The 243,793-nt window shown below is 54.8% G+C and overlaps 15 protein-coding genes and 1 non-coding gene across 24 annotated transcripts; 9 read left to right on the top strand and 7 right to left on the bottom strand.

Annotated features, from left to right (window-relative positions):
• Window positions 1–3,621: 3,621 nt before the first annotated feature.
• C5ar2 (complement C5a receptor 2) lies at window positions 3,622–4,992 on the top strand. Its single transcript, XM_090321898.1, has one exon. The coding sequence runs from the start codon at window positions 3,675–3,677 to the stop codon at window positions 4,692–4,694; it is 1,020 nt and encodes a 339-aa protein (XP_090178024.1). The 5' UTR covers window positions 3,622–3,674; the 3' UTR covers window positions 4,695–4,992.
• A 745-nt stretch (window positions 4,993–5,737) lies between these two features.
• Window positions 5,738–15,894, top strand: Dhx34 (DExH-box helicase 34). Of its 3 annotated transcripts, none has more exons than XM_090322299.1 (17): window positions 5,738–5,788; window positions 7,030–8,288; window positions 8,497–8,808; window positions 9,283–9,537; window positions 9,948–10,050; window positions 10,346–10,563; window positions 10,763–10,937; window positions 11,622–11,815; window positions 11,979–12,080; window positions 12,240–12,473; window positions 12,559–12,732; window positions 12,916–13,030; window positions 13,538–13,644; window positions 13,958–14,263; window positions 14,672–14,848; window positions 15,000–15,138; window positions 15,462–15,894. In XM_090322299.1, exons 2-17 carry the CDS (start codon window positions 7,581–7,583, stop codon window positions 15,587–15,589), a joined length of 3,447 nt encoding a protein of 1,148 aa, XP_090178425.1. In that variant the 5' UTR covers window positions 5,738–5,788; window positions 7,030–7,580; the 3' UTR covers window positions 15,590–15,894. The 3 variants fall into 3 exon arrangements, with proteins under 3 accessions (XP_090178425.1, XP_090178424.1, XP_090178426.1); XM_090322298.1 differs by lacking the exon at window positions 5,738–5,788 and adding an exon at window positions 5,800–5,938; XM_090322300.1 differs by lacking the exon at window positions 5,738–5,788 and having other exon boundaries at window positions 6,584–8,288; window positions 8,581–8,808.
• A 374-nt stretch (window positions 15,895–16,268) lies between these two features.
• Window positions 16,269–24,628, bottom strand: Meis3 (Meis homeobox 3). 4 transcript variants are annotated; one of them, XM_090322301.1, is made up of 13 exons: window positions 24,327–24,628; window positions 23,144–23,325; window positions 22,759–22,918; window positions 22,629–22,679; window positions 21,973–22,023; window positions 21,725–21,868; window positions 19,798–19,909; window positions 19,261–19,409; window positions 18,527–18,603; window positions 18,058–18,116; window positions 17,880–17,972; window positions 17,558–17,617; window positions 16,269–16,667 (listed from the first exon to the last, which is right to left on the bottom strand). In XM_090322301.1, exons 1-13 carry the CDS (start codon window positions 24,336–24,338, stop codon window positions 16,489–16,491), a joined length of 1,329 nt encoding a protein of 442 aa, XP_090178427.1. In that variant the 5' UTR covers window positions 24,339–24,628; the 3' UTR covers window positions 16,269–16,488. The 4 variants fall into 4 exon arrangements, with proteins under 4 accessions (XP_090178427.1, XP_090178428.1, XP_090178429.1 ...); XM_090322302.1 differs by having other exon boundaries at window positions 21,725–21,817; XM_090322303.1 differs by having other exon boundaries at window positions 16,578–16,667; window positions 17,558–17,622.
• A 6,726-nt stretch (window positions 24,629–31,354) lies between these two features.
• Slc8a2 (solute carrier family 8 member A2) lies at window positions 31,355–55,549 on the bottom strand. Its single transcript, XM_090322788.1, is given in 12 exon segments — window positions 31,355–31,931; window positions 32,450–32,728; window positions 35,890–35,989; window positions 36,219–36,343; window positions 37,998–38,015; window positions 38,159–38,262; window positions 43,404–43,826; window positions 45,556–46,196; window positions 51,106–51,711; window positions 51,713–51,796; window positions 52,160–52,306; window positions 55,298–55,549. Coding segments are annotated over 10 exon segments (2,742 nt in total). The 5' UTR covers window positions 51,782–51,796; window positions 52,160–52,306; window positions 55,298–55,549; the 3' UTR covers window positions 31,355–31,554.
• Window positions 55,550–57,394: 1,845 nt separating this feature from the next.
• Kptn (kaptin, actin binding protein) lies at window positions 57,395–62,498 on the bottom strand. The gene is made up of 12 exons (XM_090322180.1): window positions 62,179–62,498; window positions 61,842–61,924; window positions 61,646–61,730; window positions 61,521–61,575; window positions 60,376–60,451; window positions 60,210–60,283; window positions 59,496–59,605; window positions 59,349–59,426; window positions 58,540–58,615; window positions 58,094–58,229; window positions 57,855–58,016; window positions 57,395–57,742 (listed from the first exon to the last, which is right to left on the bottom strand). The coding sequence occupies exons 1-12, from the start codon at window positions 62,399–62,401 to the stop codon at window positions 57,614–57,616; spliced, it is 1,287 nt and encodes a 428-aa protein (XP_090178306.1). The 5' UTR covers window positions 62,402–62,498; the 3' UTR covers window positions 57,395–57,613.
• Window positions 62,499–64,926: 2,428 nt separating this feature from the next.
• On the bottom strand, window positions 64,927–83,265 carry Napa (NSF attachment protein alpha). Its single transcript, XM_090323013.1, has 11 exons — window positions 83,044–83,265; window positions 73,666–73,745; window positions 72,575–72,691; window positions 68,969–69,015; window positions 68,434–68,511; window positions 68,198–68,253; window positions 68,035–68,119; window positions 67,369–67,473; window positions 66,645–66,713; window positions 66,237–66,287; window positions 64,927–65,572 (listed from the first exon to the last, which is right to left on the bottom strand). The coding sequence occupies exons 1-11, from the start codon at window positions 83,139–83,141 to the stop codon at window positions 65,471–65,473; spliced, it is 888 nt and encodes a 295-aa protein (XP_090179139.1). The 5' UTR covers window positions 83,142–83,265; the 3' UTR covers window positions 64,927–65,470.
• Window positions 83,266–86,242: 2,977 nt separating this feature from the next.
• On the bottom strand, window positions 86,243–108,678 carry Znf541 (zinc finger protein 541). 2 transcript variants are annotated; one of them, XM_090322106.1, is made up of 18 exons: window positions 108,628–108,678; window positions 108,012–108,168; window positions 102,480–102,561; window positions 101,629–102,033; window positions 99,978–100,221; window positions 98,108–99,806; window positions 95,903–95,961; window positions 95,497–95,656; window positions 95,151–95,324; window positions 94,261–94,585; window positions 92,672–92,735; window positions 92,023–92,165; window positions 91,629–91,732; window positions 90,052–90,127; window positions 89,605–89,693; window positions 87,422–87,562; window positions 86,968–87,149; window positions 86,243–86,882 (listed from the first exon to the last, which is right to left on the bottom strand). In XM_090322106.1, exons 4-18 carry the CDS (start codon window positions 101,933–101,935, stop codon window positions 86,711–86,713), a joined length of 3,939 nt encoding a protein of 1,312 aa, XP_090178232.1. In that variant the 5' UTR covers window positions 101,936–102,033; window positions 102,480–102,561; window positions 108,012–108,168; window positions 108,628–108,678; the 3' UTR covers window positions 86,243–86,710. The 2 variants fall into 2 exon arrangements, with proteins under 2 accessions (XP_090178232.1, XP_090178231.1); XM_090322105.1 differs by lacking the exon at window positions 108,628–108,678 and adding an exon at window positions 108,493–108,576.
• Window positions 108,679–117,815: 9,137 nt separating this feature from the next.
• On the top strand, window positions 117,816–149,817 carry Bicra (BRD4 interacting chromatin remodeling complex associated protein). 3 transcript variants are annotated; one of them, XM_090322121.1, is made up of 15 exons: window positions 117,816–117,891; window positions 132,371–132,471; window positions 134,613–134,658; window positions 134,754–134,796; window positions 137,258–137,323; window positions 139,198–141,150; window positions 141,695–141,871; window positions 144,938–145,576; window positions 145,682–145,862; window positions 145,969–146,078; window positions 146,690–146,751; window positions 147,168–147,316; window positions 147,497–147,591; window positions 147,679–147,781; window positions 148,301–149,817. In XM_090322121.1, exons 3-15 carry the CDS (start codon window positions 134,618–134,620, stop codon window positions 149,284–149,286), a joined length of 4,605 nt encoding a protein of 1,534 aa, XP_090178247.1. In that variant the 5' UTR covers window positions 117,816–117,891; window positions 132,371–132,471; window positions 134,613–134,617; the 3' UTR covers window positions 149,287–149,817. The 3 variants fall into 3 exon arrangements, with proteins under 3 accessions (XP_090178247.1, XP_090178248.1, XP_090178249.1); XM_090322122.1 differs by lacking the exon at window positions 137,258–137,323; XM_090322123.1 differs by lacking the exon at window positions 141,695–141,871.
• A 1,605-nt stretch (window positions 149,818–151,422) lies between these two features.
• On the top strand, window positions 151,423–163,844 carry Ehd2 (EH domain containing 2). The gene is made up of 6 exons (XM_090322811.1): window positions 151,423–151,517; window positions 153,425–153,876; window positions 154,372–154,469; window positions 157,404–157,816; window positions 161,895–162,059; window positions 163,144–163,844. The coding sequence occupies exons 2-6, from the start codon at window positions 153,473–153,475 to the stop codon at window positions 163,684–163,686; spliced, it is 1,623 nt and encodes a 540-aa protein (XP_090178937.1). The 5' UTR covers window positions 151,423–151,517; window positions 153,425–153,472; the 3' UTR covers window positions 163,687–163,844.
• A 2,579-nt stretch (window positions 163,845–166,423) lies between these two features.
• Nop53 (NOP53 ribosome biogenesis factor) lies at window positions 166,424–173,243 on the top strand. Its single transcript, XM_090322112.1, has 12 exons — window positions 166,424–166,776; window positions 167,469–167,533; window positions 169,681–169,786; window positions 170,007–170,206; window positions 170,495–170,565; window positions 171,414–171,509; window positions 171,679–171,783; window positions 171,912–172,097; window positions 172,222–172,397; window positions 172,539–172,605; window positions 173,025–173,101; window positions 173,183–173,243. Exons 1-12 carry the CDS (start codon window positions 166,439–166,441, stop codon window positions 173,241–173,243), a joined length of 1,548 nt encoding a protein of 515 aa, XP_090178238.1. The 5' UTR covers window positions 166,424–166,438.
• LOC150043645 (small nucleolar RNA SNORD23) lies at window positions 172,640–172,747 on the top strand. Its single transcript, XR_016533435.1, has one exon. It is a non-coding gene; the product is annotated as a small nucleolar RNA SNORD23 (small nucleolar RNA).
• Window positions 173,244–177,682: 4,439 nt separating the features above from the next.
• On the top strand, window positions 177,683–179,580 carry Selenow (selenoprotein W). The gene is made up of 6 exons (XM_090323038.1): window positions 177,683–177,760; window positions 178,163–178,187; window positions 178,284–178,337; window positions 178,432–178,506; window positions 178,596–178,694; window positions 179,235–179,580. The coding sequence occupies exons 1-5, from the start codon at window positions 177,732–177,734 to the stop codon at window positions 178,674–178,676; spliced, it is 264 nt and encodes an 87-aa protein (XP_090179164.1). The 5' UTR covers window positions 177,683–177,731; the 3' UTR covers window positions 178,677–178,694; window positions 179,235–179,580.
• Window positions 179,581–191,115: 11,535 nt separating this feature from the next.
• Window positions 191,116–192,671, bottom strand: LOC150043642 (cone-rod homeobox protein-like). The gene is made up of 3 exons (XM_090322126.1): window positions 192,572–192,671; window positions 192,047–192,198; window positions 191,116–191,703 (listed from the first exon to the last, which is right to left on the bottom strand). The coding sequence occupies exons 1-3, from the start codon at window positions 192,669–192,671 to the stop codon at window positions 191,116–191,118; spliced, it is 840 nt and encodes a 279-aa protein (XP_090178252.1).
• A 17,913-nt stretch (window positions 192,672–210,584) lies between these two features.
• Window positions 210,585–215,373, top strand: LOC150043641 (sulfotransferase 2A1-like). The gene is made up of 6 exons (XM_090322227.1): window positions 210,585–210,747; window positions 211,335–211,543; window positions 212,083–212,209; window positions 213,037–213,131; window positions 213,545–213,719; window positions 215,055–215,373. The coding sequence occupies exons 1-6, from the start codon at window positions 210,615–210,617 to the stop codon at window positions 215,162–215,164; spliced, it is 849 nt and encodes a 282-aa protein (XP_090178353.1). The 5' UTR covers window positions 210,585–210,614; the 3' UTR covers window positions 215,165–215,373.
• Window positions 215,374–218,770: 3,397 nt separating this feature from the next.
• Window positions 218,771–226,928, bottom strand: LOC150043640 (sulfotransferase 2A1-like). Its single transcript, XM_090322230.1, has 6 exons — window positions 226,793–226,928; window positions 224,696–224,907; window positions 222,106–222,232; window positions 220,689–220,783; window positions 220,111–220,285; window positions 218,771–219,080 (listed from the first exon to the last, which is right to left on the bottom strand). Exons 1-6 carry the CDS (start codon window positions 226,926–226,928, stop codon window positions 218,968–218,970), a joined length of 858 nt encoding a protein of 285 aa, XP_090178356.1. The 3' UTR covers window positions 218,771–218,967.
• Window positions 226,929–232,909: 5,981 nt separating this feature from the next.
• On the top strand, window positions 232,910–239,150 carry LOC150043639 (sulfotransferase 2A1-like). Its single transcript, XM_090322706.1, has 6 exons — window positions 232,910–233,045; window positions 234,022–234,233; window positions 235,588–235,714; window positions 237,035–237,129; window positions 237,734–237,911; window positions 238,841–239,150. The coding sequence occupies exons 1-6, from the start codon at window positions 232,910–232,912 to the stop codon at window positions 238,951–238,953; spliced, it is 861 nt and encodes a 286-aa protein (XP_090178832.1). The 3' UTR covers window positions 238,954–239,150.
• The last annotated feature ends 4,643 nt before the right edge of the window (window positions 239,151–243,793 follow it).

Below are 243,793 nucleotides of genomic sequence, written 5' to 3'. Positions count from 1 at the left end.
AACCGACGACCCCCCCCCCCAAAAAAAAAATCTCATCTGGACACAACTCCAAATGGAATGTAGTTTTCCTAGATGGCAGAAAGAGGTAGAAACTTGATTTCTGTATGTTCGAGTGGGACTTTTGGGGACTTTTGGAGGCTCTGTCAGAAGGGAAGGGCGTTCTACAAAAAGAAGAATTTGCTCTGTCCTGGCATGTGTTTAGATTTTCTTGCCCAGGCTGGCTTTGAACAGTAATTCTCATATCTCAGCTTCCTGAGCTGAGAGCCTCCCCCCCACCCACAAGAAAGCCTCACCAGTTGTAGCCCCTTGGCCTCAGACCCCCTTCCAGCTGTACAACCCTGAGCTGAATAAAACACTGTTTAGAAATTACCCAGGCAAAAAAAAAAAAAAAAGAAAAGAAATTACCCAGGCTCCACCTCTCACAGCAACAGAAATGTAGACACCGACCCTTGGGCTAAATACTCAAACACGACTCCTTTTTTTTTTTTTGCCAGTCTTGGGGCTCGAACTCAGGGCCTGGACACTGTCCTTGAGCTTTTTCAAGGCTAGAGTTCTACTACTTGAGCCACAGCACCACTTCTGGCTTTTTCTGTGTAGGTGGTACAGAGGAATTGAACCCAGGGCTTTATGCATGCTGGGCAAACACTATCACTAGATCATGCTCCTGCCCTCCTGCCTGCTTTTTTTTTTTTTTTTTCAGATTCCCTCATTAATGCCTTACTGTGTAATCTAGGCTGTCCTTGAACTCATGATCCTCTGTCTGTGCTTTAGGGGTGCTGGGATTGCAGGCATGGACCAACATACTCAGCTTGAGTGCGTGAAGTTTAAGAATGTATATTCTAAAAAAAGTATATTCTGTTTACTTCTCCTTCTCCTCCTCTTCCATTTACCAAATACACATCCAGAGCATACGCAGATTGAAAACTGAGGCCCAGGGAGGAGACAGGACCTGGGTGTCTCAGGCCCTTTTCTCAGCTGGCTTCCAGGGAGCTACAGGAGTGGGGATGGGGCAGTAAACAGTTGGCAATTGTCCCAGGCCTCAGGGGACCCAGTCAAGGCTGAGAGGCTGAGACCTCCAGACCCTGAAGTTAAACCACAGGCAGGCTGGCTTCCCGGACTTGGAAGATCTTGGCTGTAGGGCTGGGATACAGCTCCAGCCACCAGCCAATCAGGCCCTCTAACTTTACTTTGGCTGCCAGTAATTTTGGGATGTATGAGTCATGGAGAGAAGACAGTAAAAACACCCCCTGGGCTAGGCAAAGCACCTCACTTTTTCCCTGCCCCCCCCCCCCCCCAGGTTCTTGAAGGCTCAGGCAGGAAAGATTCTTATCTCCAATGAGTGTTTGCCTAGTTTGTGGCAGACAAACCCTGGGTTCAATTCCAGCTGGGGTTGGTGGGGCAAGTACCAGCTGGCTTAAATGATCCTATTTCTCACCAAAATGTTGCTGAGGCCATGGCACAGGCAGATGCCTTCTTGTATACAGCAAGTTCCTGGATTGCACTCAGGAAGTGCTAGACAGGGTGGAGTCTGGGATGGTAGCTGGGTGATAAACCAGTGTGGCCTCGGCAGGCCCGCCCCGTCGGGAGCTTGGGGCGCTGCCCACGCTCTGCCTTTCCATCCCCGCCACACACACGGGTCCCCTCAGGCTACAAGGTAGGCACGCTCCTTTTGCTTTTCCAGACTCAAACCCAAGCCCAGAGATATGAGGTAATTCACCAAAGGGCCCCAGAGCAGGTGAAACAAACTTTTTACAACCTGAAAAGCTTTCATTGTAAGCTGGGCACGGTGGCTCACACCTGTAAACCTTGCTACTCAGGAGGCTGAGATCTGAGGATCAAGGTTCAAAGCCAGCCCGGGCACAAAAGGACCCCAGACTCTTATCTCTAATTAACCTCTAGAAAACGGGAAGTGGGGCTTGGCCCAAGGGGAGGACAGTAGTCTGGAGCTGAAGAGCTCAGGGACAACTCCCAGGCATAGGCGTAGGGCAGTAGCCTTGAGATGGAGAGCTCAGGGACAACGCCTAGGCCCAGAGTTCAAGTCCCACAGACAAAAAAAAAAAAAAAGTGTTCACTTTAGGAATGAGAGGAATCTATAACAATCCCAGACTCAGAACATTCAAATCCAAAACCAAAAAGGCTCATGGCTTAAGTGATAGCATATGCAAGGACTAGAGTTTCATCTTAAGCACTATAAGAAGAAAAAAAAATGAAGTCAGGAGGTTTGGGGGCTACCTGGGAGGGTGAGGCATGTCCCAATTTCCTTTGCCCTTCCTGTTGGCACAGCCTCACCTAGAGCTTGGGGCAGGGCCTGCCAACCTACAAAGGGCAGCCAGGCCACTCAGGGTCCTGGGCCTTGTCACTGTGGCTTGCCTCTTGTCCTAGCTAAAATTTGCCTACTTGAGCCCCTGGCTTAGTGTCGTGTGATTCCACGTATCTTCTCTTTGAGGACTTGTCCAACTGGAGAGGCAGGTTCCCAGGACAAGTCAAACTTCACAGGAAACTGGACAGCTGAGAGATCTGCCACCCAGCTGGGACTGAATACACTGACTGCCAGCAAGCTTGGTCCGCTGCTTTGCTGGGTGAGGTCTGGTGAGTTCTCTACTTCTTTTCTGTAGGCATCGATATCTTTTGATGTGGGAGGGGGGTTAACAGTACAGGATCAAAACTACAGGGCTAAGCCGGATGCTGGTGGCTCATGACTCACGCTAGCTATTCAGGAGGCTAAGATTCGAGGATCACAGTTTGAAGCCATCCCGGGCAAGAAAGTAGATGGGATGTTTATCTCTAATAAACTACCAAAAATGGAGCTCCGAAATGGAGTTCTGACTCAAATGGTAGAGAGCTACCCTCAAGCAAAAGAAACTCCGGGATAGCACCTATTGCCTAAGTTCAAGCCCCGGGACCGGCAAAACAACAGCAACCTTTAAGAGTCCCTCAGACTAAAACGCGCGTAGACTAAGTTGGGAAACTGAGCCAGGAATTTGACCCCTTACTGGGAACTAAGGAATGCTACAAAACTGCAGTTTTGTTTTGTTTTTTTAACTCAATCCCAGACCTAGTTTTCAGAAAATCCTCTGACCTCTTGTAGAGTAATGTGTAACTACCATTGCAAAAGTCCTTTGCTTTAGAAGAGCTGACGGTATCACGTCAAGGGACCCTGCAACTCACACCTCTGGGCGGTGTTTACCCTTACAAGCCCAACTTGCACCCCTGCTGGGGTCACAGAGTTAGCTCTGAGGCTGCCCTGGGTCCCTGGCCAGCCAGCTTCTGCAACACCTTAATAAACCCTAAATCTGCATTGGTGGACTCATCCTGAGACCCTTAACACAACAACAATAGCCCATACCCTAGCGTGTTGAAGCTCATAGCTCCAGTGACTCAGGAGGCAGAGGTTCGAGGTCAGCCTGGGTGGGGGGGGAAGTTCACAAGCTCCTCACCCCCCATCTTATCAATGTGCCTGCAGTGTCTGGGAGAATAAACAGGAGGGTGGTGACCTGGCGTAAACCAATAACAGGCAAAAAGGGCTGAGAGTAGCTCAGGGGATAGATAGTGCCTGCCAGGCTAGGGCAAAGCCCCAAGTTCAAATCCTAGGACTGGCACCAAAAAAAAAGAGAAGAGGAGGAGGAAGGAATTGTCATTGCACTTCTTGCTGTGTCCAGGTGTGGGCAGTCAGGATGGAGAACGGCTCTCTAAGCTTCGAGATCCAGTATGGGGACTACGGCGACCTCCCGGACATACCTGTGGACTGTCCCGACGGCGCCTGCCTCTCCCCCAGCGTCCTCCACGTGGCCCCACTGGTCCTCTACGCAGCCATCTTCCTCCTGGGAGTTCCAGGCAATGCCATGGTGGCATGGGTGGCCGGAAGAGAGGCCGGCCGCAGGGCGTGGGCTGCGTGGTTTCTGCACTTGGCAGTGGCCGACCTGCTGTGCTGCCTGTCCCTCCCTGTCCTGGCCGTGCCCATTGCGCGACGGGGACACTGGCCGTTCGGAGAGCTGGGCTGTCGCCTTCTGCCCTCGGCCATCTTGCTGTCCATGTACGCCAGTGTCCTGCTCCTGGCCGGGCTAAGCGGGGACCTCTGTCTCATGGCCCTGAGGCTCCCCTGGTGGGTGGTGACTTGGCGGAGCCGGGGGGTACAGGTGGCCCGGGGGACAGCCTGGACGCTGGCCTTGCTGCTGACCATCCCCTCGGCCGTCCATCGCCGCCTGCACCAGGACGCCTTCTCCTCCCAGCAGCTGTGTGTGGTGGATTACGGTGGTTCTGTCACCACCGAGGTCCTGATCAATGCTAGCCGGTTCCTGTTTGGTTTTCTGGGGCCACTGGTGTTCGTGGTGGGCTGTCACAGTGTTCTACTGAGCCGCACGGCCCCCCGGCACTGGCTGCTGAGCGCGGCGGTCATCGTGGGGTTTTTCGTCTGCTGGGCTCCCTATCACATCCTGGGGGTGGTGCTGACCGTGGCTGCTCCCAACTCTGTGCTCCTGACCCGAGCTCTGCGCGTTGAACCCTTGGTCGTGGGCCTGGCCCTGGCTCGAAACTGCCTCAACCCCATTATCTTTCTGTATTTTGGACGCGCTCGGTTGTGCCATTCCCTGCCCGCTGCCTGTAGGCAGGCACTGAGGGAGTCCCAGGACAAGGAGGAAAGTGCCACCAGCAAAGTAGCCACCAGCCACGACCTCATGTCCGAGATGGAGGTGTAAGCAAGAAGGACGTGAGGGTTGAAGCTCCTAGCTCTCATTCTACCAAACGCCTTCAGGTATGGTCGGATCCAGGTGCTTAGCAATGTCTTAATTTCATTTGACCAACATTTATGATGTGAGACCTAGCAGGTTCTTCAGGGCAAAGCTTCCCCTGGAAATCTCCCAAAGGAACAGAGAGTGTCTGACCCTTGACCTCAGACTGCTATGAGCCATAACTATAGAATACATTGTATTGTTTCACATCATCACATTCCCAAGGTCTGAGGTCATTTGTTACAACAGCCACTGGGAGCGGAAAGGAGCCATCTTCTGTCCATGCCCATCTAAGCTGATGCCCGCACCTGCGGGGCCCACCCGGCCATTGATGGGGCAAGCAGGAGCTCCCGTGACTTTCCACGGCAAGCCATGTTTTAATTTTTTATTATTATAAGGGTGATGTACAGAGGGGTTACAGTTACATATTCAGAGCAAGAGCACAATAAAGTTACCATTTAGAGCTCAGTCCTCATGCTCAGTGCACTTTGTTCAGGGATTACCTGGGCTGGGGGGGGAGGGCTGGACATATTGGGCAGCAAAAGTTTCCGCTGTTTGCTGTTGTGATCATGAGGCTTGAACCCCGGGCCTGGGCGTTGTCCCTGAGCTCCCCAGCTCCAGGCTACCGCCCTACCTCTTGAGCCGCAGCGCCACTTTCAGGGTTCTGTGGTTAATCGGAGAGAAGAGTTTCCCGGACTTCAGTGCCTGGGCTGGCTTTGAACTGCGATCCTCAGATCTCAACCTGCTGAGCGGCTGGGATTCCAGGGGCTCCGGGCCCCCTGCGCGCGGTCCTGGGGAGCAGCGCGGGGAGAGCGCGCAGGCCCGAGCCAGGCAGTGGCGCCCCCCCCCCCCCCGCCGCAGTGCCTCCAGCTGCCCCCAGGGGGCGCAGCTCCATCTAGAGCGAAGGAATGGGCTGCGCGCAGGCGCACGGTGGATCGTGCCCCTCCCTCCGCTTGCCATTGGTTCCCCCGTCTGAGGCGGGGCGAGGGGGGAGTGCGCAGGCGCCCTGCCGACGTCACGCGTGGGACCGGAAGCCAGCGCTCTGGCGCCGCGGCCGAGAGGTGAGGGCGGGGCGTGGCGCGCGCGGGGTGGCGGAGGCGCTGGGGCCGCTGTCCGGGTGGGCAGGGGAGCTCGCTGTCCGCCGGAGGGTGAGGGGAGCCCGGAGCCTGAGATCCGAGGCGCGGTTCGATCCCATTCTGGGCTTGAAGGAGGTCCGTGAGGCGCCCCTGCAGCCGGAAGTGGGGTTGGGGCTCAAATGGGCGCCAGCCCTGAGCCCCCAGGCCCCGAGGCCCAGCCCCGGGCCCCGCCGAGGCTGCCGCGGTCCGGGCTCCCGGACGGAGGTGTGAGGGCGCCGTGTGAATGGCTCCAGTGGGAGAGCCCTTCCTGGCGTGCGCCACGGCCCTGGGCTCGAACCCCAGTACTGCCAAAAGAGAAAGAAGAAAGAAAACGAAGTGACGGCGACAGACCTCCCTCCAGAAAGTTGCTTTTACCACCGTACACTCTTTTGTTTTGCTTTGTTTGGGGCTTGAGCTCAGGGCTTGGGTGCTGTCCCTGAGCTTTTTTTTCCGCCCCTGCTCAAGGCTGCTGCTCCACCGCTCCACGTGCTAGCTTTTTGTCGGTTCATTGGAGATAAAAGAGTCTTATGGACTTTCCTGGCTTCCAACCGTGACATTCAGATCTGTCTCCTGAGTAGCTGAGATTCCTGGTTGAGCCACCAGTACCCAGCTCTCTGAGTTCCATCTTTGGCCATTAAAAGTCAAGAACCTAAGTAAAAAGGCATTTTTGGGGGGAGCGGGACTGGGGATATAGATCATCAATGCTGTGTGAACCCTGAGTTCCATCCTCTCAGCAAACATCCTATGACCGAAGCCAGGAGATGGAAGGTGGAGAGGAACTAAGCCTGGAGGACTGTGTCCTCACTTCTCCTGTTCTCTGCTCCCACAGTCACTCCCAGTGCCCCACAAACAATCTTTTTTCCTGGGTTAGATTGCTGGGAAGACTGATACAGTCAGCCTCAGGCATCCATCCAGCTTGTCTCCTAACTAGATAAAAGGCATCCAAGGGCCCTTGATTGGCCGTAATCGGGCCATGTGTCCACTCCTCTGACCAATCCCAGATTAAAAGAGGGATGTTATATTATGATTGGCCAGGCCTTTGTCACTAGTCCAATCAATACTGGTTGTGGGAGGCCCTTGCCAACAGATCCATGTGGAAAAGAAGGGCTGCTAAGAGGGCTGCCAGGCAGGGCAGAACCAGTGTACTGTATACCTAGGGCGTATTAATTGTCCCTTTCATCCCACAGGGCTTCCAGTGCTGGCAAGCTCAGTGGGCAGTTCCCAACTGATCCCGCCTCCTGTGGCTCTGCTGTCACTCACGCAAGGTTTTCTTGTGGATTGGTCAGGTGACCTGATCACTTCCTTTATGTCTCAGGTCATATCCTTCCCTAACTCCAAACCTGGGCAGACGACACCTCTGGGCTTCCTCCATCCCAGCCCCGTCTAGAATTGTCCCAGTATGATTGGACCACACGTGACGGCTCACATGTCTTATTATTTCTAATCCAGTGTTTGGGAAAGCAAGGCTTTTCACAGATGAACGTCCTCTGCTCTTTTCCTGGAATATTTAGGTCCCCAAGGCCAGGACACACTCATATCCCTCCCAGAGTGGTGAAAAGTCTTGTGTGCTACCAGCTCCACCAGGCCCCTGGCAGCCCACTTCTGCCTGCGGTCCCCTGCCAGAAAAGAGGAGGGAAAATTGGCTCTTCCAAGAGAAAGTAGGCCAGGCCTCTTACTGCTGGAGGCAACATGGTGACCAGAACTGAGGCCAGCTGGGGACAGTGTTGTGATTAGCACCATGCCACCTCCAGGGACAAGGGAGGGGAGGGAGCACAGAGGCCGCCACCGCCGGGCTCCCAGTGCCCAAGAAACCCCCGAGAAGTGGGACTGGGGTTGTCCAAAGACCCGTGGCCTCTTAGAGGAGGCCTTCTTCAGTGAGGAGGGTTGTCTCCGTCGGGGTTCGGAGGACTGTCAGAAGTTCTGGACCTTCTTTGAGCGCCTGCAGAGGTTCCAGGGTCTCAGGCCAGCCAGGAAGGAGGAGACGGAGCCCAGATCTCCCCCCCATGCCATCCCGGCCCTGGCCGATCTCCCTCGCACTTACGACCCCCGCTACCGCATCAACCTGTCGGTCCTTGGCCCGGACCCCCGGGGCACTCGGGGGCTGGCCGCCCACCTGCCTCCGGAGAGGGTGTCGGAGTTCCGCCGGGCCCTCTTGCACTACCTGGACTTCAGCCAGAAGCAGGCATTCGCACGGCTGGCCAAGCTGCAGCGGGAGCGAGCGGCTCTTCCCATCGCCCAGTACGGACGCCGCCTGCTGCAGACGCTGGCCGAGCACCAGGTGGTGGTGGTGGCCGGTGACACGGGCTGTGGCAAGTCCACTCAGGTGCCCCAGTACCTGCTGGCAGCCGGCTTCAGTCACGTGGCGTGCACGCAGCCCCGGCGGATTGCCTGCATCTCGCTGGCCAAGCGCGTGGCCTTCGAGAGCCTCAGTCAGTACGGATCACGGGTGAGTGGACGGGCACAGATGGGCCCACGTGCCGATGTGAATGGTGGGGGTGTGGGCATTACCCAGGATGCACTGTTACAGCCAAAGCACAGGCTGCTGAAGGCAGAGGTCAGGAGGATTGCGGTGGGAGGCCCAGCAGGCTGCACGGGGTGGGATCTGGTGTCCTGGCCCAGCATCCGCTCCTCATCGGACTCTCCTCCCACTCCAGGTCGGCTACCAGATCCGCTTCGAAAGCACACGGTCAGCGGCCACCAAGATCGTGTTCTTGACCGTGGGGCTGCTCCTCCGGCAGATCCAGCGGGAGCCGGGCCTGCCGCAGTACCAGGTCCTGATCGTGGATGAGGTCCACGAGCGCCACCTGCACAGTGACTTCCTCCTGGGGGTCCTGCACCGCCTGCTGCCCAGGCGTCCTGACCTCAAGGTCATCCTCATGTCGGCCACCATCAACATCGAGCTCTTCTCCAGCTATTTCAGCCACGCCCCCGTGGTGCAGGTGCCAGGGCGCCTCTTCCCCATCACGGTGCGTGGACCCCGCCGCGCTGGCCTTCAGCTCAGGGCCTGGTAGGGTGTTGGGTGCCGGGCCCCAGCCCCGCCTTTGTAGTCGAAGCTTTTTCTTTTAAAAAAATCAGTTGTGGGGCTTGAACTCAGAGCTTAGACGATGTCCTGAAGTCCCTGCGCTCTTTTGCTAGCGCTCCCCCACTTTGAGCCTCCGCGCCACTTCTGGTTTTCTGGTGGTTCACTGGAGAGAAGTCTCGTGGACTTCCCTGCTGAGCTGGCTTTGAACTGTGATCCTCAGATCCCAGCCTCCTGAGTAGCTAGGATGACAGGCGTGAGCCACCCGTGCCTGAAGCCTCCTTTTTTTGAGCATTAGTCCAAGCTCGGTCGAGACGGGATGGGCAGTTTGGGGTGAAGGCCGTTGTCATCTGTTCCCCCCCCACTTTTGGGGCCACTTCTGTCTCACAACTGGTCCCTGTGCGGGGCTCTCCCTCCTCAGGTCGTGTACCAGCCCCAGGAGACGGAAGCCCCCACGTCCAAGTCAGAGAAGCTGGACCCTCGGCCTTTCCTGAGAGTGCTGGAGACCATTGACCACAAATACCCCCCTGAGGAGCGGGGCGATCTCCTGGTTTTCCTCAGTGGCATGGCGGAGATCAGCTCCGTGCTGGAGGCCGCTCAGACCTACGCCAGCCACACCCAGCGCTGGATCGTGCTTCCGCTTCACAGCGCCCTGTCTGTGGCCGACCAGGACAAGGTACCACAAGAGCTGCGGAGCAAGACACGTGGGGAGCAGGGGGAGGGGCTGCTGGGCTGCTGGCAGACCCAGCTGTGTGCTAGCCAGCCAGCAAGAGGGCACTGTGGTTGGCATGCTGTGCTGTTGCTTAGAGTCAGGGGAAGGGCCTGTGCAAAGGGTCTGTGGTCCCTCCCTGGCCAAGTGAGGGGGCATCCGGGAGATAACATGCTGGGGCTGGGAGTAGAGCAAATCTGGAGAGATGAGGGTGGGGCTAGGCTTCAAGGGGCCCTAAAGACCCCAGGGTGCTGCCTGGGGAGCAAGAATGGGGGTACACTTGTGCTGTAGCGGTCTCTGGGTGCCATTGGAGGGCTGGGTGGCAGGATGGGCAGCCTTTGCAAGCTTGTGTCAGCACAGTGGCGCTCTTCCCAAAGGTGTTCGACGTGGCGCCCCCTGGAGTCCGGAAGTGCATTCTCTCCACCAACATTGCCGAGACTTCGGTCACCATCGATGGGATCCGCTTTGTGGTGGATTCTGGTAAGCCCCTCCCGGGCTCCCACTGAGGGCCTCAGGAGGGCCGGGTGGGGGTGGGGGGGCACAGGGGCCGTCTCGGGGTCTGCTGTGCACAGGGGAGGCAGCCTGTCATGGTGGCAGCTGGACTGCAGCAAAGCCACCAACTCACTCCTTCAGCCATAAGCCTTTGCAGGGCGCTCGGGCTGGTCCGGTGAGCCGGGACAGGAGCGAGGGCAGAGGATGTGGGGGCCCTGGTGGCACCGGAGGGTGGTGTGGGTGATGGGGCTGTGAGGCTCAGCGCCTCCCCCTGCCCCCGTAGGGAAGGTGAAGGAGATGAGCTACGACCCTCAGGCCAAGCTGCAGCGTCTGCAGGAGTTCTGGATCAGCCAGGCCAGTGCGGAGCAGCGCAAGGGCCGTGCTGGCCGCACAGGCCCCGGGGTCTGCTATCGCCTCTACGCTGAGTCCGACTACGACGCCTTCACCCCGTACCCCGTGCCGGAAATCCGGAGGGTGGCTCTGGACAGCCTGGTGCTCCAGGTGACGCGGGCAGGCCAGGAGGGGCCCAGGCAGTGCCCAGGGCAGATCACAGCATAGAGCCTCCACTGTCAGGGTGAGGGAAGATGTACCCTTCCCTGCTACTGGCTGATGGAGCTCGACAGGCGACTCTGAGCATGCCTGCCGTGCTCCACAGCGGTGTGCGTCGTCCCTGACCCGGGGGTATCTGTCCTCATTCCAGATGAAGAGCATGAGTGTGGGGGACCCCCGAACCTTCCCCTTCATCGAGCCCCCTCCCCCAGCCAGCCTGGAAACGGCCATCCTCTACCTGCGGGACCAGGGTGCCCTGGACGGCTCGGAGGCCCTCACGCCCATCGGGTCCCTGCTGGCCCAGCTGCCTGTGGACGTGGTGATCGGTGAGCCCCACCCCCTCCAGGGGTCCCAGCCTCGGCCTTCCCTGGGCTCCGTGCCCAGGGCTGGGGCACAGCAGTGGATAAGGGCCCCGCACCCTAGCCTTGGGGGGCAGTCCCCCACCAGCACATGGCCAGATGGTGCAAGGAGAGCAGTGACTCCACTCAGTGGCTTCTGTGGCCCGCAGCCTCTGTGCTGGACCATGGAGAAATGGCAGATAGGCATTGGAAGCAGAGAGAACTGGAGTGCAAAGGCCCTGAGGTGGAAAGCTAAGGCAGCTTGTAGGGCTGAGCACAGTGAGAGGGCGAGAAGTTCAGGGTTTCCTGAGCTTGTGCTCCGGCACTGTTCCAGGCACCAAGGTCGCAAAGCAAAAGCCCTGAGTTCTCCCTCCTGGAGCTCCCGAATGGGGTGGGCAGGCAGCCGGCCAGTGGGGAGGCCACTGGGGCAGAGCCTGCCGGAAGCTGCTGGAAGGAAGCAGGCCGGAAGTAGGATGGGCCGGCTGGCCTCTGGGGCCTGGAAATCCCGAGTGTTTGGGTGGAGCTGGACGTTTGGTGGTGGGGGTGGCAGAAAGTGAAGAACCCGGACGGGTGGTGCTGGGCCTCCGAGGGCCCCTGGGTCCTGCGGGCGGGAGGGGCCAGGCTGGCACCCCCGAGGGGCCTGGCGAGCGTGTGCTGGCCCCGTCCTCGCAGGCAAGATGCTGATCCTGGGCGCCACGTTCAGTCTGGCGGAGCCGGTGCTCACCGTGGCCGCGGCCCTCAGTGTCCAGTCGCCCTTCACCCGCAGCGCCCAGAGCAGCCTGGAGTGCGCAGCCGCGCGGCGGCCCCTGGAGAGCGACCAGGGCGACCCCTTCACGCTCTTCAATGTCTTCAACGCCTGGGTGCAGGTGAGGGGGAGGCCGCGCCCTTCGTCTGTCCCCCGTCCACTCGTCTGTCATTCCGCCCACAGTTAAGGCTCTGGGGAGGCCCCTGGGCCCCGTGTCCGCGGCCTGCGCCCCGTGCAGGGGTGAGAGGGCCCCAGCCGGCCAGCGCTGCCCCTGCTGTCCCCAGGTGAAGTCGGGGCGTGGCGGGAACTCACGCCGATGGTGCCGCCGGCGCGGCGTGGAGGAGCAGCGGCTGTACGAGATGGCCAACCTGCGGCGCCAGTTCAAGGTGCGGAGGAGGACAGGGCCCGTGGGGGCTTCCTGACACCCCCTGATGGCAGTTGGGCAGGGATCCCCCACCTAGGGCGAAGCAGTGACGTGGGGGCGGAGGGAGGGGTTGGCAGCTGCCCCCGGAGCCCCCAGCCTGTCCCCTCACACCTCAACCCAGGAGCTGCTGGAGGACCACGGGCTCCTGGCTGGGGCCCCTGCGCCCTCCGGGGACGGCAGCAGCAGGCTGCGGGAGCAGCGGGAGCGGCAGGCGCTGCAGCAGCTGAAGCGGCAGCACGAGGAGGGAGAGGGCCGAGGGCGCAAGGTGCTGCGGCTGCAGGCAGAGACCGCCGCGGGCTCCAGCGACGAGGACGACTCTGCTGGCCGTGGAGCCCACGACGCCGTGGACATCCAGGTTAGCTGGGTGGAGGGGGGCCCTGTGGCCCCGATCCCCTCCTGGGATGGCCCAGCCCCTCACACGGCGTCTCCCGGCCCCACAGGACGTGAAGTTCAAGCTCCGCCACAACCTGGCCCAGCTGCAGGCGGCCGCCAGCGCCGCGCAGGACTTGAGTGGTGAGCGCCTGGCGCTGCTCAAGCTGCTGCTGGCCCGGGGCCTCTATCCCCAGCTGGCCGTGCCCGATGCCTTCAACAGCGGCCGCAAGGACTCCGACCAGGTGGGGCCTCGGGGCACCCCAGTCTCAGCTTGTGCCCTGACTCAGCGTGGGGGTGGACGGCAGGTCTTGTGGGGAAGGCCCGAGGGCTTCCTGGAGGAGGGGTCCGGCCAGGGGGTTGGGGATACGGCTGGGCACAGGCCAGCAGGCCGAGGGCCACCCCAGCGCTTGCCTCGGCCTCTGCAGATTTTCCACACCCAGGCCAAGCAGGGCACGGTGCTGCATCCCACCTGCGTCTTTGCCAGCAGCCCTGAGCTGCTGCACTCCCAGGAGCTGGAGGCCCAGGGCCAGGAGAGCCGAGGTGAGGTCAGGGGCAGCGAGTGGGCCAGGCCACAGGTGCCCCCTTGGGGCCACCCACTTGGGGATCCCCCAGCTCAGGGGCGAGTGGCCTGGTGCCTTGTGAGAGGCACTCCTCCCCTCCACCGTGCTCTGTCTGTCGCTCTCTATGTTTAGACATTACCCAAGCCCTCAGCGCCCCTGCCCGCTCAGCACCCCATTCCTTAGGGCTCTCCCCTCCCCTCCCTCCCCTGCTGGAGTTCTCTTCCTTGCTTTTCGATTTGGTTTTGGGTTTCCGGGCGTGATGTGGAGCACGGGCAGACACGGGCCACTAGTAGTGGCAGGGTCATCACCGCCGACAGCAGCACGTGCACACACACACACACACACACACACACACACACACACACACACACGCCCCGCCGTGGCCTGTACATGGCACTGCAGGTGCTGAGTGGGCACACAGGCCCCAGGGATGGCGTGGTAGGATGGAAGGGGAGGGAGGAGGCCTGAGCTGCCCTTGGCCTTTCAGATGCCCGGGACAGGATGAACCACTCACACCAGCTCCTCGCCTTTGTCTCCCTGCTGGAGACCAACAAGCCGTACCTGGTCAACTGCGTCCGCATTCCCGCCCTCCAGGTGGGTTCCTGTGCCAGTGCCAGGAGTGCCGTGAGCAAAGCCCTGTGGTAGAAGTGTGGGGAGGGGCGGGAGGGAAGAGCAGGGGGCTGGCTGGCAAGTTGGTGCACACTGGAGCTGGAGAACTCCGGGACAAGCACCATGGCAGAGTGCAGCACATGCAAAGGCCCTGAGGCCTCTGTCTGAGGGAGACCAGGAAAGCACCCAAAACTGAGCAGGACCCCAGGCTGCCCCCCCCCGCATATCAGGAGAGTGGGGTCTCTACTCCTGGGGCTCCCGGCTCACTGGAATGATGGTGTCCCCACGTCTCCCCCAGTCCCTCCTGCTGCTCAGCCGATCCCTGGACACCAATGGTGACTGCTCCCGCCTGGTGGCCGACGGCTGGCTGGAGCTGCGGCTGGCAGACAGTGAGAGCGCCGTCCGGCTCCTGGCAGCCTCCCTGAAGCTCCGAGCCCGCTGGGAAAGCGCCCTGGACCAACAGCTGGCATGCCAGGCCCGCCAACGGAGGCCTCAGCAGAGGCCAGAGGAGGAGGAGGAGGAAGAGGAGGAGGAGAGGTCACCGCTCCACAGCAAGGAGGTGGCTGCCCTGGGCAGGGAGTTGCTGAAGTTCATGGCCTCCAAGGTACCACAAGCAGAGAAGCCGGGTGGCTCTCCAGGGTTGGCCTCATGCTGCCCCTGCATGAGGGAGGAGCTGACCGGAGCAGGCTCCAGCCATGTCCCCAAATCACAGGGAGCCTGTCTCCAGGGTGAGGGGTGCTGACTTCTTGCAGGAGGGGAGGAGTATGGGGGAAAAAAGGGCGGAACGCAGTGATTGAGAAAAAGGGAAGAAGGCTGGCGCCTCTTGGTAGGGAGTGATGGCCGTGGTCCTCCCGTGACAGGAAGCAGAGACCAGGGAAGGCAGTTGAGGGAGAGATGGGACCTCAGGGCCTGAGTGTCTGTGAGCTGCTTCACAAGCTGATTCTCAGGATGTAACTGCAGCAGGGCTTCAGGTGCAGCTGGGTCTAGCTGCTCTGCTCCATGGCTTCTGTAGGTTCCCTACAGCCTGCGGCGGCTCACAGGCCTCGAGGCCCAGAACCTCTACGTGGGGCCCCAGACAGTCACAGCCGTCCCTAGTCTCCCTGGTCTCTTCGGAAACTCTGCCCTGTCCCCCCACCCTGTCAAAGGGGGCTACTCGGTCACCCACTTCCTCACCTACAACTGCCTTGTGGTAAGCACAACCCCCCTGTGGCCCCGTAGCCCTCTGCCCTGAAGGCAGGGTCTTAGAGCCTCCTGCCCCACCCTGAAGGGTTCTGGGAGAAGCCCAGTGTGGGGAGGGTCAGGCCCCCGCTCATGGCCTCCTGTCGCTGGTCCCTGCCCAGAGCGACACAGACCTGTACAGCGACTGTCTGCGCACCTTCTGGACCTGCCCCCACTGTGGCCTGCACCTGCCGCTCACGCCCTTGGAGCGCATGGCCCACGAGAACACCTGTGCCCAGGCTCCACAGGACATCGGCGCAGGTCAGGACTGGCGGTGCCCTGGGGGCCACATGGCCTTGTCTGGAAAGCCCCCCCCCCCCCCCCCCCCCCCCCCCCCCCCCCCGCATGCCTGCCACTTTCTCCTTAGACCCCAGGACCCTCTGTCACCCTGGCTGAGTCTCCTGTTTCCCCACACACCTTGGCTCTGTCTACTCTGTCACCCAGGGGGGTCACAGCACCCTCAGCCCCTCTCCTGGGACTCCCTGGGCAAAGCCACTTTCCTCCTGGGCATGAGCCTAGGTGCCAAGGTCAGGTGAGGGGACTGCTCAGTGTGGAGCTGCCTTTGAAGCCACCTTTCCCTTCAGAGGCAGAGGAAGCCCCTCCATCCGTGAAGGCATCCGCCCTGCAGAGGCCCTATCACTGCGACACCTGTGGCCAGGATTTCCTTTTCTCCCCCACCGAGGCGCTGCGGCACCGCCGGCAGCACCTGTGACAGCACCTGTGCACCCCAAGGCCCCTCCAGTGGGGTGGGTGTGGCTATGCAAATATGCACCAATGGCACCTGTGATCCCTGGGGCCACCCACAATGTGGGTGTGGCCATGTAAATACACCGGCAGCACCCTTGAGCCCGTGGCCCCGCCTGCTGTGTGGGCGTGGCTATGCAATGTCAGACCACGCCTGTGAGCTCTGAGGCCCTGCCCACAGTGTGGGTGTGGCTATGCAAGTGAATCCACCTGGGGCTGCCTTCTGAGCCTTTTCTACCAGCCATGCAGTGCAGCAGCCCTACTTCTCTCCCTCTTCTCCCTGTTTCCCCCTCACTTCCCCTACTGTGAGGCCAGGATTTGCCCATCCACAGGGGTTGCTTTGGAATAATTTCATCTTTATGGCCAAGTGTGGACTATGGGTGCAAACACCACGTGGGAACTACACAAATACAGAGAAAGCCACCCAGCCAGGCCGAGTATAAAATGCCAACCTGCCACACAATGAACTTAGCAACAGTTGGTATTTTGAACTAGGAAGTCTCAGGGAAGCTTGATACATTGCACTAGGTGACAGGGGGACCTGTGTAAACAGCAGGAAAAAGACTAGCAATTCTTATTTGGCTTCGTGAACCTCACATGTCTGAGAATTGCAATCTCAGAAGAAACAGTAGGACTCAGAACTCCGGTGGCTTTGTGTTTTTGACTTTTATCATTAAAAAAAAAGTAGAAGACGTCAGAGAAGAGAGGTGAGGGAGGCAAGGGAGGGGTGGGAAGATACCAGAACCTCCCCAAAGGTCAGGCCTGGGTGACCCTACTTCCCCGACAGTCCCAGTGTACCCCCAATCCCTTCTCTGCCCTGGTAGTGGGGCCCCCAGCCACCATCTTCTGCAAACCCTGGCCCAGTTCTCAGCTTGGTCCCAAGCACAAAAGCAGAAGAGGGGAGCAGGGCCTGGAGTGTCCCCCATGTCCCAGTGGGGCCCCAGGGAGGTAGGTGTTGAACAAAGAGGCCTTTGGAGTCCTAAAGTCAGGGCACGGTGAGGATGAGCTAGGTGCAAGGCTGCTGGTCACAATGTGCAGGCCACGGCCTGCGACAAAGAAGGAAAGCCAGGTTGGACATGGTGCCCCATCTGCCCCTCTGGGAAGCCCCCACCACCCCAGCAGTGAGGGGGCCAAGGGAGAGAGGGGGGAGGAGTGGGTGAAACGGTGGGGAGAAACGTGAGTCATAAAAGGATAGATAAAACTCAGAGAGATGGAGACCAACATAGAGGAAGGGGGGAAGAAAAGGGACGAGAAAGATGAGGACCACTGCGGGGAAGGAAGAGTCACCCCCGTCTCCATAGGCCTAGAGGTGACCTAGCACTCAGGTCACTTGTATCCCTGGCCACGCAGAACCGAGTTGAAGTATTGTCACCCCACCCTAGGCTGCATGCCTCTGTTCAGCTCAGTCTTCCGTGTGTGTGTGTGTGTGTGTGTGTGTGTGTTCGCACACTGCATAGCCACAAGGTTTCTTGTTATTTTGTTATTGTTGGTTTTGGGAAGACCTAGGATTACAGGTCCGAGCTACCAGTACTTGGCTGGCCATGAGATTTCTAAGGGCGGTGGGCCTTTGTGTATCACTTTCTCCAGGAAGACCACTCCAGAGGGGCACCTCCCAGCCGCAGTGAGATGGGCCTCTGAGCTCCTCCAGCACCACCCGCTGTGGGCATCACTGTTCTGGGAGCCCATGGGAGGGCGAGGTGGGGCTGCATGGCACCAGACTCTCCCAGCACTCCTCCTGTGTCTGGGAGTGGGCAAGGGGTGAGTGGATGGATGGATGGGTAAAGCATGTAGATAGCTGAGTGTGTGCATTGGTGCATGAATGGATGGGAGGGGTTGATGGGTGGAGGGAGAGGTGAGTGGATGAATCATCCTCCATCAAGTCTTAGAGGCCTGGCTTTTTGGGGTGACTGGAGAGTCCAGGGCCCTGGCCACTCACCGTCAAATCCAGCCTCTACAGATAATGCCATTCTCCTTCCAAGTTCACACTCATCCCCGCCTGTCCTGGAGGCCAAGAGAGGAGCTGGTGGTCTCCCCACCCAAGACGTCTGTAACTCCCACCCTTTCCTCACCAGGGTCCCTCTATGGGGGTGGACTGTCACGTTTTAAACGGGTGCTGGCCCTTTAAGAAAGTGGTGGTGGGCTAAGCCTGGAAGAAGGGAGCTGCGCAAAAGAAAGGCAGGACCGGTGTTTCTCGGAACTATTCCCGGGCAGGGTTGAGGGGCCGACTGGGCATGGCTGGCCGGGGGGCGCGGGCTTACCCGGCTGCCGGACGGTCCCGAGCTGCGGCGGGATCTCCGCGTATGCAGCGGCGGCGGCGGGCTGGCCCTCGGGGCTGAAGCCTGTGCCCTGCCCTGCGGAGGGCGGAGGGCGTGCGGCTGAGCCCCGGGGCAGCGGGCGGGACCCCCCTCCGATGCCCTGCTCGCCCCCGCCCCGTACCTGTGCGGTTGGACTGATCGATCATGGGCTGCACGATGCGTCTCCGGGCGTTAATGAACCTGGGCGCGGCGTGGACAGGGGACGGGGCGTGAAGACCGGCCGGCTCCCCGGAGAGCTGCCCGGGACCGGCGCCTGCAGGCAGCTTCAGCACCAGGGACAGCGCCCGGCCCCGCCGGCCGGCCCGGGCCCCGCCTCCCTATCACCAAGCCTCCCCCAAGCCCCACCCCATCCCCTGCCCGGGCCCCGCCTCCCTACCACCGGGTCCCGCCCCTCCCTCCGCCCGGGCCCCGCCTCCCTACCATCCCGTCTCCGCCCGGGCCCCGCCTCCCTACCACCGGGCCCCGCCCCTCCCTCCGCCAGGGCCCCGCCTCCCCACCACCCCGCCTCCGTCCCGCCCCCTCTGCCCGCCCCCTCGTGACCTCCGCCCGGGGCCCGCCCATCCTCAGCGCCCCCCTCCGCCCGGGCTCACCAGTTGTTCACTTGCAGGATGGTGAGGCCCGTGTCCTGGGCCAGCTGTTTCTTCTGCTCCTCAGAGGGGTACGGGTGCTGCGGCCACCAGCGAGGGTCACCCTCCTGCCAGGCCGCATCTGATCCCCAAGGCCCGGCCTGGTGTGCCGGGCCCGGACCCAAGTGGGCCCCCTGAGTCTCCCGGGCTTGGCCAGAGCCCAGTGGTTGGTAATAGATACTCTGCCCCATCTCCCGCCCCCCGCCCCCCAGCACTTGGGGGCTAACCGGCCAGCAAGGTGAAGGCTGCAGCAGAGGGCCGGTGTCAGAGACCCTTCTACCTCCCACTACATCCATCCACATCTCTTCCTGCCCCTTGACTCAGTTTCTCCCCCATCTCTGATGGAGACACCCCCATGTCTCCACATCAGTCTCCCACCGTCTTCATATCCCTTGCTCTCCATAACACTGTGTGGTGTGGTGGCTAAGGCCTCACTGCCTGCGTTGGAACCCACACTCGGCTGGTGACTCTGAGTGTGCCCCAGCCGTCTGTCTTCAGTCTCCCAGTGAGCATGGGGTGGGGGCGCAATGAGGACCATGGGCTGCCAGGGATGGGTGGCAGGGGTGGCCGGCAGTTGTGGGAAGGACTACCTTAAGAGCACCGGACACACGGGGCCTGCTAAAGTCTGACCCTGCCTGCCTCCCACCTCTGGGGCGGGGGAATGCGGGCAGCCCCCCCCCCCCCCAGGCATGGCTCACCGACAGGTGCTGGAACAACCAGGCTCTCATGATGTTTGTGGCCACCTTGGGAAAGATTCCCCTCTTCTTGTTCCGCCGCCGCTCCAGGTCCAACTCTTCATCCTCTCCCCCAGAGCTGGGGGAGGCCACACTTGTGTCCAGCCCATCTCCTGGGGGGAGGTGACAGACATGCCACATTGTGGAAGGTGAAGCGTGGGTCCCAGTCTATCACCCCAAGAAACCACACCTCAGCTGTTTCTATGGAAATCTTCCTTCAAGTCTAACTTTAATCCTCAAACCAGTGTTCCCAGGTTTTCTTTGTTTTTCTTTTCTTTTTTCCAGTCCTGAGGACTTGAGCTCAGGGTCTGAGCACTGTCCTTGAGCTTTCTCAAGGCTAGAGCTCTACCACTTGAGCCATAGCACCACTTCTGGCTTTTTCACTATATGTGGTACCATGGAATTGAACCCAGATCTTTGTGTTTGCTAGGGAAGCACTCTACCACTAGGCCAAACTTTTGGCCTGTTCCCAGGCTCTCTCTGCACCCTTAAGTTTCTTACCTTGGTCGCTGGAATTGTCCCCACTGTGAGAGGCCAGGCCTCCACTGGATGGACCTGGGGTCCCCAGATGTACAGACCCGCTATCCTCATGGTCTCTGATCCATGTATTATTCTAAAAAACAAGAATTGAGCATCAATGCCAAGACTTGGGGAACTGCTCTGGTGGCTCCTGCTTATAATTCTGGCCACGCAGAGGCCGAGATTCAGGGAATTTTGGTTTGAAGAGTCCATGAGGTTTTAGCTCCAATTAAACATCAAAAAGCTGGAAGTGCCACTGTGGCTCAAGTGTAGAGTGGTAGAATGCCAGCTCTGAACAAAAAGGAAGTGAGTGTAGGCAGACAGACACGCAGAGGGAAGCCAAGCTTTACTAGATCTCTTCTTTCCTGGCTGTGTGATCTTGGACCAGTCACCTCACCTCTCTGGGCCTGAGTTCTCAACAGGAAAACAGGGCATCCATTGGCATAGTGAGGGGTCACTGAGCTGTCCCAGGCCCACAGCAATCACTGTGCAGATGGGCTAGCTGGAGTGGACAGCATCTTATCTGACACCCAGGAAGCAGAGGGGTCTGAGGGCCGGGTGAGGCCGTGGGGGGTCCACCCAGAGCCAGAGCCACCCCCACCCTAGCCATCTGCATCAGACTCATTAACACTCCTGCAGCTAAGTGGATGCATATTTAACTGAGCGAAATAAAGACTATAAATAGTCTGTCATTAGCTCGGGTCAGATTTTGCTGTCAAATGAGTTTGCAATGGACTTGGGGAGAAGAAAAAGAAAGAAAGAAACAGCCCAAACTTGGTGTGATTTTCATGATTGTGTCTCAGATTTGCACATAAAGGAAGCCATGGCTGGGCCTGATTCTCTGTCTCTGGGTGGCTGTCCCTGGGGGAGGGTGGGACTGTGGGTGACTGTCCCTGGAGCACGTCTGGGGTGAGGTCTGAGGTCTGAATAGCCCCCACCCACCCTTAGGGACCCCCCCCCCTCCAGCATGAGGTTGTGTGTTCTCTGTCTTCACCCAGAGCTGCTGCCTGCTCTGACCTCATGCCATGCTGGGTCACTGCTGGCTGCGTGGAGCTGTGATCTCCTGCGTGACTGGTCCCCACAGCTGCCCTGCTCTGTCCTGTCTACTCCACACAGCTGGGGCCTGTGTGGTTTCTGTGATTGTGTCTAGCGTCTTCAGTCAATGAGCTCATGGGGCGACTGTAAAAGATTGACTGCCCCGTGATCTGGACTTTGGAAGGTTTTATGTCTTTTTGGAGACAGAGTCTAGTTGGTAGACCAGATTGGCCTTGAATTCTCCATCCTCCTATCTCCTCCTAGGAATGCTGGCATTACAGGTGTCTATCACCATATCTGCCCCCCTCACCCGTTCACACCTGACCAGCTGTATCCTAGCCTGTAAGACTATTTTCTTTCTGGTCAGTTGTGTGACTCGAACTCTGGGCCTGGGTGTTGTCCCTGAGCTCAAGGCTACCTCCCTGCCACTGAGCCACTTCCGGTTTTCTGGTGGTTAATTGGAGATAAGAATCTCATGGTCTTTAGTGCCTGGGCTGGATTTCAACCTTGATCCTCAGATCTCAGCCTCCTGAGTAGCTAGGGTTACAGGCGTGAGCCACTGTGCCCGGCTGTAGGACTATTTTCTAAGTCTGTACAGATGAGCCGGATGGACCTCGCAGATGCTGCGCATGCTCCAGCCGTGACTGGAGTTACAGGCCGTCTAGGTTAGGGTCACAGTGTGTGTGTATGCTGTCCAGGAGCCCCAAACTGAGTTCTCCCAGCAGTACCTGGAGCAATCTTGGCTCCATCTCCAATGAGGTGGGGAGGGGAGCTGCTGTGTGGCTGCATTATGTGCACATGCGTGTGTGCAATGCACGTCCCAGGGTGGGCCAGCCCAGCCCCAGTTGCCAGGCAATGCCCGCGCCCCGCCCACCTGGTCTGGGAAGCTGGCGCAGGAGTAGTCCTCCAGGTCCTCCCTGCAGCTGTCATCCCGGTCCTCCATGACCAGGTCGATGGGCATCTTCCCCTTGAGGCAGGTGATGTAGCGGTGACAGAAGTTGTCGCACAGGTCGTGGACCTGGGGGGGCACCGGGGTACTGGGGGGGACCACCCAGGGGGCCAGGGCTGGGGTGCACAGGGGCGAGGGGAAGAGGTGCCGCGGGGCAGGCGAGAAGCCCTCACCTTCTCCAGCTCCAGCAGGTGGAAGCGAAGCACCTGGATGGCCTGGATCATCTGTGGTGGGGAGGGGAAGGGGGGAGAGAGACACAGAGTGACTGAGAAGGTCACAGAGTGGCAGGGACAGGGTGACACACGGGGACAAAGCAGATGAGGAGAATAGGTATGGAGAAGTTGAGGGCAAAGATGGAGATCCAGAGTTAGAGAAAGCAAAGGACAGAGGCATGTTTATGCAGTGCCAAGCCCTCCCCCAGGTTGCCCACCCTCTGTGCCTACCCCCACCCTCCACTGGTAAGCCCCATTTCCCAGAAGTCTTTGCCAAAGGGCTGGGCCAATGGGACGTCGTCATGGGAACTTGAGACTCAAAGACAGGGAGAAGCCAACATGTCTCTGTCCATCTTCCTCTTCCCCTCTCCCTCTCGCTCTTCTGCACAGGGAGACAGAGCCACTTGCCCCAGACCTCAAAGCATGCTCTGGGGAGATTTGAACTTAGGCCACTCATCATGCCCTGTTCTCAAACTCTGAGCTCTATTGCAAAAATTACAGGAAATGAGCAACGAAGTCAGAGTTGGAGGATGTGGAGCAGTGGTCCCCACCCCCACCCCACCCCCAGACAATCCCAGCTGCGTGGAGGACGGCGGTGGGGAGGGCCCAGGCCTCACCAGATTGTCCAGCTCTGGATTGGAGGAGAACAGAGGCCTCTCAGAGCGGACCTGGGGAGGCGGAAAGGCGTTGGGTTCCATCCCACTTCCCGCCCCTCTGCCCTCTGCCCTCTGCCCTCTGGCTACTCACCTGCTTGGCAAAGGCAGCAATGTCCTCATTGAAGGAATCTGAGGAGCAGACGTCTCCTCCAGGAGGGGTGCCCGGTCCAGCCCCCGCCCCATCGCGGGGTGAGCAAGTAGCCAGTTCACACTTCTCAAAGACCAGGGCCAACAGCGGGAAGAGGGGGTGTCTGGGGAGGGAAGCAGAGAGCATAGGAGGGGTGTTACGGACTGCCTGGGAGGGAACAGGGGATCCAGAGAGAAGGCTTGGGATGGAGATGGAGAGAGACAGGCAGGGGGTGGCACATGCCTGTAATCCCAGCACTCAGGACAGGGAGGAGAGAATCTGAAGACCAAGGCCAGAGACAGGGAGGAGGGGAGTCTGGGGACATCACCTGGGCCCCAGATTCACTCACCCATAGATTTCGTCCTTCTCCCTCTTCAACCCGTCGCTGTCCAAGCCTGGGGGTGGGGGCTGGGGAGGGCGCTGTGGACCGTAGGGACCGGGGGTTCCAGGGACTGGGGGTGCTGTCTGGGGGAAGGCACCCAAGACTGCCGGGCGGTCCGCGAGGCCTGGGTAGTGGGGCAGCTCGTCGTACTGGGTGGGGGAGCAAAAGGGGAGAGCTCTGGGGAGTCAGCACCCCAAGATTCAGCTGTCTAGCTGGGCAGCCTGTCTACTTTGGTACCCACGGTTGCTCTGTCCATCCAGAGCCTCTGGTTTTCTGCAGAGGTGTCTGTGTGGGCCCGAGCATCGTGTGCCAGGGTCCTCCCCGGGGGTTCTCGGGGTAGCAAGAGGATCCAGAGGAAGAGACCGAAGGGGCCAGGTCAGGGGCTCAGGGGAGAGGGGAGGGACCAAGAGAAGAGGGAGACAGGGAGAGAGAAGAGGGGCCACCTCCCCAAGAAACGGCATTGTTTATCCACAGACACGCACACACACCGCCTCCCGGGTCACAAGTGTGCCTGTCAGTCACGCATATTTGCATCTTCACTGGTCACTCTGCCTGCCACACATGTATACACATACACGCGTGCACACGAACACACGCCACCCCCCTGCACAGTCCAGTCACATGTGCACGTGTGGTTATCTACACTATGCCAGCAGAGACACCCCCCTACCCCAGAGTGAATGAATGAGACTGAGCAGAGCGGGGCACCCAGGCAGAAACCAGCATCAACCCCCAAACACGTGTGGGCCAATGGCCCCCAAAGCCACAGGACCACACGCTGGGGGCCACAGGCGCTCGCTCTCCCCACCAGGCCCTGGGCGAGGAAGCCAGGCGGCCCCGGGAGGCGAGGGGACGCGGCGGCGGGGCGGGGGAGGCCTGGGGGCCCCGCCCTCTCTCGCTCCTCCAACCCCTCTTGAACTTCTCCGGAACCCCGAAGTTGAATTCGGCGGCTCCCTGCTGCGGGTCGCCGGCCCACCAAGTGGGGTCCCCTGAAGTGGGTGTCGCCTCCTCCCCGCTCCGGCCCCGGCCCCGCCCCTCGCCCCGGTGCGGGTCTCCAGGAGGCGGTCTGGGGGCAGCAGAGGAAGGGGTGGGGGAGGGCCTGCGATGGGGACCCCGGGCTGAGGGGCGGGGCGCAGGGGCGCCCACCTACCCTCCGGGCCATGGGCTGGAGCCCGGCCTCCCGGTGGCGGAGCCTGGCGGGCAGGGCAGAGGTGGGGCGGGCGGGTCACAGCCCGGGGCTCATCGCGGGGCGAGCGCGCCGCCGAGGGTCGCCGCGCCGTCTCGGCCCGGCCCGGCCCCGGGGTGCGGAAGCGAAGCTGACCGCGAGGGTAGACAGGGACCCGGGGCGCGGGCGGGGGCGGCGGCCGGCGGTGCCGGGGCTCCGCGCTCCTCTCCGCTCCCTCTGTGGTCACATCCGGAAGTTCCTCCGCTGAGATGCTTAACCCGCTGTCCGCCGGCCGCCGGCGCGCGACGAGGGCGGGGCGCGAGAGGCGCGAGGAGGGCGGGGCGCGAGGAGGGCGGGGCTTGAGAGGCGCGAGGAGGGCGGGGCGCGAGGAGGGCGGGGCGTGAGGCGCGAGGAGGGCGGGGCGCGAGGACGGCGGGGCTTGAGAGGCGTGAGGAGGGCGGGGTGTGAGGAGGGCGGGGTGTGAGAGGCGCGACGAGGGCGGGGCGTGAGGAGGGCGGGGCGTGAGGCGCGCGGTGGGCGGGGCTTGAGAGGTGTGAGGAGGGCGGGGCGCGACGAAGGCGGGGCGTGAGGCGTGAGGAGGGCGGGGCGCGAGGAGGGCGAGACGCGAGGAGGGCGGGGCTTGAGAGACGTGAGGAGGGCGGGGCGTGAGGAGGGCGGGGCGTGAGAGGAGTGAGGAGGGCGGGGCGTGAGGAGGGCGGAGCGTGACGGAGCGAGGCACGAGGGGCGGGGCAAGAGGGGGCCTGAAGAGGGCGGGGCAGAGGGGCGGGGCGTAAGGGAGCGTGGGGAGGGCGGGCCCTGTCTGGGGCGGGGCGTCCTGAAGGGGCTGCGTGAGGAAGGGAGGCGCAGGAGTCGGGCATAGAGGGGCTTAAGGAACAGCTGGGTCAGGGCCTGAGAGGTGGAGGGGTGGAGGGAGATGGGGCCGCCGCCACCCCCTCTCCCCCTCCCGCTCCTCCTCCTCCCTCCCCTCCCTCTCCACCTGTGATTCTTTTTGTGGGGGTCCCTGAGCTCCCGCCCGCCCGCCCTGGAGCCGAGCCCCCTTCCCGTTTTCTGGAGGTTAACTGGGCTGGGAGTCTCAGGTCCTGTTGTGCCCGGCTGGCTCTGAACCTCGATCCTGGATCTCAGCCTCCCGAGTGGCCCCGCGCCCCGCATTCTCAGCCTTTGATCCGGGCTCGGAGGGCCCCCGTCCGGATCCCCCGCGGTTTCACTCCTCTTCTTTCCCCTCTTCTCTTCCCTTCCCCTTCCCTTCTCCCCTTCTCCTCCTCTTCCTTTCTTCCGTCCTCGCTTCCCTCCAGGTTTTGATTCTTTTCTTGCCTTGGCACCTTCTCTGCCAAGCACCGCACGGATCGGGTCCTGTCCGTGCGGCCGTGGCTGTGCATCCCCACACGTGCCCCTTGTCCTTCTGCTCGTTTGACCCCTGTCTTCTAGAAGGTTCTTTGCTTGAAGCGTCCTCAGCTTTCACAGGGAGCCTGGGGCGTCTCGGGGCCTGGATGAACCATGTGTTGGGGTACCTGGAGCGGGAGGTACTCAGCTCTTAACCGTGCCGCAGGGCAAGCTTGGAAACTAGTCAGGTGACCAGACGTGTGCAACCATGGCGTGGCCGGTCTCCTCTGAAGCCCTGGACACTTGGCTGACTGTGGGCTGCAGCCATCTCCAGTGTCTCCTCTAAATGGAGAGTCTGCTTCCATCCGGGCCAGGCCCTTCCCTTTCTCAGCCCAGACTGAGGATCCTGAATCAGGCCCAGGGTGGGTAAGAGAGTGGGCTGGCTGGGTGTCTTGGTTCATGTTTTTAATCCCAACCCCAGACTCTGTAGCCAGGTCCTGGGGAGGGGAGGAGAGATGTCAGGATTCTGAGAAGCTCAGGCTGATTCCCTAGCCCTCCCTCCTCCCTCCCCCCTCCCCCCTCCACCCCTTCCCCCTCATGCAAGATGCTGGTCCTTTAAGGCTGGTGGAGGAAAAGAGAAGAGATCCAGAGAGCTCCTTCATCATCCCCGCCCCCTAGATAGGGGTTCTGGAGCAGAAAATTAATTTAAATCACTTTTTAATTAAAGATACAAAGCTCATCTGTCTGCCCTGCCTTGCCTCCCGTCAGTGGAAACTCCAGAGGGCCAGGGGGACCAGCCTGATGCCCCAGCTTACATCTGTGTCTCGGGATCTAGTGTGTGCTGAGCCCCACTGTCCTGGCCAGCACTGAAGAACACATCCTTCTAACACAGGAGGCGCCCTGTCCCCCAGGCCAGCGCCGGATGTCAGGGTGCAAAGGAGGGGGAGAGGCCCACGAGGACTCTCCAGCTATTTCTGTCCTGGCTGGGAGCTCAGGAAAAGCCTCCAGTCCCAAACAAGGACAGGCGGGGAATCCTGTAATGAATGGGAGGGAGGGGAGGCTAGACAGACAAGAGCATGGGCGACTGGGGGAGAGATTGATGGGGAGGCAGCCAGGAGTGGGGCAGCGGCACTGCTGGCTAGGATTCTCTCACACACAGGCACACTCACACATGCACTCACAGGCATGGTACTCTGGGCACACCCACACTCACACATGAACACAGGGCTCACGTGCACATATGCATCCATTCACACACATGCTTGTGTGCATGCCTAATTCACAGGCACACACACTCGCATGTGCAACTTGTGCACACACGTGCAGGCCCGCCAGCATACATTTGCATGCACATCCTGGCCTGCCGTCCTTCCCTGAGCCCCAGCCTCCTCTCTCAGGCCTCTTCTCCTGGGCCTCCTCTCCGCAGATGCCTCCCGTACGCAGCCCAATCATTTCCCTGGCATGCCAAGCCCTCGAGCTGCCCAGACTTGGCCGTTTCCACTGAGGGGCTTGTGTCCTAAGGTGGAGGCTGGTGTGGACAATCTGGGTGCCTCTTCCTGTGTGTGCAGCCCATCCTCATATGACAGGGAGGTGGACAGCCCAGGCCACGCCCCCACCTCTCCAAGGTCTCCCCACAGCCCCCTTCCCAGCCCAGACCCCTGGCTCTGTGTTATCCTGGGGGGAACAAGAGCTGTCCAGGCCTCGTTCCCTGCCCTTCGGTGTCAGGGCTTTGTCATTTCTTGCCCTTCTGCAAGATGGGGGTCCTGTCCTTGGGAGTATGAGGGGTGATGGCACCCTTCATCTATCTCATCTCTCTGTTTGGAGTATGTCTGTCTGTCCATCTGCCTGCCCTCCCTCTCTCTGCCTCTGCACTCACTTTCCATCTCACCCCATCTCTGCACCCCCACATTTGTTTCCTGGCTCCCCCCATACCCCCATTGTCTTGCCTTTTAGGAGAGAAAAGGCCCTGCTCAGGAGGTCCTCCCTGTCTGGTCTGGCTCCAGGAGATGGAAGCATTTATCTTGGGGGCCCCCGTGTTCCCCCTTGCCATCCATCACGGCAGCCAATGACTCAGGCGGCTCATTTGTCAGCCTCCGCCTCCTTCCCCCTTCCCCCTCCCCCACCAGAATCCCCTCCCCACCCCCACGACATCCCTCTCTATTCCAGCTTCTCCTGGGCTTCTGTCCTTTCTGCCCGATCCACTTTCTAATGCCAGCTGCTCCCCTTTCTCCTCCCCATCACAGACCTGCTGTGGTTTCTCTGGGTAGCGTCTTGGCTTTGTGCTCAGGAGTAGGGGTGCAGCTCTGACCTCTGCCTCCGCTGCGCTCCCAGCTTGCCGGCCTCCTGTCTCTGACTCCTCTAGAGCATTGCCTCAGCACCTGTCTGGATTTGGGCACACCCATTAGAGGTTGATTTCTAGACTTCCCCAGTGGCAGAGCATGGGAAACCAGTACAGGCCATGCTTTGCTGCCGTTACAAACAGTCCCGTCCACCTCAGAGCGAGGGATAAAAAGGAAGCTTCACATCCTCTTTGCTATTGTGGTTGAAACAAAGTCTTACTCTGCAGTCTAGGTTGCCTCCGAGCTAGCAGTCCTCCTGTTTCAGCCCCCTCAGGGCTGAGATGACAGGTGTGTGCTACCACACCTGGCTGGCATCTACCCAGAAGTGGGCACACACCGCTTCCAGCCTTCTCTCCTGGGCTGAGACAAGTTACACAGCCACTTGTGACTTCCGAAGGACAGGAATGAAGTTGGGTGCTGGTGGCTCACATCTGTCATCCCAGCTACTCAGGAGGCTGAGATCTGAGGATCCAGGTTCAAAACCAGCCTGGGCATGGAAGCCCATGAGACTTTTATCTCCAATAAATCACCAGAAAACCGAAAGTGGTTCTGGGGCTCAAAGTGGTAGAGTGCTAGCCTTGAGCTGAAGAGCTCAGGGACAGCACCCGGGGCCATGAGTTCAAGTCCCAGGACCACCACCACCAACAAAAGGTCAGGAATGGGGGAGGAAAACAGAAGTGAAGGAGCAATAATGCAGTGTGCCCCATAGATGCTACAGGATAGGAGCTACGTTGTCCCTATCTCTGCCTCCTGAGAAGCTAGGATTATAGGCATGAGCTGCTGTGCTCAGCTTCATTTTTGTGTCTTTTAAGGCTGCTAATTCTTGGGTGGCAGGTGTGTGTGTGTGTGAGGGGGAGGGAGATGAGCCCACAGCTGGGAACACCTGGAAAGTGCCCCCCACTTCCATTCAGTGAGCTCCCCCAGGCAGTGTCATTCTTCACTCACTGGGCCTCATATCAGCAGCACCTCAGTCAGCATTATTGCTCCATTTCTCAGACACAGAAACTGATGTAAGCTAAAGACACTACATTAAGCTACCACTGGGGCCACTAAAAGTGCCCCTTGCTGGCCCTGGCACTCTGTATCCACTGGGAAGAATCTGGGATGGTTATCACTGCTTTGTCTTGTCTCTCCTTCCTGTCCTAGACAAGCCCATTTTTTTCTGCCACTTCCTCTGCTTTTTGATTGTTCCTGGACTCCATCCTGTCCCATCTCTGTCCTCATCTGCTGGGAGATGTATGATAAACTGCTTTACCTCTCTGAGCCTCAGTTCCCTTTATGTTGGGAGGTAGGTAATGGGGCTGGAACCCAGGATTTTGGACAGGCTAGGCAAACACTCTATCCTTTGAGCCCTCGCCCCCAACCCTTCTGTTCATATATTTCTCTGGAGGGAGGGTCTCCCCAACTTTGCCTGGGCTGGCTTCCAACTTCTACCCTCCTGCCTCAGTCTCCCACTTAGCTGGGATCACAGGCCTGCAGCACCATACCCAGCTCGTCTTTCTCCACATAAGAGTGATTCACAGATTGGCAGTGGATTTAGCCCTGCACAGGGTCTAGAGCAGGTGCCCCCACCCCTGCAAGCTCTCTTGACACTGTGGGCCCAATGGCCCCCTCAGTTATTCTCTCTTGCACACTCCTGGCCTCTCCACCTCGGGCTCCTGGATGGTCTCAGCATAAGGTCAGGGTGCTCACTCCTCCTCTGATATCCACTAAGCTCCAGGGTGTCACTGCCCGCCCCGTGCCAGGGTGTGGCAAGCTCCCAGCCCACTCACATGGCCCTTACGTTGTGTACCTGGCTTTTCTACTCAGATGCACACCTTCCTTCCCTCCTTCCCTCCTCTCCCTCCACCCCAGCCAGCCCCCACCCTCTGAGGCCTGGGTCCCCGATCCTTGGCTGGAGGAATGTTTGGAAATACCAATCAGACGCCATCAACTGTCTGCATTTTTAATTCCTCCCCAGTCTCCCCTTTGCTGTGGAAATAAACTCCCAGTGCCTCTGTCTGGCTGATAAGGTCTTCATTGGCTTCATCCTGGTTGCCACTGCGGGACTCTGCAAAAGCCATTTAAGAAATCCCACCCCAGCGCTTCGTGGCTCAGGCCAGGCCTGGGATGCTCTAGGATGAGGGAGCATCCATAGCTGATGAATAGGGGCGTGGCAAACGGAAGCCTAGGCTCGTGGAGGGGCGTGGCCGAAGACCTTGGCTGAGGACGGGGGCGTGGCCAGCGAAGACTCCTGGCTCCTGACTGGTGGTGGGGGCGTGGCTAGACGGTCCTCGGCGGGTGGCGTGGGCGTGGCCAGCGGGTGGGGGCGTGTCCCGCAGATCGACAGCCTGTCCGGTCTTTATTTGACGGCTGCAGCTGCACACAGCTCCAAGACCCCATTAGCCCACCGCTCCCGAGTCCCAGCTTCCCATGGGAAGACTTTTTCAGGCAGAATCTCAAAGTTTTATGGCAACTTTTTTTTTTTTTTTTTTACAGAAACCGGAGAAGACAGATACTGGTGTTGATGAGCTATGGTGGAGAAGGGAGTGGAAGCAGGCCTGGGATGTTGGGGGCTGGTGCGCGACTGACGACACAATGCGGAAAACCTGGGGGGAAGCAGGAGGATTCAGGGATGGAGGGGTCGTCCTCGGGCCGCGAGGACTGGACAGGCACTCCCCACACCCCAAATGGGTCCTTTAGGCAGGAAACGTCAACAGTAAGAAAACACAGATGGCCTACCCACAGGTGGGCAGCCTCTGAAGTTAAAAATGCCCACCCAGACCCAGGTCCACCCGCCCACCCCACCCCACAGGCAGAGATGTGGCAGCATTTGCTGGCGTGTTGCGTTGGTCCTCTGGGACCCTCGGTGTCTTCTTTGAGGGTCCTGCCCGGATTGGCTGGCACTGAGGGGCAAAGTGAACTTTCTCGATTGTCAAGGGAGACCGGGTGGGACCCCCGCTTTGATCCCCAGCCCCCTCCCCAAGCGTGTTACCCTCCCTTCCCAGAGACATGCACCCTCCCGGGTCCCCCCTCCCCAGACACACTATATACACCCGCAGGCTCCTCCCTCCAAGCCACGGTGGGGGCCCTCAGAGGTAGTGGGGGACACGACGGGGTGCTGGAATGTGATAAGTTTCGGGTTCCAAACCTGCCTCCTCCAGGCCTCCGGGGTCAGCCTGGGTCCAGAAGCCGGGGGGGGGGGGGTAGGGCTGCAGCCTGCACCCCACTATCGCCCTCCCCCGGGCCTGGCGGGGCTCCCTGAGGGTTGGGGGGTCAAGGCCACACAGCCTCCCTCCGGGGCCCCAGGGAGAGCTGCGGACTTCACAGGGGAACTGTCTGGGGGGGCGGGGGATGGGCTGGAAGGAGGGCTGGGGGGGGGCGGTGGGATGGGAAGCTGGATCTCCTGCCCCACCTCATCCCCAGGAGGAGCCCCAAGTTTCTGGAGGAGGAAGGAGCGGAGTCCCCGGGCCCGGGCTGAGTCCAGAACGCGCCCCGGGTCCGGGAGCAGGTGGCGCGGAGTCCCGGGAGGGCGGGGGAGGCCGGGCCGGGGCTCAGAAGCCCCGGATGTGGCAGTAGGCCTCGAGGCTGGCGAAGAGGATGTAGAGGAACCAGAGGCCCAGGAAGAGCGCGGTGGTGGCCAGCTTGGGTCCCCGCGGGCCGCCCAGCTCGCCCCCGATGTGCGGCCGGCGCCGGTAGAGGAGCACGGCGATGCCCACGAAGGCGAAGACGGTGAAGAGGGTGACGGAGAAGGCCAGGGTGCCCGTGCGCACCTCGAACGGCCGGCCCTGCACCGCCCAGTACACGGCGGCCACCGACCAGGCCACGCCCAGCCCCAGGAACACGTTCACGGCGTTGGAGCCCGTCACGTTGCCGATGGACGCGTCCGCGCACTGGTCCTGCAGCGCCGCCACCTTGCTGGCGAACGTGTCTGCGGGGACAGGACAGCCGGTTGTGGGGAGGCTGTGTGCCCGCAGAGCACCCCGATCTCCAGGAGGGACCCCAAGCCCCGACCCAGGCCCACAGACAAGGTCCACCGTCCTAGGACTGGCTCCACAGCCGTCTGCACTGAGTGTGCGCCATCGCATGCCCCGCGCCCCCTGTGGGGCCTGCTCTCCCGGGCTCTCTTCCAGGCCATGGTCTGAAAGTGGAGGACCCACTGCCGGCTTTCTAGAAACCAGAGCTGTGGGCCCCTTCAAGCCGCCAGCCTCAGATCTCAGCTTCCCGAGAAGCTAGGATTAAGGGCCGTAAGCCACGAGCACCCAGCTCTTTTTGCATTCCGTTTCTGAGACAAGGTCTAGAAAACCTTCACCTGGGATGGCCTCCATGCCTCATCCTCCTACCCCTGCCTCCTCCCAGGTAGCTGGGATCACACGCTCCCCCACACCCAGCTGCCACTTTTCTTCTAAGAAACCCTTCCCCCTCTGAGCAGCAGCCCTGGCGAGTTACCAGGAATAGAGGTGCCCAGGGCCACGAAGACCACGGCGTTGACGGAGTCCTTGAGACCCACAGTACAGCCAAAGTGGGAGGCGAGGTCCCCGATGAGGGCTGTGAGCAGGCCGATGACCAGGATGCAGACGCCAAAGCAGGCCCAGCCGTGGCAGTACTCGGTAGGGGGCACGCAGGCAAACAGCACCTTCCAGAACACCGTCAGGAAGTGCATCACGTAGTCAAAGCAGGACGGCAGCCGCTCCTCTCGTGACCCATCCTCCTCTTCCTCTTCATCCCCTGTGGGCAAAGGACCCAGCTGGGGCACATACTCGTGCCTCCTCTGTGGCCTACAGAGGGCCCATGGCACTTGAGACCCATCAGGCCAATTGCCTTCCTGGAGTCCCTTGCAGCTAGGCGTGGCTGTGTGAGCAGCTAAAACCCCTTTCCCAGAATCCCCTGCAGCTAGAGAGTGCTGGGCTCAGATAAATGTTTTCACTTTTCCAAAATACCTTGAGGTGCAAAGAAGCCTTTAACACCCTGCTAAAAATACCCAGCTGCCAGGGATCCCGGTTGGCCTGATGGCCTGTTCTTGGCTAAAAATAGTTCTTTTACCAGAAGCTTCTACAGCTCCTGAAAGCCATGTCCACGGCTAGAAATACTGACTCGTCATATTCACCATGGCTAATGCTTGCCTCATACTCAGTAACTGTACTTGCTCTCCCAGAATTCTCACAGCAAGAGAGACGAACACCCAGCTAAAATTAGTCACCTTCCCAGAACCCCTTGAGGCTAGCAACGGCTATGTCCCCCGATAAAAATATCCACTCTCCCAGAGCTCCTTGCAGCTAACAATGCTAAATATGTGCTTTCCCACAGTTCCTTGCAACAGTGGCCATCTCACCTAACATGCTAATTACACATAGACACATGCACTCACAGAGGATTTCTCGAAAGTTCTAATTTTCCTGATGTGGGCACATTGCATTATCTTTGGGGATATGTAAATGATTCCTTCATTCTGAGACAGTCACCTATTGTGGTCTCATCTGACCTATTCTGGGCCTGCAGTGACTTGTGTGACATGAAAGCATAACTGCTGGTGACCTCATCCCTGCTGATAAGCAGGAGACCATGATGGGAATCTGTGAGCTCACTTATGAACAAGCATTGCATGTAGGAGGATGCTATGCTAAGAAATGCGGCAAAGCGGCCGGGAGTTTGGCCTAGTGGTTAAAGTGCTTGCCTAGCATGTGCGAAGACCGGGGTTCGATTCCTTGGTACCACATACATACAAAAAAGCTGGAAGTGGTGCTGACGCTCAAGTGGTAGAGCTCTAGCCTTGAGAAAGTCCAAGGACAGTGCTCAGACCCTGAGCTCAAGCCCAGGACTGGCAAAAAAAAAGAAATGCAGCAAAGCCCTTACTATGAAAAGCCCCACCTGCCACAAGCCCCACCCATGGCGAGCCACACCTGTTGCCAACCACACCCACTAGCAAAACCATGTCCACCAAGCAAATGGAGCCTCCTTGCAAAAGGCCACGCTCACCCACAAAGCCACCCAATCACAGAGCTGCTCTGTGAAAGCCACCCATGGGCCCGGCAGGCAGGGGCCCTCTCCTAGTTTCCGGCTTACTCAGCCACTTGGCTTGAAAAAGAAATCAGTGCTTGATCGTGTCAATGTTTATCCCAGTGGTTTTTGTGGTTTCTTGGCTCCCCACAGTTCCATCTGGAAGGGTGACGTTTAGGCTGCAACCTCAAGCAGAAACTAAAATTGGAAACGCAAAGCAGACACTTTGCCTCTTCCTGTTTGCTTGTTTCCTCTTCCTTCTCGTTTGGAATAAAAACCTGACACTTAGAGGTACAGCTGTCGTTTTACAGCCCTGAGGGCGGATGCAGAGAATAGGGAGGCAAAGCAAAGGGGTGTTGGAGTGTTTAACGGCAGAACAAATGCACTGCCTTTGTGCATCAAAAATCAACTTCAGTGTGCTCTCAGTCACTGGTAGTTGACTGAAACTGCTGAGCTCATCTAACCAAACTAGTAAGACCCGGCTGAGGTCAGAGGAGCCTCAGCTCAGACATCCTGTGTTTATGTCTCATTGCCACACTGGGTGAGACTGCTGCTGGTGCAAGGGACTCTGGGAAAGCACTTGTTTAGCAATGTTAGCTGCAAGGAATTCTGAGAGAGAGGATATTTTTATCTGGGGGTATGGCTGTGGCTAGCCTCAAGGAATTCTGGGAAGCCCACGTCTCGGGGGAGGGGGGGCTGGTGTCTTTGCCTCGGTTGGAGTTTTTCTCCACCCTGCTCCAAATTCTGTCATGGATACCCACTGGCCTCCAACGGAGACTTCACTGGCTTCTAGCCTTATCCTTCCCTTCTTTTGTGCTCCAGCACAAAAGCACCAAGCACTGGTGGGTCACTCTGATCATTATAGCTACTCAGAAGGCTGAACTCCAGAGGATTACACTTCAAAAGCCCAGGCACACAAGTCTGTGAGACTCCATTTCCAAAACCAACCAGCAAAAGTCCAGGCTGGAGGTATGACTCAAGTAATGGAACATCAGTCAACAAGCCAGAGGGAGGCCCTGAGTTCACACTCTAGTACTGCTCAAAGAAAACGAGACAAAACAAGAGGAAGTGTGACCTAACTTCAGAATTCTGTACCTGGGTTGCTCTGCCTTCCTGTGGCGGCCTTCCCACCCCACTGGTGACTCTGCCTAGGTGCTGCCTCCTCCAGGCAGCCTTCCCTGACCAGGCTGAGCCAGGATCCCCACCCGCGTCCTTCCCGGAGCCTCTTGTGCCAGCCCCATCTATGTGGGGTGCTGTCAACTTGTGACTCCACAGGAGAGGGCCAGGTCAGTCCAGGTTACTTCTGTCTCCTCTCCCCCAAAGTAGGGCCCCTCCTGGGGCTGGCCCAAGGGATTCCTCAGAAATATGTGGATACAGGGGACACCCTTCTAGCGGGCTGGCAGGGGGCGCCTCTAGGCCTGGGATACCTGGTAATTTCCCACCCCAAAGACACCAGGCTTCTTTGGATTCCAGGGGCAAGAGTCCTTTCTTAAGTTAACTAGATATCCTGTCTCAGGAGGTACCCTGACCTGACCTCAGCCTTTCTGGATGTCCTGTGGGCCTTCACCGAGAGTCTCTCTTCTAGCTCTGATCCTCAGTTTCCCTGATCTGTATCCCAGAGGGCCAGGGTGAGTCCCCAAGATGGAATTTGCTGGGCCCAAGTGTCATCTTTTCTTTGGCCACACAGAGGCACTGTGGGTCTGGAGGAGGTGCAAGGAGGTGGGGACCTGAACTGGCAGGATGGAGAGCCAGGGTGTCTGGGTAAACTGTGTCCATGACAACAGAGGAGCCCATCTTTCCAGGCCCCGCCCCCTCTCCCTGCCCAACTAGGTCTGTCTCCTCCCGGCTTCCCCCACCACCTCTCTGTGTCTGCCCCCTCCCGCCCCACTTACCTGCGCTCACCGTGATTGCCTCTAGAAACTGCTCCCTCCACGAGTGGGTGCCGATCACCAAGGCCAAGTTTGTCTTCTTGATGAGCTTATCCACCGTGTTCTGGGGGGGAGACCAGCACTTCTTGAGCACCCCAGAGAGGCTTGAGCAGGGGGTTCCAGGACTCACAGCCACACGCAGGGGGGGTCCCCTGGGTGGGCGTGTGTGTGTGTGTGTGTGTGTGTGTGTGTGTGCTGTCCACGGTAAAGACTCTGGGGATCGTTGTAGCTCCTCCCTTCCCACAATCTCCCCAAGGAATTAGCCATGAAGGTGAGGTCCCCCCTCAAATCACCTTAAAGTCATAGGACTCCTCGATAATGACCTCCAGCCTGCAGTTCTCCCCGAGCACTGGCTTGCCCATCTCTGCTATCCTGCGCGCCTCCTCCTCCTCAGCCGTCAGCTTCCTGTCCCCATCTCCTGAGCATGAAGGAAGAGAGTTGGACTGCCAGGGGGCCTGTCTAATGGGGCCTGTGATGCCTTTACCTCCTGTTCCTTTTGCTGTTCTCTTCTGAGACACCTTGCTGGTGACACCCTCCCGCCTCAAACAAAAAAAAATGATGACCAGAACTTCCATCTCTCTGTCAACCCTGAGACCCACGACGCTCACGTTGGGAGTTCAAGCACAGCTGGCTGTGTGACGTTAGGCAGTCCTCCGGCCTCTCTGGGCCTTGCTTTTTATATTTCCAGTGTGATTTCCTGGGTTATTGCCACCATCATTGTCATCACCATCCCTACCCTTGGGAGAAAGGTCAGTCTCTATGTTCAAGTTCTGAAAACTGCCTGGTACGTGTCTGAGGTGAGGAAGAAGGAGGATCTGTCAGAATCCTGTATCCCCGTCCACCCACACTCTGGCCTGGAGATACCTCGTTTTCCCTCTCAAAGATTCTTCATTCTTTACTCCAAGCCCAGCACCACCTCCACCCCAAATGCAGCCCCAAATGGAAAGGTACCCCTGAGCGGGCCTCCAACTCTAACACTCACCGTCTGTGGCTCAAGTCCTGCCCCAAACCCCAGTCCTCAGTCAACTCCTGTCTCTGACACCCCGGCTCTAAGAGAACTCAATATGGGTTCATCCCAACCAGCTTTCCTGGGACTCCTGGGCAAAGACATGGACTACATTTCCCAGGCATCCTTGCAGCTGGGGGTGGCCACCGGTCTGAGTTACAGCCAGTACAATGCAGGCAAAGGTGATGGACAGCTGGCCCTCCAGGACCTCCAGGAAGGAGATCTTGTTCACCAGCTGCAAGCAGAGAGCCCCGAAACACCACCAAAGCTCCAGGGAAAGGTGGAGTCCCAGGATGGATTGGCCAGGCAGCAGGGGAGAGCCACCCACAAGCAGGAACATTCAAAAAGCCACTCTGGCAGCGTGTAGAACTACACGCCTGTAATCCCGGCACTCAGGAGACTGAGGCAGGACCATCAAAATGTTCACGCCAGCCTAGGGTTCACAGTAAATTATTGCCTCAAAAACATAAACAAAAAGAAAAGGGAAAAAAAGAAGCAACATTGTGTTGAGGGCTGGGGATTTGCGGGTATGTCTGTCCATCTGTCTATGCAGCAGCTTGTGGTCCCGATGGCCAGTTCCAGTTGTGACTCCAAGGCTATCCTGTCACCATCACCAAACCACTTATCTTAGAATGAGCTATGACCTCCCCCCCCAATTCTGACCCTGACCCCAATGCTTACCCACAGCCCTCAAACTTTATGGTTGTCTCAAGCCCCAAACTCAGCCTTGCTGTCAGTGGAATTAGATTCTAATCTGCTCCTGTCACAAGTCTGGAGAACAGTCCCCATCTGAACGGAAGCCCAGATCCTGCCCAGACACAGACCTTGGGTCCCCAGTCGCCTAAGCACCCCCACTCCCTGCTAGCCCCCGCCAGGCCCCAGACCCAGTATTCCAACATGACTCCACACCCCCAACTGGAGCCCCAACTCACACACTGTGTCAGCCCTCTCCCAGCTCCAATCTTCCTCTCACTCAACTCCCACCGGCCCCCAACTCAACTGTGGCTGGCTCCCCAGCCCCCCTCCAGAGGGTCCTCCCGCTCACTGCCGAGGTGACCCCACTCACCTTGATTGAGGAGCAGAGCTGGGGAGAGACAGAGACAGGGACACAGTAAGGTCAAATCTCGGCAAGGCTCACGCTCACGAGCTTGAGTGGCTACGCCTGAGCCCCTAGGGTCCCCCAACCCCGGAACCCCATTCTCCTGCAGCCCACCCGGCACTCCTCACCTGAAATCCCTCGCTTGAGCCACTGGGGCTGGCCCAGCTCAATGAAGAAATTGTCCTTTTTCTCATATTCTTCATCATCCACTATCTTCACCTGCAGGGTTTTCCTGGAAGGTGGGGGGAGTGGAGGCGGGATGCTCACCTAAAGCCACGCCTCAGAACCGCCAGACAACGCTCCTATTGGCTGGCTGGTTTCCAGGGCAATTCCTCTACCCCAGTCTTCAACTGCCCAGGTGGCACAGGGTCTGCTTGTCACAAACCCAGTGGCTCAGGACCTTCGCGAGGCACCTGTCTCTAACAGCAAAGCCAAAGTCGTAGAATTCCTCCACAATCCAGCCCTTTCTGGTCTCTGGGTTCAGGCCTCTTTGCTCAGTCTCAGGGCCTTTGCTCTTGCTCTTCCCTCTGCCTGGAACATGCTTCCACCAGGCTCACTTCTCCAGGTCCTCCAGATCTCCATTCACACTTCCCCATCTCATCAAGGTGGCTTCGCACCTCCTTATTTAAGACTGAGATCCATCCACCCACTAACCTAGCCTTTGTTTCTGTAACCGTCTCAGTTTTACTTTGGTTTCTTTTTCCCTTCCTCCCTCCTTCTTTCCCTTCCCCTTCTTTCTATTCTTTTCTTTTCTTTGTGGGTCTTGAACTCCAGGCCTGGGCGCTGTCCCTGAGCTCTTCAGCTTAAGGCTACCATCCCACCCCTGGAGCCACAGCCCCACTTCCCGTTTTCTATTGGTTAATTGGAAATAAGAGTCTCACATTCTTTAGTGCTGGGGCTGGCTTTGAATTGCAATCCTTAGATCTCAGTCTCCTGAGTAGCTAGGTTTACAGGCATGAGCCACTGTGCCCGGCCTTTCTTTCTTTCTTTCTTTCTTTTTTTAAATTAATTAATTAATTAATTAATTTTGTTTACCAGTCCTGTGGCTTGAACTCAGGGCCTGAGCACTGTCCTTGGGCTTTCTCAAGGCTAGAGCTCTACCACTTGAGCCACAGCACCATTTCTGGCTTTTTCTATGTACGTGGTACTGAGGAATCGAACCAGGGTTTTCATGCATGCTAGGCAAGCATTCTACCACTGAGCCACATTCCCAACCTTTTTTTTTTTCTTATTTAGTTCTGAAGTTTGCACTCAGGATCTGGCTTGTCAGGCAAGAGCTGTACACTCCCAGCCCCTTTTTGCTTCCATTGAGTCTCACATCTTTATGCACAGCTGGCCTTAGTAAACTGGAATTCCAGATGTGCAGGACCAAATTTGGCTTGCATACTGCATTCTAAGGGGCCCATTAATATAGTTGTTTTGTTGAGTGTGTGCAGCTTGCTACCTCACTTTAAAACTTAACCTTCCACAGGTGAGTTTCCCTCTAGGCTTTCGCTGTTTCTCCCATAACCTAGCACAGGGCCTGCCATGTGGTAACTGTGTAAAATCAGAAGAGAGGCCTTCACCTTCCTGCCTGCCATTGGGGGGATATTATCTGAAGGCTTTGCCATGCACCTCCTTCCCAGGGTGTAGCGGGGTGACAGGAGGACTTACCTGTTCCCTGATTCAGGCCCGGATGCCTGGTCCTGAAGTCCCTCCCCCGCCCCCAACAGACAGGCCTCTCCCCATGCCACCCAGTGAAGGAAACTGCTGCCAATCACACCGCTCTGCCACCCTCCTTGCACTCTGCAGCCCCTCCCTACAGAGAAGCAGATGGTCTTTGGGGATCAGATGCTCCCCCCAACCTGCGGAGCCCAGCTGGGGGCCCCACCTCCCTACACCCTCTTATCTTGCCTCTTTTTGTTTTTCTTTGCCAGGCTGGAGTTGAAACCAGGTCCTTGCTAGACAAATGCTCTACCACTTGAGCAAACCTCTGCCCCAGCCCTTTGGTTGGTATTTTAATTGTGCCATAGGGTTTTACTAACTGTGCCTGGAGCTGGCCCCAAACTCACTGTCCTTGGCTGGGATTACAGGTGGTACCAGCATACTCTAGCTTCTTTTGAGGGTGGTGGGACTGGAGTGGAACTTGTAGCCCGGAGCTTGCTCAGCTTGCCCACTTAACTGGTGTTCTATGACTGCAGATACATTTCCAGCCTGGCATTTTGCTAGTTAACTAGAGATGGACTTTTGTGCCCAGGCTGGCTTTAAATTATGAGCCTCTGGATGTCAGCCTCCTAAATAGCTAGGAATACAGGCATGATCGCCCAGAACCCGGCTTCTTCATGTCGTGTGTGTGTGTGTGTGTGTGTGTGTGTGTGTGTGTGTGTGTGATGATAGGGCGGCTTGGACTAGGCCTGGGCGCTGTCCCTGAGCTCTTCAGCTCAAGGCTACTGCCTACCCTAGAGCCAAGCCCCACTTCCTGTTTTCTAGGGGTTATCTGGAGATACTGGTCTCAGGTTCTTCTGTGCTCAGGCTGGCTTTGAACCTTGATCCTCAGATCTCAGCCTCCTGAGTACCTAGGATTATATGCATGAGCCACCGAGCCCAGCTATGTCTTTGTTTATTCCTTTCAGTCTTACTCTCAGCCTCTTGGGTTCACTTTTGCCCGACCGTCACTGCCCGTGTATCTCAGCTTCTTTCTGGGTTCCTCTTACTCTACTCCTGACCCTTGCAGACTCCATCTCTCCCCTCCCTTGGCTGTAGTCTCTCCTCTTTGTCTCTCAGGCCCAAAGGATGAAATGAAACATGGCCCACAGCGCCACGTGGCGACTGCGTCCCTCCCGGGCTCCTGCTGCTAGGTATTTAAGTTTTCCTGTAGGTGGGAAGAAAGGGCCAGAGGACCTTGGGCGTGGGCCTGGAGCTGTCCTTGGTGCTGAAATGGCGCACGGGGGAGGGGCAGTCGCCCAAGGCCCTCCTCACAGATGTAGTGACATCCTGGCACAGCGACACACGTGTCCTTGTCGCTCTCTGGGAGACAGGCAGGTGACACCCTGTGACTGACACATGGTGACACTCATGGGAACCTGTGCCCTGGAAGCAAGCAGTCAAGCACTCAGGCGATCAGGGAGAGAAATTCAAGCTTCAGGAGAACAGCAAGAGAGACCTGAGCTACGTAATAGCAGGACTTCCTGCGATCCGAGGAAGCAGGCTTTTTGTCTAGCCTGTCCTCCCCCCTTGCTTCCCAGAAATTCCACTCAGTGGACCTTCATCTCAGCCTCATGGGGCTCGAACTCGGGACCTGGAGCTGTCCCTGAGCTCTTCTTGCTCAAGGCTAGCGCTTTACCACTTTGAGTCCCAGCTCCACTTCCAATTTTCTAATGGATAATTGGAGATAAGAGTCTCAAGGACTTTCTTGCCTGGGCTGGCTTTGAACTGCGATCCTCAGACCTCAGCCTACTGAGTAACTGGGATTACAGACGTGAGCCACGGGCCCCTGGCCTCTCTGTCTTTCTTATCCTGTCTCCTCTCGTCTCTCATTGACCCCAATTCTCCCTCTTGAACAGTACAGTCTCTCCTCCAGTCTCACTTGCTTCCATGTTGTCTGCCTCCTCCTCTGTGTTGATCCTGCCCAGGCCTCTCCTCCAGCCTGCTCCACAGCGCTTCTAATTAACGCCTGCCCATCAGAGGAAGGAAGTGTTTCCCTAAACGCTAATTAGCCTCCTGTTCCCCCAGCCTCCAGAAGTCACAGCTGGAAGCTTGGGCGGGGGCTGGGGACGCAGGGTGTCCCAGGCTGGGGAAGCCTTCCTGTAGAAGAAGGAGAGGGCCCTGTGGGATTCCACAACGTGAGACAGGTTCGATTACAGGACGGACGGGATGCCTCCGGCCTCTTGGGTACCGGAGGTGAAGTCAAGACAGTTTCCAGCCCTAGGAGCTGCCAATTCAAATTCCCGGAGACAGGGATCAAGGCAGACAGAGGGGAAGGCGGGGTGGTGGGGGGAGCTCTGGAGACTGGGTCGACAGGGCGGCCGGGGAGGAAGGAAGATCGAGGGGCCCGGGAGCCAGGCGGAGGCGGGGAGGGCGGGGAGGGCGGGAGGGCGGCCGGGGCGGGGCGGCGCGCGCACCCGGCGGGGGAAGGGCTGCGGGCCAGGGCCGCGCGCAGGCTGACTGACATCGACCTCCCTGCGTCCACGCGCGCACCCACGTGACGTCTGACCCCATACAGCCCGGCCCGCCTTCACCCTCGGTCTTCCCCGGGCTCCGCCTCTCCCCACCAGCCCCACCTTTTGCAGTCGGGGACCTCAACCGCTCTCCCCACGTCTCTCTGGGCCCCCGCGGAGGTCCGACCCAGTCTCGCGGCCACGCCCACCACACAACCCAGCCCAGCGAGGCCACACCCATTCCACAGGCCCCGCCCCCTGCGCAGCCACCACCAGACCCCATCCATTTGCGAGGCCACACCGTGTCTCCAGTGCTGACCCCTCAGCCCTGCCAACGTCCCTTTCCTCCACTAGGACCCTCTCAGAAGACCTGCAGGCTCCAGATCCAACTCTTCTCAGCCAAGCACCATTTCTGTGGCCTGTCCAAGGCCACTCTTAAGGCCCCCACACAAGACCACCTATCTAGTCTTCGCAGGCTCCATTTCCCCAGACACTGCTCAGTCTCAAAACCTGCCCTCTTTTCAGCTATGCTGATCCCCTTCCACTCACAATCCTTGGCGTTTTCCCGGCCACGTTTTTCCTCAGGCCATGCCCCTCACTAGCCCCACTCCAGGCGCTGTCTACTCAAAATCCACGGCCTCTCCCAGCCTTGCTCTGTTCCCTTGGCCACAGCCCTCTAACTAGTTCTGCCCCAGGCGCCGTCCACTCAGAATCCTTGGCCTCTCTTCGAGCCCCGCCCTCTCGCCAGCCCCGCCCCTCATTAGCTCCGCCCCAGGCGCTGTCCACTCAGAATCCTTGGCCTCTCCTCGAGCCCGCCCTCTCACTACCCCCGCCCCTCACTAGCTCCGCCCCAGACGCCGTCCACTCAGAATCCTTGGCCTCTCCTCAAGCCCCGCCCTCTATCCAGCCCCGCCCCTCACTAGCTCCGCCCCAGGTGCCGTCCACTCAGAATCCTTGGCCTCTTCTCGAGCCCCGCCCTCTCGCCAGCCCCGCCCCTCATTAGCTCCGCCCCAGGCGCTGTCCACTCAGAATCCTTGGCCTCTCCTCGAGCCCGCCCTCTCACTACCCACTAGCTCCGCCCCAGGTGCCGTCCACTCAGAATCCTCGGCCTCTCCTCGAGTCCCGCCCCTCTCACTAGCTCCGCCCCAGGCGCCGTCCACTCAGAATCCTTGGCCTCTCCTCCAGCCCCGCCCTCTCTCCAGCCCCGCCCCCGGCCCGCGGGGGGCCACGCGCTCACATGGTCTCGTCGTCGCCGAACTCCAGCTCTCCGCACGCGTCCTCGTAGTGCACGCCGCCACCGCGCGCCGTGCCGTCCACCGTGCGGTAGGGGAGCCGCACGGTGCCGCGCGCGCCTGAGCTGCGCACCACGCGCACGTCCACGGTGCCCATGCACTCGCTCACGTGCAGCAGGCGGTCCTGGAAGGAGAAGATGCCCGCGTGGTCGTCGTCCAGGATGGTGACGGTGGCCAGCAGCGGAGACACCAGCCGCCCCTTGGGCCGCCCGCTGTCGTCGGGCTCGAACATGCCCTGCGCGTCTCCCACGCGCAGGTTCAGCAGCCGCACGAAGAAGTGCTCGTCTTCCTCGAAGATGTCGTCGTCGATGATGCCGATGCGCAGCTCCTTCTGCGTCTCTCCTGGCTTGAACACCAGCGTGCCCTCGCTGCGCCGAGGGGGACAGAGGAAGGGAGGGAGGGAGGGAGGGAGGGCGGGTCAATGGCAGGTGATTGGCCTGGGGGATCAGGGTGGGGCTTCACGGGGGAGGACAGGAGGAGATAAAGCTACTCCTTCCCAAGTGAGGATTACCAGGGCAGGCATTAAACGGATGACGATGGGTGCGAAATCAGGGCGAGCTTCCTAGAGGAGGAGGGACAGGCATGATCTGGGCAGAGGGAACAGCACCTGCGAAGTCCCTGAATTAAGAGAGAGCCTGCCTGGAGTGCTCAAAGGCCGCTGGCGTTTCCAGAGTCAGCGTGAGGGCCTGTGAGCCTGGGACCCGGGCCACACTTCCAGCAATGGGGATTTGAGGAGCTTGAAATGGAATTTGTCACTCTTCTGATTAAAAACTCTTCAGTCACCCTGAAGAGAACACCCACAGTCCGTAACTCGGCATCATTGATTCATTCGACAAACAGTTCCCCAGTACCTGTGCCATATGGTGTGGGAGGGGCACGGTAGTGTCCAGGGCATCTGCAGAACGCAGCCAAGAAAGCCACCAGGACACGGGAAATACAGACAGGAAACTGGGCTGACGCCCACTCAGCGACTGCTCCCCAGTGTGGTCACATGACTCGTGGGAAGCCATACGAACTCACAGAGTGAACACGCAGGGGTTGGTAAGTCACACTTGCAGGATGTCACAGATATGCTATTTTATGTTGCAAAAACGGAAAGCAAACAGGACCAAATGCACGGCGGGTGAATCTGGGTGAGGGTTACACGAGGACTCATCAAAGTGAATTTGTCACACCTCTGTAGGTGTAAAAATTTTCAAAATAAAAAACTGAGTAGAGGGTTGGGCGTGGTTGTACACGCCTATAATGTAGGTTGGGGGCAGAAAGATTCTAGAGTTTGAGGACAAGCCTGGGATTTATAGTGAGGGTGGAAAAAAGCCTGGTGCTGGTGGCTCACGCCTGTCATCCTATCTACCCAGGAGCACAGATCCAAGCCAGCTGGACAAGGAAAAGTCGTGTGACTCTTTTGTTTGTTTTTTTGCCCATCCTGGAGCTTGAACTCAAGCCTGAGCACTGTCCTTGGGCTTTCTCAAGGATAACACTCTACCACTTGAGCCACAGCACCACTTCTGGTGTATGTGATACCAAGGGATCGAACCCCGGTCTTTGTGCATGCTAGGCAAGCACTCTACCACTAGGCCAGACTCCCCGCCCAAGTCTGTGAGACTCTTATCTCCACTCAACCAGCAAAAACCCAGAAGTGGAGCCGTGACTCAAGCGGTAGAGCAAACAAAGCTCAGCGACAGTGCTCAGACTCTGAGCTCAATTCCCCTGGGCAGCACCCTTTTTGTTGTTGTTGTTTGTTTTAACAAAGAAAAAGCAAAAGGTTGGACTGAGAGGAGGTTGGACCTCCACAAGACTTCTGTTCCCAAACTGAATACACAGAGTGGAAGAGGACGACCACGGGAGAGCCACCGAGTCACACGTCTGGGGTGCGGCTCAGCAGGTCAGACGTAGCCTTGACTCTCAGCGTTGACCCCAGGATGGAACAGACAAACCTGGAGCCTCCACCCCTTTGCGCTGCACCCGTGAACCTCATTCCGCATCGGCACTCATGGTCGGAGGCCCCGCCCCTCCGCCTCGCCAGCCCCGCCCACCAGCAGGAGCCCCGCCCACCGTGCAAGCCCCGCCCAGTTCCGTCGGGCCACGCCCCCGCACCTGTACTCGTAGTCGGAGCCCGCCTTGGCCGAGCCGTCCTCCGTGCGGTAGTCCACGTAGAAGGTGCTGTTGCCCTCGCCGCCCTGGCAGGCCACCGAGAGCAGCACCGAGCCGCAGTTCTCCAGGCAGTGGTAGAGGCCCGGCTCGAAGAAGATGCGGCTGGCGCCGTCGTCCTCGTCGTCGTCCACGCCGTCGGCGGGCCCGGGCGCGCGGGCGGCGTCGGCCGCGTGGCGCCGCAGCACGTTGCCGGCGCCGGTGAGCAGGCGCGTGGCCTGCACGCGGTAGAAGGCGCGGCTCTTCTGCTGCCGCAGCAGCGCGTAATAGCGGGCGGCGCCCAGCAGCGCCGCGGGCTCCTTGTCCGGGTGGCGCCGCCGCAGCGCCTTCAGGATCTGCGCCGCCTCGCGCCGCCCCGCGTCCGTGTCGCCGGGCCCCGGCGTCCCCGGCGTCCCCGGCGCCTCCAGGCCCCCGTCCAGCTCGATGTCCTTGGGCGGGTCGCCCTCCGCCCCGATGATGACGCCGCGCCGCGGGTCGGTGCGGTAGCGTTTGTACACGTACTTGTAGAAGAGCAGCCGCTTGTCCGCCATCCAGGCGAACACCACGCACACGGGGAAGAAGACCAGGGTCAGCAGCGCCTCCCACACCTGTGGGGCGGGGCCGGATGGGGGCGTGGTCAGCGGGGGCGTGGCCAGGGCAGGCTCGGAGGGGTGTGGTCAGCGGGGCGGGGCGGGGCCAGCGAGGGTGTGATCACCACGGGGCGTGGACAAAGCAGGAGGGACGATCGTGGGGCGGGGCCAGCACGGGAGTGGGGTCACAGTGAGAGTGTGGTCAGTGTAGAGCAGGGGCAGCGTGGGACGGGGGCAGCGCCGGGACGGGGTCATCCATCCATCCCCCAGCCATCATTCACCATCCTCATACACCCATCGTCTGCCATCAATCCACCCATCCATCCATCCATCCATCCACTTTTTATAAACCAAGAATCTCACTTGACAGTCAAGTGGTCTAGAGTGCCCACCTAGAAAAAGCAAGGTCCAGAGTTCAAACACTAGTACTTCCCAAACCAGCCAACCAAACAACCAAACAAAAAACCAGGGACAAGGTTGTGTGGCGGTGGCTCACCTGTCATCCTACCTACTCGGGAAGCTGAGATCTGAGGATCCCGGTTCAATGCCAGCCCAGGCAGAAAAGTCCCTGAGACTCTTACCTCCGATTAACCACTCAAAAAAAACCCAGAAGTAGAGCTGTGGCTCAAATGATAGAGTGCTAGCCTTGAACACAAAGAGGCTCAGGAACAGCACCAGGCCCTGAGTTTACAAAAAGAAAAACCCAGGTGCAGTGGCTCAAGTTTGTAATTCTAGCTACTGGAGAAGCAAAGATTGGAGCTCACAGTTCAGGACCAAGCCCAGGCAAAAAAGTTTGTGGGAGGGTTGGGAATTTGGTTTAGTGGAAGAGTGCTTGCCTAGCATGCACAAAGACCACTGTTCAATTCCTCAGTACCACATACATAGAAAAAGCCAGAAGTGGTGCTGTGGCTCTAGTGGTAGAGCTCTAACCTTGAGAAAGCCCAAGGACAGTGCTGAGGCCAGGACAGGAAAAAAAGAAAAAGAAAAAGAAAGGAAAAGACCCAAATGTTACCTTTCTTATTAGAGATAAAGAAGAGAAAATTGATGTATATTTACTCTTTGGTCAGACTCCCCACCCCCCAGAAGTTCCTTATAGATGAGTCTGACAGGGAAAGTAGCTTTTCTCATGCATCCACCGCAGCCCCTGTTGCTGGGTTAAGTGACAGCTCAGGGGCAAGGGGAGGGCCTGGAAACAGCCAAAGTGCACAAGGCCACCAGGTGGGGCTGTGCCAAGAAATGGAACCTGTAGACAGGCTTGGTGGCTCCAGCCTGTAATCCTAGCTACTCAGGAGGCTGAGATCTGAGGATTGAGGTTCAAAGCCAGCCCTGGCACTAAGACTGTAAGACTCTTATCTCGAATTAATCACTAAAAAATTGGATGTGGGGTTGTGCCTCATGGGTAGGGTGGTAGCCTTGAGCTGAAGAGCTCAGGGACAACACCTAGGCTCAGGGTTCAAGCCCCATGACCCACAAAAAGAAAGAAAGAAAGAAAGAAAGAAAGAAAGAAAGAAAGAAAGAAAGAAAGAAAGAAAAGAAATGGAACTTGTAGCACCAGCTGTGACATGAGCGTTCTCCCTTGTATTCATTGAAGCCACCGCTCTGTGTAGTGCTGGGGACTTCATTAATCAAGGGGAAAGAATCTCAACCTCTGAGACTTAATTCCGAGCTGAGTGTGGTAGCACCTGTCTGTAGTCCCAGCTAGTCTGAAGGATCTAAATCAACTCAGGCAAACTTATGGAGGCCTTGTGTCAGAAACAAAAGGCAAAAAAGTATTGCAGGGGGCAGAGGAGGAAGAGGAGGGGTGAGGGGCAAGACTGTTACCCAGCAAGTAGGAGGCTCTGTTTTCAGTCCCCAGGACTGAAATGAAGTCTTCATTTCCTGCTTGTGGATATCACTCGATTCTCAAAGCTTCATATTCAGTGTTGCAGTAAGTACATGGACAGGCTTGCTGTGGGGATGGACTGAGACCTCGCCCCCATAAGTCTCCTGGGGGCAGGAACACCCCTGAAAGAACTGCTATTATACCTGGGGGAAGGCTTGAGTTGTAGTAGTCTCATGATGTTAAATTGTTGGGGAACAATATTCCTGCATAGAGCTCTCTCTCTTCAGGGTGCCCCACGGTACATCTACACCCCAAAACTCAGTTCAGAATCACTGCAGTTCAGATTTTAATAGAACTTTTTTTTTTTTTTGCCAGTCCTGGGCTTGGGCTCAGGGCCTGAGCATCGACCCTGGATTTTCTCAAGGCTAGAGCTCTACCACTTGAGCCACAGCACCACTTCTGGCTTTTTGCTACATATGTGGTACTGAGGAATCAAACCTGGGTCTTCGTGCATGCTAGGCAAGCACTCTACCACTGGGCCAAACTCCCGGCCCTAGAACTTTGTTTTATTCTCATTTTTTGATAACCCCTCCTCAAGAGACAATGGGCTTTGAACTCAGGAACACCTGTTGGCAAAACAGATGCTCTACTATTTGAGCCACACCCCCAGCCTTTTCTTTTGCTTGTTATTTTTTAGATAGGGTCTTGTGTTTCATGTCCAGGTCTGCCTCAAACCATGATTTTCCTATCTCTGTCTCCTGAGTAGCTGGGATTACAGGCATGAGCCACCATTGTCCAGCCCCAAACTGACTTTAATAGCACAGAGAAGTGTATGATGCTTGATTTGGAAACTTTCTCCATGTCAGCTAGGGAACTCAGTGTTTGCAGGGACACTGTTTCTCCTTTTCCTCCTTGTGATTTCTGAGCCCTAAGTTCTGCCTTAATTCAGCACTCATAAAGCATTTTTAAATTTTTTGTTAGTCCTGGTACTTGAACTCAAGGCTTGGGCACTGTCCTTGGGATTTTTCCTCAAGGCTAGCTCTCTCCCACTTGAGCCACAGCACCACTCCCGGCTTTTCTACATATGTGGTGCCAAGGAATGGAACCTGCATCTTTGTGCATGCGAGGCAAGCACTCTACCACTAGGCTAAACTCCCGGCCCCCATAAAGCATTTTTATATCCCTCGATTTCCATTCTTCCTAGGACCTACAATCTGGCAAAACCTGACAGGCATTAATACATCACGTCCAAGTGTGAATGAATCCTGGGCACCCGCAAATAAATTATGCATGTGTGTGAACGAATGAGGCCAGGCCCATGAATAAATTATGCAAATAGAGTTATGGGAGATAAATTAAGCAAATGTTGTAAAGCGAGTCAGCTAAGATGCTGGGCAAATGGCGGTGTGAATGTAGGTGTAAATTAGGCTGCCGTGGGTCTCAATTTTTGTCTCTGTGTTGGAATACATGATGCAAAGTGGTCATGAGGTTGGTATGTGTGTTGGATTGGATGGACATATAAATTACACTGACTCCACATAAATTATCTCGATATCAGAAACCAGTGATGAATAATGAATGAATTATGCAAACTACAGCTGCCTAGCCAACAAATGCAGCGCCTGGGTTGTGTGATGTGGGCATGGTTGTCTGCTCACCTGTGAATATATTATGTAAATTTCGGCCCCAACCAATTAGCAGCTGTCTGAAAACACAGGCTGCTTCATGCTGGTCTTCTATGAATTATGCGAATGGGGGAATCAGTTATGCAAATGGCATGGGTCTAGGTAAAGCTGTAAGCATATCTAGTATGCTGGGCACAGATGCAGGGGCTTTGGCTGAAGGCATGACTCCACAGCGAAACACCAGCCAGCTCAGCAAATATAAGGCCTGAGTTCAAAACCACAGCACCACAGAGGGAAAAATTAAGCCAACCATGCAGGTCAAAGACCCTGTGGGCACTGGAAATGCTCTTATATAAGATCCTTTTCTTTTCTTTTTGCAGTTTGAACTCTGTTCCTCAGGGCATTGAACTTGCTAGGCAGGTACTCTACCAGTTGTGTCATAGCTCCATTTCTGTTTTTTGTTTTTTTTTTTTGCCAGTCTTAGGGCTTAAACTCAGGGCCTGAGCACTGTTCTTGGGCTTTTTTTTTTTTCTCAAGGCTAGAGCTCTACCACTTGAGCCACAGCACCACTTCTGGCTTTTTCCTATGTGTGTGGTACTGAGGAATTGAACCTAGGTCTTAGCGTATGCTAGGTGAGCACTCTCCCACTAGGCCAAACTCCCAGTCACTGCTGGCTAGAGATTGTCTCACAGACTTTCCTGCCTGGATTGGGGTCAAACCATGATCCTTAGATCTCAGCCTTCTAAGGACCTAGAATCACAGGTGTGAGCCATTGGCACGTCTCTGCTTTATTATCCACTCTAGTTTTTAGGGGTGTGTGTGTGTGTGTGTGTGTGTGTGTGTGTGTGTGTGTGTGTGTTCTGGGCTTGAATTCAGGGTCTGGGTGCTGTCTCTGCGGTTTCTTTTTTTGCTTAAGCTTAGCGCTCTACCACACCAACCACAACTCCACTTCCTGCCGTGCTGGTGATTTTATCAGCGTCTCATGGACTTTTCTGCCCTGGCTGGCTTCATAGTTGAATCCTCAGATCTCAGCCTCCTGAGTAGCTAGGATGATAGGTGTGAGCCATTGGTGCGTCTCTTCTTTATTATTTTATTTCCACCCCTCAACCAGGCCCAGCCTCACTCAGCCCTTGCTCATCACAAGCATGCACTCCCATACCCGGCTTTACTCTTCCAGTTCCATCCCTCATCCACACTGGCTTTGAACCACCATCTTCCCATCTTCTCCCAAGTAGCTGGGACGACAGACATGAGCCACCACACTGCAACTCATGAGGGTTTAAAACCACCCTGGCTGGATGAGCAGGGTACAGAAAAGGTCTGTGCCCCCACCCATGGCCTTGCAGTGCCCGAGAGGGGGACTCCAGCCCCCAGAAACCCTCAGAACATTTTCTGTGAATCCATGCTCCAAGCCACGAGCCAGATTTCAGCAGAGAGACAGACAGACAGACAGACAGATCACCTCCAGGTCCCTGCTCACCTGGACCACACCAGGGGAGAAGACGGCCAGGATGAGATACAGCCAGACATAGGCGAAGATGCTCCACGAGGCGGTGACGAAGAAGACCCGGAGGTGTTTGATCTTGCGGCTCTCCCCCGCGGGGATCACGTACACGCACACGGCGATGACCACGAACATGTTGAAGGCAGCGCTGCCCACGATGGTGCCCGGGCCCAGCTCCCCAGCCTGGAAGTTGTGGCCACACACCTCGATGACCGACAGCAGGATCTCGGGGGCCGAGGAGCCCAGGGCCATGAGCGTGAGGTTGGATACCGTCTCGTTCCAGATGCGCACGGTACCCACGCTGGTCTCGCCGTTGGCCTTGGTGATGGTGATCTCCTTCTCCTTGGACGTGATCACCTCGATGGACGCCATGAAGCGGTCAGCGATGATGGACACGCCCAGAAACATATAGGCCATGGCCACGAAGTACACCACGGCCCGCGCCGCCTTGTCCCCCACGGACGGGTCGTCCGGCTCCCACACGGGCAGCAGCACCCCCGGCTGGCAGCGGTAGGAGCCCTGGCAGCCCGCCGGGCTGTCCTCGCTGTCATTGGCCGGAGGAGGCGGCAGAGAGGGCGTCGGGGGTGACGGTTCCCGAGCACGGGGGAGCCCCAAGAAGGAGCACGACCCCTACCAGAGCCAGAGGAGCCATGGGGGCCGTGGGGTCCTGGGGAGGAGGAGGAGGAGGAGGAGGAGGTCAGGGGAGAGGACCCCCCACTCCACTCTGTCACACAAAGGAATGCCAGGTCCTCGAGTGACCGAGGAGATGCCCTGGAGAATGCCAGGCACACTCAAAGAACACACTGGAAGGCAAGGAGGCCGGGGAGGAGGATGGAGAGTTCTAGGCCCCCGAGGGCTACAAGCACAAAGGAACAGACACAGAGGGCAAAGGACAGAGGGACCCCTGTGGTGACGCTGGTGAGAACAGTGCTGCACTTCCACATCCCGCCCTCCACCACCTAGCGTGCTACCATCCCAGCCTCTGCCATCCTGCTCGTGGGCAACGGAGTGAGACACGCCGGCCACCTACCCACCAAAAGGTACGTGGGAGACCCGGGAGACGATGCCCCACGCGGGTCTTTCCTGGAATCCCGCCGGTCCTGAGCCCAGAGGGTGCCCGGCAGTGCCACACAGAAGGCTGATGTCAAGAGGAGGTGAGGTGGAACAGTACACAGCCCTGAGAAAGGAGGGGAGCATGGCTGCGGGATGCCTGGGAGAAAGCCCCAGCCGTGACAATGGCAAAGGAAGCCAGACACCCAGTGGCTGCCATTCTAGTGGCTTTCCCCTCGCCTTCCAGGCGTTGGGTTTAGAATGTGGTGGGGGCGCTGGGAGAGACCGTGGTGGGGGGGTTCTCACCCAGGTCCCTCTCTGTTATGGCGACATCTCTGGATGCCAGGCTCCCCTTCCCTCCGGCCCTGTGCTCTGCCCTCCTCCCCTCTCCCAGGCAGCTCCAGCCACACCACCCCCTTTGCAGGGTTCCTTGGACACAGCAGGCAGTTTTCTGTCTCAGAGCTTTTGCACCTGCTGCACCGCTTCCTTCTCTTCCCCGGTATCCAGACCCTCACTGTCACCTTCCCTGCCGGTGGATCCAACATGGCGCTAGTGGCTCCTTATAAGGAATCCCACCCATTTCACAGAAGAGAGGGTGGAGGCTCAGAGGCATCAAATACCCTTCCCCAAATCACCCCGCAGTTCCCTCCGTCAGTGGCTTCCGAGAGGGGATTCCAAGAAGGAATTCCTCCTTAGCCTGCCCCCCACGTCACTATGGCAACCCAGAGGGAAAGGATGGAGGGCACCCCTCTGCCTCTCTCTCTCTCTCTCTCTCTCTCTCTCTCTCTCTCTCTCTCTCTCTCTCTCTCTCTCTCTCTCTCTGTGCTTCCAATCCTGTCTGAAAAGTTCCTCTGGGAGTCTAACCTACAGCCTGCCCCCAACTCACACCCACATACAGGAGCTGCCTCCTGGGGGAGGGAGACAGAATGTTGGCAGAACTTCTCTAAAAGGAGTGTGTGTGTGTGTGTGTGTGTGTGTGAGAGAGAGAGAGAGAGAGAGAGAGAGAGAGAGAGAGAGAGAGAGAGAGAGGGGGGGGAGAGGGAGAGGGAGAGGGAGGGGGGAGAGAGAGAGAGAGAAAGAGAGAGAGAGAGAGAGAGAGAGAGAATGCGTGGGTGGAAAGAGGGGTGATTCTTAAAGGGCCACCACACAATTAGCCCCTTTGGCAAGGCCCCTAATGATACATCCAATTAGCATCCCCCTAATTAACAACGACTTAGGCATAATTACCCACCAGGAGAGAAAGCAAAGATTCCGGCTCACTGTTTTCCCCCTCTCTTTGAGCTTTTCGTTGCAGAGACACAGGGGCCACCTGAGAGTCAAGAATTCACCGAATGCCTCTAACCAGTTAAGAGCTGTGGGGAGTCAGTCCTCCCCTAAAGTCAAACCACAGGTCCTTCCTGCTGCAGCCCCTGGCTTCTGGCCTTGGGTGGGGGGAGGTAAAGGTGGGGGGGGCTGAGTAAGTCAGCCAAACTCAGTCAGCCAGAGCTCAGCGAGTTCCCTCCCTCCCCAGACAGCCAGCCAGCTTTCCTCCCGGCCTCAGGGGAGGAGAGGTCAGGAGAGAAAGCTCTAGATAAATATTTGTAAAATGAATGGCCAGGAGGCCGGGTTGGACTTCAGGGTGGGGGCAGTGGGGCTCCCTGGGCTCAGCTCCGCCCTCCCCCGCCAGCCCGTCCCCGCCTCTGCCGGCCTCCAGTGCCAGGGGCCTGAAAGCTGATCTGTGTCTGCAGGGATGGGGCTGGGGGGGCGGTGGAGGGCAGCAGCCATGGGGCCTGCCCAGGTCCTGGCCAGGCCAGGCCGCCGGCCATCTCTAGCAGCCTGTCTGGCTTGTGGCTAGCTAGCTCTGCAGGGTCCCCCCTTTCTGCCAGATACCCCTATGAGGGTAAAGCAAGCGGGGACCTCAATGTCTGAGCACACACGCTCTACTACCATCTACGTCTGTAGAACACACACACACACACACACACACACACACACACACACACACACCACCTTGGCCTTCAGGGCTGGACTACACCAGTGGGTAAACTGAGGTCTGAAGCAGGGCGGGGGGTGGGGTGGTAGAGCTTGGCCAAGCACCCGGTTTCCAGTCAGGCACACAGCAGAGACCGGAAAGTAAAAGCGTGGGATCTCCCTGGCCATCTGGAGTTCCCACGCAGCACAGGCGAGGGGTGGGGACCTCGCTCCTGGCCAGGGAGGTGGAAGACACACAGCCCAGCCCCCCCCCCCCCCCCCGCCAGCCCCTGTCTTTGGGCTCTTCCAAAAGAATGGAGGGGAGAACTGCCCCCCCCCAAGAGGCAGCCAGGAAACCTTTGCCTTCCGTCCTCCCTGAGAGGTCTGTACCCAGCATGCCATGAGAGGCATGGAAGTGAGACTATAGGAAGACCCAGCCAGGCCTGCCCCAGCACCGAGGACAGAAAAGCACTAAGTAGTTGTCAAAAGAATGACTGAGTCAATGACTGGACAGACAGTAAGAGGCATGGAAGTTTGACTTCAGGAAGGACTGGTCCAATCTCTACTACAGAGGTTAGACTGCAGGAAAGACCAGCTAGCTGCTGAGTGCCTGCCACAGGGCAGGGGAGGGATGAGGAGGGTGTGGGCCAGGAGGGTGGGGAGAGACAAGTGTGGGAGACTCCTGGCTTCTGGGGGAGCCCCCAATGCGGAGGATCGTCTTCCTGCAGGTCCCCCCTTGCTGGGCGTGGGGATGAGGTGTGTGGGAAGGAGTTCAGTGGCTCCCAGGGAGAAGGAGAGGAGAGGAAGAGACAGGCAGAGAGACAGGCAGAGGCAGGGGTGAGGAGGGCGGTGGAGGTGGGAAAGTGGAGACACAGAAGAGATGGTCAGTCAGTGGGGGGAAGCCAAGGCAGTAGAGAGAGGCGATGGCGTAAGAGCAGCAGTGAGGGTGCAGGACCTGGAGCCCTGGGAGCTACTGGATGGACCCAGACAGATGGATGGACAGGCAGGTGGACAGGAAGACAGACAGATGGGCAGGCAGACGGCTGGATGGACCGGCAGACTTAGGGCTGAGAGTGGGAGAGTTGGGGCCCCCAACCAGAGCCAGAGCAGACCCCAAAAGTGGGGGCACCCTGCTCCTGCCCCCCCCATGCCCCACAGGGTCTCTTACCTGCAGCTGAGCCCGGCTGAGCCTGTGGTCCCCCGCGTGGGGCTGGAGGTGGAGAGAGAGAAGCCGGAGCCCAGAAGAGCGGGGAGGAGAGAGGGGAGGAGAGGGAAGGGGAAAGAGGGAGGGGCGGAGCCAGAGCCGGGAGGGTGGGGAGGGCAGGAGGCGGTGGGCCCGGGCCTCTCTCTCTCTCTCTCTCTGACTCCAGATTCAGCACCAGCGGCTGTGGACAGCAGACCTCGCGCGTGTGCGTGTCTGTGCACGGATGTGAATGCATGTGCATGCATGTGCACGTATGTGTGTGTGCACGCGCGCGCCCAGCAGCCTGCTCCCCCTCCTGGCAGCCTCCCCCCCTCCCAGCAGCCTCCCAACCATACAAGGACCAAACGATGTAAAGCAGGCACAAATAGTTTCAGGCTCGGCAGGGAGGGCAGGGGTTTGGCAGAGTCCACCAGCGGCTACCAGCGGCCAGGATGCGGCCCCCCGCCGCTCTTCAGCCACGACTTGTGTTTCCACAAGTGCCTACATGGGTTGACCCAACCGTCCCCTGAAGCTGTGGGAGGAGGTGCTCTTAGCTCCAATTTAGCAATGGGGAAACTGAGGCATAGAATGGGGCTCTTGGCCCTAAACCCCCACTGTACTCTGCAAAAGTGCGGGGTGGGGGAGTGCAAGAAACCAGGAAAGTCATGAGTCAAGTGCATGCAGGGCACACATGTGCAATGTTGTATGTGTGTGTCACACCCTGGGGTCTGCTGCCAGGAACAGGGGACCCAGCCACCTCTCACTTCTCAGGTTTGGGGACTGGCTTCTGGGGAAGATGACTCAGAGGCTTCCCAAATCCGTGTTAGAAACTTGCAGGTTGGTTCTTTGTGGCCAGTGTAGGAAATCAGACTCCTGGGCGAATGCCCCTGACAGGAGGCAGACAGATGGCCAGAATGCCTGTGGGGCTTGCCCTTACCATGTGTCCCTGGAAGCAGGTGTCTGCTGGGCCCAGCTCTGCCCCAGGGATGAGGGGCAGAGCTATCCCCTGCTTCTCCTCTGCCTGGAACCTCACCACAATATCAATACTCCCTTCTATTCTTGGTGTAGGATTGGGGGAGGGAGAGTTCTGCACTAGGCCCTGAACCCCTCCGCAGGCACCTAGGAGAGGGAATCAGACTGGTTCCAGCTCCTGGCTTGCCCCTCTCCTGGGCTCTTCAGCCCAGCTCCAACCTTAGCCTCTGCTCTCCTGTTCCTCTCAGCTGGGGCCTTGCCTTGTATCTCACACTGGAGTCTGATCATGGGTCATGCTTGGTGTCTATCCAGAATAATTTCGTTGTTGTTGCTAGTCCTGGGCTTGAGCTCAGGGCCTAAGCACTGTTCCAGGACTTTTTCAGTGCTAGAGTTCTACCACTTGAGCCATGACACCACTTCCAGCTTTTTCTGTATTTGTGGTACTGAGGGATTGAACCCAGGGCTTTGTGCATGCTAGGAAAGTACTCTACCACTAGGTCACACTCCGGGCCCACAGAGTAATTTTGGAGACAGCCGGTGTAGACCAGCTGGTCCTGGAGCTTGTAATATCCTCTTGCTGCACTTCTGGATGCCTGCCATCGCTGCAGCTGGCTAACCATTACAAACTTCAGCCGTGTTTGTGGGATCTAGCCTCGGTGCCTCAGGCCCACTGACCCTGGTCTTCCCACAGGAGTCTTCCCCACACCCACCTTTCCTCTGTGGTGCATGTCTTTGCTTTTCCATGGGGGCATTCCCCAAGATCTCACTGCAGAAGGCTAAATCTTAAGGTCTAAACCGAGTTGTGCCTGCAGGAGTCCAGCCTCTCCATTGGAACCCACTCCAGGCTGTCTCCACTGGGGTCTAACCTGAGACCCTTCCCTCATACCGGGAGAGCTCAGACCATCATGTCTCTGTTAAGGAGGATCATTTCTTTCCTCTGAGGGCTACCCTGGGACCTGACCTCTGTCCCATTCCTGGGTCTAACCTTAGAACCGCCCTAGGCCGCCCTCAGTTCTTCTGGATGAACTCACCATCCAATACAAAGCCTGGCACACAGCAGGTGCTCAACAAATACATGCTGAACGAAAGAATGAGGACAACTGTGAAAGCTTTGGCGCTCCAAACTTTGTATTGGTCAGCTAGATGGGAGGAGGAGCATAACTCAGGCCACCAGGGGTTCAGCCAGGGGTTCGGGGCCAGGGAGGAGTAGCACAGAGGCAAAGCCAGAGTCCCTGGTCCTGCCCTGGGGAGGCTGGGTTTCTCCCTGGGGTCCCCTGGCCCATCGATGGCTGCACAGGAGCCTCACGAACTGCCCCGGGCCTCAGGTGCTCAGGAGGGTGTGGACTCAGCAGGCCCTGGGCCCACCTTGTCCCCGAACCCCTGCAACCGCTGTCTCCTCTGCTCCACTTGCCGCCGAAGTCGGGCCAGGACCAGCTCAGAGGCCTGGGTCAGACTGTGCTGTGGGAGCAGAAGGACGGAGGGCTGAGGCCAAGCCAAGGTGGGAGGGCAGAGAGGAGCCTGCAGCGTGTGCGATGGGGTGGCGGCTAGCCCGGGTGAGGCCCTTGCTTACCTGCAGGATGTGCACCCCCTTCAGGGAGACCACAGCCAGCTCTCGCAGCCCGTCCCCAGTCAGGTCCACGTGGGCCATGGCCAGGAGGGGACTGGAGAAGCTCCGCTGCCACAGCAGGTGGCAGCTGCCCTGGGGCCCGCTGTACTTATAGCACAGGAGTTCCTGCAGAGGGCAGGGCCCTGTCACATGGCTGGCTGGGGCGGTGGCACAGGGAGCACCGTCCCACCCCCGTGGCCCACCTGCCCATAGGTGGCCACCAGGACTTCCGGCTGTCCATCCAAGTCCACGTCTGTGACCAGGCCACAGAGGACGCTGTCAAACTGGTCACTCCCGGGCAGGAGAAGCTGGTCCTCGAGGCCCCGGCTCAGCAGGTCCCTGAGGGTCCCCAGCAGTGGAGGGGCAAAGGTCAGGCAGTGGGGGTGCCATCCACAGGGCAGTCATGGCCTGGGCCGGGTCCTGCACCCCTTCCCAGGCGCTCCTCCTCCAAGGGGGACTTGGGAGGCCAGCAGGGGGTGACCAGGAAGTACTCAGATTTCCTGGCTCAGGGTGAGCGCTTCCACCCATGCCGCTGGAAGTTAAGCAGCTCCTCCTCCTCTGCCCCACCAAGGCTTCAACATGGACCCTCTAAGACCCAGCTCCTTCTCTGGTCACACACATCTCACCCTGGGGGCCCCCGGCTCCTCACCGGTACACCACGGCGGGCTCCAACATGCTGGCCACGAGCAGGCTGTACTCCTCTCGCTGTGGCCCGTCCTTGGGCTCTAGGGAGAAACAGGAACAGGGGGCCAGGGTCCTCTTGATATCCTTCCCCACAGGGGGCAAGAGGAAGGCAGATAAAAGATCTGGGGGCAGGGGTGGGTATGCTACACAGGAAGAGTTAAAGGTCAGCTCATGAGTGACATGACTGAGAACAGCAACTGCCAGCTGTTAGAAGACAGTTTTGAAGGTCTGAGGTTAGACCACAAAGGTTAGACTGTAGTTGAAAAGTCTGAAGTTAGACACTCATGGAAAGTCAGGGGATCAACCCCCAGCAGGAGAGGGGAGACCAGAGATGGAGGGGAGCCCCAGCAGAGGAGCAAGCAGGAAGAGAAGGGGGCAGAGTGGTAGGCAAGCGGCAGGTCAGCCCATGACAGTTTGAAGGAGTCCGAGGTGGGGGAAATGGGAGGAAATCACCATGGGAGGAGAGGTTAGACCACCCAAGGAAACGGGAAGTTGAGAGAAAAGTCTAAGGTTAAGGCTGATGTGGGCGTGGCCGGGGTGGGCGTGGCTCCAGCCATTAGAGCACCAGCTTAGCAAGTAGAGAAGCTGAGTTCGAATCTCAGTCTCACCTGGCCCCCCTCAAAAAAAAAAAAATAGGACACAAGAAGAGGAGCTGGGAGGCCTGTGGAGGGGACACAGCAGGGAGGGATGGGGTGTGGAGGGGGAGAGGACAGCCATATGGTGGGAAGGCTGAGCTTGCACACTCCACATCCCAGTGGCTGGGGTAGAGCTCACCCTCCGAGGCCGCCAGGCTGAACACGATCACACGGGAGATGGGCCCGTCCTGCAGGGTCGTCCATGTCTCCAAGACCTCTGCAAGGCCAGTGGGGACTCAGGGCTCCGCCTCCAGCTCCTGGCCCCACCCCCAGGCCCTGCCCTCACCTCCACTCCCCTGGTCCACATGAGCCACACGCACGTAACCACTCTGACAGCCAAGAGCTGAGAGGCGTCGGGATGTGCCCGGGAGGTTGTGGACATGCAGCCACAGGACACTGGTGGACAGAAGGGGGTCATTCCTCAGCCCCAGCCTCACCTCCACCAATCTATCTTCACCCCCTGAGGTCCTGGGCCACGAGTGTGCCAGGGAGGTGTTCTACCACGTGAACCATTCCCAGCTCCTCCCCTCCATTTTTGTTTTTGCCAGTCTTGGGGCTTGAACTCAGGGCTTGGGCACTGTCCCTAAGCTATTTTTTCAAGGCTAGTGCTCTACCACCTGAGCCACACCTCCACTTCTGGTGTGTATGTGTGTGTGTGTGTGTGTGTATTTAAATTTTTGAGGCTGCATTTTCCAACTTAGCCTGGGCTGGCCTCTATCTCCTTAGCAGCTGGGATCACAGGTGTGCACACCTGCAGGTAGGTCTCCATACCTGACTTCTCTGAGGCAGCTCCTGCTGACCCGTGTCCCTGGAATCAGTCCCCTCTACCTGAGTCCACCAGGTCACCTACTGCTGGTCGAGACCCCTGAAGCCATGAGGTGGCCGTGTCGCTTCTCCACGGTTACCTGAAGCCTCTGCTGCCCGCAAGGCCACGGCATCACCCAACTTCTCTGAGACCACAGCCCCAGGCCCCGCCGGCCTCTTTCAGGGTGTCTCTTACCTACTGCTCAGGTTTGTGAGTTCTGGAAAGAAGTTTTCCACAGGCTGTTCCTCAAACTGGTGCAGCTCCTCATTCTAGGGTAATAAGATTACACCCCCCCAAGTCAGGCACTAGGCACGGTGGCCCCAGTGATGTTCTGTCTGCCTCACCCCTCCCTCTGCCTCACCTCCTTGTAGAGATGAATGGCCGGGTCATTTCCACTCAGGAGAAACACAGTCTCCAGCTGATTTCCCACCTGGACCCTGAAAGCATATGTGTGGAACGTAAGTGTGGTTAAGTTTTTGTCTTTGGCCAACTTCTCTTGGAAAAATCCTTTCCTGTCAGGCTGGGTGGGGTGGCTCACACCTGTAATCCCAGCTAGTCAGGAGGAGGGGGTATTTGACTATTTGAAAAACAAACTAAGGTAAACAGGCTGGGTCCTGGCTCCAGTGTTGAGTGTCTTCTTAGGAAGTGCAATGCCCTGAATTTCAATCCCCATACTACCAACACACACACACACACACACACACACAGCTCCTGTAGGAACTTTGACTTCTGAGATTCAGACACAAGTCCCCAGCTTTGTCCTCTGGATCTTTAAATGCAGGCTGGTGGGAGTGAGTCCTCAGAGTCTCAGAACCATGGATGACAGAATGTTTCTATCCCACCATTCCTAGTGTCCTCATCTAATAGAATCTTCAGGGTGGATCTGCATTCAGTAATGGAACTTGGAGCTCCAGCCTGGGATCACAGAACAGCAAGAACCTCTTTAATCTGGAATACCACACCAGTCTAGGAATTATGTTTTCTGTCCCCTTTGAAAATCTGGAAAGAACAGAACAGTGTGGTAGTGCATGCCTGTAAGGAAGCCAGTGTTGGAGGATGGCAAGTTCCAGGCCAGCCTGGGCTGCACAGATACTCTGTCTCAAAACAAAAACAAAAATGAGAGCCGGGAGTTTGGTCTAGTGGTTAAAGTGCTTGCCTAGCATGCATGAAGACCCGGGTTCGATTCCTCAGTACCACATATAGAAAAAAGCCAGAAGTGGTGCTGAGGCTCAAGTGGTAGAGCTCTAGCCTTGAGAAAGTCCAAGGACAGTGCTCAGGCCCTGAGCTCAAGTCCAGGACTGGCAAAAAAAACAAAATAAAAAAAACAAAAATGAACTTCATTCGCAGAGCATTCACCTGCTAGTCCAGAAGTTGGTAAATCAGGACTGGCAGAGACATTTTAATTTTAAACTCTCATTTGAGCACCAACTTTTAACTTTCTAGAAGAGAACGAGACCCTCAGAGTAGGGGAGGGGTGAGAAAGGTCTGGTGGCCAGGGACACTCACTCTGCGTGGCACAGCTGGAAAGGTGTGAACTGCAATTCCAAATTCAGGCAGCTCTCTGCAGGAGGACAAGGGCAGCTGAGTGAGGGCACCTGCCACGCCCCTCCCACCCTCTGGGCCACACTCACGGGCAATAGAGTCAAGATTGTACTCGGAGCCAGGCTCATAGTCGCAGTAAATGTTCAGGAAGGGGCTGCCCTTGTCCCCTGAGTCCTGTGGAAGAGGAGGAGAATCAGGGGAGTGGGGGCAGGGACTGGAGGGGACACTGGGCGCCTGTGTAAGAAGGGGGTGTGGGCAGGCGCAGACGGAGGGTGCTCTGAGTACCTTGATGAACGTGATCCCCACCACCAGGCCGCGCTTTGGGGGTGATTTGTTGAAGGTGTCAATGGAGACAATCTCAGCGTCCACTGGGAGGGGACAGTTCAAAGGTCACGTTTCGGACAATCTGTGATCCCTGGTAACCTCCAATCACAGTATCTTCAGATCCCGGAGTCCTGACACCATCACCAGGATTTCTGATCACTGTGTTTGAGGAATCTCGAACCAAACTAAGTATAGACACCCCTCCTCGCCCCCATCAATCACCATCTCCCACCACTGCGACCCCCACAGAACCTCTGGTTTCCTGAAACCCCGCCCCCAACTCCAGGGCGCCACGCACCGGGGATGTAGTTGAACTGCAGCTCTTTGGCCACCGGCCGGATTTTCTGTCGGAGGTCTTGGTAGCGGAAGCCGAGTACCTTGCCTTTAAGGGTGGCGGCCAGCAGCTCCCCGCGCCCGTCGGCGCCGCCGGCCAGGCCGTACACATTGCTCTGAGACGAGAAGCGCGTGAAGCTGTCCTCGCGCAGCGGGCAAGGTCCCGCAGCCACGGCCGCTTCGCACATCACGACGCCCACCACTCCCTACCTCTGCACCTCGGGCAGCCGCTGGCCGGGGTTCTACTCGCAGCTTCCCTAAACCCTAGGCGCGGACTGATGACGCAGAGAAGCCGCCGCCTTTGCCCTCTACCAAGATGGCGCCTGGCGCGCCAGCGGCACCCGACTGCGCCTGCGCATCATGACTGGCTCGGCTAGGACCAGCAGGGAGTGAGTGCCCTGCCAGCCAGGCCTGGCTTCTAGGGGGAGAGGTAGAGTAAGAATAATCATGGAACCTATCATTGCTCCAAGTACATTCCATCTAACCATCTATTCCAAACCCCAAGACTGAGAGTACTTTGCTGGTTCATAGATGAGAAGAAAATTAATTTGCCTGCAAGCGCATGACTGCTATGAAGCAACTAGTACTAAAATTCAAACAAGGCAATTTTACACCCAGTGCACTACTTGAACAATCTCCCATCCCTGTTTTGTTTTTTTCCTTTTTGCCAGTCTCGGGACTTGAACTCAGGGTCTGAGCGCTGTCTTTGGGCTTTCTCAAGGCTAGCACGCTACCACTTGAGCCACAGCACCACTTCCAGATTTTCTATGTATTCTAAAGACTTGAACCCAGGTCTTTGTGCATGCTAGGCATGCAGTCTACCACTAGGCCAAACTCTTGGCCAACAATCTCACCTTTAAAACAGTGAGACATGTTCTTCTCACAAGAGGAAAGATCCAGTCATCTCTGTCTTGGTGGCAAACAGCCACCTCTGATTCAACCCCTCCTGTCTGATGCCAGCTCTCCGCAGGAACCTCTGTTCACTCACTACACCATGTTTCCCACAAAATCCTTCGACAGACTCAATAGGCAATTCAGGTTGTCTTCGAACTCAAGATCCCTTTTCTTAGCCTCCCAGGGTACTTCACTGTGCCTGGCTTTACAGATTTATCCCAGTTTACAGAGCATGTAGCTAAGGCTCAGGAACATCAGGCTCTTGACTGGGGTGAGAGGCGGAGTCAGAGGTGAACCAGCTTCCTGCATATACAAGGAGGGTTTAGGGCCCTGTGCATGTCTGTGAGCCATTTTGGAAGTTATAGGCTGACAACTGGCACCTTGACTCGTCACCACAGCTTGCACACAACACACACACAGCATAACGGTAGCAATTGGAATCTCAGTGAATATGTCTTTAAAAATCTTTAACCACTATTTGCATATATGAAAATGGAGCATATATGTTGAAGTTGTTTTAGGAAGGGTAGGGTGGGGAGAATGATGGAGGGGGTGGGGTGGTCGGGACATCGTGCTGTCTACATGTATAAAAATGACACAGTGAGGGGTGGGGAGTTTGGCCTAGTGGTAGAGTGCTTGCCCAGCATGCACGAAGACCCGGGTTCGATTCCTCAGTACCACATGCATAGAGAAAAGCTGGAAATAGTGCTGTGGCTCAAGTGGTAGAGCTCTAGCCTTGAGAAAGTCCAAGGACAGTGCTCAGGCCCTAAGTTCAAGCCCCAGGATTGGCCAAAAAAAAAAAAAAGACTTACTGGAACATTAGAAAAAGACAGCACACAGGAAGCCCCCCAAAAGCTCTCTCCCCACTGGCTATAAGGGGGAAGGGGGTGGTGGGTCCAGACTTCTGGATCTCGTGATGCCTGCTGCTGCTGGACAGATCTGGGGCTGTGCTTGAGGGCCTGGGTGATGGCAGTGGGGTACGGCAGGTGCTTTGAGACTGAGACCTGGGGCAGCACTGCCATGCTGCCACAAGCTTTCCCTGTAAAGCACAGCCACCTAATAGTTGAGTGAATACCAAATGCAGCTTCGGGCTCCAAGGTCAGGCCTCTGCCGGGGCTTGCATCCACTAAAGCACCTGCCTAAAACCACACTGAAGGGCAGGGGCCTCATCAATCCGGCCCAGGCTGGACACCAGACTTGCCGAGAACGAGATGTGGACGTGCTCGTCAGCCTGGGCTGGTAGGGGCCTCAGCCCTGCGATCTGGGAAGGAGTGAGGTGTGAACTGACGGGAGTGGGTCAGCGGACTGCAGGGAGCGCAGGCTCAGGAGCACAGTGGTTTCCAGGCAGCCCCCGGGGAGAGCCCTGGTCACTTCCTGCCACAGTCCTCCCACCCTCTGGGTCCCCAGAAACTCCCTAGCCCTGCCTCCCACAGAGGCCCAATCCAGGGCCTCTCCTAACCCATCGGGCAGTGGTGGGTGTGGGGGCTCCTATCTCTCCCTCTAAAGAGTCCCACCCCCCGGGCTCCATTTCCTCCTCTTAGGGCAGACAAGTGACAGTCTTCCAGGGATGGTGGGGGCGGAGAGGACGGAAGTCAGCAGCTCCTCTTCTCCTCTCCACCAGACCCCACTCTAGGTAAACCTGAGAGGCTCTGCCAAGGAAGCCAGCAACCAGGGACCTCAGGGACTGCAAGAAGTCAGGACAAGCCCAGGTTCCAGTGCCCCCACAAGGCATTAAGGCCCATAAGTCTCCCCCACTTCTCTAAGTGCAGTGGGGTGACACTGTGGGCTGGGGTAGCAGAGGTGAGCAGGAAATAAAGACTCATGCAAAAGTGGTGGCTTTTATTTCCTTCTTGGGCCAGCAATGACTTCCCACTGTTGGCCCACAGACCTGGAAGCTTTGGGGAATAGCAGGCATGGCAGAGGCGGGGAGCCCGCTGGGCTCCAGGCCGGGGGTCTAACCTGAGAGGCTGGGGTGGAGGGAAGCCAGGGCGTGGCCACTCTGTGGAAAGAGCAAGTGGGAGGCCACACGTGTTCAGAGCTCAGCTGGGAGCAAATGAGAGCAAAAGCAACCAGCTGCACTTCAGCTGGCTGGGGTGGAGGGTGGGGGGGGACTAGAGCGGACCCCAAACCCGCAGCAGCCCCTGCAGCAGAGTCTGTATCCAAGGTTCTGTCCAGCTGGTTCCGGTGGAGAACGATGCCCATGAGGGGCTTAAATAGATGGGCGGGGGAGGGGGGCAGAGGATGTAGCGAGAACAGAGTTGACTGTCCAGCCAGCAGGCCCCTCGCTGGGCCCCCGAGTGAGGCTCCCCCGTGGGGGAGGGGAGGGCGGGTCCTGGCCGCCTCTGGGCACAGGGGGTGTGGGCTTAGCGCAGGTCCTCCTCCTCGCCCTGGATGGTCTTCTTGATGCGAAGCAGCATGGTGGTGAGCCACTGGTCCAGCCTTGAGATGGAGTCATACTCCTTCACCTGCGGGCACAGCAGCAGCCTGGCAGCGGCTCCCTCCCAATCACGCTTGCTCCCACAGAAGGACCGAGCCAGCCAGCTGCCTGTCTTGGCTATCCTGTCTTTACCACCCTTCCTTTGGTGGAAAAAGCATTTTACAGCGGAGAGAAAAGAGGCTTTCCCTTCCTTGTATAAGCCAAGATGGAAGGAGGCCCCGAAGAGTGGCTGGAAAATTCTGTCCCCAAGGGGTTGGGTGTGGCCCCTCCCCATCCTTCCTTGGGTCTTGTCTTCAGACCCTGCGGGACGGGAGGGGGGTGGTCTACACCCACACGTGTGGGCACCCAGGGGGAGACTGTGATCTGGGAAGCCGCCTGAGGACTGGAAAGAACTGGGAAACAATGATTCAGGACGCGCTACCCCGTGGAGCAGAGACCTGCTCCAGTGACATGATGTGGCCCCACGCGCTCGCCCTGGAGGCAGTCTGAACCCCAAGGGGCTCACCGCTGACACCCACAAAATTCACTGCATCTCCTGGGTCTAGGCAAGAAATATGGGGTGACCAGAAGAAACCACAGCCACGGCCCAGAGGTAAGGAAGGAGCGGCATCTGTGGGACAGCAGGCCTGCAGGAGGGGGGCAGCTTCCCCACGACCTCCACGCAGGCCAAGCCACCTTCACCGTCCACTCACCGACTCCGTGTAGCTGTCCACGTTCTGTTCCTCATGGGCATCTAGCAACTTCTGCAACCAAATAGCAGGCCAGGCAGGGTCAGGGCCAGCTGGCCGGGGTTAGACTTGTTTGCCCACAATAGGGATGGAACCTGAAATGGGGGGGTGCTCGTCCACGGAGAGGGAGAGCAAGGTGGGGTGGGTTCTGGCCCCCCCAAATGGCCTAACTGTGGACTGCTGCCATGGCAGACAATGGCTCCCACGCCATGCCCATCTCACTGCAAAAAACGGGGCCCAGATGGCAGGAGAAGGAAAATCAAAGCAGTCAGCCCCATGAGAAGGGCTGAATGAAGCCAGAAGCACGGGCATGTAGACTCCCTGCCCAGTGCTCGCACCCTGACCCCTCCAGGGTTGGGGCTCGGCACTCACCTTTATCAGCTTGCATTCCCGGGAATCAGAGAAGGCCGGGAACAGCTCTTCGTACTTCTGAACAGCAAGCTAGGCAGCACGAAGGGAGGAAGGGGACACGCTAATAACGACAGGCCACTGGAGACACTGACACACTGGGGATCTGAGGACCACAGCTGGGAGCCAGCGCAGGCAGGAAAGTCTGTGAAACTCTTATTGCCACTAACTAACGTGACAACTCCAAAGTTGAGCGGTGGCTCAAGTGGTAGAAAGCCAGCCTCAAGTGAAAAAGCCCAGGGACAGGCCCGGTGCCAGCAGTTCACACCTGTAATCCAAGCTAGCCAGGAGTCAGGATTGCAGGTCAAAGCCAGCCTGGGCAGCAAAGCCCCTGTGACACTCTTATTTCCAATTAACCATCAGAAAATAAAGAGGCACCGTGGCTCAACGTGGTAGAGGGATAGCTTTGAGCAAAGGGGCTCAGAGACAGCGCCCAGGCCCAGAGTTCAAGTCCCACAAGTGAAGATGGGTAGGCTGGGTACATACACATGAATGTCATGCCACGCCAGTCACATGACCTGGGACTTGGTACCACAGCCACATAATGGGCTGACAGTGGGGGGAAAGCGGGAGGCGCTGTCACCAAGTGAGCCAGCCCCTGGGAACCATCCCATGACAGCCAGTGTTTCCTGCCAGAAAGCATGGCAGAGGGAGCGCGGCGGGGGGCGGGATGGATAGACAGACTCACCTTGGCATTCAGCATGTCGATGCAGAAGTGGCAGAGGGCAGCCTTGAAGAAGTGGTCCTTGGCGCTGTACTTGAGGAGGGGGCTGTCCATGGCGCTGGTCCCCACCTGTGCCAGACAGAGGCAGTGCTGTGAGCCCAGCACAGCCAGACTCATGGCTGGCACTGGGGGCACCTGTGCCCTCCAGGGTTCTAATTTCTGGAGATGAGCAGTGGCAGCAGGAGGGACCAGGACATGAAGAGGGCCGGGTGGATGGAAGCCAGGTGGCCAGGCGACTCCCAGCCACCCAAGATGGTGGAGACAAGTCACCTACTGTCAAGCCCACAGGAGGCTGGCATTCAGTGGGCAGCGGGTGACAGCCGTGGGAACATGAGTGGCATCTCCCGCCCCTTTCTCCCTCTGCCTGCCTCTCATGGGAAAGCAAGCCAAGCCCTCCCAACACAGGGAGGAGTCCACAGCTGCTCCCTGCTGCCCACTGGGGGACGAGGCCCCTGCTCTGCCACCATGGCTGATCTGCTTTGGCAGTGGCATCCCGGGGGTCTCGGCAGCTGCTGTGAGGATGTGGGCCGAGCCAGGCCGGAAGGGCTCACCAGGAGGAGAAAGCAGCACTGGGAGGGAAGCAGGGAGAGGGACAGGGGTCGGCAGCAAGGGCGGGCACCGAGATAGCACCTGTTCGTAGATGTCGATGGCCTTCTGGTACTGCTCTAGCTGGGCTGCGTAGCCTGCCACCTTCAGCAGACACTTGTTGGCTGAGCTGTGGGGAGGAGGGGGGTGTGAGAAGGGGGTGGCAGGTCCTCCATCCCCAAGGGTAAGTGGGCAAGCGAGGGGCTACCTGTTGGACTCCTCGCCTTTGTAATAGTCTGCAGACTGCTCGTAGTGGGCGATGGCCTGGGGAGACACAGGGTGCAGTGGGCACAGGGGCACAGGCTGGGGGGAGGGCAGCAGAGGGGGTGCTCTGGGCAGCCCCAGCCCTGCTTGGACACAGTGAGACCCCTGTGGCTCACTTCTGCCAGTGCCGAGGTCACCAGTGGGTCCTGGGCAGAAGCCCTGGCACCGATACCCGCTTACCTTCTCAATGTCCACCAGCTCTGTCTCATAGATCTCTGCAATGGAAGTGTGGTGCTTGGCTGCAATTGTGAATCGGCCCTGGGGGACACAGGGGGTGGCGGTCATCTGAGCTGTCATGTGGGCCAGGCCTCCACAGGGATTGCCCAGGTGGGATGGGGAAGACACAAGTCCTGGCCTGGCAGAGCCTACTGCCTGGCTCCCTGCCTGGCCTGGCAGCTGCCCTCCGGGCTGGGCCTTCTCTGAGCGGAGATCCTGACTGCCAGGACTTGCTAACTACGGGACACACCAGTGGGAAGGCCCGGCAACTGGTCCATGCCAGGCACAGCAGTGATGTGAGCAAAGGAAAACTCTGGCCAGGTACAGACTCCCAGGGACCAGGGAGGACCGGACCAGCACAAACCAGCCTGGACCAGCCCAGCCCAGCCCAGCCCAGTTCAGGGGACACTGGGCTCTCAATTCCTGGTCTGTTCAAGGACGGTGTTGGGGAGAAGATGCTGGGACACAGCGGGGGCCACGATGAGCCAATGCCCCTTACCATGTCAGTGTAGATCTCGATGGCTCTCATCAAACAATTAATGGCCTCTGGGGAGAGACAAAGGGGCATGGGAAGAGGGAGAGGGAGAGAGGGGAGGAGGAGAGAGAGGAGGAGGAGGAGAGGGAGGAGGAAGAAGGGGGAGGAAGGGAGATAGTTTCAGAGGATGCAGGAACTGGTGGGCACTGGCAGGCACAGAGCTGCTGTAGGCTGCAGGGTGAGCCTGAGCCCCAGGAGAGCTGGTGAGGTGCATCTCCCCAGCACGCTGATACTTGTGGGGATATCACCCCAAGGCCACCACTTTTCCTGGAGTTCCGGGGACAACACAGAGCTAACTAGCCTGAGTGTTTCAGGTCAGACTCACTGAAGCCTTGCTCTTAAATGACAGAGCTGGAGGCCTGGGGAGAGGCGACAGCTGAGATTGTCTGGGAGGCAGCAGGTTCTGCCTGGGCTCAGCTGCCATAGCTGCAGCCTCTGCCCCTGTCAGGCCTGGATCTCTGATGGAAGGCAGGAGGCGGAGGCCTCGGAACTCAGGGCCTCAGCGTGGATGCCTCAGTCCTCTCTTTCCCCCATCTCAGCTGGTGACCCCTCAACCTGGCTCCACTGCCCACTGGGGCCTCAAATGACAAGTTTCACCAAAAAAAGCCCAATGGGCAGGCTAGGAGGCTTGGGCGGTGTGAGGAGGACGTGGGCTGTCCCCGTTGTGCCAGTTCTCGCGAGAGTGAGCTTTCGGAAAAGCATCTTCTACTTTGACCAGTTCTCTGGGGGAGAGTAGAGCATGAGTAGGAGGCATTTTCTAGCAGATAGAAATGAGCTCTCGGGGTGAGGATCTTTTTTATAGACACCACCACTTCTGTGCATTTCAGAGGGAGGAAGACGGGGGAGGCACAGGGCAGAGGCCCTGGCTGACCTGGGCTCCCCAGTGAGAGGGCACTCCCAGCCCCACCTGCTGCTTTCAAGGGGCACAGGGACATCAGAGTCCCCTGGGAGTCCCTGGCAGGCTTGCAGGCGTGGGCCTGGGCTTTCAGGGGTCTACAACCTCCCCAATGCACGTGCAAAGAGCACCCCTGTGTAGCTCTGAAACGTCTCTGGGGACCCAGGGAAGATTTGGAGGAAGCACAGCCTTCAGTAAGGTGTGAAGGCTGATGGCAGAAAACCTAAGAAAATAGGAAGTAGAAACAAAAAAAGAAAGGAACGGGAGGCAGAGGAGGTAGGAGAGTGGCCCACAATGCATGCGTGCGTGCACACTGTGTCACAAAGGTCTGGAAACATCCCATGAGCTAGCAGTCTGCTGGGCCTAAGCCTAGATTTGGGGAGACGGGCAGTGACAGACCTCACTGAGGGGCCTACAGCCCGGTCCAGCCTGGCCCCAAGGCTTAGGTGGCGAAGCTTGCTCCCCACTGAGAGCGGCAGCTGCCATCCTCTGGCAGGACTCCGGTTTCCGGCAGTGGACCTGTAATGGCTGCAGGGGAGAACACGGAGTCTCCAGGCCATGTCCCATCGGTGCTGGCTCCCTTCTCCGGGATGAGCTATCCTGGAAAGTGGCAGGCAGCCAGCCAACACCCTGGCTGGCTCTTGGACAAGCCTTCGACCCACTCTCCACCACAGGCCTCACCTCAGCCTTCTGTGCTCCAGCCTGCACTGCACTGCTCCAGCCCAGGTGGCGTCTCACCCACCAGCCCTGCTTCACCCCCAAAGACCTAGAAGGGGGCTATGGAGGCTTATGCTGTTCCTCCGGCTCCACACACAACTGGGAAAACCCTCGAGCCAGCAAGGACTCGGCCTGGGCTAGAGACAGATGTCTGGGACATGGCATCATTTAATGGGAGGGAGAGGAAATGTGGGGCCCAAGCACACCTCTGCACCTGCCCCAACCGTCCAGAAGGCTGGGGAAGGGGTGTTCCCCAGCAGGTCTGTACCATGGAGCTGGCAGTGTGGTCAGGAGGCATGACCCCCTGTGCCACCTGCAGACCCAGGTGCCTGCGTGAGTCACGACAGTGGGAGGCTTCTGGGAGACCCCCGGGGGAGCTGGCAGGTGAAGCTGACTGGGTGCAGCTGGGTGAGAGGCCCCTGGACTGGTGGCCAGGGCTGTCGGTCACTGCACACCAGTGAACACCTGCACACATCACAGTAGGTCTGTGCTTTACTCCCCAGACTGGCCCCTTCACCTCCTTGCACATGCTTTTCTGCTCTCACCCTGCGCTGGCCACATCAGGATGCTATGAGGCCATGAGGCTGTCACTCCTCTCAGCTCAAAGTCCTGGAGCTCCAGACACACACCAGACTCACCCCTCCCCCAGCCATTCCCTGCCTTGCTCCCCCACAGGCCTCTGCCCACGCCTCCCCTCAAAGGCACAAAGGCTGCAAGCACATCGCAGCCCAGCCCTGCCTACGGTTAGTGGAGGGGTCTGCAGGAGGAATACACCATGCCAGGCACACAGCACACAGCCTGGCAGCTGCTGCCCCAGAAACAAGTCCTTCCAGTCACTCCGGATGGAGCAGCTGAACATCACAGATGCCAGGCCCATCTCTAGGCGACCAGTTTCCCAGGGGAGCGGAGGGAGGCGGAAGGGAGGACTCTCTGCAGAGACAAACCCAGGTTCACTCTGGGTCATCCAGTCACCTGCTAGGGCCCAGTGCTACCAGCCAAGCATAGTCAAGCCTTGCTCCGTCACCAGGGTGGCTCTCCCTGGCATCATCAGGCCAAAGCCTATCAAGGCTCTCTACTTAGGCCCACATCTGTGAGAGGAGTGACTGGCCAGCCCGGGGACAGATCAAATGTCTCACTGGGAGCCAAGGGCTGTGTGGCAGGAGGGCTGTGTGGGCAATTCCACCAGGCTCTGTGAAACAGCTTCCCCAGGCCTCTGACCCTCCTACCTAGCGCCTGTGCTCCAGAATCACCCATCTCCTTTTTTAAAGACTTCACTTTCCAGTCCCCTGAGAGGGCAGTGATGTTCATTTAAGGGTCTTTGCTTGCTAAAATTAAATGTGACCAACCTATGTCTGGCAACCCAGTCAAAAAAACCCCAAGTCCCCAAGCTGGGGATGCAGCTCAGTGGTCCAGTGAGTGCCCCACACCACAGAAATGAGGAAACCCAAACGCCTGGCTGGACCCACGACCTCAAACCAGGGGACCAATCGCTTTCTTGCTCTTCTTGTCCCAGCTGGGCTGTCTCCACCGTCTTATCAGAGGCTCTTGAGCTCCCCCCTCACGTGGGGAAGGCAGGTTAGGATAATTTCCGCTCTTTCTCGGCAGCTATCCTACCTGGCTGGTCTCAGGACGCCCCCACTGCCTTCTGCATGTTAATTTTGACAACAGAACAGCTTTGCTGTTCCCTGGCAGGCGGTGGGTCTGCGATGTGACGCCCACTCCCAAATGCTCACAGGGGGTGGGGGCTGAGGAGCAAGGAGGGGAGCAGGTGAGGTGCCAGCAAGTGGGGGTGGGGGGGTAGCAGCTCTCAAGTGAAGGCTCACTTTGCCTATCACATGTCAGCCACTGGAAAAACCCTGGGCTGCTTGAGGCCTGGGGTCGGGTGTGGAAGACAGCGCTGCTGCTCCCAGTGCAGCCCACTCCCCGCCCCCCCACCCAGCCCTCCTGTTCAACCTTACCTTGTGGGTCAGCTTTCTTGAAGGCGTTGCCAGCATCCACAAAGCTGGTGGCTGCATCATGCTTGCTCTGGAGCTGGAGGTGCAGCTGGGCGGCCTGGCAGAAAGCATTCCCCGCAGCTGGAACACAGGAGCAGCGGGGTTCCGGCTTCCAGAGCCAAGTTTCCAGGACTCACTGGCCCCAGATCAGAGGCCGGGGTGGACACTGCTAGAGGTCACCTAGCTGTCTACAGCAGGCAGGCAGCTGAGCCACAAGGCACAGAAAGAGAATACAGGTTCCTCCACTCTAGTCCACATCCCAGGGCCACCAGCGCTGAAGAGAAAGGTGTCAGGAGAAGGAAGGCAGAGCCCTAGTACTACTCACCTCAGCTCTGAGGTTCTTGCTCCCCCTTTTCCAATCCTGCTCCCCTCCCCACTCCCCTAAGCTCTTCCCATTGAGCCCCTCAACCGGTCTTTACAGGATCCTGTGGCTGAGGTACTACAATAACAGAAACATGAAGCAAGACCAGCAAGAGTTCAAATCCAAGCTGGGTGATGGTGCTCATGCCATCTAGCTACTCAGGAGACTGAGATCTGAGGATTGTGGTTCAAAGCCAGCCCAGGTAAGAAAATCTATGAGACTTCTTTTTTTTTGGGGGGGGGGTGGGGCTTGAACTCTGGGCCTGGGGGTGATCCCTGAGCTCTTTAGCTCAAGGCTAGTGTTCTACCACTTGAGCTACAGCACCATTTCTGATTTTCTGGTGGTTAATTGGAGATAACAGTCTAAGGACTTTTGTGCCGGGCTGGCTTTGAACACGGATCCTCAGATCTCAACCTCCTGAGTAGTGGAAATTATAGGCATGAGCCATCAGCGCCCACTATGTGAGGCTCTTATGTACAATACACTACTCAGAAAAAGCCAGAAATAACACTGTGGCTCAGGTGGTAGAGTGCTAGCTATCTCTGAGCAAAAACAGCTCAGGGCCAGTGCCCAGGCCCTGAGTTCAAGTCTAGATGGTACCCACGCTGAGCCCCAGGCTCTCCGATGGAGGGGAGGGAGTAGACAGGGAGGAAAGGGAAGTGGGGAGGGGGGAGTTTTAGTAGAGAGCACTCACCACTCCAGTTTTTGGCCATTTTGAACATGTTTGCTGCCCTGGCGTAGATTTCACAGGCTTCCTCCATTTTGGATGAGCCTCTGGGGGTGAGGGGGAAAGATAAGGAGACCTTTGAGGATGATATCCAGAAGAAAACACATGCATTGCCTAGCAGCCTCAGAAATGTGCCCCCCCCCGGCCTTCAAGTCATGGTCCCCACTGTCCCCCACAGTGCTGGTGGCCCTGGAGCTTCCCGACCCCCAGCCAGCGCTGACGGCCTCTCCCATTGCCTGGTGGGGTTTCCTGTGACCAGCAGGCCCCAGGCACTCTGCAAATCCCTTGCCTAGGATGGTGCAAAGCATTGTGGGGACTAGGCTGGCTGTGGACCCCTCTCAGCTTCCCCAGTGCCTTGTTAATTTTGTGCCTTGCTTAGTGCCTTTGTTCTGTTTGTTTTTGCCAGTCCTGGGGCATGAACTCAGGGCTTGAGCACTGTCCTTAGACTTTTTCCTCAAGGCTAGCGCTCTACCACTTGAGCCACAGCATCACTTCTGGCTTTTTTCTGTGTATGTGGTACCAAGGAATTGAACCAGGGTCTTCGTGCATGCTAGGCAAGCCCGCTACCACTAGGCCAAACTCCCGGCCCAGTGCCTTTGTTCTGACACGGCAGGACATTGTCTGTACTGTTCAGAGCAGGGCAGATACAGCAGGATACAGTCATACCAAGAAATAGTAGGAAGGAAAAAAAGTATCAATGTAAGATATAAATATGAAATGCTTTCCATTTGTGTAAAGAGAAAATGAGAAGAATAGAATCAGACATGTTTATATAAACAGAATATTTCTGGACAGATACACACAAACTTAGTAACAGCATTTTTCTTAAGGTGGAGTCTGCAGGATTAGGGCCAGGTGTGGGAGGCAGATTTAGTCATTGAATACCCTCATTTCTGCTGTCTGTGCTTTAAAACCATGTGCATAATTTATCTATTCAAAGAATATCTAGATTTTAATATTAGAATTTAAGTTTGATCACACTGTCAAGCAATGAATTCTTTTTTTTTTTTTTTGCCAGTCCTGGGCTTGAGCTCAGGGCCTGAGCACTGTCCTTGGACTTTCTCAAGGCTAGAGCTCTACCACTTGAGCCTCAGCACCACTTCTGGCTTTTTTGTATGTATGTGGTACCGAGGAATCAAACCCGGGTCTTCGTGCATGCTAGGCAAGCACTTTAACCACCAGGCCAAACTCCCAGCCCCTCAAGCAATGAATTCTATTTCTAGCCATTCATCCGGGGGAAAAAAAATCAGAGCTGGTGCCGGTGGCTCAAGTCTGTAATCCTAGCTACTCAGGAGGCTGAAATTTGAGGATCCCCATTCAAAGACAGCCCAGGCACTGAAGTCCTTGAGACTGTTTTCTCCAATGAACCACCGGAAAACTGGAAGTGGTGCTGTGGCTCAAATGGTAGAGCACTAGCCTTGAGCTGAAGAGCTCAGGGACAGTGCTCAGGCCCAGAGCTCAAGCCCCATGACCAGACCACACCCCTCCCTCCCCATGCAAAAAAAAAAAAAAAAAAAAAAACCCAAAAAACAAAATCAGAAAAGCTCCAAAGACATTCAGTACAACAGTCATTCGGCTTATTTGTTCACAGTTGGTACTCTAACACTCAAGACACAACTCCAGCCTGTTTTTTTGTTTTTCTTTTTTGCCAGTCCTAGCCTTGAACTCAGGGCCTGAGCATTGTCTTTGGGCTTTTTCAAGGCTAGAGCTCCACCACTTGAGCCACAGTGCCACTTCCAGCTTTTTTCTTTTTCTTTTCTTTTTTTCCATATCCAGCTTTTTTCTATGTATGTGGTACCGAGAAATCCAACCCAGGTCTTTGTGCATGCTAGGCCAAACTCCCAGTCCCCAGCCTGGCTTTTTACTGGCTAGTTGCAGACGAATCTCTCAGTTTCTTCTGTGTGGGCTGACTTAGCATCTTGCTCCTCTGGATCTCAGCCTCAGGCATGGCTGGGATTACAGACGGGAGCCAGGGGTGCCTGGGCAGCATGGCATTATTTGGAGCACAAATAATGTGTACTTCCCAGGGCAGTGGCCCTGACCACCATGCCCCCCTACGATCACCCCCGGTGGGGGCTAATCCTAGCCCAGTAGGCCAGCTGGCTCTTTACAGCCCACTCTGGGACACTGAGAAGGAAGGAACATATGCGGCATTTTCCATAAAAGTTAGATGGGGCCTGTGGACCTGGCTGTACAATATCTCAGTGCTTCTGGAATGTTCTTTAAAACAGATTTGCTTGGGACCAGGAATTTGGCCTAGTGGTAGAGTGCTTGCCTAGCATGCAAAAAAGACCTGGGTTCGATTCCTCAGTATCACATACATAGAAAAGCCACAAGTGGTGCTGTGGCTCAAGTGGTAGAGCTCTAGCCTTGAGGAAAGCCCAAGGACAGTGCTCGGGCCCTGAGTTCAAGCGCCAGGACTGGCCAAAAATAAAATAAATAAATAAAAATTTAAAAAAAAATAGCCAGGCTCAAGCCTATAATCCTAGCTACTCAGGAGGCTGAGATCTGAGAATCTCAGTTCAGAGCCAGCCTGGGCACTAAAAAGTATGTGACTCTTATCTCCAATTAACCACCAGAAAGCTGGAAGTGGAGCTGTGGCTAAAAGGGGAGGATGGTAACCTTGAGCTAAAGAGCTCGGGAACAGTGCCCTGGCCCGGAGTTCAAGTCCCATGACCCACAAAAACAACAACAATAACAACAAACAGATATGCTCACAGACTTTAATCACAAGTCTGCCCACTCCACAGAGCCTAACTCCTTTCTCTGTGGGTGCCAAGTAGCCTTCTCCAGCCCAGGCCACCCTCTGAATGAATGGGTTCAGACTCTGATTGCAGAAATAGCTGGACCTGGATGGGCTCGTAAGTCCTGGGCAGGTTTGCTCTGCTTGATTGGACACAGAAGATTAGACACAACACAACAGCCTATCAGCTGCCCAAACTGAAACTCTCAGATCCCAGGCTAAGCTGGCCAACCCTGTGCTTGGTCAACAATTCTGACCACAGGGCGGAAAAGCCTGGGGATTAGTGCCTGCTTGGGCCCCAGGCTGCTTCCCTGGCCTCAAAGCCTCCTGAACATGCTGGTCCTAGCATCGCTACAAGAGTACATAAAAGAAACCCCATCCTACAGACGATCCCAAAGGGAGAGAAGGGAGACCTGCGCAGCCTTAGCTGGCAAATCCTAAAGAAGCTACCCACCCACAAAGATATCGCTGTATCCAGGGCAAACACTGAGCATCTGAGATGAGGTGGCACCAAGCAGATGGGAGAGCCTCACCCAACTCCATGAGCCCTCTTATGGGCACTGTACACTGCAGTGTGTGTGTGCCAACAAGGGCAGGAGCCCCATGCAGACATCAGGGGTGCTCCAGGCAGGGAACAGTCAGAAAAGGCAGAGTCAGAGCAGGCTTGGAGTTCAAGGAAGAGAAGCAAGCCAGGATGGCGCCTGTGCGTGGAGCAGCAGGATGGCATGCAGAAGCCCTGGCTTCAGGCCTCCACCCAGCTGGTAGAGGGTGGCTGGCTCTTCATGGTTTCCACCCCCCCTTCTGTCTCCAGGTCGGGTGGGCTCAGGCCCCCCCATTTTAGGGGCTCTCTTGACTACAGGGCCTGCCCCCAAGGACACTGGAAAAGCTCGTTGGGATCCTTGGGAAGGGCCTGGGTGGCTCAGCACAGGTGACAGCTGACAGCGTTTGTCAGTCCCTCCCTCGCTGACCTCCTCCAAGCTGCCTCCATGGCACTCACTCTTCATCCTCCTCTCAGCACAACCCCCTCCCTGTCAGCTCGCTGGGAATCAAGGGAACTGGTTTGGGCTGGCCTGGTGTAGGGCTGTCTATAATTACCCCGGTTTTGCTCTCTCCCCCTCCCAATGCGGAGGAAGCAGTCTCAGGACTTGTAGGCACAGCCAGCAGCCCCCAGAAATTGCCATATGGAGGGCTGCATGCTGCCAGGAGGGCCCAGGTGCAGGCGGGACCAGGCCAAGGGTTTTGTGCGGGGCAGGTTCACTCGCTGGTGCGTGGATTCTGCTCAGCTCATTTGCTGATGAGGCAAGAAGCAAGAGAGGCTGACTGGCGCTGACCCCTGCCCAGACCCTTGCAGCAGCTTCACCAGCAGAAGGCGAAAGAGGAAAAGAAAGCCCGGGTGGTGTTCCCACTTCTTAGCTCCTTTGGTTGCTTCCCTAATGGGATTCAAGTCCTGCCAGGCTGTGTGGGCACCACATTGCCTGCCTGGCCCCACTAACAATAATGAAAGAATAATTTGGGAATGTGGCTTAAGTGGTAGTGTGCTTGCCTAGCATGCATGAAGCCCTGGGTTCAATTCCCCAGTACCACAAACACAGAAAAAATGGAAGTAGTGCTGAGGTTCAAGTGGTAGAATGCTAGCCTTGAGCAAAAGAAGCACAGGGACAGTGCCCAGGTCCTGAGTTCAAGCCCCAGGCCTGGCAAAATAAATAAACAAACAAAGAAAGAATAAAAAATCACAGGTTGCTTGCCCAGCTCCAAGGTGGCCCAGGTGCCTCGTCTGGCTTGCTTTTACCAGAAAGAGAAAGAGTAGAAGGAGCCTGAAGATGCCGAACGCCTGGCGTGCTCTGCCAACTATGGGGCCTTGAGCTAGTAATCCTGAGTCTGCCTGTCCATCACTTCAAAGTCGAGGCGATTAAGGCGTGCTGGTAGTTCACACCTATAATCTAGCCACTCTGAAGATCATGGTTTGAAGTCTGCCCAGGCAGGAGAGTCCATCAGACTCTTCCCTCCAATAAACTACCAAAACGCCAGAAGAGGAGCTGTGGCTCAAGTGGTAGAGTGCTAGTCAAAAGAAGCTCAGGGACAATGCCCTAAGTTCAGGCTCCAGGACTGGCATAAAACAAAGCCAAGTGTAGACAACAGGCTGAGAGGGAGCAGTTGAGTGTGAGGAGAGGAGAAGGGCTGTGATTGTTGTTAAGAAGGAAAAAGCTGCACACCAGAGGAGCCAGCCACCTGGCATGCGATCAAAGGAGGTGGGAAAGTAGCAGAGAAGCCAGGCAGGCCGCCACCAATGGCCGACTTGTGTTTCCTCCTGTGTCTAGGGGAGGGACTCCACACATTTAAGGGCTCTTGCACCAGTGCCGAGAGCGGCTGTCACAGAGCAGGTGTAGTTCAATGACATTGTCCCCAAGAGGCCGATGCGGGGATGTCTGCCTACTTCAGGCCTCCACCCCCTGGAATCCTGGCTCTCCCACAGCCCTGCCCTTTCCTTCAGGATGCAGAGGGTACTGTTGGCCCTGTATCCTGAGCTTCTGCATTTAACCGCAGGTCAAAAACCTGTTCCTCTACAGACTTCTGTCATTATTCCCGAGACAGTACAGTATAACAAGTATTTCCAGATCATTTACATTGTCTGAGGCATTACAAGTAACCCAGAGATGATTCAAAGTATACAAGAGACATATGGTTCACGTAAACACCATACTATCTTCTATATGGCGGGGGGGGGGGAGGGCCTGGGAATCAGTCATCCAAGGATGAAGAGGGACCACATATATTTGTGGGTCCGCTGCCCCTCTAGACTGTGAGCTGAGTGGTAGAACTCGGAGCTGCTGCCTCCAGCCTAGCAGGGCCTGGGGTTTCTCACCGCTGCCCCTCTGTTCCCTCACAGGTTCACCCCATCCAAGCCTTTCCTTAAGGGATGTTTCAAAAGGCCCTAGCTCTAGTGTCCCCTGGGGAGCCTTGAAGAGACTGCAAGGTTTTCAGCTGTGGATCCTGGAAGTCAGCAAGGTGGCAGGGCACTGTGGTTCATCCTGGCACCCACTGGAAAACAGCACGGAGGCTTCTGGAGGTGGGAAGGCTTCTGGCTCAGTTATGGCCACCTTCCGCGCTCCAAGGCATTCTTCCACTCACAAAAGCAGGCCCTCTAGGGTTTCTGTGCCCACAGATTGTTCAGGCAGAAGTTTACTTGTCACCACGTAATCCTCAGGCACTGAGGTTGGCAAAGGGTTTGCACAGAATGAACAGTGCCACCGCCACGCTTCCAGCGCCTCCAGGCATTTGGCTCAGGCCATGCTGTCATTCCCTATGACAACTGGGCAAGCAGGAGGGACAGCTCCAGTGGGACCCAGGCGGAAAGGCTTGGATTGTTTCCGGGGAGGTAGTGGGGAGTCATTAGGGATGGAAAAGAGAGCAGGAAGGAGGAAAAAAAGGGCACTGGATCTCCTCTATCCTGGTTTTGCCATCTTGCTATGTTCCTGGAGAACTCTGCCCTGGATGTGGAAGCTAGTGGGCTTTGCAGCCCTTTCCTAATAAACAAACCACTCACTAGCTTCCACAGCCTGGGAGATGGGTCTGAGCACAGACCCCACCCTAGGAAGAGCTCTACAAGGTTCACAGAACATGAGCAACTGGGGCTCCTGGATTTGAGAAGCTGAGGCTCCCAAAGGCAGAGGAAGAGGTAGAGACCCAGCCATCCTGTTTCCAGACCTCAGACATCCAGCTAAGGCCACTGTCAAATGCTTAACCTGGGAAACCCTAGCTCCAGGGGGAGGAGTGCTGAGAGCAAACATTCTGCCTGTTAATCAAGTTCTCCCCAGCTGATCTCTAGATCTGCCCAGTCCAGCACTCACCCTGGGCTCCTGCCAGCCAGGCCCACACAACCCCTGTCAGGGCATCTTTTCAACTCTGCTTGGAGGTGGAGAGGACCGCTACACACTGGCAGTGCTTCAAAACACTTGATCTTTCCACATCCTTCTTTAAATGCTGTGTCCCCAAATGGGGCCCAGCCTTAGAAACAAATGACACTGGTGGCTCAGCCTGATGGCAGAGCCAAAGGACTTTGGAACAAGCCAGGGTCCGAACCTGCCTCTCCCACTTCCTGTGGTGCTGGGCAAATAAACTACTCAAAGCCCTGCTTTATCCTTGATCCAAAACCACGGGGGTTTTGTGTGGACTAAATAGAGAAAACAGGTTAAATGCCTGAGCCCAGCCTGGGGAATCCAAGGCCAATGTTACCTGCATGCTCCATTCTCTCTGCAACAGCCCTCTGCATAACTGTCCCCATACTGCGGCAGTCTTCCCAAAGCCCTCTGGGATGCTTCCACTGCACTCCTCACTCAGGCTTGCCAGTGTCTCTAATCCAAGTCAGCGCTCCTGGCATCATCTCCTGCTCTGCCCATGCTAATGTTACCATCAGACATAATTCTGGGCAGGGAGTTTGGCCTGGTGGTAAGAGTACTTGCATAGCATGCACGAAGATCTTGGTTCGATTCCTTGGTACCACATACATAGAAAATGACAGAAGTGGTAGAGCGTTAGCCTTGAAGAAAGCCCAAGGACAGTGCTCAGGCCCTGAGTTCAAGCCCCAGGAGTGACAAAAAAAGAAAAAATTAGAAAACATGAATTCCAACACTAAATCTTCACACATCTAGGCCCTTTGCTCAAGCTGTCCCCCCAGAACACCCCAAGACTAAGGTTTCTCCCCTGAGATGTCATCTTCTGGGTAGAAGCACTCTTCACAGCAGGCCTCCCCCCTTGCCTTCCCTAGTGTGTCCCAGGGTTTGTCTGTGCCAAGAGTGCGGTTCCCTTCTCCCCCGAGCTTCCTCTTAGTCCAGCAACTTCTCATGAGTGACACCACCTAGTCCTTCCTAACATCTGACAGTGTCATTTTAGTGGCACTTGCAAGTGTTAATCTTGCCTTCCCATCAAGTGACAAGTGGCTCTGGAGCTAACAGTGGTTCTCTACACACACAGCTCAATTGTACACTATCTCTGGGCCAAGGGAACCAGACATTGAGAGGCACCAGGAAAACTACTGCTGAAAACTGAGCTCTTGGCCCACTTCCAAACACTGCACATGAACTTTTCCCTTAGTGAAGAAGGAAGAAACGCACATGCCCTCCTTCCTTCTACCTTCAGCCTCTAGAATAAAATATTCCTGTTAATCAACACAACCTGACAAGACTCGTCAGACCCGGATGTTTCACTACACCAAACAATCCAGCCCCATTCTTCCAATTATTTTGCTAAACATTACTCAACGTCAAATGACAAGGGCTGGCTCACTAGGATGTGGTGGCACATGCTTACAAAGTTCTTTGGGAGTCTGAGGCAGGAGGATCTCAAGTTCCAGGCCAGCCTGGGCTACACAGCAATAGTCTGGCTCACAACAACATACACAACAAAACCAGAAGAAGGCTCCAGCTCCTCTCCGGGAAAGATCCTTCCCCTTCATTTTTCATTAACCTCTGCCAGGCTTCTAACAGAGGCTCTTCCAAGTCCCAGGTCTCCCAGGCAAGCTCTTCCTTCCCTACTTTCTGGCTGGCTCTCCTGCTCATACTTCTACCTTTGAGGTGCCAAAGTGCCCCCCAAAGGTGTCCCTCTTGGAACACAGGCCTCTTCCTGATGCATTCAGGCCCCTTCCCAGGGTCCAGAGCCTTTTTCATTCCCTTTCAACTCTTTGGTCCCTACCACATTCAGGCTTCCCAATCTCTTCTTCTAGTCCCCATCCAGGTCTGTCTATCACTCCAAATGTCCAAGTCTTTTTTTGGTGACAATTCCAGAACTGTACCCCATATCAGGCTCAATTCTAAGCACTTCCAATATACTTGATGAGTGTAAAAAGTTTTACCATGCCCAGCAAGAGGACATGGAAGAACCACATTTCAAACTTGGGCTTTATGCACCCAATTATGAAGCTTCCTCACATAAACTTTTGTTAAATGTCTGCCACCATGTAGGTGTTCGTTCTGGCTTCCAGCCCCCATCAATCTCATCTAAAGCACATCTGGGATTCCCTAGACTCGAGGACCCCAGGCCTGCAATCCCCTCACCGTTCAGGCTCAATCGTCTTGCCTTCCTTCTTTCATCTTCACCCCTCAGCCCAGGCCTTCTTTGTCGGCCTCCCTCACCCAGGATCCTCTGCTCAGGTCTCCTTAAGCTAGTCACTGGTAGCTTGTGCCACCCTCGTCCAGGCACCTAAGCGCCATCCCCCGCCGGTGTCGACCATCCAGAGTCAAAGACCTGAATCCTTCCAGCCATTTTTCCCTGGATGCCAAAAACTTCGGAACCTGCCGGGTCTCCGGGCTCTCTCAGTCCCCTCGGGCGGCCCCCCAAAGCCGCAGTGTGGTTTCCCAGGCCCGGGTCCCCCTCGACCGGTCTCCAGCCTCAAGACGATGTCACCCGGGCCCGTGTGTCCTCGACGCAGGCCCCTGGCGGTCTTCAAGCCTGGGCTGCTTGGCGTTCGGCCTGGGATCCTGAGACCCCCCTCAGGCCGCCGCACCGCAGTCGCAGGGCCGACGGCCCGCGGCCTAGCCCCGCGGCCTCGGCCACGACTCCGGCGACCTCCCAGCCTCGCTCCCGGCATACCCCGACTCGGTTCCTACCCGAAGAGGCCGGAGAAGAAGGACTGAGAGTTCTTCACTTTGCGCTCCGCTTCGGCCAGCAGCGCCATGGCCTCCGCCTCCTTCCCGGAGTTGTCCATGACGACCGCAAAGGTTCTCACAAACTGCCGGGCCCGGTCCCAGGGAGGACTCCGCCGAGGCCGGCGGCGTACACAGACCCGGAGAGCTCGGGAGGCTGCGTTGACGTCGTCTAGGCGCGCGCCGCCTGCGGCCCGGCACCACCTGACTGGCGTCAGCCAACCAGAAGCTCCGTGCGGCGGCGCGCGCCCCCGAGGGCCACGCCCCCACCGCCGCCAGAGACTCCGAACCTCCAATCGGCGCTCGGGAAGTCCCACGCATGCGCATACGGCAGCGTGAGGCGCCCGCTAGCTTCCTAGTCCCCCGTGTGACGCCCTCCACGTGATGCCACGGGAGCCAATCGTAGACTCCGCCGCTAGGACCCCGCCCATAGTGCTCACCCTGGTTCTCCTCCACCAATCAATCATCAGGAACCCTCAGCTCCCCGCTCCCCGCCCTGCGGAATCTGGGCACTTGTCAGCTGACTTGGACGCTCACGTGACAGGCCCCCGCGCCAGCAGGGTTTTGACAGTTCTGCGGTCTAGTCCTGCGTCCTCGCTTATGTCACGTCATTCTTTTTATTTAGAAGGCCCGCTCTGTTTTTAAACACAAACAAGACCATTCCACTACCTGCGCCCTCTGCCGATCGGTCGGCACTCACATTATCTTGGGGAGGGCAGTGAAGTAGTTGCAGGAAAAAGCGCAGATTCTCTAAATAGAAGTGGTCAGAGCCTGAGCGCAGGTAGCTCACACCTATAATCCTAACTCTTCAGAAGGCTGGGATCTGAGGATCGTGGTTCGAAGCCATCCCAGCCAGGAAATCCCATGAGACTCCTATCTTCAATTAACCACCAAAAACCAGAAGGGGAGCTGTACTTCAAGTGGTAGAGCACTAGTCATGAGCAAAAAAAAAAAAAAAGCTCAGGGACAGCGCCCAGGCCTTGAGTTCTCAAGCCCCAGGATGGGCACACACACACACACACACACACACACACACACACACACACACACAATAAGGTTCCAGATCTAGGGGCCCAGATTTTCCTTTTTTCCCCCCTTTCTTTTTCTTTTTCTTTTTTTTTTTTTTTGCCGGTCTTGGGGCTTGAACTCAGGGCCCGGACACTATCTTTGGACACTTTTTGCTCAAGGCTAGCACTCTTAACACTTCAGCCACAGCGCCACTTCCGCCTTTTTCTGGGTACGTGGCACCAAGGAATCAAACTCAGAGCTTCATGCATGCTAGGTGAGCACTCTACCACTAGGCCACACTGCTGGCCCCAGATCTTTGGTATTAGTATCATTCTCCAGTCAGTCAACCAAACCAGGATTCCTAGGAGAAATGACTGGGTCTAGGATGTGATAAGATCTACAAGATGGGTCTGAAGGATCCTGCAGTGCCAGAAAGAGAATCTCTCCCTCTCTCTCTCTCTCTCTCTCTCTCTCTCTCTCTCTCTCTCTCTCTCTCTCTCTCTCTCTAACACACACACACACAGACACACACACACACAGACACACACACACACAGACACACACACACACATATCCTGGGACCCTAACTAAAGCAAAAAAATGGTCAAGGGGTGTGGCCCAAGTAGTAGAGCACCTGCTTAGCAAATGTAAGGCCCTGAATTCATACCCCAATACCACTGCTTGCCCTCCCAAAAAGGTGGAGCATAATTCCTCATACAGGCAGTTGAAGCTAACATTAACAATGGTAAGTCATACTGATAGTGTGTATCCTTAGTAATATGATTGAAATAACACTTCCATAGTTTACTTCTCAACTCTTGAGGCCTATTCTACACCAGCTAGCCAAAACTCCTCAAAACTGTTAAGTCATCACACAAGGGAAGTCTGATAAACCATCACCACTGTTATCACAGGATCCTACGGGATTAGGATTACTAAATGTAATATGGGTGGCCAGGACTGTTGTCTAGCAGTAGAGTGCTTGCCTAGTATGTATGAAGCCCTGGGTTCAATTCACATATACAGAAAAGGCTGAATGCGTACTGTAGCTCAAGTGGTAGAGTGCTATTCTTGAGAAAGCTCAAGGACAGTGCCCAGGCCCTGAGCTCAAGCCCCAGGACTGGCAAAAAAAAAAAAAAAACCAACATAATATGGTATCCTGGGGGAGATCTTGATATAAAGAACACTGGGTAAAAATGAAAGCAACCTAAACAAGCTATGGGCTTTATTAAAAATGCTTGCTGATATTGATGTACTAATTGTAACAAATGTATATACTAATGGAAAATAGTTATGGTGTATAAAGGGATTTTTGGTACTGTCTTTATGAAATTTACATAAATCTATAACTATTCTAAAAGGCTCCTTTTGTTTTCTGGAGGGTCTGGGGCCTTACACTTATATACTCTGCCATAGAGCCACATCCCAACCCTAAAAAAGCTTCTTTACACTGGGTGCCAGTGGCTAATGCCTGTAATCCTAGCTACTCAAGAGGCTGAGATCTGACAATCGAGGTTCAAAGCCAGCCCAGGCACTAAAGTCCATGAGACCCTTATCTCCAATTAACCACCAGAAAAGTGGCACTCTGGTTCAAATGGTAAAGCGATAGCCTGGAGCTGAAGAGCTCAGGGACAACACCCAGGCCCAGAGTTCAAGTCCTATGACCAATAACAACAAAAAAAGAAAGGCTTTTTTTTTTTAACCTAAAAATCAAAGCCAGCCCGGGCAAAAAGGACCTGAGACTCATCTCCAGTTAACTTCTAGAAAACCGGAAGTGAGGCTTGGCTCAAGGGTAGAACAGTAGCCTTGAGCTGAAGAGCTCAGGAACAGTGCCCAGGCCGAGTTCAAGCCCCATGACCCACAAAAAATGAAAAAAATAGTTTTTTTTCTAAAATCAAGTTCTAAGGCCCCACCCACAGATATAAGCAGCAGCTACGTGAAGAAAAAGCCTTTCCCTCATCTCTGCTGCCAGAATGGGAGCAGAGAAAGTCTCTAACAGGTGCTTTTCAAACTGTATACTGAATGGTTGCCGGAGGCCAATGCCCAGCTCTTTCTGGGCCTCCAGGGCAGGCACAGTGGCTCCCTCTGGGCTCCAGTGGGGGCCGTGTTCTTAGAAGCCTCTGTGGAGCTGACAGGCTGGGGAGTCAGAAGACAGTTGCTGAATAACTCAATTTAATATGATTTACAAGTAGACACGTACAAAACACACCTAACAATGTACAAGTCACTGTAAGACAATGGATGGACCCAGAACGCAGAGCCCCTGCTGTGGGGAGTAGCCAACTTGCTGGTGATCTCAGTTTTCACCCACTGATTCTCCACACCTTGGCCTCATCCAACAGAACAGACCCACACCAGCAGCTAAGATCAAAGGGCCTTTGCCCCCCCAACCAAGCCTCCCAGCTCCAGGCAATCTGGGGTTGAAAGGAGTGGGTGACTATTAACCTGCAGAGCATTAAGTCTCTGGTCCCAGCACAGGGACTTTAGAGCTGTCCGCTGACATCTCTGCCTGTGCAAAGACAAATGCACCAGTGAAACCGGCCAAGAGGGATAGGGTAGACGGGGGTGGCAAATGGGGGGCAGGACAGGGCTGGAGGCTCCCAGAGTAGCTGCCAGCAGGAAGTCACCACTGCAGAGGGCCAATGTCAGCTGCCAGCTCCTCCTCCTCCTCCTCCTCATCCTCCTTCAGTGGAAAGGGCTTGACAGGCCACTTGACTCTGACCACGGGCTCCACGTGTTCCTGAAGGCGGTGCCGCTTCATGTGGGCGTTCCGACTCTTGATCTTGTCGAATACCCTGTAGAGCCAGAGGACACGAGTCAGAGCAGGAAGGAGGTGGATGCCAAGGGAGGGACCCAGCCACGGCCAGAAGGATCAGCTACCTCTCACACTCTCTGCATGGAAAGACATCCTGGCCCTCCACACTTCCTGGTGGCTCAGGGGTCCGCTTGGGGCCTGTGCTCGGGCTGGGACTGAGAATGGACTCCCTCCTATAAGTCTTGGTCTTAATCTTCAGTTCTGGAGTTGGACGATGGCTAGATCGTTCCCGAGGACTGCAAGTGACCTGCAGGGAGGCAAAACCATCAAGGCGCTGACCTTGACTCTTGATAGGCAGGATGGGTTAGACACATGGGAGCTTTACAGGAAGACATTCCCTTGGGACTGCTCCCTGATCCCCCACCCCCCCAACTGCAGTGGCTCTGTGTATAAGTGCGTGCGTGTGCGTGTGTGTGTGTGTGTGTGTGTGTGTGTATGTGCGCGTGTGCGTGCATGCACGTATGCATACCCCTTGGGACCACAAACGCACTCCAGCCTCCCTCCCCCATGGTCCACTACCTTTTCTTCTGTCCTTTCTACCTCATCCAATTCTCTCCTGACCCTCTTTTCTAGTCCGGGGGCTCGGCCACAGTCAAACTTGATCACTTTTTTCCAGATGTAATAATACTCAACACACTGTGCTACAGTCTTTGTCTGGATCTAGTGGAGGAAAATGGAAGCAGGTTGTGGGTAGCATCTCATAGGCTCTAAATGCCCCAGCCCCAACCAGCCATCACCTGGTGAAAGCCTTCTGTACTGTGTGCCTGGTGGTACCTGGCTTGGGCGGTTCAAGCCCACCAGCACAGGCAGGGGGGCACAGGGTCTACCCAGGAGATGACAAGGTCCAAAGTGAAGCCATATAGTCGCCAGCTCACTGGAGCAGCCATCTGGATCTGCCCAGGAAGTTCTTCCCATGGGAAGACCTAGAGGTGCTTCTGCTACCACACAGCCCTTACTGACAGACAGAGCTGCTTCAGAAGCCCTGGAAGCCAACTGATCCACTCAAGAGGAGGATACATTGGAGGATACATTTGGAGCCAGGGGTACTCAGGCCCTGCCCTTTGCCTTTCTCTCCACTCTAAGAAGGGTTGTCCTTAAAGGTTGAGTCCTGGGGCTGGGAATGTGGCTCAGTGGTAGAGTGCTTGCCTGGCATACATAAAGCCCTCAGTACCATATAAACAGAAACAACCATAAGTGACTTTGTGACTCAAGTGGTAGAGTGCTAGCCTTGAGCAAAAGAAGCTCAAGGACAGTGCCCAGGCCCCTGAGTTCAAGTCCCAGTATTGGAAAAAAAAAAGGTTGAGTTCCAGGGCTAGGTGTAGTTGCATAGGCCTGTAGTTCCAGCACTGGGAGGTAGAATTGGAAGGATAATCCCGAGTTTCAGGCAGCCTGGGATACAGGACAAGACTTTGTCTCAGAAACACTAAGCAACTTCCATCAGGAAATGGAGGGCTGAGCTACTGCAGAGTGGAGATGCAAAGGATGGTGGATCAAGGATAGCTTGCATGGGCAAGGCTGTAAGATTCTGCCTTCAGCAGAAAGACTGGCTACAAGTGTGGCTCAGCTGTGAGAAAACAAGCCCAGCAAGCACCAGGCCCCGAGTTCAAGCCCCAGTACTGGCAAAAAAAAGGGAGGAAAGGGGCCGGGAGTTTGGCCTAGGGGTTAAAGTGCTTGCCTAGCATGCATGAAGACCCAGGTTCGATACCTCGGCACCACATACATAGAAAAAAGCCGGAAGTGGTGCTGAGGCTCAAGTGGTAGAGCTCTAGCCTTGAGAAAGTCCAAGGACAGTGCTCAGGCCCTGAGCTTAAGCCCAGGACTGGTAAAAAAAAAAAAAAAAAAAAAAGGAGGAAAGGAAGAGCTGAGGCCACAGCTGGGTGGGAGTTCACCTGCTGAACATGCGCCAGGCCCTCTGTCCCCAGAAACTGCCCCTCCTCCATAAACGCCTCCAGATAGTTCAGTGGGCAGTGCGTTCAAACCAGACAGTTCTTTCTGCATATCACTGTCTCAGGTTTGTGTATTCATAAGCTATAAGTTGAAAGAGCATCTATGACTTAAGAAACACCATATGGGGCTGGGAGTTTGGCCTAGTGGTAGAGTTCTTGCCTAGCATGCACAAAGACCAAGGGGTTCAATTCCTGGGTACCACATACATAGAAAAGCCGGAATGGTGCTGTGGCTCAAGTGGTAGGGCTCTAGCCTTCAGAAAGCCCAAGGACAATGCTCAGGCCCCTGAGTTCCCTAGGACTGGCAGAGAGAGAGGGAGAGAGAGAGGGTGGGGAGAGGGAGATAAAGACCATACATAAAAAAGATGCATGAACTAGGCATGGTGGCTCACACCTGTAATCTTAGGTACTCAGGAGGCTGAGATCTGAGGATCGTGGTTCAAAGCCAGCTCAGGCACTAAAGAACATGAGACTCTTATCTCTAATGAATCCATAAAAAAACCGGGAAGTGGTGATAGCCTTGAGTTGAAAAGCTCAGGGACAGCGCCCAGGTGAGGAGGAGAAGGAGGAGGAGGAGGAGGAGGAGGAGGAGGAGGAGGAGGAGGAGGAGGAGGAGGAGACAGTGTCGACAGCAGCAGCTTGAGTTCGAGTTTCTGGTTCTGAACAAAATGGGGCAATAGGAAGCAGAGTTATAGCCCCAGCCCAAGCCCTGAGAGAAACAGTCACGATCTTTGGTCAGTGGTGGGTGAGCCTCACCGTCTTGTGGATCAGGTGAAAGTCCTTCTTGTGGGCGCAAAATGCCTTCTTAAAGAGCCTCTTCTCCATGGGGGTCCAGATATCTGAGCCTGCAGGAGACACAGGCAAGAAGAGGACTTAGTTCCCCTGATAGACCACCCTCCACATCAAAGCCGCCATTCCGCAGCACCAAATGTGTGCCAGTGTCACATGACCCATGGAACCTTGCCATTCGTTAGTGGTAGCCAAGGCTTCAGTGGCTTGCCAGGGGAGGTGGGCCTGGGCTGCACCTGAGCTCATCTCCCCTGCCTGCAGAGGGAACCCTGAGGCAGAGGCCGGCAGGCAGCAGTGAGAAGAAGGCAGCAGCCAGGGCACCAGGAGAAGGCTAAGGCAGAGTGTGCCACCGGGCCTGGCTTGTTGGCAAGGCTCTCAGCCACGCCCCAGAGTGCCCATCCTCTCCACACTCACCTGTGTAGCGATAGTCGGCCAGCGGGTGGGCACGTGACTTCTGGGGTCCTCGCAGTAAGAGAGTCTCTAGGGCAACCTGGAATGAGAGCAGGAGCAGGCGGCCACTCACCGGGCGGGGCTGAGAAGGGAGTGGAGGAGCACCTGAAACTCAGTCATCCTCACAGCCTCCCTCACTATCAGAACCCTCAAAGTGGGTGGTCCCGAGGCAGGCACTTGGCCACCAAGGACACGGGGTGTGGCACCGTTTTGGCCCCTGCGCCCATTCCTGCAGGGCCTGGTATCATTCAGCTGCACGCATTCTGTCCCCAGGACGCCTTGGTGGCCAGGAAGCTTAGTGCACTGACTGCTTGTTTTAACTTTCTTTAGACCCAAGGCCCGTGAGGCCCCGGCTTTATCCCCATCCACATCAGGCCCAAATGAGTTGTTTCTAGGCTGCAGTGCAAAAATGGGGGCTCCTTATTCAAAAAGCATAAAGGATTCTAAAATGGTGACAAAAGGGCACTGAACCACAGAGCCCCTGAGCCATCCTAGGCCTTGGCACCCCCAGAAGGATGGGCACCAAGGTACTCACTAAAAACAACGCGTGCCAGACACGGCCCTAAATAACGCCTGCCTTCCTAACAGCAATGCCTCCTGCTACTTTCAGCTACACTTCATTTCCTAAACCAAGAATTGAGAGTGGGGCTGTAGAGCAGTTTTTGTATGTAGCCTTTACTCTTGGCAGTTGGAATTTGAACCCAGGGCCTCACTAGGCTGGTGCTGCATTACCTGAGCTGTTTTTTTAAACGTATTTTTATTGTTATTCTAAAGGTGATGTATAGAAGTTAGTTACACACGTCAGGTAAAGAGTCCATTTCTTTTTGGATAATGTCTCTCCTTGCCTCACTCTTTCCAGTTTGTCCCCCAATCCCATTCATCAGTCTATAGTTTATTTTCATTTTCATGAGTATCATTGCCTCAAGCTATTTTTGCCTTCATTTTTAGCCTGGGCCTAAGCTGCAGGTCCTCCTAGCACCACTTCCTATACAGCTGCGATCACAGACCAAGGGGAATTATGCTTGGCCTTTTTATTTGGTTAGTCATGGGACTTGAACTCTGGGCTTGGGCGTTATCTCTGAGTTCTTCAGCTCGAGGCTACCACTCTACCCCTTGAGCCACATCCCCACTTCCGGTTTCAAGTGGTTTACTGGAGAGTCTCATGGACGTTAGTGCCCGGGCTGGCTTTGAGCTGCAATCCTCAGATCTCAGCCTCCTGAGTAGCTAGGATGACAGGCGTGAGCCACCGTGCCCAGCTATATGCGTGGCCTTTTAATCAAAGGATGAAGATGGACAGACACAGAGGCTGAGGTGGGACACCTGTGACTTTCTGGCAAGCCTACGCCACCTAGTGAGTTCCAAGCCAGCCCAGCCTACTCACTGAGATTCTGTCTGAGCAAACAATGAAGACAAGAACGCATGCACACAGAACCTGAGCTCCCTCTCCCGCCACCTCCAAGGACCAGGAATTATGGAACAAATAGAACCCAGAGCTGAGCAATCTGACCATCTCACTCCAACCTGGCCCAGTCCAGCCTCACCTCAACGCTGCCCTGGGCTTCGTGCAGGCAGTGCAGGGCCAGCTCTAGGTTGGTGCCACCTCCTGGCATCACGCTGGAGCATGCCACGTTACAGAGCTCTGTCACTACAGTTCCAGTTCCAGCAAGAGTTGGGAAAGGAGATGAGGAGTCAGAGCTAGTCAGGTGGATCCCCTCCCTTCTTCCCTCCCCTCTTCCTTCCTTCCCTTCCTCCCACTTCTTTGTGGACAATGAGGATGAGCAGAACCTGCCCTGGGCTCTAGGTAACCCAACCAGCCACGGGGTTAGAGGAGAGGACAGAACAGAGCTGGGGAGAAGTGACCCTGGGAGGGAGGGACTCCCTGCTGCTGGTGGGGAAGGGGTGGGTCTTGCAGTGAGACCCCAGCGCCTCAGCCACCTCTGTCCTGTGTCTCGGGATTGGTCATCACATCTCCCCATGGCTTCCAAACCAGAGCCGCCACGTGCTTGTCCACGCCAGCCAGAGATCTCTCCTGCAGCTCTGGGATCTCAGCCTGAAAGCGGCTCCCTATGTTGATGTGTCTGGAAGAGGCCACATGCACAGAGAGACATATACGGGGGGGGGGGGTAACCAAGATGGGACTGGTAGGCCTGCATCAGCCACAGCCCGCTCTGTGGGCCCCGAAGCCATCTCACAGACAACATGGTGGCATTTCACAAAGCTCTCTGGGGTCATTTCCTTCCTCCTCTCCCTCTCTTAGGGGCTAGGACAGGGAGGTGCATGCTGATAGCTGGTCACACCAGTCTAGCCACATGTCCAGCCACAGACTACACTGTGGGCTGCACCATCACCAGTTCTGCTCAGAGCCTCGTGGATGATCTGTCCACGTGCCACATGTCTATCTGCCTGAGAGAAAAGTAGCAGGAGAACTTCCCATATTGATCTAGAGAAGCCTATTGTTTGCAGGGAGGCTCTGCAGTCTGACCTGACCTATGAAGCAGCATGCTGGGGAAAAGCGATGCTGGACCCCACAGCGGATGAAAGACCCTCCCATCGAAGACGCCCTGTTCTCACTGGTCCAACTCACGGTTCAATGCTGATCTTAGTGTCGTCCTTCACCACACAGATGCCAAAAGAGCCATCCACTTGATCTAGAAAACACACAGCAAAGAGCCTTAGGAGGACTGAGCCAACAGGACCTGCAGGCTGCCTTGTTGACACAGTCAAAAACAGGCCCAAAGGACACCTGGGAGGGAAAGCACCTCTGAAAAAGCAGAGGAAGGAACTCAGCAAACCAATGAACGAATGGAAGTTATATACCGATACTAAACTAATAAGTGAAGGTCTCTGGAAACTATCCTCAGAGCATACAGCATGTAGAGAAATATTTACTCAAGAAAATGGATGAAGGGGCCACGTATCGGCCTACTGGAAGAGTGCCTGCCTACCATGCATGAAGACCCAGGTTCGATTCCTTAGTACCACGTATACAGAAAAGTTGAAAGTGATGCTGTGACTTTCAAGTGGTGGAGCACTAGTCTTGAGAAAGCCCAAGGACAGTACTCAGGCCATGAGTTCAAGGCCCAGGACTGGCAAAAAAAAAAAAAGAAAAGAAAAAAGAAAATGGGTGGAATATTGCTAAGAACAAACATCCGTGGTTTCTGAGCAAGGGCCTGCTCCTTCCCTAGCCAGCTCCTAAGGCTGAACTTGGTTCCATCCAGGGAGAGGAGACAAAATGAGTTTCTCCCCTGGTTCCCATGCTTCAAGATGCTCAAGGAAAGCAGCATGACAGCTTCTCACCAAAGAACACTGGTGTTCCTATCGGATATTCTTTTAAAAATAGAAATGCTGGCCAGGTGCTGGTGGCTCACACCTGTCATCCTCACTACTCAGGAAGCTGAGATCTGAGGATAGAGGTTCAAAGCCAGCCAAAGCACGAAAGTCCCATGAGACTCTTATCTCCAATTAGCCACCAGAAAATAGGAAGTGGCACTGTGGCTCAAGGGGCAGAGCAGTAGCCTTGAGTTGAGTTAAAGGGGCTAAAATATGAGGATCATGGATTAAAGCTAGCCTGGGCAGGAACAGCTATGAAACTTATATATATTTGTCAGTCCTGGGCCTTGCACTGAGGGCCTGGGTCTACCCCTGAGCTCTCCTGCTCAAGGCTAGTATTCTACCAATTTGGGCCACAGATGCACTTCTGGTTTTTGAGTGATTATTTGGAGATAGAAAGTCTCACAGACTTTCCTGCCCAAGATAGCTTCAAATTATGATCTCCAGATCTCAGCCCCGAGTAGCTAGGATTACAGGCATGAGCAACTGGCACCTGCCCCATGACACTCTTATGTTCAGTCAGAAGTGGAGCTGTAGTTCAAGTGGTAAAGTGCTAGCCTTGAGCAAAAAGAAAAAAAATGCAAAAGGACAGCACCTAGGCCCCGAGTTCAAGCCTCAGCACTAGGACCAAAAGAAGGAAAAGAAAAAAAGAATAAGAGAGCAGATGGTTACACTTTCATAATGCCATAAAGGAAATGGCAGGGAAGGTAGATAGAAGTGGGGGGGGGGAGTCCTGGGACACTACTGCGCAGCTGCACCCCAAGACAAGCGAGAACACTGGGCCAGACACCACAGAGAGGCCTAGCATGGCCAAGGAGCTGAGCTCTGGTCTGAATGACTCACCAAGCACAGAGCTGAAGAGTTGGTAGGGCCCTGCCTGGGGTACGGGGCAGAGTGTGTTGAAGTAGAGTCCAGAGCCTTCCCGGATGGGGCTGAGCATGGGAGGTGGGGTGTAGGGGGAGCACTGGAACAAGCCCTTCAGGAGGTGATCCACCAGGAGCACGGGGGAGGGCAGGCAGCTCTGGTGGCAGCCTCCTCCTGGCACTGGCTCCCCCAGTGCAGAGGGCGGGGCAGGCAGGAGCAGTGTCTGGGGCTGTGGGCGCTTCTTCCTCTTCCTCTGCTGCCGGCTGTCCTTGCTGTCTCTCTCTTCCCCATCTTTCTCTTGTCCCTGGGGAAGAGAGCCCGGAATCACTGGAGGCCACCCACCGCACCACACAGTCTTCTGGGAAGCCCTAGCGAGCAGTGGGCACGCACTCAATGTGGCCACCCCTGACCCAGGGCTGGGAGGCTATGCAGTGCTGGCAGCCGAGGCTCTGCCCGCCTAGGCTCCTGGTAAGAGGTGCAGGACAGCATCAGAGGCCCAAAGGGACCAGAGACACCATGTGGCAGTGTGACAAATGAAAACCCACTCCACCTAATGCCGTGGGCTCCTAGGACGCAAAGGTGGACCCAGCAGGGACGAAGGGGACTGAACACCATCCGGGAATGTAGCACAGCTTCTCCAGGGTGACCCTCCAGGGCAGGCTTACGAGGCAAACTGCCTCACAGCGGAAACCAAGGCACTCCTGAGACTTAGGGCCTCAGCTTGAGAGCTCACAGGCTGAGTACCCCTCATCCCCTGATGACTCTGGGCCATCATTGTCTGGCTCAAGTCTGTGTCCTCCCTGGGCCAGCACAGAACTCAGGGAGTATTGAATAAGAGATCAAATCAGCGCTTCTAGATCAGTGCCCACCTTGGCTGTGCCTCCCAGGCGGCGAGGTGCTGGAGTCACAGGGACTGACAAAGGGATCACAAGAGGGGTCGTGGCCATGCTGTCCAAGGACTTCCTGGCCCCTGGGGGACTCTGTCCGTCCCCATCTGGCCTCAGCACCTGTCTTGATGGTTTGCAAAACTCTGTGCCAAATACCTAAACATAAAGAAGTAAAAGCTCTCTAAGTGTCATGGCCACTGCAGACTCCCACACAGGAAGCTGGAGGCGGGGCCAGGGGAAGGAGCTGCTGAACTCCTGCCGGCAGAGGGTGAGGGTCTGCCCTAGAGCAGCCCATCCTGACACCTGACCCTCCCTCCAGCCCTGTCACCTGCTGCTCCTGCTTCCCCCGGGGTGATGGCCACTGGTCACTGTGGAAACACATGTGGCTACTCAGCCCCTTCTCGGTGTAGAACATTTGGCTGCAGTTCTTGCAGATGAACGTGCTCCTTGGTTCTGTCCAATCCGTGGGACCCCCATTGGGCTGGTGACTATGGGCAGACAAGGCAGGAAGCGAGAATGGAAGAACGAGGGTCATTCCTGTTCACTGTGTTTTGCTTTTAACTCACATCCACTGACCATGCTTGATAAACCCTCCGGCATGGAGGCCATACCCAAACTCTCTAGGCCAGAAACAGTCTCTTCTGGATGGAAGGCCTGGAGCTCACTCCCCCAGGGCCACCAAGCACTCTGCTAGGGGCAGAGTTCAGGTAGGACAGGAGGGCTTCCTAACTTACCATCCACCGGGCATGTTCTCCTCCTTCATTGGATGAGGGAGTCTGTAGATGTTTCCACCCTGTACAGGAAACACCTCTGTGTCTACACAATGGAAATGAGAAGGCATAGGAGATCCAAAGCTAGCAGACCCTTAGAGAGCAACGCCAGAGGAAGAATTTGTGCCCTTGGATTAGGCAACAGCACACAAATTGAACATTAAAATGGAATTTTTTTTTTGCCAGGACAGGGCTTGAGCTCAGAGCCTGAGCACTGTCCTTGGGCTTTCTCAAGGCTAGAGCTCTACCACTTGAGCCACAGGACCGCTTTTGGCTTTTTCTATGTATGTGGTACCAAGGAATCAAACCCAGGTCTTCATGCATGATAGGAAGCACTCTACCACTAGGCCAAACTCCTGGCCCCTAAAATGGAAAACTTTTGTCTTGCAAATGCTAGCACAAAATGGAAGTGACTTACATCTATAAATCATATGTCTGATAAAGGGGCTTGCATCTGGAATATATAAAGAACTCTTACAACTCACTAAGAATAAACAGCAACTCAATTTTGAAAATGGGAAAAGAGAGGCTAGGAAGGTGGCTCAGTGATAGAGTGTTTGCATAGCATGCATGAAACCCTAGGTTTGATTCCTCAGTACCACATACACAGAAAAAAACAAGAGAGGGTAGTGTGGCTCAAGTGGTAGAGCACTTGCCTTGACCACAGAGAAGCTCAAGGACAGCACCTAAGCCTTGAGTTCATGTCCCAGGACTTGCAAAAAAAAAAAAAAGAAAGAAAGAAAGAAAGAAAGAAAGAAAAGGAGGGGGGAGGAGGGAGGAGTGAAGAAGGGAGGGAGGAAGGAAAGAAAATGGGAAAAGGAGCTGAATAGACTATTTCTCTTGAGAAGTTACAGGAATGGCTCTTAAGCCAATGAAAGGGTGTTTAACATCATTAGCCACAAAAAAGGTGAAACAAAATCACAATATACTACAGGAAACAAGACAAAAACAGCCAGACATGGTGACATAGAATTGCGACCCCAGCCCTTGGGAAACTGAGAAAGGAGAACCATGAGTTTGGCATACACATTGAGTTCCAGGACAGAGTAGATTGCATAGTGAGACAGTATCAAAAAGCCATAATCAGATGTGACTTGACACACACCAGATCGATTCTAGTTAGCAATAAGAATAAGGAAGAGGTGGTAAGGATGTGGAGAAATTGCAACATGCTCGAGGCAGCATATTCACAAGAGCCAAGAGAGGAAACAGTCCACTATAGACCAGCTCAATAAAGTCCATGTACCCATCCACTAGGATATTGCTCAGCCATAAAAGAAACAAGGCCCTGTCATACACCGAAGCATACGGACCTTGGAAACAGTGCTGGTGGCAGGAGCCGGGCACAATGGGCCCCAGTGTAAGATCCACTTCTATGAGATGCCCTGAAGAGGTAATTCCACAGAGATCAGTCTCAGAGGATGGAGAGATGACAGGCAGTTGGAAAGATTAGGGGTGACAACTAAGGGATGTAAGGGTTTCTTCTAAGGGGAATGAAAATATTGTCACATAGCGGTGAATCTTGTGAATACACCTAAACTACCAAGCCACGCACTTGCCCAAGGTCAGGTGCTCAGTATCTGAGACAGAAAGCAAAGCTAAGCAAAGCAAAACAAAGCTGAGGGACGATGAAGAAGATGCTGGTAACACTAAGAGGGGGGCCGGCTAGACCCTCGAGAGTAGGTCCGCAGGAAGAGCTCCCACAGGCCACCTTCCAGCAGAGAACACACATTGCATGCAGAAGTCTGGAGGGAGGTTGGGGGTGGGTCCTCTACCTTCATATCCTCTGAAGAACTTAAGGAGACAAATCCAGAAGGCAACAGGTGGCAAAAGAAAACAATCAACAAAAAAAGCTTAGTGACATAACCGTGACATAATAGTGCTCTAGCCTGTACTCCTGTAATCCTAGCTACCTGGGAGGCAGTGATTGGAGGGTTGGAGATAGAGGCCATACAAGTCTGTGAGACTCCATCTCAACCTGTTATCCCAGTACAAGGGAGGCACAGTGGCTTGGGCAGTGGCTGGCACTGCCATTCTCAGGATTCACGGAGGACCGCATGGCAGACCCAGCAGGGCATAAAGGGAGACCCAAAATAGCTCAAAAGGGTTTCAAGAGGTAGAGAGGGTGTCTTGTGTGAGGCCCTGGGTGTGGTCCCGGGTATCGGGTACCTGGATTCTGTTGAATATGGTCAGCTTGGACTTCACGTCCCGGCCAGGGTCGGCGGAAGGCCCACTGGAGGAGAAGGAGGCCATGGCCACCTGGCTGGGAGACGCAGCGCAGCACACATCCATCTTCACCTTGTCCTTCCGGAAGCCGGAGAAGCGCTGGGCCCGGGGATTCCCGGAGAACAGCCGGTAGCTGGCACCTCGAGGGCAGGCCGGGCCCTTCTCGGGTCTGGAGGCTCCAGCCGCCAGGCAGCTTTCGGCCTGGGCCTGCTTCCCGGGGAGCGGGGCTCCGGGCGGCTCCTCTCCCCCTAGCTGGGGCTGCCGAGCGCCCGCGGCGGGGAAGATGTCCCCCAGGTCCAGGGTCCCTTTGGAAGACCGCAAGTGCTTGGCCAGAGAAGAGATGTCGGGGTTCCGGGACGTATCCAGGGGCGCTGGGAGCGACGGCGGGGCAGAGGCCACTTTGAGGCCGCCCTTGGCCTCCCGTCGGGTGCCGCCGGGCGAGGTCTCCCTGGGCGCGGGGGGCACCGTCTTCCTCCTGCGGGCCGGAGACCCCTCGGGCTCGGGGTGTCCGGGCCCCCCCTGGAGGGCGTCCACGGCGGCGGGGGCCGGCGGGGGCTGCTGCGGCCAGGCCCCCTGCAGCGACTTGAGGGCGGCCTGGCGGGCGTCGGTGGGGCGCGGGGCGAAGAGGCGCTGGGAGGCGGAGAGCACCTGCAGCATCTGCACCTGCTCGTGGCCCGCCAGGGCCTCCTGCGACTTCAACAGCAGCTGCCGGAAGAGCGGGGCCGCCTCGGCCGCGCCGCCGGGCCCGTCCTGCTCCCCGGGGCTCGGCCAGGACAGGGGCTCCTCGGGCTTGCTCCTCCGGGAAGGCCAGCCGTCGTCCTCCCCGCACGCCTCGCCGCCGCCGCCGGGCGCCTTGGGGGCGGGCGGGTCGTCGGGGCCCGGAGGGGGCTCGGCCTGGCCCGGCTCGGCGCGGGGCTCCGGGGCCTTGTGCAGCACCAGCACGCCGCCGCCCTTGCCCTTGGGGCAGCCCGGCAGGCTCCGCAGCCAAGGGAAGCTGTGGCCCGGCGTCGGGGCGCCCGCGGCGGCGCCTCGGAAGAGGGGCAGACGGGCGGGCAGGGCGCCGCCCTCGGCCCAGCTCTCCCGAGAGGTCGGGGGCTGCGGCGGCGGCTCCGGCTCGGGGGCGTCGGGGGCGCCGTTCTCCGCTGCCCTGGACGGCGCGGGCGCGCGCGCGTCCTCCGCGGGGGCCTCCGTCCGCGGAGGCTGGGGCTCCTCGGGCCCCTCGGCTCCGGGGTCTCCGGGGGCCGCCAGAGTGGCAGCCGGGGGGGCGCAGGTGGAGGTGGCTGCCGCGCCTCGCGCCTCGCCGTCGGAGGAAGACCCCGCCAGGGCCGGGCCGGGGGACGGGATCTTCTGGTGCACGATGCTGCTCACGATGCAGCGCAGCAGGTCGCGGTTGGGCAGCACCGAGCCGGGGGACCTGGCTTCAGGGGGTCCTGGGGGCCTCAGGGCACTGGGGGGCGGCAGGTCCGGGTGTGGGAGGTCCCCGAAGGCTTCCTCCTCGGGTGGGGCTTCCCGCAGGATGCACAGGCCGTGCTGCACCTCGTAGTGGCGGCGCAGGGAGCGGTAGTCGCAGTAGCTTTTGCTGCAGCCCTGCTCGATACACACGAACGGCTTGGTCTTCTGGTGCGTGAGCATGTGCCCAGTCCTGCAGCCAGACATGGGAGACATGGCCGTCAGAAGACCACCTGGCAGGGGCCTGCCTACCTCAGCTGCCCTGCCCTTTGATAATCGTTTACCTGAACTAAACCAAACCTACTGAACCCCAAAGTAGGGTGTGGGGGGGATGACAGGAGTGGTCACTCCATTTCCTACGTACAGGTGGTCTTGCCGCTTGAAGGCCTTGCTGCAGACTTTGCACACGTGCTTCCTCTCCTGGCTGTGTGTTAGGTAGTGCTTGCTGAGGGAGCTGGCACTGCTGAATACCTTCCCGCAAAGGCTGCAGTCCAAGAGTGGGTTCTGGGGGGAGCTGTGCTGCCGCTTCCCTTTCCTCGCACTCCCTGAGGTGGCCCTGCCGCCTTCATCGGCCTCTTTAGGCACCTTCAGGGCGCCTAGCCCCAGGTCTAGACAGAGGGAGAAAGCACAGGTTATCACAGTGGGGGAAGCCTGGGTGCCCGGCAGATGCTCTGCAGCTCTCCATGAAGGTCTTGCAAGGATGGGCTGAGCCCTGGATTTCCAGCCGCTTAGAAGCACCAGGGAGGAACTAGGGCCCTGATCAGGCCCCCGCCTGCAATGTGGTACCTGGTTCCATGCCTGATGCAGAGGGACGAGAATGGCAGCTGAGTGACAAGACAGGCAGAGTTTGGGCCTACACTATCACCTGTACCCACAAAGGGGCAATCTGTAGATAAAACTATGCAGACCTTGGCAAAAGTGTGAGTCCCTGCACTCATCCAGATGGGTCTGCTCTGGTTTTTGTTTTTCTTTTGCCAGTACTGGGGCTTGAACTCAGGGTCTGAGCCACAGCACCACATCCAGCCTTTTCTGTGTATGTGGTACTGAGGAATCGAACCTGGGTTTTCGTGCATGCTAGGCAAGCACTCTACAACTAGGCCAAACTCCCAGGCCCTGCTTTGGGATTTTTTTGTTTTACTTCACCTTTCTACAAAGATGATCTGCCAGGACATTAACCTTCCTACTGCTTTCCCTCCTGAACCTGCACAGACCACCTAGTGTCAAGAGGGTGTGAAGAGACTGTTTTTCCAGTACTGCAGACTGAACCTGGGGCCTCAAGCATACAGGCAAAGAAGTGCTCACCACAGAACTATATCTCCAACCCTTTTGTTTGCATTTTGTTTTCAAGTCTGGGTCTCAAGTCATGGGCTTGAACTAAAGATCCTCCTGCTTTCCCTTCCTGAATACTGGGATGAGAGGTGTGTGCCACCATGCCTATCTTGTATTAGGGTTCAAGTGGCCTCTTGTGAAAGCCTTTCAACTAAAACCGAGCGTATGAAAGGATGTTCTTGTCATAGGACTGAAGAAAGCTGCCCAGTGCCAAAGAGAATTGGTGCCGATGTTAAGAAAGAAAAAGGAATTTGAGTGCAAGGAGACTGAGATTGTGATTCACTGGTAGGATGGTAGGTCTGTTTTCTTTTCCTCCTTTTTTGAGTTCTGAATTTCCCACCTTTTCTGTATTCCTTGGGGCCAGAGACCACGTTGCCTGAGGACCAGCTGAGGAGACTGGACACTCAGGTGATAGTGGGGAGGTGTCCTTAGCTCTCTGGAGTTCAGCAAGTAAAGGAAGAGCATGTCTCTCTTGTTCCAAGGAACACAGTTGGGCTTGGGGAAAGGAGATTGTAGGGAAGTTGACTTTAGGTCATTTGGGTGGCCCAGGGACATAAAAGCCACGGGTCCCCGAGTTGCTAGCAAAGGAGACTTGTCTACATTAACCCATGCAGAATCACCCCTGGACGGCTGCAAGAACTTCCCGGCATTCCACGAGGCCCTTCCACCCAGGCAGGCAATCTTACCTTGCAAGGAAGTCTGAGATTCGGAGTCTGCATATTCCTCCAACAGCTTCACAGAGTCACCGTCCTTCCCTGAGTACAGGGACAAAGTATCCAAGTTGTCCTCCAGCACCTCACTGGGCATGTCTGATGCTGGGAGACTGGGGTCCAGGTCTAAACCGCTGAGGCCAGCATAGAGCAGGTCTCGAGTGCTGGGCCCCAGGTCCCGGCTGACAGTGTCGTTGCAGTTGAGCCCCTGGCTGTCTGAGAAGGAAGGGAGGTGCATTTCTGATGGAAGGGCACCCTCGTCCTCAGGGCTGTACGGGTCCATGGCTCTCCTCTGCCCGGTCTTGGCCAAAAGCCACTCTGCAGATGAGCTAGGCCGTGTAAGGAGTCGGAAAGGAGAGAGCACCTGGCGGTGACTAGTTCCTGCAAACCAACACGGGGGAATCAGAATCTGCAGCCAAATGGGCAGAGCGTGGCCTTGAAACTCAAGCAGACCTAACGAGGTCTGTGCTTGGCCACTGAACAGCCACGGGACCTAGGAAGCCATTGAGCTGCAGGACCTGTACATGCAGAGAGATGAAAGGACTTCTTGCACATGCTGGACTGAATGCATCCCTTTCTTTAGCCTGGACAAAAATGTCACACCCTACCTGAAAAATAACTAAAGCAAAAAGGGCTTGGGATATGGCTCAAGTGGTAGAGTGCCTGCCTGGCAAGTTGGTGGAGGTCCTGAGTTCAAATCCTAGTACTGCAAAAATAGCAACAATGACTCTAGGAAACAACTCAAGGTTTTCAGCTACCAAACAACTCCCCTATCAGGAAAAAAGATGACAAGAGCTGGTGGTAGAGTGGGCAGTGCTTTAACTTACCCTAGCCTCATCCTGCCCCTGGCGTGGCAGTGGAGAGCAAAGACAACAACCTGGCCCGAGTGTCTGGCACAGCCTCCTGGTGCTAGAAGGAATAGAGAGAATATTGTTTTCAAAGAACTGTGGCTTCCTGACAGACTAAGACCTTATTTTGCCCAACTTGGCACCTTTTCAGGTCAGAGCTGGGCAAAGGGGAAAGCATTTATTGAAAATATAAATGTGCAGCTTGAAACAAAGCATATTACTTGGGAAGACTTGTGGGATACGAGCTTTGCAGTTTCTTAGCTAACTATAACTTTGCATGAGCCAGCAACTGCACAGCTAGAGATTTACCCAGTGGAGCTAGGAATGGATGGCCACACAGAAACCTGCACACTGACGTTTATTACAGTTTTATTCACAACTTCTGGAAGTCACCCAGAAGCCCCTCCATAGGTGAATGGAATCAAAAAATTGTAATACATTCAGACAGCAGGGACATTAGCCTGCAGAAAAGGAGCAATCAAACTGTCAAGAGAAATGGGAAACTGCAAAGGCATGCATGAAAAAGGCATTACGAGAAGGAAACATGTTGTCTGGATGCAACTACATGGTGTCCATGACAAGGCAAACGTCTCCAGGCATATGAGACAGGATGAACAGGGAAGACACAGAAGAGATGTACATTCTGTACACTACTGTAATGGCAGGTATGTTAGGCAGCAGTCAAAACCCACAGAAGCATACAGTGCAGGGAGGAAAGGGGGAGAAAACCTGGGATGGAAGTAACAATGTTCAACAAGAAATGTACTCATTACCTTACTTGTTCAACTGTAACCTCACTGTACATCACCTATCTAATATAATAAAAATTTTAAACCTTGGGGCCGGGAGTTTGGCCTAGTGGTAGAGTGCTTGCCTAGCATGCACAAAAACCCAGGTTCGATTCCTCGGTACCACATACATAGAAAAAAGCCAGAAGTGGTGCTGTGGCTCAAGTGGTAGAGCTCTAGCTTTGAGAAAGTCCAAGGACAGTGTTCAGACCCTGAACGCAAGCCCAGGACTGGCAAAAAACAAGGGGGGGCGGGAGTTTGGCCTAATGGTAGGGTGCTTGACTAGCATGTACGAAGACCTAGGTTCGATTCCTTGATACCACATACATAGAAAACAAAACAAAACAAAACAGAAATGGTGCTCTGGCTCAAGTGGCAGAGGGCTAGCCTTGAGGAAAATGACCAAGGACAGACTTCAGGCTCTGAGTTCATGCCCCAGGACTGGCAAAATAAATATAAATTTAAAAAAAGGCTTCTGGTTTTGTTGTGTTTTCTGCTTCAGGCATCTACAGAAATTCCTGTTACGTCACTACTTCACCACTAAACTGAATGCATGACTTCACTGACGACACAGAACAAAGAATGCAGTATTACCCGAACTAACCAGTTTAAAAAGCTACAAAATTACAGCACACAAGTGACAACTAACCCTGGGGCTCAAGGAAGAATCTAACGTCCACAGTTGCCCTAGCTACTCAGGAGGCTGAGATCTGAGGATTGCTGTGCAAAGGCAGCCCAGAGAGGAAAGTCAGGGAGACTCATCTCTAATAAACTACTCAGAACAAGCCAGGAGTGGTGCTGTGGCCAAAGTGGTAGAGCCCTAGCCTTAAGTAAAGGAGCTTAGGGACAGAGCCTAAGCCCAGAGTTCAAATCACAGAACCAGGGAAAAAAAAGATTATAGCATTCAAGTATTCAAAATGATCAAAATGAATGAAAAGGCATACAAACTAACCAAAAGGATAGCCCTAGCTAGGAGCTGGTAGCTCATGCCTCTAATCCCAGCTACTCAGGAGGCTAAGATCTGAGGATTATGGTTTGAGGTCAGCTGCGACAAGAAAGTCGAATTATCTCTAATCATCAAAAATCCAGAAGGGGAGATATGGCTGAAGAGACTATTGTTAAAGGAAAAACAAAACAAAAACAAAAAAAACCTCAAGGATAGCACCCAGATCCTAAGTTAAAGACCTAGAACTAGCACAGAATGAAAAAACAAGTAGGTTAAGACGTTGCCCATACCACACAAATGAAATCATCCTTCTTTGAGCATAATGTTTTAAAGGTTCATTCACACCATAGGCATGTGTCAGTTATTTCATTTTTATGGCTAAATAACAAAAGATATATACTATTTCACTGTCTGAATAAATCAAACCTCAAAATGAAAGAAAACATAATATTGAGGCTTTATTGTATGCCAAGGTACTACTATAACTGCTTATATCAACTTTAGTTCCCACATACATCTTGGGGGCATGCACTATGTTATTAGCTTTATTGCATGGTGAGGTAAATGAAACCCGAAGAAGTAACTTGGCCCAAATGAGTTCAGATCCAACCGTGAGTGGTCTGAGTTGAAAGCCTTTATGCTTAACCACTGAACTGTGCTATTATTATACACTTGAGATTGGAACACCTGCCCAACCCTTGGCATCTCCAGTTCCAAGTTGAACAATCAAGTGAGACTTCCCACTGTAGCCATGGAACCAGTGTATAATTTTAACTGGATTGTTAACGGTCTCCTGTGGATGACTCATTCAGAAAGTCCAATTCAGGCTTTCACCAAGTGGAATCAAGATACTTGCAAAGGAAAATCCTTTTCTTGAGTTAGCTAACAAATGAAACCCCAGTTTCTTAGTCTCCAAAAGCTCATTCTAGCAAGAAATGCAAGTAAGCTTGAAAAATCAAGTACAGTAATTTCCATAGGATGCTGGGGTCCCCCCAAGGGGTTTTCAAGAGTATTCAGGAGCTGGGCACAGTGGCCCATGCCTATAATCCTAGCTACTCAGGAGGCTGAGCTCTAAGGATTGTAGTTCAAAGCCAGACAGGGCATTAAAAAGTCTGTAATCAACAGAAAACCAGAAGTGGTGCTATGGCTCAAAGTGGTAGAGTGCTAGCTTTGAGCTGAAGAGCTCATAGACAATGCCTAGGCCTAGAGTTCAAGCCAGATGGAGCAAAAAAAATTCAGGGAGTTGGAAAGGGTAAAACCATTTTTGTGATACTATTCAGATTTTATCAGTCTTGCTCATACAAGGTGAAGCCTCTTAGAGGTTCTGAGACTTGTTAATCTCAAGAGGATGGATTGAAAAGCAGAAAAAGCAGATATGAGAATCCAGAGGTATTCCCAGAATTCCATCTGCTCCAGAAGCTGAGGGAAGGACTGAGGTTTAAGGCTATCCTGGGAAAACCCATAAGGACTTCCTCATCTGAAAAACAATCCCCAGTGCCACCAAAAAAACGTAGTAAATCAATGACATTCGTCTCATTAAATTTTATTATTGCTATTTTATTTTTGCAGTGCTGGGAATTAACGGTATCATGAACTTAAGTAAGTCAAATTGTTTTTTGTTTTTTTTTGCCAGTCCTGGGGCTTGAACTTAGGGCCTAGGCACTGTCCTCGGGCTTTGTCAAGGCTAGTGTTATACCACTTGAGCCACAGCATCACTTCCAGCTTTTTCTGTGTATATGGCACTGAGAAATTGAACCCAGAGTTTCGTGTATGCTAGACATGCGCTTTACCCAAGGCCATGCTTTTCAGCTCAATTATTAAACTGGAGATGTAGCTTAGTAGAGCACAGTTAAGCTGGGTGAGGTGGCTCATCCTGTAATCCTAGCTACTCAGGAGGCTGAGATCTGAGGATCAAGGTTCAAAGCCAGCCTGAGCACTAAAGAATGAGAGACACTTATCTCTGATTAATCACTAAAAAAAAAGGGACGTAGGGCTATAGTTCAAGGGGTAGGGTGGTAGCTTTGTGCTGAAGAGCTCAGAGGCAGTGCCCAGGCCCAGAGTTCAAGCCCCATGACCCACACACAAAAAATGCATAGTTAAAATCAATTAAGAAGCCAGGTGCTGGTGCTAGCTAGTCAGGAGGTTGAGATCTGAGGATCATGGTTCAAAGCCAAACTAGGCAGGAACCACCACAAAATCACTAACCTTGAGCAAAAAGAGCTCAGGGACAGAACCCACGTCCAGACTTTAAGCCTCATGATCAATAAATAAGTAAAGCAATAAAAAATAAGTCAGGCCTGGTGGCTCATGCTGTCATCCTATCTACTCAGGAGGCTGTGATCTGAGAATCAAGGTTCAAAGCCAGCCCAGGCACAAAAGGAGCTGAAACTCCTATCTCCACTTAACCTCTAGAAAATGGGAAGTGGGGCTTGACTCAAGGGTAGAGTGGTAGCCTTGAGCTGAAGAGCTCAAGGACAATGCCCAGGTGCAGTTCAAGCTACATGACCCACAAAAAAAAATAAAATGAAAAACCCCACAAAAAGCCCATGCACCCAGGATAATGTCCCAAACAGAAAGAAACAATGCAACTGGGATGTAACTGAATGATAAAGGACCTGCATGTACAAGGCCCTGTACCCTGCATGTACATGACCCTTGAACTGTGTACACACACTCCGACATACACACACACACACACACACACACACACACACACACACACATACACCCCAAAATTCCAAACTGTATACTTTTTTTTTGACCAGTCCTGGGGCTTGAACTCAGGGCCCGCACACTGTCCTTGGGTGTTCTCAAGGCTAGTGCCCTACCACTTGGGCCACAGCACCACTTCTAGATTTTTCTTTGTATGTGGGGGGCTTTGTGCATGCTAGGCAAGCACTCTACAACTAGGCCATACTCCCAGCCTGGTATGCATGTTTTTTATGGCCCACACATTGACTTATTCAATTATTATTTTTCTTTTCAGTGTTGGAGACCCCTAATTCAGGGCCTTGTACTCTCCTAGGCAAGCATTCTTATTACTGAGCTAAAATCCTCAACTCCCCAAATGTTATCCTATTAAATTCATTGCAAGAATTTCAAAATCAGGTTTCATCCAATGTGTATTTTCTGGCCACTTCTCACAATTTAAAAGTCCTGGCAATTCTTCTTCTTTTTTTTTTTTTTGGCAGTCCTGGGGCTTGAACTCAGGGCCCCGAGCACAGTCTTTGGGCTTTCCCAAGGCCAGCACTCTACCACTTGAGCCACAGCACCACTTCCAGCCTTTTTCCATGTATGTGGCATGGAGGAATCGAACCTGGGTCTTTGTGCATGCAAGGCAAGCACTCTACCATTAGGTCAAATTCCTGGCCCCATGTCCTGGCAATTCTGACATGGCTTTCCACTCGGCTATTCCCACTGGCTAGCATCACTTGGCTTGTAGCATGCCATCCAATGAGCTGCAATCCTCACTCCTACCATCCTTGACCTACCTATAAGGATCTAATTACTATCCTAAGCTCCAAGGAAAGGAAAAAAGTAACTTATGCAATAAACAGAAACGATGAAATATATCGATCTAATCAATGCTTGCATGCCTTTAAAGAGGCGAGGTGCAATAAATGCAACTTTTCCTTATCAGATTTCCCCCTCCCCCCAAAAAAAACCCCTACTTTGGTCTCCCCACTGCTATAGAGAAAATCAAATAGGGAAGATTTTGAGGAAGGAAGGATGTGACAGAAAAGGTGTTTTGGGCAAGTGCAAATCTTGGAGACTCACCACAAGAGCAAAGGAAGTGACTCTCCAGGGAACAGGTGAGCCCAAGTTAGGCTCCACCCATTTGGGGTTCAGGTGACAACCAGACCTTGACTATTTTCCTTCTGGAAAGCTGGGTGGTCATATCAGAATACTCATCCAATTTCTTTTGAATGGAAAGCTGGTAGTGGGAAGGAAGGGGTAGTTAGAACTTGGGTACCAAAAGAAATAAAGAGGTTTGAAATATTGGGGGTGGGGCTTACGTTTGGGGAAGAAAAATCTTTTTAAAAAGAGAAGCAATACTGAACTGCGGGAGAAAACTTGTGTGAGTACAAAGAAATTATTTTTAATTTCTTTATCTCTTACCACCCCCTCCAAGGGACCCAAGAGGGTTTTGCAAGGAGAAAAAAAAAATTGCAAAAAAAAAAAATTTTTTTTTTTTGTTCTGAAGTTGGGAGGAGGAGAGGATTGGAGAAATAAATATTAGATGAGCTACTGGAAGGACCTGAGTAGGTTGGTGACAGGCAGAAAAACAGTACTTCAACACGGGGAGTCCCGATGAGAAGGAAGAATCTTTGCTGGGCAGGGATCCCCAGCTCAAGAAGCACCATGGACTGAAAAACAGAACAAAACACAGTACTTTTGCTAGCGAGTCCAAGGACGGGGAGGGTGATCAGGAGAGCTTAGCGGAAGACCCTCCACCTGGGTCTCCCCCCTCCACCCCCTCCACAGTCCGAGGTTGTGGGGTGCTGAGCAGAAGGGCCTAGAAGGGCAGGGCGAATGCAAGGCCGGGGTGCAGCGGGCCCGTGCGGAGGGCGGTCGGGTAGGGCCCGCGGCGCGAGCTGGGGGGCTGCCAGGGGGCAGTTGGGGCCTGATGGGGCGGGGAAGGAAAGGAAAGCGGGTGCAGCGAGGCCAGGAGCCCCCGAGGGAGCCTCCTCCAGAAGGGTGAGGGCTGCGGGGGTGCAGCGGGGCCTCGTCGGGGTGCAGAGGTGCGTGCGTGACGCAGGGTGGAGGGCGTCCTTCGAGAGGGAGGCGCCGCCCCCCACTCAGACAAGAAATACCGAGGCCAGGGGGGGTGTCAGCAGGGGAGAAGGGCTGAAGTTAGAGGAGAGGGGTGGGGGGATGAAAGAGGGGGTGTAGGGAGACAAGGGCAAGGGGGGCAAGGGCAGCAGCAACCGGGTTTTACCCGCCCCCGGGGGCTCGCGCGCCGGGGGGCCTCGCGCCTCGTGCCTCGCGGGCCTCACAGCGGCCGCCAGCAGGACCCCACGGCCCCGGGTCTGCGCACGCGCAGCCCGGATGAGCGCGCCGCCCCTCCCCCACCCGGGCCCCTCCCCCTCCCCCCACCCCAGGGCGCCCTGCCTGGCTCAAGGCCTTGCGTGCACGTGCACGCGGCGGGGCATCTGCGTGCGCGCGCACGAGCCCCCGCAGCGCGGCCTCGCAGGTCGTCGTCGTCGTGGTCGGCGCCGCATGCGGCGGGGGAGCTGTGGGCGAAGCGCCAGGCTCCAGAGGAGAAGGGGCGTGGCCGGAGAGGGGGCGTGGTCCAGCCTGACCATGTGACCCACGGTCGGGCGGTCAAGGAAGGCGGTTGGTCGCCATTTTGGAGAGCAGGCGGTTAAGGGTGGAGGGATGTGAGAGGAAAGTGGAGCAGAGCGAAGGGGCCGTGGCGGGGGTGGGGTGGGGGGCCGTGGGTGCTGGGTGAGCTCGCCCGCTGCTCCCAGAGGCGCAGGCTGCTGGGTCCATGCCGTGCTGTCCGGGCCGGGGACCCGACCCGTGCAACAGGCCCGGATTGGGCCTTGAGCCTTGGAGGACTGCAGCAAGGCGGGGGGTGCAGCCCGGGCCTGGAGCACGCATGAAGGCCGTAGTGGCTGGTGGAAATGTCAAACCACCCTTTCTCAGTTCACCAAAGAGGAAATGGGCTTGGAGGAAAAAAGGTAGAACAAGTGTACTCATGTCTGCAGGTGCTATGAGGGTCACAGGAGCGGTTGAACACTGCGCTTGGGGGGGGGTTGAACGCATGGCCTCGACTAAGCGTTCAGGGGTCTGGTTCAGAGCAGGTGTTCTGCCATTCCAGCCATGCGTCCGCTTTGGCATGTTGCTGCTTAGTTGGAGATAGAGGCTGGCGGGCTTCTTCCCCTACCCTCTACCCTCAGGTCTCAGCCTGCTCAGTAGCCAGGATTTCAGATGTGATCCACCGAGGCCGCCCAGCTTGAGCAGGTTTTTTTTTATGACAACAAAAAATTTGACCTTTGGCAAGCATTGGCCTTTTATGGAATTTCTTTTCTTTGTTCCTTTCGTCAGTACCAGTTGGACTCAGAACCTTGTTCTGCAGGCTATTTGAGACTAAGCCTAGGTAATCCTATGCTAGCCAGTTTGATCACAGATAGGAACTTTTTTTTTTTTTTGGTGGATCATGGGGCTTGAACTCTGCCTGGGCACCGGTCTCTGAGCTCTTCAACGCAAGGCTACCACCCTAGCCTTGAGCCAAGCCCCACTTCCTGTTTTCTAGAGGTTAATTGGAGATAAGAGTCTCAGGTCCTTTTGTACCCCGGGCTGGCTTTGAACCTTGATCCTCAGATCTCAGCCTCCTGAGTAGGATTGCTGGTTTTAGCCACCACGCCTGGATTAGATAGGAACTTTCTACAAGGTGTGTCTTTTGTATATCAAGGACAGAAGCAGCTTGTCCAGCTGAAAAGAGGGTTAAGCTAGTAGTGAGGCAATGCAAATTAAAACCACAAAAACCATAATACATTCACAACGTGGACTGATTTTTAGCTCATGTCCTATCAGGAAAAACATGGGGAACTCAGTACTAGCAACAAGTAAAATGGATAAAGCTGTATTGTGGAACAGTTTCACCTTTTTGAATCTAATTACAAATAGACCCTGTTCCACCCTCCAGCAAACCTCACAATTCAGGGTTTGACTGGTGAGAACTTGTTAGCCTTGTGTACCAAGAGGCATACACAATGATGTCATTGGCCTCTAGACTGGATGATCCTAGAACAAAAAAATGGAAAGAAACCCCAGAAAATTAGAATTCAAACCAATGAAAAACATAAGTTTAGTTCATAGGAATATAGGTGTGTTTTTAATCATTTTTATTTTTGTGGTTGTTGGATATGTATGTGACCTAGGCTGGCTTTGAACTCACCATATTCTGCCTGGACTGAATTGGGATCTTCAGATCATCGTCTTCTCAGTAGCTAGGATTACAGGCAGGAGTTATTGTCACCCCGCTTGTTTTCACTTTTTTTTTTTTTTGGCCAATCCTGGGGATTGAATTCAGGGCCTGAGCACTATCTTCGGGCTTTCCTCAAGACTATAGAGCTCTACCACTTGAGCCACAGCACCACTTCCAGCTTTTCTATGTATGTCGTTCTGAGGAATTGGGTCTTCATGCATGCTAGGCAAGCACTATACCACTAGGCCAAACTCCCAGCCCCTTGTTTTCACATTTTTGACAAGTGTTCTGGCAAAAAGCAAAATAAATCACCTGGGATATGTTTATTCAAACAAGTGAAAATTGGTCTCATTCCATGCCATCCAATAATACAGATGTGCTCCCTTTACTAATAAAGTTTCAAAACAAAGCAAAATATATCCAGTCAAGTGGCATATATATATATATATATATATATGGTCCTATTTTATTTTTATTTACTGGGGATTAAATACAGGGCCTCATGCTCAGGAGATGTTCTGCCACGACTTCCAGCTCAATTACCTTTTGGGGGGGTCATGGGGCTTGAACTCAGCTGGGCGCTGTCTCTGAGCTCTTCACCCTACCACTGAGATAAGCCTCATTTCCCATTTTCTAGAGTTTAATTGGAGGTAAGAGTCTTAGGTCCTTTTGTGTCCAGACTGGCTTTGAACCTTGATCCTCAGATCTCAGCCTCCTGAGTAGGATTACAGGCATGAGCCACGGTGCCTGGCTCAGCTCAATTACTTTTAAAAAGCAGAGCTATTAACCCTTTGTCGAATAGCTGTCAAAGACTTTCTCCCACTCTGTTAAGTGCAAGCATATGAGAAATCAATCAGAAGAGGTCAGCAAAAAGGAAGGAACTAGGCTGGGAGTTTGGCCTGGTGGTAGCGTGCTTGCCTCCCATGCACAAAGACCCAAGTTCAATTCCTGGGTATCACAGACATAGAAAAATCTGGAAGTGGTGCTGTGGCTCAAGTGGTGCTATCCGTGAGAAAACCTAAAAACAGTGCTTAGCCCCTGACTTTAAACCTCAAGACTGGCAAAAAAAAAAAAACTATGGAATTGGAAGAAAAATGATAAAAGAGGAGCCCCAGTAAAGCTAAGGGAAGAGACTGCTCTCTGGGAGGCTGGTATCCGTCCTGCTTTGGACTCTTCCTCTCTTACACCTTTTCCTATTGTCTCCCTCCCCCTCGAGCACTGTTCAGTTTTTGAGAAATAACGTAGTACATTAAGAATAACAATCACACATTATTTAGTCTTGTTTCCATATCCATGAGGTCCGTTCATTCAGCCTCATCCTATATACCCTTATGTAGCTAGGTTTTGAGCTATTGTAATCCTCTGCTAGGAGAGTCCAAGGTTTGTACTAATTATTGCAAATGAGAGAAACCATTGAGCCTATGTTCCTTTGTGTCTGGCTTACTTCGGTGAAAATTTTTCTAGGTATTCATTGGATAAAGAATTAATATACAAAGAATATATATATATGAAGAGCTCAAAACATTGGAAAACAAATAATACAATTGATAAATAGGTAAATGAATTAGACAGTTTTCAGAAGATACATAAATAGCTAATAAAGACATGAAGAAATGCTCAACATCCTTAAACATAAAGGAAATCCAAGTGTGACTCACCTTTTGAATCATTTCCTCCAAGCAATTTCAACCTCCTCACCATGCCAGCCTCCAAACTACTCACCTGACCATTCTCCAGCCAGATGTCTTCCCCAAGGTTGTAGAACTGGTAAGAGCAAGTTAGCCTGACAGGTTCTACTTGAATCAGAGAAATCAAGGACCTTCAGCAGGTGCCAGGAAATCTCCCCAAATGATGGCCTCCCCCTACACAGAGAATCCATTTGGAACTCCTTGTCATCCAATCCCTGGAGTCAAGCTCTCCTATTCAGTCCTTTCTTTGCTGCTTCTAAGATAAGACTCTTTGGTCCCCGGCTCCTGAGATCATTCTCTGACTCACGAATTAGGAGCACAGGGACTGGGAGTGTGTTTAGTGGCAGAGTGCTTATCTAGCATGCATGAAGACTGGTGTTTGACTTTTCAGGGCTACATACATTAAAAAAAAAGCTGGAAATGGTGATGTGGCTCAAGTGGTAGAGCTCTAGCTTTGAGAAAGCCCAAGGACAATGCCCAGGCCCTGAGTTCAAGCCCCTAAACTAGGAAAAAAAGTTAGGGTCATATGCTTTGGTGCCAGTGGCTCACACCTATCATCCTAACTACTCAAGAGGCTGAGGTCTAAGGATTGCAAGTCAGATCCAGCCGGGGCACGAAAGTCTGTGAGCCTTGTCTCCAGTTAACCACCAGAAAATCAGAAGTGGTCCTATGGCTCAAAGTGGTTGAGCATTTGTCTTGAGCTGAAAAGCTTAAATACAAGCACCCAGATTTCAAGCCCCTCAACTACTACTACTAATAATAATTGGGGACATGTACCTCCTTCTTCCTGCCTTCCTGTGTCACTCCTCCTCCTCCTCTCCTTAATCATCTCTTTCTCCCCTCTGCTGGACCATGTAAGTCAAAGTTCTTGAGAGGAATAGAATTGGGATATGTGTAATTATAGAACATGTATAATTATGTCACTTAAGAGTCCTGAGTGAACTCTAGGAGTTTCCATGTATGAAGTCCAGTTAGTCACCCAAAAACACCATATAAAAACTGGGGAAGGGTAGAGAAAGATTTGTTACAAGGGACAAAGTTATTTATGCAGGATACAGACATCAGCATTAGGTTGACATAGAGGAAGAGTGAGCAGGAGGTGAGAAACTGTGCAAACAGTGTGGCACCTGGTAAGGTTGTGCTGTCTTTGAACTGCACCCCTCAGATCTCAGCTTCCTGAGTAGCCAGGACGACAGCTGTGAGTCACCGGTACCCTTGCAACTTTTTTTTTTCTTTTCAGCCATGGGGCTTGAACTCAGAGTCTGGGTGCTGCCCTTGAGGGCGCTTGCTTGTTTGTCCTCTCTATGAGCCACATCGCCCCTTCTGGTTTTCTGGTGGTTAATTGGAGGTAATCTCATGGACTTCCCAGCCCAGGCTGGCTTTGAATTGCGGTCCTCAGACCTCAGCCTCCTGAGCAGCTGGGATTACAAGCATGAGCCACCAGCGCCCTGACCTCACAGCTCGTCCCCTTGGGCAGTGGGCTCTCAGTCCCTTTCCTTTGGCACCTACCAGAGGAACCAGGTGGGAACCCCAGTTTACTCTCGGTACCGGAGGAGGGGCGCCTCCATCTCCAAGGTCACCGCGTTCTCGGGCGGCTCAGCCTGCCCAGAGCTGTCAGACGCCGGCCCTGCCCTCGAAAGCTCCGCCCCGCGGCCCGCCCGCACTCGGCCCGATTCAAATCCAGCCAATGGCAGCGTATAAACAAACCTGGCCACGCCCCCAGACGAATAATTCCGGGAGTCGGACGTCAGGCCCATTTAACCCCGTGAGGACCTGAGGGCGGGACGGAGTCAGGCCACGCCCCCGCAGTTGGGCCAATAGGAAGGCAGGTTCCGCCCCCGCACTTGCCGCGCTGAGGACCCGAGACCAGGCTGGGCTCGCAGCTGCCTGATTTCCCAGCGCTTCGAGCTGGCTCGCTCCGCTTCAAAGCGCGCGCGCGCGTGCGCGTGCGCGCACGGAAAGAGGGCAGCAATCTCCCAGTTCAATGCCCTTTTTTATTTTTCTCTTTTCTTCCTTTGCCTGGGACTAAACCCAGATCCCAGCGTTTGCTTCTCTGTCAGGAAGGGAACAAGCCATGTCATAGTTAAAGAAAAGCATTCCCCCCCTTTTTTTGAGATGGGCGTGTCACCATGTAGCTCAGGCTGGCCTTGAACTTGTAATCCTCCTACCTCAGCCTCCTGCGTGCTGGGATATTTGTGTGCCACCAAGCAGGGTAGTAGCAGGACTCTTTTAATACTGGCCCCAAAGTTGACTTTTTTTTTTTGCCAGTCCTGGGCTTGAGCTCAGGGCCTGAGCACTGTCCTTGGACTTTCTCAAGGCTGGAGCTCTACCACTTGAGCCGCAGCACCACTTCAGGCTTTTTTCTATGTATGTGGTGCAGAGGAATCAAACCCGGGTCTTTGTGCATGCTAGGCAAGCACTCTACCACTAGGCCAAACTCCCAGGCCCAAAGTTGACTTTTTACTATCACTTTTTGCAGCTCCTGACCACAAGACATTTCTTAGACCTTACCAACTGCTTCCAAAGTAGTGTTAACACATATCAAGTCAGCCTAGAGGCTTAGGCTCTTGCAGACTGCAGGATCTGGAGCAGAGAAGGAAGGATGTACATTTCATCTGGAAGGCTGGGGCTGAGCTTTCTTAGCTATGCCTCACAACCCTGGCTTAATCTAGGGATGGAGGACAGACCACATAACACCAGAGAAACAGACCTGTAGGTATGAATGACCAAGGCAAGAATTGAAGCCAGGAGGCGTGTGTCAAGCTTACTTGTTCTACTGCTAAGAGATTGAGCTGTAGTGGAGGCAAAAACTGGGGACTCTGGACTTCAAAACACTTGGCACCTGCCAGTGCCCCACTTCTCAGTCCCCCCCCCCTCCCCAGGGGCTGGTAGCCATGACTGACTCATTAGTGCCACCTTAAGAGATCCTAATAGGGACTGGAAGTTTGGCCTAGTGGTAAAGTGCTTGCCTAGCATGCATGGAGAACAGTGTTCAATTCTTTAGTACCACATACATAGAAAAGCCAGAAGTGGTGCTATGGCTCAAGTGGTAGAGCTCCAGCCTTGAGAAAACTCAACGACAGTGTTCAGGCCCTGAGTTCGAGCTCCAGGACTTGGAAAAAGAGAAGAAAAAAAAAAGAGATCCTGATATTACAAGGAAGTCCTCAGCTCCACTTGCACAGGGGCCCCACTTCCTGCTCACATGACCATGGTCAAAACACTTGCCCTTTTAGACCTAATCTTGTTTTCTATACTGTAAGCAAGATTTCTCTAGCTGGAGGTAACTTAAGGTCTGTGCTCCTGTGGGAAATTCTGATTGGATGTGTGTTCACAAGAAGCACTGAAGAAGTTTACATGGAAGAATAACTGCTTAGCAAAAGCAGGCCTGGAGTCCAAACACAGAACAAGTTAATCAATGAGGGCATACTATGCAAAAATAAAGTCTAAGTGTACACGTTACTGTTTGCCTTCAGAGGGAACCACATAGCTTCTGTGGACCCCAGATAACCACTGAGTACATTTATTAACTTTTTTTTTTTTCTTTTTGGAGATAGGATCTAGGTTGTCCTCAAAACAAGCTCCTGCTGCTTCAGCTTCTGGTATGTAGGGATTACAGGCGTGCCTCACCCCGCCCAGCTTGGAATTCGTAGTTTTCAACGCAGTCAGTCACCATCAACACACCGACCGCCGACATTTCCCCCAGAATTTCCGGTCAGGTGCTTCTCTCCTAAGTTCACCCCCCACCCCCCCATAACCCTACCAGACCGGTCGTTTTACCAGAACTCTAGAGAAGAAGGAATGGAAGCACAGAGAAGCCAAGTCATTTCCTCAACACCACACAGAAGCAGACTAAAAGCGAATGCAAAAAGTAGGATGTGAACCCGCAGCTGACGGGCTTGGCCCACGCCTCCGTCAGCCATTCGCTCAGCACACATTTATTCACTGTGACGCTGTGGTGCGCCTCCCGCGTGCACCAGCTCGGCCAGGGGCCTGGGAAGACAGCAGGGGTTAAGGGACCAGGCCAGGAGTCCCCGCCCACCCCTCAGGGCACACCGGGCGCCCGAGGGCCACGGCCGCGAGGATCCGCGGTCTCGTCCGCTAGGCGCCCCCGGCCCTCGAGCCTCCGGGCGGTGGGGGGAGGGAGCCAGCGAGATTCGGCAGAGCCGCCGTCGCAGCCCCGGGTGAGGGATCGAGCCACGCCCCAGGTCCCGAGCTGTCAACCCCCCCCCCCAAATCCCCGGCGCCTTCCTCCGGGTGGGTCGGACGCCAAGCTCCTGCGCGGTGCCAACTCCCGGCACCTCCAGCCTTCATGTTCCATCCTCCGCGTCGCTATGACCTCCAGCTTCCAGAGCTCGCCCAGCGCGCGTCCTCCCGCCAGACTACCGCTCCCTAGACGGGCACCCACTCCCCAGGTAAGCCCGGTCCCCTCGGGGGAGGGGGCAGGGGAGAACCCCCCCCCCCACCAGCCAGGTACCGGCTCCAGGCAGCAGACAAACTGCACTCTAGGCCGAGCAGGCGCACCGCAAGCCTTGGGCGGAGCAAGAGTGAGGAGGCGGAGCCCCGGAATACGGAGCTTCCCATTCGTCATCCATCCCGCCGCTCGACATTGCTGTGCTCTGATTGGTTGTCTGCGATGTGAGGGCGGGGCCTCCTTAAGCCCCGCCCCCGTAGAGGGCGGAGGGAAATGAGGAGGAGGAAGAGGAGGAGGAGGAAGGGGGGGCGGGACACAAAACCTGCAAGGTTTTTTTTTTTTTTTTTTCCTTTTGCATTTCGTTAAAAAAAAAAAAATTCATCTCTTATTTATTTATTTTTCGCACACCCTCAGGACGCTCCGGGGAGCGGGCGCGGGCCCGGGGCGCGCGCGGGCCGAGCGCGGGGTGGCGGCGGGCCCGGGCGCCGCGGAGCCGCCGCCGCCGCCATGCGATCAGGCAGTGCGCTGACCGGCCCGGCCGGCCGGCCCCTTCTGGGTCCTCCCTGTGCAGCCCGTGCGGGGCCGTCCCGGAGACCCCGCGCCGACGGCTGCTCAAACATCAGGGTGAGTTTCTCACAATGTAGCAATTTCTCTTTAAATCTCTTAACTCTCTCTACCTGCGAGTCGGGGCTGTGACAGGGCGCAAAAGCGAGGGGGGGAGTGGGGGTTGGCGGCGAGGGTGTGTGTGGGGGGAGCCGGAGCCGGGGCCGAGCCCACCCCCCCGACACACACTCTCAGCCCCCCAGCCGGGGCGCAGCGCCCGCCGCCTCTCTTCTCTCCCTTTTTTTTTTTTTTTTTTGCTCGGCGGCGCCCACCATCATCTTCACCCCACCCCACCCCGGGTCTCTCCCGTCGCCGCCGTCACCCCGATCTTTCGGGGGAACCCCCCTTCTCTCTCCATACACACACACACACACACACACACACACACACGCACACCCCGGCGGCCCCTGCCGCAGCCCGGCTCCCGGTGCCTTCCCGGCCCTCCCGCCGGCGGCCCCGGATACAATGGAGCGGCGGAGAAGCGAGACCCGACGTTCCACGGGGGGAGGGGCGGGACCCCCCCCCGCTCCGGGGGACCCCCGGCCCCCGCCCCGCTCCCCGCCTTTCGGGGTGTGTGTAGAGGAGTGCGGGGGGGGGGGGCCGGCGAGGGCAGTGGGGCAGCGGGTGGCGAGTTCCCGAGGCGGCCGAGCCCTCCGTCTCTCCCCGTCCGCGGCGCCCCCTCCCCAGAACGCTCTCCCGGCCCGGGGAGGGGGAGCGGTGGGGTGCCGGGGCGCCGCGGCCTGCTGGGGAGGGCGGGACGGAGGCGCCCCGGGTCTCCCCCTCCCCACCGCCCCCAGACAATGAGCCGAGGGGACTTGCCCCCCACCTCCCCTCGCGAGGGACCGGGCGCGCCCCCGCCCCCCAGAACTGGCGAACGTTACGGGAGGGGAGCGAGGGGGGGGGAGTCCCGACTCCTGCCATGTCCCCCCCAGACCTCCACCCGGACGGGCTGGGGAGGGGAGGCACCAGGCCCTGCCCGGGCACCGCGCTCGGGTGGTGACCTTTAGACAAAGGCAGCCCTTTCCCCGGGGTGAGCCCGGGCCTCCCCGGCCCCTCGACGGGCACCGGCGGGAGGGAGGGATGGCGGAGGAGGAGAGGGGACGAGCCATCTGGTTTTCCCATCTCTGGCTGCCCCCTTCGGCTGCTTCCCGGCTCCTGTCACGGGCGGCGGCCGGGGGACGAGGGAAGCAGAGTCTGCCCTGCCCTGCCCGGGCCTTGGTCGGCCGCCAGCCGGGGGAGGGAGGACGGCGGCGCGGGCGGGCGGGCGATCGGGCGGGCGGGCGGGGGCTGCCGGGCTCTGCGGCCGCTTCCTCCCCGCGCGCCTTTGTTTTGCTTTGTGGTTCGGAGCAGCTGAACCTCCGGGCCGGTGGGGTCAGAGGCCTCCGGGGGTCACCTCCGTGGGGGGAGGGGGAGAGGCTTGGTGACAGCTCCGGGGTCCCCCAAGGCCGGGGGTCCCCGTGGGTGCCCAGCCTTCTGTCTTAGACGCCCCCCCCACCACCTTCCTCCCTTTCGTGCAATAAAAATCCAGGGACACCCCCAGACTCTTGGCCTGAGTGTTAGGATTAGCTTTCTGCCTTGCATGTTCTCTCTGTACCTGGGCTGGGGCAGTGGGAGGGGTGGTCCTGTGATGGGAAAAATGGGAGACGGATCTCTTCGGGTCCACCCCTTTCCTGTGCCCCCATGACTTCCGGGGCACAGTTACCTCCCCTACCTTTCCCCAGACCTTCCCCCTCTCCTAGAAGCCGGAAACAACCGCAGCTGTTTATGGGAGGAGGGGAGAATATTTATGGATTGTCGATTGCCACCATCCCCCTGGTCTGTTACTGTCCCCATTTCCCAGACAGGCCCACTGAGGCCCAGAGGAGTTGAGGAGCTTGCATCGTGTTGTGTTTACACAGTCTTGTGATTGGGGGAAAAAAAAAAAAAGCCTCTCCAGCCTTTCTCCAAACTGTGAAGTCTTTCTGCATGAAGCCTCCCTGGCACTCTCTGTCCTTTTGATTTCAGGGGTCCTGGGCTCCCCCTGAAGGAGCTGTTGATGTGTCCTTTGGTGTTAAAGAACAGCTGGAAGGGTCAGGATTGCCCTGTTGGGGTCCCTGCTCCTCTGCTCTGTGGCCCCGCTGTCATTCTGCCCTGGGATGCCAGCTGGCGGGCTGCGACCTGCTGTCACCTCTTGGCTCAATGTCATGGGCACATGGCAATAATTATAGTTCGGGTAACTGACCCTAAGTGGAAATGTATTGTCCAAATGTGTGATTTATATTTGGGACACAGGCCTGTGGGTGTAGGTGCTCAGGTGAGCAGTGAGGCCTGTGGCACAGACTTCCCTCAAGTAAGGGGAGAAGGAGGGGGAGTCTGAGACATGGGGGGTGGTGAAGGGGGTACAGGGCTGGCCCCAGCCCAGAACATCCACTGCTAGGTATTGGTAGTGATTCATTTTCTGCCAGCTGAGGCCAGGGCTGTGGGTGAGGAACCATCTCCAGGTCGTGGCTGCAGTGGCTGGTGAAGTGGGGGGATCCCTGTGGCTTTGAGGGAGCCCTTCTTTGATGCTCCTTGCAGGGATAACAGGCGTGGGGAAGACTCAAGGTTGAGAAGGGAAGGGGGGAGGCAGGGGAGCTGTAGCTGCCCTAGGGGGGCTTCCTGCCTTGCCCACAGCTGACTTCCTTCCCATAGGCCTCCAGGGCCTTGGCCAACTTTTTTTGGGCCAGGAGAGGGAAGGGGTGGGATATGGAGTCTGTCTAAGACTACAGAAGGCCCAGAGAGGGACATTTAGGATTGGATAGGAGGGGAGGCCTTAGGGTGCAGGAGCAGCTGCCAGACTTCCCTAGTCCACCCCAGCCCCATCCCCCAGGCTGCCTGACTCCTGGTCTCAAGAATGTACAGGGCTGCTGGGGAGGAGGGGGGGAAGCTAATTGGAAACAGGGAAACAAGGCATTCCTCCTTTCCTGGGGCCAGAGCCTGGGCTGGGAAATAGGGGGGCTGGCATTTCCCCTCTCCCATGGCTCTTGGAACCAACCTGATGGGAGCCTAGCTGTCTTTATCCTCCTGGCCATTTTTTTTGGGGGGGGTCTCCTGAAAGGTGTCCCCAGGTACCCTTCCTGTGAGCAAACACAGCCTTCCTCCCCCTCCTGCATCACCATGTCTGTCTCCCCGTTCACTTGCCTAAGTTTGCTCCCTCAGGGCCACACCATGCCAGAGCCTGGTACATGGTCCCCAAGCATCCCCCAGTTCTTCCTGCAGCACCCTCATTCTTGTTTTGTCCCTGTTGACTAGAGCCTTTGTGTCAGTGACATGCAGAAGGAGAGATTTCTGAGTGGCTTCTGTTTTGGTGTACCTTTGGTGTGTGGGGAGCTGGTGGCAGGGGAAGCAGTGTTCCCTGTTAAAATTCCTGAGGCCGGGGCCGGGAGTTTGGCCTCGTGGTAGAGTGCCTGCCTAGCATGCACGAAGACCCAGGTTCGATTCCTCGGTACCACATACATAGAAAAAAAAGCCAGAAATGGTGCTGAGGCTCAAGTGGTAGAGCTCTAGCCTTAAGAAAGTCCAAGGACAGGACTCAGGCCCTGAGCTCAAGCCCAGGACTGCCAAAAATAATAATAATAATAATAATAATAATAATAATAATTCCTGAGGCCTACTGTGTGCTAAGGCCCTCAGGATCCATCTGGAAATTAGGATCCAGCCCAACAGGAGCCCTGAATTAGCTGTTGCAGGATTTGATTAGTTCTGTCTGAGTGGCCTCAGCTGCCACCAAGGAAGAACGGCGCTGTCCTCCCGCTCCCTCTCCTTCTGCTTCTACCTCTCCCTTCTCCCTCTCCTTCTGCTTCTCCCTCTCCCTCTCCCTCTCCTGCTCCCCCCCACACACTTTTGTTGGTTGTGGGGCTTGAACTCAGGGCCTGGGTGCTGTCCCTGAGCTTCTTTGTGCTCAAGGCTAGTGCTTTACCACTTTGAGCCACAACACCACTTCCATTTTTTTGAGTGCTTAATTGGAGATAAAGACTTCTCTGCCTGGGCTGGCTTAAAACCACGATCCTCTTAGCCTCTTGAGTAGCTAGGAAGACAGGTGTGAGCCACCTACATCCAGTGTTCTCACTTGCACCCCCCCCTCCCCGCCCTTCCTTAAATGATTCATACTCATGAGACAAATTTAAAATTCCAGTGACACAAAAGTCCCTTCTCTGGCACCCATGGTATCCCCAGCTCTTTTCCCCAGGGACAGCCAACACCATTCTGAGGTTCTCTGCATGCTCTCCTGTGGTTGGGTACATTGTTTGTCACCTTACCTCCCCCCCCCCCCCACATCTCCCCAGGAGCTACCCCATATGCATCTTCATCTTTTTCTTGACTTTGTTGTATTCCACCAGCCGGACAGAACAGACCTTGTTTACTATCGCAAGTGTGGACGTGTTGCTCAGGAAACGTGTTCATAGATCTTGCTGGAAGTGGTTGTGATCGGATTGCTACATCAGGATCTGCCATCGGACCTCCCCCCCTACACCTCTTTTTTTTTGAAACAGCATCTTCCTATGTAACCTGTAAGTCTGAAGTGGCCGCCTGAGTGCTGGGATTATAGGAGGGCGTGACTCTTCATAGCTGTGTTATTTCCCTGATGTTGTAGTTGGAAGGGAGTTGTTTTCTGTCCTGGTCAATCCCATCAGACCTGTCTGCCAAGCCCAGCTATCTTTGCCTCAGTGACCTTGCTCTTTCTTCTGCTGTGACCAACATCACATGCTGGTCACTTGGTGGGGGTCAAGAGCACAGACTCTGGAACTCGACCGTCAGTTCCAATCCTGGTTCTGCTCCTTGCTGACTATGACAAAGAGCTGGCTGACTCTGGGCCTCAGTTTCCTCCTCTGTTAAATGGGTTCATCTCAGGACCTGCCTTATCTGGTGACATATGTAAAAGTTTTGGTAGTGTGGTTGTGACATTTCAGGCACTTGGTATCTTTTCTGCCCAGCTGGGGTGTGAACCCCCAAAGTGGGCAGACATAGAATCGAGTAAGTATAGTTTTGGTGTTAGTGACACTGAGTTTTGAATTCAGTCTCCTGCTTGCTTGCTTGCTTGCTTTCTCTCTCTCTTTCTCTCTTTCTTTCTAACTTTTTTTCTTTCTTTTTTATATGCCAGTCCTGGGGCTTGAACTTAGGGCCTGGGTGCTGTCCCTGAGCCAGCTAGCTTGCTTGCATGCTTTCTTTCTTCCCTCCCTCCCTCCCTTCCTTCTTTATTTGCTCAAGGCTAGCACTCTACTACTTGAGAGCCACGGCTCTACTTCCAGCTTTTAGTTGGTTCATTAGTCTCACAGACTTCGCTGCTTGGAATGGCTTTGAACCATAATCCTCAGATCTCAGTCTCCAGAATAGCTAGGGTGTCAGATATGAGCCACCAGTGCCCAGCTCTCTGCCCATTGTAGGTATCCACCTCCATAGCCAGACTACAAGTGATCCCTTCCTTTGTAGGGGTGGTACTGGAATTTGAACTCAGGACCTTGGACTTGGTACCCAGGCAGGCAACTCTAGCCCTTGGGCCACCCCCATGGCCAGAGCAGTTCCTTTGTGTATCTCATTTTCCTGGTTTGGTTCACTGTCATCCTGGCATGCCAATTCCAGGAATTTGCAGTTAGTTATTTTCACTCTGTGCTGTGGACTCCTCACGCTGGGTTTGGGCCTCTGTTTTGCCACTTGTGACAGTGAACTCGAGGGAGAAGAGGACACCTTTGCCCAATGCCTTGCGTTCTGTGATGGTGGTTGTGATTCGAATTAGGTTTTGGATTAGGAGGCAAAGGTCTCCCATGAGATCGATACCTAAGCACTACCACTTTCCCCAGAAATCCTAGGCAAAAGTTAGTCTTGGTTACTTGGCTTTGGTTTGGTGCTGGGTCTCTCACTTAAAGCTTTTGGTTTTAGGGTTTTTTGTTGTTCAGTTGTGGGGCTTGAACTCTGGGCCTGCGTGCTGCCTCTGAACTCTTTAGCTCAAGGCTACTGCCCAATCAACCCCCTGAGCCATAGGGCACTTCCAGTTTTTCTAGTAGTTAACCGGAGATAAGAGTCTCCAGAGACTTTTGTGCCTGGACTGGCTTTGAACCGTGATCCTCAGATCTCAGCTTCCTGAGTAGCTAGGATGACAGGCATGAGCCAATGGCACCTGGGCACGTGAGAATTTCTAAAGTAAGTTCTAGATATCATCTCTCATTTAAATGATTGTTGTTAGTAGTGGGATTTTTCTGTGCCTCTGTGTGTATCTGTGTGTGTGTGTGTTAGTGTGTTAATGCTGGAGTTGGAACCCAGCCCCCAGGGTAGGCTGGAGGTAAGGCTACACCTCCAGCCCTTTTGTTTATTTATTTTTGTCATTCACTCCGAGCTCTCCCTGAGCTCTTTTCCTAGCTCTTTTACCACTTGGAGCCACATCCCTACTTCCCATTTTTGCGTAGTTCCTTGGAGATAAGCGTCTCCTCATTGGAGATAAGAGTCTCTCGGGGAATTTTTCTGCCTGGGCTGGATTAGAACTGTTGTCCTCAGATCTCAGCCTCCTGAGAAGCTGAGATTAGAGGCGGGAACCACTGGTGCCTGCTCTCTCTAGGGTTTGAGAGGATTGGAGGGAAGGATGAGGACCTTGGAGGTGGCTGCAGACTTCTGAGTGGCCTGCCAGGCAGTGAGTGAATACCTGTATCTGTGCCTAAGGCCTTGGGGTCCTCCTTAGAGCTCTTCCTAGATCCTTGACTGTGCCCTGGACCTCTGTCTGTCCCCCTTCTTCAGAAATTACAGGCGTGCTCTGCCACACCCAGCTTCACCTTTAGTCTTCACCAGCATTTGCGTGCGCCGCTAGAACCCACATGGAATCAAAATACGCCAGCTCACACCCAGTCCTCCAGAGTGCTGTGCAGCCCTTCCCAGAAGGTGTGCCGGGTCACGGAGACCTTGAGGACCAAGGGTGTGGCCATTGGTATGAATAGGTACTGTGCCCTCAAATGCTTACTATCAGGCCCAGCCCTCTGCTTGCCACCCTTTCCCTGGGAGCCCTCAGAGAAGGGGAATGGGGGGAGGGAATGACCCCCTGTCTAAAGAGCGTTCCCAGTATGCACTGAGACCTTATTTGAGATAGGGTCTCACTTCCTGCCTAGCCTGGCCTTTGTCCTTGACTTTTGTGATCTCAGTCTCTACATACACTGGAATGACAGATGTGTACCCCCCCCCCCCAGCTATTGGTTAAGATGGGGTCTTACATAACTGCCCCTGGAACTATGGGGCGGGGGAGTGTTCTGGGGAAATTGAGGCTGGTCCAAGAGTCAGCATCTCTGGAATAAAGAAGGGAGTTTCCAGAAAGGCCTTAGCCCTGGTGAGGGAAAGGCAGGGACAGAGGTGTCTTGGCCCAGAATTCTCTGGGTGCCGTGGGGGTGGGGCCAGGTGAGGTGGCTCCTGGAATCCTTGCATCTTCAACCCCGTGGTGGCAACCTGGCCAGGTCCCCGTCCACTTATCTCTGACCTTTCCTTCTCCCTCCGCCTGTTCACTGCAGGGATGGGATGGGCTAGGCTTTGAGAATCTTTCTTACAGGCTGGGCACAGGAGGGAACAGTTGGGGAACGGAAAGTGGCTGCAGGCGGCCAGAGGGGCACTGCCTGACCATCCTGGGGGTGGGGGGTTCTCTTTCGTTGAGGTCCTTAGGAATATGTGGTGGTGGTTCATGGCTTTTTTTTTTTTTTTTTTGTCCCTGAGCTCTTCAGCTCAAGGCTACCCCTGACCCCTTGAGCACTACTTGCGGTTTTCTAGTGGTTAACTGGAGATGAGAGTCTCACATTCTTTAGTGCCCGGAGTGGCTTTGCTGAGATCCTCAGATCTCAGCCTCCTGTGTAGCTAGCATGACAGGTGTGAGCCACTGCGCCCAGTGTTTTAAGTGCTAGGATTTGAACTCAGGGCCTGGAGCTCACTAGGCAAGCATTCTCCCACATGAGACATGCTCTGGCTTCTGTGGTAGTTATTTATTTTTGGTGGGTCATGGGGCTTGAACTCTGGGCCTGGGCGCTGTCCCTGAGCTCTTCAGCTCAAGACTACTGCCCTACCCTTGAGCCAAGCCCCACTTCCCATTTTTTGGTGGTTAATTAGAGTTAAAAGTCTCACAGACTTTAGTGCCCGGGCTGGCTATGAACCACGATCCTCAGGTCTCAGCCTCCTGAGTAACTGGGATTACTGGCCACGACAGCTGGCTTCTGTGGTAGCATGGTAGTTCTTAGTTTGGGGAAAGTGGGGGAAGGGAATACTGGGGTCCTATTAGGAAACCCGTGTTTGACTCTGCACCCCAAAGTTCAGGTGGTTATAGCTGTGCCTAAGGGCTTGATCCTAATTGAGGTGGGTGGCCATGATAACATCCATCGCTGTCCTTACAACATCCTGCCTCATTTACCCACAGACCCTCGGGAGGGGAGTGGGGGAGAGCCCTACTTTACAGATGAGGAAACTGAGGCATGGAGTGGGCTAGCAGCTTACCCAGGGTTGCACAGCTGTGTGATTTATTTCCCCCCTTTGGTTGTGGGGCTGGGTGCTGTGTCTGAGCTTCCTCTCCCCCCCCACCCCAGCAGCTTACATTCTAGCACTTTAGCTACAGTGATACTTCCCATTTTCTGGTGGTTAATTAGAGGTCAGAGTCTCACAGACTGCTGCCTGGGTTGGCTTTGAACTGGGATCCTCAGATCTGAGCCTCCCAAAGTAAGCTAGGATGACAGGTGTGAGCCACCAGTGTCGTGAAAAGCTGGGTGGTCTTTACCCCAGGGGTCTAGGCTTCGGTGCACAGCCTGGTTCCAGGGACCAGAAAGCCCAAAGCTGTGCTGCCTGTCTTTGCCATTTGGGTCCAAGCAGGACCATAGCAGGGCCCAAGAGAGCTCTGTAACCAGATGCTGGTTTGTGAGCTAGACCGCCCAGGGACCACCGAGGGCCAGAACTCAGACCCAGCTTGAAGGTAGCACCAGACCTCATCTCTGCCATCAGCTGGGCTGTACCCGCTCCTATTCCCTCTGAGGGCCTTGAAGTTGTGAGGCAGCTGTTACCACTCGAACCAGTCTCCCCGCCCCAATCTTGGGGCTTGAACTCAGGGCCTTGGCACTGCCCCTCAACTTCTTTTGCTCAAGGCTAGTGCTCTATCACTTGAGCCACAGCACCACTTGCGTCTTACTTCGATAGTTTATTGGAGGTAAGAGTCTCATGGATTTTCCTGCCCAGGTTGGCTTTGAACTATGATCCAAAGATCTCGGCTTCCTGAGTAGCTGGGAGTACAAGTTTGAGCCACCTAGCGCCCAGCTGGAATTTACATTTTTAATCAGGAGATGGAAGTCAAAGACATGCCTTCAATATTTGTAAACTGCGAATATAAAATCTTACTGTTCTTTCATGTGTCTGCCGTTCCCTCCTGGGGCACCGACTGGGTGAACATGGTCTTTGTTATGTCCCCAGCTGTCCCCTCAGTGTCTCCAGCAGAGCCTGGCGTACACACAACTCTGTACTTCACTGGAGAGTGCATGAGTACTTACTGAGCAGGGGTTTTCAGTGAGTGCAAAGAAGATGTGGGAAATGTCACAGGCATGCCCAGAGCCTACCTACTTACCCATAGCCCATATGATATTCTAGGTTATCTCAGGACTTGAACTCAAGGCCTGGGCTCGATGCTCTTTCACTTGAGCCATACCTCTGGGCCTTTTTCTCTTCTTCCTTTTTTTTGGAGGGGGGAGGCAGTCCTGGGGTTTGAACTTAGGACCTGGGCACTGTCCTTGGACTATCTCAAGGCCAACGCCCTTGAGCTACAGCACCACTTCTGGCTTTTTGTGTGATGTGGTACCCAAGAATCGAACCCAGGGCTCCATGCATGCTAGGCAAGCACTCTACCACTAGTAGGTACCACTAGGGCTTCCAGCCCTTCATTTTTTTCCCTTCGTATATTCTGAGTTTTGTGTTAGAACCAGCCTTGTCCTAGACTCCTGTCCACCCATCCTGGTCAGCAACAGCAGTGGCCAGAGCCCATGTAAAGTTGGCACGTGCCCTCTGGGAGGGGGGGCAAATGCTCAGGAGTACCCCAACTCTCTCCTGTAAGGATTAATTTAGCTAAAAGCTAATAGGATGAGGATGCCACATAAGTCATCTTAGTGGGCCACTTGCGAAGCAGGGTTGGGCCATGCAGGGATGCGTGTGGTTTGATCCCCTAAACATGCCGCACAGTAATGTTATCCCCCGTCCCCCCCCCCCCAGTCTTACGATAATGGAATTAGGAGAATGGGCAGCTAATCCCACTGTGATGTTTGAAAGTGATTTGATTAGATTAGGGCATGAGATTGAGCCCTGGTGATTAGATCTTGGCTGGCACTCTCCCTCCCTCCCTCTCTCTCTCTCATACATATATGCCCAGTCTACATTCCTACCACCAGAACTCATGCTATGCCTTCTTTGCTCTGTAAAGTAACTGGCCTTAGGCATTTCCTTACAGTAGCAAAAAAGAAAAGGAAAAAAAAAAGGAAGAACTGGCCACTACACGTCGTCGTACAAAGGATCTCTCAGTCTTCCTGGGGTCTATTGCCTTCCTTGAGACAGAATCCATGGTGACTGCTTGACTAGATCTGTCTGTTTTACCCCTGAGATCAGAGGGTCGGCTGGATGCCAGCATTCTACCAGCAGAAGAGCCAAGTGGCTGCTGGTTAGACTTTTAGGAACTCAATTGCACATGAGAAGAAAAATAATAAAACATCACCAAGCCAAGGACTGGGGTGGGGGTAACTAATCCATTCCTATTGCTGAAAAATCCGGAGTTTCTTCTCCCACTGTCATCCTCCACCATTTCCAGGCCCAGGCCTGGCTCCCCACCTCTTCTCATTCTCATCTGCTAGTTATCATGGTGTTTCCTGGACTGCAGGAATCCTCAAGGTAATTTTCCTTTTTTCTCAGCCATGGGGCTTGAACTCAGGGCCTGGGCACTGATCAAGTCTGTGCTCTACCACTCTGAGCTACAGAGCTACTTCCGGGTTTTCTTGTGGTTCACTGGAGATAAGAGTCTCGTGGGCATTCCTCCCTGGACTACTTTGAACTACGATCATCAGATCTTAGCTGGAATGACAGGCAATAGCCACCAGCTCCTGGCCCAAAGTCATGCTTCAGTGCTAGGATTTGAACTCAGGGCCTTGTGCTTGCTAAGCAGGTGCTCTACCACTTGAATCACGCATCCTTCCCCAGCCCTTGCATTTCTGTGGCTTATCAGCAGCACGTGTTTATATCATCCATCAGACAGAGATGAGAGCCATGGTGGTGCCCTGCGTGGCATCCTGGCTTGGGCCTTGTTCTGACAGGCAGAGAAGGAATTCACAGGCTTTCTGGAAGGACGCTTTGTCATTGTCACTGTTGCATCAATGCCATCTCTTAGGCTGCTTGTGGTTTTTCAAGCCTGGCTTTTTATAGTGTGGTGATGAAGAACGACGAGTTCAGAATCACAGGGTCTGAGTTCAGATTCTGGCTCTCCTGCGTGATTTGGGGGCAGGGTCCTGACCCCTCCCCAGCTTCCTCCCTGAGTCACTATTCTCTGCGTTTGGGCCTGACTGATAGCCGGGTTGCACGGGCAGTGTGGGCCCCATCATGTAGCCGTCAGCTTTGGCTGAGAGAAGCTATAGTACCAAATGAGGGATAGAGTGTTTGCCTAGCAGGCATGAGGCCCTGAGTTTGATTCTTCAGTACCACATAAACAAAAAGCAAGTGTGAGCTGAGCTTGGGATTTTTTGTTGTTGTTGTTGTTTTGTTGTTTTTCCCTGTGATTTTTTTTTTTTTTTTGGGTGGGTCATGGGGCTTAAACTAGGCCTGGGCTCTGTCCCTAAACTCTTCAGCTAAGGCTACCACCCTACTCTTGGGCTGGGGCGCTGTCCCTGAGCTCTTCAGCTCAAGGCTACCACCCTACCCTTGAGCCAAGCCCCACTTCCCATTTTCTAGAAGTTAATTAGAGATAAGAGTTTCTGGTCCTTTTATACCGGCTGGCTTTGAACCTTGATCCTCAGATCTCTGGCTCCTGAGTAGCTAGGAGTACAGGCGTGAGCTACCACGCCCAGCTTTTCTCTGGGATTTGAACTTGACCTTGTACTTGGTAGTCCAGCGCCTTTCTTTAACCAAGGCTCATCTTATATTATGTGTGGGGGTGTGGGATGGGGGACAGCCCAGGCTCTGTCTGTGTAGACATGGGGGAGGGGGTGTCATAGACATGTGCTGGGGACATAGTGTCATTCATTCCACACTCCATGCCTCCTGCAGAACTCAGATTTTTTTTTTTGTCAGTTGTGGGACTTGAACTCTGGCCTGGGCGTTGTCCCTGAGCTCTTCAGCTCAAGGCTACCACCCTACCCCTTGAGCCACAGTGCCACTTCCTGTTTTTTGGTGATTAATTGGAGGTAAGTGTCTCATGGACTTTAGTGCCTGGGCTGGCTTTGATCCAAGATCCTCACATTTCAGCCTCCTGAGTAGCTAGGATTGCAGGTGTGAGCCACTGCACCCAGCTTTTGTCCTTAAGCTTTCTTTAGGCTAACGCTCTATCCTTTAAGCCACAGCACCACTTCTGGCTTTTTCTGTATATGTGGTACCAAGGAGTTGAACCCAGAACATTGTACATGCCAGGCAAACACTGTACCACTAAGCCACACTCCTGGCCAGGGCTGAGATCTTTAGATAGAAAAAGATCCATGGAGGGTAGGGAGGGGCAGCTTTTAGCCAGGCATGGAAATACGGGCCTATAATCCAGCTGCTTAGGTATGTAGCAGAATCAGGAAGATCCGAGAGTTTGAGGCCAACCTGGGTAAACTTAGTGAGACCTTGTCTCAACCATAAAATGCAGGGCTGGGTCGTCCTTGCTACTCAGGAGGCTAAGATTTGAGGGTCTTGATTTAAATCCAGTCCAGGCAGGGAAGGACATGAGACTCGGTGGAGCTCTAGCCTTGAGTATATAGCTCCAGGACAGTCCCAGCTCGGAGTTCAAGCTCCAGGACTGACAATGAATGAATGGATGGATGAGTTCTTGGGCTAGGCTGTGTGGACAAGGTTGATGTGAGTGGAACTCTGCGGGAGAGGGGGCAGTTCTCTACAGACATGTGCCCCAGGCCTGTGCTGGGGACCCAGGGCTTGGACCAGGCCGGGGCTTGAACACAGGACCCGATGCTGTCGGGTGGCTGACGTTCTACCACTTGAGCCACAGTCTGCTCCTTCGCTGGACGTAGGAATTCCATGGGCCTTTCGCCCTGGGATGCCTTCACTCTGATCCTCAGGTCTCAGCCTCCTGAGTTCAAGCCCTGGTACTGGGGGACACGCACACACAGAGGAAGTGATACAGAGTCACCTGAAGATGCTTGACCAATGAAGTGACCAATGAAGAGGGGACTTTTGTGGGAAGGCAGGAAGGCCGAGTGTGGCGGGGGCGGGAGGGGGGCGGCGGAGAGGCGAGGCATCACGCATGCGCAGTGCAGCACGGCTCCCCGAGCATGCGCAGTCCTCCCTCTGCGGCCCCTCGGGAACTCTAGCACGTGGGCACCCGGGTCCCTTGTGTGCAAAGGCGGAGGTCGTCCAGCAGGAAAGCGAGGGGATGTGTTTGGTGGGAAGAGGAAGTCAGCCTTGGGTGCCCCCCCACCCCTCGCCACGTAGGGACTAAGTTAGCGTCCCAGGCACTTAGTAGGACGGACTGCCGGAAGTGCTGGAGTGATTGATAGGTGAGGTCCTGGATGTCCCGGATGTGAAGGACGGGTGATTGATAGGCGAGGCGCCTGGATGTCCCGGATGTCAGCCGCACACGTGCACGCTATGTTTCCGGTAGCCTTACCCTTGTGTTTGCCCCTCTTCCCCCTCCTCTGTGTGATTTTTAGCCTAGTGGTGTCATCTTCATTCACGCACACACTTTAAATGGAGGTCTCACATTACCCAGTCCAGCCTGGAGCTCCTGACCCCGCCTCAGCTTCCCCACGCCGGGCATTGCACCATGCAGGGCTCTTTTCCTTCCCTTCCCTTTTTGCGTTTGTTGTATTTTGGTGTCAGTACTGGGGCGTGAACTAGGGTCTCATGCTCTTGTTTGCCTCCTTTTTTTTTTTCTTCTTTTTTGCCAATCCTGGGCCTTGAGCTCAGGTCTGAGCCCTGTCCTTGGGCTTTCTCAAGGCTAGAGCTCTGCCACCTGAGCTTTTTGGTCCTGAGGAGTCTAACTCGGGTCTTCATGCTTGCTAGGCGAGCACTCTACCACTAGGCCAAACTCATGCCCCTGGCTTGGCTCTTTTGCTTAAGGCTCTGGCTCGGGGCTCGTCAGCTCAAGGCTACCACCCTACCTGTTGAATCACAGCGCCACTTCCGGTTTTCTGGTGGTTAATTGGAGATAAAAGTCTCAGGGTCTTGAGTGCCCAGGCTGACTCTGAACTAAGGTCCCCAGATCTCAGCCTCCTGAGTAGCTAGGATTACAGGTGTGAGCCACTGCGCCTGGCCAGCACCCATTGACTTTCTTATCACAGCTTCTCTCTCATTCTCTCTACAGCTGGCCCCCAAGAGGACACTCTCCAAGTCCCCAGCTGGGGGCCCTGTGTAGACCTGGAGTGGACACCCCCTCCTTCCCTTCATGATTCGTTTGTAGCACAGGTAACAGGGGGCTGGATCTGAGCTCATTTCAGGGGCAGCTGCCTTCCGCATATCCCTGCTTGGCAGAGCCTGGCTTAGCAACCTCCCTCAGCTCTTTGGCCCAGGCTTGGGCCATCCTCCTGCCCCCATAGCTACAGGAAGGTCCTTCCTCCCCCCCCTTCCCCTTCCCTCCAAATCCTTTGCACAGCTTGCCTTTGGGGATGCCCATGGTTGGTTGGGATGAGTGGAAATCTGTGGATGCAGGAGCAGGTAGAGGGTGGCAGCTAGGCCAGGGGCAGGTCAGAGCTTCTGCTCATCTCCTATGAAGTGAGAGCTTAGGAAGGGGCCTCTGAGATGACCCCTGGGCCAGCTCAGAAAGGGGGAAAAACGATGTGAGGCTGCGTGTGGTTGTGTACACCTGTAATCCCTGCTGTTGGGGTGGCAGAGGTAAGCCAATTGTGGTCTTTGGTCTACCAGGGCGAAAAGCGCAATACCTGATCTGAAAAATAAACTAAAACCAAAGGACCAGGGACTCTGTGGCTCAAGTGCCTACTAAACTTGAGGGCCATGAGTTCAGTCCCCCGTGCCACCCAAAAGGGAGAGAAAGGCATGTGGCCCCAGGAATGCATGTTCTTGTCTAGGCCGAAGGACTGTGAGAGAAACCTCCCCACCTTCTAAGCCAGTCCCTGTCCCCAGTGCTTGGTTATGTCACAAAGCTCTTGAAGCTGGGGGGTCCGGGTGGTGATGAGAAGATCTCTCAGTTGTGTTCAGAATACCATAGGGCTGAGAGGCTGAGAACCCACTGGGAGCATGTGAGATGATGGGGGCGGGGGCTTTAGACAGGGGGTAATTGTGAGTGTCACCATGTTAGGAAGGTTCAGGACCCCCAGACAAACACCCCCAAGTGGGGGTGCAAAGCCATGTCCTGGGCTGGGACATCCAACCCCCTGGGACTGTGTGTACCTCACTGTGTCATTGGAAAGGAAGGTGGCTGGGGGCTGGGTACAGGGACTTGTCCAACTGGGGGTTTGGGTAGAAAGGCATGTGGTTCCATGCTGCTTGCGGGAACAGAAGGTTGGGGTGACCAGAGGATGGAGAAAGAGCCGACATTTCAGTGGACAGGTGGGTAGATAAATCTTGGGAGCTGGGCGCCAGTAGCTCACACCTGTAATCCTAGCTACTCAGGAGGCTGAGATATGAGGATCATGGTTCAAAGCCAGCCCTTGCAGGAAAATCCGAGAGACTTTTTTCTCCGATAAACTATTTCAGAAGAGCTTGGAAGTTGGTGTTGTGGCTCAAGTGGTAGAACTCTAGCCTTGAGCACAGAGGCTCGGGGACAGTGTTCAAGCCCCAGGACCACCAGGACCAGGCCCCTCCCCACCCCCAAAAATGTGTAGGAGGACTGGTGCATGGATGGAGGGCGGACAATGGAGGGGGTGGTAGAAGGAGGGCAGAGGGTCTTGGCAGAATCTTGAGAAGGACAGAGAGGTGGTTGGCTGCTCCCTGAGGGCTGGGAGGGCCGATGGGTCACAATCCGGGGGCATGGCACTGTGCTGACCGGGCCCCTCTCCCCGGGGGCTGCACAAGCTAACCTTTGTGAAGCGCTCGGCCGGGGAGGGCTCCTGTCAAGCGCTCAACAAACGTTAGCCCTCCTCATCCTCATCATTGTGACCGCAAGCCTGGCCTCGTGGGGCTCCCCACCCCCAAGTCCTCCTCCCTGCCCCTCCCTCCCGTGCCTAGGGCCCTCCCTTATTGGCCCCCATCCTCATCCATTTCTGGGGAGGGCTGGCCCCTAGCACCTGCGGTAAGAAGAGCAGGCCCAGGAGCCCCACTGCCCAGGTTCCAGACCTGTTTGAGGGGCAGTGGAGAGGAGACATGTGGATGCCTCCTGCCCCTCATCCCCCTAGGGACTCTGAAGACTCCCCATTGTCAGCAGCAGCAGGCACTGGGGGTGTCTGGGGAGAGAGGAAGGAAGAGGGAGTCCCCAGTCAGGCATTTCTGGCCAGGAGGGGAGGTGACCCTCACCCCCATCTGTCCCCATGGCCCCCAGGAAACAGGAGCTGTGGCTCCTTCCAGGGGGCTCCCCTGAAGGGAGGGGCCGGGCAAAGTGGCACAATCTAACCTTGTCTCCCTCGCCCTCTTCCCGACCCCACCCCATCCAGTGGCGATGGATGATGAGGATGGGAGATGCTTACTAGACGTGATTTGGTGAGTAACGCTGCACCCCCTCCCCCCTGCACCCCCTCTCTAACACCCTCCCGCCCCCCTGCTCACCTCCTCAGCATCTCCTCCCTCTCTTTCAGTGACCCTCAGGCGCTCAACGACTTCTTGCATGGATCAGAGAAGGTAAGTGCTGGGGTAGGAAGGAGCACTGCTCCCGGGGTTTTGATGCTGAACAACAAGACGGCCAATCCCTGGCCTCACACCATAGACAGTCTAAACCAGGAAGTCAGTCACTGACGGGTGATCAATCGCAGGAGGCTCAGAAGACAGGGTCACACCAGGTGCTGTTGGTTCACACCTATAATCCTAGCCTATAATCTCAGGTGGCTGAGATCTGAGGATCGCAGTTCAAAGCCATCCTGGGCACTAAAGTTTGAGACTCTTATGTCCAGTTAACCACCAGAAAACCACAAGTGGAGCTGTGGCCTAAAGTGGTAGAGTGCTAGCCTTGAGCACAAAAGCTCAAGGGCAGCATCCAGTTTCTGAGTTCAAGCCCCATGAGTGACAAAAAAAAAAGCTGTGTGCTGGTGGCTCACGCTTGTAGCCCTCGCTACTCAGGTGAAGTGAGATCTGAGGATCATGGTTTGAAGCCAGAAAAGTCCCCCATGCAACTTATTTCCAGTTAACCCCTGGAAAACAATGTGGAGTTGTGGCTCAAAGTGATAGAACTCTAGCCCTGAGCAAAAGAGTTCAGGGGCAGTGCCCAGATCCTGAGTTCAAGCCCCATGACTGACTCCCCCCCAAAAAAAAGAAGATAGGGTCACTGTGAGGAGGTGACAAATGTCACTGAGTTGCTGCCCAAGGAGCAGGAGGGGAGAGCAGTGGGTGTGAGAATGAAGGAGACAAGTTGCCTACTTCTGCAGGCCTGGAGAACCCCGCCAGGCAGCTTGTGACTCTGGGTTATTAAGCAAGAGAATGGGGGTTTGGGTTTGCACCCCAGAGGCTACCTCTGCAGCGGTGGTGAGCTGAGGAATAGAGTTCATTTTCTTTCTTTTTTTTTTTTTTTTCTTTTTTTGCCAGTCCTGGGGCTTGAACTCAGGGACTAAGTATTGTCCTTGGGTTTTCCCAAGGGTAGAGCTCTACCACTGGAGCCACAGCACCACTTCCAGCTTTTTCTATGTATGTGGTACTGAGGAATTGAACCCAGGTCTTCATTCATGACAGTCAAGCATGTGGCTGTGGGCAAGAGGTGCCAGCTCCTGACTGCGTGGGCCTTTCTGGTCCTGCTCAGGGGTCCTTGGGACCTGGCAGCTACTTTCCCCAAAGCCAGGGAGCCAAGCGATCTGAGAGGGAGCTATTTACAGTCCCTTTCGTTTTTTTTTTATTTTATTTTGGTGCCAGTCCTGGGATTTGAACTCAATGATCTAGGTGCTGTCCCTGAGCCTTTCCCGCTCAAGGCTAGCACTCCACTACTTAAGCCATAAGTCTTTTTGCTGACTACCTAGAGATGAGTCTCCCAGACTTTCCTGCCCAAGCTGGCTTCAAACCAAGATCCTCAGATCTCAGCTTCCTGAGTAGCTAGTAGCTAGGATTATAGGCATCAACCACTGGTACTTGGCTCATGGCTCACCTCCATCAGAGGACCCCCCCCCCCCTGCCACACACACACAGAGTCATTTTTAGTGAATTTCTGTTCATCAAAAAGAATTCTGAAGTCCTGGGAGGGCTTGCCTAGCATGCACCCGGGGTTGATTCTTCAGTACCACATACTTAGAAGAAGCCAGAAGTGGTGCTGTGGCTCAAGTGGTAGAGTGCTAGTCTCCAGAAAGCCCAAGGACAGTGCTCAGGCCCTGAGTTCAAGCTCCAGGACGGGGGGGAGGGGGGAATTCTGAAATCCACTCCTGGAGGGAGGTGGGAGCGGCTCTGAATCCATTTTTTATTATTTTGCTTATGCACTAGTGTTTTTTGTTTTGAGACATAACCCAGGCTGGCCTCAAACCTTCAGTCCTTCCATAACCTTCCAAGGGCTGGATTATAGGCATGTGCCACCGTGAGTGGTGAGCTCTGCCTTGCAGTGCAGCAGGGGGATAGGATGTGAGTCCTTGGATTTGGGGACCTGGCGGGAGACATAGAATCAGGTAGAGTTGGTCATGGAGCCACTAATACGGGTTGAAGAACCCCAATGATGCCTTGTGTGCAGGCTGGCATGAGATGGGGCATCTAGGCAAGTCCAATGAGGCTGGTGGGTATAGGCTCTAGGGCCCACCTCAGATGCCCGGGATCAGGGCATGTCCTTGCCCTCTGGGCTGTGCACATGGAACCCTCTTGGGTGCTTTAACTGAGTAGGAGAGGAACTGTCCTTGGGGGCAGGTAACCTTTAGGACTGAGATGCTGGGAGGGGCTGCTTGGGTGTGCCCACAGAAGCTGTGTCCTCAAGGCAGGCCTATCAGACACCAAGCTGATTTGGGGGGGGGTCTGCTATAGGCCTCTTTGTCTGGAGCCTCCTTTCTGAAGCTCAGGTTCCTGCGCCCTCAGCCCAGCAACTTGTCTTTGTATATAGAGTAATTGGAAATTGGTTTCTGCTCTAGAGCCTGAGTCTGCCCTGCTGACCTTTGACCTTGGGTGGGGGCGGGTCTTCTTGCAGCTGGACAGTGATGACCTCCTGGATGCCCCTGTGGAGGCCCAAAGTGCCTTCTACGAAGGTCCTGGGGTAAGTGGCCACAGCCGCCTCCTCTGGTCCTGCAAATGGCAGGGAGGTGGGGGGCCTGGGGTTCTGGCACCTGTGTGTGGCCTGAAAGATGAAGGCTTTTGCAAGTGGGCAGGGCAGCCTGTAGCTTCCACAAGTGGAGGTAAGGCCTGAAGGCCTTTGCACAGGGGCGTGGCATGGGTCCTTTCAGTGGTGGGGTGTGGCTTGAGGGCTTTCCTTAGGCAGATTCTTTGTCTGAAGGGGTGGGGCTGAGGGGCAAGGCCAGAGCCACCTGTTATATGAAGAAGTAGAGATGGCGGCAGTGGCCTGAGTTAACTGGTCACTGCAGGGGGATGCTGCCCTGGGGGCCCCAGGTGGGCAGGACTAAGTAATAAATCACTTAGTGCATTTATAGGCCCAGTAGCAATGTGGATCCAGCATTTCTATGTATCTAGGGTTCAAGAACCCCAGCCTTAGTTCTCCCTGGGGTTGCAAGCATTCCCACCACACCCAGCCTCAAGACCATTAGTCTTATCATTTTCTTATCATATTCTTATCATTTTCTTCTGTCAGTAAGTTCCCTAGTGGTGGTGGTGAGCTGTCTAAACACTTTGCATTCTTGTTCTGTTTTCACAACTGTTCTGAGAGCCTGGCGGGTTACATATTTGGCAGTTGAACAGCGTTAGAGCCAGCCCCTGCCTTCCCATCATGCTTCAGAATGTTTCAGATTCTGGAAAGGGGATGCGGCTCAGCCACTGTGCATAGCATCTAGCATCGCTCACTCACCTGCATTATGTTTTGTAGTACTGGACACTGAACTCAGGGCCTCACAGGCAGATAGGGTCTCAGTTTAACATGAGCGGGGCTGGCCTCAGACTATGATTCTCCTCCCTCTGCCTCCTGAGTTCTAGATTGCAGCTCCAAACACACTCACCTTTCTGTGGCCAAACAGGAAAGTTCAACCATACAGAGCCATGTCTCACCAAGAGCATTGGTGAGATAGGCTAGCTGATGGAAAAGTTATGAAAACATTTTTGTTGGTAGTTTTATTATTATTTTTTATGGTTGGGGGGGATCATGGGGCTTGAACTCAGCCTGGACACTGTCCCTGAGCTTTTCAGCTCAAGGCTACTGCCCTGCCCTTGAGCCAAGCCCCACTTCCCTTTTTCTAGAGGTTAATTGGAGATAAGAGTCTCAGGTCCTTTTGTGCCTGGGCTGGCTTTGAACCTTGATCCTCAGATCTTAGCCTCCTGAGTAGCTAGGATTATAGGGTTGAGCCACCACGCCTGGCTCGTCTTATTATTATTTTTTTTTAGAACATTTTGGGGTTTGAGAATCACAAACATGGTCTTCTGTGATTAAGAAGCAGGGTGGTGGTCCACACCTGTAATCCCTGCACACTTGAGGCCGTGGCAGGAGGGTCTAGAGTTTGAGGCTAATCTGTGCTACATAGTTTCTGTTTTGAGGTAAAAAAAAAAAAAAATCCCTTTCTGCCAGTGAGTGTTAGATGCAAGTGGAGAAACTGAGCCTGGACTAAGAGGCCACAGGCAAGTGGGTCCTGGTGGTTCACACCTATAATCCTCGCTACTCAGGATGTGAGGTTCACAGTTCAAAGACTGCCCAGGCAGGACAATCACTAAGACTCTTACCTTTAATAAACCACCAGAAAACAGGAAGTGGTGCTGTAGCTCAAAGTGGTAACCTTGAACAAAAGCTCAGGGACATCACCCAGGCCCTGAGTTCAAGCCCCACAACCGGCAAAAAGAAAAAAAGAAAAAGAAAAAAAGCAGCAGCAGCAGCTCTAGGCAGAGACCAGTGGATGGCTTGCCCTTGAGCATGGTGACCTCTGGCCCCTGTTGGTTTGCGCATCTTACATCTTGCCTCCTTTTGCTTTCTAGCTCCATGTGCAGGAAGCTCCGGGCAACCCTCTGAACCCAGAGCCCACGCAGCCAGCCCCCAGCGTGGACCTGGACTTCCTAGAAGATGACATCCTGGGATCCCCCGCCCCAGGCGGCGGAGGCGGGGGCAGCGGGGGCGCTGACCAGCCCTGTGACATCCTTCAGCAGAGCCTGCAGGAGGCCAACATCACAGAGCAGACGCTGGAGGCCGAGGCTGAGCTGGACCTGGGCCCCTTCCAGTTGCCCACGCTGCAGCCCGCTGATGGTGGAGCGGGGCCCGCAGGAACTGCAGGGACTGCCACCGTGGCCGCGGGGCCCCAGGCCCTCTTCCCAGGCAGTGCTGACCTGCTGGGGCTGCAAGCGCCGCCCACTGTGCTGGCCCACCAGGCCCTGGTGCCGCCCCAGGACGTGGTCAACAAGGCCCTGAGTGTCCAGCCCTTCCTGCAGCCTGTGGGCCTGGGCAATGTGACCCTGCAGCCCATCCCGGGCCTCCAGGGCCTGCCCAATGGCAGCCCAGGTGGTGCCACGGCGGCCACGCTGGGCCTGGCGCCCATCCAGGTGGTCGGCCAGCCGGTCATGGCCCTCAACCCGCCCGCCTCACAGCTCCTGGCCAAGCAGGTGCCCGTGAGTGGCTACCTGGCTTCAGCCGCAGGGCCCTCGGAACCTGTGACGCTGGCATCAGCCGGCATGTCGCCTCAGGGCACCGGCCTGGTCATCCAGAAGAGCCTCCCAGCTGCGGTGGCCACCACGCTCAATGGGAACTCTGTTTTCGCTGGGGCCGGGGCAGCCACCGCAGGGGCCGGCGGGGCACCCTCGGGACAGCCGCTGGCCGTGGCCCCGGGCCTGGGCACATCGCCCCTGGTGCCCGCGCCCAATGTGATCCTGCACCGCACCCCCACCCCCATCCAGCCCAAGCCAGCGGGGGTGCTGCCCCCCAAGCTCTACCAGCTGACTCCGAAGCCCTTCGCCTCCGCAGGCGCTACACTCACCATCCAGGGCGAGGCCGGGCCCCTCCCGCCGCCACCCAAGGCCCCCCAGAACCTTACTTTCATGGCGGCGGGCAAGGCTGGCCAGAATGTGGTGCTGTCGGGCTTCTCAGCGCCCGCCCTGCCTGCCAATGTCTTCAAGCCACCCCCTGCCAGCAGTGCCCCGGGCACCACTGCCGCCTCGGCCGCCGGGGCCCCAGCACCGCCCCCCAGCGCCCTGAGCAAGCCCATGAGCTTGCATCTGCTCAACCAGGGTGGCATCGTCATCCCGGCCCAGCACATGCTGCCCGGCCAGAACCAGTTCCTGCTGCCCGGGGGGCCCCTGGGCGGGCAGATCCTCGCTGCTGCCCCCCACGCGGGCACCCCGCTCCTCGCCAACCCCATCCTGGCCAACCAAAACCTGGCGACCCCGCTCAGCCTGGGCCCGGTGCTGGCCCCGCACTCGGGGCCGCCCAGCGCCGCGCACATCCTCTCGGCTGCCCCCATCCAGGTGGGACAGCCTGCCCTCTTCCAGATGCCCGTGTCGCTGGCCGCGGGCAGCCTGCCCACCCAGAGCCAGCCAGCCCCTGCCGGGACTCCTGCTGCCACCGTCCTCCAGGGTGTGGCGCTGCCCCCCAGTGCCGCCGTAGCCATGCTCAATGCCCCCGAAGGCCTGGTGCAGCCGGCCACCCCCACCGCCGCTGCCTCTGGGGAGGCCACCCCAGTCCTCGCTGCCTCTGTGCAGCCCACCTCTGCCGGACCTCCTGCCGTCAACACCCCGCTGCCCCCGGGCCTCCAGCCGTCGACCGCACAGCAGCCGGTGCAGGCAGCCTCCGCCCCGCAGGCCTCCATACCCCCTCCAGCCACCACCCCGCAGCCCAGCCCGGGCCTGGCATCCAGCCCCGAGAAGATGGTCCTGGGGCAGCCGCCCTCCGCGGCCACCTCGGCCATCGTCACTCAGGACTCCCTGCAGATGTTTCTGCCCCAGGTACCTGTGCCGGGATGGGACAGGGAGGCTGGCTGGGGGCAGCCACTTGAGTGTGGGTGAGGGCGGGGTGTTCATGCGGTTGAAGGGAGAGATGGCATGGGTGTTGGGGTGAGCCAGGCCCCAGGAGAGGCCCATGTAGTGAGAGACCTGACTGGGGTCGTAGAGGACAGATTGACAGGATGACTGACCAATGGGCAAGGGACAGGCCTATGTGAAAGACAGAACACGGGATTCAGAGGGCCTGGGGAAGATAGGGAAGAGTGGGCACGTGATGGATGGATGGTGAAAGAGGCATGGAGAATAGAGAGAATGGATGGATGATGAGTAAAGGAGGGGTTCAGTATAGATGGATGGATGTGGCAGAGAGGAAGGGTGGGTAGAACTGGAAGATAAGCTGGTAGAATAGACTATGGTATCCACATGGGAACCACCCCAGCGACCCTGGCTGCCCAGGACCCCTTCTCTGGAGCCTGTGGGGTGGCAGTCTTGAGTGGGAGGCTGGAGTCCCTGGGGACCTTCTGACCCTGTGCGGCCACTATTGCAGGAGAGGAACCAGCAGCCCCTCTCCACAGAGGGTCCCCACCTCTCCGTGCCTGCCTCGGTCATAGTCAGCGCCCCGCCTCCCGCCCAAGACCCAGCCTTGGCCATCCCCATCGCCAAAGGAGCTGGCCCTGGCCCTCAGGCCCCCGACAGCCAGGCTTCCCCGGCTCCGGCCCCCCAGGTAGACACCGGGCAGCCTCTGTCCTCAGCTGAGACACGGCCTCCGCCGTCCCCTGCGCTGCCCTTCGCTGCCCTGCCTGCCTCTGTCTCGCTGACTTGGGAAATGCGCTTGCCTCTGTCCCACTCCACACTTCCTTAGTGTCTCCCGGACACTGTGATCGCTCCAGGTAGCTCAGGCTGTAGGCGAGGTCACAAAATATAGCAGGACAGGAAATGGGGTGCTTCTCATAGCCAAGGATGTACTCTATTCAGGCGGCTTACTTTCTCTGCACTCCCCAACCCTGAGCTCCCCAGTGCTGTCCTGAATTGCCTTCCTGGGCTTAGACACCAGAGCAGAGGTCGAGGACTCTGCCCGAGATTCAGACTTGCTTTTGTCATGTAAACTCAATTCCAGAATCTGTTCATTCATTATGTGCCGGGATTGGGCACACAGCTCCACTTCTGGTTTTTGGGTGTTTAATTGGACATGAGTCTCATGGACTTTCTGCCCTGATCTCAGATTTCAGACTCCTAAGTAGCTAGGATCTTTGCCCAGCAAAGCGTTTTTGTTTTAACTTCTATTTCTCCTAGGTGAATGAGGTCAGGTGAGTCCATATGGTTGATATATTTTGCAGTTTTAAGCAGATGTGTTCAGGGGAGACAGCTGGGACAGTCCCTGGAGGGTTGGAGGCAGGAGAGATAGCACTGTGACCCTCCCTCTCCAGCGGGAGCATTTACCTGTTTCACTGCAGGGAGTCTCCATCTAAATGCCTCCCTCCGCCTCCCTCCCCCCTGCAGCCCAGGGCTGTGTAGTGAGAGTGGCAATCTGGGTTCAAACCCTGGAGCATGTAACCAGACTCTGGGGCAATCTTGAAAATCAGTTTACGCACCTGGGAGAAAGGAACAAGGCCCATAGGGTCGCCTGGCACAGTCAGAGCTGTGGACACCCTTGGAACGGGCCCAGGAGGGGCTCCGCTAGCCCTCAGTGGCTGTTCAGCCCACAGCAGGGCCTTGTGTGGCAGAGGGTTCTGGTACGTCGGCCATGTGTACAGGTGCATGTGTCCCTTGAGGGAACAGACTCACCCAGCTTAAGAACTACTATGGCAGGCTGGGTACTGTGTCTCATGGCTGTAATTCTTACTACTTGGGAGGCAGAGATCAAGAGGGTTGCCATTCAAGGCCAGCCTGGGCAGAAAAGTCTGTAAGACTCCAGCTGCCAATTAACCAGCCAAAAAGCTAGGGTGGAGGCATGGCTTAAGCAGTGGAGCCCTAGCTATAAGCAAGTATAAGGTCCTGAGTTCAAGTCCTGGTACTAGCAAAAAAAAGTACCATTCTTTTGGTACTTAGTCCTCCCCCCCTTCTTGCTCTATTGTGTGTGCATGCATCTGCGTGTGTGCGTGTGCGTGCTGGTCCTGAGGCGTGAACCCAGGGCCTGGTGCTGTCCTCATAAATATTCTTTGCTCAAGATTAGCACTCTACCACTTGAACCACGGCTCCATTTATCCCTATTATCTGTTATATGTGTGTGTGTGTGTGTGTGTGTGTGTGTGTGTGTGTGTGTGTGTGTGTGTGGCTTGGACTCAGGGCTTGGGCACTCTACTAGGCCATGGCCCCTGTTTTAAATATACATGTATTTTTTAAAATTATTATTATTTTGCTAGTCCTGGGACTTGAATGCAAGGCCTGGGCATTGTTCCTGAACTTGTTTTGCTCAAGGCTAGCACTCCATCCCATGAGCCACAGTGCCAGCTTTCTGTGCATGTGGTATCAAGGAATCAGACCCAGGACTTCATGCATGCTAGGCAAGCCCGCTACCACTAAGCCACATCCATCTATTCAAAGTGTTCTGCTGAGGGCTGAACCTAGCATCTCGAGCATGCAAACCGCATGCTCTGCTCCAGACTGACCGGAGCCATCCTGAGGGAGGATAGCTTTGTCTTTGTGGTGAGGTTTTGGGGTGTAAGATGTGGTCAGAATGCTGCCCTGCCTCTGCAGGGACCCCATGGTCCCACCGTGCAGGCTCAGCAGAATAGGTTCTGGGGCAGAACACAGCCCCCACGCCACAGCAGTGACACTGCCGCCCCAATCTCTCCGTAGAGCAGTGGTCCTTGGGGGTCTCCGGTTCATAGCTGGGTGGAGTTGTTTCCTTCTGCTGGCTGACTGTGGGAGGGAAAGAGCCTGGGGAGACCTGAGACCAAGAGGCCCGAGTATGGAGCTGTGGCAGTGGGACCAGTGGATGGGGGGATGGGCAGGGAGGACACTGGGCCCATGGGGTGGCAGAGGGAGGGGTCCTCAGCCCATGTGGAGGAGGAGGAAGATAGGGAGGTGGGAAGGATAGGTGGTGATGAGGGTGGAGGTGAGGAACCCGGGAGAGAGCATCTCCTCTGCCTTCCCGACATCCCCTCCTGCTGATGGGTTTCTGGGGACCCCTCAGCAGCCTCTGGCCTCGCCAGTCCAGGTTGGCAGTCTAGCAGTGGGTATGTGCTTGGAATTGCTCGTTTCCCGGTGGCCACCGTAGTCCTGGTTCTGGAGAGCTTTTTCTTGGGGGAGCCCTTTACATGGTACAGCAGGGTCCCCCACATACCTGCAGGCTCTGGGCCTCCTGGCTCTGATAAAGAGGCACACAGCTAGGCCGGTGGCCCTCACCCCATTTGAAAAAGACCCCTGGACACAGAGCAGCGCAGGACTGGAGGTTCTCTGTGCCCACCCCTCCAATGCCCTGTACAGTGTAATGCCCTACTTTTAACCTGGCACCCACCGCCTTGGCTTGGCCGCTGGGCAGGGCCCGCTGCCCCTCTTGTTGCTTCCAGCCTCCCGCTGAGCTGGGCAGCCCTGTGCCCCCACGCTGGCCCCCTGCTGCTGCTTGGCCACCACCCCCAGCCCCCCCAAACCCTGCACGCTTGCCTTCTGCTGCGGGGTGGGGTGCAGTGGGGCAGAAGGGGGAGGTGAGCGGGTGGACACATGGGGGTGGAGGGTGGGCTGGGGCGCGGGGCGAGGCGGGGGGAGCTGAGGAAGGGGGGGCTGGGGCAGGATGCCTGGCAGTGGGAGCTGAGGTTGGCTGACCCGCCCTCCCTCTCCCCCTGCCCAGATCCCAGCCGCAGCTCCGCCCAAGGGCCCGGGCCCCGCCTCTTCCCCCTCACTACCTCACCAGGCCCCCCTGGGAGACAGCCCGCACCTGCCCTCCCCACACCCTGCCCGCCCCCCCTCCCGCCCGCCCTCCCGGCCCCACTCCCGCCCCCCCTCCCAGCCCCAGAGCTCCTCCCGGCCCCCCTCCGAGCCAGCTCTGCACCCCTGCCCCCCGCCCCAGGCGCCCCCTGCCCTGCCCGGCATCTTCGTGATCCAGAACCAGCTGGGCGCCCCACTGCCCACCAGCACCCCGGGCCCCGCTGCCCCTGGCCCCCCGCAGCCTCCGCTGCGGCCCCCGTCCCAGCCTCCCGAGGGGCCCCCGGCTCCCCACCTCGCGCCAGTCTCCTCCGCCTCCTCCACGGCGGCCTCCTCCTCCTCCTCCGAGCCACCCGCCAGGCTGCCAGCCCCCACGCTACCCGACTTCCAGCTCCAGTTCCCCCCGGGCCAGGGGTCCCACAAGGCCCCCACGCCCCCACCGACTCTCCACCTGGTCTCGGAGCCCGCAGCACTGCCCCCACCGCCTCCGCGGACCTTCCAAATGGTGACCGCCCCCTTCCCGGCGCTGCCCCAGTCCAAGGCCCTTCTGGAGAGGTTCCACCAGGTAAGGGGCGGGGCCGGGCCACGCCCGCCCAAAGCCACGCCCCCGCGGGTATCCAGTCCTCCTGCCCACTGCCCGCCAGCCAAGCCCCGACCTGTCCTTTCTCAGGTACCATCTGGGATCATTCTCCAGAGCAAGACTGGGGGAGCCCCCGCCACCCCGCAGACCTCCACCAGCCTAGGGCCCCTGGCCAGCACCACCGCCTCCGTGCTGGTCAGTGGACAGGCCCCACCCGGGACCCCTGCCACTGCCAGCCACGCCTCAACTCCAGCACCCATGGCCCCTGCAGGTAGGAGAGGTGAAGGGACTGGGGGAGAGGAGGAGGTGGGCTTGGTGGGGTGAAGGCAGACCTTGACGCCAGTGACCCTGGGCACTCTCTCCCTTGCCTACCCCAGGCCTCCCTCCTCTGCTTCCTGCCGAGAGCAAAGCTTTTGCCAGCAGCCTCCCAGGCCTGGGCGTGGCCAAGGCCACTGCTTCTGGGCCAGGGAAGACCTCTGTGCTGCAGGTACGCCTGGGTAGGGAGGAGGGTGGACCCCAGAACTCAAAAGGGAGGCAGGCTGGAAGGGCAGGATGGAGAGAACAGCACCTGGCACCTGGCAGAGGCAGCGGACATACACAAGAGCCAGACGGGGATAGCAAGGGGCAGGCAGGACCACTGCCAGACCAGAGGTGAACTACCAGGCAGCTGACAAGTACCAAGACAGCTGGTGACAATGTGAGATGCCCCAGGACAGGAGCAGGTGACACTGGGGAGCAGGGACAGGGTCCAGACCACGGGGAGGCTGTTGAGAGTGAGATTGTGATTTAAGTGGTAGTGTCAGCCTTGCACCCAGGCCAGAAAGGCACTCTGTGTCTTGAGCTATGCCCCCAGGCCTGGTTTGCCTGTTTTTCAGATAGGATCTTGAAGTTTTGCTCAAGCTGGCCCTGAACCACTATCCTCTCCTGTGCCTTCCTTTTCTGAGATTACAGGCTTGTGTGGGACCCACGCTGGGGCCCCCAGCAGATCTCTGGCTTTCTGTGTAGTTACACAGTGGGACTCTCTGCCACAGCTGAGGCCAGGCTGGAGGGGGGCATCCCTCAGCAGCCCGGGTCACTGACCTCTCTCCTTCCTCCTAGTATGAGGGCAAGTTCAGCAGCCTGAAGAAGCCACCCCCCCTGCAGCCCAGCAAGGAAGCCTGGTGAGTGACAAGAGACAGTGGCAGAGAAGGGCAGGAAGGTCTGGGACATGGAGACCGCTCACTGTGACAGCCTGCTGGAGGAACTAGCTGGGCAGAGGAGAGAAAAGGCTTAGATACAGAGTTGGTGTGGATGTGCCGCCCCCACCTGGTGGGAGACAGAATTACATGGCATCCAACCTCCTAGGTCTCTTCTGGCTATGGGTTGCTCTGGGCAGGCATAACTTCCCTCCTTTCTGGGCCTCAGTTTCCTCTTCTGTAACCCGGGGGTGCAGGTGGCGCCTGCCGACCTTGGCCTGTTGGCACATGCTCCTTTCTTCTTGCAGTGTCCAGCTTGGGATGGAGGCTGGGGCCTGGGATGGGGTGCTGGGGGGGAGGGGTCCTGCTCTGTGTGATCTCTACCCCCGCCCCACCCCCAGTTTCCTGGAGCATTTGCACAAACATCAAGGATCCGTCCTGCACCCCGACTACAAGACGGCCTTCCCATCCTTTGAGGACGCCCTGCATCGCCTCCTACCCTACCATGTCTACCAGGGGGCCCTGCCCTCCCCCAGTGACTACCACAAAGGTCAGGCACCTCCTCCCCCACTCCGCCCCAGCTCTGGGACCAGCACTGGAGGGGGGTGGTTCGGGCAGGCTGCGAAGCCGGGGTGCACCTGGCTGCGCATGTGTGTGAGTGGCCCGTGCTCGTGGGCCCTGCGTCCACGCACATCCAACCTCAGGCCCTGCTGGCTTTTCCTCCCCGCAGTGGATGAGGAGTTCGAGACCGTCTCCACGCAGCTGCTGAAGCGCACCCAGGCCATGCTGAATAAATACCGGCTCCTGCTCCTGGAGGAATCCCGGGTAGGGTCCCCCCCCACCTGGGAGGGAGGGTGAGGGGAGGCTGTGGGCCGGCCCCTCACTTCCCTCCTCGTCCTCACTCTCCCCCAGAGGGTGAGCCCCTCAGCAGAGATGGTCATGATCGACCGCATGTTCATCCAGGAGGAGAAGACCACCCTAGCCTTGGATAAGCAACTGGCCAAGGAGAAGCCAGGTGAGCAGGGAGGGGGCCATGCACCCCAAAACTCCCCCTGTGGAAATTGGAGGGTGATGCACACCCTATCTCTGTGTGAGGGGATAGGGCAAGGCACCCCCAAAATACCCCTGTGAGAGAGAGGGAGCCAGACACCCAAAACACCTCCATGAGGGGAGGAGAGGTTCCCCCTCTCCCCCACAGCTAGGGGAGCTTGTGGCCCTGCTGGAGCCCCATCCAGGAACCGGGAGGAGGACTGGGCAGGCAGGCAAGGCGCCTTGCCCGGATGGCCATTCTCCCTGCCATGGGACGCTGGCACCCGGAAAGTGAGCCCTCCTTAAGACTTTCCTCACACTGCGCACACTGTCTTCTGGGGGGCGGGGCAGAGTGTCCCCTGCTGTGCCACAAGCGCCCCGGTTCAGATCCCAGCCCGCGCTTCCCCGGGAAGCCTCGCGGGGCTGCAGCGGGCCGTGTGTCCCCGGGGATTGCGCGGCCTGGCTGGCCCTCCTGAGCCGGCGGGTTTTCCTCCCCGGCCCACAGATGAGTACGTGTCTTCCTCCCGGCCCCTGGGCCTGGCCCTCTCCGCCCCGTCGTCGTCTTCCCTGTCGTCCTCCGAGGGCCACCGGCCCGCGCCCGCCGCTCCGGCCCCCGCCGCCGCCGCCGCGCAGCCCCCCGCGCACCCGCCCACCAAGCTGGTGATCCGGCACGGGGGCGCGGGCGGCTCCCCGTCGGTGACCTGGGCGCGGGCGTCAGCGTCGCTGGACACGGACGAGGACGGCCCGATGCCCTCCCGGAACCGCCCGCCCATCAAGACCTACGAGGCGCGCAGCCGCATCGGCCTCAAGCTGAAGATCAAGCAGGAGGCCGGGCTCAGCAAGGTGGTGCACAACACCGCCCTGGACCCGGTGCACCAGCCCCCGCCCCCGCCACCGCCCGCCCCCGGCCGCGCGCCCGAGCCCCCGCCCGCTGCGCAGGTCAACGGCACCGGCGACCACGCGCCGCCCGCGCCCCGCAAGCCCGCTGCACCGCCCGCGCCCTGCCCGCGCCTGCCGCTGCGCAAGACCTACCGGGAGAACGTGGGCGGCCCCGCGCCCGCGCCCGCCAAGGTGGACGAGGCCACCAGCGGCCTGATCCGCGAGCTGGCGGCCGTGGAGGACGAGCTGTACCAGCGCGTGCTGAAGGGCGGCGAGCCCGGGGCCGGGCCGGGGCCCGGGGCGGCGGACGCGGCGCCCGAGCCCGCCTGGGAGCCGCCCCCGCTGCCCCCGAGCAAGCGCCGCAAGTCCGAGTCCCCCGACGTGGACCAGGCCAGCTTCTCCAGCGACAGCCCGCAGGACGACGCGCTCACCGAGCACCTGCAGAGCGCCATCGACAGCATCCTCAACCTGCAGCAGGCGCCGGGCCGCGCCGCCTTCCCCGCGCCGCCGCCGCCGCACGCCGCGCACGCGGGGCCCGCGCCCGCCTCCCCCGCGCCCTTCCCGCCCTCCAGCCACAACGGCGGCCTGGGCGCCAGGACGTTGAACAGATAACACCGGCTCCTCCCCAGCCTCCCGGGGGGCGCAGCCGGGACACCCCACCCTCCTCGCCTAAGTTATTGAGTCACAAAGGCCTCTCCCCCCCCCCACGCCTCCCGTGTCCGAGGCTGCGATTACACAGGGAGGGGCCCGCGCGGTGCCGGGGGTCGCCACGCGTGTGGGAGGCACACGGGTCACGGGAGCTGGGCTGGGCCTCTCCTGCGCCCCCCTCCCCGGGGTCACGAGACAAAACACGGAGCGTCCCACGCGTGTGCGCGTCCGCCCGCGTCCGTGTCGTCCTGTGCGCGCAGGCGTGAGAGCCCCCGTCCCTGCCTCCACCTCGCGGCCCGAGCCACAGCAAGACACGGGGTCCCCCCACACCTCGCCCGGGCTTCCTCCGCTCCCCACGTCCAGCCGCCCCGCGCCACGTTTTGAAATCTTGGAGACAAAACTAGTACTGTAAGATAAATTTTTTTGTACTGTATTTATTGTGTATAACGATTTTTTAAAAAGAATTCTGTACATTTAGAACTCTTGTAAATTAAAAGCCGATCCTTTTTTTAAAACTATACTCCAGCCCCTTCGGCTCCGCTGTTTTGGTGGGGAGTGGGAGGTCGGGCGGGCTGGCAGGGCTCTCCGGCTATGCCTGCAGGCCGGGGTGCAAGGCCTGGAGCTCCTGCCCGGTGGGGGGCTGGCAGGGGTGGCGAAGGCGCCCCACCAGGCCGGGTAAGACTCTGCAGTCACTCATACTCACCAGGCATCCAGCACCTGTCCGCCTGGGACAAAGCAGAAAATAGCGCCCAGCCCTGCAAGAGTGCAGGCCTGCGCCAGGCTGACCTGGAAGTCACTGTATCCCCAGTGGAGTCCCAGCGAGTGGGGACTGGGATTCAGGGTTGGAATATTGATGGGTTTTGTTTTTGTTTTTAACCTCAATATGGGCATCAACCTTCTTTCACATGTTCTGTGGTTACGCCTAACATGCATGAAGGCATGAGTTCGATTCCTCAGTACCACATACACCGAAAAAGCTACAAGTGGTCCTGTGGCTCAAGTGGAAGAACACAGGCCTTGAGAAATGCCCAAGGACAGTGTCCAGGCCCTGAGTTCAAAACCCCAGACTGGAAAAAACGCCAGGCCCAGTGGCTCACACCTGTAATCCTAGCTACTCAAGAGGCTCAGATCTGAGGATCTTGGTTCAAAACCAGCCACGGCAGAACCACCAGAAAACATGGTGGGGGTAGAACATGGCCAAGTGGTAGAGTGCTCGCCTGGCATGCACGAAGCCCTGGGCTCTATTCCTTGGTACCACATACATAAAAAGTTGGAAATGGTGCCATGGCTCAAGTGGTAGAGCCGCTAGCCTTGAGAAAGTCCAAGGACAATGTCCAGGTCCTGAGTTCAAGCCCTGGTACCAGTATATAAACAAGTAAATAAGAATCACCTGTATATAAATAAGTACGAATCAACATTTGCAGAGTGTACAGGATAACCAGTGCCAAGAACAAAATCAAGTCAGGAGTGGGTGGGGGCTTTTCAGAATTCCAGCCAGAGGAGCAGAGATTCTCAAGGAATGTGGCTTTGTGAAGCCCAGGTAAGTTTCAGATGGGGAAACCAAGGCACAGTCACTCCTCTGTTGTTTTTGTCTTTTGGGCAGCATCGCTGAGATGTGAACTTGTCAAAGCCTGGCCCAAAGTGTTCTACCACTAGCCTTGAACTTGGGTTCCTCCTGTCTCGCTCAGCTCTGGAGTACTAGAATTTCAGACATGTGTCACCACACCCGGATCCATTTTTACTACTACTGTTACCACCTCTGTGAGGAGACCGACTGGGAGGTTGGGGTTGGTGGATGGACAAGTGCCCAAGGAGCCAGGATTCCAGCCCTGGACTAGAAATCCGCCTCGCCCTATTGCTTCCCTGAGTGACCGCCAGGGGGCGCGCGAGCCCGGGTTCGCTGCACTGGTCCCGGGTGGCCACCAGGGGGCGCGCGAGGCCTGGGCTCGGGCCGGGCTCCCCTCGCTGTCCCGGAGTGGCCACCAGGAGGCGCGCGAGGCCTGGCACTGGCCGGGCTGGGGGCGCAGCGCCCGGCCCGCCCCGCCCCGCCCCGCCCGCCCTCCGGCGGACCGCGCCCGCTCCCTCCGCTCCCTCACTGCGCTCCCTGCGCTCCCGACGCCCGCCCGCCAGCACAGGCCGCGCCGCGCCCGACCGCTATCGCCCCGACGCCCCGACGCCGCCAGCGCCCCAGCCCCGTGAGTGCCCTGCGCCCCATCCCGGACCCCCTGCTCCCCTGGCCCTGCCCTGCTCGTCACGGTGTCCCCAGGCAGCAAGTGTCCCCCAGTCCTCGGCCCCCAGTCGCCCCCAATTTGTCCCAGCGGAGGGGCCCTCACCTCGGCCCCTGCAGCGCTCCAGGTCCCCCCGCTCCTGGGCCCCGCCGGCTGCCCGCACCGCCAGGGCCCTGCGCGCCCCATCCCGGGCCGCCTCCCGGCCCCCCATGCGGCTAGCGCAGCCCCAGGGCCGGGCACTTCCTCCCCCACCTCTGCCCCCCAGCCCTGTGCGCCCACCTCTGCCCCCCAGCCCTGTGCGCCCACCTCTGAGCGCCCCCAGCCCTGTGCGCCCACCTCTGCCCCCAGCTGGCCTGCTCTTTCCCTGGCCCTGGCTCTCCGCAACCGCATGCTAGAGTTTGCAAAGATTCCTGCACAGTGCCAGGCACAGGAGGGGGAGCGCGGTGGAAAGGAAAAACAAACTTATTTGCCAGTGTTTCCTCTAGGATCCCTAAGACTGTAAGCATCAAGATGAGGGAGAGCGGCAGACACACAGAGAGAGATGTTGATAAAGGGAGCTACTGGGCCAGCAGTGTGGTCTGGTGGTAGCCTGCCTGCCTAACATGCATGAAGCCCTGGATTTGAAGCTGAAAGTGGTGCTGAGGCTCAAGTGGTAGAGCTCTAGCCTTGAGAAAGCTCAAGGACAGTGCCCAGGCCCTGAGTTCAAGCCCCAGGACTGGCAGAAGGAAAGAAAGAAGAAAGGAAGGAAGGAGAAAAAAAGGCTGACAGGTGATAAGACAGATGAAGAGATAGACGGATGAAAGGTCTGACAGATGATAAGATGGATAGATAGGTAAGACAGACTGATGATAGATCTATTGCCAATAAGAATCATGAGAACAGGATGTCATCACCAAGCCTAAGCTGTTGTAGGGCTATAGTAGGTCTGTAGCAGGGCTGTGGAGATCCCAGTTTGTCTGGAGGTGGTGATGGCCCCTCTTGCTGACTCAATTATCAGGCAGAATCTAGGGGTGAGTGTGGCACTGGCAAACTCTCCAGTAAAGCCATCTTGGGCATCAGATTTTCTTTCTTTTCTTTCTTTCTTTGTTGGTTGTGGGACTTGAACTCTGGGCCTCGGCACTGTCCCTGAGCTCTCTAGCTCAAGGCTACCACCCTACCCCTGGAGCCAGAGTACTACTTCCGGTTTTCTGGTAGTTCATTAGAAATAAGAGTCTCACAGACTTTAGTGACTGGGCTGGCTTTGAACTGCAATTCTCAGATCTCAGCCTCCTGAATAGCTAGGATTACAGGCGTGAGCCACCATGCCCGGCACGATTGTGTGTTTTTCTGAAGCTATATTTTCTTCTCAGTGTTAACAGCAGCTCCTTGCTGGGCGAGCTGGCCTGGTATCTGCTTTACAGCATCGACAATGTTGAGTTCTCCTGTCTTGATAATTTGCAAGGATCTCAGCACCCAGATTCTCTTGTGGACCTCTGGTCCTTTGCATATGCTACCATGCTGCTGTCTCTGAGGCCTGCGTTCTTAACTAAAGCATCCCAAAAGTCAACAGTACTTGGAATTCCTTATGGTCCCTAACATGTTGCATTATTAACTGTTTAGTACCCAGGTACCTGGGGGGGGGGGGGAGGAGCCATTGGTCTCTGGGCTCATTTCTGGCTCTGGAGCTTATGAAGTGGTGATTATAGTAAGAATGGATCCATGGCAGGAATCGATGGATGGAGCTCCTTCCAGAAGGTTCCCTCTCACCCATATCTCTTCTTGAGCCATACCCCCTGGGAAGCTGTTGCCATCTCTTCCATCCAGCCATCGTGCCTGGCAGGCTGTGATCCTCCTATCAGGCCACCCCCACACACCCATGTCCTTTCCTCCCACAGACAGACAGACAGTCGTCCAGTGTCCCTCCTGCAGCCCAGTGGTCAGCCATGTTCAGCTGGCTGAAGCGGGGTGGGGCCCGGGGCCAGCAGCCCGAGGCCATCCGCACGGTGACCTCATCCCTCAAGGAGTTGTACCGGACCAAGCTGCTGCCTCTGGAAGAGCAGTACCGCTTCGGGGCCTTCCACTCGCCCGCCCTGGAGGACGCGGACTTCGATGGCAAGCCCATGGTGCTGGTGGCTGGCCAGTACAGCACTGGCAAAACCAGCTTCATCCAGTACCTTCTGGAGCAGGAGGTGCCCGGCTCCCGAGTGGGACCCGAACCCACCACCGACTGCTTCGTGGCTGTCATGCACGGAGACACAGAAGGCACAGTGCCGGGCAACGCTCTGGTGGTGGATCCCGACAAGCCCTTCCGGAAGCTCAACCCCTTTGGGAACACTTTCCTCAACAGGTGTGGGGGCCGCCAGGGAGGAGGGAGCCCCGGTACCCTGACTCTGCCTGACTTTTGTGCAACACCAGCTCCTCCCCACCTTCTTCCTCCTCTTCTGCTGTGGGCCACGTTTCCTCCTCCTGATCCTGCGGCGGGCTTGCTGGGCACACTCAGTGACAGAACGTCTCTGTGCCTCTCCTGCTCCTCTAGGGACGTCCAAGCAACTGGGTCTCTGCTGCCCAGAGTGTGACAGATGAGCTGGGGACAGCCACGCAGATGTCCTCTCAATGAGGGCTCTGGCGTTGATTTTTTTGGTGCTTTTTAAAAACAAAACAACACAGCCTCCTCTGGTTGCCGGGATTACAGGCATGCCCTGCCAGAGCTGTGAGTTTTTTGTTTTCAGTGGATCCAGTTCTCCTCCTCACCGTCCATCTCTCCAACTCCTTGCATCTTCTCTATCCTGCCTCTCCCCCTCCCCCAATTCCTGCACTCACCCCTCACCTTGCTCTTCCTCAGGTTCATGTGTGCCCAGCTCCCCAATCAGGTCCTGGAGAGCATAAGTATCATCGACACCCCAGGCATTCTGTCAGGTGCCAAACAGAGAGTGAGCCGAGGTGAGTGAAGTGGGAGGAGGCTGGGGGCTGGAGGCTGGATCTCTGGGTCTGAGGGAGGAGGCTGGGGGCTGGAGGCTGGATCTCTGGGTCTGAGGGAGGAGGCTGGGGGCTGGAGGCTGGATCTCTGGGTCTGAGGGAGGAGGCTGTGGTTTCCTTAGAAGCCCTGTCCCCTGGGCCAGGCAGGTTGAGGCCGTGGGATTCCCTGGGCTGGGGGAGGGGGAGGCGAGGCTGCACACGTGTGAGCAGGCCCAGGCTGCATGTCAGGGCCGGTGGAGGGTGGAAGGGGAATGGAGGAAGAGACTGCAAGAGACTGCTAGGCCTGGCTGGCAGGCCTGGCTCCCAGCAGCCCCAGAGCAGAGCCAGCGCAGGGAGGCCCCGGCCTTGCCATCTCCTGGCTCGCGTCTGGGCCACAGATGGGGCTGAGAGGGGCTGGAAGGGGGGAATCTGGGTGGGGGCCAAGGCCAGGCCTGGAATTTATAAACAGCTGTGCAGGGGGAGGGAGGAATTCCAGAGGGAGCGGGCTCCACCCCTGCAGGGCCTGCCCAGACCCAGCTCCACAGCCACTCCTCTCCTCCCAGCTTAGCTTCTGATCACTGGCCCCCTCCCCACCCAGTGTCCCGGCCAGCTCGACTCCCCCTCCACCCCTTGCCCGCCCCGCCCAACATCTTGCCCCAACCACTCAGTACTCAGTCGCCGACCACGCCCCCTACTGCTGGCCACGCCCACAACATTCCTCCGCCTCGGACCCCGCCCACCTCCCTGGAGTCAGATTGGGGTAAAGAAGCGGGCTCAGTAGAGAGGAGGGGCCCGGGGAGAGCAGAGCAGAGGGGATCCGGAGTCCGGCGGGATGCGGGTCCAGGGTGGCGTTGCCCCTGGCTGCCTGGTGGGTGTCTGGCGTGTGAACTGAGAGTTCAAAGCCAGCCTGACTACGTAGCGAGGCCCTGCCTCAAAAAAAAAAAAAGAAAGAAACGAAATGTGTGCATTAAAAACAAAAGCAAAAACCACGATCTTCTCCGTGGCAGATCTAGAGTTCGAACGGGGCCTTTGGGCTGGCCAGAAAGGCGGGCTGGGAGTCCGGCCACGCCCCCCGCGCGGCCACGCCCCGTGCGGCCACGCCCCCGCGGCCACGCCCAGCCCGCCCTGGCGACATCGGGCGGCCACGCCCATCTCAGGCCCCCTCCTCCGGCCCTTGCTTTGCTTTCCTTATTTTTGGGGACCTCGAACCTCGCAGCTTCAATATATATTTGATGCTTCTAGGGTTTGAACTCAGGGTCTGTGCTGGCTAAGGAGGAGGCGCCACCACTTGAGCCACGCCCCAAACCCTTTTAGTTTATTTTTCTGGTAGGATCTCACACAAACATGCCTGGCCCGACCTGGGGCCTCCTACTTCTACCTCGTAAGTACACATGTGAATCACCACGCCTGCCTGTTTATTATTATTTTGGGGCTTTTTGGAGCCCAGGCTGGTTGGATTTCAGCTGAGCTCTGCCACGGTCAACTTGTGACACCTTGAATAGGACACTTCTCTCTTTGCCTCATTTTCTCCCCCCATGGATGGAGAGAGCTGTTCTGAGCCTCTTAGATTGTCAAAAGGGTTAAGTTAGTTACACCATTTGACACACAGTAAGTGGGGTTCGGCACATAGTGGGTGCTGTGAACATACTAACCAGGACCACTTTTCTTGGCCCAGTGTCCCCTGATCTGTCCCTGCCACGTCTTCATTCCCATGGCTGATTCAACCCTCTGTCCTCATTCCTTCCCTGCCCCAGGAGACACTCTTTCCAAATCGAGGCCTGTGTGTGTGTGTGTGTGTGGTGTGCAAGCTGAGAACATACAGGGAGGCCAGCCTCCATCCTTCCAGTGATCTGGCCCTCCTTCCCCGCAAACAATGCCCCAAGTCTCCCTGTCTCTGCTGCTTCCTCCCAGGCAACACACCTGTTTCCTCATCTGAAAAATGGGGTAGCAGAGGTCCTGGCAGCCCTGCTGGTGGTGCTCTGCAGATTCCATAAATCATTCCACAAATGGAAGGAGGGGGTTGGGGGGAGGAGCTGTTGACTCAGTCCTATAATCCCAGCTACTCAGGAGGCTGAGATCTGAGGATCATGGTTTGAAACCAGCCCAGGCAGGAAAGTCCATGAGGTTCTTTTTCTTTTTTTTCTTCTTTTTAGTGGGTTGTGGGACTTGGACTCTGGGCCTCAGTGCTGTCCCTGAGCTTTTCAGCTCAAGGCCATCACTCTACCCCTTGACTCACAGTGCCACTTCCAGTTTTCTGGTGGTTCCTTGGAGATAAGAGTCTCCTTTAGTGCCCAGGCTGGCTTTGAACTTCCATCCTCAGATCTTAGCCTCCTGAGTAGCTAGGATTTCAAGAGTGAGCCACAGTGCCTGGCAGATAGATAGATAGACAGACAGACAGACAGATAGGTAGATAGACAGATAGATAGATAGGTAGGTAGGTAGGTAGGTAGATAGCCATATAGATGTATTTTTTGTGGTTAGTGGGGCTAGAACTTTGGGCCTGGCGCTTGCTAGGACGGCATCGCCCAGGCCACGCCCACATGGCCACGCCCATGCGTGACCACGCCCCATCCTGGCCACGCCCCCGCGGGAGGCATTTTACAGGCTCATGTGAAGGAATGAACGCCTACTGGTGTGTGGGGGGGCGATGGCCCCAGAGGCCAGCGGGGCTCCAGGGAGCCCCGGGTGGGGGAGCCTGTCGCCCAGGCGATGGATGGGTCACCGGGTTGGGGTCCTTTGGCTTTCATTTTGTTTATTTGTGTCGGTCGGTCCCGGGCCTGGCGCTGTCCCTGAGCGCTCTTGCTCAGGACTGGCGCTCCGCCGCTTGAGCCACAGCGCCGTCGCGAAGACGGGGCATTTTTCTTCTCTTTTGGGGGGGCGGTTGAGGGTGACTCGCTCTCCCTCCCCCTCCCCGTCCAGGCTATGATTTCCCGGCCGTGCTGCGCTGGTTCGCCGAGCGCGTGGATCTCATCGTGCTCCTGTTCGACGCGCACAAGCTGGAGATCTCGGACGAGTTCTCCGAGGCCATCGGCGCCCTGCGGGGCCACGAGGACAAGATCCGCGTGGTGCTCAACAAGGCGGACATGGTGGAGACGCAGCAGCTCATGCGCGTGTACGGCGCGCTCATGTGGGCGCTGGGCAAGGTGGTGGGCACGCCCGAGGTGCTGCGCGTCTACATCGGCTCCTTCTGGTCCCAGCCGCTCCTGGTGCCCGACAACCGGCGACTCTTCGAGCTGGAGGAGCAGGACCTCTTCCGGGACATCCAGGGCCTGCCGCGCCACGCCGCGCTGCGCAAGCTCAACGACCTGGTGAAGCGGGCCCGGCTGGTGCGGGTGAGCAGGCCGGACCGGCAGACCTGCCCTTGCTCCTTCCATCACTCCGCGCCCCCTCCAGCATAACCCAGGGCCCCCTTGTGCCCCCCCAAACTGGTTTCCTACCCTACACCACCCCTCCTTCTCTTCCTGTTTGCTACCTGGGGTCTACCCCCCGGACCTTTGCACTGGCCATTTGCTTTTTCGGCTTCCTCTTCCACCTGGCTGGCTGTTCGAGTGATGTACTGCAAACGGCTGAAGGAAGGTCTTCCCTTGCCTTCCTTTCTGTCAGTGTGTGTGTGTGTGTGCCTGTGGCTCGACACTCAGGGTTTGGGCACTATCCTTTAGCTTTTCTGCTCAAAGCTGGTACACTACCACTTGAGCCACAGCTCTACTTCCAGGTTTTGATGCTTAATTAGAGATAACAGGCTCTTGGACTTTGCTGCCTGGGCTGGCTTTGAACCCTGATCTTCAAACCTCAGCCTCCTGAGTAGCTAAGAGGACTGGTACAAGCCTTTTGATGCACAGTAATTCCTCCTTTGGCAGTGGTAGTTTTCTCCAGCGTCCTCACTGCCTGGCGGGGGGCAGCCCTGTGTCAGGCCTAGCCAACTCCTACTTGAGCCACACAGACTAGAGATTTTTGAATCCTTCAAGCAGCTAGAACAGAATTGCCCTGCAAATATTTACAGGAGGGATCCCAGTAGAAAAACTGGCATTTAACAAAGGGCCCTCTGTGCCCAGGCCCCTGCTGGGTAGCGCTGGGGGGGGGGGGGTGGAACCCAGGGCAGTTCTGCTGCATCCATGGTCCCATTCCAAGATGAGGACATGACAGCATGGTGGGTCATGGCCTGGGTCCAGTTCTCAGCCCTAGGGAAATCCCGGAGGGCTGCTTGGAAGAGAACACAGGAGGGAAACTGACAAAGGAGACAAAATGTCAGCATAGGGCTGGGGAGGCGGTAGGCATCAGGCCCCTGGGATCCTGTGCAAAAAACTAGAGAGGAGGGAGAGAAAGGGAGGGAGGGAGGGAAGGGGGAGGAGCATGGCTTTGATTTAAGAAGGATTTAGGAGGCCAAATTCAACATTTCCAGGGGACACCGCCAGGGTGGAGGTGGGGCAGGAAGCCAGGAGGCCTAGAAGGTTCCAGGGGAAGCCGTGTTGGTGAAGGAGACTGCTCACAGGGGTGACTCAGAGCCACACCCGCTCCAGGAACCCCCCCAGCTCGAGGAGGGTGCGGCCAAGGCCTCCGGGGAGAGGGGCTTTCCCTCGCAGGCCCGGGAGACCCCCCTCCACCCCTGCTCAGGCCTCGGGGTCCCCCGTTCTCTCCCCTGCCCTATGTCTGTCCCTTTGTCCTTGTTCCCCTAGGTCCCCTGGGGAAATAGAGGCCAGAGCTGCAGCCCGGGGCACCTGGAGCCCCCGGCAGGCAGGAGGCGGCTCCGGAAACGGGGACAAATCCCGGAGTCCGCCCGCGCCCTCGCGGCCCCCCAGCGCCTTATCTCTTCCCGACACCTTTCTCTGCTTCCTCCCTGGAAAAGCCATTAGCTCTCCGGCCTGCTGTCCCCACGACCACGCCCCCGGCTCCTATTGGTCCGGGGAGGCCCCGCCCACAACGCGGGCCACACCCCCTTTTCTAATTGGCTTCTGACCACTCCCTCCTGCAGGTTTGTTCTGCAGGTTCACCACCCCCCCACACACACACCAAAATGTGCCCCAGCCCCGGGTCACTCCACACTACTAACAGTTTACCATCCTCCACGCTCTGCAAAAGGGGATGACTCACCCTTCTGCCTCAGTTTCCCCACTCATACGGGGCAGGGTGTGGCTGACTCCTCTGGCTTTGCCCAATGGTGGCGATCATAAAATGAACGCTTCTAGGTTTCTTTTCTCTTTTTGGGGGGTTGGTCGTGAGGCTTGGACTTGGGGCCTAGGCGTTGTCCCTGAGGTCTTTTCGCTGAAGGCTAGCTCTCTACACTTTGAACCACAGCACCACCTCTGATTTTCTGGTGGTAAATAGGAGATAAGACTCTCATGGACTTTCTCACCCCGGCTGTCTTTGAAACATGTTCCTCAGACCTCAGCCTTGTGAGTAGCTAGGATGACAGGTGTGGGCTCAGCTAAGGATTCTAGGTTTCTGTGGTATTTGCTGCCAGCTTTAAGGAGAGTCCATACCTAGGGGTTCAAATGCCCCAGACCCCCGAGAGAACCTACACCTGGCTAGGCCTGGAAGAACTGAGTGGGCTTCTAGTGGAAGGGCATCTAGGCAGAAAGCAGTGAGTGTTAAGGCCCTGGGGCCACTAGCAACCTGCTTGTTGGATCAAGAGCCCAACGTGGCAGGAGGAGGGTCAAGGAGGTGATTCAGACCGAGTCAGGGCTGCCCACATGTTTAACATTCTAAGCATGTGATGCTTTCAACAATATCTTTAACAGCTGTTTTTACTGAACTCTTGAGAGGCTCTCAAGGGAAAGCGTTCATGCTTTGTCAAGGTGCTTCCTCCTTCTCCACCTCTCCAACCCTCAGTTTCTGTACTTAGTAACGACTCCCTAAGCACTTTCTCACGTACCTCTTTCCAAACAAGTTCTCTTTGGGGGGGGTGGGGGAGGGCTGAAGGACCATGAGCCTTGTCCAGTACATTCAGAGCCTTCCGGTCATTTGCAATGCTGGGGGATGGAACCCAGGACCTTGGCACGTGCTAGGCAACTACTCTAACATGTAGCCACATCTGTTAAGTCTGATTCTATTTTCTTTTTATGAGCATGCGTTATCACCAAGCTTCCTGCAAAGAATGGCCAGTATTCATGTATGTGAGAGCAGAATAATTTATTTGGTGAGATTGTAGCTCAAAGGTTCCTAAGTTCAGGGATTTATCCCACCAGTATTTCCTGGAAGCCTTCTGTGCCAGGGCTGGGAACAGAGGAAACCCACAAGGTCCTGGGGCTTATATTCTGATGGCAGAGACCTTAAGTACAACAGCACAGAAAAACAATGAAGAAGCTAAACTGCCAGGAAGACAAAGGTGAAGACATAAAATACATAGAGAGTAGTGGATGGGGCATTTATTTCATGGAGATGAGCTAGCCAGCTGTGGGGAGATCAGGATAGCGTTCCAAGCAGAGCAAGGGGTACAGGCAAAGGCCCTGGAATAGGGGAAAGGTAGCATGCTGGCCAGCCAAGGAAATCTGGTGAGGGAGGATGGGGCAGGGGCTGTAGGGTGAGACTACAGGAGGTAAATCCCAGCTCTCCCAAGGCTGAGAATCCCAGACCAGTGAGTGTGCTTCAAAGTGTGGGCCAAGAGCGTGGGTACTGCAGCTGTGTAACCCCAGTTCGGAGGCTGAGTCAGGAGGATCAGGGGAGTGTGAGCCCCAGGGAACCTTAGTGACAAACTCTTCAAAACAAAATAGAGGAGGGCCGAGAGTTTGGCTTAGTGGTAGAGTGCTTGCCTAGCATGCACCAAGCCCTGGGTTTGATTCCTTGGTACCACATACACAGAAAAAGCCAGAAGTGGTGCTGGGGCTCAAGTGGTAGAACTCTAGCCTTGAGAAAGTCCAAGGACAGTGCCTAGTCCCTGAGTTTAAGCCTCTGTGTGTGTGTGTCTCTCTCTCTTGTTTGCCCTCTATCTTTGTCTCTGCCTCTGTCTCTCTCTGTCACACACACACACACACACACACACACTACAAATCTAAGGGCTGAGGGCTTGGCTCAGCGTGGCCTGGACAGGCCCTGGGTGCATCCCCAGCACACCAGATTTCTGGTTAAGGTGACAGAGCTGGGGGGCAGGACCAGACTCTGGGTGGAAGTGGGGGAGGCTGAGGTGGCAGCCGGGCCAGAATTCCAGGCCAGTTCTCAAGAAATAAGAGCTGGTCCTCCAGCTTGGGGAGGAGCTCCTGGTATGCAGAGTGGCCAGCCTGGAGGGGCCATGACCTAGCATAGTGAGGGCGTGGCTAAAGCCTGGAGGGGCGTGGCCAGTGTGGTTTGTAAGATCAAGAGCCAGGCTGAGCTCCTTCCTCCCTGTCTCCCCCCCCCCCCACACACACACTATCTGGAACTTGCTAGAAATGCAGATTCCAGGACCTGGCTCAAGTGGGCATGCCTCTCCCTCTGCAGGTCCATGCCTACATCATCAGCTACCTGAAGAAAGAGATGCCTTCTGTGTTTGGGAAGGAGAACAAGAAGAAGCAGCTGATCCTCAAACTGCCTGTTATCTTTGCCAAGATTCAGCTGGAGCACCATATCTCCCCGGGAGACTTCCCCGACTGCCAGAAGATGCAGGTTCGAGGCTCTTCCCCCCACCCCTCCCCCGCCGGGGGGGGGGGGGAGAAGGACTTCCTGCCAATGGATACACTACACGGGAGCCTGGTTTTGTGACTTAGCATAGTGGAATGGTTGGAAAAACCACAGTGAAAGCTTAGGTTTCTGAAGCTGGGCGTGGCAGTGAACACCTGCAGTCCTGGCAGTCCAGGCAGTTTGAGGACTACTTTGGGCTACTTTTGTCTTGAAAAAAGTCAACGTCAGCCCTACACTGTGGCTCAAGTTTGTAATCCCAGCTACTCAGGAGGCTGAGAACTGAGGATCACGGTTCAAAGCCAGCCTGGGGAAGGAAAATCTGTGAGACTCTACCTTCAGTTATCCACCTGTAAAGCTGTGGCTCAATGTGGTAGAAGGCTAGCCTTGATCAAAAAGAGCTCAGGGAGGCCGGGAGTTTGGCCTAGTGGTAGAGTGCTTGCCTAGCATGCATGAAGACCCAGGTTCGATTCCTTGGTACCACATACATAGAAAAAAAGCCGGAAGTGGTGCTGAGGCTCAAGTGGTAGAGCTCTAGCCTTGAGAAAACCCAAGGACAGTGCTCAGGTCCTGAGCTCAAGCCCCACAACCAACAAGACAAACAAAAAAATACATCTGGGCTAAAGGTATGGTTCGTTTAGTTAGAGCACCACCAGCTGTATGCAAACTCAAGGCCCAGCATTCAAACACCAGCACACACATTTAATATCCGTAGAGAGGGCTAGCCATGGTGGTTCATGCCTGTAATCCTAGAACTGGTGACTGAGGCAGGAGGGCGTCTAAGTGGAGACAAGTTGGGCTGCACAAGGAGACACTGTCTTTAAAATAACAAACCAAACCTTCTCTCCCTGGGCTGGCTTTAAACCATGATGCTCAGATCTCAGCTTCCTGAGTAGCTGGTGTGACCGTCCAGGCCCAGAGGAGTGCATTATCCAGATTTCTCCATGAGTGTGGTAGCCGATGTGGAAATGGAGACACGGGGGGGGGGCACTTAACCCAGGGCTCCCGGGTCTAGGCAGCAGGTGTGGGTGGCATGGAGAGGCCCCTGACGTGCCCTGTGCCCTGGCTGCAGGAACTTCTGATGGCTCACGACTTCACCAAGTTCCACTCGCTGAAGCCCAAGCTGCTGGAGGCCCTGGACGAGATGCTGACGAAGGACATCGCCAGGCTGATGCCCCTGCTGCGGCAGGAGGAGCTGGAGAGCGTGGAGGTGGGCGTGCAGGGCGGTGCGTTCGAGGGCACCCACATGGGGCCCTTCGTGGAGCGGGGCCCGGATGAGGCGCTGGAGGAAGGCTCGGATGACGAGGCGGAGTGGGTGGTGACCAAGGACAAGTCCAAGTATGACGAGATCTTCTACAACCTGGCCCCGGCCGACGGCAAGCTGAGCGGCTCTAAGGCCAAGACCTGGATGGTGGGCACCAAACTCCCCAACTCGGTGCTGGGGCGCATCTGGAAGCTGAGCGACGTGGACCGCGACGGCATGCTGGACGACGAGGAATTTGCGCTGGCCAGCCACCTCATCGAGGCCAAGCTCGAGGGCCACGGGCTACCCACCAACCTGCCCCGCCGCCTTGTGCCGCCGTCCAAGCGGCGCCATAAGGGCTCGGCCGAGTGAGCCGCTGCCCAGGGCCTGCTGGCACCCTGTCTGCCCTGTGGGGTGCCCTGGGGCCAGCTGGCCGCCTGCTAACCCCTACCTTGGCCCACACGCGCGCTCTGCCTGCCTACAATGCTCAGCTGTCAGGACTTGGGGGGGTCTCCTTGCTCCCTGAAACTCTACTGAAAGCATTTCATGGGGACCAGCGGTCCCTCTGCACCCTCTGGAGTCCCCTATAAGGGACGTAGCACTGACTCCGCACACAGGTGTTCATGCGATCACCCTGCACCCCCTCCACCTGAGGCAGCACCCGCACGAGGCACCCCTGGACACAGACCCCTGGCCAGGAAACCGTGTCCCTCCTCCAGCCTATGGCTGGATTGATCCACAACCAGGGATCTCCACCATAGCACCCTCAGGTGTGCAAGAGTGGTCCTGGGTTCCTCCTCAGTCTCCCCCTTTCCCCTCCTCTCCTCCCCCTGGCAGGCCCCCTATTGCCAGAAAAGTCTGAAAATTCGGATCCATTCTCTCCCCCACTTGCTTTTCTGGGGAGGAGGCAGAGCTGAGGGCCCCATCCTTCACGCAGGGTTCCCACGGCAGGAGGGGCTGCCCCCACCCATACAAACCCACTCGGGAAACTTCTGCCCCCTTCCCGAGCTTCCCGTGTTTTAGAACTGGCACAGGCCTCCCCCGGCATCATGACATGTTCTGGCGGGGCCCTCTCTGGACATGACGGCTCCGGGCTTGGCTGCAGTCTGGATTTTCAGGGATGTTATGGGAAGAGGGGGTCGGGTTCTTGGTGCTACAGCCCCTCCCTCTCTAAGGGGATCCCCACACGCTCTCTGTGCCTTCACTACCTACTACTGCTTGAGCCCCGTGGGGGACCCAGCAAAGAAGATGGGAAGAGGAGCAACAAAAAGAACCCAGCTGGAGGTGCTGCCTCTTCCAGGCTGCCCACTGGATTCTCCAGTCCGCTGTCCACCCACACCCATGCCTGGTGGTCTGGAGACCCAAGCCTGTCCCCACACCGCAAATAAAGCTGAGGCTTTCTTCTTCTTGGGTTGTTAGGCTGTCAGCATGGACCCCGGCTCCCTGGGGGAGGGGTGCCCTGGGCGAGCCTTGGAATGGGGGCCCCTAGGGGTTCGCAGGGCTGGGCTCTGTGTGACTCAGTGCAGTGGGGCTGGGTGACTCAGGCCTGGGCTGGGGGCCAGGACAGCATATTTTCCAAAGAAAAGTTACTGAAGGGAGGGGGAGGGCTTCCCTCTTTGCGGTCCCCTGGGACACCCATTCCTTCTCCTCCTCCTCCCCCCCCCATCTCCCAAAGCATACCCCAGTGCCTGGGAACAGAGCTGGGGTGTGGAGAGCCCGGATAGCCACCCACAGCTCCTGGACGGCCCCTGGTGGTTGCCAGGGTCGGTGCCTAGGTTTGTCGACTATTCTGGGCCTGGATCCAGCTTCCGCCCTCAGCAGAACACCTTCCCTGGCCCCACTGTTTTCCTTTAAGAGTCAGGAACAGTTTTTATGTGGCCGGAGACCTCTGGATGGTGGCCAGGGGAACAGAGCCTCATTCCTTATTTGTAAGCAGTGAAGATGAGATTTCTTGGAAGATAAAATCTCAGAGGTGAGGCACTCACATGCCAGGCACAGTGTACAGTATTTCACATATGGCTTCTAATCTTCGGAGTAATCTGTTAACTCTGTTCACTGTTAACTCTCATTTTTCCAGACTAGGAAGCTGAGGCACAGTGGAGTAACTGGCCCAACACCAGTGATTCTGGGATAGGGCATGGTGGCTCACATCTGTAATCCCAGCTCCTCAGGAGGCAGAGATGGGAGGATTAGAGTTCAAAGCCAGCCCAGGCATGAGACTCTTATCTCCATTTCACTACCACTGTGGTAGAGTGCTAGCCTTGAGCTAAAAATTTCAAGCACCCAGATCTTGAGTTCAAGCCCAATAACTATCCCCCCCCCCAAATATCATCAAACTAAAAGGAAAAGTACCATGGCTCAGTTAGTATGAGGCCCTGCGTTCAAGTAGTTGTAACCACCAAGAATGGAGAGGGGGGAAAATGATACTGAAAACTCCATTTCTAGCAATCCTAATAGTGTTCCTAACCCATCTTAGCCTCCTGAGCAGCTTGGATTACAGGCATGAACCACTGGCACCGGGCATTTTTTTCTGCCAGTCCTGGGGCTTGAACTCAGGGTCTGCGCAGTCCTTGGGCTTTGTCAAGGCTAGAGCTCTGCCACTTGAGCCTCAGCACCACTTCTGGCTTTTTCTATGTATGTGGTACTGAGGAATTGAACCCAAGTCTTCATGCATGCTGGACAAGCACTCTACCACTAGGCAACACTCCCGGGCCATTCATTCATTCATTCATTCATTTTTGTGGATCGTGGGGCTTGAACTCCGCCTGGGTGCTGTCCCTGAGCTCTTCAGCTCAAGGACACCGCCCTACCCTTCAGCCAAGCGCCGCCTCTCATTTTCTAGAGGTTAACTGGAGATGAGAGTCTCAGGTCCTTTTGTGCCCGGGGCTGGCTTTGAACCTTGATCCTCAGATCTCAGCCTCCTGAGCACATTATTCTTGTAATTATAAACAAATAGAGAGGCCTGAGGATGTTAAACAGGAAGTGATCCAACAACCTGTAATTCCCGCTGTCAGCGGGAATATGCAAATTTGCGAAGACTGGCGGGGGAAAACCATTTAAACCATCTACCTTTACTAATATGGCAGCGTCTCCGCCCGTTCCGATGCACAATCACTTTACCAAGATGGCCGCCACAGGAAGTACGTCATGGAAGGGGGCGGGAGAGCTGCGCGCGCACTTCCACCTCGGATTTTTTTTTTTTTTCCAGCGTCAGGCACTGCGCTCTTCCTTTCACAAGATGGCGGCGGGAAGCAAAGGGGGTGATGCTCAGCCGCGCTCAAAAATCCAGGCCAACTCCGGCTTCCTGGGGCTGCGGCCCACTTCGGTGGACCCGGCGCTGAGGCGACGACGGCGAGGCCCGAGAAATCGGAAGCGAGGGTGGCGGCGGCTCGCCGAGGAGCCGCTGGGCCTGGAAGTCGACCAGTTCCTGGAGGACGTGCGGCTGCAGGAGCGCACGGCCGGGTGCGTGGGGCGGGACTTCCGGGGAGGGGGGCGGGACTTCCAGGCCGGAGCGCGGCTCGGGGTTCCTGGCCCTGGCACCGCGGGGGGATCTGGAGGGCTGGGGTTCCCTGGACGTGAGGCTCCCGGAAGTGGTGGGTACCCCACCGCGGGCCCCTGAAGAACCTTTTATATAAGTACGTCCCACGCCTCCACCTTAGCCCTGAGGCATTTCCCAGAGCTTAAAAATGTACACGCTAGCCGGGCGCAGCGGCTCACGCCTGAAATCCTAGCTCCTCGGGGGGCTGAGTTCTGAGGATCGGGGTTCAGAGGCCGCCCGGGCACCAAAGACCGTGAGACTCTCATCTCCAATTAAGCACCAGGAAACTGGAAGTGGCGCTGTGGCTCAAGGGGTAGGGTGGGAGCCTTGAGCTGAAGAGCTCAGGGACAGCGCCCAGGCCCAGAGTTCAAGCCCCATAATCAGCCTCCCTCCCCCCCAAAAAAACAACACAAAGTTTACACTCTAATCTCATGTGTAGTATTTGTTACTAGCGAAGTTGTAAATGTGAAAAATCCTGCAAGCTAAGACGTGAAGCCTCCCCCTGGGAACCTTTCGTGGTGGGGCGGGCAGGAGGTGATTGAGCTTCAGGAGAATTGAGTTCTGAGACCCCCCTCCCCCGTTAATTTGTCTTTTCGTCGGTATTCCCATCTCTCAGTGGCTTGCTGTCAGAGGCCCCCAATGAAAAGCTGTTCTTCGTGGACACAGGTCCCAAGGAAAAAGGTGAGAAGGAATTTGGAGTGAAGTAAAGCCAGGATTGGTGCTCCTAAGCCTCTTTCATCCTTTTGGGATCAACACTCTTAAGAAAAAACTGTTTCCTGGCATGGTGGTACCTGCCTATGATCTCAGATTATTGGGAGGTGGTAGGAGGAGGCCATTCAGGCGGCCTGAGTTCAAGGCTAGCCTGGCAGTTAATGGAAGTATTTGAGAAACAAAAGATCTGAAGGTTTGACTTGGGTGTCAGCATTTGCTTAGCAATCATGACATTGAGTTAAAATTACCAATACTGGGGTGGGGAGTTTGGCCTGGTAGTAGAGTGCTCACCTAGCATGTATGAAGACCCGGGTTCAATGTCTTGGCACCACATACATAGAAAAAGCTGCAAGTGGTGCTGTGGCTCAAGTGGTTGAGCTCTATCCCTGAGAAAGCCCAAGGATAGTGTTCAGGCAAGTCCCAGGACTGGCAGAAAAAAAAAAATACCAGTAGGCACTGGTGGCTTACACTTATAAACCCAGCTATTCAGGAGGCTGAGATCTGAAGATTGGGGTTCAAAGCCAGCCCCTGGGAGAAAGTCTGTGAGTCCCTTGCCTATAATTAACCACCAGAAAAATTTGAAGTGGGACCAGGTCTCTAATTGCTAGAATGTTAGCACTGAACAAAAAGAGCTCAGGGTCAGCAACCAGGCTCTGAGCTCAAGTGCCATGATCTACAAAAAAGAACAATAAAAAGAACCAGTACTGGGGCTGGGAGTTTGGCCTAGTGGTAGAGTGTTGCCTAGCATGCATGAAGACTCGGGTTCGATTCTTTGGTACCATATACTTAGAAAATAAAAAGCTGGAAGTGGTGCTGAGGCTCAAGTGGTAGAGCTCTAGCCTTGAGAAAGTCCAAGGACAGTGCTCAGGCCCTGAGCTCAAGCCCAGGACTGGCAAAAACAAACAAAAAAAACAAAGAAAAAAGCAGTGCTGATTTTTGTGTGCCAGTACTGTGGCTTGAACTTAGGACCTAAGTGCTGAAATTGAGCTTCTCCCCCTCTCCCAAGGCTGGTGCTCTACCCCTTGGGTGTTTTGATGGTTAATTGGAGATGAGAGTCTCACTTGCTTTTTCTGTCCAAGCTGGCTTTGATCCTCAGATCTCAGCCTCCTAAAATTATAGAGTGAGTCACCGGTACTACCAGTGCTTCTTAAAGAAGGAATTGGGATTGTGGGTCAAATTTTAGAGCACCTTTCTAACAAGGTCCAGGCCCAGGGAAAAGCCAGCTAGAGGCCTGCCTTTCCAAATAGATTAGAAACAAGTTAGAGTGTTCACTGCAGAGAAGCCCCTGCCTTAGCAGGTCACATCTGTTCTCGCTAGCTGAACTGACATAAGAACAAGAGGTTCTCTACCAGGCAGGGAGGGAGCTGCTTTCAACATGCTTGCCGTCTTGATTAGACTGCTGGGTCCAGACCTGCTGAAACTCGTACAGGAAAGACTGCTTCCTCTTGTTTCTCTAGACAGGGTCTCACTGTGCCGCACAGGCGGGCTTGCAACTTGCCATGCTCCTGCCTTGGCCTCCCAAGTGCTGGGGTTACAGGCGTGCACCCCCACACCTGTCTAGTAACAGCATCTGTGTCAGTAATGACAGCCCCACACTAAAATGGTGTTCTCTGCTTTAATAAAGCAGGCTGCAGTGGCTGCTGTGTGGGCTAGAGAGCTGGTGGCCTCCCTGGCAAGCCAGTGCAGCCCTGATTGTGATACTCTGTCCTGATATGGTTTGTTTTTTTGTGTGGCCTTGAATTCCACAGTCTCACTAAGCTTTTGCACTCACCACTGCTGCTCTTCCATTTGAGTCACATCTCTGGTCCAGCTTCTTTCCTAGTTAATTAGAGGTGGGGTCTTACATCACACTGTGACCCTCGCAGCCTCCTGAGCTGCTAGGATTGCAGGCGTGAGCCCCGGTGTCTGACTGCAGTAGCGTTCTTAGAAGTGGTAAAGTAGAGACGGCTGCTGCCGTGTCCTCCCCGACCTCTTCCCCATGGGTCTGTGGCTCTTTTCCTGTGGGTGGGAGAAGAGCATTGTGGTGTCTCCACTGATGGGGCCCTCAAGTCCCTGGGGTGGGATGGGGTTGGTCTGTGGTGGGGGCGAGGCCTGAAGCCTGGGTTCTGTCACTTCAGAGCGGACCAGGAAGACCCAGGTCCAGAAGAAGCCCACGCGTGTCCAGAAGCCCCTGCGTGTGGACCTCACCCTTGAGAACACATCCAAGGTCCCTGCCCCCAAGGAGTGAGTGTCTCTGCACATCGCCAGGGAGGGCTGAGGGGTGGCATGGGGAATGAGGATGCCCTGGGATCCATGTCTGGAGCCAGATCAGAAAGAGGGCTTGGTATCAAGCAGTGTGGGAGCAGAGGGCCAGGGTATGGAGGCTGTGGTCATTCTTGGCTTGGGAGGGGTACTGGCTACTGTTGGGGCTGTGGCCTCATCTGCTGCCCTCCTCTCCCAACAGCATCCTCGCCCACCAGGTTCCTAATGCCAAGAAGCTCCGGAGGAAGGAGCAGCTATGGGAGAGGCTGGCAAGGCAGGGCCAGGTGCCGCGGGAGGTTCGCAGGGCCCAGGCCCGGCTCCTGAATCCTCCTGCAGCCAAGGCCAAGCCCGGGCCCCAGGACACCACCGAGCGGCCCTTCTATGACCTCTGGACCCCCGACAGTGAGTGACTGCTGTCATCTGCAGCATGGCTGGGATGTCCCATGCAGCTTGTGTGGCGGGCACGAGTGTATACGGTGTGCAAGGGAGGCCCTGCAGGTTGCTTTGACTGTCCACCTTCTCAACCCTTCCAGACATGGTCGGATGGGTGTTCAAGGACCCTTAGGGGCTCAGAGCCTCTCCTCATCCGAACATCAGTGTTGCCTTTCATAGTGAGGGTAGCTGGAGGGTCCCCGAGGGCCACGGTCCTTTTTCTCGCTAGGTCTACAGCTGCCCTTGCTCTCTCTCCAGACCCTCTGGACCGGCCACTGGTTGGCCAGGATGAGTTTTTCCTGGAGCAGACCAAGAAGAAAGGTGTGAAGGTGAGGCTTGTGGAATCAGGGATGGGGTCCTCTGAGCAAAGATTCCAGAAGCAGCCGGCTGGTACCCTCCATGCTGGAGTGGCCTCCAGGGCTCAAGCATCCACCCCTGCCCATTGTGTCCCAATCTTTTTTTTTTTTTTTTTTTTCAGCCCTAGGGCTTGAACTCAGGGCCTGGGTACAGTCCTTGGGTTTTTTCCTCAAGGCTAGCGCTCTATCACTTGAGCCCCAGCACCACTTCAAGCTTTTCTATGTATGTACTACAAAGGAATTGAACCTGGGTCTTTGTGCATGCTAGGCAAGCACTCTACCAGTAGGCCAAACTCCTGGCCCCCATTGTGTCTCTCTCTTTTTTTTGTTAGTCGTGAGGCTTGAACTCTGGGGTTGGGTGCTATCCCTGAGCCACAGCGCCACTTCCCATTTTCTTGTCTTCCCATTTTCTAGTCTCTTGGTCTTTAGTGCTCCAGGCTGGCTTTGAACCATGTCCTCAGATCTCAATCTCCTGAGTAGCTAAAATCACAGGCGTGAGCCACCATGCCTGGCTGTGTCTCCCCCATTCTTATAGATGAACAGGAAAGAGACTGGGGTGCAGGTCAGGGGTGAGCCATTGAGTTGGGGTGCCGTATTGGGAAGGAGGGAGGAGGGGTGGCGTGCAGGGTGAGAGGTGAGGCAGATGGCAGGGGGCCCCTCCGGTGGGAGCTCATCTGCAGTGCGGTGGCATGTGGAGAGGCTCAGGGTCTTGCCGGCAGGTCTCAGGGCTAGGCTGTGGTGGGAGGGAAGGACTAGGAGCTGGTGGCTGAGATGCTAACGCCTCAGCTTTGGGCCTCATTTTTCCGGCCTCCATTCTACAGCGGCCACCACGCCTCCACATCAAGCCCTCCCAGGTGCCCGCCGTGGAGGTGACGGCAGCTGGAGCCTCCTACAACCCAACCTTCCAAGACCACCAGGTGGGTGCTGGCAGCCCTGCCACCTGCTTTCCCCCACACCCCCATCCCTGCAAGATTGAGAGGCTTCCTGTCCTTGCCTTCCTGTCACTGAGCGCTCCCCTTCAGGAGCCAGCTGGGGAGTGCCACTGCTCCGGGGGGGCCCATCTCAACACCCCCTGTGTCCCCTCAGGCTCTGCTCCGGGCTGCACATGAAGTCGAGGTACAGCGCCAGAAGGAGGCGGAGAAGCTGGAGCGGCAGCTGGCCTTGCCCCCCTCAGAGCAGGCTGCCACCCAGGTCAGTGCGCCCCTGCCGGCAGGCCCCGCCCACTAGCCTGCCTGGCCACGCCCCCGCCCACTGGCCTCCCAGGTCTCTCCTCCCACCCGACAGCCGTGGCCACGCCCTTCCTGTGCTCACCTCTGCAGGAGACCGTGTTCCGGGAGATGTGCGAGGGGCTGCTGGAGGAGTCAGATGGGGAGGAGGAGGCGGCGGCGGGCGGCGACCCCGGAGCTCCCGAGGCCGATGATGGGCTCAGAACCCGACGGGCCGCTGCCACCGCAGAGAAGAAGACGGAGCAGCAGCGGCGGCGGGAGAAGGCTGCCCGCAGGAAGGTGAGCACTGGGGGCGCAGTAAGAGGCTGCAGTCAGCGGGAGGGGGGAGGAGGGGGCACCCCGGCCGGGCGCAGGGCCCGCGGCGGCCCCGCTGATCCCGGCCCTTCATCCCCTCGGTCCCCAGCGGGTTCTGCAGGCCGCGCTGCGCGCCGCCCGGCTCCAGCACCAGGAACTCTTCCGGCTGCGCGGGATCAAGGCGCAGGTGGCGCTGCGGCTGGTGGAGCTGGCACGCAGGCGCGAGCGGCGGAGGTTGCAGAGGCTGGCAGAGGCCGACAAGCCCCGCCGGCTGGGGCGGCTCAAGTGAGAGCTGGGTGGAGGCTTAGGGAGCTGGGGGGTCTGGCCCGGGTTGTGCCTCCAGAAGTCTGCGCCTGGGAGGGGTGGGCACCTGTGTCTGCTCCTCCGGGAGTCTGACCCTGGGTGCCCATGGCTCTTGGTCTGCAGGTACCAGGACCCTGACATCGATGTGCAGCTCAGCTCCCAGTTGTCCGACTCGCTCAGGACCCTGAAGGTGCCTGGCCTTGGGGCGTGGTGGGGATGCCCCGTGCCCAGTGATGACTCTTATCCTTGCTCCCCGTGCCCCTTGGGGCTGTGGGCGACACCTTGGCTGCCCTTGGGCGGGCCGGCTGGGCCATGCCTGGGGACTGAGGGCACGGGGCGTGGTGGGACGGGGGGAGGGGGGCACCACTCTCGGAAGTCCTACCCTTCATCCTGCCCCAGTCCTGCTGGTGTCTTCCTCGGAACCACACCATCCATTCCTCCATGGCTTCTCACCTGGCCTCTGCCCAACAGGACGGAGCCTTGAGCTTGGGCAGCAGAACCAAGCCCTGGCATTCTAGAGGCAGTGCTGGGGCTTTTTTTGGACCTGTCCATAGCAGCGTCGGAGCCCTTGGCTTCTGCCATCCTGCTGATTATTTGTCTGTCCCACAGCCCGAGGGCAACATCCTGCGAGATCGCTTCAAGAGCTTCCAGAAGAGGAACATGATCGAGCCCCGGGAGCGAGCCAAGTGAGGGGCCCAGCGTGGGCAGGTGGGGTGCAGGTCTGGGTGTGGTGGAGGCCTGGTCCCCTTACACTCTCCCCTCTCCAGGTTCAAGCGCAAGTACAAAGTGAAGCTGGTGGAGAAACGGGCCTTCCGGGAGATCCAGTGAGTGGAGAGGGCCGGCTTGCCTGACCCCAAAGACCCTTCCCCTCCATCTGCGGGGCCAACCCAGGGGAGGCACTGTACTCCAGGGTAGGGAGGCCCCACAGGAAAGGCAGAGCCAGAAGTAGTCTGGACTCCTCATCTACCCCAACTCCTCTTTCTGTCCCCAGGTTGTAGCAGCTGGGATGCTGCATCCGGGCCCCTAGCTTTTGAAGGATGCTGGAGCTCCGCCCCTAAGCCAAGCGGTGCTGGCCCTGCCGCTCAATAAAGCTCTGTGATAACCCGTGGGCCTCGAGTGTTTCCTTCACCCGATCTGACACCCTCACTCTTTGGCTGATGCTGTACCCCCCGAGCCATGCCTCCAGCCCAGCATAAATTTTTTTGATCGGTCCTGGGACTTGAACTCTGGGCCTGGGCGTTGTCCCTGAACTCTTCAGCTCACAGCTACTGCCCTACCCTGAGCCACGTGGTTAATTGGAAATAAGAGTCTCACCGTTCTTTAGTTGCCCAGGCTGGCTTTGAACCTCCATCCTCAGATCTCACCCTCCTGAGTAGCTGGAATTACAGGTGTGAGCCACTGTGGGCTTCCGAACATAACTTACTTTTGTTGGGTTCTCTGTGTGTGTCTGGGTCTGTTTAGTTGCTTCTGGGTCTTGAACTGGGGGAGGGGGAGGGGCGCCCAGGCGCTGTCCCTGAGCTCTTTTTATTTTAAGGCTGGCCACTTGGAGCCTCAGCTCCACTTTCAGCTTTTAAAATCTGGTGGTATTAGAGGTAAGAGTCCTTCAGGGACTGTTCTGCCCTAGGATGGCTTTGAACTATGATCCTCAGAGCTCAACTTGCTGCCTAGCTAGAATGGCAGGCCTGGGCTCCTGCACCCTGCTTTCGCTGTTTGACTTGGGGTGTGGGCAGCTCTGAGATGGTGAAGGCCCTGGCTCTGGTCTCTGCCCTCCCACCTTGGCCAGCGCCTGGGATGGGCAGCCCGGGGGGGCCGGCACAGGTGTTTCCAGCTGGGGTGGGGTGCAGTGCGTCTCCTCAAGATGTCCAGTGCCCGGCCTGGCGGGGAGTGGGGGGGCCCTCCTGGGGTGCTGGTCCGAGGGTGAGGCAGGACGGGAGCCTGCCTCCTAGCAGCTGTGGGGAAAGTGCAGGTGTGCAGGCCAGTGGTGAAGGGTAGGGGGGCCTGGCTGGCCGCGGCGCACACCTGGAGCCCTGAGTGCAGATACAATCTTGATTTCTGCTGCCGGGGCGCAGAGGCAGGACTAGTTCCATCCACCCTGAGCAGAGCATCAGCAAGAACCCATCCCCAGTAGATAGGCAGGGCATGCCAGCGCCCCATGCCCCTTCCTCCCAGCACAGGGCTTGCAGGCCTGAGCTCTCAAGATGGGCTTCACAGTAGCAATTCAGACATGCCCTTATGTCACTACTTAAACTCTACAAGGTGGGGGAGTGTTGAAATCTGAAATATGGCTTTTCCTTCTAAGGATGCAAATTAGTCTAAGACTTGTCTGGACAGGATATGAAATGGACATTTCTCCCGACCCCCACAACCCTGAATTATTGACATTGTACTTGCTAGAGAGAGAGATAAGCCTTATCACCGGGCAGTGTGAGAGGGAGGGAGAATTCTCTGGGTGATGACAAAATGATGTAGCTTGGCTTTCCTGTTCCACTGGAGGCTTCCATTGTCGGAAATGTTTGTGTTCAATTAAATTGCATGGTGCTTTAGAGATGGGTTTTGTGAAAAGGAATGCTGCTCCGTCGAATCTATTAATGCCTGCCTCAATGGCAAGCCTAACACACACACCTGGGGTATTAGACACAAACCAGAGCAAAGGGCAAAACACAAAGTCTCAGTGCACATTGTATTGGGAAGGCAACCTCAAATAAATAGAAGCCACAGGAGGCTCAGCATGGCAGGGTAGTGCACTCATGTAATCTCAGCTACTCAGGACGCGGAGCAAAGGGAATCCTGGCTTGAAGTTGGTACTGGCAAAAGCCAGAGACCTTGTCTGTGCCTGGGAAATGGGCAGCCCTGAGTTCAAGTCCCCCCCCCCCAATTTAAATAAGTTGTCATCTCAGCGACTCAAAGGTGGAGATTGAGTGAAGTGCTAAGCATTTGCAAGTTTCAGCCATGCCCTGAGCATGGTGTCCAGGGCTGTCATCCCAGCCATGTAGGAAGCACAGAGTCAGAGAGACATGGAGGGAAGATCCTTCAGGCCAGGTGGCCCTCTCCCTCTGAGCCCTGCACTTCAAGGGTGAGAGCAAGAAGCCCTGGCGGGAGTGGACGCAGGCGCCCTCTGGTGGCCCTGTGGGACACGGGCTTTAGGAATGTGGAGTTGGTGTTCCATTAGAACCTTCCACACCCAGCAGTTAGGCCTCCGGGCCTGTGGATGGAAGCGGTCCACCCTTAGCTTCGTGAGGCAATTCCTGACGGCATGCTTGCTCATGCTCAAACCCAACGGAACACCAAGGTGAGGGAGGTTGGTTCTGCTCACCCACCACGTTCTCATCCCTGCCTTTCCATCCTGGCCTGTTCTGGTGCAACGGCAATCCCCAGACCTTCAAGCACATTTTTTGGGGGATCGGGGTGCTGTCCTTGAGCTCTTCAGCTCAAGGCTACCACCTTACCCCTGGGCCTGGGCACTGTCCCTGAGCTCTTCAGCTCAAGGCCAAGCCCCATTTCCTGTTTTCTAGAGGTTAATTGGAGATGAGTCTCAGGTTCTTTTGTTCCTGGGCTGGCTTTGAACCTTGATCCTCCGATCTCAGTCTTCTGAGTATCTAGGGTTACAGGTGTGAGCCACTGTGCCCCGCAAGCACATTTTTTTTTTTTTAAAGTAGTCCTGGGGCTTGAACTCAGGGTCTGGGCTCTGTCCAAGGCTAGTACTCTACCACTTGAGCCACAGTGCCACTACCCGCTTTTTCTGTGTGGTATGGTGCCGAGGAATTGAATCCAGAGCTTCTGTGTATGCTAAGCAGGCACTCTACCTCTAGGCCACATTCCCAGCCCCAAATGACTCCTTTATAAGTGAAATAGTTCTCAGCAAAGCCTGCTAGGGGGCTCAACGCTCAGGTTTTTATTGAGGTGTGGTTGCAGTGCATCTAGGGTAGGTATACACCCCAGATCCTGAGTTCCACTACAAAAACAAACAAAAAACAGCAACAACAACAACAAAAAAACAGGCATTCACCACAGTCAGTGCGGCCATTTCTGAAGTCACTGAGATTGTAGGCGATAACCACTATGCCTAGTTGCCTTTTTTTTTTTTTTTTTTTTTTCCCACTCCTGGGCTTGAGCTCAGGGTCTGAGCACTGTCCTTGGGCTTTCTCAAGGCTAGAGCTCTACCACTTGAGCCTCACCACCACTTCTGGCTTTTTTTCTATGTATGTGGTACTGAGGAATCAAACCTGGGTCTTCGTGCATGCCAGGCAAGCACTCAACCACTAGGCCAAACTCCCAGCCCTTTTTTTTTTTTGCCAGTCCTGGGGCTTGGAGACAGCCTGGGCACCGTCCCTAAGTTCTTGTGCAGAAGGCTAGTGCTCTACCAACTTGAACCACAGCTCTTTTTTCTGTACCCTAACACACTGGATCTGGAGTCCTAGACAAGAGATCCACTTCTGGGGCTCTGATCTCTGGGTTTCCTGTTAAGCTACTTGGTCCCAAGAAATATAAGAAAACCCAACACTGACAAGACCGGAGAGGAACTTCTACAAGTGAGGCATTTTAGCCTCAGCATGTTGGGACTACAAGCGTGTACCACCACATGGGGTTTGGGTAGAGGCCCCGTCCTTTGTCTTGGCGCCTGACACCCCTGGCCAGGTCTGTGGAAGCGGGAAGGCTGAGCTCAGGGCCTGGGCTCTGTTCCGGAGCTCTTTTCCCCTCCAGGCTATTGCCCCACCGTGTTTTGAGGCCCAGTGGGACTTGAGTGGGTTAACCGAGATCAGAGTCTCGTGGAGTTTGCTTTCCAGGCTGGCTTTGAACATGCAGCCTCCTGAGTAGCTGCACCCCCAGCTTTGTTGGTGAAACCGAGTGGCCATCCCCTGGGGGTGATGAGGCGGGAGAGGGAGAAAGCAGGGAAAGGTGGGGCCCCTGGCGTGCCCGCTTCCGCACCCCTGGGCTGGGAGACCAGGGGCCCACACATATAAAGAGGGGTGCCAGGGGGCGGGGTGAGCCGGCGCGCGGCGCCCTTCCAGGAATCTTCCTCTCCCCGCAGGGTCAACCCGAGCCCTGGAAGGGGAGGGGGGTTGTCAGCGCCACGTGCCTCAGTTTCCCCTCGGGCGATCTCGCAGGCGAAGGCGCCGTCCCGGCCCCGTGGACCGTACCATCCCCGCGGGGGGACCCTTCCGGGGAGCCCGGGGAACCCTCTCCCTGCGGCGCCGCCCTCCCCACTCCGCCCCCCCTCTCCGGGTTGGTTGGTCCCGCGCAGGCGCAGACCTCGCCCCGCGCGCCCCCCCACCCACCTCGAGTGTGTGGCTGGCGTCGTCGCTGCGCTCCGCAGCCATGGTCCTCGCCGTGCGGGTCGTGTACTGGTGGGCTCGGGGGTCCCGCGGGGCCGGGGCGCGCAGGCGCGGTGGGGAGGGCTGGGCTCCTGCTCTCCGGCGTCTTTGCGGGGCGGGGGGTGGGGGGAAGATTCCCAGGTAGAACAGGAGAAAGGCCCCGGGCGGGGGGCGCTCCGGGCCCGGGCTCCTCCCCTCGCCGCTCGGACCTCAGTTTCCCCGGCTGGAGAGCTAGGGCCGAGCCGAGGGCCGCGCGCCCCAGGCCCGATCCCCTTCTTAGGCAGCGGCCGCCCTCCCTGCGTCCGGCCGGAGAGCCCCCTCCGCGGGGGGCAGGCCGCGCCCCGCTCCCTCTGAAGCCCGCGCCCCTCCCTCTCCCCTCTCCCATGCCCCGTGCCTGCCTCTCCTGCATTGTGCCCGCGCGATCCCACCCACCAGTGGCGCCTGAGGCTACAAGCCCAAGGTGAGTCTCCGCCCACGGAGCAGGGGAGGGCACATGGGATCGGGGGACCCCCCCCCCCAGCACACAGCATGACCTCTGACCTCTCCTCTGTGCCAGTATCTCCAGCTCAAGAAGAAACTGGAAGATGAGTTCCCGGGTTGTTTGGACATCGTGAGTTTGCCCTTGCCTGTGCCTTGGGCTTGGGCCGCAGTGGGCGGGGCAGGGTGACCCCAGGGCCCTGAGCTGTCCCTCTCCCCGTCCTCAGTGTGGCGAGGGCACACCGCAGGTCACTGGCTTCTTTGAGGTCATGGTAGCCGGGAAGTTGGTTCACTCGAAGAGGGTGAGTCTGCACCTCCTCTTGTGGGGGGCTCTCCTGGGGCTGGGGTCGATGTGGGGGGTCCTGGCTCACTCCACCCCCTCCTTATCCAGAGAGGTGATGGCTACGTGGACACCGAGGTGAAGTTTCTGAGGCTGGTGGCCGCCATCAAAGCTGCCTTGGCCCAGGGCTAGGGTGCCCTGAAGGCGGAGGTGAGGGCCCTGGCGGGGTCACCCTGCTGTCTCCTGTGTCTCCCCCCCAGTGTCCGTGATTATCATCAGGTGCCAGTACACCAGTGCATTCTGGTTCCAGAGTTGGAAGTGGAGCTGGTCCCGTGGCCTCACTCCATGTGGCCCACCTCCCCTCCTAGCCGGGACCCAGCCAGGGCCTCTTGAGCCACAGCTGCCCCTCTCTTTTCTTTTGTATTTTCTTTTCTCACTACCTTTGCCCAGGCTAGACTCAATTGAACCCTTCCTCTACCTCCCAAGCCGCTGAGATGACAGGCTAGAGTCACCATGCCCAGATAGTTAAGCTCCATTTTGTTCAATTTCCAGTGATATCACCGACCAAGAGAACTCCCTGCATCCAGGGCTGGCCTAGAACTGCTATCTGCTGGATTTCAGCCTCTAGAGTAGCTAGCACCTGGCACCTTTTTACCCATTTAAGCTGTCACGTCCCCCCGCCACCTGTGCTTCCAGGGCTCTCCCCTGTTTTCATTTCTCTCCATCCTTAACACTGTTTTCTCTCCTCAGCCCAGGGCCCTCGGTCTGCCCCTCCATGCACGCTTGATGACAGGAAGGACTGAAATGTCTGGCGACCCCTGGTCCTTCCTCGATGTTATTGTGGCCTCTGGGTGGGGGCAGAGATCGATGCCCCTGGGCTCTGCCTCTGTGTGGGAGAGTGAGGACCCCTCGCACCTCTGCCCGCAGCCCCCCTCCTGCCCCCATTTACCCCACTACCCCCTTCCCCCATTCCAGGCCCCCTCTCCCCACCACCCTGTTTTGTCAGATGTGAAACTATGGCTCCTTTCTCCATCTACTGCCATGAAGAATGGTTTAAGAGTTCAATAAACGTTCAATAAACATGAGTTCAGAGCAAGCTGCCTGTGTGTCTGTCTGTTCTGGCTCAGCCCAGGGCCCTGTAGCCTTACCCTTTGCCCAGCCACAGAGAAACCACACCAATGTCCCACGCCTGATGATTCTGGTAGGTTTTTTTTTTTTTTTTTTTGCCAGTCCTGGGGCTTAAACTCAGGGCCTGGCCACTGTCTCTGAGCTTCTTTTGCTCAAGGCTAGAGCTCTATCACTTGAGCCACAGCCACCTTTCTTTTTCTGTGTATTTGGTACTGAGGAATCGAATCCAGGACTTTGTGCATACTAAGCAAACACTCTACCACTAGGCCATTCTCCCAGCCCTTTTTCTAGGCTGGCTTTTTTTTTTTTTTTTTTTAGGCTGACTTTTTAAAATTTTTTTTTTTTTTTTTGCCAGTTGTGGGGCTTGAACTCAGGGCCTGAGCACTGTCCTTGGACTTTTTTTCCCAAGGCTAGAGCTCTGCCACTTGAGCCACAGCACCACTTCTAGCTTTTTTCTATGTATGTGGTATTGAGGAATCGAACCTGGGTCTTCATGCATGCTAGGCAAGCACTCTACCACTAGGCCAAACTCCCAGCCCCAATGGCTTTTTTTATTTTTTGGTCTGGGCCTAGGTATTGTCCTTGACCTCAAGGCTATCTTCCCTACTCTTTGAGCCACAGCACCACTTCTAGTTTTCTAGTGGTTAATTGGAGATAAGAGTCTCATGGACTTTAGTGCCCATGCTGGCTTTGAACCCTGATCCCAGCCTCTTGAGTAGCTAGGATGACAGGCGTGAGCCATCAGCACCTGGCTTCTAAGTTGGCTTTGAACCCCAGTCCTCCAGGTTTCAGCCTCCTGAGTGGCCTCCTGGCTCGTTTTACTTTGGGATAGGCTCTTGCATTTTGCCTGGTCCCCCTGGGCGAGTTTTCCGACTGACTCTTGCAGACACTCAGGTAGGCCTCTGAACCACAGGCAGGTAGCATCTTCCACTCCCCAGGTCTGAAGGCTTAGACCGGAAGTGGTGCGCTCACCTCTAGCCACACCCCAGTGGCTAGTGGTGGTATTGGCCGTGTCCATCCGGCAGAACTGGAAGCCAGGATTAGCCTCAAAGCATTGGGTGGCTGGAGTTCACACCACACAATGAGCACTTTCACAGCACTGCCGCCCAGTGGCCACCTCTGGAACTGCCTCATCACTTTTTTCATAACATGTGCCCAGCTGCCAGGCCCCCATCTGTTTAAGAAAACTAACAGTAACTGCTTAACATCATGCCGTCCTGAGGTTAATTTGCTCATTTGTCTTTATGTGCGACCCAGAACCAGACCCAGCTGTGTAACATTTGGTCCTAATGTTCTGTCCTCCGTTGTTTTATTTTTGTTTGTCAGTTCTAGGGCTTGAACTCAGGGCCTGAGCACTGTCCTTGAGCTTTCTCAAGGCTCGAACTCTGTCATTTGAGCCACAGTGCCATTCCTGGCTGTGTGTGTGTGTGTGTGTGTGGTACTGAGGAATAGAACCCAGGGCTTCCTGAATGCTAGGCAAGCACTTTACCTGTGGGCTATGTTCTCAGCCCTCAGTTATTTAGTGTGTGTCCCTCCATACATGGGTGCCAATATCAAGGCTTGAACTCAGGATCGAAGTGCTGTCTTTGAGATTTTTTTGCTCAAGGCCGCTGCTTTACCATTTGAGATACAGCTCCACTTCTGGCTATCACTCTACCCCTGGAGCCACAACCCCACTTCCGGTTTTCTGGAGGTTAATTGGAGATAAGAGTCTCATGGACTTTAGTGGCCAGGCTGGCTCTGAACCGTGATCCTCAGATCTCAGCCTCCTGAGTAGCTAGGATTACAGGTGTGAGCCATCATGCCCGGCACTTCTGGTTTTTTAATGGCTAACTGGAGATGAGACTCACAGAATTTCCTGTTCGGGTTGGCTTTGAACTGTGATGTGATTCTTAGATCTCTGCCTCCTGAGTAGGATTACAAACATGAGCCATCGGTGCCCAGTTTTGTTTTGTTTTGTTTTGAGATGGGGCTGTCCTTGAACTCACCATCATTCAACTTTAGCCTCCTTTGCTCCCTTGGAATCTGGAGACTGGGTCCTGACCCACATCCTGTAAATACTAAAACAAGGCAACCACACTGCTGCAAAGAGGAACTTCCTAAACTGCTGCCCCCTCCCCCCCAGTCTCACCTCGATGTGACTGTCACATGGGAAAAGCAGGGAAGCCTTTTGGGGTACCCGTGCTGTCCATCCTGTCCCCTCAGTGGCTGGTCATGTATCTGGGCCTTATCAGACTGAATTCACAACCATGGCCCAGCCCCTGCCCACCTAGCCTGAGGATTGGGGAATTGGCTGAATGCCCAGGACCAGGAGCTGCCTGTGGGAAGTGCAGCCGCCAGGGGGCAGCAGAGGGCCAGGGGAGGGGGCCATCCCTGCTCCTGGTCCTGCCCTGGCTGATTTCAAACCAGCCCTCCCATCTCAGTTTCCTGGGTAGCCAGGATGCCAGGCACGGGATTCCTGTCAGGGTCTCAAGATCAAGCAATTCCTGCTCTTCTCCCTGTCCACCCTCAAGTCTTGTTCCTGGCAGGAAGCTTTGCCACTTCTGTCCCCACCAACCTCCAGCCACAGCCTGGCACAGCACGTGGCCCCCCCCAAATCCACGCTAATTCCCCCTGGGTTTTTGCTGAGGCCGCCCCGGCCTAAGAGGATTGGGACATTTGCTAAATGAGACCAGGACAGGGTCAGAGAAACAGCTGTGAGGAGCTGGGGATGGGGGTGGGAGAAGACAGAGGGGGTACACGCAAGGAAACAGGACCCCACATACTGTAGCCTCAAGCCCTTGGGCCGGCAGACCTTGGTCCGTCCCACCATGCTGCCTCAGTTTCCAATGCTGTTTATTGCGATTCCGGTGAACTTTACAACAGATGTAAAAATAACAAAACTCCTAAACCAAGCCAGCAGGGAAAAGCAAGGGAAAGAAGAGATGCAATAACAAACACAAATACAAACAAGACAGTATACGTCAGTGGAGCAAATGCATTCAAAACAAATGCATGGATTAAAAAAAAATGAGGGAGAGACAGTGCCCAGGCCCTGAGTTCAAGCCCCAGGCTACACACACACACTGCTGTTAGTAGGTTCTGGCCTCCTTGAGGGACCCTGCAGGCTGATACCCGACATTCAGTCTGAGTGGTCTGAGTTGGGGGAGTGCTGTGGACATTCTGGGGGGACAGGAGAGTCCCCGGAGTGGACCTCGGGCCTGGAGTAGAGGTAGTGGTCACCCCACTGCCTACAGGGTGGCACCATCTGGTAATTGAGGAAGTCCAGCCCCTCGCCGGCACCGGAGTGGACTGGGTAGCGCCTCAGGCCTTGGTGATGCCCCCGGGCCTGGCAGTACCAACCTTTCCTGGGAAGAGGCTGAATTGGTGGCATTTAGACCTGAAGAACTGACAGCGGTTCTTCTGGAACCATTTCTAGGGGACAAGGGGACAAAGTCAGGGACTGGGGCTCTGCCATGCCTCGGCCCCCCCCCCCCGCCCTCTGATCATAAGGGGTTAGAGAGGGTCAGGCTGTGACACCAGAAACCCACCCACTCACAAGGTCCTCAGAGTCCTGAAATCCTACCTCTGCCTCTCAAGTAGCCGGGACTGCAGGCATATGCCGCCATGCTCAGTTGTCTGGGGGGTGTCATAGAGGGAGGGGGAGACCAGAGTTGGGGGCTCCCAGGGATTGGGGGGATCTTGGGGGGGGCAGGGATTCCCACCTGCACGTCTGACTCTTGCAGGCCCAGTCTGGAGGCCAGGGCCTCTCAAGTGCTGTGGTCTGGGTACCCATCCATCTGGAGATGTCTTTCCAGCTCCAGTTTCTGCTGCTCTGTGTAGGCCCCGGGGCAGGAAGGCCCACTTCCACCTTTGGGGGTGGGGGACAGATGAGGGGAAAAAATCACCCCCTGTTCCTTTTTCCTCCGTCTTCCTAACAGCTAACACTTGTCATCCCCGCTATTCTGGAGGTTGAGATGTGAGGATCGTGGTTTGAGGCTGGTGAGACTCTACCACTTGGAACCATAGCGCCATTTCACATTTTTCTGGTGGTTTATTGGAAATATGAAGCCCACAGACTTCGCTACCCTGGCTGGCTTTGAACCGTGGTCCTCAGATCTCAGCCCCCTGGGTAGCTAGAATAAAAGGTGTGAACCACCAGTGCTAGCTTCCAGGAGACGTCATCTCCAAGGAACCGCCAAAAGCTAGCCGGAAGTGGAGCTGTGGCTCAAGTAGTAGAGCACCAGCCTTGAATGAGGAAGGCTCAGTGACAGCGCCCAGGCCCTGAGTTCAAGCCCTTCCCAAGCAATCAGAGAAACTGTCTCAGGATAATTTCAGGGGGGCAGGAGAGGAAGTCCCTTCTGCCTGGCTGGGACCCTCAGCCACTGGATCTCGTCCGATCTCCCCACATCAGGAGAGCCTCCCCCCAATCCCCCCCCAGCCTCAACTTAGCTCCCTAGGGTTGGGCTCTTCTACCCAGGGTGGCCTCTCCATGCCCCCCCGGCCCCGCTCTGCCTCATTGTTGTCTGCAACTTCATCCGCCCAGTCTGGCAAATCCTGAGGTTCTCCCCGACCCCGGCCTCCAGCTGCCATCCTTCAGCCTCTCTGCCTCCTTGCTCTCCTCAGCTCCAGTTCAAGAGACTACAGACTGCAACCCAACCTGGGGACTTAAATCCCCTCTGTTGCTTTGCCCTCCAGGCTAGGATCCACCCTCCCCTCCCCACCCACCCCTCCCTGCCCCCTGGGGAAGGGAACTCTCACTCTTTTAACTGAGCATTTTCTTTCTTTCTTCTTCTTATTTTTTGGTGGGTCATGGGGCTTGAACTCAGTCTGGTCACTGTCCCTGAGCTCTTCAGCTCAAGGCTACCGCCCTACCCTTGAGCCAAGCCCCACTTCTCATTTTCTAGAGGTTAATTGGAGATAAGAGTCTCAGGTCCTTTTGTGCCCGGGCTGGCTTTGAACCTCGATCCTCAGATCTCTGCCTCCTGAGTAGCTAGGATGACAGGCTGAGCCACCGCACACGGCTGAACTGAGTCCCTTCTATGTTCCCCTCACCCCCCAGTCTTGAACTCAGTGGCCTGGGCTCTATCCCTGAGTCTCTCTGTGGTCACGGCTAGTGTTCTGCCACTTCAGCCACAGCTCTACTTCCAGCTTTTTAATGGTTTGCTGGAGATAAGTGGGTCAATGACAGTCGGGCAGTGGCTCAGACTTGTCATCTTAGCTACTCAGGAGGCTGAGATCTGAGGATCCCAGTTCAAAGCCAGCTCCCGCACGAAAGTCCATGAAACTCTTATCTCTAATTAACCACTAGAAAACTGGAAGTGGTGCTGTGGCTCAATGAGTAGAGCAGTACCCTGGAGCTGAAATGCTCAGGGACAGTGCCCAGGCCCTGAGTTCAAGTCCCACGACCCCGCCCCCCAAAACACACACGCAAAAGAGTCTCAGTGACATTCCTACCACCAGGCTGGGAAACACATCATCACAGGTTGAGCTCGGGGTTTAAAACTGGTACTGGGAGCTGGGGCCAAGGGGCTTCTGCCTGTAATCTCAGCATTTGTGAGACGGAGGCAGGAAGACTGTGAGGGGGAGGAGTGCCTACGTCAGCCGAGGCGCCCGTACTTAAATTTGAATCTGACAGTTATTTTCAGCTCCCAGGATACTTTCCTTTCATTCTAGCGCAACCTTTTTATTCTATTGCTCCATTTTTAGTAACTCCAGACAGAGAGAACGGAGAGGGAGAGAAAAACTTCTAGAAAGAAGGAGCTTCCCTCCTTCCCTCCAGAATCCCAACTATTTCCTGATCTGATCCCTCTCTTCCCCCCAAGGGCAGGGAATGCCTGTCACCCCAGCTACTCAGGAGGCTGCAATCTGAGGACGGTGGTTCAAAACCAGCCCAGGGTAGGAGAGTCCTTGAGATTCTTATCTCCAAGGAGCCACTCAAAAGCTGAAGTGGAGCTGTGGCTCAAGTGGTGGAGCACCACCATGCCCTCACGTGTTCTGTAGGGGTGTGGCTGGGATAGTGTTTGTCTGGGATGTGAAAAAGGCCCCCTGTCCCATTTCCAGCACTGCCAGAAAGGGAAGGGAGGCTGGGAGGAGGCACAAAATAGCAGCAGGGGGCCAGGAGTGTGGGCTAGTGGTAGAGTGCCTGCCTAGCATGCATGAAGCCCTGGGTTCGATTCCCTGAAATCACATACACAGAAAAAGCCAGACGTGGTGCTATGGCTCAAGTGGCAGAGTGCTAGCCTTGGGCAAAAAGTGTCCAAGGACAGTGCTCAGGCCCTGAGTTCAAGCCCCAGAAAACCACCCCCCAAAACAGCAGGTGTCAGCCCCAATTTTTTTCTCCTCCCAAAGTAAACAATGTTTGTTTGGAAATAGAGACAATCAGACTCTTATCTCCAAGTCTAGCAAAAAGCTAGCCTAGAGACCTGACTCAAGTGGCAGAGCATTGGTCTCTACTGGAAAAGGCCACTGCCACCTAGACTTAAAGTTCAAGCCCCAGTGAACGTGCATGTGTGTGTGTGTGTGTGTGTGCCCACACATGCTTCTTCAGGGTAAATCTAATCCTCTACCAGAAACAAGCCATCCCTCCCCACTGTGAGAACCTAGGATAACTGGAAGAGCAGGGCTGAGAACCCCCGGCAAAATGGAAGCCGAGCCCTGGGTTCTTCTGCTTGCAGCTGAGCTCATGGGGACAGAACTGAACCCACAGTGGTTAAGCACCAGCTGCCAGTCCACTGTGAGCCCTGTGGCTCTGTGCTGGCTGCTCCCCACCACCTCAGATGAGGCAGACACAGCCCTAGTCCGCCTGGGCCCTGGGGTTTCAGGGAGACTCCGAGTTTTGCCACCGGGTGAGGTAGCACATACCTGCAATCCCAGCCGGTCAAGGCCACATGCACAAGGGTCCAAACACAGACAGAAAGTGACCTGAAGTGCTCCCTGGGGAAAGCCAGATGGCGAGGCTGCTAAGAAGCGACATTTCTTTGGTGCAGCACATCCAGGCATCTGCTGGATACCCAGACCAGAGGGGCTCCACCTAGGGGTGGGGGCTGTGTCCCTTGGGCCCTCCCCCCACCCCGGGGCAGTTTTCCTTAATCCAGGGCAATCTCCGCACATCCCTCCACCCAGCAAACCAACTCTCTCCTCCACGCACAATGGATGGGGAGTTTCTGTTTTGAAAGAGCCTTGCCTGGAGGTTTGAAGCCTGCCCTAGGCAAGAAAAGCCCTGGAGATTCTTATCTCCTATGGAGTGTGTGGTTCTAGTGCTGGAGCCTGGAGCACAAAAGCTCAGAAACCAGTGCCCAGGCCAGGAGGACTGGCCCACACATTAAACAAACAAAACACCACTCCTGTTGGGTTTTGATGGCCCCTGGCTGTAGTCCTAACTAGACAAAGCCAGCCTGGGGGTAGGAAAAGTCCTTATCTCTTATCTCCAATTAATCCGGAAAAAGCCACCAATAGTGCTTTAGCCTTGAGCAAAAAGAAATTTAGGGACGGGGACAGCGCCTAGGTCCAGAGTTCAGGCCCTATGGGCCGGTGTGTGTATATGGAGATATATATGGGTCTACATTGGTTCAGAGGGCAGATATAGAAAGAAATTGGGAGGCAAGGGCAGGGGGGGAGGGGAGGCACCCCAAATCCCATTTGTTTAGAAAGATCTGCTTGGCTAGGAAGGTGTTAATTATTATTATTGTTATTATTATTATATTTTTATTTTTATGGTACTTGTCCTGGCTTGAGCTCAGGGTCCTGGTAGCACATGCCTGTAACCCCAGAATTTGGGAAGATGTGGGGGTGGGGTGTCCCAGGCCAGCCCAGGCTGTGTAGTGAGACCCCGTTCCAAAAACAGAAGAAAAGGTGAGTTCTGCTACTTGAGCCCTAAGTCTTGGCAGTCAGCTGTGATGGTTCTCATTAGTGTCCAGAGTGAGAGGAGAGGGGAGAAGAAGGCGGGAGTGGCCTGTCCTCGTTAAAGCCCCTGTTCCTTTCCCTCGGGTCACCAGTCTGGACTTAATCCTTGTTGATCTCCCTCCCCCTGCCATTCTGCTGAGGTTGTCCTAAGCCGATTGGAGCATTTGCTAAATTAGTCCTGTGCCAGTGCAAAGGAAAAAGAGGGGGGGTAAGCGGGGGAGGTGGACCCCAGAACCACAGGGGGAGGGGAGAGCATTGCTCACCTCCAGAAAAGGCCCACAGGGGAAGAAAACTGAGAAGGGAGGCCAGGAGTCAGTAATATAAAATATGGAGAGGAAATCGGGTGCTGTAATGCAGACCTGTAATCCCAGCAGAGCCCATATATATATATATATATATATATATATATATATATATATATATATATATATATATTCACAAAACATTGAGAGTTCAAGGCCAACCTGGGCTACAGAGCCAACATCAGCGAATTATCCTCAGGAAGCCTGCCTTGGGGCTGGGAGTTGGGCCTAATGGTAGAGTGCTTGCCTAGCATGAATGAAGACTGGGGTTTGATTCCTTGGTACCACATACACAGAAAAAGCTGGAAGTGGTGCTGAGGCTCAAGTGGTAGAGCTCTAGCCTTGAGAAAGTCCAAGGACAGTGCTCAGGCCCTGAGCTCAAGCTTCATGACTGGCACAAAGGAAAAAAAAAATGAGCTAAATGTTCATCCTGGTATTTCCCAGGGCAAATCTCCCTTCCTTTGCATGCTGATCCCAGTCCCTGACAAGGAGAACCACGCAGGGTTTTTCTCCTCTTCCTCCATGGACCCTTGAGTGGTTTCCATTTCTCATCTATTGTCAGTGCTTCTGTTATGAAAACAGAGAGAAGGCCCCAGTGTCTCCCCCAGAAACAAAGACAGGCCAGGTCAAGTGGCTTACGCCTATAATCCTACTTACAGAAAAGGCCAGGGTTCTAAGCCAGCCCAAGCAGAAATAAGAGATTCCACCTCTTATTAACCAGCAAAAAGCTGGACTGGAGGTGTGGCTCAGGTGGTAGAGTGCCCACAGTACAAGAGAAAAGCCCTAGAGCAGAGTTGGGAGAGATATGAAGATAATGAAACACCCCAGACTTTATACAGAATCCAACACTTTCAATCAGTTTCCCTTTGAGGGGAGAGAGGGAGAGTGAGAAAGGACAGGATGAATGGGAGGATGGGAGGCCCCCGGCCTCTTCCTTTTGTTGTCATCCTCACCCAGGATGGTATGGCAGGCGCCTGGATACAGCCTCTTCTCCCCACCCCAACCCAGTAGGGCCTCTTGAAGTCTAACCTCCTGTTAACTGGGACCCCCTTGGCTTCCAGAACATTCCATCTATCCTTCAAGGCCTCGGTGGTCTCCACAGTAGACTCTTTTTAAAAAATATTTTGCAGAAAGGAGGAGCTCGTGGGGGGCGTGGAACTCTCCCAGGCCTGAGCCCCCCTCTCCCCCAGTCTTCAGCCCAGAGACTTAGAAATCACTCTAGAATGATCCTTGTTCAACCGCGTGTCCTAAACTGGATTTAGCTACGTGGCCCAACCCAGTGTGGCTCCTGAGGAATGCCCAGATTTGGGGTGTGCATCTGTCTCAGGGGCGCACGCCTGACATCCCTGCTACTCAGGAGGCTGAGATCTGAGGATCGGGGTCTGAGGCCAGCCTGGGAAAGTCCAGGAGACTCATGTGCAGTGAACCACCAAGAGGCCACAAGTGGCTCAAAGTGGTAGAGCGCCAGCCTTGGGTGGAAATGACAAGTGAGAGTTCAAGTTCCAGGACTGGCACACACACACACACACACAACTATCCTGTTTCTTCCTGCCTCTCTTCCCCTCCCATGGAGATTTGGGTCAGGCTCCTTGCACAGTGCTCCCTGCCTAGAGATCTCGTGGATGGAAGAGTTGGTATCAGGAAATAAGGGTACTGCACAGATGGGAGCTTTGCCACTGGCCTTCCTGCTTGTGGTTTGCTTGGTCTGTCCTCATCCTCCTTATCAATCAGCCTGCTTCACCCTCCCCCCCATCAAAAAAAAAAAAGAGGAGATCTCAGCCTCAGGGACCCTGAGCTACCTAGGTGTCAGAGTTGGAGCGTAGCAGTCTGGCCTGGAATGGTCCTGGTGACTGTGTGGCTGGGGCCCCGTCTCAAGGAAATGCCCAACCCAGACTAGAAAACAATCAGCGCGAACGCTAAGACAGGAAAAGTATATTTGAGGCGAGGGCTTCGCCTCCAGACCTGGTTTCCCTGTATTTACAGAACAGAAAATTCTTTTCCTTAAATATAACTATGAGGGGGCCACCCCTCCCCCACCCAGCTACCCCAACTCTAGCAGTGTGTGTGTGTGTGTGTGTGTGTGTGTGTGTATGTGTGTGTGTGTGTGTATTTGGGTGGAATTTTCCATTAGAAACTTCTAAAACAAAGCCAGGCATGGTAGGGACCAGGAAGTCAAGATAGCTGAGGCAGGAGGATTGGGAGTTGGAGACTAGCCTTATCTCAAAAAGAAAAACATGTTGAGTGCCAATGGCTCATGACTGTAATCCCAGCTACCCAGGAGATCTGATGACTGAGGTTCAAAGCCAGCCCCAGGTAGGAAAGTCTAGAACACTTTTATCTCCAATGAAGCACCAGAAAACTGGAAGTGGTGCCATGGCTCAAGTGGTAGAGTACCAGCGTTGGATGAAAAAACTCAGGGACAAAGCCCAGGTCCCGAATTCAAGCCCCAGGACTGGCACAAAAGAAAAGAAACTAAGAATATGGATTTCTATATATTATTATATAAGAACATATGTCCATATACACACGTACATGCATGCACACGTGTGAAAGAACTATATACACATCCTATGCGTTTATACACAAGCAGATCACATAGCCACCAAAACCTGCCATTGTGAAATCTAAAATTTCCAAGTTGGTGGTGCTGGGATTTGAACACAGGACCATTGGACTTGCTTCTAAGCAGAGGTCTCCTCGCCATGTAAGCCATCCCCTCAGCCCTTTGTGTGCTTCAGGTTCAGGTAAAGTCTTGTATTTTTGCACCAGGCCAGCCTCAGACTTCAATCCTCCAATCTCTGCCTCCTGTGTAGTTGGGATTGCAGGGGTGAAACAGTGTGCTAGGTTCAGTGTGTGTGTGTGTGTGTGTGTGTGTGTGTGTGTGTGTCTAATATTTCCCTCTCCTGGACTTGAACTATCATCTCTAACTCCCTAATGGCTGGAAATCCAAGTGTATACCACCAAGCCCACTCCCAGTTAATTGTACAATGTACAACGTATGCAGCTAATGTGATGGTGGACTCGTATCCCAGTTAATTTGATAATGTGAACTGGAATCACTGACCGAAGGTTTCTCAATGAAGATTCTGGAAATCTGTGTTTTTCTGTGGGGATTTCTACAAAGATTCTGGCTTCGTGCTTTAACAGTGACCACAGGGGGGCCATCAGCAAGACTGGCATCTGAGGTCTGGGACCTCCTGAGATTTGCCATCTGGGAGAGGAGGAGAAGGAGGAGGAGAAGGAGGAGGAGGTGGAGGTGGAGGAGGTAGGGTGCTGAGGGGGAATGGGGAATCTGGGGGGGGGGGCGGCGGGGTCCCCTACAAGATCTGAAACTTCCAGGCGCTCTGGTCTCTGCAGTCCAGGCTGTCCATAGTGTTGTAGCTGAACTTCCAGGCGCCCGTGGGGTCCTTGAACTCCAGGCTGTCCACGGGGCTGTAGGACCCGTACCCTTGGCCTGACAAAGAGTTGGGGGACTGGGCCAGGGTGGGGCCTGCCAGGGGGCTCAGGGCCGGGCCTGCCAACTGGGGCACCATGGGAGAGAGGTAGGGGTCCAGGCCGCTGAAGTAGGAGCTGGGGGAGCTGTAGGCCGAGGGGGAGGCGCAGAAGGCCGGGGTGGGGGCATAGGTCATGGCGTAGTGGGCCTGGGGCAGGGGAGACTCAGAGGCTGGGCCCCAGATGGCCACGGAGGCCACAGCCGTGGTGGGGGAGGCCGAGGGGCCTGGCAGAGGGGGGCTGTAGGAGTTGGAGATGCCCAGTGGGTCACCACACGTGTCTGTGGCCGGCTGTGGGGACATGGTCGCCTTTTTCTTGGGGGGCCGAGCCTTGGCCTGGGCGCCGGGGGGCTGCTGCTGCTGCTTCTGCTGCCTCTGCTGCCTGCACTTCGCTCTGCGGTTCTTGAACCAAACCTGGGGGGGGGGCACAGAAGATGTAAACCCCATGTACCCCTCTCCTGCTGCCCTGGGTCGCTCAGGAAGGTGGGCCTTCTACTTGGTATGTTAGAAACACACCACCAGATGGGGCATCGGGGTACACACTTGTGATACCACCAACTCAGGAGAGATCTGAGGCTTGTGGTTCAAAGCAGGGAGGGCTGTGAGACGCCTCTCTCCCATGAACCAGCAAAAAGCTGGACTTGGAGCTGTGTGGCCCAGGTGGCAGAGCGCCAGGCATGAGTACTAAGGCTCAGGCCCTGAACTGGGGGCACGGATGGGATGGGATGGAGGGCGTGGGGAGGTGGGGGGCAGGCACCTGGACTCTGGACTCCGGGAGGTTGATCTTCAGTGCCACCTCCTCGCGGGCGTACACATCGGGGTACTGGGTCTTGGCAAACAGAGCCTCCAGCTCTTCTAGCTGGCCGCGGGTGAAGGTCGTCCGCTCTCTCCGCTGCTTCCGGGGGGCGCCTGGGGGTGACAGGACCCTCAGCACCACCGCTCCCTCCCTCCCCCCCTCCCGCCCTCCTCCCTTCCCTCTTCCCTCCCTCTTTCCTTCCTGCTTTCTCTCCTCCTTCCCTCCCTTGGTTTTCTCCCATTCCCCATCCTCCGTCCTCCTCGTGGGGAGGTCACAGGGGAGCCACCCTGCTCCCTGGGTTATTTTGGGGCCTCCACCTCCTGATCCTCCCACCTCGGGCCTCTGAGTGTGGGGATCCAGGTGACTGCAATGTCCCCCCCCCCCAGGCCCATCCTCCTGAGAGCAAGGAGCTGTACAGGCCTGGGGAGAGGCTCCTGCACCCCGTCTTTTCCCCGGAGCCTGCTGGGGTCACCACATGACACTCACTTGGGTAGGGCACAGCCTGGCGAATCAAATCCACGCTGGGGCCACTCAGGGCCAAGGCGTTGACAGAGTAGTGGGGCCCGGGGTTCATATATGCCATCATGGTCTCGGTACGTGGGCCCAGGTGGGGGGAGGGCCTGTAAGACAGGGAACGGCAGGGGGGAAGGAGGGGGGCAGACACTGACCAGTGCCCACCGGAGGCAGCGGCTCGAGCCCTGCCCCTCCCCAGGTCTCCTCTTCAGGTCTAGGCTGAGAAGTCTCACTCTGTGCAGCTCAGTCCTCCTGCCTCGGCCTCCCCAGGCCGGGATCACAGGTGAACCCATGCCAGGCCTGGGCGCACGGGTGCCCCTTCTCTGGATGTGGAGGGGTGTCTTTTTTATTTTTACTTCTGCTAGTCCTGGGCATGGACTCAGGGCCTGAGCACTGTCCTTGGGTTCTTTTTCTCAAGGCTAGAGCTCTACCACTTGAGCCACAGCACCACTTGCTGCTTTTTCTATGTATGTGGTACTGAAGAATCGAACCCTGGTCTTTGTGCATGCTAGGCAAGCACTCTACCACTGGGCCAAACTCCCATCCCCCCCTTTTTTTGCACCAGTCCTGGGGCTTGGAATCAGGCCTGGGCATTGTCCTTGAGCTTCTTTTGCTCAAGGTCTAGTGCTCTACCACTTGGGCCACAGTACCACTTCCAGCTCTTTTCTGTGTCTGTGGTACCGAGGAATTGAATGCAGGGCTTCATGAGTGCTAGGCGCGTACTCCACCTCACCCCGTCTTTTTTTGGGGGGGGGAATGTCTTATCCCATGTCCCTGTGCCTCAGTTTCCTCGTGTAACAGCTATGCTAGTGAGAAGTAGAGGGAGAGCTGGGGCCATCGTGGCTTATAACTGGAAATTTTGGTCTGGTGCTGTCTCATCCCAGGAGCCAAGAGGGATTGGGGGCTCAGTCCTGGACACAGCTGGGCATCAAGGGGGCCTCAGGTCCTGGCTCCTCAGGGCAAGTCCCCCACTGGGGATGGCTGTGTCTATTGAAAATACGGTGGCTCATGCCTGCAATCGTAGCTACTCAGGAGGCTGAGATCTGAGGCTCGTGGTTCAAAGCCAGCCCCGGGCACTAAAGACTGGGACCCTTATCTCCAATTAATCTCTAGAAAAGGGTGGTGGTTCAGGGGTAGGGCGGTAACCTTGAGCTGAAGAGCTCAGGGACAGGCCCAGAGTTCAAGACCCATGACCCACAAAAACAAAAAAAAATATGGTGAGGTCATGGTTGGGGGCCCGGCCCAGTGGGGGCGTGGCCACGCACAGGGGCGTGGCCCGAGGAAGGGTGTGACCGGTGACAGGGCGTGGTCATGCCCCAGGGAACAGCCAGAAGAGGGGTGTAGGAGATGGGCGTGGCTGGGCTCTGGGATAGGGCGTGGTCATGCCCCAGGGGCGTGGCCTCGTGCTGGGGGCGTGTCCTGTGAGAGGGCGTGGCCCTGCGTGGGGGCGTGGACAGCACCCAGGCCCTGAGGTCAAGCCCCAGGGCTGGCACACACACGCATGCGTTCACGTGTACGCTCACACACCCAGCTAGAGACATTTTGGTTCTCCTCTCCTAGCCCCACGAGGATCCCCTGGTTCCTACACTTAACCTCTCTGAAGCAGTCACACAGCCTTGGCCTCTCCTGTGTGTACCAATTCCATCCCATTTCTTCCTCTCATTTCTCTCTCTCTCTCAGCCCAGGCTTTCCTGGAGACCCTCATCTTCCTGCCTTGGTTTCCCCAAGCCACGGGGATTACAGTCAGTGAGTAACCCACCCGTTGTTTACCCATTCTATCACAGTCATTCAGCTGTCCACGGAATCAACGAATTGTCACATGCCAGCACTGTGCCAGGCGCTGCAAAGAGACTCGACGTTTAGTAAGGGGAACAGTCTGTACGAAATTGCAAAGTTAGGCACGATGGATGGTGAAGATTGTGGATTAAGATCAACTAGCAAAAATAAATAAGTAAATAAAAAATACAGCTAAAGGGGCCGGGAGTTTGGCCTAGTGGAAGAGTGCTTGCCTAGCATGCATGAAGACCTGGATTCAATTCCTTGGTACCACATATAGAAAAAAGCCACAAGTGGTGCTGAGGTTCAAGTGGTAGAGCTCTAGCCTTGAGAAAGTCCAAGGACAGTGCTCAGGCCCTGAGCTCAAGCCCAGGACTGGCAAAAATAAATAAAAAAATAAATAAAAGTAAATAAAAAATACAGCTAAGGGGGCCAGGAGTTTGGCCTAGTGGAAGAGTGCTTGCGTAGCATGCATGAAAACCCAGGTTCGGACTACATACATAGAAAAAGCTGGAAGTGGTGCTGGGGCTCAAGTGGTAGAGCTCTAGGCTTGAGAAAGTCCAAGGACAGTGCTCAGGCCCCGAGTTCAAGCCCCAGGACTGGCAAAAAAAAAAAAATAGAGTGAGGCCATCTCAACCAACACGTAGAATATGGCAGTTCATTCTTGTGGTCCTAGTCTCAGGGCAGCTGTAGGTTGGAGAATCTAGAGCCCAAGCCAGCCCTGGGGCAAAAACAAGAGATGTAATTTAAAACCAAAGCAAAACACCCCAAAACCACTCACATCTGTCCTCCTAGCTACTCAAGAGGCTGAGAATAAAGTGAGAATAAAGCCAGCCTGGGAAGGAAAGTCCCTGAGACTCTTCCCCCCACCCCCCAGTCCTGGGTCTTGAACTCAGTGCCTGGACATTGGTCTTGGGTTTTCTCAAGGCTAGAGCTCTACCATTGGAGCCACAACACCACTTGCAGCTTTCCTATGTATATGGTAGTGAGGAACTGAACCCGGGTCTCCGTGCATGCCAGGCAAGCACTCTACCACTAGGCCAACCTCCCAGCCTCCCACCGGTGACTCTTCAACTATCATAGAAAAAGCTGGAAATGAGAAATCCAGGGTTGGGAAACAAATAAAACCCTAAAGCTTTAAAGGGCTAGGGTAGGGCTCAAGTGCTAAAGTGTCTGCTTAGCAGGTGGAAAACCCTGAGTTTCAGGGGTCGGAGTGTGGCCTAGTGGTAGAGTGCTCACCTAGCATACACAAATACCTGGGTTCAATTCCTCGGTACCACATACATAGAAAAAGCCAGAAGTGGTGCTGTGGCTCAAGTGGTAGAGCTCTAGCCTTGAGAAAGCCCCAAGATTGGCAACAACAACAACAACAATAACAGCAACAACAACCCCCCCCCCAAAAAAAACCAAGCAACAGAACAAAAGAAAACAAAACAGACCCTGTGTTCAAATCTCAGAAAGAGGAAGGAAGAGAAGGCGGGGAGGAAATGGAGCAGGAAGACAGTGTGAATAGGAGCCACCTTTGCAGAATGAAGGAGGCTTGGGATTTGTTTTTTCCAGCATCCTGCATGCCAGGATCCTGTTCCCCAACCATCTAACCTCCGTTTCTCATGCTGTCTGTCACCCCGAAGCTCTGCCTCAGCCGCAGAGTCCCACACAGAGCGCCCCTCCCCCTTCTCCCCGTTACCTTCCAGAAGAGTCTTTTGCTTCAGACTCAGCGGTGACAACAGCCTTTGGTTCAGGTCCCCCCAGCAGAGCCTCCGACTCAGGAGCAGTGGAAGCAGGGCTCCTACCAGGGGTGGTTTTAAGCCCCTGCTGACAGTGATGTCATGTGTCCTGGCCTGGATAGGAGGGAGGGTAATCCAGGCCACGGTGTCCCCCCCCCCCCCCGCAACTGGGCTCCAGGAGGTGACATTGGCCTGCAGGGGAGGGCACCCTCACTTAATCCCCTCTCCCCCTTCTCTGGGACATCTGGGCAATTATTGCTGGTGGGAAGGAGAGAGCCCCTGCTCCCACCTGTGTCCTGGAAATTCCTCCCCCCCTCGCAGGGAAGTCTTTCCTTATGTCTAACTGGTGGTGTCCTTTCAGCTTTAGCTATTGTCCCAAGAGGGAGGCATCCAAGAGGCAGGAGAGGAGGTTGTGAGATGGTTTGGAAAAAAAAAAAAAAGATGGGCACCAGGTTTTCCATTCATTTCTGTAATGCCTCACTCTTCTTATCTGCCTCAGTTTCCCATTTGGGGCTTGTTTTTGCCTAGATCTCAGTCTCACTGTGACCCTTGCTGTCTCTAGGTCTTTGGGTGTAAGATTTCCCTCTTCTCCTGGCTCTCCTCCTCTCCTTCTCTCTTAGATCCTACCTGTCTCTTGGTTTTTCTTCTGTGTAGAGGACAGATGCCTATGTGTCTCTGTTCTATCCATCTGTCTATGTGGCTATGGCGTCTCCTCAACCCTCTGCCAGTCAGTCCTTTGCTTTGCTATCCTGTCTAAGCCTGCGGCTCACCCCCTCCCCTGCCCTGCACCCTTCTCTCTCTTTCTCCCTCTCGCTTCCACTCTTCCTGTCTTTGGGTTTCCCTGGACCGGTCTGTCTGTCTGTCTGTCTGAATTAACATTTATTAATAGCTCCCTGAGCTTCTGGTGCCTACATGGGCCCAGACGTCCATAATCCCCCTGTCCCAGCTCTGGGTCTGGCCAGGTCCCCCTTCCACCCCTCCCTGCATCCAGCCTCCTGCCTGGAGAGATTAAGGCTGCTTGCCTGGCCTGGTGGGGCTGGAATCACAGAGGCTCTCATTAACCTGAGGAGGGGCTGGCCACAGCACCAAGGGGACAAGAAGTCCCCCAGTAGCAGACAGAGGGAGACACAGCCCTTTGGCCTGGGGAGAAGGTTCCAGAACCTCCCCCAGAATCCATGTAGGTTGGGGGGGGTCACACAGGGAGGAAGTCAACTAGGCCAAGTCTACACTGGAGGGGGCCTCAGGGAATAAGGGGTTTGTCCACTGCTCCCAGAAAGCTGACACCCTGTTTATCCCTCCGCCCCTCCCACATCTGGTCCTTCCAGAAGAAAGGTTACTAAAACAAGATGATCACATGGTTACTCAAAACAAGATGCCTGGGCAGGTAGAGACCTAAGAAAACCCAAGCGGGTTTTCCAGGTCCACTTCTGGCTTTTTGGGGGTTCATTAGAGATAGGAATCTCTTGGACTTTCTTGCCTAGTCTGGCTTCGAACCACGATCCTGAGATTTCAGTCTCAGGCTGGGAATGTGGCTTAGTGGTAGAGTGATTGCCTAGCATGCATGAAACCCTGGGTTTTTCCTCAGTACCACATTCACAGGAAAAACTGGAAATGGTGCTATGGCTAAAGTGGTAAAGTGCTATCATTGAGCAAAAGAAGTTCAAGAACAGTGCCCAGACTTAGAGTTCTAGCCCCAGGACTGGCAAAGAAGAATGAATGAATCAAATAATAAATAAATAGCTCTCAGTCTTCTGAGTGGCTGGGATTACAGGCCTGGGCCACTTCTGACTTCCAGCTTAGCTTCATTTTTGACTTGATTTTCTATTTAGTTTTCACCATTATTGATTAAATGGAGTCTAATGGAATCCACCCCACACACAAAATAATAAAACACCCAAACAGGCTGTGGACTTTTTGTGCTCAAAGGGTCTGGACTTGTGTGAAACAGACTCAGAAGTCTGATGGAAAAAACACAAGACTTCCAGACTCACAAGGGTGTGTGGAGAACCCGTCACACTGGAACCCCCGGGGGGAAGCCAGGACAAAGAACCAGGCCTGGAGATGCAGATCAATCCCCAGCACCGCAAAAATACACACACACACAGACACGACACCAACCATCCCACCAACACAGGATCTGAATTCCTAGGTGACAGATGGGGGAAGCCAGTCCAGGAGGGAGGTGGAGGAAGTGGGTAGCTTCCCAGGTAGTGGAGTTGAGAGCCTCTTTTCTTAGGAGGGAATTGGGGTGGTGGTGGTGGGGGGTGTGGGGGTGGCTGGCTGGCTGTGTGAGCCCCAGGCTGTCTTCATCACTTTGATGTAGAAGTCATGGGCACAAACTACAACTTTTCAGGGACCTCTCAGTGGCTCCTCAGTTATGACAGACATGGCTCTGGGCGAAGACAGTAGGGTGGGTTAGGGTGGGGAAGGGTGGAGGGAGGGAGGGCACTGCCCAGTCGAAGGTATAAACAACTCGGTCCAGGAGCTACAGGCAGCAGTCTGTGGTCTACCCTCGGACCCGCAGCCTCGTGGAGCAGAGCCGTGCAGTGCAGGGTGGTGTGTGGCACGTGGCTGGAGGAGGCCGGAGAGCAGAGGCCCGAGACCCGAGGCCCGAGGCAGGTAGGAGACTCCAGTTATCTGCAGGTGGCGAGAGGCCTGGGCGCCTGGGCAAGCCGAGGCTGACTGCGGCTTCCCCATCTCGGAGCCTCGGGGGCGGTGGGTGGGGTCCACACACCCCAGGGTCCCCGCGGCCCTGGATGGAGGGAGAGCCGCGCCCTCGGCTGCCTTGGGTGGGGGGATCTGGAAGTAACCCCAGTGGAGACCCATTTCAAGGATGGGGAAGCGGGCTTCGGGAGGAAGGGCCGAGGGAGGGCTGGGGAGGGCGGGGTCTTCGGCTTTGGGGCTGCAGGGCACATGGTGGTGGGGCGTGGCAGGCGGGGCCCGGTGTGCCGCCCCTCTGACCCCTGGCTTCCTTCTTCCTCCAGGCTCCCCAATGCATCACCATCTCCCGGCCTTGCCCATCTCTCCAGGCCTCACCAGGCCCCTCTTCCCACCCATGCCCCAGGGAGCAGGGGTGGTGCCAGGCCCTGCCCAGCCGGGGGGCGCCTGGATGCCTCCCGGCTCCTTCGGCTTTCCTCCGGTGCCAGCTGGCATGGGCGCCCCGATGTGTTCTCCAGCGTTCGGGGGGCCCCAGTATCCTCCGCGCCCCGTTGTGCCTCTCCTGCCTCAGGGCCCCGGGGTGCCTGCGCCATACCCGTATCTGATGCCCCAGGGCGCGCCGGCTCCTCATCCAGGCCCCTCTCGGCAGCCCCAGCTGCCCCGAGAGCCTTTCTCAGCGGCGGAACCCAGGTTCCCGAGCCCCCCGGAGCCCGGCCGGGGCCCCTCGCCAGCGTCCCCCGACGCCGGCCTGGGGGAGGTCGGGGGCGGCCAGCGGAAGTTTCGGCAGGAGCGCACGGTGTACACCAAGGAGCAGCTGGTGCTGTTGGAGACTTTCTTCGCCAAGACCCAGTACCCCACCTTCAGGGACCGGCAGTCCCTGAAGGAGAAGCTCATGGTGGAAGAGCACAAAATTCAGGTAGGTCCCCTGAATTCCCGCGTCCCCCCTCCCGCCCCGTCCTCCTTGGCACCTGCTAGTTTCGGGTCAGGGAGGGTCTCAAACCACGAGGCGCCTGGCTGAACCCCAGCTCCTGAGCGGGAGTCTAGGTCCCCCCTCCCCGCAAACCTGGGCCCCTCCTGGCCTCCGGTGGGGTCCGAGGTCACATCTCAGGGTCCCTTCCCCTCCCCCCCAGGTGTGGTTCAAGAACCGTCGGGCTAAAGAAAGCCGGAAAGCCAAGAGCAGAGATCAGGCTCCCAAGCCGAGGCCAGGCCCCCGCGGCCGCCCGTGCGCCCAGCCTGCGGCCCTGCCCCGCTCGTCCGGGCCCTCGGTCCCCAGCGGCCATGCTGTGCGCCCCCCAGCCCCGGGCCGCCGTCCCTACCACTCGGCACCCGAGCCGGGGGCCTGCGCAGCGCCCGGGCCCGCCGACCTGGATCAGGCCCAGAGGGACGGCGACTTCAGCACCCTGGGCCACCCGTATGGGGCCACCACTTCAGCCAGAGCTTCTGCTGGGGTTCCAGCTGCAATGGGAGCCCCAGCCGCCGCTGAGTGGGCAGCGGGATCCCCAAGTGAAGAGGAGACCATGGAAGCCCCACCCGACGAGGAGCCCCGCGACGGGGATGAGCCCCAACAGGAAACCTCGTTCCAGATGTTGGTCAAGGAGCTGCACAAGGCCAACACCCACCTGTACACGGACCTCAAAAGCAGCGCCCCGCAACTGTCCTGGGACCAAGGCCTAGGACAGTACTGAGCCCATTTACCCTATCAACGGATTGCACCCAGAATTTGCTGGGGCTCAGGTGCTCTGCGGAGCAAATGCTTCGAGACCAAGCTCCATTGCTTTTTAAATTGTTGTTCTTCATGTAATTTGGTCCTGGAACTTGAACTTGGGGTGGGGGTGGGGGGTGGGGGGCAGGGGGTGGGGTGGGGTGGGGAGTGGAGTGGACTGGTGGGGGAGGGGCTAGGCCCTTCCCCTAAGCTTTCTTTTGCTCAAATATAAATGATCTGCCACTTGAGACACATGCAAGCATGCGCGTGCACACACACACACACTCACCCCAGCACAAACTGGAGGTAAGAATGTTATGGACTTTCTTGCCTGGGCTGGCTTCAGACTTTAATTCTCAGATCTCAGCCTCCTGAGCAGGTGGGATGGCAGGCAAATGGAGAGAACGGGGACATTTGTACTCTGGAATTCGTGTCTTTTGATTTTATTCAGATACCTGGGAAATTCTTTTGGAAAAAAAATGGCTTGAACTTTTAGTTTCCATTGTTATTTGTGTATGAGTTTTACTTTCATGGAATAAAATAAAATTTAATAAGAGAAAGTTTCATGTGTTGTGATTGGTGTGGGGCTTGATCTCTGGGCCTGGGTGCTGTCCCTGAACTTTGTTTTTCTTGGAAGACTAGTGCTCTTCCACTTTGAACCACAGCTCCAGTTCTGGGTTTCTGGTCGTTAATTGGCGATAAGAGTCTCATGGACTTTCCTGGCCAGTCTGGTTTGAATTGTGATCCTCAGATCTCATCATCCTGAGTAGTAGAATTGTAAGTTGAGCCACTGGTGCATGGCAAGAAAATTTAATGTGTATAGTTATTTCACTCTTGCCTGCTGTTGAAAATACTCATTGGGGCTGGCAATGTGGTTTTGTGGTAGAGTGCATGCTCAGCATGCACTGGGTTTGCTTTCTCAGCACCACTTATGCAGAAAAAGCTGAAAATAAGGGGCTGGCCTAGTGGTAGAGTGCTTGCCTAGCATGCATGAAGCCAGGGGTTCTGTTCCTCAGTACCACATACACAGAAAAAGCCTTGGCTCAAGTGGTAGAGCACTAGCCTTGAGAAAGCAGAAAGGCCAAGGACAATGCCCAGGTCCTGAGTTCAAGCACAGGACTGCCAAAAAAAAAATCACAAGAAAACCACACACACACAAAAGTGGTGCTGTGGTTCAAGTGGTAGAGTATTATCCTTGAGCAACAGGAAGCTCAGTGACAGTTCTCAGGCCCTGAGTTGCAGCCCCATGATTGGCAGACACACAAAAATTCATATCTTGTTGCTGGTGGGCCTTAGCTACGTCTTGAGGATCTGTGATTTGAAGACAGCTTTGGGGGTGGGGGGAAGAGAAACCAGAAATTCGGGCCAGAACATCTTCTAGAAATAATCAAAAAGCATGACTGGAAGCATGATTCAAGTGGTAGAACTCCAGCTGTACATAACAACGTCAAAAAAAGCCTGGATGGTTCTGGGAGTTTAGCCTAGTGGTGGAGTGCTTGCCTAGCATGCACGAAGACCCAGGTTCGATTCCTCAGTACCACATACATAGAAAAAAGCCGGAAGTGGTGCTGAGACTCAAGTGGTAGAGCTCTAGCCTTGAGAAAGTCCAAGGACAATGCTCAGGCCCTGAGCTCAAGCCCAGGACTGGCCAAAAAAAAAAAAAAAAAAAGCCTGGTGTTCAAATTCTGGTAATTAATACCCATAATTCCACAATTCACTGCCTGACTGATGTATTACTTAAAAACAAGAGAGTAATGGTTTTCCAAATACCATTATATTTTATTCTTTCTTATGGGACTTGAACTCATGAACTCTGTGCGTGTGTGTGTGTGTGTGTGTGTTGTTGGCTGTGGGGCTTGATTGTGGATGCTATCTATCCTTGAGGTCTTTTTGCTCGAGGCTAATGTTCTAGCACTTGAGCCACAGAGCCACTTCCGGCTCTTTCTGATTGGTTTATTGGAGATTAGAGTCTTAAGGACTATCTTGCTGAGACTGGTTTTGAGCCTCAGATCTCAGCTCCTGGAGTAAGTAGGATTACAGGCGTGAGCCTGGGTCTCTTGTTTTCTTTCTTTCTTTTTTTCCCCCTCTTTTTTTCCCCCTTCAGTTGTAGGCTAGAACTCTGGGTCTGAGTGCTGTCCCTGAGCTCTTTGGCCCAAGATAAGCACTTTACCACTTCGAGCCATAGCACCACTTTTGGTTTTCTGGTTTAATTGGAGATAAGAGTCTCATGGACTTTCATGACCTGGCTGGCTTTGAACCATGATCCTCAGATCTCAGATCTCTCTGAGTAGCTAGGATTATAGGCCACCCTAACCCAGCATACCTCTTTTTTTTTTTTTGACAGTCCTGAGGACTGAACTCAGGGCCTGGGCATTGTCCTTGAGCTTTCTCAAAACTAACATTCTACCACTTGAGCCATGGCACCACTGCTGGCTCTTTCTGTGTATGTGGTATTATGGAGGAATAGAACCCAGGGCTTCATGCAGAGTAGGTGAGCACTCTACCACTAGGCCACGATCCCAGCTGGGTCTCTTGTTTCCATTGGCTTTTCCAAGCAAGGCTCACTCCTGTCTCCCTTCTGTGTCATCTACCACCCCCTGGCGGCCTGTGTGCCCCTGGATTCTCCCCACAGCTGGCCTCTGGCCCTGTCCGGCTCCCATTAGCCAAAGCTCCAATCCTCTTAGGCCGAGCAGGCTGGCGCACCGTTAGATTGCAGAGGGGGAGGTCGTGATGAGGAGCAGGCCTGGAAGAGAGGGACTCACAAAACACGAACACTGAGAGGTCTGGTCTTGGAGTGTGTGTGTGTGGGAAGCTGAGGTACAGGGGAGCCTCTGTGTTATCTGGGAGGAGGAGAAAAAGGGAGTGTCTACTCTGACAGTACATTGAGAGACTACTCCTGGAGCTGTGAATGAATGAATGAATGAATGGATTGTTCTATGTACATCCTTAACGTGTATGTATGTTTGTGTGTCTCTGGCATGGAGACTGTGAGAGAAGAGCTGGTGAGAGGATCAAGAGAAGGAGAGGGTGAATATGATTACACCAGATCATATGACAACAGCACGATGAACCCGTGAAGAATCCTAAGAGTCCAGGCTCCATGACTCACACCTGTAATCCTAGCTACTCACTGAGATCTGAAGATTCCAAGCTGGCCTGGGCAGGAAAGCCTGAAGATCCTTATCTCCAATTAACCAGCAAAAAAGCCAAAAGTGGAGTGATGGCTCAAAGTGATAGACCACCAGAGGTAAGCAAAAAAAGCTCAGAGACAGCACCCGGGCCCTGAGTTCAAGCCTCAGGCACAAAAGGAGAAGAAAAGACAATGGATGGTTGGGCAGCAGTGGCTCACGCCTGTCATCCTAGCCACTCAGGAGCCTGAGGTCTAAGGGTCTCAGTTCAAAGTCAGTCCAGGTGGGAAAGTCCCTGGGAGACTCTTCTCCCGTGAACCACTCAAAACCCACAAGTGGCACAGTGGCTCAAGCAGTAGAGCTCTAACCTTGAGCTAAAGAGCTCAGGGTCAGTGCCCAGGCCATGAGTTGAAGCACCACAACCGACTAAAGAAATAAAAACGAATCAAACAATACAAAGAAAAGCTGGCTCTGCACAGATGGATGAGGCTGAGCTGAATTCAGACCACCCCGCTGTTATACCCATACGGCCACCAGGGGGCAGCAGAAGATGGTGGTTTCAGCTCCAGGGTCAGACGGTGGGGGGAGGGGTGGTCAGGGCCTGGGGTCCCCACAGCAACAGGACCCCCTGGGCTTCCTGAGGATGGGAGGAGAACTGGCACAAGCCACAGAGCCAGCATCCTGTTGGTTCCTTCAGTGCCAGGGAAGGTCAAAGTCTCAGGAACCCGGGTGATGGTATTTAAGGGATGAAATCCTGTCAAACGCACATCATGGACGCCTGCATGTTAGCCCTAGGGTTTGAATGTCTGATGGAAGCAGTGGCTCAGGAGACGGCTGGGAAAGGAAGCTGGTGATGCAGGGTTACGAGAAAAATGTGTTCACAGTACATGGTGAACCAGCACTATGCCCACACCTGGGATCCCAGCTACTCAGGAGGCTGAGATCTGAGGGAGGGTCACGTTTCAAAGCCAGCCTGGGCTGGACAGTGAGACTTTTTTTTTTTAAATTATTTTTTGATACCAGTCCTGGGGCTTGAATTCAGGGCCTGGGTGCTGTCCCTGAGCTGCTTTTTCTCAAAGCTAGCGCTCTACCACTTGAGCCACAGCGACACTTCTGATTTCTTGGTCTCTTGGTCGCTCATTTCTCTGTGTCTGTCCTCTGTCCTCCCTCCCTTTCCCTTCCCTCCATCTCCCTCTCTCTTTCTGTCTCCCTGTCTCCTCTTCCTCTCTCTCAGCCTTGACAGTTTAGACAAACACCAGTGAGATTTTTTTTGGGGGGGGGGTCGGTCATGGGGCTTGAACTCTGGGCCTGGGCTCGGTGCCTGAACTCTTCAGCAAAAGGATACTGCCCTACCCCTTGAGCCACAGCGCCACTTTTGGTTTTCTGGTGATTCATTGAAGATAGTCTCACAGACTTTAGTGCCTGGGCTGGCTTTGAACCACCATCCTCAGATCTCAGCTTCCTGAGTAGCCAGAATTACAGGCGTGAGCCACCAGCCCCTGGCTTCAGTGAGGTATTTTTCATGGATATCATTTAGTTGTGATTTGTTGACTAGCTGCGTGGTTTTAAATCAGGACTTGAACTTATGGCTTCTAACGTCACCCTTGGGCCTCTTAGGCAGGAGTTAGGGTTTCTCCACAGGAAGTTTTCTTCCCCTCTCTTGCCTGTCTGTGTAAGCAGCTTTACTCCTCAGCCCAGACTTGTACATGCTCCTGGATAGACATGGTATCTGTCTGTCTGTCTGTCTATCTATCTATCTATCTATCTATCCTCCTGCAAGCTTTAAATTGCTGAAGGGCCAGGAAGCCACCGAGATGGAGTGCAGTTCTGAGCTGTGTGCCCAGGATGGCCAAGCTCAGCCTGACTCCAGACTTGGCTCCTGTGCCAAATAAGCCAGCCAAGTACAAACTCCAATATAAAAAAAATTTAAAAAAGGGGTGGCTGTGAGTGCAGCCGAGTGATATAGTGCTTGCCTAGCATGCATGAAGCCCTGGGTTTGGTTTCTCAGTATCACACAAGCAGAAAAAGCCAGAGGTAGTGTTGTGGCTCACATGGTAGAGTGCTAGCCTTAGCGCAAAAGAAGCTCAGGGACAGTGCCCAGGCCCTGAGTTCAAGCTCCCGGACTTGCAAACACACCAACAGTTGAAAGTCAGGTGTAGGTGGATTTGGCCTGTAATCCCAGCTACTCAGGAGGCTGAGATCTGAGGATCCTGGCTTAGAGCTAGCCCAGACAGGAAAGTTCAGGAGACTCCTACCTCTAATTAACTGTCAGAAAACCTGAAGTGCCAGTTGTGGCTCAAAGTGATAGAGTGCTACCCTTGAGCACAAACACTCAAGGACAGCACCCAGGATCTGAGTTCAAGCCCAGCAACCAGCACCAACAACGAAAATAAAAATAAGTGGAAAGAGAGATCCAGATGTCTGTTTCTCACACCTACAATCCTAACTACTCAGGGGGCTGAGATCTGAGGTCAAGCAAGGTCCCAAGCCAGCCCAGGTAGGAGAGTCCATGAGAAAAAAAAATGCCAAGAGGAAGTGCCCAGACACTGAGTTCAAGCCCCAGGACCAACACACAGACAGACAGACAGACAGACAGACAGACAGACTGACACACACACACACACACACACACACACACACACACATTGAAAGGGAGGGAAAAATGGCTAGCAATGAAAGTGAGAAGAAAGCCACAAACATAAAAAGTGGAGTTGATTCTGTGCAGGCCTTGAATTCCCAGCATCCATGTTTGTCACCCATTCTCTGCCTTTCTCCACAACTTTCCTTCCCAACCTGCTTTTTGCCTCTGTTGGGGGAGGGAATGAAGGATGAACTTTTGGACAAGGCTTCCATCCATTGTCACTTGATAGATACTCAGTGCCCCACGAAGTCCCCTTGGCACCTGTGGGTGCTTTGGCGGCAAGTCCATATGTCATTGAGTTCAGCACCACGGACAGCACCAAGAGGCCCCCAGCCTGGCAGCAGGGACACACCAGACTCAGACTGACTACCCTTGCACTGGGTGGCCCAGCAGGGTCCAGGGAGCCAAAGCTGCACCCCAAATGGCTGCAGTCCTGCAGAGTCCCCCTGGCAATCAGACATCATGGCTTTGCTTCCCTAAGGATTGCTTTTTGTTTGTTTGTTTGTGGGTCATGGGGCTTGAACTCAGCCTGGATGCTGTCCCTGAGCTCTTCAGCTCAAGGCTCCCACCCTACTCTTGAGCCAAGCCTCACTTCCCGTTTTCTAGAGGTTAATTGGAGATAAGAGTCTCAGGTCCTTTTGTGCCTGGGCTGGTTTTGAACCTTGATCTTCAGATCTCAGCCTCCTGAGTAGCTAGGATGACAGGCGTGAGCCACCACACTCAGCTTGCTCATTTTTTTGTTTTGTTTTGTTTTGTTTTTGGCCAGTCCTGGGCCTTGAACACTAGGCCTGGGCTCTCTCTCTAAGCTCCTTTTGCTCAAGGCTAGTACTCTACCACTTGAGCTATAGCACCACTTCCAGCTTTTATTTATTTATCTATTGGAAATTTATTAGAGATAAGAGTCTCATGGACTTTCTATAGGCTGGCTTTGAACAATTATCCTTAGTTTTTAGCCTCTTGAGGAGCCAGGATTACCAGTGTGAGCCACGGGAGCCTGGCTCTTTAAATTGTGGCTTGTCTCCTCCCTTGCTTCTTTTCTAATACGTCAGTTCTGAGGCTTGAACATGGGCTGATTATTTTCCTTGAGCTTTTTTGTTCAAAGCTGGTGCTCTACCACTTGAACCGTAGTTCTCTGTCCAGCGTTTTGGTGGTTTATTGGAGATAAGAGTCTCCTGGTGGGCTGGTAATGTGGCTTCGTGGTAGAGTGCTTTCCTAGCATGCATGAAGCCCTGGGTTTGGTTCCTCAGTACCACATGACTAGAAAAAGCTGGAAGTGGTGCTGGGGCTCAAGGCGTAGAGTGCTAACCCTGTCAGGGACAGTGCTCAGGCCCTGAGTTCAAGCCCTAGGACTGGCAAAAAAAAAGTCTCATGGGCTTTTTCCTGCCTGAACCGCAATCCTCAGACCCCAGCCTCCTGAGTAGCTAGGGTGACAGGTGTGAGCCACCAGCACCCAGCCTTTTCCCATTTACTTTTGTTCATCCCAAACCATTTTAAGTAGGGTGCCAGTGGCTCGTATCTCCAATTAATCTCTAGAAGATGGAAAGTAGGGCTGTGGCTCAAGTGGTAGGGCGGTGGCCTTGAGCTGAATCGCTCAGGGACAATGCCCTGGCCTAAAGGTAGGGAGGTAGCCTCCAGCTGAAGAGCTCAGGGACATGACCCAGGCCCAGAGTTCAAGCCTTATGACCCCCCCACACCCTCAGAATAAAAAAAAACCCCAAAGAAAGATGAAACCGGACACCAGTGGCTCACACCTGTTTTCCTAGCCACTCAGATGAGAACTGAGGTTTGCAGTTTGAAGCCAGCCTAGGCACGAGTCTATGAGACTTTTATCTCCAATTATTACAGAAAAAGCTGGAAGTAGTACCGTAGCTCAAGTGGTAGAGCACTAGCCTTGGATAAAAGGAGCTGAGGGACAGTACCAGTCTCAGAGTTCAAGGCCTAGGACCAGCCAAAACAAAAAACCCCCCAAAACAAGAATGGATGGGCCGGGAGTGTGGCCTAGGGGTAGAGTGCTCTCCTAGCATGCATGAAGCCCTGGGTTCAATTCCTCAGTACCACATACATAGAAAAAGCCAGAAGAGCACTAGTCTTGAGCAAAAACTGTCCAATTCAGTGCCGAGGAGTTCAAGTCCTAGGACTGGCAAAGAAAACAACGATAGTTCCAGTGGTAGAGTGCCAGTGTAGTAAGCAAACCTGGTGAGTATGAGGTCCTGAGTTCAAATCCTAGGACCAACAGAAAAAAACAGAACCAGTCCGACAGCCATTCTAAAACTTCCGTTTCATTAAAATCGAAGTGCCAGCCCATTTCCACGCGGTGATGGCGGTCAGCGCAGCGTCTCTGGTATTTCCACACAGGCCCTTGACTCAGGTCCTCGCATTCACTTTCTTTCCTTCTTTTCTTTTTCCTTTTTCCCAGTCCTGGGGCTTGAACTCAGGGCCTGAGCACTGTTCTTGAGCTCTTTTTCTCAGGGCTTGATCTCTGCCGCTTGAGCCACAGCAACACTTTTGACTTTTTTTCTATGTATGTGGTACCGAGGCCTCGAACCTGGGTCTTTGTGCATGGTAAGTAAGCACTCTTACCACTGGGCCACACTCCCCACCCCATATTGTTCCCTTTCAACAGTGTCCAGTGAGCTCTGTGGCTGCACTTGCTCAGCCTTTCCCCTCAAGTCCTCCCCTCCCCCACACCTTCCTGAAGATATACTTCTGAATCACACTGTACATGAGGTAACGAAGACAGAATCATCAACCATTAAAAACTAAGAAAAAAGGGCCGGGAGTTTGGCCTCGTGGTAGAGTGCTTGCCTAGCATGCACGAAGACCTGGGTTCGATTCCTTGGTACCACATACATAGAAAAAAAGCCAGAAATGGTGCTGAGGCTCAAGTGGTAGAGCTCTAGCTTTGAGAAAAAAGAACCCAAGGACAGTGCTCAAGCCCTGAGTCTATGCCCAGGACTGGCAAAACAACAACAACAACAACAACAAAAAACCCCTAAGAAGCAAACAAACAAACAGACACCAAACCAACCAAGTCTTTTGTTTCCATATCTTGGAATTTACTATTATTTTATATAAGTATGAAGAGGTTTTTCTCTGAGAGTATCCTCTATTGGTCTCACTGAGCCTGAGGATCTAGAATTCTGTATAGTTTGTCATAGCCCAGTGCATTTTTGCCCCAGCTCGTGGGGTTCAGTCAACGGAGACCCGAGAGGGAACCGTACCTAAATGAGTGGGACAGACAAACACAAAGAATGAGACCAAGACAGTGCTCTGATCAAGGTCTGTTTATTGAAATCAGAGGGGGTTTATATAGGGCTTTAAAGCAGGGGCTAGCGCAGCGGAATTTTTACTTTGCAAGATTCATTATAGGCAGAGAAAGGGGGTTTGGAAAGACAGAAGATGGAGCAAGTGACCTGTCGAGATAACACTTAGCGTAAATCAGAATAGTCTCTAAATTAACTGTCAAGATACCAGTCCAGATGCTTCTTGACACAGAGCAAAGTAGCTTATAAATTATGATAGCAGTCTGGATGTCTCCTGGCACGGAGTAAAGCAACCAGTAAACAAAGATAATGATTCAGACGTTTCTTAGCACAAAGTAAGCAGCCTAAAACTTTTTTACTAAGCCTATCATATTAAAAGTATTAGGCAGCAAGTTAAGAGACCTTGAGGCAGTCTCCAACACATTTTAGATCTAACTTTCACATAGCAGAGAATATAGAACATGAACCTTTGGCTCTCTCTTACCTCACTTAACATGATTTACACTAGATCCATCCATTTCCCTGCAAAGGACATTATTTTATGCTTTGTAATGGCAGTGTAGAATTCCACTGTGCATAGGTACCACATTTTTTTTGGGGGGGGGTCATGGGGCATGAACTCTGGGCCTGGGTGCTATCCCTGAGCTCTTCAGCTCAAGGCTACTGCTCTACCCCTTGAACCACAGCCCCACTTTCCATTTTCTAGTGATTAATTGGAGATAAGAGTCTCAAGGTCTTTAGTGCCCAGGCTGGCTTTGAACAGTGATTCTCATCTCTCAGCTTCCTGAGTAGCTAGGATTACAGGTGTGAGCCACCACGCCTGGCTAGGTACCACATTTTTCTGGATGCACTCCTCTATTGCGGGGCTGGGGGCTGTTTTCCTACCTTGTGAGTAGAGCTAGGCACTAGAACTAGTTAACTAAACAAGCTTGACACCAGACAACTTTTGACCTCTAGATGTGGTAGCAATTTGCTCTCCGTCTTTGTAATCATCCAGTTAATCTTTCACAAATAAGGGAAAAGTTAATGATTGCCCCACTGTGACTATAAATCCAGATGTCCCTAGGCCATTCCAGAAAACACTTCACGCCTCGCCCCTCCCCACCGCAGCCTCTCCCGCCATGGCAGAAGACTGTGTTTGGTTTGAGGGAATACCTTTCCCTGCTATAAGTACCACACTTGAGGTCCTTAAGGATCTTCGTGGCTTTGTCCTGAAGGATGACGATGTGATCATTGTGACGTACCCCAAATCAGGTAAGGGGGCAGGCTCGGAGCATGTGTGAGAGGAGGCCGAGACCTGAAGACTCCTGGTCACTCTGCCCCTCTCTCCATGCAGTGTGGAGATGTGACAATGGCTCCCAAGAGTGAAGGAATTTAGCCAGGTCACTCCCCAGGGACCTGTGTGTCCAGATGGGGACCCGGTATAAGCTGTTAGAGAATTTCCTGATTCCATCTGGACATTGGCATGGACCTGACCTTTGAATTTTGGGACCGGGCACTGTCCCTAAGCTCCTTTTGTTCAAGGCAAGCGCTCTATCACTTGAGCCACGGAGCCGCTTGCAGCTTTTTCTGTAATTAATTGGAGATCCAAGTCTCCCAGATTTCCCTGTTCCTGCTGGCTTTTAACTGTGATCCTCAGGTCTCAGCCCCCTGAGTAGCTAGGATTACAGGTGTGAGACCCTGGCATCGGGCTTCTGCTGCTTTCTTTACATACTGATACTGGTCTTAGCAGAATAATCAACAGTGAAGTACATTGATGAAGTACCACCCCGATGTACCCTTCTGTAACTTCCCCTTGGAAATGAACTGAAGTGATAAGTCGTCACCATTTCTCTCTCCAGGAACCAACTGGCTGATTGAGATCCTGTGTCTCATTCGCACCAAAGGGGACCCCGAGTGGGTCCGGTCTGTGCCCATCTGGGACCGCTCCCCATGGATTGAGACTCATGTGGGCCAGAAAGTCATAAGCACCATGGAGGCACCCCGGCTTCTCAGCTCCCATCTCCCTTTCCGGCTTTTCCCCAAGTCTCTCTTCAGTTCCAAGGCCAAGGTCAGTTGCCTGATAGCTGAGAAAGGTTGGCTCAACAGCTCTCTGAATTACAAGTGATGAGAGTTTCCTAGAGGTCTTGCTAAAATGCATTTCTGACAGGTGCCAGTGGCTCACGCCTGTCATTCTAGCTACTCAGGAGGCTGAGATCTGAGGATCATGGTTCAAAGCCAGCTTGGGCAGGAAAGTCCATGAAATTCTTTCTTTTGTTCCCTCCCTCTCTCCATCCCTCTGACCCTCCCTCCCTTTCTCCCTCCCGCCCTTCCTTTTTGTCAGTCCTGGTGCTTGAATTCAGGGCCCTGGTCCTGTCCCCGAGCTTTTTCACTAAGGCTAGCATGCTACCACTTTGAGCCACAGCACCACTTCTGGTTTTCTGGTGATTCCTTGGAGATAAGAGTCTCGAGGATTTTCCTGTCTGGGCCGGTTTTGAACCACGATCTTCAGAACTCAGCTTATGGAGTAGCTAGGATTACAGACGTGAGCCCCCAGTGCCTGGCTGGCATTGACTTTCAAACTTTTTTTTTTCCCTTTTCACCTTAAAGGTGATTTATCTGCTCAGAAATCCCAGAGATGTGCTTGTGTCTGGATACTATTTCTTCCCAAAGATGAATCTTATTAGGAAACCAGAGTCACTGGACGAATACTTTTCCTGGTTCATCCGGGGTGAGGGTGAGTGCGGGGGCAGCGCCCACCCCTTCCCCTCCTCCCATCGCACACTGTGCCCAACGTGGAATCTTAGTTATTACATGATGATTTTGTGGTATCAAATATCTATTTATGACCATGATCATAAGCGTACCCTGGTACTTTTCAACTGGAGGCAACGCCCATCTCGGCCTTGTTGCCTGCATAACCTTTGCCTTTCTAAGCTTCCATATTACTACCTGCCATGTATTGCACAGCTCTCCTCTCTCTCTCTCTCTCTCTCTCTCTCTCTCTCTCTCTCTCTCTCTCTCTCTCTCTCTCTCTCTCTCCAGTCCTGGGCTTGAACTCAGGGCCTGAGCACTGTCCTTGGGCTTTCTGGAGCTCTACCACTTGAGCCACAGCACTACTTCCAGCTTTTTTCTATGTATGTGGTACTGAGGAATCGAACCTGGGTCTTGGCGCATGCTAGGCAAGCACTCTACCACTAGGCCAAACTCCTGGCCCAAGATAGCTCTCTCTTGACTACCACTTCTGAAGTTCACTTTCACAGCCGGGGCCAGCTTGGAGTGAAAAGGTGAAGGGACAGTGTTCAGGCCTTGAACTCAAGGCCAAGCATTGGTATACACACACACACACACACACACACACACACACACACACACACACACACGGAGCACAAATCCAGGAGGCACTGGTGTATAATGTGTATTTGCACAAATACATATGGGATTCTGTGTGTCTGTTTTTTTCTTTGTCATCACACCTTGGTTTGTGGCAAGATTGGGGGGGGGGTCCAAGGGTGGGGCCTGATGATAACGAAGGTCTCTTCCTTCCTGTCTCTGCACGTGCAGTTACCTACGGGTCATGGTTTACACATGTCCAAGGCTGGATGTCCATGAGAGAGAGGGAGAATGTGCTGCTGCTCAGCTATGAGGAGATGAAGAAGGTAAGGATCCATTTTCCCATGCCCCACACTCGGCTGCTGCCCCCCTCACCCTTCCCTAGTATTCTTTTATCCTTTTTTTTTTATGTCAGTCCTGGGGCTTGAATTGTGGTCCTCGGCCCGGTCTCTGAGCTTTTAGTGTTTAAGGCTGGAGCTCTACCACTTGAGCCACAGCTCCACTTCTGGCTTTTTGCTGGTTCATTGGAGATAGAGTCTCACAGAACCTTCCTGCCTGAACTGACTTCAAACCACAATCCTCAGATCCGTCTCCCAAACAGCTAGGATTTCAGTCACCGGTCTGGCTTCTTCCTTTCGCCTCTTTTTTGTTGTTTGTTTTTTTTTTAGTTTCCTCCCTCATGTCTCACGTGCGTGGTCTTTTCCTTCCACTCCTCCTCCCTTGCTTTTCCTTCTCGCAGGACACGAGGGGCACCGTGGAGAAGATCTGTCAGTTCCTGGGGAAGAAGCTGGAACCCAAAGAGCTGGACTTGGTCCTGGAGAACAGTTCCTTCCAGGCCATGAAGGAAAACAAGATGTCCAATTTTTCGCTTGCCAAGCTGGATTCCGACGGTCACTCAGTGATGATGAGGAAAGGTGACGAGAGATGCCTTGGGCTCCAGATGCGCACCGGGGATTCGGGATGAGCAGGCCCGGGAGGGGTGGGGAGAGACTCGGGGTGTGCGTGTGTGTGTGTGTGTGTGTGTGTGTGTGTGTGTGTGTGTGTGTGCATCCACTTTCATCACTAAGGGAACGTAGCCCAAGCAGACCTGGCGGCAGGCAGGGGAGACCCCAGGTTCTGAGCACTGGATTGCAGAGGGCTGAAGAAAGAAACAGATAAAGAGGCCAGGCGCCCATGCTCACGCCTGTCATCCTAGCTACTCAGGAGGCTGAGATCTGAGGATCATGGCTTGAGGCCAGCCGAGCAAGAACATCTGTGAGGCTCTTACCTCTACTATGTAAAAAGCCAGAAGCTGAGCTGTGACTCAAACTGGCAGAGCTCCAGTGTTGGGGGAAAAGCTCAGGGGCAGGCCAAGTGCTGGAATCACGCCTCTAATCCTGCTTAGGAGACTGAGACTCAGGATCATGATTCAAAGCCAGACCAGGCAGGAAAGTCTCTCTGTCTCTGTCTCTGTCTCTGTCTCTCTCTCTTGTGCCAGTCCTGGGGCTTAAATGTAGGGCCTGAGCACTGTCCCTGAACATTTTCTGCTCAAGGCTAGCACTCTGCCGCTTGAGCCACAGGGCCACTTCCAGCTTTTTCTGTGTATGGAATACTGAGGAACCGAACCCGGGTCGTTGTACATGCTAGGCAAGCACCCTACCACACGGCCACACTCCCAGTCTTCCAAAGGACACTTATCTCCAATTAACCACAGAAAAAGCTGGAAGTGGTTCAAGTGGTAGAGTACTAGACTTGAGCAAAAAGGAGCTCAGGGACAGTGCCCAAGCGCTGAGTTCAAGCCCCCAGGATTGGCACACATATGTGCACACACACACACACACACACACACACACACACACACACACACACTAGTCTCCAGCTTCAAAATTTCAGTTTTTGAAATGCTTAGCATCTGACCCCACTCTGCTTGCTGATTTCTCTGTTCTAGCATGGACTCAATTATTTGTTGTGTCCGTTCAACCACTGTGGTGTTGTTTGTTTTTTTTTTGTTTTTTTTTTTTTTTTTGCCAGTGTCAGGCCTTGAATTCAGGCCGTGAGCACTGTCCTTGGGCTTTCTCAAATATAGAGCTCTGTCACTTGAGCCACAGTACCACTTCCGGCTTTTTTTTTTTTAATGTATGTGATACCAAGGAATCAAACCCTGGTTTTCGTGCATGCTAGGCAAGCTCTGCCACTAGGCCAAACTTCCAGTCCCCACTGTGCATTTTTCTTCCCCTCCTAAAGCCATGTTTCTGCTTTGTGTCTTCTAGGTGTCTCTGGGGACTGGAAGAGCCACTTCACAGTTGCCCAAGCTGAAGCCTTTGATAAACTATTCCAGGCAAAGATGGCAGGATTTCCCCCAGAGCTGTTCTCGTGGTAGTAAACTCCAGCAATCTCTGCGTGTTCACAGAGACAGATTTATTAACTCCTCCTCAGACATGGCACACAATGTCCTCTCAGTGTCTAAACTACTACTGAGTCCTGGAGATTCGAATGATCAAACCTTTGTTTCTGATACATGACCATGATACTGCCATTCCCTTCATAGCAGCCCCGCTTTTAAAAGAATCTTTGTGCTGTGCACTGGTAGCTCACGTCTGGAATTCCAGTGATTTGGGAGGCTGAGATCTAAGGATTGCAACTATAGTTTGAAACCAGCCAGAGAAGGAAAGTCTGTGACACCCAGACCCTGAGTTGAAGTCCCACGACTGACCAAAAAAAAAAAAAAATGTGTCACTGACTTTCCTTCTCTGGCTGGTTTCCTTCTCTGAGAGTGCAATAATTAAACTCCCAGCCCTTGTAGCTGCTTCTTAAGGTCAAAACACTCAAACCTCCCAGGTGGCTAGAAATAGAAAATCTTCAAAAATGTCCCATGGCCTAATATATAACAAGCCATTTCTAAAATCCTGCCTTCATTAATGGTGACATTTGGCTGTGTGTTTCACATTTCGATCAAATTGCAGTAAGAATTTTCTCTGCTGGAAATGTTTTTTTTTTTCTTCTGCTGCCAATTGTGAGGCTTGAACTCAGGGCTTGGGTGCTGTCCCTGCACTCTTTTTGCTCAACCACTTTGAGATACAGTTTTCTATTAGTTAATTGGAGAAAAGTATCTCACAGACTTTCCTGCCTGATTCAGGCAGATGAAAGCCCCCTAAGTAGTTGGTCAGGACAGAGAAAGAAAGTCTGAGAAGCCTTCCCTGTGTTTTGAAGCTAGCCTGGGCAGCTTAAGTCCAGAAGTGTTTTACACACACACACACACACACACACACACCCACACACACACACACACACCATTTTGGAACTTTAAAGATATGGGAACAAAGGACATGTTTTTTAAATTTAGTTTTTGATAACTCAGTACGCTTTTTTTTTTTTTTTGCCAGTCCTGGGGCTTAAACTTAGTGCCTGAGCACTGTCTTTGGGCTCTCTTAAGGCTAGAGCTCTGCCAGTTGAGCCACAGCATCACTTGCAGCTTTTTTTCTTTTTTTAACGTATGTGGTAGCAAGAAATCGAACCTGGGTCTTAGGGCATGCTAGGTGAGCACTCTACCACCAGGCCAAACTCCTGGCCCAATTCTGTATTCTTTACCTTCTATACTGTGTGTTCACACCCACATTTGGGAGAGGTGACACTGAGGAAGGGAACTAGCACCCTGTGGGTGGAGATGGGCCAGAGCGAATGAGAGCAAGAGGGAGCAGATGGCACTGTAGCGGCAGTCAGATGTTTATCACCTCTAAAACAACAAAACATTGGGGAAAAAAATCAGCTTGACTACGATCTTGATCTTGAATAGTACTGACCTCGCCTTACCATGTTTCCCAGTAGAATAAGCTGCAGACAGCCCTGCTTGGTGCAGAGGGCAAGGATGGGGAGGTGCCTTCTGGGATGTGGGTCAAACCTTAGACCTTGCACTTGGACTTTTGCTCTCTGACTTCGGGCCAGCTTGGCGTGGAAGGCACTCAGCTCAAGTCACGTGAGGGGCTGAGAGGATCGTTGTCCTGGTGAGAGGAGAGGATGCTGTGTTTGGACGAGCTGCCTCAGATGGGCCAAAGGCCGCTCCGCACAACAAACAACGGAAGAAGACAGTTTGGAGAGCCATGTCGTGGCTCCACAGTGCTCTCGCTGGTTCCATTTTACCACCTTGCCAGTAGGAACTGGTGGGCGGAGGGAGTTTGCAATTGCGTTCTCTGCAGATATAAACTGGGTATTTTAGAAAATAGGGGTGGGATTTTTTTTTCGGTCACACCGGGGTGAAGGTGACAGGGATGAAAGCCATTCATGGCAGGACACAGGGCCGGGGGAATGGTGGGGACTTCTCATGTCCTCCCACTGTCCCCTGCAGTGCCTTATGGGACGTGCGAGGCTGGATGTCCATGAAGGAAAAGGAGAAGGTGCTGGTGCTCAGTTATGAGATGTGAAAAGGGAGGATCGATTTTCCACACAGCCCACCACACCCCACAGTCCTCACCTTTCTTCATGTCCTCTTTTTCCCACCACCCCTCCCAAGACCCCCCACTATCCATCCTACCTTCTCTGTCAAATTGCTACCTCCTGTTGTGTGCCAATCCTCCCTGCAGTCACTCCTGCTCCTGCTCCCTTCCTTTTTTTCCCCCTCTTCTGAGATGGAGTCTTGAACTCAGTATCTCACCATTTGCTCTTTAGCAGGTGCTCCACCCACTGAGCCATACCTCCACTCCCCAGTCCAGTCATCCTTTCTGCTGCCAGTTATTTTGCTGTCCTCCCTTCTCCTACTGCTCCTCCCCTGATCCCCCTCCCTGTTGTCTCCCTCTCATATCCATGGCACCCTGTTTCTCTTGGGTTAGGACTTGAGGAACACAGTGGAGATCTGCCAGTTCCTGGGGAAGGCGCTGGAGCCAGCAGAGCTGGACTTGGTCCTGGAGAACAGTTCCTTCCAGGCCATGAAGGACGAGATGGCCAATCCCAGCCATGTGCCTGAGGAGATTATTCCCTTGGGCATCAGACACAGCAGGAAAGCATGGTAGCACTGGGGGGGGGGGAAGGAGGTGTGGAGCCCAGGAGGGGATGGAGCTGCTGGTCAGGGAGCAGGCAAGGACAGATTGGCTCTGCACTTTTTCCACGTTTAAAAACAGACTCCGGAGGCCAGGAGTGTGGCCTAGAGGTAGAGTGCTTGCCTAGCATACATGAAGCCCTGGGTTCCATTCCTTGGTGCCACATGCACAGAAAAAGCCAGAAGTGGCGCTGTGGCTCAAGCGCTAGAGCCCTAGCCTTGAGAAAAACCTGAGGACAGTGCTCAGGTCCTGAGTTCAAGTCCCAGACTGGAAACAAAAGATTCTGGAAATAGAGCTGTGGCTCAGGTGGTAGAACACTATCCCGGAGTGAAAGAAGCTCCAGGTTAGCCCCAGGCTCTGAGTTCAAGCCCCCAAACTACATCCAAAATGACAAAAAAATAGGAACAACCTACTGGGACAATCTCCTTCCCCACATCCTGTGATCTCCGGGGAATTTAGAGGCTGGACCCATAATCCATGGGCCGTTATCACCCTCGCTGTGGTTGGGCTTCAGAGGAGGAAGTGAAGAGAGTGGGGTAGACATCCACCCTTGGGAGAAGGTCTGGATGTCAGGATGTGAGGACGGCAGACTGCCCAACAGGGCCATATAGTTGAACACTTCAGAAGAGCAGCAAGAGGGGTTGCCCGGAGCTCGCATGGAACTATCAGAGCGCCATGGAGAGCAGAGGGGACAGCTCACCACCACTGGCAGCTCTAGCTGGCCATCATCTTTCCATGGTTCTTGCCAATGGATGGCTTGGCCAGGTCCCCCACCCCCACCCCACTTCCCAATCTCCCCTTCCTTCACTGTGCTCACTCAGCATTTCGGTGTTCACATAGAGGACGTTTCCAGTCTGCCAGTGAGGGGCCCACTGGTCCGCCCCATGCACACACCAGGGACCACCTCGAGGCCTTCCAGTAAGGTCACCTCTGCAAAGCACAACACGAAGGCATGATTGTCAGAGCCCAGTTCCATTGCCTTCTTTATTTCAGCAAGAACACACTCGGGTCCCTTGGTGTGGGTCACTGCATGGGGCTGTCACTGGTCCTGGTGATTGAATCAGAGGAACAAGGGCAAGATCCAGACCTCCAGATTTGAGTGACAGCTTTATGCCATGATCCCCTCCCCAGTGACACAGAGGGGAGTCTAGACTCAGTCCCAGGGGAACAGCTCCAGAGGAAGTCCCGCCATCTTCTCCCGGAATATTTCCTCAAAGGCCTGGGTCTGGGCTGGGCTGAAGTGGTTCTTCCAGTCCCCCACGATGCCTGTAGGCCATGGAGACACACTGACATCAGATGTGACCAAGGCAGGAAAGCACTGTCCACTCATGTCCCCTTGGCCCTCTGCCTGCCCCGGGGTGAAGCCACAGATCTCCCCAGGACATGAACTCCACATCAACCTTGCTCCATGTCTAGTGCTCTCCTTGAAGTTCTGACTTCAGCTACCATGGGCCGCGTTCCTGCCCAAGGTGAGGGGGGGTCCGGAAGTTCAGACTCAGAGGACTACTGTCACCGCAGTGTCCCTGAGCCCGCCATAGTGTTTCTATATACTACAGAACTAAGTGTGTGTGGTGTGTGTGTATGTGTGTGTGTGTGTGTGTGCACAGAGTTCTTATATAATGAACATGCATTGCTGCATGCATGTGTATGTGCAGTTGGTAGTTATAATAGAGTTGAAAATGTCTGTGCATGTGTGCATCCATGTGTGTTTGTGTATGTGCATGTGTATGTGATCGTCTTATATACTAGAGTTAAATGTGTGTGCATGTGTGCATGTGTACATAAGGGAGCGTGAACTGACGCCATGGATGGTGTTTGGGAGTTATTTTCTGCTCAAGCCTGGTGCTCTGCCACTGGAGTCACAGCTCCATTTTCTCTTTTTTCGGTGGTTAATGAAGACAAGGCGTCTCATGGACTTTCTCAATCTGGGCTGCCTTTGAACTAGGATCCTCAGATCTCAGCTTCCTGGTAGCTAGGAGGAGAGGTGTGCTGGAAGTCAAACTTTGTTTTCTTTTCTGGTCTGATTGCTATCTGATTACTGACTTCTCTGTTTGTTTGCCTGTAAGTTGAAGGCTTGAGCTGAGGGACGGGGTGCTGACCTTGAGCTTCTTTTGCTGACGGTTGGCTCTATTTGACTAGAGCCACAGCTCCACTTCCAATCTACTTTTTCTTTGGCAGAAGCAGGAAGGGAACCGCCAGCCAGTCCTTGGCTGAGCCATGGCCCTGAGCCTGTGGCTGGAGCACTGGACTTCTGGAGCCAGGCGGACAGACAATCCTTACCCAGACAACTCCTGACCTTTCCTGGGGATTTTGATATTGGGGGGAATAATCTCAGGCACATGGCTGGGATTGGACATCTTGTTGTTCTTCATGTTCTGGAAAGAACTGTTCTCCAGGACCAAGTCCAGCTCTGCAGGCTCCAGCGCCTTCCCCAGGAACTGACAGATCTTCTCCACCGTGTTCCTTGGGTCCTAATGAAAGAAAAACGGGGTCCCAGGTACAACAGAGAGATGACAGGGAGTGGGTCTCAGGAGGAGGGGCAGGAGGAGAATGGAGGACAGCAGCAGGAAGTGGCAGCAGAATGGAGTTGGAGGCGTGGCTCCGTGGTAGAGCACAGGCTCAAGAGCCAATTGTCATGAAATGAGGTCAAGGCATTTCCTCAACACTAAAATAAAAGAGAAAGAGAAGAGGAGGGAGGGTGACACACAACGTGATGGAGAAATCTGACAGAGTGGGAGATGGACTCTGTGTGTGTGTGTGTGTGTGTGTGTGTGTGTGTCCTGGGGGAGAGGTAGGAGTAAAAGGGGAGAGGGCAAAAAGGGTAGGGGTGAGGAGGGCTGGGTGGGAAGGGCTGTGTGGAAAACCCTTCATTACCTTTTTCATCTCCTCATAACTGACCACCAGCACGTTCTCCTTTTCCTTCATGGACATCCAGCCTCGCACGTGATCAAACCAGGACCTGAAAGGCACTGCAGGGGACAGCAGGGCACCATGAAATGTCCCCACCATTCCCCCAGCCCTGTATCCTGGCACGGATGGCTTTGGTCCCTGTCACCTTCAGCAGGTGACACTCAGAAATAAATCCTCTTCTTGAGGGTGTAAAGAGAGAGCCTGGGGACCAGGACTTGGTTTCCATACAATTTCCCCTGTGGAGCAGCCTTTGCCCCAGGGGAGGCAGCTCACCCAGAGGCAGCACCCACTCCTCTCCCCAGTGCATCGAACCCCGAGGCCCCTCACAGAACCCACGCTGAGCGCCTTGCAGGCCTCGCAGGCCCTGAGCCATCCTTTCCACAGCTGAGTAGAAGTCCAGTGTCAGCTCTAAGCCTAGACCCTGGGCACACCACGCATGTCCCCAACCCTGCCCAGGACACCAGGCCGCTCAGTCTAGAGGCATCGGTGTAGTTGATTCTCCTTCAACACAGTCAGACAGAAATGCTATTGGAATTCGATTCCCTGTCTGATCTTGATGAGTCACCATCCATCCATCACAGTCAGACTGATGGGTAGAGTTTTCTGCACCGGAAGTCAGGGCCTGGGCATGATCACTGAGGTTTATGCCCGAGGCTGGACTTGACCCCTTGAGCCACCCCTCCTCCTCCTGCTTCTGATGATGAACTGGGGATGACAACCTCATGTTCTTTCCTCCCCCAGGTTGCCTTCCAGCTGTGACCCTCCCTCTCAGCTCCTGAGTGGCTCAGATGACAGGCCTGAGCCACCAGGCTGCACTGTAATCCCAGAGGTCAGAGATGTTGAGTCAGGGAGAAGCAGTTCAGCAAGCACCTCCACTGGTGGTGAGGCCACATCCACAGGGCCTGACACAGCAGAGGGTGAGGGCAAGAAAGCACAGAGGAGGGGTCCCCACCCCCCTCACACAACTCAGGCCATGGAACCTGACAACACTGTGGACACAGGACACAACTGCAAGCAGGAGGAATGACCCAGCACTTCTGTAGACACAGAGGGTCCCCAAATTCAAGCCACAAACTCTGAAATATAATCTCAGTGTAAACCTACAGGAGAGTAGGGGTTGGTGGTCTGGGAGCCAGTGAGGAGCTGTCAGTCACCACTGTGGCCAGCAGCTCTCAAGAGGGGGCGGGCCCTACATGCTATGGAAGCTCCAGGGGCTCAGAAGCCATGGGAGCTTCATCAAGGCCAAGTCTGCTGCTGCCTTCAGCACATGTGAATTCGAGGATGAGGAAGCCCTGCACCCCCGGATGGTGAGGTTTATAATAAACCCTGAGGTGGGTCCCAATACTGGTTGAAATCGTCAGCCTCTTCACCACCCACTCACCATGTCCTTTCAGGAACCATTCAAAATATTGTTCCAGTGACTCTGCTTTCTTAGCAACATTTATAAAACTCCAGAAATAATAACCAGATATAAGAACATCTTTAGGATTTCTGATGACATAGATCACCTGAAAGGGAGAATGGAGAGAATTAAACAGACAAAAAAAGTTCCCATAATTTCTCACATTCTTGTTTAGGAAATTGTAGAAACTTGCTCTCAAACATCACAGTATTTGTGGGTTTTTTTTTTGTGGGTTCTGGATCTTGAACTCTGGTCCTGGGTGTTGTCCCTGAGCTCTTCAGCTCAAGGCTACCACCCTTCTCCTGGAGCCACAGCCCCACTTCCCCTTTTCTTGTGATTAATTGTATTTAAGAGTCTCAAGGTCAAAAATGACATCGGCCCATTTGTTAGGAAATGGAAAGACTTAGAAAAAATCATATTAAGTGAAGTAAGCCAGACTCAAAGGAAATTAGGCTCAATGGTTTCCCTCATTCGTCATAATCAGTAGAAACCTTGGACTCTACTAGCAGAGATCTGCAATAGAGCAAAACCTTGATACATAAGGTCATATAGTATGAAGCTAATTGAAAGGACCTCCAGGATACTGAAACAAAAGCCATATAATGAATGATTGTTGTCCTTAATGTAGTACGTTATCTCTCATCTCCTTTACTGTCCCTTGGTTATCTCATATTGTTACAGTATCTCACTTTGTTATCTGATATATTGAATTTATTTGTATTTGATTATTTGAAATTTGATAGGGAAGGGGGGAAAACCAAGATGGGGGGGGCGGTGGAGGGGAGGGTAAAGAGTACCAAGACATGTGAAAGGATATCAATGTATGTGAATTAATGCACCTTCTATATGGCAAATATCATGTAACCCTTTTATTAATTACAATAAAAAATATACATATATAAAAAAAAGAAAACCCAAGGACAATGCTCAGGCCCTGAGTTCAAGCCCTAGGACTGGCAAAAAGAAATAATATTTCATATGACTCTAAAATTGCATTCAAAACACAGTTCTTTAAAATTAAAAATGATAAATATTTAAAAAAAAACAGTCTGAAGGTCTTTAATGCCGGGCTGGCTTTGAACTTCTGTCTTCATTTCTCAGCCTCCGGGTCGCTGGAAGTACAGGTGTGAACTACAGGGCTCAGCTCTGAGGGTCTTTTGATTGGATATTGTTTGTCAATTGCTTTTCCAAGTTTCTACCATCACATCACTGCCTGGAAGGAAACAATGGTGGGACAAGGCCTTGCCTAAACACACATTTAGGATAATTACCTACAAAGCAGTGGAGGACAGACGCTGCTTAACCTGACACCACGTAGGCCCTGAGTTCAAGGCCCAGGAGTGGCACAAAACCAAAACATCGGCTGAGCGCCAATAACTCATATCTGGAATTCTAGCAGCTCAGGAGCCTGAGCTCAGAGGTCTCAATTTGCCTTTTTTTTTTTTGCCAGTCCTGGGCTTGAACTCAGGGCCTGAGTACTTCCTTGGGATTTTTCAAGGTTAGAGTTCTACCACTTGAGCCAGAGCACCACTTCTGGCATTTTTTTTTAATGTATGCGGTATGGAGGAATGGAACCCCGGTCTTCATGCATGCTAGGCAAGCATTCTACCACTAAGCAAAACTCCTGGCCACAGAGGTCAAAGTTTAAAGCCAGCTCTGACATGAAAGTTTGTGAGACTCAACTCCAGGAAACCACCAGGAAAACCAGAAGTGGCACAGTGGCTTAAAGTGATAGTGCCCTAGCCTTGAGCTGAAGAGCCCAGAGACAGCAGCCCTGACTGACAAAAAAGCAAAATTAGAAATGATAAACATTGAAGATAAAGGGCAGGGGTGATGAAAAACACATCAACAGAGACTGCACAGCACTGGAGCCCATTTCTGTGATGTTTTTGAGTAAACAAATCTAAGTATCACTGCACCAGGGACGTGTGTGCTCTGTGTCTGGTGTGGGCAGGCAGGGGACCCTGGGATCTCACAGAACAGAGGTGCTGGTATGATCAGGCCAAGAGTACCCAGGTGTTTATTCTCTGCACTGGGTTCAGAATAGGGCACAGGCGCCACATGCCATGACACAGAAACAATGCAATGTCACCTTTCTTTTTTCTTTCTTTTCCCTGAGCTTGAACTCAGGGCCTGGCCATTATTCTTGTGTTTTCTTGCTCAGGCTGGCCCTCTTCCCCTAGAGTCACACATCCACATTTGGGTGTTTTCCTTTTTCTTTTTGCTGGTTCATTGGAGATGACAGTTTCCAAGCCCATCCTGCCTGGGCGGCTTCCAACCTTGATCCTCAGATCTCAGCCTCCTCAGTAGCAGGGAGGGCAGGCATGAGCCATGGGTGTTGGCTTCAAATACAGTGTGCTTAGTCTTTGAGTGCATCCAGTCCATGAGTCAGGGATTATCTGGCCATGATCCACAGGTTTGAACGGAGTTGGGGTAGAGAACCCCAACCTCATGAAGGAGGCTCAGGCCCCGCCATGAACTACAGGAGGAGAATGCCAGATCTCCTGCTGTGTTCCATCTCAGGATTAAAGGGCATTGTTGGAGTAGGTATTGCCCACGACCCACTGACCTTGGCCTTGGAAGTGAAGAAAGACTTGGGGAAGAGTTGGATGGGGAGATGGGAGGTCATGAGGGGGGGGCCCTCCTTCCTGTCCAGTAATAATTCATATCCATGCATACTTTCTATCCACGGTGAGCGATTATATACCATCACAGATCTGATCCACTTGGGATCACCCTTGGTGTGAATCAGAGAGAGAATCTCAATCAACCAATGGGTTCCTGAGGACAGAGAGAAAGCAAACATTACTCATTTCTTTCTGAGTGTATACTATGTATGTATATATTTCATAGTGCTAAAAATATGTACCATAAACCTTACTGGCGCAAACTTTGTCAAGCCTACAGTCTGGTGGGGATCAGTAGTGTAAAGTTTATTTTATTCACAGCTCACCCAACGCCTGTATTTTGACATATTATAAATCTGCACTGTTCACAATAACTAAATATTGATTTCCTTTGTAATGTGAGGAATGGAAAATGTACTATTGTTTTTTTTTAAAATTTGGTGCCAGTCCTGGGTCTTAGACTCAGGGCCTGAGCACTGTCTTTGGGCTTTCTCAAGACTGGTGCTCTATCACTTAAATCACAGCACAACTTCCAGCTTTTCTGTGTACGTGGTACTGAGGAATTGAACCTGGGTCTTCGTGCATGCTAGGCAACTATTCTACCAATAGGCCAAACTCCAGGCTCAAAATGTATTATTGTTGGAATGTGGAAAATGGATTGTTGTAAGGGAGTTTTTGGATTTCCATTACAGCTTGGGCTTAGAGCCCTTCCCTTCCCCCTGCTTCCCTCTGCCACTGTTTACCCAGACTTAACACCTTCCCCTGCCATTCCTTTACCCAGTCGAAGGCTGTATCTTGAGACATCTTGGTGCCCACAACCACATGCATCTGGTCTATAGATAAAGAAGTATGCGATTTACAGTGTGAACCCCCTATGAGATTTGCAGTGTGAAGTCCCAGCCTGTTTGTGGGCTTCTTTAAGAACCACATGTGCACTGCACCCCGACATCCGGACCAGGGCATCGTCCTGGTCATCAGCTCCTTCCCTGCTCCACACTCTTCTAACATCCCCAGCGTGTCCTGAGTGGTCTCACAGTTTCTCCACCTCTGCACCCACTACACCTTGCCATCTGCTCTGCCTCCCACAATCTCATCTTGAGGATGTTGGCAGATCGGGGGCCTTGTTCCTGAATGCAATCGCACACAACTTCTTTTATCATTCCTGCAACTCAAAAAGCAAAATGTTGAGAACTAGCCAGGCGTGGTGGCTCATGCCTGGAATCCTAGCTACTCAAGATGCTGATATCTGAGGATCAAGGTTCAAAGCCAGCCTGGCCAAAAGGACCTAAGACTCTTATCCCCAATTAACCTGTAGAAAACAGGAAGTGTGGCTTGGCTCCAGGGTAGGGAGGTAGCCTTGAGCTGAAGAACTCATGCACGCCGCCCAGGCTGAGTTCAAGCCCCATGACCCAACCCCCAAAGAAGTTGGGGATCTAGAGGAGCGTGGGTCTGAGCAGTCAGCATTTTCAGCTCTGAGTAATACTCCAGTTTGGTTTCTAAATCTGTTTTGGAGTCGGCAGCCATTTCTCTGTGTATGTTTGGGTTGAACCCACCTGTGAGCACTTCCTGAAATCCCTTCAGCTCACCCCCTGGCTCTGGATTCTCGGCACATGTCACTTGCAGTGAGTCCTGGGTTCTCAGCCCTCTCCCAGTGCTCCTCACACACAATTCAATCCCTGGGATTCTGGGCCTGGCCTGCCAGCTCCTTGAATGTACCCCAAGATTTCCAGTTCCCAGCTCTGGCCCCAGGTGATTCTTCTATTGGGAATCATGCCTCTTTTCCAAATAACCTAAGTCATTTATTTTCATATTAATATACCATGGAGCACCTCCAAAACACCTTTTTAAAAAATTGGTGACAATTCTGGAGCTTGCCCAGGGCTTGGGCACTGTCCCTGAGCTTCTGTGCTGAAGGCTGGCTCTCTGCCTCGGGGCCACAGGTCTTCAATAACGGGCTCTGACTCGCATCCAGGTGGGAGGCAGATGGGGGTGGGCACAGGCTTGGCCTTGCCCGCACAGCCAGGGCCGCGTCTGCTCACCTGATTTGGGGTAGGTCACCGTGATGATGTCCTCGTCCTTCACCACGAACGTCTCGTGGACTGCTGTTAGGACTTCAGGGTTGAAATTCAGACCCGGGAAAGGAATGCCCTGGTACCACACATAGTCCTGTGCCATGTTGCAGCCCTGTGTGTCCAGCTCTCGTTCCAGGCTCTGCCACTGCCACTGGGCTGGTGGTGGCTGAGTCTGTTACATCATCCTACATGATGAAGTGAACCATTAACATTGTGAGGAAGTGAACCATTAACATTTTTTATTTCATTGCAAAACCAATTTGGTGATAAAGGCAAAATACAGTATGACTATTTTCTGGGATTTTTCTTTTGTTGTTGCCCAACTCTCCCCGGGGTTTTTATTGGGCAACTGTGAAATCATTCAATGGGTGATTTATGCTCATGGATTGTCAATTCCAGGGAGGGAACCAGAACAATAAGTGGAAACAGGCATCTGTAGTTACTTATTATTATTATTATTTTATTAAATAGTTTATTAACATTGATTTTTACATCATATTTCAAATGACATTTTTAACAAACAAGTGTTCAAGAAGGGAATCTCTACAATCACTGGCACTTAGTTTTTAGAACATAATCAAAATTAGGCTAAGGATTTATAAGCATTATTATTTTTTTAATGTACCAATCCTTTGTTTTCAGAAGAGGTATAGATTTCTGAAAACTGTCTGAGGGGGAGAGCTGGACTTCTCTCTCAGTGCGCTCAGTTCAATCCAGTATTATCACCAAGATTCCTAGATGCAGCCTGACGCAGTGGCTCACACCTGTACTCCTAGCTACTCAGGAGATGAGATCTCAGGATCCCAGGACGAAGCCAGCCTGGGCACTAATATCCAAGAGACTCTCTCTTATCTGCAATTAATCCCTAGAAAACGGGAAGTGGGGCTGTGGCTCAGGGGTAGGGTGGTAGCCTTGAGCTGAAGAGCACAGGAACAGCATGCAGGCCCAGAGTTCAAGGCCCATAACCAAAAAAAAAAAAAAAAGATTCCTAGATGCATTTTTCCCTGTGGACTCCCTGAGGCACTGCCACAAACGTGGTGACAACTCCTGTCTCCAGGAAAAAGAGCGCCCTGGACCCTCACAGAACTCAACCTGAGCACCGTCCAGGCCAAGCTGACATAAGCCATGATGTCCACAACTGAATAGAAGTCCAAGTGCAAGGTCTAAGCTTTGGCACGCGGCACACCAGGCCCTTCCCGCCCCTGCCCACGGCACCAAGCAGGTCTGCCTCCAAAAGCAGCCATTTGAAGAACACTTGAAAACACGGAAAGTCACAGCTGAACAGTGTCCAGACACGATTCAAGATCTCATTTTGGTGACTCACACTTTGTAGATCATAGCCAAACTGATGATTCGGGTTGTTTTTTGTCTGTTTTTTGTTTTGTTTTCTTTTGTCTGCGTGTTCTGTTCCCCTTCTGGGACGACTGAAGTGAGGTCTTGAGCTCTGCTTCTGAATGCTTACGCTCAAGTCCAGCACTCTACCACTTCAACCACACCTCCACTCCCGGTGTTTTGATGAATTGTAGATGAGAGTCTCAAGGACTTTCCAGCCTGGCTTGGCTTCCAACTGTGATCTCAGCTCTCAGCCCCCTCTCGTGTCTTCTGCTCCAGGTGCTCGCTGAGAGCTTCTCGCTGGCTTCCCAGACAACCAAACTCTACCTGTCCTCTGTACGCCTTCTGCTGCTTTTACATTTTCTCTCACGGTCAATTCAGATTTGCTCCTTGAAGTTGGATTTCCTGTTTCCAGTCTTGCAGAAAGGCTGGATCGTTCCTCTGGGCTGTAATTCTGTCATGTCCCCATGGTTCTCTCGGGCTTCCGGGGCCTGATTGGGAGGGAATGGGGGAGACCCCACAGCTGTGCTTTGTTAACCTCACCATCTGCTGTCCCATCACTCCAGGTGCTTCATGCACTGCTTCTCCATTTTCCACACAGCCCTCCACACCCCACAGTCCTCACCCCTTCTTCCATATCCTGAGGAACAAGGTGGAGAAGGTCTGCCGGTTCCTGGGGAAGGCGCTGGAGCCGCAGATCTGGACTTGGTCCTGGAGAACAGTTCCTTCTAGGCCATGAAGCACAACAAGATGGCCAATCCCAGCCACGTGCCTGAGGAGGTTATTCCCCATGGCATCAGACTGGCCAGGAAAGGTAAGGAGATGCGGGCACACAAGGGTGGAAGCCAGGAGAGGGAAATCTGGTCCTCGAACCCCAAGCTGATGGCCACGGCTCAGCCAGGACAGGCTGGTAATTCACTTCCAACTTGTGTTTAAAGGCATGTAGACTGTTAGTGGAACGGTGGCTCAGGTGCTAGAGCAACCTTCACGAGCAAAAGAAGCTCGGGTGTGTTGAACCCAAAGTTCCCAATCCCCCCGAAAGACCACCAGAGTCCACAACCAATGCAAGCAACAAAGAGCTGTTTATTAGCAAGCTTGAGCTTGGTCCTCCACACCTTAGAAACCAGGGACGCTTAGAGGCCCGGAGTACAGAATTAGCACAGCTTTTTTTGTTGTTGTTGCCAGTCCTGGGCTTGAGCTCAGGGTCTGAGCACTGTCCTTGGATTTTCTCAAGGCTAGAGCTCTACCACTTGAGCCTCAGCACCACTTCCGGCTTTTTGCTATGTATGTGGTACCAAGGAATCAAACCCGGGTCTTTGTGCATGCTAGGCAAGCACTTTAACCACTAGGCCAAAATCCCAGCCCCAACACAGCTTTTATAATACAGAATAAACAAGTTGTTTTTGTTTGTTTGTTTTTTTTCGTTTTCAGTCTCACACCTTAGCCTCATGGTTTGGTTAACTTCTACTTTGGAACACTCCTTCATTTCTTATCGGCTTTGATGTTATGGTTTTTCAACAGAAATTTAGGTCAGGATGGCCTTGCTAGCTGTGGAACACAGCTGCAGTCCTAGAGATGACCTTTGAATGCCCTTGCTAACTCTGAGTAAACATCTGATGGAGCATCTTACAGTTCTCCTGAGAAGAGGCAGTTTGGGGATTTCTCAGAACTTTACAAAATGAAGACTGCTTAGAAATAACTTTCTACTGAAGTTCATCGAACTTCAAAATTAATTTAGGCCTTATGGGTTTCTAAACAAAATTTGGAATTAAAGTTGTAATAAATGTTTCTTTTAAGAAAGAGAAAAAAGGAAAATTAGGACTACCAAAATGATTGCTTAATTGCATTTCAGTTTGCTCTTGTAAGTTTCTTTATAGCAATTTCTAGTGGGCCATGAAAAAGGACAGCAGATCCTTACTCAGATGTAATTTTGGCCCTTACCAAGTTCCAGGTAAGATCATGCTTGGAGACTATTTCTGTCTCGACCAAATTGTTGCTTTAATTGGAGTACAGTGGCCTTTTGTAGGACTCATTATTGATCTGAAAGCTGCAGTTCTGAGCCAGCCCAGGCAAAGCAGAGTCCCTGTGAGATTGTGGTGTCTAATCTAGCAGCAGAGTGCTAGTGAGGCAGCGCTGCTTTGGAGCTCAAAGTGGCTGAGTGCTAGCCTTGAGCTGGAGAGCTGAGGGGCAATGCCCAAGCCCTGAGTTCAAGTCCAGCAACCAACCAAGTGGACATTTATCCCTGCGTAAAGACACTCCTGGGACAAAAGCAATGAAGCATCCAGATGCAGACACACATTTTCCTTGCTGTTAATGAAGACTTCTGGCATGCACGCAAACACTGCTGGGACTGGAATCCTGAGACCCCAGCCTGAGCGTCCTCACCCTACACTCCTGGGGTGGGAGCGGGGCTCATGGTGGCAGAGGGTAAAATGGATGTGGCCAGCACTGGACAGGGAACGGGGCTGCTGTGGAGTCCCTCTCCCAGGAGAGATGGGTGGCTTCACCCCGTGCGTGGGCAGAGTGCAAAGGGAACGGCACCTTCCTGCCCAGGCCCTGGCTGTTTCTCCATGACCTCCAGATTTCCCTGGGGACTGGAGGGGACTGGAGGGGACTGGAGGAACCACTTCAACCCAGCCAGACTCAAGCCCTCCGGGAAGCAGTCCAGGAGAAGAGGCGGGACTTCCTGTGGGAAGCTGTTCCTGTGGGACAAGTCCAGACATATCTCTAGGACTGTGGAGACAAAGACCTGTGCCCCCATGTTACAGAGTGCAGGACCTGGTGTGTGGGTGTGTCACAGCATAAATTCAAATCTGAAGGTCTGGATTTCCCCAAGACACCTTTGAGCCCATCACGCCATGCCCACTCCCATTCGAGCTTTGACAAAATGGTTTGTGAGGTCCTGCGATGGTGGCTCATGCCTGCAATCCCAGCTACTCAGGAGGATGAGATCTAAAGATCACAGTTTAAAGCCAGCCGGACAGGAAAGTCCAGTGAACCACCACAAAACCAGAAGGGGGGCTGTGGCTCACTGGGGTAGAGCACTAACCAGCCTTGAGCAAAAGAGCTCAAGCACAGCATCCAGGCCCTAAGTTCAAGCCCCACCACCAACCATCAAAGAAATCTATCTGTCTGTCTATCTATCTATCTATCTATCTATCTATCTATCTATCTATCTGTCTATCTATCTTTGTTGGGAAGGGGAGATGGGGCTCAAGTGGCAGAACACCAGCATGAGCTGAAAAGCCAAGACAGAGTTTGAGCCCTGTACAAACACTGATCTGATCTGTGTTCTTGCTTGAGATCTAGCATTCTCCTTCTGCAGATCCTCACTCACGAGGTCAGGGGCCTCAGCCCAAGCCCAAGTGGAGTCTAAGATATGGACTGTGGCCAGATAATCCCTGGTAGATGAACTGCATGGATTAAAGATGGACAAATTATTTTTTAAAGCCAGGCACCAGTGGCTCACACCTGAAACCACAGCTACTCAGGAGGCTGAAATCTGAGGATGGAGGTTGGAAGCAAGTCCAGGCAGCAAGGCCAGGAGACCCTTATCTCCAATGAACCATCAAAAAGTCCAGAGGAGGAGTCATGGCTAAAGTCATAGAGCACCAGTGTTAACAGGAACAGTCCTCAGGCCTTGAGTTCAAGCCCCAGGACTGGCCAGAAAAGAAGAAAGAAAAAAAAGGAAGAGGAGAAAAAGAGAAAGAGAGAAAGGAAGGAATTAAGGAAGAAGGAAAGTCTTTGACTTCCAGAGGGAGGTCCCAAGTCTCTGGCCCAGCGCAACGCACACACTTCCCAGTGCAATGCTCCTGTGGTGTGAACATGCACACCCATACACAGGAACACCGTCAGACACGCATATCCACGTGAACACACACACTCACACACACACACACTCGTCCCATCCCAGTGATGAGACAGAAGTATTGGCTGTGTCTCAGATCTGCAAGGTCAGGACAAGGAAAGGAAGTGGGAGAACCTCTCCCTGACCCAGGAGCCGGAGGACACTTGGGAATCCATGACACCAGGATCATGGCTGAGAAGGCAGGGAAGGGAGATTCTTGAGGAAACAGGAAAACAAGAAAAATGAGGAATCTTGGGAAAGACTTCTTGGTCGGCGTGGGGCTTGCACTCTGGTCCTGGGTGCTGTTCCTGAGCTCTTCAGCTCAAGGCTGCTGCTCTACCACTTGAGCCGCAGCCCCACTTCCAGTATTCTGGCAGGTAATGGGAGATAGGAGTCTCCTGGACTTTTGTTCATGTGGGAACGTCATCCTCAGATCTCATCCCCTTAGTGGCTCTGATGGCAGGTGTGACCTATTGATACCTGGCTTGGCAAAGGTTTCTGAGTGATAATAGTGGATTGAATTAAGACCCTGGGGGTAGAAGTCCAGCTCTTCTTCTCTGGAACTTTTCTGATATCTAACCTCTTCTTATAATAAAGGACTGGTGCATTAAAAACAGATTAAATCAAGTACTGAAGCCTGTTTCCTCTTGTTTTTCTGGATTGGTACTAGGAACAGGAGATCAGATGAGCACTATTGCTCTGAATCATTTCACAGTTGCATAATGAAAATGCCAAGGGCAATCATATTATTTTTTTGCCCTCTTCAGTATCAATTTAGTTATACAATGAAATAGTAAATGTTAATGATTTATTTCCCCATGAAGAAGACACTACAAACTCAGCCACCACCAGCCCAGTGGCAGTGGCAGAGCCTGGAACAAGAGCTGGACACACAGGGCTCCACCATGGCACAGGACTATGTGTGGTACCAGGGCATTCCTTTCCCAGTTAAAGATTTCAACCCTGAAGTTGTAAAAGCAGTCCACGAGACGTTCGTGGTGAAGGACGAGGACATCATCACGGTGACCTACCCCAAATCAGGTGAGCAGACGGGGCCCGGGCTGTGTGGGGAAGGCCAGGCCTGTGCCCAACCCCATCTGCCTCCCACCTGGGTGCGAGTCAGAGCCCGTTATTGAAGACCTGTGGCCCTGAGACAGAGTGCCAGCCTTCAGCACAGAAGCTCAGGGATGGTGCCCAGGCCCTGGGCAAGCTTCAGGATTGTCACCAATTTTAGAAAAGGAGTTTGGGAAGTGCCTCATGGTATATTAACATAGAAAAGTGACTCATGTTATTTAGAGAAGAAGCATGATTCCAAAGAGAAGAATCATCTGGGGCCATACCTGGGAACTGGAAAACATAGGACACATTCAAGAGCTGGCAGGGCAGGCTGTGATCCAGGGTACAGGTCTGAGGAGCCCTGGGAGAGGGTTGGGCACTTGAAGGACACACTGCAAGTGACATGTGCGGAGAATCCAGAGCCAGGGGGTGAGCTGAAGGGATTTCAGGAACTGCTCACAGGTGGATAAACCCAAACATACACAGAGAAATGGCTGCCGATCCAAAGCTAAATCTAATATTACTCAGAGTTGAAAATACTGCTGACAGCTCAGACCCATGCTAGTTTGAGGACATTTTGCTGTTGAATCACATGGGTAGAAAAAAACCGAAATTGTGTGATTGCACTCAAGTACAAGGAAGAGTTGCCTGAGTTGTAGAGGAGAGGAGAGGACTGTGGGTACAGGGCAGATGGCAGGCAAGTCAATATTCAGTTGTCTTGGACAGTGTAGATTTATCACATGTCAAAATACGGATGTTGGGTAAGCCTTGATTAAAATAAAATTGACACTACTCATCTACACCCGATTGTATGTTTGACAAAGTTTGTTTCAGAAAATTTTATGGCATGTATGTTTTACCAGTTTAATGCATGTATATATGTACATGTATACATATATATATATATATATATATAATTCAGATAGAAACGAGTGATGTTTACTTTTCTCCCTGTTCCCAGGAACCCATTGGTTGATTGAGATTCTCTCTCTGATTCACACCAAGGGTGATCCCAAGTGGATCAGATCTGTGACCATATATAATCGCTCCCCGTGGATGGAGGCTGTACATGGACACCAATTATTATTGGATAGGAAGGAGGGCCCCCCCCTCATCTCCTCACATCTCCCCATCCAACTCTTCCCCAAGTCTTTCTTCACTTCCAAGGCCAAGGTCAGTGGGTCGTGGACAATACCTACTCCAACAATGCCCTTTAATCCTGAGATAGAACACAGTAGGAGATCTGGCATTCTCCTCCTGTAGTTCATGGCGGGGCCTGAGCCTCCTTCATGAGGTTGGGGTTCTCTACACAAACCTCGTTCAAACCTGTGGATCATGCCAGATAATCCCTGACACATGGACTGGATGCACTAAAATGCTAACCACACTGTATTTGAAGCCAACAAACGTGGGTCACGCTGGCCATCCCTGCTCGGAGGTGGGATATGAGGATCAAGGTTGGAAACCAGCCAGAGAGTATAGACCAAGAGACTTTATCTCCAATGAACCAGCAAACATTGCCACCCCCACCCCAAGCCACGCGAGGGGACTGTGGATGTGGTGGTAGATGGCCAGCCAGAGCAGGGAAACACCGGAACAGTGCACAGGCCCTGAGTTCAGATTGCAGGAATGGCAGGAAAAGAAGAAAGAGGAGGAAGAGGAGGAGGAGGAGGAAGGAGAAGAATTAGAACTGAAGAGTGCTACGTTGTTGGTTCTGAGTCATGGCATCTGACCCCTGGGCCTGACTCTGAATGCAGGTGCAGTGAATGATCTCCTGACTCCATTTCTACTCTGGAGAGAGGTCCCAGGTTGTCCTGGCTGCCCCCACACAGTGCACACACGACCATGGCCCAATGCTACCTAGATTTGATTCCTCATGAACCTTGCAGAATTGGACTCATGTTTTGTGAACTGTCTTTTCCTGTGTTACTTGACTCCCTGTCCATAATCTTCCTTATTATGTATTTATGAACATAATGTCTTTTTGTGCCAATTCTGGGACTTGAACTCGGGGCCTAGGTGCTTTCCCTGAGCTTGTGAGCTCAAAGTTGTCCCTCAACCACTTGGAGTCACAAATCCACTTGCAGTTTTCAGGTAGTTAACTGGAGATAGGAATTTAATGGGCTGTTCTGCCTGGGATGGCTACAAACCACAATCCTCACATCTTAGCCTCCTGAGTAGCTGGGATTATACAAGGCAGCCTCTGATATCTACCCTCTTCAAATACTTTTACCAAGTGACTCCTAAATCTATGGCGAGCAAAGGCGAGGCACCCTCTGCTATCCTGTATTTTCCAGACAAATACTGCACGTGTGTTTAGACAAGGCTTTCTACCTCCATTGTTTCATTCCTGGTAAATGATGTGATAGAAGGAGTTTTGGAAACATTTAACAAATGATACACAACCAAAAGACCCACAGACACTGTGATGTTTGACACCAAGGTTCTACAATTTCCTAAACACCAAGAATGTGAGAAATTATGGGAACTTTTTTGTCTGTTTAATTCTCTCCATTCTCCCTTTCAGGTGATCTATGTCATCAGAAATCCTAAAGATGTTCTTATATCTGGTTATTATTTCTGGAGTTTTACAAATCTTGCTAAGAAAGCAGAGTCACTGGAACAATATTTTGAATGGTTCCTGAAAGGACATGGTGAGTGGGTTGTGAAGAGGCTGACGATTTCAACCAGTATTAGGACCCACCTCAGGGTTTATTATAAACCTCACCATCCAGGGGTGCAGGGCTTCCTCATCCTCGAATTCACATGTGCTGAAGGCAGCAGCAGACTTGGCCTTGATGAAGTTCCCATGGCTTCTGAGCCCCTGGAGCTTCCATAGCATGCAGGGCCCGCCCCCTCTTGAGAGCTGCTGGCCACAGTGGTGACTGACAGCTCCTCACTGGCTCCCAGACCACCAACCCCGACTCTCCTGTAGGTTTATACTGAGATTGTATTTCAGAGTTTGTGGCTTGAATTTGGGGACCCTCTGTGTCTACAGAAGTGCTGGGTCATTCCTCCTGCTTGCAGTTGTGTCCTGTGTCCACAGTGTTGTCAGGTTCCATGGCCTGAGTTGTGTGAGAGGGGTGGGGACCCCTCCTGTGTGCTTTCTTGCCCTCACCATCGGCTGTGTCAGGCCCTGTGGATGTGGCCTCACCACCAGTGGAGGTGCTTGCTGAACTGCTTCTCCCTGACTCAACATCTCTGACCTCTGGGATTACAGTGCAGCCTGGTGGCTCAGGCCTGTCATCTGAGCCACTCAGGAGCGGAGAGGGAGGGTCACAGCTGGAAGGCAACCTGGGGGAGGAGAGAACATGAGGTTGTCATCCCCAGTTCATCATCAGAAGCAGGAGGAGGAGGGGTGGCTCTAGGGGTCAAGTCCAGCCTTGGGCATAAACCTCAGTGATCATGCCCAGGCCCTGACTTCCGGTGCAGAAAACTCTACCCATCAGTCTGACTGTGATCGATGGATGGTGACTCATCAAGATCAGACAGGGAATCGAATTCCAATAGCATTTCTGTCTGACTGTGTTGAAGGAGAATCAACTACACCGATGCCTCTAGACTGAGTGGCCTGGTGTCCTGGGCAGGGTTGGGGACGTGCCCGGTGTGCCCAGGGTCTAGGCTTAGAGCCGACACTGGACTTCTATTCAGCTGTGGAAAGGATGGCTCAGGGCCAGCGAGGCCTGCAAGGCACTCAGCTTGGGTTCTGTGGGGAGCCTCGAGCTCGATGTCCTGGGGAGAGGAGTGGGTGCTGCCTCTGGGTGAGCTGCCTCCCCTGGGGCAAAGGCTGCTCCACAGGGGAAATTGTTTGGAAACCAAGTCCTGGTCCCCAGGCTCTCTCTTTACACCCTCAAGAAGAGGCTTTATTTCTGAGTGTCACCCTGCTGAAGGTGACAGGGACCAAAGCCATCCGTGCCAGGACACAGGGCTGGGGGATGGTGGGACTTTTCATGGCACCCCGCTGTCCCCTGCAGTGCCTTACGGGTCCTGGTTTGATCACGTGCGAGGCTGGATGTCCATGAAGGAAAAGGAGAACGTGCTGGTGGTCAGTTATGAGGAGATGAAAAAGGTAATGAAGGATTTTCCACACTCCACTCACCACACACACACACACACAGACACACACATACACACACACACACACAGACACAGACACACACACACACGGTTCATCTCACACTGGCAAGCATCTCCATCATGTTGTGTTTCATTCCTTCCGGCATTCCACTCATCATCATTGTTTCCTTTTTTACTGTCGTTTTTTGTTGTTGTTGTTTTTCAGTGCAGGGATTTGAACTCAGGGCTTGAGCAGTGTCTTGGACATTTTTGCTCAAGGCTAGCCCTCTGCTCCTTTAGTCACCGGGCCATGTGCAGCTTCTTCTGTGCATGTGGTAGTTTACAGGGGAACCAAGTGCTTTGAGCAGGCAGGCCACACTCCCGGCCCCTCCTCTTGTTTATTTGAGTTTTGAGGTAGAGTCTTGAACTCAGCTCCTGACACTGCTCTTTAGCTGGTGTTGTACCCACTGAACCACGAGTCCATCCCACATGCCAAACATTCTTCCTGTTGCCAATTCTTTTTGCTGCCCTCCTTTCTTTTGCTGTTCCTCCTCCAGAGACCCACTCCATTTTATCTTCCTCTCATATCTGTGGTTTCCACCTTTTTCTGCCCTTAGGACGTGAGGAACACGGTGGAGAAGATCTGTCGGTTCCTGGGGAAGGCGCTGGAGCCTGCTGAGCTGGAGTTGGTTTTGGAGAACAGTTCCTTCCAGGCCATGAAGGAGAATAAGATGTCCAATCTCAGCACTGCATCCAGGGAGATAATTCCTGAGAACGTTAAGCTCACCAGGAAAGGTAAGGAGACACGAGAGTAGGATGGGCCATTGGCCTGGGTCAGGAAATCCAGTGCTCCAGAGACAGGCTGAGGATTGGCTCTGGCCAAGGGCTGGCTGGCAGTTCACTTCAATCCTGTGAACACTGTAAGGGAGCCAGGTACCAGAGACTCATGGTTGTGATCCTAGGTACTCAGGAGTTTGCCATCTGAGGATTACAGTTCAAATGCAGCATAGGCAGGAAAATACATGAACCGCTGGAAAAAAATACAGCTGTGAGCCAAGTGGTAGAGCATTAGACTTGAGCAGAAACACCACTCAGGGCTTGAGTTCAAGCTCCTGTATGAACATATACTTGCACACCCATGCACACACATTCATAGCAGACACAAAGTTTTATTGCCTAAGAACTATGAAATATACATGTACCCACAGAACACACACACAGGTTTTACACATATGTTCAGGCATATTGAACTCTATTATGTAAGAACTCTACCAAATACACACATAACCACATGCACACAGGGACATTTCAGTTTGATAGAAGAACTTCATTGTTACACACACACAGACACACACAGACACACACAGACACACACACACACATGCACACATTTAATACTATTTCTTTTTTTTTTTTCCCAGTCCTGGGCTTGAGCTCAGGGTCTGAGCACTGTCCTTGGACTTTCTCAAGGCTAGAGCTCTTCCACTTGAGCCTCAGCACCATTTCTGGCTTTTTTTTTCTATGCATGTGGTGCTGAGGAATCGAACCCGGGTCTTCATGCATGCTAGGCAAGCACTTTAACCACTAGGCCAAACTCCCGGCCCCATATAATACTATTTCATAAAAAACACTGCAATGTATATTCGGTCATTGAGAGGACATGAAGGGAAGGTGCCTTCCTGCCCTGTTCGCATCTGCTACCAGCATTTCTCTATGGCCTCCAGGCATCGTGGGGGACTGGAAGAACCACTTCACCCCTGCCCAGACCCAGGCCTTCGAGGAAACTTTTCGAGAGAAGATGGCGGGAGTTCCCTTGGAGCTGTTCCCCTGGGACTGAGTCCAGACTCCCTTCTGTGTCACTGGGGAGGGGATCATGGCATAAAGCTGTCACTCAAATCTGGAGGTCTGGATCTTGCCCTTGCTCCTCTGATTCAATCACCAGGACCAGTGACAGCCCCATGCAGTGACCCACACCAAGGGACCCGAGTGTGTTCTTGCTGAAATAAAGAAGGCAATGGAACTGGGCTCTGACAATCATGCCTTGGTGTTGTGCTGTGCAGAGGGGACCTTACTGGAAGGCCAGGAGTTGGTCCCTTGTGGGGGGACAGTGTTCCCTCACCACAGATGGCTGCCCGAGGCTTTGTGATGTTCTCTGGAAAGGGTTCCTTCCTTCCATTCATCCCCAGGGTTGCTGTCTGCTCCTTCCATGCAGGACAGCTCCCAATCTTCAGTCCAACAAATGGAAACACCCACCAAGCAGGTGCTCAGCACACTGCCCGGGGATGGGCACTGGGGACCTGTCTCCCAGCCATGCAGCACTCCTGCAAAGGCAAGCATGGCTGGCGCCTTCCCAGGGTGACTGGCAGACTAGAAACGTCCTCTGTGTGAACCATGAGTCCTGAGAGAGCACAGTGAAGAAAGGAGGACGGAGATCTGGGGGTGATGGGGGCGTGGCCAACCCACCCACGGGCAAGAATCATGGAAAGATGGTGGCCAGCTAGAGCAGCCAGTGGGGTGAGCTGTCCCCGTTTTCTCCATGGCGATTTGATTGTTCCATGCTAGCTGCATGAACCCCTCTTGCTGTTGTTTCAGTTTGGGGCTGTGAGCAGGTGTACTGGAGGCTGAGCTTGGATTTTGCCCTTGCTAGCCAGGTGCTCTACTGTTGATCCACACTCTCAGTTCCATCCCCCACTTCCTCCTCCTTCTTCTCCTCCTCCTGCTCCTCCTCCTCCTCCTCTTTTTCTTCTCTGCTCTGTGTATTTTGGAGATTAGTATCTCACTCTTTTCCCTGTTGAACTAGACCTCAACCATGGACACCATCCTGCAAGAAAACCAACCCTTGCCCTCACCCCTTCACTTCCTGTGGAAGCCCACTTGAACACAACTTGGCCCCTGAGCTAGAAAACTACAATGACCAGCAGCCTCCAGGGCACAGCCCCTCCCCTCAGCCACTAAACAACAAGGTCCTGCAGACACTGGAACATATCTCTGTCCCTGAGCCAGATCACTATAACCTCCAGCAACCCCAGGAAACCACTCTGAACCTTGGATCCATCCTGAGGGGCAGGTAAGGCCGCTCACCCAAAAGGCAACAGACCTAGTGACGGCCTCCTCATCCATAGGGGTCGACACAAAGACCTGGTGTGCTGGGATGGTGTATGAGAAAGAGCTTGGTCTGCACCGAGCTCAACCCAGCGTTCCCTCTCTGTTAGGCTGGTCACAAGAACTCTGACTTAGGCATTCCAAACCCAACTGATAGCAAGCCTTTGACAGGCAAATGAAGAAAGCAATCAAAGACCTTCTAGAAGGTTCAATGACCTCATTTTCCACCAAAACGGTTATATTAACAGAGTTCTTCTAATCCTCCCAGAAGAGGGAACAACCAGCTAGGAGCTTAGTGTTACACACCTGTCATCCCAACTGCTCTGGAGGTTGAGATCTGAGGATAGAGGTTCAAAGCCACCCTATTCAGGAAAGTGCATGAGATTCCTAGCTTCAATGAACCAGAAAATGTAAAGGCACACTGTGCCTCAAGTGTAGAGTCTTGAGATGAAGAGCTCGGGGACAGCGCCCAGGCCTAGAGTTCAAGCCCTAGGACTGACAAAAACAATAGTCCAGAAGTAGAGCTGTGGCTAAAGTGATAAAGCAACACTATTGAGCAGAATAACACAGGAACAGTGCTCAGGGCCTGAGTTCAAGCCCAAGCCCTAGGACTAGCCAAAGAGAAAGACAAAAAAAATTGAAGGGAAACAAAGAAAGGAGGGAGGAAAGAAAGAAAGAATGGAGCCTTTGCTCCAGAGGGAGGTCCCAATTCTCAGGCCCAGCCCAGTCCACCACAAGGCACACACTTCCCGAGTGCCATGCTAACTGGAGTTGTTGCTCCTGAACATCACAGACATGGGCTCCTGGGTGTGAACATGCACACACACACTCAGGCACACCCTCAGACACACCATTCACGTGCACACAAACAGACTCACCCCATCCCAGAGACGTGACAGTAGTATTTGTTGTTTCTCACATCTACAAGTTCAGGACGAGGAAAGGAAGTGTGAGAAACTCTCCCTGCCCGATAGCCTAGGAAACACAGGGATCCATGACCCAGGACCATGGCTGAGATGATGGGGCAGAGGGAGATTCCCAAGGAAACAAAGGGGAACGGACGAAAAACGCATTGAGGAATTTTGGCCAAGATTCCTGAGTGATAACAGGATGGAAGGAAGGGCACAGAGACAGAAGTTCAGGCCTCCTGCTCAGCAATTTTATAATATCCAGACTTCTTTTCTTTTTTTTTTTAATAATATGTTTATTTAAACATCTAGTCATTTTTTTTTTTTGCCAGTCCTGGGCTTGAGCTCAGGGCCTGAGCACTGTCCTTGGACTTTCTCAAGGTTAGAGCTCTACCACTTGAGCCTCAGCACCACTTCCGACTTTTTTCTATATATATGGTACCGAGGAATCGAACCCGGGTCTTCATGCATGCTAGGCAAGCACTTTACCCACTAGGCCAAACTCCCGGCCCCTCCAGACTTCTTTTCAAAGGAAAGGATTGGTGCATTGAAAAAAGTAATCCTGTATTGAAATTTATTTCCACTTGTTATTCTGCTAGGAACACACAATCGATGAACACAGAATGTCCTTTGAATGGTTTCACAGTTGCCCAGTGAAAATTCCAAGGAGTCACCCTGTTGGTCTTCTTTATCATCCAATTAGTTACACAATGAAATGAAAAAGGTTAATCATTGGCTTCACCACCTAGCATGACATTAGAGACACCACCCCATTGGCAGTGGCAGAGCCTGGACAAGAGCTGGACACACAGGGTTCCTCCATGACAGAGGACTACGTGTGGTACAAGGGCATCCCCTTCAATGATAGGCGTTTCAAACCTGAAGTCCTAACAGCAGTGCATGAGACATTTGTGGTGAAGGACGAGGACATCATCACGGTGACCTACCCCAGATCAGGAGAGCAGACGGGGCCCGGGCTGTGCAGAGAAGGCCAGGCCTGTGCCCACTTCCACCTGCCTCCCACCTGGCTGTGAGGCAGAGTCCATTACTGAAGACCTGTGGCCCTGAGACAGAGATCCAGCCTTCAGCACAGAAGCTCAGGGATGGTGCCCAGCCCTGGGCAAGTGCCAGGATTGCCACCAAGTATTTAAAAAGGTGTTTTGGGGGCTGGGAGTTTGGCCTAGTGGTTAAAGTGCTTGCCTAGCATGCATGAAGACCCGGGTTCGATTCCAAAGTACCACATACATAGAAAAAAAGCTGGAAGTGGTGCTGGGGCTCAAGTGGTAGAGCTCTAGCCTTGAGAAAGTCCAAGGACAGTGCTCAGGCCCTGAGCTCAAGCCCAGGACTGGCAATAAATAAATAAATAAATAAATAAATAAATAAATAAATAAAAAGGTGTTTTGTTGTTGCTCCATGATAAATTAACATGAAAATAAATGACTTAGGTAATTTGGAGAAGTGGTGTGATTCTCAATAGAAGAATCATTTGGGGCCATGTTTGGGAACTGGAAAACATGGGGTACATTCAAGGAGCTGGCAGGGCAGGCCTGGAATCTGGGGTTCAGGTGTGAGGAGCACTGGGAGAGGGTTGAGCACTTGAAGGACACACGGCAAGGGACATGTGCGGAGAATCCAGAGCCAGGGGTGAGCTGAAGGGATTTCAGGAACTGCTCATGAGTGGATTCAACCCAATCACACATAGAGAAATGGCTGCCAATCCAAACCTGTTGTGAGACCAAAATCCAATATTATTGAGAATTGAAAATGCTGCCAGCTCAGATCCATGCTCCACTAGTTTCAGGACATGGTGCTGTTTGAAGCACTTGAGTGGAAAAAAAAGGTAGAAATTGTGTGTGATTGCACTCAAGTGCAAGGCAAGAGATTCCAAAGTCCTAGAGGACAGGAGAGGATTACGGTGGCAGGGCAGGTGGCAAGCAAATCAAGATTCAGTTGATGTGGACAGTGTACATTTATGAGATGTCAAAATGCAGATGTTGTGTGAGCAATGATTCAAAAAAAGTTGACACTACTCATCCATACCCGATTGTATGCTTCACAAAGTATGGTATGTATGTTTTTCCATTATACTGCATATAAATATACTTACATACTGTATATAAATATGATTAAGAATAAAATGAATGATGTTTGGTTTTTCTCTCTGTCCCCAGGAACCCATTGGTTGATTGAGATTCCCTCTCTGATTCACACCAAGGGTGATCCCAAGTGGATCAGATCTGTGACCACATTTGATCGCTCCCCGTGGATGGAGCTTGCAAATGGATACCAATCATTACTGGATAGGAAGGAGGGCCCCCCCCATCACCTCCCATCTCCCCATCCAACTCTTCCCCAAGTCTTTCTTCACTTCCAAGGCCAAGGTCAGTGGGTCGTGGACAACACCTACTCCAACAATGCTCTTTAATCCTGAGATGGAACACAGCAGGAGATCTGGCATTCTCCTCCTGTAGTTCATGGCGGGGCCTGAGCCTCCTTCATGAGGTTGGGGTTCTCTACACAAACCCCGTTCAAACCTGTGGATCATGGCCAGATAATCCCTGACACATGGACTGGATGCACTCAAAGACTAAGCACACTGTATTTGAAGCCAACAACCATGGCTCATGCCTATCATCCCTGCTGAGAGGTTGAAATATGAGGATCAAG

This window comes from Megascapheus bottae, chromosome 31 (assembly GCF_031878675.1).
Source record: "Megascapheus bottae isolate mThoBot1 chromosome 31, mThoBot2.hap1, whole genome shotgun sequence".
Lineage (NCBI taxonomy): Eukaryota > Metazoa > Chordata > Mammalia > Rodentia > Geomyidae > Megascapheus > Megascapheus bottae.
Note: the sequence above shows the minus strand (reverse complement) of the source record. Positions and strands in the feature narration are given on the sequence as shown.

Coding starts and splice junctions, on each gene's coding strand:
- C5ar2 (XM_090321898.1), top strand. CDS start 3,675: ATGGAGAACGGCTCTCTAAGCTTCGAGATCCAGTATGGGGACTACGGC.
- Dhx34 (XM_090322299.1), top strand. CDS start 7,581: ATGCCACCTCCAGGGACAAGGGAGGGGAGGGAGCACAGAGGCCGCCAC. Junction 14,849..14,999: donor TCACCTACAACTGCCTTGTG/GTAAGCACAACC, acceptor GTCCCTGCCCAG/AGCGACACAGACCTGTACAG. Junction 15,139..15,461: donor TCCACAGGACATCGGCGCAG/GTCAGGACTGGC, acceptor CTTTCCCTTCAG/AGGCAGAGGAAGCCCCTCCA.
- Meis3 (XM_090322301.1), bottom strand. Junction 22,919..23,143: donor GAGAAGGACGAAATCTATGG/GTGAGTGAATCT, acceptor TTCCCTCCCCAG/ACACCCCCTCTTCCCGCTGT. Junction 17,618..17,879: donor CGGGACCGTCCGGCAGCCGG/GTAAGCCCGCGC, acceptor CCTCCAGGACAG/GCGGGGATGAGTGTGAACTT.
- Kptn (XM_090322180.1), bottom strand. CDS start 62,401: ATGTGCGAAGCGGCCGTGGCTGCGGGACCTTGCCCGCTGCGCGAGGAC. Junction 60,452..61,520: donor TTCCAGCTGTGCCACGCAGA/GTGAGTGTCCCT, acceptor ATATGCTTTCAG/GGTCCAGGTGGGAAATCAGC. Junction 60,284..60,375: donor CCATTCATCTCTACAAGGAG/GTGAGGCAGAGG, acceptor TTATTACCCTAG/AATGAGGAGCTGCACCAGTT.
- Napa (XM_090323013.1), bottom strand. CDS start 83,141: ATGGACAACTCCGGGAAGGAGGCGGAGGCCATGGCGCTGCTGGCCGAA. Junction 68,120..68,197: donor AAAGGCGAGGAGTCCAACAG/GTAGCCCCTCGC, acceptor TCCTCCCCACAG/CTCAGCCAACAAGTGTCTGC. Junction 67,474..68,034: donor CCATCGACATCTACGAACAG/GTGCTATCTCGG, acceptor TGTCTGGCACAG/GTGGGGACCAGCGCCATGGA.
- Znf541 (XM_090322106.1), bottom strand. CDS start 101,935: ATGGACCCGTACAGCCCTGAGGACGAGGGTGCCCTTCCATCAGAAATG. Junction 95,325..95,496: donor GGGGGAAGCAGGAGCAGCAG/GTGACAGGGCTG, acceptor CTTTATGTTTAG/GTATTTGGCACAGAGTTTTG. Junction 92,736..94,260: donor ACTCTTCAGCTCTGTGCTTG/GTGAGTCATTCA, acceptor TGTGTTTTCTAG/ATCAAGTGGATGGCTCTTTT.
- Bicra (XM_090322121.1), top strand. CDS start 134,618: ATGGATGATGAGGATGGGAGATGCTTACTAGACGTGATTTG. Junction 145,577..145,681: donor TTCTGGAGAGGTTCCACCAG/GTAAGGGGCGGG, acceptor GTCCTTTCTCAG/GTACCATCTGGGATCATTCT. Junction 147,317..147,496: donor CCCCAGTGACTACCACAAAG/GTCAGGCACCTC, acceptor TCCTCCCCGCAG/TGGATGAGGAGTTCGAGACC.
- Ehd2 (XM_090322811.1), top strand. CDS start 153,473: ATGTTCAGCTGGCTGAAGCGGGGTGGGGCCCGGGGCCAGCAGCCCGAG. Junction 154,470..157,403: donor CAAACAGAGAGTGAGCCGAG/GTGAGTGAAGTG, acceptor CTCCCCGTCCAG/GCTATGATTTCCCGGCCGTG. Junction 157,817..161,894: donor AGCGGGCCCGGCTGGTGCGG/GTGAGCAGGCCG, acceptor CTCCCTCTGCAG/GTCCATGCCTACATCATCAG.
- Nop53 (XM_090322112.1), top strand. CDS start 166,439: ATGGCCGCCACAGGAAGTACGTCATGGAAGGGGGCGGGAGAGCTGCGC. Junction 171,510..171,678: donor CAACCTTCCAAGACCACCAG/GTGGGTGCTGGC, acceptor GTGTCCCCTCAG/GCTCTGCTCCGGGCTGCACA. Junction 172,098..172,221: donor AGAAGGCTGCCCGCAGGAAG/GTGAGCACTGGG, acceptor CTCGGTCCCCAG/CGGGTTCTGCAGGCCGCGCT.
- LOC150043642 (XM_090322126.1), bottom strand. CDS start 192,671: ATGATGGCATATATGAACCCCGGGCCCCACTACTCTGTCAACGCCTTG. Junction 192,199..192,571: donor CCAGGCTGTGCCCTACCCAA/GTGAGTGTCATG, acceptor TGTCACCCCCAG/GCGCCCCCCGGAAGCAGCGG. Junction 191,704..192,046: donor TCCCGGAGTCCAGAGTCCAG/GTGCCTGCCCCC, acceptor CCCCCCCCCCAG/GTTTGGTTCAAGAACCGCAG.
- LOC150043641 (XM_090322227.1), top strand. CDS start 210,615: ATGGCAGAAGACTGTGTTTGGTTTGAGGGAATACCTTTCCCTGCTATA. Junction 211,544..212,082: donor TCTTCAGTTCCAAGGCCAAG/GTCAGTTGCCTG, acceptor TTCACCTTAAAG/GTGATTTATCTGCTCAGAAA. Junction 212,210..213,036: donor CTGGTTCATCCGGGGTGAGG/GTGAGTGCGGGG, acceptor CTGCACGTGCAG/TTACCTACGGGTCATGGTTT.
- LOC150043640 (XM_090322230.1), bottom strand. CDS start 226,928: ATGGCACAGGACTATGTGTGGTACCAGGGCATTCCTTTCCCGGGTCTG. Junction 222,233..224,695: donor TCTTCACTTCCAAGGCCAAG/GTCAGTGGGTCG, acceptor TCTCCCTTTCAG/GTGATCTATGTCATCAGAAA. Junction 220,286..220,688: donor GTTATGAGGAGATGAAAAAG/GTAATGAAGGGT, acceptor TTCTTTCATTAG/GACCCAAGGAACACGGTGGA.
- LOC150043639 (XM_090322706.1), top strand. CDS start 232,910: ATGGCACAGGACTATGTGTGGTACCAGGGCATTCCTTTCCCAGTTAAA. Junction 235,715..237,034: donor ATGGTTCCTGAAAGGACATG/GTGAGTGGGTTG, acceptor TGTCCCCTGCAG/TGCCTTACGGGTCCTGGTTT. Junction 237,130..237,733: donor GTTATGAGGAGATGAAAAAG/GTAATGAAGGAT, acceptor TTCTGCCCTTAG/GACGTGAGGAACACGGTGGA.